General features: G+C 46.4%; 2 protein-coding genes across 6 annotated transcripts in view; both read right to left on the bottom strand.

The window, feature by feature from the left end:
• Positions 1–475, bottom strand: part of ARL5C (ARF like GTPase 5C) — an 8,293-nt gene extending 7,818 nt beyond the window's left edge. The window contains exon 1 of the mRNA XM_075350113.1: positions 304–475. Coding sequence (XP_075206228.1) covers positions 304–349 — 46 coding nt within the window. The 5' untranslated portion in view covers positions 350–475. The remainder of the gene's footprint in view (positions 1–303) is intronic.
• Positions 476–53,544: 53,069 nt separating this feature from the next.
• Positions 53,545–230,986, bottom strand: CACNB1 (calcium voltage-gated channel auxiliary subunit beta 1). Of its 5 annotated transcripts, none has more exons than XM_075350114.1 (14): positions 230,778–230,986; positions 229,753–229,836; positions 128,131–128,250; positions 126,967–127,089; positions 121,926–122,062; positions 121,756–121,829; positions 119,542–119,696; positions 112,546–112,626; positions 107,892–107,950; positions 85,997–86,106; positions 84,864–85,015; positions 76,799–76,894; positions 76,274–76,459; positions 53,545–63,181 (listed from the first exon to the last, which is right to left on the bottom strand). In XM_075350114.1, exons 1-14 carry the CDS (start codon positions 230,862–230,864, stop codon positions 62,762–62,764), a joined length of 1,884 nt encoding a protein of 627 aa, XP_075206229.1. In that variant the 5' UTR covers positions 230,865–230,986; the 3' UTR covers positions 53,545–62,761. The 5 variants fall into 5 exon arrangements, with proteins under 5 accessions (XP_075206229.1, XP_075206231.1, XP_075206230.1 ...); XM_075350116.1 differs by lacking the exon at positions 119,542–119,696 and adding an exon at positions 112,822–112,841 and having other exon boundaries at positions 230,778–230,985; XM_075350115.1 differs by lacking the exons at positions 229,753–229,836; positions 230,778–230,986 and adding an exon at positions 194,600–194,701.
• Between the last annotated feature and the right edge of the window lie 57,372 nt (positions 230,987–288,358).

Consider the following 288,358-nt stretch of genomic DNA (forward strand, 5'->3'; position numbering starts at 1 on the left):
ACGTACTCATATACACACACACACACTATATACGTACTCATATACACACACACTATATACGTACTCATACACACACACACTATATACGTACTCATATACACACACACACACACACACACACACACACACACACACACACACTATATACGTACTCATACACACACACACACAGCCGAGTATATTAGCCCCAAGTACCTCTCGCTCCGCTAACAGAGCCGTCAATCCCTATTAAGGGATAATCCGGGATTTCCCGCAGAGCACAGTGTGGATTACAGTCTCCAATAGGTGAATTTCTCTTCTTACCTTTGTTCCCAAAGATGCTCATGAGTCTAGTAAACAGTTGCCCCATCGTTGTACTTCAAAGGATAATCCAGCCGAGTGATCGATGCAGGGGCGCAGCCTGTCGTCTGTCGCGATGTGATCCTCGGGCGCTGACGATTCGGTCGAATACAGCGATCTGTTCTTCAGAGTATTTAAACTGCAGTGACGTAATCGGAAGCCCCGCCTACCAGAACGTTCCGGGGGAGTCCCCGTGACGTCAGTGCCTGGGTAAGAGCTCGGGGCGGGCCCGAGATGCGGGCTGTATCAGGAAGGGCCGGGCTGGTGACGTCACACTGACGAGCTGCTGCTGCCTTCCTCCCTTTAGTGGAGTTGCCTCGTGAGGCCAGGCTGTACTTTCTTTACTGTGACCCACGGAGAATTATAGCGAAGTTCTCACACCAGGGGCCAATGTGGATCTATTATAGGGAATATACCTGGGCATTATTGATTGGGACAATACACTACACTAATATAAATGATAGTGTAAATGTAGCTTGGCGCAGGGCGACAGTTTTACGTTTCTTTGCCCGTCACCTTACATGACAGAGGGGGTCCTGGCTCGGTGTGTGGACTCGTGTGACTGAGGTGGTACAATCTTCCAGGCCGCATGCTGCTGATGGCTTCGGCCGGCTAGGACCAGATATTAGCCAATTTATCGAGGGAGACCGCCTTATTTTACTGCACAACCACTTGCTGGCCCCTATATACAGCATATAGCGGGTGCACAGCGTGTACGGGTCTTCTGTGACACTGAGTATCTCTACACACAGTCTCTTCACACTGCCTCCAATAACGCCACTTGCTTCACCACCGCCCAGCTTAGCACCACACTACGGTCCGTGATGGTCAACTTTTCCACCCATGGTTCCAAGTCTTATCTGCCTCCTAGAGGACTGATTTTCCAACATGGCCGCCCTTAGCCTCTAGCTTCTTGGTACTTAAGGAATCACGTCGTTTGAGGTTTCCATTCTGTCCTGGCCTGTTACCTTTTCTGAGTTGTAATTCCTGGCCGTACGGATAGGCACCTGTCCCACCTCCTCTCGGTACACTGTTCTTCTGTCAGTTACTCTATCTCTTCTTCTCTAACTCAGGATCATGCTATCCCCTCAGTCTCAATAACCTCACGTCATGCGGCTCTGCCTTAGGTCTGATTCTGTGTCAGGCTGAGCCCTATCTGACATTCTCACAGGAAACAGTCCCTATCCCAGCACTCAGCCCCTCCCACTTTGGGCTGGTCCCAAACATTAGCTGTTCCTTGCCCTAACGTTGGCATAACACAATTCAACATTACATTTTACATATCATCAGAATAACGAACAACATAATACATGGGCAGTATGTGTCCACCTTCTTACATAAATGGACCTTTATTCTGGAATTCCATCATATTTTCACATGGTCATTTTTTGGTCTGGACATAAAATAATGCTAAAAAATGAAAGATTCCTATTAAAATTACACGATTTATTTGATATGCATTAAAAATATGGTCAGGATCCACCCATCCTTGGGGCATCACCCTTATTTTCTGGCCTCCTAACAAAACTTAAAAAGGAGAGGAAACGCGTTGTCACCATGCTGTGGGATTTAACTCCTTAAGGGAAGAACCCATCCATTTTTGTAGTTCCCTAGTTATCATGCATTGACATTTGGGCATCTTTCAGGGAGAGGTCTGGTTTTGTACATTTACTATAGGTCTTATGTGACCCATGTGGAGTAATGAACTTAGTAAGTATGACATAGTGTGGATTCTCTTGATCCAGCCATATTGCACACGTTCCACGGGGTTTAGTGACTATGACCAGATGCCAATTGACTGATCCTGGCTATTGATAAATTAAGCATTGTGCTTTGCATTAAGCGGTTATATATTTTAAAATCAAACAAACGCTTCTTGCTGTTGATTATTCTTTTATCATTTGTTTAATCGGTACAGATACACAGGCTGTTTAGTGTCATATAGGGCCGATTTAGGGAGGTAGTAGGGTTAGCCTACATAGAGCCGAGGGGCTATTTTACGCTTTAAATTAGGGTCAACCTTCACGGTCAGGTAGGGCACATCCCGTATGACAGGAATTGTATACATTATAATCATTTGTTGTACCGCGCTCCAATCTCAGTGACACATTTCCAACCTTTCTCACTAGTACACATTTTTATTGGAAAGTTGTATTTTTGTATACCATATTTTTAATGGATATCAAATAAATATTGTCATTTTAATAGGAATTTTTCATTTGTGAGCACAATTCATTGAATTCCTTCCTCACCTATTTGAGTTAACCATAAAATAAGCTGCTCATAAACCTTGTAAAGTATATCTAGGCTCGGCTCCCGTCACCTGTGTGCCAGCAGCACCATCTGTAAGGGGACACCAGCTATACCTTTCCTGACATCGCCCCTGTAACCATACCAGTGACTGAGCGTCCGCTGTCCCATGTATAGAGATGAGCAGATCCATTCTCGGGACTCCGGTCCAGCGTCCAGGTCAGTGATACCTAGTCACTACACGGGAGGTTGGTGACTGTCTTATCTTCTATCATCCCTAGTGTAGCTTTTGATCAGCTGGGACTGGTACAATGTCATCTGTGTGTCACTCTGCACAGATGACGTTGCGCCTTAGATTAGTCTCTCCATCGCCTGTCTCTGCGTATATCGGACTACAGTCTTGTGTTTCAGAAATAGAAAAAAAACAATACTGGTCCCGGAATAAAATCCAGAAACCTTTATTCAACTGATAAAATACATAAAAAAATGCGTCCATGGTACAGAGCATAGGCTAGGTGGAAGGCAACATGTTTCTGGCCTTCGTGGTGGTCCTTAGTCAATGCCTGTCATGTTGCCTTGCTCCTAACCTATGCTCTGTACCAGAGAAGCATTTTTTGGGTTTATTTTATCTGTTGAATAATAAAAATAATATTTATTAATTTATATAGCGCCATTGATTAAACAGCGCTTTACATACATCGGCGATGTGACACTGTCCCCATTGGGGCTGAACAATCTAGAGTCCCTATCTGTATGTTTTTGGAGTGTAGGAGGAAACTGGAGTACCCGGAGGAAACCCACACAAACACGGGGAGAACATACAAACTCCTTGCAGATGTTGTCCTTGGGGGATTTGAACCCAGGATCCCAGCTCTGCAAGACTGCACTGCTAACCACTGAGCCACTGTGCTGCCCATAGACGTTTTTGGTTATTATTTATTTTTTTTATATTATTCCGGGACAAGTGTTATTTTTTCTATTTGCTGGAGTCTTTTCCGTGCACTATATGGGTGAGCTGATTCAAGTTTTTTCTCGTTTAGTCTTATGTTTCACATGCCCCTATAGACTTTTATGGGTGCCCGTGATCAGAGAACACGCTGCCATTTTTTCCTCAGTCCCATTAGAGCGGAGGAATAATTTGCAGATCTGACCTGCATCATTGACTAACATTGATCCAACTGCAATGTGAGATTTTCTCTCATTGCTCACCTCCATATCATATGCCACTGTGATCGAGCCCTTAAGGAAAGCAAATCTTGATTTCCTGAACAGAGTGGGAAATTGAGAAGACATAATTCTAGGAAATTCCCAGTGTATATCCGCTCAGGAAAGCCTCTGTGTTACATCATCTGTAATTATGATAATTAAGTAGGGCGAGTATCTATATGGGCAGGCACACGGGTTTAATTATTGTGGTGCAGAATCTGCTTTATCTCGCATATCTCCTGTTTTTGTTACCTCCATAGACAAGTACATGCTTAGTGAGTGCATTTTATAAGTTGCGCTTTAAAAGGAACCTGGCAGCTGAAAATGCTGCCTGTGTATCGGGCATCATGCATCACTCACTGGCTAGGTTTTAGTCAGGTATGCTTGACTCTGAAATGTCACAAGCAAGCTGGTCCCCAGTGGTATCGTCCGCTGCCCTGGTGTGACAGGTCTTTCGCTATACAAGTCTTTTGCTATACACACACGCAGGGAGAGACCTGTCACTCAAAGAGAGCTGGTGGTGAGAAGCTGCCAGGAACCCACCGGTCCAACTAGTCTCCCATGTGGCTTGATGTCTGACGACTTTTAAAGTATTTTTCCCTCTGAAATGCCATAGTGGTGCTTCAGAGTCAAACATACCTGGCGGAAATCATGCAGCCAATATCTGATCCCTTCTGCCCGCTGCTTGTTCAGCTTGTGTCCGCTGTCGGGTTCCCTTTAAAATCAAATAGCCAAAATTTCAAGTTATATCCTATCCATAGGATAGGGAATAGCTTACTAATCAATGGAACTAACTGCTGAGTCATCCCTAGATTTGGGCTCTGCAGCACGGTCTTGAACGTTGCAGAGTTGTACATTCGCAACCTCTATTCCATTCATTATCTATGTGTCTGCTGGAAATAGCTCTGTTTGCTGCCCAAATCTGGGCTAGTGGTGCCCCCTTCAATAGAGAAATTATGTAGCCTGCACAGTATATAAAGTGGGTGAAATAAGTATTGAACATGTCACCAATTTTCTAAGTAAATATATTTCTAAAGGTGCTATTCACATGAATTTCTCAACAGATGTCGGTAACAACCCATCCAATCCACACAAGTGAAGAAATCAAACCATGGATGTCTATAAATTAAGTTATGTATAAAGAGAAATGACCCGAATATTTTAGCATTCGCTCATCACTGTTGGTATGGTGTTTTTGGGGTTATATGCTGTGCCTTCTGGCCTTCAAACATGGTGTGTTTTATGGCATGCAAAGAGTTTAATTTTGGCCTTATTTGACCAGACTATATTATCCCAGTATTTCACAGTCTTGTCTAAATGTTGTTGCGCAAACTTTAAACGCACTTGAATATGCTTTTTGTTCAGCAGTGGAGTCTTGCGTGGTGCGCGTGCATACAGGCCATGGAGATTAAGTGCATTTCTTATTGTTTTCTTTAAAACAATTGTACCAACGCATTCCAGGTCTGTCTGTAGCTTTCAACAGATGGTCCTTGGATCTTGGACAACTCTTCTGATAATTATTTCCACTTCTCTGTCTGAAATCTTGTGGGAAGGACCTAGTCGTGGCTGGTTTATGGTGAAATTATGTTATTTCCACTTTCAGATTAAAGCCCCAACAGTGCTCACTTTAACCTTCAGTAATTTAGACATTTTTCTGTAACTAATGCCATTGGTATGTTTTGCAACAATAAGGTTGCAAAGGTCTCGAGACAGCTCACTGGTTTTACCTATCATGAGAAGTTTCTTGTGTGGCACCTTGGTAATGAGATATATTTTTTATGTCATCAATTGAACCAAGTGATATGATTTGTCACTAAGTTGCAGTATTGTTTTCTATTTACTGATAAATTTCAGCTGGTATCACATCTTTTCACAGCTTTTTGCACATCTTTTTCTTCATATTTTCAATACTTTTTCCCTGTGTCATTTCTCATTATTACACATAACTAAATTTATGATATCTATGATTTGATTTTTCTTACCCATGTGGATTATGGGTTGTTACTGACATCTGGTGAGAAATTCATGTCAATAGCACCTTTATAAAAAAAGCAACAAAAAAGAGGAATAAATATCATCACTTACAGCAAAGATGGAACTGCAGCTTTACACTACCTAGGCCAAAAACTACTACTCCAGCAGGATACAGCTAAACCCCCACTAGGTGGAGGCATCACAGGTGCAGGAGGAGCAAATCACGCTCACAGTTCCAAAATGTGGAGGGGAAATTGCTGGATGGTAAAACTTCACACTGATGACTTGCATAGAGCGCTGTTCACACTTGCAGATGCACAGTCACAAACCCGCAGCCAATTAGGCGACGCCCATAATATTAGATCAGGCAGGCTGATAAGCCGTACTCCATCTGTGCAGGACAGGAACTCTAATATGCAAGGCCTAACAAAAAGGGGCCTCATATTTTTTGTACAGGATACAGCCAGGCCCCTTTTTGTTAGGCCTTGCATATTAGAGTTCCTGTCCCTGTATGATGCGCAGTTGAGTACGGCTTGGCAGCCCGCCTGATCTAATAGTATGGGCATCGCCTAATAGGCTGGCGGGTTTGTGACTGTGTGTCTGCATGTGTGAACAGCACTCTATGCAAGCCATCAGTGTGCAGTTTTACCATCCAGCAATCGCCCCCTCCATGTTTTGGAAGCGTGTGTGTGATTTCCTCCTCCTGCACCTGTGATGCCTCCACCTAGTAGGGGCTTAGCTGTATCCTGCTGGAGTAGTAGTTTGTGGCCTAGGTAGTGTACAGCTGCAGTTCCATCTATGCTGTAAGTAATGATATTTATATATCTTTTTTGTTGCTTTTTTATATATTATATATAGTGTAGGGACCTACAAGCATGAGGTTCCCGTGGCAGGGGTTGTAGGCTTCCGTCTTATGGCCATAACACCAACTAAAAACCTCATATTTTTCTGTACAGGATACAGCTAGGCCCCTTTTTGTTATGCCTTGCATATTAGAGTTCCTGTCCCTGTATGGTGCACAGATGGACAGGAACTCTAATATGCAAGGCCTAACAAAAAGGGGCCTCATATTTTTTGTACAGGATACAGCCAGGCCCCTTTTTGTTAGGCCTCGCATATTAGAGTTCCTGTCCCTGTATGATGCGCAGTTGAGTACGGTTGAGTACGGCTTGGCAGCCTGATGTATGGGCGTCACCTAATAGGCTGCGGGTTTGTGACTATTCATCTGCAAGTGTGAACAGCGCTCTATGCATGCAAGCCATCAGTGTGCAGTTTTACCATCCAGCAATCGCCCCCTCCATATTTTGGAAGCATGTGTGTGATTTACTCCTCCTGCACCTGTGATGCCTCCACCTAGTGGGGGCTTAGCTGTATCCTGCTGGAGTAGTAGTTTTTGGCCTAGGTAATGTACAGCTGCAGTTCCATCTTTGCTGTAAGGCTGCTTTCACACTACGTTTTTTTAACATGCGTCATGAACGGTTTTTTAACGCAAAAATGGATCCAGTGCAAATGCGTTTTCATTTCAATGCATTTGCAATGGACTCGCGTCAACATGCGTTAACATGCGTTTGCGTGCGTTATAGTGAGGATCCAGCGACTTGCAGTTTTTTAACTTTTTTCAAAAACGCTACTTGCAGCGTTTTTGAGCTGCGTCCAAATTCTGTTTTTCACTGGATCCTGACTATACTGCATGCAACCTCATGTCAATGCTGGCATGCTGATAGACAGGATCCTGCTTGCTCTACTGAGCATGCCCAGAAACCAGCCTGGCGTGATCAGTCTATCTCTCCCCCTCCCTCTCTCCCCCTCCCTCTCCCTCTCTCTCCCCCCTCTCTCTCCTCTCTCCCTCCCCTGCCTGAGAGCTGCGGACACTCGTAACCAAGGTAAATATCGGGTAACCAAGCAAAGCACTTCGCTTAGTTACCCGATGTTTACCTTGGTTACGTATGCAGGGAGCAGGCAGCCCGGCTTCTAGCAGCTGCGGACGCTCGTAACCAAGGTAAATATCGGGTATCCAAGCAAAGCACTTCGCTTAGTTACCCGATGTTTACCTTGGTTACCAGCATCCGCAGCTGTCAGATGCCGGCTTCCAGTCTATCACGTTCAGTTCCCCTCACTCCTGATCACATGACTTCAATGCCCGCCCATAAACTTCAAGTGACAGGATCCTGCAAAATAACACATGCGTCTTTCTTTGTAAAAACAGGATCCACTTTTACAGCAAAAAAACGTTCATGACGCATGTTAAAAAAACGTAGTGTGAAAGCAGCCTTAGTAACAATAGCACCTTCAGAAATATATTTATTTAGAAAATTGGTGACGTCTTCAAAACGTATTTCACCCGCTGTATATGTTTATATGTACAGCAGTGGATCATGACTACCCAGAAACTAGTCGCTGATTATAGAAACAATATATTAGATTTACATTCACAAGCAATACAGAGACTTTACATTTAGGGTTTCTAGTTCTCTCAAGGTTGTGTTTTTATGGAGGGCCTCTAAAACTTCCATAGCTGATTTAGCTGTGGTTACCGGGAATGCCCTTGAGTGCTGGGAAGAACCAAAATTCCTTCCTACTTGTATAAAGCACAGATGTATTGTCAGCTGCTCATGTGCTGGATAAACTTGTTATGTGGTTACACACAACAGGAGAGAAATGACTGTGGCCGCACGTGTGTACCTCTGAGAGCTGGCAATGTTCCCTGAGTCCGGGGACATTCAGTGCGCAAAATGTAGTGCGGTATTATGTAACAATGGTAGATGTGAGCGTGATGCCTCCAAATAACAATCAGACAGTTCACAAGTGTAAAGTGACAAACTATGACAAGGGCAGTGAAGTGGAGTTATGCCTATTAGGAGATGTTTGTGTTTTAGGTGGATAATGTAGGTACGTGTCCTTATGTGTCCAATAGCCATCTATGTCTCTGTATTAGGAGTATGTTCATGTCTGTGAATAACAGGAAAAATAAAATGCATTTATTGTACGCGAAGCAACAAAGGGAGATGTGAAGTCCCTATAGTTATGTATTAGAATCATGGGGAGGTACATTACGTCATATACACTGTGTATTACGTACAAGTCTTGGTGACTGTGTATTAGATAATGAAAGGTAAATGTCCTGGTGTATGTGTATTCGGAGATGTGAGGTTTATGTAAGTGTATTAGGAGGAGATGAGAGGTATATGGCCTAGGATATGTGTTTCAGAAGATGTGAGCTAGATGTACGAGTATTAGAGGATGAGAAGTACAGTATATGCCTTTATGTATGTGTATTAGGTGTGTAGGTACATGTACGTGTATTAAGAGATAAGAAGTAGATGTGTGTCGCCCTGGGCAAGCCAGGGGACACAGGTCACAACACCACCACACCCCACACTCCAGGTAGGCACATCACAGCTAACCACAAATCCTTGTTGCCTTCCTCCAGGAGTCTGATGATGCACACCAGGGGGTGGGCCAGGCGGTTGGCTCCGCCCACCGAGGAGCTCACAACTCTGGAGGCAGGAAGTTCCAGGCAGATGAGTCCAGGAGGAGGAAGTGGAAGGAGTAAACAACAGATTAGCCCAGGCAGGGCTTGAGTGCAGACAGCTCAGGGAGGAGCAGGAGTGAGGAGCTAAGTGGAGGAGTTAAGGAGGTGAAAGTGAAAGTAGTAAAGGAGGAAAGCAAGTAAAGTGAGAGAAGAGAAAGACAGCCTGAAGGGTCCAGCTTTGTGAGGGCCAGAACAGCAAGGTCAGCAACGGCGGTGACTGTCTGGAGGGGGACCGTTTGGAAGTTTCTGGAAGGACCCCGTTGGCTGTGTGCCCGGTGGTCTGGAGCAGTGTTCCGAAGGACAGTCAGCACCAGGGCAGGGGCCTCTCGGACCCCGGCAAGGCTAGGAGTCGCCAGATTTGCCAAATCCGTCAGTGACGGGGACGCAGTTCCCCAAACAACCAAGTCCCGATTGAAGGCAACAGCCCAACCCGTATTGGAGAGACACCGCCACCGCCACGGCACCAGTTTCTCAGGGCCAGCGCCTGCGGGCAAAGTGTAGAGCTCCTCCGGCCCAGATTGCAGTCGGGGAGCGGGTAACCGGAGGGAATCCACCGCTACCATCAGTCAACACAGGTGCAAGGAAGAGGGACATCACCGTCACCTACCGGGAGTGCAGGTGCAGCCGTCTGTGGGACCGTCCTACCAGCCGTTGGTTTACCGTACAAACTGTGTCCGTGTGTCAGGCTGAGTGAGTACCATAGTGCCGCAAGGCACAGCGCTGCCCCCGCGTCCCTGCGCCCTCCAGGCCCTACACTTTACATCTCATCACCGGGCCCCGGGACCACCAACCCCTACCCACGGAGGGGCAACACAACACCTGGCTGCTCCGCATCACCATCCCCGGGACCCCCATACTGAGCAGCGGTGGTGCAATCACCACAACCGTGGGTGGCGTCACGAACTATAACAATCCCCCACGCCCAACAAACACCCCCTTTCACTCACGGGCGAGGAGTGTCGCTCGAGAAACCCCGGGATCCGGCCCACAGCTCGAGCCACCAGGAGCAGCTGCCGGACCCGAGCAGAAGGGGTGAGCGCGGTGTGCTGACACCCTCCTCCCCGCCCGCGACAGATGCCTTTATGTATGTGTATTTGGATATGTGTAGGTACATGTACATGTATTAGGAGATGAGGAGTACATGCCTTTATGTACGTGTATTAGGAGGACATAGAAAGTACATGCCCTGATGTATGTGTATTAGGAGATGTGTAGTAGACATGCAGTATCAGACTGGGATTACAGGGACCCACCAGTAAATTAACTCTGGGGGGCCCACTGATCAAGTACATGAAATATTACATTCACAAATTTCTCTAGGCTTCTATATAATAATTAGCTGTAGTACCCGGCGTTGCCTGGGATAGTAACAGTCTCTGTCTCTCTCACTCTCCTTCTCTCCCACTCTCTCACTCTCTGACTGTCTGTCTCCATCTCTGTTTGTCTGTCTTCCTCTCTGTCAGTCTTTCTGCCTATCAGTCTGTCTCTGTCTGCCTCTCTCTCTGTGTGTCTCCGTCTCTGTGTGTGTCTGTGTGTGTGTATTTCTGTCTCTATTTGTTTCTCTGTGTGTCTCTCTATGTGTCTCTCTCTGTGTGTGTCTCTCTCTGTGTCTCTCTCTGTGGCTGTGTGGCTGTGTGTGTATGTCTCTGTGTGTCTGTGTGTCTCTGTGTGTGTCTCTGTGTGCCTGTGTGTGTGTCTCTCTGTGTGTCTGTGTGCGTCTCTGTGTGTGTATGTGTCTCTATGTGTGTCTCTGTGTGTCTTTGTCTCTGTGTGTCTGTCTCTGTGTGTCTGTCTCTCTCTCTGTGTCTGTCTCTGTCTCCGTGTGTGTCTGTGTGTGTCTCTGTGTGTCTTTGTCTCTGTGTGTCTCTTTGTGTCTGTCTCTGTGTGTCTGTGTGTGTGTTTGTCTGCGTGTGTGTGTGTGTGTCTGTCTGTCTCTGTCTCTCTCTGTATCTCTCTCTCTCTGTGTCTCTGTATATCTCTCAGTCTGTCTCTGTCTGCACCGAAATCATGCTCACCACAATACCATCCCCGGCGACGAGCGTGACAGTGGATTAGTAGATGTGAGGTACATGTCTATGTGTTTGCATCTTTTTATTAACATTTTACAAATTTTAATACAAGAAATACAAGGAATAAGGGAGGAATTTGGGAAAGGGGAAACAGGAATAGACATTAAGGAAAAACCAACAGTTCAGTGTTGCCTTTATGGCCAATGCTTCAAAAGTATTAACATCAAACGTTTTGTCACCAACGTACTTGGAACAACAAAAACAATAATATTCATGAGAAACAATGATCATTACATGTCAGGAGGCTAAGTTATTTGCAGACTAGGCATAAATGTTTCCGCCCATAAAGACCATCTCAATTTGTATCTCAAAAAGTTCTTTTCTTTCAATGCAAAACTATACTCGTATGAATTATGTGATGAAATCCGTTCAATAATCTCTATTATGGAAGGTGCCTCTACCTGTCTCCATTTTGAAGCAATAAGATGTTTTACCACGAGTAGAATATGGCAAATTATGTGTCTGCATGGGTCTTTAAACTCTTCTATACCAATTAACAATAGTGCCAGTTGGGGGGAGAGAATGAAACGCTGAGATGTAACTTTATGTATTAGATCACACACATCTTCTCACAGCTTTATTAAAGTGGACAACTCCAAAAAATATGCAAAATAGTCCCATTTTCTCCACACTCTCTCCAGCACAAAACTGAGTTAGATACGGACATTTTGTGTAGCTTTTGAGGAGTAAAATACCAGCGTGAAAGCCCCTTAAAGTAAGTTTCTTGCAACGTGGCGCAGGAAGTGTTGGATAACGTTAAATTCAATGATTTTTGCCACTGTTCCAATTAAAAATTCTGACCAAGATCGTTCTCCCAGTTCAGAATATTTGATCTTTTATCAAATTGGAGGTCTTCATTAATAATGGCATAAATGTTGCTACTTTTAGAATTTTTAGAATTATTTTGTGGGTTAAATAAAATATCCAACAAATCTACTGGTAGTTAACTTTTTGTTTTTAGGTACAAGTCTATGTATTAGGAGGAGATGCGAAGTATATGTACATGTACTAAGGACATGAAAAGTATATGGCGTGATGTATGTGTATTAGTAGATGTGAGATACATATACATCTATTAGGATAGGAAGGTAATTATAATGCGGGTGTCACACAAGACGAGCTATCGCGCGATGCAACGTCGGGGTCACGATTTTCGTGACACACATCCAGCACCGCTTGCGACGTCGTTTCGTGTGACACCTCTGAGCGACGCAGAATCGCTCACAAATCATGAGTCGTGTACTAGTCACTTATTGTTAAAAAATTGTTTATTTTTAATGGCGCCGGTTGTTTATCGTACCCAAGGCAGCAAACATCACTCCGTGTGGCACCCCGAGAACGATGAACACAGCTTACCTGCGTCCCGCAGCTCCCGCCGGCTATGCGGAAAGAAGGAGGTGGGCGGGATGTTTACGTTCCGCTCATCTCCACCCCTCCGCTTCTATTGGCCGGCCGCTGTGTAACGTCGTTGTGACACCGAACGTCCCTCCCCCTTCAGGAAGTGGACGTTCGCCGCCCACAGCGAGGTCACTCAGCAGGTAAGTACGTGTGACGGCGGTTTAACGACTTTGTGCGCCACGGGCAACTAATTGCCCGTGAAGCACAAATGACGGGGGAGGGTACAATCGCTCGTGCAATCGCACGATAGATCGTACCGTTTGACGCCCGCATAAGGATTGACATATGTGAATAAGAAGAGAAGTACATGTCCTTGAGTAAGTGTATTAGGAAATTGTTGCACATGTCTTGGTGTATGTGTATTGAGTTACATACCTTGATGTCTGTATACGGTTATAGAAGGATGGAATTCATGGCCTTAACATTTAACATATAGAAATTGTTAGGCCGGAGTCAGACTAGTGTATGACTCACATGAGTGTAACGTGAGACTATCTCACATTGCACCCAATGTTATGTCACGAAGAAGCTCAGATCTGCAATGTTTTCCTCAGTCCTAATCCCACTGAGGAAAAAATGTCAGTATGCTGTGATTGCCAGTGAGTCTCAGCTCATGCACACCCATACATGTCTATGGGTGCGTGTGAAACATCGGACTGCACTCAGATGTCATCAGATTGGAGTCCGATATACGCAGAAACAGACTATGGAGAACATAGAGAAATGAATCTCTCCATCTGCTATGCACTTGTGATTCAATCACAATGACACTCGGCTTATGCAGCAGAGACTGAGGGTACCTTCACACTTTAGCGATGCAGCAGCGATCCGACCAGCGATCTGACCTGGTCAGGATCGCTGCTGCATCGCTACATGGTCGCTGGTGAGCTGTCAAACAGGCAGATCTCACCAGCGACCAGCGACCAGCCCCCAGCCAGCAGCGACGTGCAAACGACGCTGCGCTTGCACGGAGCCGGCGTCTGGAAGCTGCGGACACTGGTAACTAAGGTAAACATCGGGTATGGTTACCCGATGTTTACATTAGTTACCAGCGCACACCGCTTAGCTTAGCGCTGGCTCCTTGCTCTCCTAGCTACAGTACACATCGGGTTAATTCAGCCAAACGAGAACAAGTCCTGCACTGCCTGCCCTCAATTTACCTTTTGGTTCAGTGGCTCACGTGCTGATGGTTATCATGTGGCGCTGGTTTCAGGCGCAGCGTGCTGGTCGGTAGCAGACAGCTAGGGGATCCAACAGCAGGGAGACGAAAAAATTAACCCGATGTGTAATGCAGCTACATGTGCAGAGAGCAGGGAGCCGCGCACACTGCTTAGCACTGGCTCCTTGCTCTCCTAGCTACAGTACACATCGGGTTAATTAACCCGATGTGTACAGCAGCTACATGTGCAGAGATCCGGAGCCGGCAGCACAGGCAGCGTGAGAGCTGCGGAGGCTGGTAACTAAGGTAAATATCGGGTAACCACCTTGGTTACCCGATGTTTATCTTGGTTACAGCTTACCACAGCTGCCAGACGCCGGCTCCTGCTCCCTGCTCGCTTCATCTGTCGCTCTCTCGCTGTCACACACAGCGATCTGTGTGTCACAGCGGGAGAGCGCCTTTGAAGAAAACGAACCAGGGCTGTGTGTAACGAGCAGCGATCTCGCAGCAGGGGCCAGATTGCTGCTCAGTGTCACACACAGCGAGATCGCTAATGAGGTCACTGCTGCGTCACAAAAAACGTGACTCAGCAGCGATCTCGGCAGCGAGCTCGCTGTGTGTGAAGCACCCCTGAGCCAAGTGTCATTAGCACCCTCAGAAGGTGTGAGATTTGTGTCATTTTACCCTGTGTAAATGCAGATCTCAGGTGATCGCCCCAGTAGGGCTTCGATTGAGTCTGGGCTATAATCCTAGATGTAGTCCAGCCTTCATTACATGTGGCTGCTGTGCATTGTCTGGCACTAGCTCTACCCTAGCGCTGTGTCCTTCATGTCAGTATTTTCTCTGTAGTCTGTGCTGTTTACAGAACATTTTTTACTGGAACTCAGAGCTGATTCTAGGAAATAAAGGCACATATTATCCCTCATCTTTCTTGTATCTTTGTGAGGGTTGTTATGTTCTCAGTTGTGCATTTTTTTAAAACCAGAAAGCCATATCATTCATATTCTTTAAGAGCAATATTATTTTTTTAAAAACCGATGGTTTCCAGCTATGTCATTCCAAGATCTTAAAGGGATTGTCCTCTTTTAGAAAACGTTATACCATATACTGCAATAGTTAAAAAACAAACAAACTGCATACTACTTATCCTTCTGGGGGTAAGTGCCGGCTCTCCGTCGCCGTCTGTTCTCTGTAGCCAATCACTGAGCTCAGCACTCTATGCTGTCTACAGGGGCAGCACTGCCGAGCTCAGTGATTGGCTGCAGTGCTATTGACGTGATATCACTGCTACATTTAAAATACACGCAAGAGCCACTGAGCTCAGTGATTGGCTGCAGCCAAACAACAGTGACGGGGGTAGTGGTATGTAAAGGTGTGATTAGCCCGGAGAGGTTAAGTAGCATTCAGTTTGTTTTTATAACTATTGCAACAGTTTTCTAAAAGAGGACAACCCATAATGTTTCTTTTGCATTCCGGTCTTACTCCGTCCTAATCTGCCATCTCTGTATGCACATTAATATGGGGAAGGGTGCCAATAACGGCTTAAGACCACTCCTTGACATATAAGCCCAGAATAAACAGGAATTTCAATTAATAGAATACAATTTCCCCTACATGTTTTCCCACTAACCGATATGTCAATCTACCCTTCTCCTCTTACTGTATAACATGTTTCTCTTTGCCTTCACATCATTTCCAAGCTGTCAGGTTCCCTTTAAATAGTAATTCCCTGATATAGATTAATTTCCTTACTCCTGCAGTGATGTATAAGATTACAGGTAGTCCTTGGGTTGACAAGGAAGCTGCAAACATTTCTCTTCCCCTGTCGGAATTGATATATTGTCGTTGAGAATACAGCTAAACAGATCCATTCAGATTTTATAATATACCTGGGAAATCCTATTTATGGATATACATATGTACAGAGACACCCAACATGTGCTTATATTTTACAGCTAGTCGTAGACTTGAGTCTTTAGTTAGCAGTTGTGGACAGTTTCAGCTAGATCTGTCAGGATTGTGATGACTATGGTGGTCAATGGACTACGTTCATGAGATCAGGAGTCACAGAGGTTGGCTCATTTAACCCTGATGCTTCCCCCCTTCCCACCCACCGGTGTCTGGGGACAGCTGACTCCTACCTCTGCCCACCTAATCGCATGTTTATAGTGGGTACATGGAGATTTCTCATATCCATGTTCTTTGTGAGGTTGTGATACAATTTTGTTTTTAGTACTTCCGGTACAGAGAGTGAATTAAAACAAGACTTGTTTTGTCTTTTTTTGGTGCCCCAAACATCAACCTCGCATAATGTGAAAACAGGAAATGTTCTGTACATAAATATATCTATTGTTGGTTACATAAGCCTTGTGTAACTTCTGGATTTCCAGATGATCTGCAAATTTGTCGTCATAATTTTCCATCTAATCTGAAGCAAATAACTGACCCATGAACAGCGAGATAAACCACGGAAGAGCTGAGTGACTCAAACAATCCAGAGGTGGCTTCAGTATTGGGGTTTTTGATGTCTCAATGAAATGTGAACCTGCAGCAAAACCAGAAGACACAATAGAGGACATATAGCCGTATGCGTTACTTTGTATGTTACTATACTAGGAGGACAGCAAAACCCAGAGAGGTGAAATAAGTTGTACTTTTCAAACACACCATTCATTTTACCATATAGTGTACTGGAAAACATGGGGAAAAAATCCAAGTGTGATAAAATTGCAAATAGTGGGTTTGTTTTTTTTTTTGTTTTTTTTTTGTTTTTTTTTTACCATGTTCACTATATGGTAAAACTGACCGGGAATATGATTCTCCAGGTTAGCACAAGTACATACATACCAAACATGTATAGGTTTTTTAAAATTTAGGTGGTGAAAAAAATTCACAAATTTTCCGAGACAGTAGTGGTCTATTTTTTTGGGATCTAGTGGTGTGATGACTTTTTTTTTATTTGCTCTCTAAGCTAACATTTTTAATGATAAAATTTTGGCATAGATACAATATTTTGATCCAGTCTGGACTGTCTCCTGCTTTGTTACTAATAAATCAGCATTTGACTTGACATGCAAATGAGGCTGAAGAGCTATTTGTAGATCTGAAGCTTGTGTTACTTCATCTCTATTCCCTGACTAGCGCCACTTCTTTTTACTTGAATGACAGCCTCTCTTCTGTGTGACTTTAGGCAAAGGAGTTGTCAGGCAAGCAGGAGAAAGTGGCGCTGTGCGGGGAATAGAGCTGAAGTGACAGAGGCTTCAGATCTACAAATAGCCCTTCAGCCACATTTGCATATCATTTCTAACACAGAGCTACATGCACATATGCAGTTTGGGGTGTGAAATCCTGGCAACAAATTCTCTTTAATTTACTGCTGTGCAAATGCAGGAGAAAGGAAGCATTATCCTAGGGCTATTGCAATCAATGAGTTGTAATATGCAACTGGACAAAAGCCTACAGATGGGGGGGGGGGGAAGGGGGGGGGATTTCTCCAGACTGGCTAATAGTTTAGGTTCTTGGACAGAAGACACGCTTGCATAAACAAAAATCCTGCTTCTGAGGCTGACATGGTCCATGATAGTATAAATACTTTACCATAAGAAAGCAACTGCTTGCATCATGGGGCTTAAGCTGGGTTTACACACTGCAACATCGCAAAGGACATCGCTGTAACGTCACCGGTTTTGTGACGTAACAGCGACCTCCCTAAGTCTCTGCTAAGTCGCTGGTGAGCTGTCAAACAGGCAAACCTGGCCAACAACTCAACAGCGATCCGGACCTGCAGAGCGACCTAGCTGGTTGTTGGGGACGTTGATAAGCAGCCTTTTGAAAGGGAAGTTGCTAACAAAGTCGCTGCAAAGTCTTCACACACTGAAACTTCATGCTGCACAGCGGGAAACAAAGGACCTAGGAATGGTCCTGAACGATTTGTAACGATTACAACTTCACAGCAGGGGCCAGGTCGCTGATAGGTTTCACACACTGCAACATCGCAAACAACATCGCTATTGCGTCACAAAACCGGTGACGTTACAGCGATGTCGTTTGAGATGTTGCAGTGTGTAAACCCAGCTTTAGGGAGAGCTCCTTGACTGACAAGAGATGCTAGACCCTCTTTGGTACATCAGGGGTTAATTTTGGAAGCAGTTTTGTGTGGGGAAAGTTTAAGAAAAGGGTATGGGATTGAGGGTTTGTCTCTTTTTTGATTGATTATTGTGTCTGATATGGGGGTCTAGTCCAGTCAAAATAAAGCTATGTGCGCACGTTGCGTACAGTTCACTGCAGAAATTTCTGCAGCGATCTGAAGAGCACATGTGCGCTTCTAATCGCTGCAGAAAATGTCCGGAGTGAAGCCGATTCCATGCGCTCTGCCTGCAGCTCCTCCCATAGACAGAGCAGGAGCTGCCGGCAAAGCGCAGGAAAGAAGTGACATGTCACTTCTTTTACGCAGCGCTTCGGCAGTAGCCGAAGCGCTGCGCTCTAAAGCGCCACGTGCGCACGGCCCCTGCACAATCTCCATAGACTGTGCAGGGGACGCAGGACGTATGCAGTTACGCTGCGCTACAAAGCGCAGCGTAACTGCATGTATTTGCGCAACGTGCGCACATAGCCTAAGAAAAAAAAAAAACCTTTACCCTGAACAAATTCCAAGAAAGCGTTTTATTGTTTTTTTTTTGTAGTATTACATGTAGGGAAAAACATACTAAAAGTTTACCAAGATAGGGTTACCACAAAGGGTCCAAATGTGACGTCAAAGAATATGGCCGCCAAAGCTGTAAAATGTTAAAGGCGACTCGCCTTTCAATGTCTATCATATTTCTTTTACAATCATATTTCTTTTACTAGAGGAAGTGGAATGTCCGAACATCAGAGGGCCTTGTGGACTCTGTCTGTGCCAGTGTCCTCTTCTTACAGTGATGCAATGCAGGGTTTCACTCACCAGAGCTTTGTCACCAGTGAACAACACAAGGAGGCAAGAACGTCAAGGACGAGTAGAGATTGTGAAGACCTGGAGAAAATTGCAGATAAACTCGAGACCTTTTCACCTTTCTCTGATGAAGTGTCTCTTCGCAACATTATCACCGGTGTCAATGCAAATACGGATGTGAATGTCCATGACCTGTTCACCATTGGCAGAGAAATAGTGGCAACAATGGAGGGTCAATCACTGTTTTCAGTTAAGTACAAGCGGTCAATGAAAGCCAAGAGCCTGGCATCCAGTGAGGCAATTGACGTTGCTAAGGACAAAACTATAGACCCCGCTCTTTTGTTCCAAAGGTTTCTTGTGGTGTCTCAAACTGCTGATCTTTCCCTTGATGAGGTGATGGCCTATGAACTTTCACCATACCCACCATCTCTCTTTGAAGCAAAACATCTCTTACGCAAACCAAACAAAGCATAACTGATGGCTGCTATAAAGGAACAGAGTTCAGTTGACGCAGTACTCAAGGATGTACCAGAAGTGGAACATTATGTTCTTGACGGAGGTTCTCTTCTCCATTGACTGAAGTGGTCAGAAGGAAAGACATATTGTTCAATCGCTGAAGACTATGCAACTTTCACAGTAAATCACTATGGTAAGGCTACGATAGTATTTGATGGTTACATTGGAGGACCAAATACTAAGGACATTTCCCGTCAGTGACGGCTCAAAAATTGAACAAGTAACAAAATGAACATTGCTAAAGGAACGAAATTTGTTTTGGAAAAAGGAGGACTTCCTTTCGTATGTGGAGAACAAATAGTCTCTTATCAATCTCGTTTCACAGCGCATGAATGACAGAGGTTGCCACGTAATACAATCAGAGGGGGATGCAGATGTGGAGATTGTTAAGGCAGCAGTGTCAATGCCATCAAACAAAAGTACTAGTCTCATTGGCGAAGATACAGATCCTTTGGTGTTGTTACGTCATCACACGTCAACCAGCGATGGCAACAAGCTTTATTTCTACTCGGATAAAGGGAGTCCTGCAACAGTATATGACATTAAGGTTATGAAGATGTTCCTGGGAAACCATGTCTGCAGCAGTCTTCTGCTCCTACATGCATTCATGGGTTGCGATACCACTTCGAGGTTTTTGGTATCGGAAAAAAACTCGGTCTACACCTAAGAAAGACATAGCTGAGATTGAAAACGCTGGGTGTAAAGTGATGGTGGCATTGTTCGGGGGCAAACCTGGAGACAATCTGTCCGCAATGAGGTATTCTACTCTCTGCAAAAAAGTTGGTTCAGTCAAAATCTTTGTTACACCTGAACGACTGCCACCGACCTCCTCTGCAACGAAGTATCATGCCCTTCGGAGTTACCTCCAAGTGATGCTTTGGATGGACAATGGAGAGTCAAATCAGAACAGCAATATTATGCATCAGGGTCACCATATGCGAAAAAATTTTAAAATTTAACTTTTAATTAATTCATTCATAAAAATGAGGATAATCCTCACTAATAAAAGGACAAACAATACAAATAAGGTTTGGCCCCTCCTACTTTTTCAAGGGTTCCATGCAAACCATAAATAAGCTAGTACCGCTATACAAGGTGGAACTTATCTCACCCATAAACCAGGTGCCAGTTTCAGAAAAGTCCACTGATAAATAAAGAAATGGATTTATCTCACCAAATTCTTATATACCACATATTAGATTCAAATGGGTTCAGGCATCCTCCTGGCGGAACCTCGTGATTATGAAAATGTACCTCCCAACGCGTTTCGTTAGAAAAGCAAACTCATCAGGGGAGCTTATAATTGTGGCAATTGCATCTGAGGTCTCATTAAAAATGAGTCCAAAATATCCATCATATGCAATAAACATAGACTCAATAGGGAGTCATGTATGCGGTAATTCCAATTCAGGTCCCATAAGCCATGGACCTCACTCCTAATGACATGCACGTGGCAGGAGCGGCCGTGCTTATCGCTCTAACAAGAGAGCCACCGCAGACTGTCAGGGTTTAAATGTTCCCACCCTGCAATAGCATGTGACGTGGTTTCCGCCCATCCCGGTCACATGACCGCAGACGAGCACACCACGTCATGGACAATGGAGAGGCCATGGACACTACTGAATGGGGATGGGAATTGCAGAACAACAGTCTAGTTCCAGTGATGATGGATACTTCACCCGCGCCAGAAACACTTCTGAAAATAATTCACTGCAAATGTTCTCGTGGTTGTAGTACACTTCGGTGCACTTGCAAAAGACACGGACTTACCTGTTCATGGGTATGCGGACCATGTCAAGAAGGGCATTCTGACAACATGAGTGGGGAAGCAGTGTCTGATGATGAAAATAGTGACTATTGACCTGACACGGTTATTCAGTGATGAAGTAGGTCTTAAAATGCACTGTGTATTAATTCTATAATTTCTAGAAATGTACATGTATGTCATGACGTCATTGATGACGTCATGAACTCGCCTGTCCATGTAGTTAGTATAAAACTTTGTATAAAAATTGTTATATGAAAATATATAGTGTAAAAAATGCAAACTCTTCTGTAACCTACAGCTACAGTTTTGAAATAGGGAAATATTCGTTATTTTTAGTGCGATGGCTGTCATCGTCTTATGACGTCATAGTTAGGACCTTTATGGTGATCAATTTTTGGAACACTTTTAATATGTTGTTCCCCACATATAATAGTAATAAAAAAAAATCATAAAACGCTTTCTTGGAATTTGTTCCGGGTCAAACCTTATTTTGACTGGACTAGTCATGGAAGGGGCAGACATTCTGCACTTGGATGCTGTACTTACTTCATCTTGGAGTGGATGAAGATAGAAGCCTTACTCCAAGAGATAAGATCTATGGCATAGCAAAAAGGTCAGCAATGGCTCCAGAACCAGCTAGAGCCATGACATTTGGCTGGAGGAGTCATCAAGGTGACTGAGTGCTCAGTACCTCCGAAGCACTCGAAGAGTTCCTGGCCTCCAGAGAGAGTGAGTACTGAAGTGACTGCTCAGGATTTGGAGCCCCAGCAGGTACCCTTCAGGGCCATCAGAGGTGACTCTGGGAGGCATCTAAACCACTGGCCAGGTAACAGGCAGGAGGTGAGAGACATTACTGACCCCTACTCTTCTTTTGGGTGGCTGTGCAGGGTCAGCGAGATGGCAAAGGTGGCACGGTTACATGACCCTGTTGCAAACCCAGAAGTGCAGCCTGTGCAATCCCATAGGACCCGATAGGAAGAGATGTCGGGGGCCGGGGCCAGTTCCCCCGTCGCGGGGGCTGCTCGGGGAGATCGCGCTCAGATCAGGTGACTTCTCCTCGGTGGCTCGAGTGGGCCGGACCCGGGGCTCGAGCAGCGCTCCTCGCCCACGAGTGAAAAAGGGTGGGAATTGGATTTTTGGGATATATATATAGAGTTCGTGACGCCACCCACGGGTTGTGGTGATGGTGGGCACCACCGCTGCTGGTGACGGGGTTCCCGGGAGTGATGGTGGAGAGCAGCTAGGTGTTGAACCCTCCGTGGGTAGGGGCTGTTGGTCCCGGGGCCCGGTGGGAGGCAGGGCTCCGTAGGATGGGTTTGCAGGGTGCAATGTTACGGTGCAGCGCAGCGTGGTGCTGGATAGCACCGGTGTACTCACTCAGACACAGATGGACAGAGTCTCTGGTAAACCAAACGGCTGGATAGACGGGGCCCGCAGCCGGCTGCAGTGTTCTCCCTAGACGGGTTGATGGTGGCTGTCGTTTCCCTGCACCTGTGTTTTGTATCTTGACTCTAATGCCTGGGCACCGGTAGTCCGCTCCCCAGCGTATACGTGTCGGAGAAGCCCGTTTGCCCGCAGACGCTGGCCCTGTGGATTTCTGGCCCCTGGCGGTGGCACTTATCCGGAACGGTTGGGCTGTTGCCTTCAATCGGGATTTGGGTGGGAATGAACCCCTGAGGTCCAGACCGCAATCAGGAAATTTGACTAAAGGTCGGCTTCAAGCCTAGTCGGGGTCTGAGTACCCTGCCTGGTGCTTGGCTCCAATCGGCTCCCAGGCTCGGTTCCGGCGGGCCACCGCCCGACCCCGGTCCTATGGTTCCGCTGACTGTCGCCAACTCCTGCAGATGGCCACCACCGTCTGCCTACCTTGCTGGAAGTGCCTGGGGCTCCAACCCAGACTCCAACAGTTTCCACTCCTCACTCTCTACCGTCCACAACTGGACTCTCCCACTCACTGTTTCTTTTTTATTCAACTTTTTATTTTGAAAAAGGTTTTTTAAAACAGATTATACATCAGAAAAGAAAAGAATAATACACAGATATGCAGTTACATGAATAAATGTACCATTTCACAGGCATGCTCATTAATGGATCATATCACCCACACTCCAAGCGCCAAGTATAAGGTGGAAGGTGTCCCCTGATACCAGTCCAACCCCCGAGTATCCATCCCTTCATTCCTATATCTGACCCTACATCTGGTATGTGTCCACTAGGGCATCCCAAAGATACCATGTCATTATGAACTTATCCATTGTATTATGGAGCTGTGCTGTGAGCTTTTCCATATTCCTGACATCTTTTATTCTGGCATATAGATCTGAGACGGAGGGCAGGGCTACCCTTCTCCAGAACAGTGAAATTAGACACTTGGCCGCAGTAAGGACATGGAGTAAAAGCTTTAGCTCAGGTTTGCTTAGATACGATGGGAGGGCATTCAGCAGGTACACTACCGGATCTCTGGTCACACTACTCCCCACCAATCTGCCAATCAAGGATTCCACCTCCTCCCAGAAGCCCCCAATGAGCGGGCATGTCCAGAATATATGGTATTGGGATGCTCCTCCAAGGCCACATCTCCAACACACATCTGGGTAGGTTAAATTTGTGTAGTAGTTCTGGTGTGTGGTACCATGTCATGAGAATCTTTACTTGGTTTTCCTTATAAAGAGTGCTAATCGAGGACCTAAATGTCCTAGCCCATATAACTGACCAGAGTGCATCTGAAAGGGGGCGTCCAACCCATCCCTCCCATCTCTTCGTATATGAGTGCTTCAGTGCTTCCGGCGGGTCCCCAATTATCAAAATATTATAAATAGCCGAGATCAGTCCCCTGGTTGAAGTCCTGCCCGAACAAAGAATTTCGAATGCTGTGGGACGTCGCGCCCCCGCCCGTCCCATAATGTCTGTGAAAAAAAGTGATATCTGTTGATATGAGGAATATAGGTGGAGGGGTAGGTTGTATTGATATCGTAAATCTGAAAATGGCTTCAATTTCAGCGTAACCGGGTTGACCAGATCCCGAAAACAGTATAGGCCCGCCTTCGCCCACTGCCCCGTCACCCCCGAGTTCATGCCCTTTGTCAGATGTGGTGTGAACAAGAAAGGGGTCAGCAGGGAAGACTGTGAGGCCAGCTGGAACTTCATTCTACACTGCCGCCACACCTCTCTCGTAAACGCCATCGGACCCAGGAGTTCTCTGGATGGGGTTTCACTAGGGCGTCCCCATATTAGAGAGCTGGGGTGGAAAGGTGCCAACCAAAGCTTCTCTATCTCCGTCCACCTGTTTAAAGCCGGTAAGGTCGTCCATGACGCCAGGCTGCGCAGATGTGCGGCATAGTAGTAAAGCCTAAGATTCGGACACGACAAGCCCCCTTTTGTACGTGGTGCGCATAATACTGAATCCGGGATGCGGTGCCTTCCTGAGTGCCATATAAATTGCAAAAGTTTTGATTGGACTTTTTTCAATACCCCCAGGGGAACCCGCACCGGGAGTGTTTCAAACAGATACAGAAATTTAGGGATGACTGACATTTTAATTGTAGCGATTTTACCCAAGAAAGAGATCTGAAGTGATGACCATTTTTTCAGGCTATTTTCCACTTCGCGTATCAGGGGCGGGAAATTGGCCTGGTATAGTGTTCTATAATTAGGGGTAATTTTGACTCCTAAATATCGTAGGGAGTCTGAACGCCAAGAGTACTTAAAGTTTTGTTTAAGGATCTGTAATTCAGTTTCTGGGATGTTAAGCGGCAAGGCCTCTGTTTTGTCGGAGTTAAGTTTATAGCCCGAGAGTCTAGCGTATTGAGTGAGTACTGCATGTAAGTTTGGCAGGGAAATGACGGGATTAGTCAGGGACAGCAGGACGTCGTCTGCAAACAGGGCCACTTTAAAGGATTTATCCCGAACCTTGACCCCCCCAATGTCCGGATTAAGTCGAATGTGTGCTGCCAGTGGTTCAATGCTTAAGACATATAGCAAAGGGGACAGAGGACAGCCCTGCCTAGTTCCATTTCAAATAGGCAGGGGATTGGAGTGTGCATGAGGGAGGCGAATTGTCGCCGCAGGGAGGGAATACAAGCCCCGCAGGGCTGAGACAAATGGTCCTGACAGGCCGAAGTGGTCCAACACAGAAAACATGAAGGACCAATCCAGCCTATCGAAAGCCTTCTCCGCGTCTAGTCCCAGAAGAAGTGCTTCCACTCCTTCCTTGTTCACCACCTCCACCAGATCTAAGATCCTTCGGGTGTTGTCCCCCGCCTGCCGATAGCGAACGAAACCTACTTGGTCTTTATGGACCAGCTGTGGAATCCAGTTATTTAAACGGTCCGCCAACAGTTTGGTGAATATTTTAAGATCAGAGTTTAAGAGGCTGATCGGGCGATAACTCGCACATTCAATGGGATCCCTACCCGCTTTAGGTATGACAGTTATATAAGGGTGTAAAAAAGTGTTTGGGATGTCCTCACCCTTCATAAAAAGATTGAAAAGGTGAGTCAAATGAGGCGACAATTCTCCCAGGAAGGTTTTATAATATAGGTAAGTAAACCCATCTGGGCCCGGGGCCTTGTGGTTTGGGAGGTCTTTAACGGTCTGATGGATCTCATCCGGGGTTATTTCTCGATTAAGATCCTCCAGAGCTTCCTGGGACAGTTTTGGAAGGTGACAGTCAGCCAAATAATCATTCATAATTGTTGTTCTATCTGGGTGGGACATTGGTAGTGACGGAGGGATAGAGTACAGGGATGTATAATATGCGTGAAAGAGTTGTGCAATTTTTGTGGGATCATTATGAGGGGTACCCAGAGTATCCTTTATGGCGCTAGGTGCGGAAGTTATCGTTTGGTCCCGGAGCCTTCTGGCCAGCATCGTATGCGGCTTATTGCCATACTCATAGTACTTCTGGCGTGAGTAACGTAATAGCTTTTCTATTTTCCCGTGCGATATCTCTTTTAATTTAGATCTGAGATCTATTACCGCTTTCAGGCGGGCCTTAGAGGGGCGGGTGCGAAGGCGTTCCTCCGCAGCTCGGAGGTCTGTTTCACATTGACGATAAAGGTGCTGTGAGTCCTTTTTGAGCCTGGAAGAAATAGCTATGCACTCCCCTCTAATAACCGCCTTGTGGGGTCCCATATCACTGGGAAAGATGGAGGGGTCTGAGAATTCTCCGCAAAGTAATTCTGTATAGCCTTACAGATATATTCTCGAGAAGTAGGGTTAGTGAGTAGGGATTCATTTAGTCTCCAATGGGTTCTTTTTGTGGGAACATTTGTTAAATTAAGGTGTAGTAGTAAAGGAGCATGGTCTGACCACGTGATACTGCCTATTTGTGCTTGTCTGAGTGTTCTAGCGTGAGAACATTACCAAAGAAATAGTCTATTCGGCTGTGGGAATTATGAGGATGTGAGAAGAAAGTGTATTGTCTTGCTGTCGGGTTATTAATTCTCCACAGATCAATTAGGTGGTATTTATGGATCAACTTGCGAAATCCCGTAGACAGATTAGATGACCTACTCAGGTTTGTGGATTGCGAGGGTGCTAGCATTTTATCGGCTCTGTGTGAAAACACCATATTGAAGTCCCCTCCTATAATGTGAATGACCCCCCGATCTGGCGGGAGACGTGAGAGGACCGAGGAAACAAATCTATTCTGGTTAGAGTTTGGAGCATAGAGGTTACATAGGACTAATTTCATCCCATTCAGCGTACACTGGATGATCAAGTAGCGACCTGAGGGATCTGCTTCCCACTTACTCACTTGAAGGGGGCAAGTGCGAGAAATTAGTATAGCCACCCCAGCTTTCTTTTTTGTATTTGTAGCTGAAAAGGATTGAGGAAACCAATGGCGGGCAAAGTTAAAAGAACTTTTTTCCGTGAAGTGTGTCTCTTGCAGAAACACCACATCCGCCAGTGATTTTCGCATCTCCTGAAGAACCAGCCTCCTTTTAATATCGGAATTCAACCCCTTCACATTAAGGCTCATCAACGTAGCCATCCCGGTGTCTTAATGTAAGCTAATGTCAGGGCTAGCGTTTGTGACTGTCGCTCGATGTGTATGGTAGACATACTCCCTGGGCTCTTCCGGAACAGAGCGCCTCTACTATAGTGAATTGCATATCTGTGAGTACAACCAGAACAAGAAAGAATAAACCAATACATACCTATGTTCTACCAAAAAATATAAACTCTCCAATTATGTACTAAGGGTATGGAATCAACCCCGACCATCCACTACCCCACCAGCAGAGTCGACTTACTTTTATACAAAGTTAAAGATACCTCACTAACTATAACCTGCACTATAAACCAAAGTGCGAATCAATTGGTACGACTCTGCAGAAGGGTTAGTGGCGGAACGTCACAAACTGGACCAGGGATCCAAACTCTCCCCCCCCCGGGGTTTTGTATAAAGGAGGATGTCCCAGGGAAATGGGAAGCAATATAAGCAAATCAGTTGACCCCCTGGAATTCCCATATGAGATCAAAAAATTACTATAAAGTCACGGAGAAAAGCCATCAGGTAGGTCCTTCTGCTCTTGGGCCTCTAGATCGCCGTTTACGTGCCGCTGCAGCCGGCTGCCAGGTCTGAGGAAGCTGCTGTATCTGTTGGGGCAGAGTCCAGTCTGGGAGATCCGGGACAGGAAGGTCGAATGCCCGGCAAAATGACTCCAGATCTGCAGGGGTCCTAAGGCTGGCCGACGACTCCCCTCGCCGTGCAGACAGACTGAACGGGAACCCCCATCTATAGAGGATATTGTTAGCCTTTAGGGATGACAGTAATGGGCGGAGGGCCCTCCGTTGCTGTAGTGTCAGCCATGAAAGATCCTGAAACAGTTGAATCCTAGCATCTCGGTACATTGCTTGTTTTGGCGGTCGTGCTCTGAACATTATTTCCTCTTTAAGTTGGAAGTCCACAATATGACAAATAATGTCTCTCGGGTTCCCTGTCAAATTTTTGGGGCGCAGAGCCCTGTGTGCCCTGTCCATAGGAATTGGGCTATCAGGAGGGCGCTGAAGGAGTGAATTAAATATGGTCTGCAGAATTTTTGTAACGTCCTCCTTTACTTGGGCCTCCGGCACGCCTCTGACCCTTATATTATGGCGTCTGCCTCTGTTGTCAAGATCTTCAATATGACGCTGTAATTCTCTTATGGCGTCGGCTTGGGAGGAGGCATGGGACTGGAAGTGGCAAATGGTTGTTCTAGCATCGTTGTGGTCAGTCTCCAGCTGGTTTATTCTTTTAGAGACAGATACTACATCCTGTCGGACCGCCGCTATTTCAGACCTGCAGGTATCTTTTACCTCAGAAATAAGTGCTTGGAAATCCGTTTTTGTAGGGAGCTGACGTACAAATTCCCACCAGTCTGCTGGAGGGCAAGCAGGCTGCGGAGGCACGGGTCCAGCATTCAGGTTTCCCGGTGGCCCCCTCTTGGAAGCCACTCTGTCAGGCGGGCTCAGTGGGGTCTTAGAGGACTCCTTATATTGTATTACAGGGACTGGGCTCTTTGGCCTTGCTTCCCCAGTTGATTTCTGGTGCCTTTGGGGCATTGGGGTGAGAGCCTCACTCTGTAATATTGGGGGTCCCAGTAGGGAGGAAAGGGGGGCACCTTTATGAAATTCTGGGTCGTCCCACACAGGCTGGGGAAGTGTTGCAGGCTGCCGGGTCTCACTCCTGACCTCCCGGGCCTCCCCATGTGCCTCTCCCCCGTCCCCCATCAAGCTGTCCACCATCCCACCTCCAGAGCTCCCCCAGTCCTCAGCTCCATCGCCCCAGGCTGAGCCACCGGTCTCCCCCTGCGATTCTGCAGCCAGAGCCGACGGACTCCAGCCGCCGCCGCTCTCCAGGATCTCTAGTGGGGGGAGGAGCGGCATTTCCCCCATCTCCGTGTGACCGCCGGAGCTCGCCTCTAGGGAGAACGTATGCCTCCTACCCGGTCCTGCAGTCCATGGGTGCGCGGCCTCGGCTTGTTCCCCGTAGTCCTGGTCCCGGCCGCGAGCAGGTGAGTCGCTGTGCTTCTCCTCCGCCGCCGTCGCCATCTTAGCCACGAGGTCCGTTCCCCTCCTGCCGGCGTCTGCGGGATCCTCCTCTCTTCCTTCGCTCGCTCGCGCCGCCGACCTCTCCAGTCTCCTCACCTTCTCCTCCATCTGCGGTGTGCTCCGGTTCCCTCCGTCCGCTGTCTCCCATATCTCCTGGAGCCGCAGCAGTCTGTGGGAGCAGGGGATGCAGCGCCCCTGCCATCTTAGCGTCCTCCTGTTCTTGCTCCCCTGGCTGCTCCTTTAGTAGATAGGAGTCCAGGGTGAGCGGCGCTGGGGTTCCCTGGTCTCTGGCAACCTTTAGGGGCTTTCTCTTCCCCATCCTGGGCACTCCAAGCTAGTGTAAATGGGCTTATTTCACTCCCGGGTGAAGGAGCTCAGTCCCTACACGTCCTGCTCCATGAAGCTCCGGCCACGCCCCCCACTCACTGTTTCTGACTGAACTGAATTCAACTGTTGTGTTTTCCCGCCTCCAGCCCTGTGAACTCCTCAGTGGGCGGGGTCAACCGCTTGCCTCCGCCCCACCTGGTGTGGACATCAACCCTGAAGGGTGGCAACAAGGATTTAATGTGTGACTGGTGTGACCTGTCCAAGGAAGGGGGGGTGTGTATGATGTTCTGTCATTGACTACCTGGCTAGGCCAGGGCGTCACAGAGACACAGAGAAGATTCACGGCCTGCTTCAGCAAGGCTAGCTCATCATCGTAGATGGGGTTGTTTTAGTAGGAGGGCCAGGAAGCCGGGAGCCCTTGGCGCAGAGGAGCTGCCCGATGGGTGCATTGAGCATCAGGGTGCCTGCAGAGATGCTAACTGAAATCTCTGCTCCTTCCACCAGACTGTGAGCATCTCATTCAAGTGCCTCCAGATTGGGAAGTGGGTTTACTATGTCAGTGGTTAGCACTGCAGTCTTGCAGCGCTGGGGTCCTGGGTTCAAATCCCACCAAGGACAACATCTGCAAGGAGTTTGTATGTTCTCCCCGTGTTTGTGTGGGTTTCCTCCGGGTACTCAGGTTTCCTCCCACACTCCAAAGACATACTGATAGGGACTCTAGATTGTGAGCCCCAATGGGGACAGTGTTGCCAATGTATGTAAAGCGCTGTGGAATTAATAGCACTATATAAATGAATAAAATTATTATTATTATTTTCCTGGTAAGGTCCCGTAGCCTGAGTCTGCATCAAAAGAAGAGGGACAGATTTCATCGGACTGTGATCAAAGGTTGATGCGGAGAACACATGACCACTGTTTCAGGGATCACTCATTGTCAGCCTGGTATGGCACATGGTTTCCATGCACCTCGTATGAATGTTTCGATTTTTGGGTCAGGTATGGGTGTTGATGATCGTGGTGTGGTGTATTCGAGTGTTGACAAGGGTGGTAGTGAGAGATCTGCGTACAAGACTGCAGAATTGTTTAGGATGGTTAGGGTTGCCCCAGTTGTGGGGTTGGGTCCTAGTGGTGCATGGCAAAGCTGTGGTTTCTGCGGATCCTCTAGTGAGAGGTAGTGTTACTCCGGCGGATAAAATTACTCTCGTAGCCACTTATAGCACCACAGTTAATTTGGTTCACTTGGATGACAGGGCTAGGGGAGAAGTTTATATCTGTTTTGACAGGTAGTTAGGTGCTCATTGAAGCAGGAAGAACAAATATATGGAAATTTGTTCTCTATTGCCTTTGGATGAATTTATTCTTAACAGGGTTAAGCCTGAAGTGAGTTAAGGCCCCGTTACACGCTACGATTTATCTGACGATATATCGTCGGGGGTCACGGTGTTCGTGATGCACTTCCGTCATCGTTAGCTACGTTGTTGCGTGTGACACCTACGTGCGACTCCAAACGATCGCAAATAGGGTGAAAATCGTTGATCGTTGACACGTCGTTCAGTTTCAAAATATTGTTCGTCGTTTGGAACGTAGCAGACATATTGCTACGTTTGACACCCTGCCAACGACGAGCAACATCCACACGACCACCTTGGTCAAACAATATATCGCTGAACGATGTAGCGTCGTTTGTGAGATGTGTACGTGTGACCGCTACAAAATGACCTATGAGCGATCTCGGCAAATCGTAACAACGATCTGGGCATGTCACATCGCTAATGAGATCGCTAGCGATATCGTTGTGTGTAAAGCAGCCTTAAGACAAGGAAAAGTGGAGGAGTTATCGATTCATTCCTTTGACGTTTCACAAATGGTTGCAAGATTTTACTATGTTAGCTAGTGTTAGAAGCGAGGAGGTGCCCGATAATTGTTCAGTTTTGTTTTGCTATTTGGACTCGATAGGTGAGGCCTACCGCATTTATGGTGGGACAGCATGGCTGTGTTATGATGAACAGTTGAAGTAGAGGAAAGCAGTGTGTCTGAGTTTGCAGTGGGACCATAAGGATATTAGCTTATGGCTGCGCCTAATAGCGTCTCTGAAGTCGTCTTTGCAGTTCTTTCCGCAGGTGCTGCCAGTTCTGCAGCATCCTCGGCCGGTACAACAAGAGGTGTGTGCTGGCAGTTCAGTGAAAAAGAGTGGCGTTTCGGAGTATCATGTCAGTTTAAGCATGAATGCTCTGGCTATGGGAGGTCCCACAGCAACGCTAAATGTATTAGGATAAGGCAAGAGCAGTGAGTCTTCAGCAAAAAGGGATGACTCCGGTGAGGACAGATCGGATGTTACCATTTCTAAGTAGATATTCTGATAGGGAGTTGGCCAATTTGTTGTGCGATGGTTTAAGTTTTGGTTTTAGGATACCATCGTTGGTTGGACCATGTGCTATATGGCCAAAAAAATTGCAGTTCGCCCGTATGCATGGGGAAGCTGTTAGGAATGAGTTGAAGTAGGAAGTTGCTTTCGGCAGGATAGCTAGACCTTTTGCTACTCAGTCGTATTTATGTGTTTCCCCCCTGGGAATGGTCCTGAAAAGGAGCCTAATAAGTTTAGGTTGATTCATCATTTGTCATATCCTTTTGGCACGTCAGTTAATGATGGTATACACCAGGAGCTGGTGTCGGTTTCTTATGTATATTTTGATAAAGCAGTGGAGTTGGTGCGTAAGCTAGGAGGGGGATCTTTTATGGCCAAGATGAACATTGAGTCCCCATTTCATTTGCTTTCAGTGCATCCAGAGAGTTTTTGGTTAGGGTGTTTTTGGGAGAGTAGTTTTTATGTGGATTGTTGTTTGCCTTTGGGATGTTCGATTTCTTATGCTTATTTTGAAAGTTTAGCTGTTTCATTGAATGAGTAGTGAAAAAGGGGGCTGTCTAGTACTCTGCCTTGCATTACTTGGACAAATTTCGTTGTATTGGGCCAGCGGGGTCCTCGATTTGTTAGTTGTTGCTTAGATATTCCATTACCTCCAGGGAACACTGAAGGTCCGTCAACAGTGTTGAAGTTTTTAGGATTTGAGATAAATTCTGTTAATATAAAATGCCATTTGCCTGCAGATAAGTTAATGGATTCAAAGGTTAGCAATCAGGAGGCCTAACAAGCCAAGAAACTTTGACTCCGGCAGTTACAATCTCTGTTAGGTAAACCTAATTTTAGCTGCATGATGTTACCTATGGGGAGCGTGTTCTTATGCAGGATAGCAACACCTTCTGCATTGTGTTCAATTGAGTGCGAAGCACAAGTCAGAGTTTAAAGTTTGGGCTGAGTTTTTACATTCATATAATGGACACTCAATGTGGTTAGAGCCTGTTGAGTCTAAAGTGGATTTAATCCATTATTCAGTCCTCTATACAAATGCACCTGGCGCTGTAGGTTTGGGTTTTTTGGACTCCTTTTTGGAGTTCATTGGTGCATTAGGGTATGGCTGGACATATGAAGAGTGTTGGGTTTGGTTAAAAATCTGACCTTATTGGAGCTGTTTCCTATTGTGGTGGCATTGGACGACAGTTAGGTATAACCAGAGAGGTTGTGTTGTTATGTTGGAACAGTTTTAGGGGTATGCTTTGGTGTAGGATAAGGCCTGAATTACATTTTCATATTACTTCGGATAGACCATCTGATATCCTGGTGATACTCGCGAGTGGGATTGACTAGGGTTTCAGTGCAGTGAGGGACTTGATCCGTGACGTCAAGTATGATTGCCTTAGGTTTTTGTCATTCTATCCGGGTTTGGTGCTTGTTTGGTCTGACATTGTGGCGTTCCTCACATGGAAACATTCACAGTTGGTGGAAAGGATCAATAAGACATTTAAGTTAATCATAAGATGTCTAGATTTATTGCATGGCTTGGTGGAGTGGTATAGCATCTTGACTTGGAGACACCTTTTAGGGAAATGTTGAGGTTTGATGGAGTTCACTTCAACTCCACTGGTATGGATAGCTTAATGGAAAGTGTCGAGTAGGCTTTGTGGTTAGTGCAGGACTCGCATGCATAAGGTGTCAAGCGTGCTTGCTGTGGCAGAAAGGCAAGGGATAGTTGAAGGTGGTGGATTGCACTGAAGAACGAGAGGGAACCCAGTGCAGGGACAGGTGACCCCCATATGGTACAATGTTATTAATGGAGTTATAAGCGATTTCCTACTGGGATCAGGTCTCAGTGGTACATTGGTATGAGCAACATTCAGATGGGTGCCCTCGAACTGGTGCGGTGCGGCTGAGGGCGGTGTTGAGGAACTGTTGTTACATTAAGGTGGAATGGAGCCTTCATCCCCCCTCCATTTTGCATGGTTATGTTAGTTATCCATATTGATTTGAGTCAAGCAACAGACCTTACTGCTTGCCTCATGGGGCTTAGAGGAGGGCTCCATGACTGAGGCTGGATGCTACGTCGTTTGGTACACCAGGGGTTAATTTTTGAAGCAGTTTTGTGCAGGAAGGTTTAAGGGAAGGGAATAGGATTAGAGGGCTTTTATAATTGGTTAATGGGGGTATATAATGCAGGGTCACGCATGGGGCAGACATTCTGCACCTGGACCATATTTACATCATCCCGCCCACTCTTCTATTAGGGATTGACAAGAAGCAAGGGAAATGGGAACTATCCTTTTTTGTTGTAGTATTAGGCGGAAAGGAAAAGGTCTTTGACGGTGGTAGATTGCATTAAAGACCAAAGGGGTGATAGTGCAGGGACGGGTGACCCCCATCTAGTACAATGTTATTACTGGAGTTATAAGCAGGTCCCTACTGGACTCAAGCCTCAGTGGGACATTAATATGGGCAACTCTCAGCCGAGTGTCCTCGAACTGGTGCAGCAGAGGGCCATGTGGGAGGAGCTGTTCTTGCAATAAAGTGGAATAGAACATTCATCCCCCCCTCCTATTTTGGATGGTCATGCTGTTTATGCATATTGCATTGTGTTTGTTAGTTTATTATTTAATAATTGAGGCTGCTGTAGCCTTTACATCCAATGTCACACAGTATGGAGTCTTATTTGTTTAGGTAAGGCCTCTTTCACACATCAGTTTTTTGCCATCAGTCGCAATCCGTCAGTTTTGGAAAAAAACGGATCCAGCGCTGGATTCGTTTTTCTCTCATTGACTTGTATTAGCGATGGGTTGCGACGGATGGCCTCACGTTTCATCCGTCGTGCGACTGATCCATTTAAAAATGTTTGTCTGTCCGACGTCCACAGGAACGTTTTGCGTGCGTTAAAAAAGCGGACAGCGATGTATCCGTCGGCATCCTTTGCTTGTTATAATGGAAGCCTATGGGCGCAGGATCCGTCGCAATCCGTAAAATGACGGATTCCGGCGACAGATCCGTCTTTTTTTTTTAACCGGGCATGCTCAGGTGTGTAAATTCCCTTCAGGTCAGAAAAAGTCTCTCTCTCTCTTCTCTCTCTCCTTTCTCTTTCTCTCTCTTCTCTCTCTCTCTCCTCTTTCTCTCTCTCTCGTCCGGGATGAGTTCATATAGGTTTTTTCAATAGCAAATAAACTTTGCCATGAAAAAAGTGGTACGACGGATCAGTTTTTTTTATAGGCTCCGTCACATCAGTCACAAAACGGATTGTGCCTAATGGAAAAAAACTGATGTGTGAAAGAGGCCTAAGGGGTTGGAAACTGATGGGTTATAGTATTTCCACTTTAGGGTTCGACCAATAGACTTTCGGGAGTCAAGTGGACCACATTTTGAGAATGCATGATGGATAGCTGTCAATCGCTGATTAGAACTTCCCACTGGACTCCTAAGCACAGAACACGCAGGGATTTCCTAGAATATATGCCCTACAGCACTACTGTTGGATATGAAGCTGAACTCGTTAGCTTGATAGACCAGATCTATATTTTCTTTTTTTAATCCAATCAATTTTTATTGTAGGAAGTTACATTACAAAAAGCAGAAATTCAGGTATCATTGGCAATAATACACAAAGAGAACAACGCTGTAACACGTGGTAGTATCACCTTTGATTATGATTCACATTTCCTGTCACACCACCACCAATCATGTCTGATGCAAATTGCAACTTTTTTTAGGTTAATCAATACCCAATACGTATAGAGTCAACCTACCAATTTACTCTTTAATCCTCAAAACGAGGGATCCAAACAACCAGAACCAGAGAGTAAGAAAGGAAGATAAGAAAAGGGAGGGGAGAGAGAGGTGGGGGAGAGGGGGAGAACCATGGATGGTTGCAAGGAAGCAACCAGGGAGGGGGAGGGGGGAGGGAGGGAATTGGATGGCGTTTCGGGGTAGCCCGAGCAGTAACAACAACAGAGATTTAAACACCTTGAATATTGACATGTGGTATGGGTGAACTCCCTGCGTAACACTCTCTTTGACCCTATTTGACCCATTTTTAATTATCAACAGTTTGCCCTGGAGACAGATGCCTGACAGGGGATGCATATACAGAGTTTAGCCACATGTCCCAAATCTGAAGTATTTTGTTTTTGGCGCGGATGGAGTGAGCCAGACAGAACTCGTATTGGCATTGGAGATTAATTCGGTTATATAGTTCAACTAATGTAGGCGTCTTTGGGGATTTCCAGTGCAAACTTATGCAATATCTGGCAGCTAATAGAATGTGAACTAATAAACCCCTGGATTCCCAAGAGAACTCCTCTATACCCACGTTTAGCACTGCCAGACCTGGATTCGGATTAATAGGATAGCCTGTCAGCTCACCCATCAGGCCAAACACCTCCAACCAGAACGAGAAAACCTTGGGTCAAGCCCACCAGCAGTGACCAAGAGTACCCCTTTGGAGGCAGCCCTTCCAACAATGTGGCGAATAATTTGGGAGGAACTGTGCTAAGTTGGCTGGGGACCGATATCATCGCAGGTGTACTTTTTTCAGTTGCTCCAGATGATTTATACACTTGGAATATTTTTGGATATTTGCTGATGCCAAGTGCCAGTTTGAAGGAGAGGTAGAGACACCAAAACTCCACGTCCCATTTATTCATATAAGGAGATTTTTGCTCTTCGGGGGGGTTATTGAGCCATTTGTATGTTGAGGAGATACCTTTGGATTTAATTATCTTTTTAAATACCAAAGCCTTTGTTGTAGGTAACAGAGGATTCGACTTTGGAGGAAATTTAGAGGCCAGAAAATGACTAATTTGGATGTGTTGATAGAAACAGCCCTTTAAAGAGGGGTGTTCCCGTACTATTTCATTAAAGGGGTTAACACCCAAATCAGAGTATAGATCCGCCAGCACTGTAATGCCCGATCCCTCCCACCTGGCCAGATTCAAAAAGGGGATTTGAGATTCCAACGACTTGAGGGAAATCTCTGAAAGAGGAATCTGAATCTTATGAATCAAGTCATTTCGCCAGACCTCCAGGGAGGCTGACATGGTGGGAACACACGGGGAGAACCGTGAACGGCTCAAATATTCTGCTTCCATCATTCTTCTGACCGAGCCCTGGAGGGACAGGAAATTTTCAATCTGAGCCCATCTATGTGAATTACCTGGACGCCACCATTCCTTTAGTGATTCAATTAGTAAGGCTTTATAATATGCCGATATGTTTGGGGTGCCCAATCCCCCTAAGTCATATGGGGGGTATAACACTTTACCTGCGACCCTAGCCCTTTTATTACCCCAGACAAATTTGTTAGTCAACGATTGAAGTTTCATCAGGGTTTTGTGAGAAATTTTGATGGGAAGGCATCTGAGCACATACAATATTTTGGGGAAGAAAACCATTTTAAAGGACTGTATCCTGGCCATCCAGGACAATGATATTTTTTCATACCTTCCCAATTCCTTTTCTAAATTTTGGATCAGAGGTTCCAAATTTTCTTTAATGAACATCTGCGATGGTGTCAGCTTAAAGGGAACCTGTCATCAGAAATTTCGCCCAAAAGCTAAAAGATTCCCCCTCTGCAGCTCCTGGGCTGCATTCTAGGAAGGTCCCTGTTATTATTGTGCCCCATGTGAGACCAAAATAAAGCCTTTATAAAGTTCTACCTTTTTGTATGCAGCTTCTGTAAATCCGTCACGGGGGCGGGCTCTCTGCCGTCCGTTATTCTGCCTCCTGGTCCTGTATGCCGCCCCCATCGCTCCTTTCCATATCTGATGCACCGCCCACTGCTCCAGCCATCCCCGCGCATGCCCAGTGCCAGTCTCACAGGACTGAGCAGTGTGACCGCTGGTGACGTGTGCGCAGGCAAGTGATTATGGACGGGACTGTGACTGTTATCAGCAAGTACCCGGCCATAATCTCTTGAGCGCGCAAACCTCTCCAGCATTCACACTGAGCTCAGTGTAGATGCTAGACTGTATGGGCTGCTTCCAGGGATGACGTCCCTTTGTCATGTGATAGGGGCGTGTTCGAAATACTATCACATGACAAAGGGACGTCATCCCTGGAAGCAGCCCATACAGTCTAGCATCTACACTGAGCTCAGTGTGAATGCTGTAGAGGTTTGCGCGCTCAAGAGATTATGGCCGGGTACTTGCTGATAACAGTCACAGTCCCGTCCATAATCACTTGCCTGCGCACACGTCACCAGCGGTCACACTGCTCAGTCCTGTGAGACTGGCACTGGGCATGCGCGGGGATGGCTGGAGCAGTGGGCAGTGCATCAGATATGGAAAGGAGCGATGGGGGCGGCATACAGGACCAGGAGGCAGAATAACGGACGGCAGAGAGCCCGCCCCCGTGACGGATTTACAGAAGCTGCATACAAAAAGGTAGAACTTTATAAAGGCTTTATTTTGGTCTCACATGGGGCACAATAATAACAGGGACCTTCCTAGAATGCAGCCCAGGAGCTGCAGAGGGGGAATCTTTTAGCTTTTGGGCGAAATTTCTGATGACAGGTTCCCTTTAATACCCAAATAAGGTATCCCCCTGTCGCACCATTTGAATTGAAAGGCCCCCTCCAGCGCACTCCTGGCCTCCACCGGTACATTAAACGGCAGTATCAAAGACTTTGCCGCATTAAGCTTATAATACGACACTTTAGAAAAGTTTGATAATGTGTTCACCACTGCTGGAATCGACACTGCAAGGTTAGAACAGGAAATTATCACATCGTCTGCGTATAAACCAAGTTTATGTTCAAATTCCCCAACTCTTATACCAGAAATGGCTATGTTTTTTCGTATAGCTTCCGCCAGAGGTTCTACCACTAAAGCAAAAATAGCGGGAGACAATGGACACCCCTGGCGGGTGCCATTACTTATTTGAAATTTAGATGACAGAAACCCCGATGCCAACACTGACGCATTTGGGTAAGAGTAGAGGGCTAGAATGGATGACTTGATTTTCCCTAAGAACCCGAATTTTGTTGGAGCTCTCTCCAGGTATCCCCAGTGCACCCTGTCAAAGGCTTTTTCAGCATCAAGAGACAGGAATGCACTGGGTTCACCCGATATCTCCACCAGTCCAATCAAGTCAAGCATCCATCTGGTGCCATCCTTAGATTGCCTCCCTGTCACAAACCCAACTTGGTCTGGAGCCACTAAGGTCGGGATCACTTTATGAAGTCTATCTGCCACTAGTTTGGCATAAATTTTAACATCACAATTTAGGAGTGAAATTGGCCTAAAATTACCCGGGGTGTCTGCAGGTTTCCCTGGCTTGGGTAGCGTGATAATTATCGCTTCTAAGTTGTCTGGGGAAATTGACCCTTTATTTTGCCAAAAATTGAAGGTTTTTGACATAAAGGGGGACAGAGTGGATGTAAATTGTTTGTAATATTCGTATGGCAGCCCATCGGGGCCCGGGGCAGAGTTAGACTAAGTCATTTTGATGGCACCTAGGATTTCATGTGTAGTAAAGGGAAGATTAAGTTCCTCTAATTGCTCATCTGAGACCCGGGGAAGATCCAGGGTGTCTAGGAAACCCTGTATATCCACTTGAGTCGGCTGTGACGTATTGGAATCATATTTTAGATTATACAGGGCCTCATAGTATTTCGCAAATGCTTCTGCTATTTCAATGGGATGTCTAGTGATTGTTCCGTTTGGGTCCCTCAGGAATTCTATTTTAGATTGGATCTCACGTTTTTTCGTCCTTCTTGCCAATAAGGACCCCGCTCTATCCCCCATAGGATAAAATGTCGATCTATTTTTTTTTTAGATTATGTTCGTATTTTTGCAGGAGTAGGGATCTTAGTTGGAATCTATGGGTTACAATTTCTTTAGTCAAGTTAGGGGATGCTTTGGCTTTATTCAGGGATTCAAGGTGATGAATACGGGTTAATATATATTTAATATCTCCGTCCTTTTACCTTTTTTGGATGGAGGCTATTTTTATGAGCTGCCCTCTGACTACTGCTTTATGAGCAGCCCACAGGGTCTCGTCAGAAATGTCCCCATTATTATTAAGTTTAAAATATTCTGTTAACACTGACTCTACTTCATCATGTACCTTCTGCCTACCAAGCAAGCTGGTATTCAGTCTCCACCTAGGGGAATTTTGAACATTAAAGCTACCCTGAACAGACAAAGAGATCGGCGCATGATCGGTCCAAGTAATTAAACCAATATCAGCTGCCACACAATTACTTATAGATTTGCTGTCGACCAAAAAAAAATCAATTCTACTGTATGAGCGATGCCTGGAAGAGAAGAATGTATAGTCTCTTTCTGATGCGTGCAAATATCTCCAGATGTCATGAAAATGGAATTCATTGATGAGATGCTTAAGTTCGTTAGCATGTGGGATGCTGGTGTTGGAGCAATCCATGGAGCGTATTACAGGTATATTAAAGTCTCCACAGATGATTTCCGCCCCTGTGGCAGTATCTTTGAATGCTTGGAAAAATTTCCTAGCAAAGGTCAATTGTGATGAATTTGGGGAGTAGACCGTTGCCAAGGTATAAGGGACGCTGTTGATATAACAAGACAAAATAATATATCTTCCATCCGCTCCATAACTGACATTTATCAATTTAAAGGCCACTGAGTTCTTTATTAAAATGGCCACTCCTCCTCTTTTTTTTGAGTCATTAGCAAAAAAGGTGTGTTGGAACCTTGGATGAAGTAGCCGTTTATTATCTGTGGAAAGAAGGTGGGTCTCCTGAATGCACGCTATATCACAGTTAGATGCCTTCACCTCTCTCCACATCATTGACCTTTTTGCTGGGGAGTTGAGTCCGTTCACATTAATAGACAATATCTTAATTCTCATATTGGAGCCGCAGGGGGGTTTGAATTCCTAGGAACGCCATCAGGGATGAGAGGGGCTAGACCAGCAAGGAATTGAGAGAAATTTCCAGAAAAAATTAAGGAACATTTGTGAGAAGAGGAACAAAAACAAAAAAATTCCAACAACACCAGTTTGCCCCGAGTAGGGTGCCCGGTATATAACTGCTCGCCATAGGCGAGAACATCAGGGGGGCTACGTGACATCCCATGTCACAGGAGCAGGGGCAACAGCAGCAGGTGCCATAAGCAGGAAGGAGTCCCAGCTAAGCTCCTGACCATTCAGGGTTAATCCTGTCTGGAGGGCCTCTATGATTCTCCTGCCCACCAGGGTTTGGTGGGTGGGCTATTCCCCAGTCATCCAGCAATTTGCCCAGCTGAGAAGGAGTATGACATATGTGAGTGCCTCCATCTTTGAAAATTATCATCTTCACCGGAAAACCCCACTTGTACTTGATGTCTTGATCTCTAAGGAGTTTAGAAAGGTGGGCAAATTCTCTTCTTTTATTAAGAGTTGCAGCAGAAAGATCTGGGAAGATTTTTAGTCCCATGAAATTGTCTGGCAGGGCTGGACTTCCCCTCAGTGTGTGAAGCACAGCTTCTTTTGTTTTATAGAAATGAAGTCTAGCCAGGACATCTTTAGGCAGAGCTGGATCTATGCCTTTGGATTTAGGGACTCTATGAATCCTGTCCACTATCAGGTCTCTGGTGTCCCATCCAGGGAGTATAAGCTGCAGAAACTTGTGGAAGTATTCCTGGAGGTCTTTATCTGCTACTGATGAGGGAATCCCTCTGATTTTTAGGTTATTTCTTCGGGATCTGTCCTCTATATCACTGATTTTAAGTTTTAGTGCCTCCACCTCCTTTTCCAAAGCTGTGTTAGCATCTATCAGATTGTTATGTGATGTTGCAAGTTCAGCCATTTTAGTTTCTACATGCTCTGTGCGATCACCCAGAGACCTGATCTCTTCCTTCAGCTCTCTTACTATTTCTCTGAGATCAGCCTGCAAGGAAGCCCTCAGCGTTTTCAGCAGAGATTGCATTGTTTCCTCTGTCAGAGGAATGGCTGTGCAGCCTCTCAAGCACCCTGTATCTCCTTGTGAGGAGTGGGAAGAAGCTGAGTGGGAAGCCAGCGCCATCTTGCTTGGTGAGGAGAGATCCCTATCCATACCTCCCAACTTTTCAAGAAAGGAAAGAGGGATAAAGTATGCGGTGCGCGCAGCGCGCCGCGGCAAATTTTGACCACGCCCCTAGCCACACCCCTAGCCACACCCATTTGGAAGTAAGGGTCATTCAGCAGATGCCCCGGACTGTTCATTCATATTTATAGCAGTCAGAATTTTTTTATATTTCTGTGTCACTATATGACATGTTGCTTATTTGTGCCTATAAATCCGTGTTCACACGTTGCATAAATTCTATTTCTTTTTGTTTCTGTCTGCACCAAACTACACAATAACAATCTTCTCTGTTTTTTCCATTTTTGCTGCATCTTTTCTGCCTTTTCTCCATTACTTAATGCGTTTTTGGTTCAGATGTGAATCTGCGTTTTTAAGTGTTTTTATTGTACAGAGAAGCTTTTTCCTGCATTTTTTTAAGCTCCACATAGAAACCTCCAGAGAACCCGCCCCCCCCCCAAAAACCGCAGAATTCAGCAGCGTCTTTTCATGGAATCACATCCACTTTACTTGGACAATTAAACACAGCAGAATAAATGTGCAAAAAAACAGCAGAAAAATATGCAGCATTTACACTACATGTGAATATGGACTAATTGTCCAAGCAAAGTGGATGAGACGTCCTGAAATCTCCGCTCCTGGTGCGTGGAAAGACGCCGCTGAACGGTGCGGATTTGGTGTTTCTTTCTTTATAAGCTTCAGGATTCACATCAGCAACAAACATGTATCAAATAAGGGGGACAATGTATAAAAAATACCGCAAACACGCAATAATCAGAGAACATTGTTATTGCACTCGTGGCGCGGACACCTGCAGAAAAAATGCCGTATTTACGCTATGTGTGAACACGGCCTCAGTGATCCATTTTTATTACATTTTTTATGGGTTTTAATAAAGAAAAATAGTAAATTGCGCCTTTTTTTTCCCGCCATTTACCGATCCCCATAAATAATCTGATCGCTGTGTTGTTCAGGTCATTACGATTACAGGGACACCAAATATGTCCATGTTATTTGCTGATTTGTGATGTTTATTATTTTATAAAAAAGTGCAATAAAATTACATTATTCTATTTTTTTTTATTATTTTTAGTAACTTTATTAGAAGAAAAAAAAAATCCTCTTTTCCTCTCCCTCTAGAATACAGGAGATAGAGACACTGCTCTGTACAATGGAGCTGTGTCCTGTGTAATCTGCTGTGTAAGGCCAGAGTCACACTTGCGAGTGCCTCGTGTGTAACTCGCGCGAGTCTCTCATTGCATCACCCGGCACGGCCGCACACTCTCCTGACAGGAGCGGGTCAGTTGCATGTATCTCTATGCACCTGAGACGCTCCTGTCTGGTGAGTGTGCGGCCGTGCCGGGTGATGCAATGAGAGACTCGCGCGAGTTACACGCGAGGCACTCGCAAGTGTGACTCTGGCCTAAGAGGTAGGTTAATTTATGTGAAATCCACCCTCTGACATCATCAATCCTAGTGGCTCAACAGCTAGAGCAGCTAGGAAAGCCAGGAGGCTGCTGGACACAAGTTTTGAACGTTGCTGGTTTGAATCCAAGGTGGTGAAGATAAAAAAAAAAAAAATAATTGTATTTGTATTTTTTTCCTCATTTCTTTATAGTAGTTTTATGGGAACAAATGAATCTGACTCTTTCACCAACATTGAGATACAGTATTTATCTATCTATCTATCTATCTATCTATCTATGATTCTATCTCTCTATCTATCTATCTATCTATGATTCTATCTATCTATGATTCTAGCTATCTATGATTCTATCCCTCTATCTATCTATGATTCTATCTCTATCTATCTATTATCTGTCGTGTATCTATATATTCCTCTATCATCCATCGCTCTATCATCCATCCATCCCACTATCATCCATCCCTCCCTCTATCCCTCCCTCTATCTCTCCATTCATCCCTCCATTCATCCCTCCATTCATCCCTCTATCCCTCCCTCTATCCCTCCATTCATCCCTCCTTTCATCCATCCATCCCTCCCTCTATCCCTCCATTCATCCCTCCATTCATCCCTCTATCATCCATCCATACCTCCCTCTATCCCTCCATTCATCCCTCCCTCTATCCCTCCATTCATCCCTCTATCATCCATCCATCCCTCCCTCTATCCCTCCATTCATCCCTCTATCATCCATCCATCGATCCCTCTATCCCTCCATTCATCCCTCTATCATCCATGCATCCATCCCTCCTTATATCCCTCCATTCATCCCTCCATTCATCCCTCTATCATCCATCCATCCCTCCCTCTATCCCTCCTTTCATCCCTCTATCCCTCCATTCATCCCTCCTTCTATCCCTCCATTCATCCCTCTATCATCCAGCCATCCCTCCCTCCCTCTATCCCTCCATTCATCCCTCTATTCATCCCTCTATCATCCATCCATCCCTCCCTCTATCCCTCCATTCATCCCTCTATCATCCCTCCATCCCTCCCTCTATCCCTCCATTCATCCCTCTATCATCCATGCATCCATCCCTCCCTCTATCCCTCCATTCATCCCTCCATTCATCCCTCTATCATCCATCCCTCCCTCTATCCCTCCATTCATCCCTCCCTCTATCTCTCCATTCATCCCTCCATTCATCCCTCCCTCTATCCCTCCTTTCATCCCTCCTTCTATCCCTCCATTCATCCCTCCATTCATCCCTCTATCATCCATCCATCCCTCCCTCTATCCCTCCATTCATCCCTCTATCATCCATCCATCCCTGCCTCTATCCCTCCATTCATCCCTCTATCCCTCCATTCATACCTCCCTCTATCCCTCCATTCATCCCTCTATCATCCATCCATCCCTCCATCTATCCCTCCATTCATCCCTCTATCATCCATCCATCCCTCCCTCTATCCCTCCATTCATCTCTCTATCATCCATGCATCCATCCCTCCCTCTATCCCTCCATTCATCCCTCCATTCATCCCTCTATCCCTCCATTCATCCCTCCATTCATCCCTCCTTCTATCCCTCCATTCATCCCTCCATTCATCCCTCTATCATCCATCCATCCCTCCCTCTATCCCTCCATTAATCCCTCCATTCATCCCTCTATCATCCATCCATCCCTGCCTCTATCTCTCCATTCATCCCTCCCTCTATCCCTCCTTTCATCCCTCTATCCCTCCATTCATCCCTCCTTCTATCCCTCCCTCTATCCCTCCATTCATCCCTCTATCATCCATCCATCCCTGCCTCTATCCCTCCATTCATCCCTCCCTCTATCCCTCCATTCATCCCTCTATCATCCATCCATCCCTCCCTCTATCCCTCCATTCATCCCTCTATCATCCATCCATCCATCCCTCTATCCCTCCATTCATCCCTCTATCATCCATCCATCCCTGCCTCTATCCCTCCATTCATCCCTCCCTCTATCCCTCCATTCATCCCTCTATCATCCATCCATCCCTCCCTCTATCCCTCCATTCATCCCTCTATCATCCATCCATCCCTCTATCCCTCCATTCATCCCTCTATCACCCATGCATCCATCCCTCCCTCTATCCCTCCATTCATCCCTCCATTCATCCCTCCATTCATCCCTCCATTCATCCCTCTATCATCCAGCCATCCCTCCCTCCCTCTATCCCTCCATTCATCCCTCTATTCATCCCTCTATCATCCATCCATCCCTCCCTCTATCCCTCCATTCATCCCTCTATCATCCCTCCATCCCTCCCTCTATCCCTCCATTCATCCCTCTATCATCCATGCATCCATCCCTCCCTCTATCCCTCCATTCATCCCCCCATTCATCCCTCTATCATCCATCCCTCCCTCTATCCCTCCATTCATCCCTCCCTCTATCTCTCCATTCATCCCTCCATTCATCCCTCCCTCTATCCCTCCTTTCATCCCTCTATCCCTCCTTTCATCCCTCCTTCTATCCCTCCATTCATCCCTCCATTCATCCCTCTATCATCCATCCATCCCTCCCTCTATCCCTCCATTCATCCCTCTATCATCCATCCATCCCTGCCTCTATCCCTCCATTCATCCCTCTATCCCTCCATTCATACCTCCCTCTATCCCTCCATTCATCCCTCTATCATCCATCCATCCCTCCATCTATCCCTCCATTCATCCCTCTATCATCCATCCATCCCTCCCTCTATCCCTCCATTCATCTCTCTATCATCCATGCATCCATCCCTCCCTCTATCCCTCCATTCATCCCTCCATTCATCCCTCTATCCCTCCATTCATCCCTCCATTCATCCCTCCTTCTATCCCTCCATTCATCCCTCCATTCATCCCTCTATCATCCATCCATCCCTCCCTCTATCCCTCCATTAATCCCTCCATTCATCCCTCTATCATCCATCCATCCCTGCCTCTATCTCTCCATTCATCCCTCCCTCTATCCCTCCTTTCATCCCTCTATCCCTCCATTCATCCCTCCTTCTATCCCTCCCTCTATCCCTCCATTCATCCCTCTATCATCCATCCATCCCTGCCTCTATCCCTCCATTCATCCCTCCCTCTATCCCTCCATTCATCCCTCTATCATCCATCCATCCCTCCCTCTATCCCTCCATTCATCCCTCTATCATCCATCCATCCATCCCTCTATCCCTCCATTCATCCCTCTATCATCCATCCATCCCTGCCTCTATCCCTCCATTCATCCCTCCCTCTATCCCTCCATTCATCCCTCTATCATCCATCCATCCCTCCCTCTATCCCTCCATTCATCCCTCTATCATCCATCCATCCCTCTATCCCTCCATTCATCCCTCTATCACCCATGCATCCATCCCTCCCTCTATCCCTCCATTCATCCCTCCATTCATCCCTCTATCATCCATCCCTCCCTCTATCCCTCCATTCATCCCTCTATCATCCATCCCTCCCTCTATCCCTCCTTTCATCCCTCTATCCCTCCATTCATCCCTCCTTCTATCCCTCCATTCATCCCTCTATCATCCATCCATTCCTCCCTCTATCCCTCCATTCATCCCTCTATCCCTCCATTCTTCCGTCCATCCATCTTTGCAGCTGAATAACCTGCTTCTGGTGTCTCACCTGCAGTATAGAGGTCAAGATAACAAAATCTTCCTATTGCTTTCAATACATGCAGTAGCTCAGTGGATAGAACTGCTGCCTTTGAAACATTGAACTCACAGTTCCACGAGTTCGAGTCCCGGCCGCCCCGAAAATCCAGAGCCGATGATAATTTAATTTAATTTATTCACTCCACTGAGGGGAGGAGCCGGGACATCAGCTGTGAGCCGCGGGAGTGCGGGACAGCCCTGATAAATCGTGCAAGTCCCGCAGAATCCGGGACGGTTGGGAGGTATGCCCTATCCCGGGGGTATAGGGCATACAGTCTGTCAGTTTGGCTGGAGTGCCAGTTTTTTTAGGTCTCCCCTTAAGCTGGGTTTACACACTGCAGCATCGCAAACGACATCGCTGTAACGTCACCGGTTTTGTGACGTTACAGCGACCTCCCCAGCGACATTGCAGTGTGTGAAACCTATCAGCGACCTGGCCCCTGCTGTGAAGTTGTGATCGCTACAAATCGTTCAGGACCATTCCTAGGTCCTTTGTTTCCCGCTGTGCAGCATGCATCGCTAGCAAGTTTCAGTGTGTAAAGGGGACTTTACAGCGACTCCGCGGCTCTGTTTGTGTAGCGTCCTGATTAGCGGTCACCGGTGAAGGATTCACCAGTGACCGCTAATCCCCCGAGTGACTGAAGTGTCCCCCCCTCTCTCATACTCACCGATCCCCGATCACCGGCGCTGCACGGCGTTCACTCTGCTCCAGCGGCTTTTCCTTTTTTGAAAAAGCCGGCCGCTCATTAAACAATCTCGTATTCCCTGCTTTTCCCCGCCCACCGGCAAATATGATTGGTTGCAGTGAGACACGCCCACACGCTGAGTGACAGCTGTGTTACTGCACCCAATCACAGCAGCCGGTGGGCGTGTCTATACTGTGCAGTAAAATAAATAAATAAATAATTAAAAAATCCGGCGTGAGGTCCCCCCCAATTTTAATACCAGCCAGATAAAGCCATACGGCTAAAGGCTGGTATTCTCAGGATGGGGAGCTCCACGTTATGGGGAGCCCCCCAGCCTAACAATATCAGCCAGCAGCCGCCCAGAATTGCCGCATACATTAGATGCGACAGTTCTGGGACTGTACCCGGCTCTTCCCGATTTGCCCTGGTGCATTGGCAAATCGGGGTAATAAGGAGTTATTGGCAGCCCATAGCTGCCAATAAGTCCTAGATTAATCATGTCAGGCGTCTCCCCGAGATACCTTCCATGATTAATCTGTAAATTACAGTTAAAAAACACACACCCGAAAAATCCTTTATTAGAAATAAAAAACACTAACAAATTCCCTCATTACCAATTTATTACCCACAACAAAGCCCTCCTTGTCCGGCGTAATCCACGGTCCTCCAGCGTCGCATCCAGCTCTTCTGCATGCAGGTGACAGGAGCAGCAGAAGACACAGCCGCTCCTGTCACCTCCACGCAGCTAATGAAGAGAGCCGTGTGATCGGCTGAGCTGTCACTGAGGTTACCTGGATCCAGCGGTGGATGCAGCGGTGGCCGCGGGTAACCTCAGTGACAGCTCAGCTGATCGCGCTACTCACCGCCGCTCCGGTCAGCTCCACGCAGCAAATGAGGTGAGTAGTGCGATCAGCTGAGCTGTCACTGAGGTTACCCATGGCCACCGCTGGATCCACCGCTGGATCCAGGTAACCTCAGTGACAGCTCAGCCGATCACACGGCTCTCTTCATTATCTGCGTGCAGGTGACAGGAGCGGCTGTGTCTTCTGCTGCTCCTGTCACCTGCATGCAGCAGAGCTGGATGCGACGCTGGAGGACCGTGGATTACGCCGGACAAGGAGGGCTTTGTTGTGGGTAATAAATTGGTAATGAGGGAATGTGTTTGTGTTTTTAATTTCTAATAAAGGATTTTTTCTGGTGTGTGTGTGTTTATTTACTGTCACTTACAGATTAATCATGGAAGGAATCTCGGGGAGACGCCTGACATGATTAATCTAGGACTTATTGGCATCTATTGGCTGCCAATAACTCCTTATTACCCCGATTTGCCAACGCACCAGGGCAAATCAGGAAGAGCCGGGTACAGTCCCAGAACTGTCGCATCTAATGTATGTGGCAATTCTGGGCAGCTGCTGACTGATATTGTTAGGCTGGGGGGCTCCCCATAATGTGGGGCTCCCCATCCTGAGAATACCAGCCTGCAGCCGTATGGCTTTATCTGGCTGGTATTAAAATAGGGGGAACCGCACGCCGGATTTTTTAATTATTTATTTATTTATTTTACTGCACAGTATAGACACGCCCACCGGCTGCTGTGATTGGGTGCAGTGACACAGCTGTCACTCAGCGTGTGGGCGTGTCTCACTGCAACCAATCATATTTGCCGGTGGGCGGGGAAAAGCAGGGAATACGAGATTGTTTAATGAGCGGCCGGCTTTTTCAAAAAAGGAAAAGCCGCTGGAGCAGAGTGAACGCCGTGCAGCGCCGGTGATCGGGGATCGGTGAGTATGAGAGAGGGGGGTAAATCACCAGCAAATGAGGTGAGTAACGCGATCAGCTGAACTGTCACTGAGGTTACCCGCAGCCACCGCTGCATCCACCGCTGGATCCAGGTAACCTCAGTGACAGCTCAGCCGATCACACGGCTCTCTTCATTAGCTGCGTGCAGGTGACAGGAGCGGCTGTGTCTTCTGCTGCTCCTGTCACCTGCATGCAGCAGAGCTGGATGCGACGCTGGAGGACCGTGGATTACGCCGGACAAGGAGGGCTTTGTTGTGGGTAATAAATTGGTAATGAGGGAATTTGTTAGTGTTTTTTATTTCTAATAAAGGATTTTTCGGGTGTGTGTTTTTTAACTGTAATTTACAGATTAATCATGGAAGGTATCTCGGGGTGACGCCTGACATGATTAATCTTGGACTTATTGGCAGCTATGGGCTGCCAATAACTCCTTATTACCCCGATTTGCCAACGCACCAGGGCAAATCAGGAAGAGCCGGGTACAGTCCCAGATCTGTCGCATCTAATGTATGCGGCAATTCTGGGCGTCTGCTGGCTGATATTGTTAGGTTGGGGGGCTCCCCATAACGTGGGGCTCCCCATCCTGAGAATACCAGCCTGCAGCCGTATTGCTTTATCTGGCTGGTATTAAAATAGGGGGGACCGCACGCCGGATTTTTTAATTATTTATTTATTTACACGGCACACAGAGCCGCGCGGCATTAAATGAAGTCGGGTGAAGTTCACCTGCTTTTTTGACACATCCCCAACGACCAGCTAGTCGCTCTGCAGGTCCGGATCGCTGTTAGGTCGTTGGCCAGGTCTGCCTGTTTGACAGCTCACCAGAGACTTTGTAGCGATCCCGGCTAGGTTGAGATCGCAGGTTGGATCGCTAGAAAGTCTCAGTGTGTAAACCCAGCGTTAGGCATAGCTGGGGGCTGGGGTTAAGGCCCCGTCACACTAAGCAACATCGCTAGCAACATCGCTGGTAACGAACAACTTTTGTGACGTTGCTAGCGATGTTGCTGTGTGTGACATCCAGCAACAACCTGGCCCCTGCTGTGAGGTCGTTGGTTGTTGCTGAATGTCCTGGGCCATTTTTTAGTTGTTGCTGTCCTGCTGTGAAGCACAGATCGCTGTGTGTGACAGCGAGACAGCAACAACTAAATGTGCAGTGAGCAGGGAGCCAGCTTCTGCTGAGGCTGGTAACTAATGTAAACATCGGGTAACCAAGAAGCCCTGTCCTTGGTTACCCGATATTTACCTTTGATACCAGCCTCCTCCGCTCTCACTGCCTGTGCTGCCGGCTCCTGCTCTGTGCACATGTAGCTGCAGCACACATCAGGTAATTAACCCGATGTGTGCTGTAACTAGGAGAGCAAGGAGCCAGCGCTCAGTGTGCGCTGCTCCCTGCTCTGTGCACATTTAGCTGCAGCACACATCAGGCAATTAACCCGATGTGTGCTGTAACTAGGAGAGCAAGGAGCCAGCGCTCAGTGTGCGCTGCTCCCTGCTCTGTGCACATTTAGCTGCAGCACACATCGGGTTAATTAACCTGATGTGTGCTGTAACTAGGAGACTGGGGGCTGGTCACTGGTTGCTGGTGAGCTCACCAGCAACTCGTGTAGCCACGCTCCAGCGATCCCTGCCAGGTCAGGTTGCTGGTGGGATCGCTGGAGCGTCGCAGTGTGACAGCTCACCAGCAACCTCCTAGCAACTTACCAGCGATCCCTATCGTTGTTGGGATCGCTGGTAAGTTGCTTAGTGTGACTGGACCTTTACTCACACCTCCTGTAGCTGGTAATCCTGTTATCTGTGAGCTGATAAGAGCCAGTTTATCCTGCTGTCAGCACAGAGCTCTCCTTCAAGCAGCCATCGCCATCAGCGTGCAGGCCACGCCCCCCGATCTATATTTTCTTTAATAAAGATAAGGAAACATTCCGCTATTTCAAAATGAATTTATTTTTAATCACATTTAATAGAGAAAGCACTTTACAAGATGGAGCCCTGCAACGGTAAGTGTTGTGTACTTGCCTAGCTTTGCACAATTGTCCAGTTTACCCCATCAGCCCAAGCACAATCCCTAAAACACGGGAACCAATTGCAGTAATTCAGGGGTATATAGACTGGTGGTGCATGTGGCTCCTCCTGGTGATGCATTGCTCCCATGTCATGCAGTAGGCAGCTTGGTTGCTCGACGGCATTTGTGGTATTTACAATAAAAGCCACTGTCCATGTGGGATTTTGGCACTGGATGCTCGGTGGCAGGGAAGACTACTCCACCTCAGTAGCCCCTTTATCCAGAACAAGTTATGGATTACATTGAGTAAAAAGCGACAGAATGTCGTCACTAAGAGGCAGCAGTATAGCCCCAGTTCTTTTACTTTGACATACTGGTATTTATCAAAACATTGAGAAAACTTGTTAAAATGTAAAACAGTTTACATATACATACATATATAAACATGCAGCAAGAAAATCTGTATCTGGAGCACAGAAAAAAAGGAAGAAAAAAAAAGAATAAAAGAGAAAAAACGGTCATAGTCCACTGAGGTGTAATAGACCACAAAGTAGTAAATCAATGATGCAGTAAAGGGTTTTCTTAGGGGACGGTGCCATGTGAGCTAACAATTACCTGTGTAATCCCTGTCAGACTTGGCCACTCACATGTAGAGCTAGACAGTCAGGCCGCTCTTCAGTGACCACAATGTCCAAGCGTCATCTTATCAATATTCAGATCTGATTTCTTTCAAAGGAAGACCTAAGGCTGTATATGTAAAGCTGGCCTTACATGGTAAGACGTTAGAAAAGGGAAAAAATCACACAATAGCAAGCACCAGCTCCCTATACATGCTGTAAAACTGTGTACCATGTATGACCAGCTTCAGATAAACTGCGCAAACAATGGAGGAATTCAGTACAAACTATCCATATATATTATAGAGGCACTTCATGACTAGTATGCATGAGGCAATGACTCGTAGAAAGCATCTCCTTGGTTTAGTCTCCAACATGGACGCAGCTAAAAGGTAAAGGCAGATGCACTTTTGCTATGAATATCATTCAAGGGGCATTGTTGACAGCGTACGCACTATGACAGTGGCCATATTTCCCAAAAGATGGTGGCCATATTTCCCATAGTCTTCTGAGGTGATCTTGTCATTTGTTCGACACTTGTGGCCTAGTTCTCTCTATATACAAAATGGTTACAGCAAAGAGGATAAAAAAAGTTAAAGGTAAGACAGAAGTCCCTGTCCTTAGAAACTCTACAAGCCCTATTATTTTCCATAACCATCTGCAGGGTCTTAAAGATCACCTGTCAACGCTCACAAAAAGGATTTATTTTTTTTTACCAGGTGTAAATGCAGTTTTCCTCAATTTGGCATCAGACCTTCTTGTTCCTGCACTCTTCAATTTTTGACATATAGCCTTCTTTTCCCTATATATATAAATATAGTTTTTGTAGCTAAATGGGCGTGGTTCTCAAAGAGACAGCCATATAGAAAATCTGAGGAACACACCCACTTGGATAAAATACATAGCTTTACATACAAGGAAAATGAGGCCATATCTCCGAATCGGAGAGGCGCGGGGATAAACGACAAATTCCAGTTTCAGGAGAACAGCATTTGTAAACAAAAAATAATGTATGTGTGTATATTACAGTTTCTAAGAAAATCAGACAGTGTATTATATTATTTTTTGGTTGGAAAGCTGGCCTAGGGCTTATCTTAAGGGGATGTCTTATTTCTTTTTCCTATTGTTTAGGGCTTATTTTCAGGGGAAGTCTTATTTCTTTCCTTATTGGTTAGGGCTTATTTTCAGGGGATGTCTTATTTGTTTTTCCTATTGTTTAGGGCTTATTTTCAGGGGATGTCTTATTTCTTTTCCTATTGGTTAGGGCTTATTTTCAGGGGATGTCTTATTTCTTTCCCTATTGGTTAGGGCTTATTTTCAGGGGATGTCTTATTTCTTTTTCCTATTGGTTAGGGCTTATTCTCAGGGGATGTCTTATTTTTTTTCCTATTGGTTAGGGCTTATTTTCAGGGCGTGTCTTATTTTTTTTTTTCCATGAGTAGGTCTTATTTTCAGTGAAACGGTATATATATATATATATATATATATATATATATATATATATATATATATATATATGTGGAACATGAGAGGTTCTCTATAAGCTGCTCTGCTACAATATACTTACTGTAAGCATCAATGGATAAACCAGTTTCTGGCCAGTCTGTGGGTGGCCCTTTTGCATGCCTTTTCTTTACTTTTCTCTCTGGGTGTTATGTGAAGTCTTAGCATTTTTGTCCTTTAGTTATAAATATCTCATCTTACTTGTGAAGTTAGTAATGTCTCACTACGTCATTGTTGGTAATGCTATTTTTCCTTAACGTAATAAGGAATCTAGGTAGCACCTCAACATGCTTTGTACACACCGAATAATCTCTGTAAGGCAGGATTCACACTAGAAAAAAAAATGGCAGTGACCAAGTGTTACATGGGAGTGATTGGGGATTTATGCATTTCCTCTCATGTATACGAGTAATAAGGGCTTGTACCATATTTTCTCCATCTGAAATTATGCTAGTCAGACTCTGATCGGAGTTGATCAGAGTGGGAGCAATTTTTCTCAGAGGTGGAGAGCAAGAAAAAAAGTTTTTCCATCTTCTTAATTCTGTCTGTCGCTGAAAGTTGGACCGCACTCAGATGTTACTTCAGACTATTATACAAGTAAGGGCTAGGACACACGGCGAGTAAAACGGTCCGAGTGGAATGCGATAAAACATTGCATTCCACTCATACCCATGTTACTCTGAGAAAACATTTGCAGCATGCGGCAGGTGGTATCCGATCCGTATTCACTCGCACCCATACAAGCGTATGGGTGCGAATGAAACATTGCACTGCACTCGGATGACACCAGAGTGCAGTGCAATAATTGCATCAGCCGGCAATGGAAGAGATATGGAGATTAATCTCTCCCTCTCCTCCGCAGCTGTGATCCAATCGCAGGATCGGATCAAAGTGGCATGACACTCGGCTTACACTCGCAGCACAGCGGGAGCCAAGGGTCATTAGCATATCACATCCGATGCACTCGCATAGGATGCCATACGCTCGTGTGGCTTCAGCCTTAGGCGAACTTTGCACGTTGCGACATCGCAAGCCGATGCTGCGATGTCGCACGCGATAGTCCCCGCCCCTGTCGCAGGTACGATATCTTGTGATAGCTGGCGTAGCGATAATTATCGCTACGCCAGCTTCACATGCACTCACCTGTCCTGTGACCGTCGCTCTGGCCGGCGAGCCGCCTCCTTCCTAAGGGGGCGGGTCGTGCGGCGTCACAGCGACGTCACATGGCAGGCGGCCAATGGCGGCGGAGGAGCGATGTGTGCTGCCGCAGGAACGAGGAACTACATCGTATCTCTCGCGGCACCGGCATTATGGAAATGTCGGAGCCTGCACTGATGATACGATAACAACGCTTTTGCGCTCGTTCATCGTATCATCTAGGATTTACACACTACGACATCGCAAGTGACGCCGGATGTGCGTCACTTTCGATTTGACCCCACCGACATCGCACCTGCGATGTCGTAGTGTGCAAAGCCGCCCTTAGAGTTCTCCTAACATGTTTGTCTTAGTAAATAAACAATTGTGGGGAATTTTCCTTAAAACTCTGCATTATTCCACTACTCAGTTATTTGACATGGAAGTGCATTAATACATTGACATCTTGACATTACCATTGTCCTACTCTGTCACAGTCTAACCAGTGCAGACTGCCAAAATACATAGAGATGTCTTGCCCAGTTGTCGATTTATTGATAGATTTTCAGGAGTAATAACAGAGGAGCGACTCAATGAAGAGATCAAGCTAAAGATTATCCAGCACTGTTATTTCAATGAGAACATAAGTATCCACTAAAGGTACCGTCACACTTAGCGACGCTCCAGCGATCCCACCAGCGATCTGACCTGGCAGGGATCCCTGGAGCGTCGCTACATGGTTGCTGGTGAGCTGCCAATCAGGCAGATCTCCACAGCGATCAGAGATCAGCTACCAGCGACCCCTGTAACGACGCTGTGTTTCGTAACCATGGTACACATCGGATTACTAAGCAAAGTGTGTGGCTACGTGTGCAGGGAGCAGGGAGCCAGCTTCTAGAAGCTGCGGACGCTAGTAACCAAGGTAAATATCGGGTAACCAAGCAAAGTCTTTGCTTGGTTACCCGATGTGTACCTTGGTTACCAGCGTCCGCAGAAGCTGGCTCCCTGCTCATTCAGATCGTTGCTCTCTCGCTGTCAAACACAGCAATGTGTGCTTCACAGCGGGAGAGCAAGGACCAAAAAATGGTCCAGGACATTCAGCAACGTCCGGCGACCTCACAGCAGGGGCCAGGTCGTTGCTGGATGTCACACACAGCGACATCGCTAGTAAGATCACTGTTGCGTCACAAAACCCGTGACTCAGCAGCGATGTCGCTAGCGATGTCGCTTAGTGAGACGTGGCTTTAAGAAAGACATTTCAAAGTTGCAAGTGGAGATTTTGTTCTTAGGGAAAACTCATGTAGATTAGTTTCCATAGAATCACTTGTTACAACGACCAACTAAACGGAATATCCAAAAATAAAGTCATTGATTCCGAATCTAACCTAGCCTGTCCATAGGGCTTATTTCGGTGAAAGAGCCTGTCCTTCCCACTATTGTCACCTACCTGCTTTGCTTAGTGGGAATTTAGGCAGGAACTAAGTAGTAAAATCACAAATTAATTCACAGTAGTAAAAAAACTGAGAAAATTATTCATCATCCTGGTGATGTTAGTCAATTAAACTCCTCTCCATGGGCACAAATACATGTGAAATCGTGGGCAATTTCCCAGCTAGGTCTCAGCACTGTGTAATCTGCTGAACTGCTACTAGGAGAAACATGATTACTTCTCATGGGAATTAAGAACCAAACTAGAGACATAAGGCAAATATTAGTGAAACCTCCTGTAGAGATTCCCAAAACACTTTATCCGGTAAATTGTTATTTCAAGAATTTCTGGAATGAAACAGTCACAGCAAATGGCTCCTTAGATGTGGGCAAATATATAGTCATGCATTTTCCACAGATGTAGCAGAGCTCCGGCTGTCCTTTGCCACAAAATGACAAACATGAGTTTGCTATAATATAGAAATAATAGGCCATATGTTAAAATCTTGTGAGTTTGGTGTGTGGCCTACTATAGGATGGATGTTAAGGCTATGTGCGCACGTCGCGTAAAAACATGCAGTTACGCTGCGCTTTGTAGCGCAGCGTAACTGCATGCGTCCTGCGTCCCCTGCACAGTCTATGGAGACTGTGCAGGGGCCGTGCGCACGTGGCGTTTAAGAGCGCAGCGCTTCGGCTACTGCCGAAGCGCTGCGCAAAAAGAAGTGACATGTCACTTCTTTCCTGCGCTTTGCCGGCAGCTCCTGCACGGTCTATGGCAGGAGCTGCAGGCAGAGCGCATGGAATCGGCGCTCACTACGGACATTTCTGCAGCGATCTAAAGTGCACATGTGCTCTTCAGATCGCTGCAGAAATTTCTGCAGGGCTTGTACGCAACGTGCGCACATAGAGGTTGCTTTGAGATAACATTAATTCATAGGATTATAAATTTCACTTTTTTGCCAAGGAGTTGTATAATTAGAGATTGGCGGCATTACCAGAATATATCAGTCTGTTTGTAGTCATTATAGTCATGGGCTGTCTATACGAGGAGGAAAGAATGTGGCATAGCTTCTTTAGTGCTGCTGACACTTTTTCCAAGCAATTGTCAAGGGTCACAGCGACATGACACCACTAACGCTCATTTTAAGACATTACATTTAAAGCACTCACATACAAAGGAGATACACCTAAGGAAGGCTGGTCCTGCTTCTACTGGTGGCATATCAAACCATTACTTTGGATTTCTAGGACCTCATTATAATTGCCCATATATGAACCATAAGAAATATCATTTGTACATTGATAATGATGGACTCATTTTTGTGTGACTTTCTGCCCCAAGTAACTCTTTAATATTAAAGGGATCCTGAGAGCAGGATTTACCCCCATAATGTGTTAGGAGGGCAGTATCAGCCTTCTGATAACAATAGATATCACGTTTTTATTAAAAATAAGTTTTTATACGGTTACTGCAAAACTGAATTTTAGTCCCAGTACACTTGTACCAGTCAGTCAGCGCCAGCATTCATCCCTACAGTTCGCTGGTATTAAGCACACAACGGTGTCGTTGACCAACCAGTGAGGAAGAGAAAAGGAAGGGTTTGTTCCCTTCCTCCCTGTTGTCAATGCACACTGGTATGTCAATCAGAATGCTGTAAGCATCATACAAGCAACATACAGGTGTGTGGATAAAGGTACCAGTCCGGGGTACAGGCACCAATCTGGGTACAGGCACCAGTCCGGGGTACAGGCACCAATCTGGGTACAGGCGCCAGTCAGAGTATAGGCACTAGTTCAGGTACACTCACTAATCTGGATTCAGGCGTCAGCCTGGGTGCAGGCACTAATACGGGTAAAGGCACCAGTCTGGGTACAGGCACCAATACGGGCACAGCCACCAATACAGCTACAGCCACCAGCTCGGGTACAGGCACCAGCTTGGGTACAGGCGCCAATCCGGGTACAAGTGCCAGTCCGTGTACAGGCACCAGTACGAGTACACCCGCCAGTCTGGGTACAGGCACCGATATGAGTGCAGGCATCAATACTGGTATAGCCACCAGCTCGGGTACAGGCGTCAGTCCAGGTACAGGCACACCAAGAACTACATGAATACTTATTTATAATAAAGACATAATTACAAATGTTATTAAGAGACTGACACCGCTCTCCTAACACAGTATGGGTGTATCTCCTGCTCTCAGGTTCCCTTTCAGTGACTGTTGTTTACAGTTATCATTGAGTTCCATTATAATACTAATGTACTATGGAAATCACCCTTTGTTTTGTGTGGCTGCAAAGGTGACACATTTTTGGATATCTTGTATTAGTGCATGTCTGGGAACCCAATGTAGCACAGCCCTTAAGGAGGATTACACTGTACGAGGAATGAGCGTTCATAGAAAAGCTAGTTAGGCTGTGTACGCAGGTTGTCAATCACCAAACGATAGCAAAGAACTCAATTATTGGGTGAAATTATTTTTAAACTTACGTAAAAATCATTGTTCTCAGCAGCACCTCATCCTGTGTAAATAGGACATGTGCTGCCAAGACCAATGGCAGCCTATATGGACAGAACAATTGTATTAATCGCACTGGACGTGTAAACAGGTTATTAAACAACCATAGATTGGCAAACATTTAGCTGATCGGTGGTCGTTTTCAGCCACGGGCCCTGCACTGCAGAGAAAGTCTTCTTTCACTTGTCTATGATGATTGTGCATATGATGAGGGTGCCAATATATAAATAGAAACTAAACAACTATCAAACAGAAAAGGAAAGAGAAAGTAGAAAATGAAAGCAGCATACGCAGCAGATGACATTCAGAAACACCGTTAATCTCCAGTAACTTGTTTATAGACAGCAATGGGAAATTCCACCTTAGGCCTCATTCAGACGTTGGTCAGTCACGTGTATGTTTTATCTGTGATTTGAGGATAAAACGTGTACCCACTATATTCTATGGAGCTGTTCACAAGCTTTTCTGCAGACTGAGTGGTCAGAAAAAAATCATAGAGACATGTCAGTTTTTGATCCAAGTCACAGATCAAAATTACTAATACAAGTCTATGGATCCTGGCATCCGTGTGCAGCCCGTGTGATGTCCATGATTATCAAAGTAACAGATAGGAAAAGCTTTGTCATTTATTTATCATCAGTGAAAATCACTAATGGTAAAAACTGACCAAACACTGATAAAATTAGGATCCAAAACATTGATGAACAATGATCCATCTATTTTCACGTATGAAAAAAATCCCAAAAGTCTGAATGAGGCCTTTGATTGAAAGTTCATGATTGTGAAGAACTTAAATTAAACGGTTATTCTCAAGATCGTTAATTGTGATGAGCGAGCACTAAGATGCTCGAGTGCTCGGTACTGGAAACAAGCAGGTTGGATGCTTGGATGGGCTCGACTCGATTACCGAGTATAATTGAAGTCAATTGGAAATTCGCGCATTTTTCCGGAAGAGTCTTCTGGACAGCATGCATGAGTTTCCCATTGACTTTTAGTATACTCTACTTGAGTCTGAGCGTCCGACCGGCTCGTTCCCAGCACCCAACACTCGTGCATCTTAGTGCTCGCTCATTACAATTAATTATTGAAATAGTAAATTAAGCAATGGTAAAAAGAAGCAACTTTGCATTTTACTAATTATTGAGATTTTAATCTTTTTGTTTACAGTCTGTTGCCTAGGCTACCAGCTACTGCTGCAGTCTAGCGGTGGCTGCTAAACATGCTGAGCGTATATACAAGCTCTTTACAATAGAGCTCGTAAGCAGTGCTCTGACGTTGGGTGGATCACTGGAGCACACTGTTACCTCTTGATTTGGTCAGCTTCAGCAATTTCCCTCCTTTGATGCCACAGAGACAAACCCCGGCCTGTGATATGACGATGCCAGTGGTTCGAATTGTCAAGTTAAATCTCACCGTCTTCAGGAAGCAGGGTCTGCAGCATGGCTATGCCACCGATCCGAACTGTCAAACAAGCAGGAGTGCACTGCCCTCCCCAGCAAGCAGGAAGCCTATGGAGCAGTGCACTCCTGCTGAAGATGAAACAACCCCTTAATTCATTGACCCCTTACCTGGGGTATACACACATTCACACTTGGAACAATCAGTTGTTTTGCAGAGGATATGAGATTGTCTTGCATTGAAGGGATAAGGTTAAAATGATGTTATGAAGTAAGCGTGTTCCAATGAATGGAAGCTTACTGTGAGAAGAAGCATGCCTGTAGATTCAAAAGCTGTGAGCTACTTTTCAAGAAAATTATCTTTGAAGTAATATGCAAATTAGGAGTTTGGTGCTCCTTCAGCATCATCCAATCTGGCCACCCAGCTCCTCCACCTGATTGCTCTAAATGGAAATGTGTTTACATCATAAAGTCATTTTTTTACTTACGACCCCCATTAAGCGACACCCGCAGTCCCTGTCTTCTCACCACAGAGACAACAGGGCCCAGCACATAAGATGCTAACAATTAATACAAGCCCTGCAAGAGTTGGGCAAGGTCTCATGATCTAGAGTACAGTCTGCTGGACGGCGGGTGGGAAAGCACCCTACAGAAATAGAAAAGACTCCGTTACTAAAGCTGAGGCACCGGAGCTAATTCAGTGCTAATTCCAGGTAAACAGATTCGGCTAAACTCTCAGCAATGGGGGATTTTCCGCTTAAAGCTGACATGTGAAAGTAAAAGGAGCCTTGAAGTCAGAGACATTTCTTGCTTTGTTTTGTCACTTTTTGTTCTGTGCGGCACTATCCATAGCACAGACATAGCACGTGTAAATGCTTCCATACGAAACAGGTCAAATGTGAGTGGAAGAGAACATACGTAGGAACCCTCAGGGGTCACCAACGAGGACCACATGATGCATCATCTTGACTTTTGGCACTGGGGAAATGTGCAAATAGTTTGTTCCATCTATATTTGTAGATCGATCATGATTATTATGGTTTACACTACTATGAGGTCGGGTGAGGGATCCGGAAAGTGCAGCCGTAACCAGCCTCCTCCAGGACACTCCACCAACAATATAGAAGTCTAGGGAACTAACCTGGAAAGCATTGCGTAGAGATGAAGAAAGATAAGAGTGTTCAGATTTTTGGGACTATCTCAGAAATGAAAAATATGGGACGTGACAAATAAAAAACGGCAGGCAAAGATATTACTATATGCAGGCACAATGTATACAGGCATTTGCTAACACTTTACATCCCGGTTTTACAAGAGAGCAAAGTAGGGTTAACATATTCGTTTAGGTCAGTGATTCATTGCAAAGTGTTGATGAAGACCCCTTAAGCATTGAGAGGGTTAATACATTCGGCTCTCTTCACTCCAGAAAATACATTTATGGCACATGGTGTGTGAAATTCCCAACCTACAGACTCCCCCACAGTTGTCAGGCTAGGATTGGCCTCAATGCACATTCCAGTGGGGGGTAAAGATGTGATTGGGAGCATCCAGTTCAATGATCTAAGGATGTGGAAGTCTTATTCTTCTCTCCATAAAGCTAGGAGTGGAGGAGTCAGTGCAATGAGAGGCAGGACAGCAGGGAGTAAGATAGGAAGCCATACTGTATTTCCAAGAGATGGTTAAAAAGATTGCCTATGCGAGGCCGGGGACAGAAGGCAGTGTTAAGTGCAGTGAGGGTGTCAGAAGGCAGTGTTGGTACAATTCATGAGATGGCAGTGTTCAAGTGGGTGCCAGGGGTGAGAAAGTGAGACTAACAGAAGAATAGGACTGGGTGCAGTGTATCAGTGAGGAGTCATAAATCAACAGACAGTTTCCTGCTTAGTTACGCCTAGATTATATATGATCTACTGTACAAAGGGTAGTGTTACGTAGATCAGACTTTTTTTTAGGTTTTGGTGATCTGAAATAACATACTTAATGGGAACAGGTTTAGAGCCTAGGGCTAGATATAGATAAAAGGGTTGCTTCAATGGTTTGGATGGTGTTGAGAGGCACCACACAATAAGTGCCTATACAGTTCAGCAGTAAAAAGTCATATAATTCAAGTCTATACAAATTCTTGCATTTAGGGCGAATTTTAGTGTTTGATCAAACTATGTCATCTAGGTCCGGTTACTATACTTTTATCTTTTATGGGAATACTACATAAATGCCGTCCAGGCACTTAATGAACTCAGCGTCATCCTATGTCATAGTGTAAAGTAATTCAACAAACTGACAATGAAATGTGGGATCTAGCTACGGGACATGTCATCGGTTTCCTATCAGAGGCTAGAGGCAGTGGTCATATTCTGCAGCATCCATGAAAAGATTAGGGCCAAGGCAGTGTTAGTCCTGGTGCAGGTACCATGTGCACCAGCTGCAGTGTGGGCCCTGAGATGCCAGAAGGAGGATACAAACAATGCGTGCGAATGGCTGAGGCTTGGGGGACTGTGGGGTTATACATTGCTGAGCTGTGAGGCCTGTAGTGATGGTCTTGAAAACATGAGGAATGTAAGAAATGTGTGTGTACTTAAAGGTGTTCTGGAAGGAGCACTGTTTGTTTGGAGGAAGGCTGTACAGTACAGACCTGATGTACAGTAGAGCGACTTTGATGCCCTTTCATTCTAATTCGAGGTCTGGTTCCATTGAGTCTCCATTAACGAATACATACATCTCTCCCCCAGCTGTCCAGCTGAACCCTGTTCCTGCCTTCTCCTTCATGCCAGTACTGCTCTCTTCCCTTTCCTTGTGGTCTTGGAGACTCCCTCCTCCGCCTTTGCTGCATATTCTCCTGATCTGGACCCATTTCTTCCCAGGAGCCTTGACGCTGAAGCCGGCCGTGTTCTCCACCATGACTTTTGGGCTCTGAATCCTCATATGGGTCAGTCTCTATGTCCATGCAAGAATCTCCTGGCTCTGTGTATGCTGAGTCCCGGCTGCCCTGTGTCTCAGATTCCAGTGTGTCGTTTCGGGAAAGGACTCTTGAGCCCGTCTGACCCCTCCGCAGTTGATCCTCGTACACACCTGTTCGGTCATTTACTTCAGATCTCAGTTCTCCATGAACCAAATATGGACCCTGGTTAGTAATAAAAACAAAGCATGCAGAGACAGAAACACACAGGTTATTGTCATGCACACACAAAAGCAGGTTTGTTAGGCAACAGGCACATTATTTAGGACATATGTAGGGGTGTTCTGGGACTTTAATACCGATGACCACACTTTAGGCTTAATTGGTCAGGGTTAAACTCTCAGCACCCTTGCCTATTAGTTGATTGAAATTGCTGTGGAAATTGCAGATCTGTACAGATGTGTATAGTGACTGTGAATGGTAATGTTAGATTGCAGTTCCATTCATGGCCACTGCACAGAGTATGGCGCTATGCTACTTCTGATCTGCAGAAGCACCTTCAATCAGCCGATCAATGCTGGGTGTTGGACCTTCCCTGATCTAATATTGGTGACCTAGCCTAAGGAAAGTCATCAGTATGAAAGTAATGAGAAACCCCATGCATAGTTTAGCAAAAATTACATATTAGAAAATAAGCTCAAGAAGTTAGTTATACAACATTAATTGCATATTAAATCTGAAAAATTAGTGACTAGATGTAATGGTTAATACCTTGTAAAGATAATAGAGGAAAACCAGCCAAAGTGTAAAGGTGACTTTTTCTTTATTTGTGAGCTTGCTCTGACAGAGTTACAAACTCTGTTCGAAGAAGCTCACAAACAGAATCTTAGTTAAAGGCAATCTGTCTCCAGGTTTTTCCAACCTAATCTGAGAGCAGCATAACGTAGATGCCAAATCCCTGATTCCAGCGATGTGTCACTTACTGGGCTGCTTAGTGTAGTTTTGAAAAAATCACTGATTAATCAGCAGGAGATTATCATTAGAGGACTACTAGGCGTGCTCCCAGGTAGTCCAGCATATATTTATGAGCCCTGTTGAACTGCTAGTGTGACGCCCTGGCACAGCCAGGTTGTCACAGAAAGAGTTAATCCTCCTTGGTAATCTGATCTCACACCGGTGCAGCCAGACAAGCCACAGCCCCAGTGTAAGAGAAAAGCAGAGGAGAGGGGAGGGGCTGGAGCAGAGAGTGTGTGGAGAGCAGACAGGACAGAAGTCTGGAGTGGTAGCTCCCAGGCTGGGAGTGAAGCGTTCTCCAAAAGGGCCGGGGCAGGCCGTAGTGAGGAAGGGGCCAGAACAGGTAGCCGGAGCAGGGCGGTGGCCCCTCGGTACCTGGGTACCCGGATCACTACAGGGGAGTAGATTCCCCGTTCCCGGCTGAGGAGAAAGAGGAAGAGAGAGGAGAAAAAGGCACTTGGCTGCAGGGAAGGAACAACAAGGGCTGCTGCACCGTGTGTGGGACATCTAGCATCTAACATCTAACATCTAGCTGCTCCATACCATCGCTCCCGGGATCCCCGTCCAAAGCAGCGGTGGTGTTCCAACCTCACCACAACCGTGGGTGGCGTCACGGACAATTCCCCTTACCAAATCCCCTTTTACTGTGGAGCCTGGGATCACAGACCGGGTCACGCCACCGTGATACCCACAGAAGTGACTCTGTGGCCCGGATCTGAGTACCCCTGGTCCCCGGGCGACCCATTTGGCGTCACGAACAGGATCGAATCCATCCAGTTACCTGGAGGAAGTGCGCCTTGTTCTGGACTGTCAGCGGTGATCCGCTGCAAAATTTTTAAAGTCGCCATCTTTGCCGCCATTTTGGGCGCGAAAATCTCCCGCCCAGCACTTTCTTCCCCAAGCGTTGGGCGCGAAAAAGAGGCTCCGCCCCCTGAGAACGCGGGCGGAAGTGAAGCTCCGGAGGACCGGAAGCGAAAGGGAAACTTTAAAAGTTGCTGGAAGGACTGCTCCCGAGTACCAAGGGGGAGCAGTAGGAAGGAACTGCAGTTCATGTGACCAGGACTGTAAAGGCAGGGACGCCAGGACACTGCCAGCATTTGGTTCCTGGAAGAGGCCGCCGCAGCGATGCACCGACCCGTTACCCCTGTTACCGGTAGCGGAGCCCGCAGCGCCTGTTGGGGAGGACCCAGACCTGGGGTCCCCAGGCCTCACCTTTGTAACCACCCTGCCACCGGCCCCGGCAGTCCGCCCGGCCGCGACGGAGATGACGACGGCCCCGGCAGTCCGCCCGGCCGCAACGGCAGCGAAGTACCGGTCCCGTTGACCAATCTGGAACCATTTTTGGACTGGGGTCAAGGGGTGCTGCCCACTTCCTAGGGGCAGCACCAAGGCTAGGTTGTTTGGGTGGGTGACTAAAGGACCCGTCACGTTGACATTATTAAAAGTGTTATTTGTTGTTGCAACGTTGAAGCAATGTGCATCCCGCTGTGGGAAGATTGAAAATGTTTAAAATGTTTTATCCTTTTCCAGTTTTAATAAATGTCGGTGCCTAGACGGCCCGAGGACGGGCCGTGTTTTACCAAGGGGGTGTGTGACGCCCTGGCACAGCCAGGTTGTCACAGAAAGAGTTAATCCTCCTTGGTAATCTGATCTCACACCGGTGCAGCCAGACAAGCCACAGCCCCAGTGTAAGAGAAAAGCAGAGGAGAGGGGAGGGGCTGGAGCAGAGAGTGTGTGGAGAGCAGACAGGACAGAAGTCTGGAGTGGTAGCTCCCAGGCTGGGAGTGAAGCGTTCTCCAAAAGGGCCGGGGCAGGCCGTAGTGAGGAAGGGGCCAGAACAGGTAGCCGGAGCAGGGCGGTGGCCCCTCGGTACCTGGGTACCCGGATCACTACAGGGGAGTAGATTCCCCGTTCCCGGCTGAGGAGAAAGAGGAAGAGAGAGGAGAAAAAGGCACTTGGCTGCAGGGAAGGAACAACAAGGGCTGCTGCACCGTGTGTGGGACACTAACACCCCCGTACCGGAGGCCGCGGACACCGGCAATTCTTAGTTCACCAGTGACTCCGTGTGACTTTCTTGTGAGTACACCCGTGCCCTCGGGCACCGCACTGCAGCACTGCGCCCTGTTCCCTGCTTACCCCATCACCGGGCCCCGGGACAACCAACCCCCTACCCACGGAGGGGAGAAATAACATCTAGCTGCTCCATACCATCGCTCCCGGGATCCCCGTCCAAAGCAGCGGTGGTGTTCCAACCTCACCACAACCGTGGGTGGCGTCACGGACAATTCCCCTTACCAAATCCCCTTTTACTGTGGAGCCTGGGATCACAGACCGGGTCACGCCACCGTGATACCCACAGAAGTGACTCTGTGGCCCGGATCTGAGTACCCCTGGTCCCCGGGCGACACACTAGATCTGCTGCAGAGGAAACATTAATTTTATCACAATGACAGCAAACAACTCAGCAAGTGACACATCGCTGGAATCAGGGTCTCTGTCTCTACAATATGCTGCTCTCAGATGTTGGAGCAAAAACCTGCTGAGAGATTCCCTTTAATTCATTATACAGTCAATAATGCAACACATTAATCTATAGAAAGCAAACAGTGCAAAGATATATAGCCCAAAATACATGCATTGAAAAAAAAATAAAAAATTATATATATATATATATATATATATATATATATATATATATATATCCCATAGGTGTACATAGTCTTTAAGGAATGAGAATCAGCCCATAGCTAGTTAGCTAGAAGCCCACATACTTGTAAAAAGTGTGATTTCCTACCCAACTACACGTGTACATGAGACCTGATCCATATCCAAGCGAAGACACACATACATCTGAACCTTTGCCTGGGCAAATTTGCATGTATAGTTTATCTAAATCAATCCCTGGCAGACAAAGTAAAATGACTAAGTAACGATCTTTAGGAAACTATATTACAGCTAATTCCAATCCAGTAACCATTGCAGTCTATTCATCAAGACTACATCCTTACTGGGTGCGGATATATATAGTAGATATAGTGGGGTGCAGGCGTAGGTATACAGTTTAAATAATAATTGAATCACAATCATGTTATCAACTATTCATGGCTTTCTTGAATCTAAATAATCTTTGATAACTCCCAAAAAGAAAAAGTTAACCTGGGTAAGATCCGGCAAGCCCTTGTCTTCTTATCCTCTTATAAGGGTATAAAATATGAGTAGACACTGTATATCCACATATATGCACGCCCTGTATATCTCCGCCAGCTCCTAGCATGCCACATAAATGATTCTAGCCAGACATTCACATCTAAATGCATAACAAATCCAGAGCCAGCAGTACACGTCAGATCTGATCTATAGCCAGATACTCCCATATACATTAGACACCTATAAATAAATCAGAAACAAATGTTCCAGGTGGCACACAATCCAAGGTGCACGTGTCCGAGGAAGGCATCCACAAAATAACTTGAACAATGGACTGACACTCCAAATCTTCTGGAAGTTTTTAAAATTTATTCCACATGAATATTCAGGCGTAAATTACGCGTTCCGGCTAATATTGAGCCTTTTTCACATCTCATGTTATAAATAAATCAGAGCGTACATAGGAAAATCTGATCTGATTTTTTGCTGTCTGTATATGAATATGACAACAATCAAGCCAATCATAGGCAAGATCCAGATATAATCAATCACCAAGTATAGACAACATCATAGGCAGTTAGTGACACATCTGACCCAATTCCAAGCCAACCATTTAGTGCATTTCATATCATCCACTGCCACATATCTATGTATATTCAAATTGCCTCATCAGAGAAGAAGCATGGCGCTCTCCACAAGGAGACGTTCCCAATTAGATATCCATCACAGACCTCTCATCCAGCCAAATCAGATATCTCGCTTTGCACTGATGAGGCGCAAACACCCAGAAACACATGTCTGCAAATTGTGTCTGATTTGGCTTTTATCCTAGGTTAACTGGCAAGGCTTGTTAAAGGGTGGTTGATATTGACATTTAGGAGTGCTACTTCCAATAGGTGGCACTAGAGTTCAAGTCCTCCTGCTTGTTTAAAGAGGTAATTTGCATATTTAATTTCCCAGAGAAGCACTGCATGGCTTATAAATCTCCTCACACCAGCATGGCACTCCTGAAGAAGAGACTTTAGCTCTTAGGCTGGTTTCACACTACGTCTTTTTAACATCCGTTGAAAACGTTTTTTTAGCGGAAGTACGGATCCTGCTTTTACAGCAAATAACGTATGCAAACGCATATGTTATTTTGCAGGATCCTGCACTGGATGTTTAGGGGCGGGCATTGGAGTCATGTGATCGGGAGTGAGGGGAGCTAGACTGGGAGCCGGCATCTGACAGCTGCAGACGCTGGTAACCAAGGTAAACATCGGCCTTGGATACCCGATATTTATCTTGGTTACGAGTGTCTGCAGCTGCTAGGAGCAGGGCTGCCTGCACGCGTAACCAACGTAAACATCGGGTAACTAAGAGAAGTGGTTACGCGATATTTACCTTGGTTACGAGTGTCCGCAGCTCTCAGGTGGGGGAGAGGGAGGGAGGGAGGAAGGGGGTAAGACAGATAGAGAGAGAGAGGGTGAGGGAGGGAGGAGGAGAGAGAGACAGATCACGCGAGACTGGTTCTGGGCATGCTCAGTACTTTCTGGGCATGCTCAGTACAAAAGCAGGATCCTGTCTATCAGCACGCCAGCGTTCACCTGCGTTCGCGTGCGTTATAGTGCGGATCCGGTGACTTGCAGTATTTTGACGCAGCTCAAAAACGCTACAAGTAGCGTTTTTTAAACATGTTAAAAAACTGCAAGTCACTGGATCCGCACTATAACGCACGCAAACGCAGGTGAACGCAGGTGGACGCAAGTCCATTGCAAATGCATTGAAATGAAAACGCATTTGCACTGGATCCGTACTTTCGCTAAAATAACGTTTTCAACGGATGTTAAAAAGACGTAGTGTGAAACCAGCCTTAGGTATTTATGTACAACATGTGCTTTAAAATGAGTGATCTAAGTCTTAGCTATTTTGTGGTATTAGTACAGGACTTTATTTATTAGAAGTACCATCTAGCCGGAGTGACAGTATTGTCCCTAGTTAGTAATACATGTGCATGGATTCTTAGTCAGCCTCTCATGCTTGTCCGTGTGCAGCGTCCATCATATTTACATGTACATTAGGTAAGATATTAAGGGTTTATTCACACATCAGTATTTTTGATCAGTATTTCTATGCCAGAACCAGGACTATCTCCATAACACAGAGGTGTCAATGTTTCAATTCTAGTTTTTCTCTATACGTTCCACTACTGGCTTTGGTATACAAACACTGATGCAAAATACTGACCACATTCTCTGATGTGTGAACAGGGCATGAGAAAAAAGTGACAACAGATGAAAACAGAAGACAAATGTGGCCGTGCTTCCTAAAATCTTCAGTGCAGCTTCACATCATTTATCATCACTGACTCCAAGAAAATATGCAATATTTATTATCATTGACACCAAGGAACAAGGTTTCGTACATTCCTGTGTATTGTTTTATGATAGCATGACAACATGGTAAATGATGACTTGAAAAGAAAAATAAACACTTACACAATGCTTTCATGGAGTGAAGTGTAACATTCACAAATATATGTTAAAGTTCCTGGAATACGTATTATAGTAAGAAGATATCGACTCATCTGTATAGAAAGCTACGACAATGCTATTATTCCTCCTCACTTCTCACAACGATACCGCCTATGGGCCCGGAACTGCTTATGTCACCTATGTCTGCTGCCACCTGCACAATCAGAGGCTTCAGGGGAAACAATGACTGAAAGAGTTGCCTTTATTTTAGCTGATTGTTACTGGTTCCACTTAACCTTCCAATTCCGGCTGCCTAGACATAAGCATGCATGCCGGGGCAATCCCAATGTGCATGCTTACGCTCCAGCCTGTAAAGCACCTTGTATGACCCTTTTACATGTCCTGATGATTGGCAGAATGACTGTTCATGGGAGCGTTCGTTCCCCGTCATTGCCCAGGGTAAACAAGCACAGGGATCAGCTGATAAAGGAGCAACGTTTGTTTGCTAATTGTACGTGTATGCAAGCTGAAAAATAATTGTGAGGGTGGCAGGACAGCGAGGGGGCACAGACAATGCCACAGCCCCTCTCATAGGCAATCTTTAATAAAAATGAAAGCAGACATTCCAATTAACTTCCTATATCATTGACTGAATTTTACAAGAAGACACTTCGCTAATGCAAAAAGATCCTTAAAGGGAACCTGTCATCTCCAAAAAGACAATTTACCTGCAGACAAATAGTGTTTAAAGGGAATCTGTCACCAGGTTTTTGCTCCCCATCTGAGAACACCATAATGTAGAGACAGAGACCCTGATTCGAGTGGTGTCACTGGTTTTCTCTGCTGCAGTTATACAGAGCTCATGAATATGCTGGACTACCTTCCAACACGCCAAGTAGTCCTCTAATGATAAAATCACTGTTTAATCAGCAGTAGATTATCAAAACTACACTAAGCAGCCCAGTAAGTGACACATCACTGGAATCAGAATCTCTGCCCCTACATTATGCTGCTCTCAGATTAGGAGGTGAAAACCTGGTGACCGATTCCCTTTAATTCTTGTGTAGCTGGCTTACTAGAGCTGCTAATTGAATTTATATTCTCCCTGCAGACGCTCTCTTCCAGGCATCGGGGCTGCGGAGGGAGTTGTAACAGTCACCACTCACTATAGAATCTCCAAGGAGAATAAAATTAAATTTTTTCGCCTAAGCTGCGCCATTAAGCCACATACACAAGATTTAAATGCTATTTACCTCCAGATTATTGCTATATCTACAGGTTAATAGTGTTTTTTGTTTGGTGATGGCAGGTTCTCATTAATGTTTTATATCTATGGCTGAAAGGATATCCCCATATTTGCTGATTTTATTTATTGCTCTAATGCTCCTTGAAAAAAAATTGAGGCAACCTTACAAATAGTTTTCCCGGGTATGGTTCCACTTGCATATCACTCTTGCGAGTCTCGCATCGGTATCACTGATGCTCTCCGGACAGTAGTGCCTCAGCTGCATAGAAATACATGCAGCCGACCCGCACCTGTCAGGAGATTGTGCGGCTGTGCCAGGTGATACCGATGCGAGACTCGCACGAGTCATACGCAAGTGGAACCATACCCTTACTAGTATCCTTGTTTTGTCTACAGGCCCCATGCAAGTCAATGTGCATCCATGGTTACCAATTATAAACAAGTGAGTGATACAATCATGCAGTCACTTTGCATTCAGTCCTTCCATCTATCTATAATGTTTTGCTAATATACTAAAATGGGATTCTCATTACTTTTAAATGATGACCTACCCTAAAGGGGCTTTACACGCAGCGACATCGCTAGTGATGTCGCTCGTGAAAGCACCCGCCCCCGTCGTTTGTGCGTCACGGGCAAGCCGTCACATGTAGCACTGTGTGCTGCCTCAGGAACGACGAACAACCTGCGTCCAGAACAACTAACGAGATTTTGAAAATGAACAACGTGTCAACGATCAACGATTAGGTATTTTTGATCGTTAACAGACGTTAACAGACGTTCGTAGCTGTTGCAACGACGTCGCTAACGACGCCGGATGTGCGTCACGAATTCCGTGACCCTGACGACCTATGGTTAGAGATATCGTTGCGTGTAATGGGCTCATTAATATAAGATTGTCATAGTTGTTTGCCCACTCTTGCATGCTGCAGCAGCTACAGAAGTTGCTAGGCAGTCTACCGAGCTGCGGAACAGTGTACACTGTTTACATTAGGCCACCACTATAGGTAACAAGCGGATTGGTGGGTGTGCGGGATTACAGACCCACACTGATCTCAAAGGGTAGGTCATCAATATAAATGAGCTAGAATGTACAAGAGGACCAAGTAGGAGACAGATAGGAAGGAGAATGACTACAGCATCACACTACACAATCATTGTTGCTATGTATTGCAGCTGTTTACATGAAGGCATTTTTATAAAGTGGCTACTTTTTAAGGTTAGATATGTAGGAGCAATTTAATCTCAAATGTAGGTTACTATTAAATTGGAATTGTGTCCAAACAAATATCAAAATAGTTCTGACAAGGCTATCCCTTATTATTATTCTATAAAGGTGTTGCCCAGGTTTGGCATGTCTGCATTCACTAATGAGCAAGGCAACACATGTCTAGTTTGAATAAGGCCAGGAGTTGCATATTGTATACTTTGGATCACATAATTGTCCAGTCTTGCCGCCAGCACCAGAGAATACTGACCGCTCGCACTGTGACGACTCAAGAGTCTGCAGCCTCATAGAGTGACTGCAGACTTCTGCGCCAAACGTGGACAACCTCTTTAAGCAGAAGAACCCTTTCACATATATTAGCGAATATTATATAATGTAATCAATCATCTTGTATTTTTTGGTTTAAAGGAGCCTAAATTGAACTTGTTAGCAGTTTCATAGGGTCCACCATTACAGAAAGTCACATTTTACTCAGAGACAGAGGTCCAGATTCATCAAGACTATCTCACTGGTCTTCATGAATCGGGCACTGTTGGAAGAGACTGGACACAGGCAATTGAGTTTGCTGAGCTGTTCCCTTTACTTGCTAGCCTTGACATGAATAAAAGGATTATCTCTATTTGCATAGGAGGGAAGACGGAAAAAGAAGTTGCGTTTCTCATCCCAGGGCCAGCTCATCTTTAAAACTATTTAAAACTAGTTTTTGAAACTCTGCAACTTATTTCAGTAAAACTTAGCTCTCTGTAATAAGAAAGCTTGCCAGGAGATCATGCTTCCCGTGCCATGTGTGGCATGAAATTCTGACAAGCTCCTTTGTAACAGAGACTGGTAACAGGTTTCCTTTAAAATAATATATATATATACAGTGCCTACAAGTAGTATTCAACCCCCTGCAGATTTAGCAGGTTTGATAAGATGCAAATAAGTTAGAGCCTGCAAACTTCAAACAAGAGCAGGATTTATTAACATGCATAAATCTTACAAACCAACAAGTTATGTTTCTCAGTTAAATTTTAATAAATTTTCAACATAAAAGTGTGGGTCAATTATTATTCAACCCCTAGGTTTAATATTTTGTGGAATAACCCTTGTTTGCAATTACAGCTAATAATCGTCTTTTATAAGACCTGATCAGGCCGGCACAGGTCTCTGGAGTTATCTTGGCCCACTCCTCCATGCAGATCTTCTCCAAGTTATCTAGGTTCTTTGGGTGTCTCATGTGGACTTTAATCTTGAGCTCCTTCCACAAGTTTTCAATTGGGTTAAGGTCAGGAGACTGACTAGGCTACTGCAACACCTTGATTTTTTCCCTCTTGAACCAGGCCTTAGTTTTCTTGGCTGTGTGCTTTGGGTCGTTGTCTTGTTGGAAGATGAAATGACGACCCATCTTAAGATCCTTGATGGAGGAGCGGAGGTTCTTGGCCAAAATCTCCAGGTAGGCCGTGCTATCCATCTTCCCATGGATGCGGACCAGATGGCCAGGCCCCTTGGCTGAGAAACAGCCCCACAGCATGATGCTGCCACCACCATGCTTGACTGTAGGGATGGTATTCTTGGGGTCGTATGCAGTGCCATCCAGTCTCCAAACGTCACGTGTGTGGTTGGCACCAAAGATCTCGATCTTCGTCTCATCAGACCAGAGAACCTTGAACCAGTCTGTCTCAGAGTCCTCCAAGTGATCATGAGCAAACTGTAGACGAGCCTTGACATGACGCTTTGAAAGTAAAGGTACCTTACGGGCTTGTCTGGAATGGAGACCATTGCGGTGGAGTACGTTACTTATGGTATTGACTGAAACCAATGTCCCCACTGCCATAAGATCTTCCCGGAGCTCCTTCCTTGTTGTCCTTGGGTTAGCCTTGACTCTTCGGACAAGCCTGGCCTCGGCACGGGTGGAAACTTACAAAGGCTGTCCAGGCCGTGGAAGGCTAACAGTAGTTCCATAAGCCTTCCACTTCCGGATGATGCTCCCAACAGTGGAGACAGGTAGGCCCAACTCCTTGGAAAGGGTTTTGTACCCCTTGCCAGCCTTGTGACCCTCCACGATCTTGTCTCTGATGGCCTTGGAATGCTCCTTTGTCTTTCCCATATTGACCAAGTATGAGTGCTGTTCACAAGTTTGGGGAGGGTCTTAATTAGTCAGAAAAGGCTGGAAAAAGAGATAATTAATCCAAACATGTGAAGCTCATTGTTCTTTGTGCCTGAAATACTTCTTAATACTTTAGGGGAACCAAACAGAATTCTTGTGGTTTGAGGGGTTGAATAATAAATGACCCTCTGAATAAACTTTTCACAATCTAAAAAAAAAATAAAAAAAGAAATAACATTCTTTTTTGCTGCAGTGCATTTCACACTTCAAGGCTGATCTACAGTCCAAATGTCACAATGCCAAGTTAATTCTGAATGTGTAAACCTGCTAAATCTGCAGGGGGTTGAATACTACTTGTAGGCACTGTATCTTATATATATCTCAATCACATACCCTGCATTCATGGTATAGTAATATTGTTGTGCAGTGAGTGCTGAGGCCCAGGATTCAAGTCCAACCAAGGGCAACATCTGCCCTTGGTTGGATGGTTGTTATGTCTGCCCTTGGTTGGATGGTTGTCACGTCTGCCTTTGGTTGGATGGTTGTCACATCTGCCGTTGGTTGAATGGTTGTCACGTCTGCCCTTGGTTGGATAGTTGTCACGTCTGCCGTTGGTTGAATGGTTGTCACGTCTGCCCTTGGTTGGATGGTTGTCACGTCTGCCCTTGGTTGGATGGTTGTCACGTCTGCCCTTGGTTGGATGGTTGTCACGTCTGCCCTTGGTTGGATGGTTGTCACGTCTGCCCTTGGTTGGATGGTTGTCACGTCTGCCCTTGGTTGGATGGTTTTCACGTCTGCCCTTGGTTGGATGGTTTTCACGTCTGCCCTTGGTTGGATGGTTGTCATGTCTTCTCTTGGTTGGATGGTTTTCACGTCTGTCCTTGGTTGGATGGTTGTCATGTTTTCTTGGGTTTCTTGCAGGTAGTCCAGTTTCCCACTACACTTTAATTTGCTAATTAGATTGTGACTCCAATGGGGGATATAAGTGCAGACAATCTCTGTACAGCATTGTAGAATAAGTTGAGGTTATAGAAATAAATAATAATAATAACAATGACCTATGAAATCCCCATGGCTCCTAGGATCTTTACAGTAATGGGAGCATACAGCTCAGGAGGACATAGACCATGACTTTTTCTTTGAATATCTGCTGGACAATTTACGTCCACCTATGCTGTGTGCTCACAATTTAATATTGTCCGACTTCTTTTTAAGTCTATAAAAAAGTGTTTTTACTGGATAGAAGATAGCGACCCTGAGCCTCGCCTAATAATTGTCATCTATACCAATCCAACTTTCATGCCAATAGAGTGCCTAACCCATTTATTCAATATGAGGCACGTGTGGACTTAATGAATGCATGTATAACTAAAGTAACCAACATGAACAAGACAAGAAGAAATTAAAAGCACATAAATAAAGAAAATTAAATAAAAACATGAAACAACTGAATATTTATCAAGCACAGCCTATGACTGTTGTGTTGTTACCCAGATGGTACTGCAAATATTCGCAGTCAATGTCGGATATGGGGTAGGGGCTGATGTCAGGCACTGCGGTTTAACAGCTGAAAAGATAAGGGTTCAGAGCAGAAGCAGGAAGTTCCCCATCGGTAAACAGTCATTGTCAGCAACCACCATACCGTGCTATATATGCAGTGTAAAGAGAAAAACATCAGCAGGTGGCTGGCCATAACTGAAATAGGGACACTTCTCCTGCTAATGATATGTAATTTCTCCTCTATATCGTAAATATCTGCAATTGTCAATTTCAATAACTAAATCATAAACTATAGGCTTATACTATATAAATACTGTATATGTGGCTTCATTTAGTATAAGGTGTCTTTACCAAGGCATTGCTTGCAATGTGTTCTGTAAACAGCTTGCCTATTTGTTCATTAGCCACCAGGAGGAAAGCTAATGGCGTGGATGTTGCCCCCTCTAACACAGGAGGTCATCATCCCCTTATATATTTGGTATGTAGCTGTCAGGGCAGTAGTGAAGATATATTGTGCTGGTCTCTCCGACATATCTGTTCTTCTAAACTACACAGCATGTTCATCCATCCTAGTGCCTGACCCGGTTTCCCCTCGGCTTCCCCACAATCCCATGTTCTGTTTTAGCGAGGTGAGGACTTGCACCTGCAGATTGGAGACGGGTGCAGGGCTGGATGCCAGGGCTGCTGTGGCAAGAGTGCGGTTGAGCAGCGGATTGGGTGGGTTAATGCTCGGAGGATGAGTTGCTTTCCAGTAGGCTTCTAAGTATTCTGCCAGGTGCTCACAGGCATCCTCAAGTTGGTTCTCATCCAGAATGATATCGAACATCTCCTGTCATCACAAGAAAGGTAAAGACAGTTATTACATCGCTTCCTTCCAATATCTGTCTACGGACGATGACATAAAAAATGATCAGCGAACTAGACCTGTCAAATACCAATGAGGCAGTAATGGCGCTTAGTACACGCTCCTTTATGACGTTTCTATGGATCAGTTTAAAATAGATATTATCCATTCCAGGTCTAATGTGGCAGACTAAAATGGAAACAATCCATTCATGTAAAAGGAACAGATTGTGTTTGTTTATGGAGCAGGACATGAACTTGTCACAGTAGCTGAGTATTACTCCGTGTTCTACCAGCCATGACTGCCAGGAATGCTCACACTCACCGGAGGGCACTGAGCCAGTTTATCTGCGGCCACCATCTGTACATTTAAATGCTTTGCTTGAGACTTCCCTCTAGATTTTATCAGCCTGTGTAATACCTGGGGAAAGAGAACAGACGTCACACTGGTAGATTTAGGAATCTGTAGTATAACCCTATACACATACAGGCACTGATCCATCATTGCTTTGGGCCTGTTTTTTTATCTAGTATTGTGTATTTGCGCACCAAATTTATAATTCTATTTGCACTATCTTTTGTTTTCCGCCTTGTGAGTTTAGCAATCCCAGCTGTTTTAGACTGAGTGATTAATAGGGACTTTTTAAAAAGTTACAAAATTTAGCGCAACTCTACTCTAGACCCCCCCTTCTGGTGTATTTGGTGCAAAATTGCAGCTTTCATCTACAAAAGTTGCAAAAAAAGGGGTAAAGTTAAGAGCACACTGCATTTTTTTATGCATTTTGTCACAAAAGTGCAAGCCTATACATGTGCCAACAAAATCAATGAAAATTCTGAAGTGCTGTGCGCATGTTGCCTATTTTTTCTTGCAGATTTGGGTACAGAAATAATCTGCTGTCTGTCAATTTTAGGTGCTTTTTTGTCTGCATTTTTCAGCCCTTCCATCTATTTCAGCCCTTCCATCTATTCCTTGCAGATTTGGGTGCAGAAATAATCTGCTGTCTGTCAATTTTAAGTGGTTTTTTTTCTGCATTTTTCAGCCCTTCCATCTATATTATTTCAGCCCTTCGATCTATTTTCATTATAAAAAACACATAGTAAAAAAAAATACAGCAAAAACGCACCTCTTTTTTTGGTGCAATTTTCTGCCAGTGTAATAACCAGCAGGTGACGGGATACGCAAGGACTGCACGGAACCACGGGGGTTAACCAATGCAAATTTAATAACATATTGCACAACACAAGTGGGGGAAAAGCGCGGGAAAGGAGGGGGGGGAGAAGCGGGAAGGTGCACAGCAGTAAATATAATATACATACAACTGCTTTGACTAGTTTATCAAGGGTGCGAAGCCTCAGATTGTCCTCCAATAACAAAACACAAAGTCCTTATTAAGCAAAAACGCGGGGTCCTTGTTACTTTACTCGTATAACACAGTGCAGAGTCTTTTCCTATCTGTCCCTAACTAAAAGTAGTGTGCACACTTAACTGCCGGCTTACCGTGGGATACCTCGCCACCGTTGGGGCCCGTATTCCGCCGGTAGACACCTCTAAAGTTCAGTCTTTGTCCCGGATCTGTAACTTGCCCGTGCTGTCTGGCTCCTCGCTCCACATCCAGCCTCTTTTGGATCTGTGCCTTGGGGAGGCGCCAAGCAACACTCTCAGGTACTTGGACCTCATTAAGCAGGGCAGACCGCGGCCTTCTATTCTACAGCACAGCCGAGCACCCTCCTCTTTGTCATCAGCCACCACGTAGTACCCTTTTTCCTTCCTGTCTCTCGTTACATCCTGCTGCAGGACTGTACCAAGTCACTCGGCGCAGCAGGGGCTTTGTGCCTGCTGTTCTCTGTTTTGACAGCAGGTGGCAGCATAACACAAGGAGAAGTCCACAAAACAGTCTTTTAACCTATACATATAAATGTCAACAGGTCTTACACCAGAAGATGCACATTTGGTGCAGAAACTTTCTGCACCAAATATTCAGTGTCCCTAGTATGTGCGCACACCAAATCTGCATGTTCTGGCAGAAAAACGGATCAAAAATAAGATGCGCTTTTGCTTTGTTTTTGCCATGAGTTTTTCACAATGACGTCAAAGGGAGGAAGGGCTGAAAAACACAGGCAAAAACGCACCTAGAATCGACAGACTGCAGATTATTTTCTAAACCAAAACTGCAAGGAAAAAATAGGCAACATGTGCTCAACACTTCAGAATTTTAATTGACTTTGCTAAAATATGGATAGACATGCAGATTTCTGACAAAAATGCACCAAAAAAATGCATCAAAAACGCATAAAAAACCACAGTGTACACATGGTCTTAGGAAGAAAGCTCATTTTTCACATGCATCCTAGTCATGAATCACATGCCCCATTTTAATGAATTCGAAAAAAAATTGTCAACTAATATCACAGCACAAAAAAGGAGAGTGAGTTAATCCCCCTAAATGATGAATCGGACCACAATGCTAAAGAGAAAGATGAATAGCAGGACCTCTTTCCTACCATAAACACATTTTTACCTGGTGTAAATGCCGATGTTCTTCTGAATCTGCCATTGTTTATATTTTTTGTTCCTCAGATATGGACCCATCTTTTCTGTATATAAATCTAGTCTTTTTTAGACAACTGGGTGTGGTCCTCAGACAGTCGCCTGCAGCCAAGCCCACGTGGACAAACCCCCCCCCCTAGATTTACATACCAGGAAGAGCGGACTTAAAACTGGGTGAGAAACAGCCAAACTCTCCTACAAAGGTGAGGTTTTGGAAGACAGCTCACATGTCATACACAATGGCAAGACTGAGCACAGCAATAAAGACACAATAAAGACATAATACTGCATTAGCAAAATCTCTCCCAGGCAATGATTTTCAGGTTTCAAGATGTGCTGGTGAAGCTCTTTTGAAAAGCCAAGTAGAAATTGTCAACCTTTAGGAAAATAGAAATAGTAGTTGACCAAGCAAACTTAAGCGGGCTTTACACGCTACGATATCGTTAATGAATTATCGTCGGGATCACGTTGTTTGTGACGCACATCCAGCGTCATTAACGATATCGCAGCGTGTGACACTTATGAGTGACCTAAAACGATCGCAAAAACGGCAAAAATCGTTTGCCGAGGAGAGGTCGTCCTAAAACAAAAAATTGTTTTCTTCTAATTAGCGATGTTGTTCGTTGTTCCTGCGGCACCACACATCACTCATCTCCGCCCCTCCGCTTCTATTGAAGGCCTGCCGTGTGACGCCGCACGACCCGCCCCCTTAGAAAGGAGGCCGTTCGCTGGCCAGAGCGACGTCGCAGGACAGGTAAGTTCGTGTGACGGGGGTAAGCGAGGTTGTGCGTGACGGGCAGCGATATGCCCGTGTCGCACAACCGACGGGGGCGGGTACAGATCACAGCGTGTAAAGCCCGCTTGCGTGCAGCAGATGAACATATCATGCTTTCTTCCCTTTGAAATCAGTAGATGTCCAGCAGGTTTTTTTGCAAGTGGGGCTGCATTTCAGTGAATGGAGTTTGGGATTTGGTGAGGATTATTGGTGTCCTCAATGTTGAGAAATATAGGAAGATACCTATACATCATCTAATACCAGCAGGGAGGCACCTAATTGGCTACAAATTCATTTTCCAGCAAGACAACAGCCACAAACAAATTCAATATCATAAGGCACTATCTTCAGCATAAAGGAGAACAAGAAGTCCTGGAAGTGATGGCATGGCTCCCTACAAAGCCCCGATCTCAACATCATCCAGTCTGTCTTGACCTGCTCATGTATTATAGGTACAGAATGGCTGATGTGTTATACAATATTTAACCTTCCGCAGTGATAGTGGCTGCTTATTGTTTGTGTGATAAGCGGTCCTACTTTCAAAAAAGGGGTTGATGGTATGAGGCAGGCCTGAAATATAAGGCCTTGTATACACGGCAGCTTCATTTTACATGGAGCTCTTCTAAGGCTATGTTCGCACTGTGCGTTTTTTTCCTGCGTTTCCGCAGCGTTTTGAACTGCAGCGTTTTAATGCCAAACTGCATGCGTTTTGATTTTCAAGCAAAGTCTATGGGAATTTGTGATTTCTTGTGCGCACAATGCTGTTAAAATTGCAGCGTTTTAGTTGCAGAAAATTTGGCAAAAACTCAGCGTTTAAAGAAACAGCATGTCAATTATTTTTGCCAATTTGGCAGCATTTTGCTAACATTAGAGTCAATGAGAAGTTTCAAAACGCATTCTGCATCAAATACCTAGCGTTTTACATGCTTTTTTGATGCAGAAAACATGCTTTTTAGACAAAATAGACGCATGCGTTTTTGACTTTATAAGGGCATGATATGTCCCTTTACACACACACATAGTCCAACAATTACATTAAGGAAAATCTATAATTTTATGTTATGTCCAGGACACAGCGAGTCCTGATCATGAGCACGTATCTTACATGCTTGTTGCAGCCCGTGACAATCACAGCTCTATATCCAGGGCCTGCGCCGGCAGGACTTTACTACAATTGAATCATTTGTGGTGCCGCTCACAGGAGCTGTCTGCGTTATACCAATGGCTACCGCCGGCCAATCAGATGCAAGGAGGTGACTTCATACAGCGACGTCACTTCCTTGCATCTGATTGGCGAGCAGCAGCCATTGATATAGTGCAGACAGCTCCTCTGAGCGGCACCGCAAATGATTCCATTGTACTAAAGTCCTGCCGGCGCCGACCCCCGGGCATAGAGCTGCGATCGTCATGGGGTCTGCGGGCCGCAACAAGCAGCCTCAGGGGTCACATGCGGCCCGCGGGCCACGTGTTTGAGACCTCTGTTCTAGAATTTGGGGTAGCTCTCTAGGTGCGGCATATGATGGGGCTTGTCCTGCAGTATTTGGTGCCCTATGTCTCCACACTAGAGAGCCAAAAGTCCTTCATGTACTAAATTTAATATGGTACACCGTGACAAGCAGTGCACAATGGGATTTGATGTCAGCACAGAGTTAAGCTGGGTTCACAGGTCCTGTTGTCATCCATTATCACAGATCTGTTAGAGATCCGTTTGCAAAAAAGTTGTGCAAATACAACTTTTTTGTCCATTGTTAAATAACAAATGTCGGCCAGATCCGTTTCATGTGGAGTCTATGGACAACGGATTTGTTAACAGATTGTTATTTGTCATCCACTTGTAACAGATCCCTTAAGAAAACAACGGATCAGTTACAAATGCAAATACAACGGATGACTAAATAGCAATCTGTTAACAGATCCCTTGTCCATAGACTCCCATATTAAAAAAATGGATCTGGCATAAATCAGTTTCCCAGCGGATCCATTATGACGGATGAGTACAGAACATGTGAAGTTAGCCTCAGGGTGTGCTCACACAAGCGTATGAATCGGACGTGTGCAATGTGAGAAAATCTCTCATTTCACTTGGACCAATGTTAGTCAATGAGGCAGAGCAGATGGTCAGCTTTTTCCTCATCCAGATTCTGGATGAGAGAAAAGTCGCAACATGCTGCGATTTGCTGCCGAAATAGGCCGAGACTCGACAATACAAGTCAATGGGTGCTAGAGAAAAACGGAAGGCACACGGAAGGCACACGGGTGACACACGGACCATCGTAGTGATATCCGTTTTTATGGATACATTACTATCATGTAGCACAGAACACTGTAAATGGTCCTGTAAATGACTGTAAATGACCAATAGCTCTCAACAGGAGAAGAAAAGATCTTACTTCTTATAATAGTAAAAGACTATCCTGATTTGGACGAATAAACGTTATCAAAATGGACGTTTTGCCTTGCTTTTTGTACTTGTTCCAGACAGTCCCCTTGGTTCCTCTTGCGGCCTTTTTCTCCAGCCTGCAGTCAGTTATCACGCACTTCGTGTGGGTAGGTAAGCGCCCGAGGATAGGCTTCACTACCGTTTGTAGATTTAAAAGCCGGGGGGGGGCTGGATTGCCCAACTTTAAACTCAATCATAAAGCGGCACTATTGATGAGATTACTAGATTTGCAATATCATGGGGCCACAAAGCAGTGGATAAGTCTATAACAAATGGACCACGAGATCCCCTTGCGTTACCTCCCTTAGATTAGTTCGGGCTCCAGGGGCCAGCCTCACTCTGAGGCTGATCTTTTGAGGGAGACATTGAAAACGTGGGATTTAGAAATTAAAAGGGGTCGTCTGTCCAGAGTGCGCGGTCCCCTCTCCCCTATCTTATCAAATCCAGATTTTGCCCCGGCAGTTGGGGCTGATGTTTTCTTGTTTCGGAGGAGGAGCGGGGACGTGCGCTTCTTTCACACACTTCAGGGATCCCCATTGCCCACATACTACTTGCTCTCTGCCTCTGCCTCGGGAGGGGCCATGCCCTGGTTTGAATACTTCCAGATCAGGTCTTTCCTGACAGGACCAGGCCGGGAGGCACTCCATACTGCACTCCCCTCCTCGTTCGAAAAGCTCTTTCTTTTGGAAGAGGCTCCAGGACATACCCTGTCCCTTATCTATGACCTTTTGATTCAGAAGGGGGTTGTGGATGAGGTCAAATTTGTGGGGGGATGGAGTAGAGACTTGGGCATGACTATCCAGGTGGAGGAGTGGAGGATCGCTTTTCTCTTCACCCACAAATTTTCTAGGGCTTGTTCGGTCCAACAAAAAAGGCTATCAAATTCTCACTCGCTGGTACCGCTGCCCTCATGCCCTACATGCAATCTTTTCTTCAGTGTCAGACAGATATTGGCAGTGTAATCATGAGAGAGGAGATATGTTGCATATATGGTGGAGCTGTAGCCTCATTAAGCCTTATTGGAGTGGGGTCTTCTCGGCATACAACAGCATTAGCGGGGAGGCCATCTCTGGTTCTCCACAAATTGCTCTCTTATTTATCCTACCAGGGTCTGTTAAATCTCAGAAAATGGGAGTATTGCGGTTTTGCCTAGCGGCTGCCCGAGCCGTAAGCCCCAGACACTGGAGGTCCTCCCGCCTTGGATAAGTGGCTTGGGGAGATGGCCTCCCTTTACAGAATGGAGAGTCTCACTGCTGAAATTCAGGACGCTACTGAAAAATGTATTAAGATCTGGAGCCCCTGGGTTCTTTTTTTGGATTCTCCGGACTTCAGGTCCCTCTTTGGGGCGAGTTGAGGCTCTACCTAGATCTTCCCTGCTAGTTATTCCAGGCCCTTACTTGCCCTTACTTGCCCTTCCCCATGATCCTTTTCCCCTTCATTATTCACTTTGTCTACCTCCCTCTTTCTTTCTCTTTTTCTCTTTTCCTTTGACTGACCATTATGTTCCTCTATGGTAGGAATGGTAAATCTTTGCGGTTTACGTTATAGTTTATAGATTTTATACCTTTATAATGGTTCAGGCCAGATCGACATAAATGTTCTTAAATTTTCTTTATTGTAACAAACTGTATATGGCTATAACCATGCAAAGCCTTTCATGTTTCATTGCATTTTTTTTTGGTTTAGTCTTTATTTGTGGGTTTGCCTTGGTCTGCAGCCCTGCTTATTGTAACCAACCTTAATTTTTCAATAAAAAGAGATTAAACATAAATGACTAATAGCTGCTGAGAAAAAAAACGGATTGCACACTGAGTGCACACGGATTACAAGTGAGAAAAAACTGTCCTACTCTCCTGGATGAGAATGGGAAACGTTTTTTCATACATTCATGTGAGTCCAGCCTTAAGGGTGCTTTATACGCTGCGACATCGCTAACGATTTATTGTCGGGGTCACGTTGTTAGTGACGCACATCCGGCGCCGTTATCGACATTGCAGCGTGTGAAACAAATGAGCGACGATCAACGAGTGCAAAAACATGAAAAATCATTGACACGTCGTTCATTTCCTTAATATCGTTGCTGCTGCAGGTACGATGTTGTTCCTCGTTCCTGCGGCATCACACATCGCTGTGTGACACTGCAGGAACTACGAACATCTCCTTACCTGCGTCCACTGGAAAAGAAAGAAGAAAGGAAGTGGGCGGGATCTTCCGCCCGCTCATCTCCGCCCCTCCTCTGCCGTTTTGTGACGTCGCTGTGACGCCGAACGCACTTCCCCCTTGAAGGAGGGATTGTTCGGCATCAACAGTGACGTCGCAGAACAGGTATGTACGTGTGACGCTGCCGTAGCGATAATGTTCGCTACGGCAGCGATCACCACATATCGCACCAACGACGGGGGCGGGTGCTATCGCTCGCGACATCGCTAGCAATCACTAGCGATCTCGCAGCGTGTAAAGCACTCTTTACACTGCGTCTTTACACAGACATCATTAGGTGTGATTCAAACCAACATCAATGTATATGAGGAACCCCAAAACAACCCTTTTATACAACACAGTAGCAATAATTGTGATCCCTACATAAAACACTTTCTTATCTATATGGTTTCGACTATAATACTCACTTTAGGAGAGGTGATCTTTATATACACGATAATTGGTGCCAGTGAAGTCTTGGCCAGCTGAGCCGGGTGGTTAATTGTGTCAGCATCAAGTGCCACCAGTTGCAGTGTTCTAGCCAACTCAAAAATGCGCTCAATCTCACTCTGCACCTCCGCTGTACACCATGAGCAGGGAGAAATAGGACAAATGGTCTCAGTTACACTATACAACAGCATTAAGTAGTATGACAGATGAGGAAAAAATGTACGGTAATAATAGAATCAAATATAATTTAAAGTAGACTATAAGATAAGAAACATTCATTAAAAAATTCCGCTCAGCTACATTAAGGCTTTGTGCGCACATAAATGCTGACATTTCTGCAGCAATTTGACAGCACATGTGCGCTTCTAATCGTTGCAGAAACAGTGCATAATGGATTCAGTATTTCAGCAGAATAAATCCCGATTTCATGCGCTCGGGATGCTTCCCCCACCATAGACAGAGTGGGAGCTGCATCCATAGCGCACAAAAGAATTGACATGCTGCTTTTTTGAATGCACGGATTTGGGTCAAAATTTTAGCATCCAAATCGCTGCGTTCAAAAAAGCAATGTGCGGATGGATTATGCACAATCTACATAGATTGTGCAGGGGACGCAGGACGCATGCATTTATGCTGCAGTGCTAAACGTAGCGTAAATGCATGAATTTACGCAACGTGCACACAAGCCCTAATAGTCTGCCATACTTTTGTTTATATACACTCCCTGACAGAAGTTCTGTCGCTTATCCATATTATGTAAATAAAAGCTTACAACCTGACTTTAAATTCATCCATTGGTTTTATAAATTACTCTTTTGAAAGCTAAACCCCCCCCAAATTTGGCTGAGGTTATGAAAATAAAGTTGCTGCAAAGCTGAAATATTGATCATTTAATTAACACAGAAAGGTCACATTTTTGCAAGACAGGGAAGTACATAATATACATATAAAAATGTAGTACATAATATCTTGAAATCTAAGGCTGTACTACTGGTAGATTCCGATGACAATATTACCCCTTTTGACTTTGGACAGGTCATACTGACCTTGTGTGGATCCCATATATGTTTCTAACCTTAATTGCCGCCCTTCTGTTAACCAGTCCACTCACCAAGACTAGAGCGCGTATTAGACCTCTCCATGATGTTGTGCTTGCTGGGATTATTCAGGACAGAGCGTTTGGCAAGAGAGATGTCAGCTGTGACCCGAGTGATCGAAATCCTGTTTAAAATCATATAGACAAATGAGAAACATTTATTTGAGAAATGAGAAATATTATTTGACGGCAAATACTATTTGGAGCAGGCAGACTGGTGTACGCATGGATATCAGCAGATAGACTGGTGTACGCACTCATAAGTATACAACATCTTGGAATCATTTTTATAAATGTGTCCCAAACTTTATAAAAGTCACAGATGTCTGCACTTGAAGTGATAAATAAGTGAAGTACATTCATCTAAGTGTACCCGAAGGACGCACTGTGCGCACATAGCCTAATAAAGCAGCAGTGATAACAGGCTATAAAAATAACTGTGATTGGTACATAACGAGTTTCTCCAAAAATAAGACCTACCCTGAAAATAAGCCCTAGCATGATTTTACAGGATTTTTAGCATATGCTTGAAACATAAGCCCTACTCCCTAAATAATCCCTAGTTACAGTCATTACTGGTGTTAGGGGCAGTCAAACTTCACAATTTCTTAGGGCCCCACTTTCTTAGGGTAATGTCCAAATCCCAGTGGACAGAAGGACCTGTGCTGATGTCATGCCCATGTGACCATACCAGGAAGCAACTTTATTTTTTTAAGTCCACGTGGACATGGAGTTCTCTATATTAGAAGTGGGGGTCTGAGGGTATGACCCCCAGATGTGGGGGGGCGAAACATGATTATAGTGGACGAGAGGAAACATCACCACGCCCACCAACCAAGCTGACCACACCCACCAACCAAGCTGGCCACGCCCAAAGTCCTTCTAGCCACTGGGATTTAGCCACAGCCACTCTCTTAGGGGCCCCAGCAGTTGTATTCTAAGGTTCAGATTGTTTAAGGACCATTGATTTCAGTGTCATGTGAACACAGGTCTACTAATTACAGGAGTTTAAAAAATCTGAACAGGAGACATGCTAGTATGCAGGTCTACCATTAGGGGAAAGGGAGAGGAAACTGGGAGACTTCACAGGGCCCTCCTAGAGCCCCCAGGGTTTATATCCTGAGGATAACACTGCAAGAGGACCTGTGTGACATCACATCATGTGACCAAATCTCATTGCAGGAATCTAAAGTTGAAGAGGAGACAGGCTGGTGTGTGTGTGTGCGTGCGCGTGCGTGCGCGTGTGTGTGTTTGTGTGTCTGTGTAGATGAATGTATGAATGGATGGATAAAGCCTGCTTTACATGTTACGATTTCGCATACAATATCGTATGCAATCGTAACCGCCCCCATCGTATGTGCGGCACGTTCAATTTGTTGAATGTGCCGCACAAACGATTACCCCCCGTCACACGTACTTACCCGTCCATACGACCTCGATGTGGGCGGCGAACGTCCACTTCCTGGAGTGGGAGGGACGTTCGGCGTCACATCGACGTCACGCGGCAGCCGGCAAATAGAAGCGGAGGGGCGGAGCTGAGCGGGACGTAAACATCCAGCCCACCTCTTTCCTTCCGCATTGCCGGCTGGAGCCGCGGGAGGCAGGTAAGAGCTGTTCAATGTTCCCGGGGTGTCACACACTGCGATGTGTACTGCCTCGGGAACATTGAACAACCCGACGTGCAATTCTTCAGGATTCAACGACGTGTATGTGATGAACGTTTTAACGTTCAATCGCACGTAGATGTTACATGCTACAATGTACCTTACAATGCCGGATGTGCGCCACTTACGACATGACCCCGCCGACACATTGTAAGATTTATTGTAGCGTGTAAAGCGGGCTTAAGAGATAGATAGATAGAAAGACAGATAATACATAGATATTAGATGGGGAGATAGAATAATAGATAGATAAGTAGATGATATACTCTACATAGATAGATAGATATATACATGTGTTACACATAGGGTTGGGAGAGTTGTGTTGATGTTCCAGAATGCTATATGCCCATATTTGAATAAATGTTGATTTATTTTTTTTTGGTTAAAAAATAAGTATGGATTGTTGTTCATGGGGGAAAAAAAGACATCCCCTGAAAATAAGTCCTATCCTATTTTTTGAAATAAAGAATAATATAAGACTCCATCTTATTTTTGGGGAAACACAGCAGACACGACAACAAAACGGAACTTACTGCACAGAGACCGAAAAAGAACTAAGCTTACTATACAGATATGGGAACAGAAACACATTTACTAAAGAAACAAGGAAGCAGAACTGAGTTTACTCCATAGATACTGGAACAGAACCAAGCTTACCACAAAGACATAAGAACAAAACCAAGCTCACTGCTTAAATATAATAACAGGACCGAATTTACTACATATACTGAACAAAAATATAAACGCAACACTTGCATTTCCTCCTATTTTTCATGAGCTGAACTCTAAGATCTAAGGCTTTTTCTATGTACACAAAAGGCATTTTTCTCTCAAATATTTTCAGAAATTTGTCTGAATCTGTATTAGTGACGACTCTGCTGAGAGAATTCATCCACCTCACAGGTGTGGCATATCACTATGCCGATTAGACAGCATGATTATTGCACAGGTGTGCCTTAGGGTGGCCACAATAAATGGCCACTCTAAGGCCCCGTTCACACGCACGTGTCTCCGGTACGTGTTAGGTCTGTGCCCGCATGTACCGGAGACACGGGCACACATAGACCCATTAAAATCAATGGGTCTGCGCACACGTGCGTGTTCTGCCATGGAACGTGTGTATGTGTGGAGCATATGTGTCGCCCTGGACAAGCCAGGGGCCACAGGTAACAACACCACCACACCCCACACTCCCTGTAGGCACATCGAGATCAGAACACAAAATCCTTGTTGCCCTCCCCAGGGGCTGATGTCCACACCAGGGGGTGGAGCCAGGCGGTTGGTCTCCGCCCACCAAGGAGTTCACAGTCCTGGAGGAGGGAAAACACAGGCAGTTAGAGTGAAGCTAGGGAAGTGAGAGGGGAGTTAGAGTTTGGACGAGGAAGTGAGAGGAGTTGAGTGGTAGAGGAGCAAGTGTGAGGAGAAAAGTGACAGCAACAGAGCCTGAAGTTGGTCCGGGTGTGTGGCCCGGACAGAACAGCAAGGTTGGCAGACGGTGGTGACCGTCTGCAGTGGAGGCCGATTGGAGTTTGCCGTAAGGACCGTGGACGGGTGGTGACCCGGCGGTACCGGACCGGCATACAAAGAGAAGCCAGCACCATTGGCAGGGGCCTTTCGGATCCCGGCAAGGCTTGGAGTCGCCGTGAAGTTGCCAAATCCGTTAGTGAAGGGGACCTCCGGGTTTCCAAACAGCCAAGTCTCGATAGAAGGCAACCGTCCAACCGTGAAGGGGAGACACCTCCAGCGCCAAGGGCAACCGTTTCCCAGGGCCAGCGCCTGCGGGCAAAAGGGGCTCCTCCGGCCTACATCCAAGTCGGGGAGCGGGTTACTGGTGGGAACCCATCGCTACCAACATTACACTTAGGTACAGGGAGAGACAGTCATCACCAACCTACGGGGAACAACAACACCGCAGCCGTCCGAGGGACCCGTCCATCCAGCCGCTTGTTTTACCGTGAACTGTGTCATCATCATTGGGCTGAGTGAGTACCTCCGTGCCGTGCGGCACAGCGCTGCCCCTGGGACCCTGCACCTCATCAGGCCCCGCAACCCGCCTGCTGTCCTCCCTACCTACCCCATCACGGGGTCCCGGAACAACCAACCCCCTACCCACGGAGGGGAGAAATAACAACAAAGCTGCTCCCTGTCACCGCTCCCGGGATCCCCGTCCAGAGCAGCGGTGGTGCCCACACAATCACCACAACCGTGGGTGGCGTCACAGACAATAAATCCCCAAAACCATTCCCCTTTTCTCTCACGGGCGAGGAGCGCCGCTCGAGTCCCCGGGATCCGGCCCATCGCTCGAGCCACCGAGCAGCAGCCGCCGCAGCAGCAGCGGCAGCCGGACCCGAGCAGTGGGAGAGCGCAGCGTCCCCTCCTCCGCCCGCGACACATACGCGTGTCCGTGTGTTCCACACATAGACATATGCACCTTTTCTTCAGCATCACGGGTGTCACACGGCCCGCATACGGACCACACGGATGTAGTGTGGATTCGGTCCTGTGTGACGCACCGGAGAAAACTCACGTGTCAGAAAAAAATAACAAATCTTTACTCACCTTCTCCAGCCCTGCTGTCTCTGACGCTGCTGTCACTTGCTGCCGACCGCCGCTCATTATGTTCATTTAATATTCACTTCACCGCGGAAGCGGCAGCAGCGGGGAGTCGGCAGGACCGGAGACCAAAGATCAGCACCACGGACAGCGACACCAGGGACAGGTGAGTTGAAAGTTCTCATTCTCCATGTGTTATCACGGATAACACACGGAGAACACACGTAGTGCCATAAACACGGCTCACGGAGTGGAAAACGCACCTTTGACACGTCTGTGAAACACGTGCGTGATTTTCACGGACGTGTGAAGTGGGCCTAAGGCTGCTTTCACACATCATTTTTTTGCAATCAGGCACAATCCGGTGCTTTGCAGAAAAAACGCATCAGTTTTTTTTGCCGCCGCATGCGTTTTTTTCCCCATAGAATTGCATTAGCGCCGGATTGTGCCACATGGCCTTGCAATGTGTCCGTTTTTTTGCCAGATGCGGCATATTTAGCCGATGTGGCGGCCAGATGTAACGTTGCTCTCAGCGCTTTTTGTCTGCGGCAAAGAAACGAATTGTGCTGGATCCGGCGCGGTGCGGCGCGACTTACAATGCAAGGCTATAGACGCCGGATGCGGTGTTTTGATCTGCGCATGCTCAGTATCAAACCGGATCCGTCAAAAAACGGACGGGCCGCATGGAAAAACTTATGCAACGGATCCGTTTTTTTCGCCGCATCCGGTGCATAGTATTTTGAGCCGGATTGTGCCTGATGCAAAAAAACTGATGTGTGACAGCAGCTTAAAATGTGCAGTTTTACAGTATTGAGAGGGTCTGGGGGGGAGGGGGGGGGCGGCAGAAAACCAGTCAGTACCTAAGATAATAGGCCAGTGTCAAAGCACTTTTAGGCTTTTTTTCTACCTTAGGGTATCCCATTCTTATAAAAAAAAAAATAATCAAACAACCCACATGTGGTAGAATTACCGATTGTACTAGATGATTTCCTAGAACCCACAGCCTCAGGGGTTTTATAGGGGGACCAACACGGCAGCAATAGGGTCCAGCCATGGCAACCCATCAGCAACCGACAAGCGTGTCACTTGCCTGGGCTGAGTGGGGTTTGTGATCTCACGCACCTGCCATACTGCTGTTTAAAGGGAACTTGTCATGTGCAAAAAAAAACACTATTAACCTGAAGATATGGAGTTAACCTGCATGTTAATAGTGTTCTGAACCTGCCTGGTGCCCACAATTAGAGGCCCGCTGCCGGGAGGAAATTAACTTTTTTCCTCCCGGCAGCGTTCGGCTTCTTGTCATGGGGGAGAAGGTGGAGCGGATTCAGTTACCACAACCCCCACACTGACTGACAGCCGGGTCTGCAATTGTTTTGGATAAATGGAAATGGTTTCCATTGATTCAATAGTCAACTTTTGTTGTCTCTAAGTGCCATGGGTGTGTCATGGGTGACATACAGTCATGTAGTTTCTTGCAAATGAAGATCACAGCGTTTGGCTGCGCAAAATGCCTCCTGACTTTCTTTTGTTCTTGCTGTCAGTATTTATTGTGCTAGGTAGCTTTCCTGCTGGATTTCCATATATTCTCCTTTAAGACTCAAGGGAGCTAAACTTCCGTCCAACTGATGATTCTCAGTATTCCCCTTTTGCTTAAATACTCCCTTCTTCCCTGGACTAGTGCTGGTGATATTATTCAGTTCATTCAAACCTTGGTTGCAAGCAGGAGGCTTGTACTCATCTGTGCTGTTGTTGCTGTAACTTTGCTGAACTTCTATCTGAGTCATCTGTTGATAAGTAGTTCATGCACTTTCCCCCAGTGTGTCCTCCTTGTGTCTTATTTAGTGTTTAGTAGGGTAGACGAAGAGCTTATCCCACCCGTTCCCTATTTAGGGTCCAGCTTTAGGGATACCAATGGTCAGGTATCTGGCTTGGTGCATAGGTGCAGAACCTATCTAGGGTGGTGTGGGACCCCAGGGACCAGCTGTAGGTTTGGTCAGCGATCACTATCTCCCCCTTCCCTAGATGCAGGGGTCCTCTTCCCTTACCTTTCGCTGCTCGCTTGGTACTTTCCTGTACCTAGTGTGACACTAAGATTTGATAACTTTTTTGCTAATTCTGAAAAAAAAATTGATTTTTGCACAAAACAAGACCAGCTTCAGAAATAGAGTATGTTCACAAGGAATATTTTTATTCCAAGGACTTTTGATGGTAGGAAAATCTGTTTTTGAAACTGGAAGCACTGTTCTCTGCTTACAATTGATTCAGTGGTCAAATCTGGGAGGGTTTTCAGCTTTAAACACCAAAGAATTAGGCTACTTTCACACATCCGGTTTGAGCCGTGCGGCTCAATCCGGCTGTGAAACCTATGCAACGGATGCGATGAAAACACCGCATCCTTTGCATAAGTTTTTTACATGCGGCCCGTCCGATTTTTGCCACTTGCGGCATGCTACTGAGCATGCGCAGTGGACAAAACCGCATGCGGCGGCCGGATGCGGTTTTTGCCACATCGCGCCGCATTTGGCGTTTATAGGGATGCATTGAAAAATGCGCTGCATCGGCCGGATACGGCGCAATGCGGTTTTTCTTGCCGGAGCAAAAAACGTGCCAGGGAACGTTCCATCCGGCCGCCGCATTAACTAAATCTGCCACATGCGGAACGCAAGCCCATGCGGCACAATGCAGCGCCAATGCAAGTCAATGCTGAAAAAACCGAAACCGGTGGCAAAAAAAAAACGGTTTTGTTTTTTCAGCAGAGCGCCGGATTGTGCCGCACTGCTACAGCCGGATGTGTGAAAGCAGCCTTAGTGCGGTTTTCATGTTTAAAAGAAGGTCTTCATTTCATTTTTCTACAAACAGCTCATCACTATTTGAACTTACCCAATGATATGTTTACACAATTTTTTGACAAGGATTTTTAAGCAAATTCTGCTCTAAAATCAACATCAAAACAGCTTCAAATACTCTTTCAATTGGCTTTCTAATTTGTGTGAAAATGCTCCTATAGCACACATGGGATTTTGATCATCTATATATTAAAATTAATTAAAAATGTATTCCAACTGATGTTTAAAGCAGATTTCTCATGTGGATCTTAGAGCAGAATCTGCTTCTAGAATATTATAAAAAAAATTTGTGTGTACAGTGTTTGTTTACCTAGAGTTTTTTGCTATATATTTTTGGAGCGGATTCTGCTTTAAATCACCACTTCAGTGTGTTTATTGTTCAGAGCTTAAGTAGTGTTTTTAATCTTAAGTCCCTTGCGGCACCATCTTGTGACCACAACTTCACACTGGCTGGAAGTCAGAATTTACATCACAAACTCTTAGGCTATGTCCGCACTTTGCTTTTTACCTGCTTTTTTGCTGCTTTTTCAACTGCAGCGTTTAATGCCAAAATGGTTGTGTTCTGCTTTTCAAGCAAAGTTGAAAAGCAGAACACAACCATTTTGGCATTAAACGCTGCAGTTGAAAAAGCAGCAAAAAAGCAGGTAAAAAGCAGGTAAAAAGCAACGTGCGGACATAGCCTTAAAAGAAGTCTATGAAAGCCAGAATGAGGCTCTCATAGATTTGCATTGAAGGAGTGACCTATGGCACGCTCCATGAAACACTAAAGAGATCCGGAAGTTCACAACCTGTAGAAGACTGACCGGAAAGATGGTGATAAGAGATGACGATGCCGAAGGGTGAGGATAAGAGTGTGGGCAGGGGACTTGGATTTAAAGTACCACTCCAGTGGTAAAACAACAAAAAGCACCGGAGTGGTGCTTTAAAACTTTGAAGTAAATGAAGTTTAAAAACTTTGAAATAATCTTTAATTAGCTTGTCATTGATTTTAATGGGGACACAATGCCTAAAGTGCCCATGTCATGTTTATGTCTATATGGACAGCATGTGCCCCCTACCCATGTGTTTGCATGGCTTCCTCCAGGTGCTCTGGTTTCATCCCACGTGACAAAGATACTGATTTGATATGAGAATTTAGATTGTGAGCACCAATGGGGACAGCGATAATAATCTGTGTAAAGCACTGTGGAATACAATGGTACTATGGCTTTTGTTATGGCTGCAGGTAAACTGCACTGTCTATTTAGGTGACAAAGACCACCGAAATAAGTGACAAAGACAAGGTGGCAATATCTGCCTAGTAAGGCATTTGTGATAGGGGCAGTAACGCTAATATTTGCTCCTCATTATATAGGCTTTAGTGCCATCTTTATGGCTCACTGCTGCCCACTAGTGATCACATACAGATTTATCATGCACTAAATTGAAAATCCATTCTGAACTTTGATTTTTATCAAAAAGGCCTTAAAGGGAACCTGTCACCACTTTTTTGGACTATAAGCTGCGGCACCACCAGTGGGCTCTTATATACAACATTCTAACATGCTGTATATAAGAGCCCAGGCCGCTATGACAACATAAAAAACACTTTATAATACTTACCTAACGGTCGCGCTGCGGTGGCATAGGGCCTAATGAGCACCTTCGTTGTCCGGTGGCCTCTTTCGGACATCTTTGTTCTCCTTCTTCTCTAGCCACGGTGCAGGACGGGTCAGACGTCATACACACTTGCCGGCATTCAGGTCCTGAGCAGGCGAACTTTGATCTGCCCTGAGCAGGGCAGATCAAAGTGCGCCTGCTCAGGACCGGTCAGTGTGTATGACGTAGCCGTGTCATGCACACAGGCTTCAGAAAGAGGACGAAGATGGCCGAAAGGGAAGGCGCCCGCACCGGACAACGGAGACTCCCATTAGGCCCTCATCCACCACAGAGCGACCGTTAGGTAAGTATTATAAAGTGTTTTTTATGTTCTCACAGTGGTCTTGGCTCTTATATACAGCATGTTAGAATGTTGTATATAAGAGCCCGGTGGTGGTGGTGGCCGCAGCTTATAGTCCAAAAAAGTGGTGACAGGTTCCCTTTAAGTTATGGAGAATGCATATTATATTTTCCAATTAAGTTTCCATTTTGCATATGCCAAGACCCAGCTGTGCTGTAAAATGTACATGAGCAGCACAGCTTTTGTTATTGTTAAAAATGTGATGCCCTCTTTGCTCACTGCTAAATACACATCTACCTGGCACTATACCATATAGCAGCAAAAATAGAAAGGATTTGCCCTTACTACAGACCAAACTAACAAAAAGAATATCATATCCAGAAAAAGAATAGTATTTCGAAAGCAAAAAATTAAACACATTGTTAAAAGGTACCAACTGTATCTATTGATGTGCTTATTGATATTAAAGGAGGTATCCACCGGTCATCAATATCAGATTAGTGGAAGTTAGACATGGACAAAATGTTTTTCAGGGTCCTGGTCTGGCAGCGGTGTTGGTAGTCAGTGGCTGCCAGCCTAAGTTGGCATCCTGACTCAACATCATGGGATTCTTGGTACATCATGTCGGGTTGACTAATCAGAAGCAGCATTGACCATGTCAGTAGGTAGAAGATTGTCACAGCTGTCGTCTTCGGCCACAGTCTACTCAAGTGGCTGCTGCATCAGAATCCTGAGAATCTTTTTGATTATCACTCTTGGAAGTTCATTTTCTGGTACCAAGGGTGCTTGAATATCCCATAGCACTCTGTTGAGCGTTGCATTTCGTTATCACCACCCACAGATTGCTTATTGATTTGGTGTGCCTGGAATTACAACTTTGTGCAGCTTAGTACCAAGCAAATGAATGGGACACATGTGGGACCAGCCTATCTTCTGTACTTCCCCAGGTCAATTCCTTTTGAACAGGGAGAATAAGGGACAAAATGCTCCCATTCTGGCAACTGGTGGGATCCATACCAATCCAACCATTCTCACCTATGAAGTGGATGGGTGAACATTTATGACAGGATCATCCCTTTGATCAACTTTACTACCAAGGAACAACTTTTCCTATTCAATATACGATTATACGATTATACAATATACGACAGTGACTCATCTCAAACAGGTGTCTCTTCAATGATAACTATATGTCCCAATAGAGCTTTTAAATGGGGGATGACCTTAATAGGACTACCAGGTTAAGGTTATGTGCACAATGTAGGGCATCATCAATTCAATACGAATCGACACCTTGCATACAGAAATGCTATGATATGAAACCCATGACCCCCCAAAACATTGAATGCTGGTCACGCATATGGCACTCATTTAACTTTGATGCTCAAAGTGGCCACCGTCAGCTGCAATACACATCTGGACTCTGGACAGCATACTGTATCTTGCTGCACGTTGTGCAATATGGTAGGTGACACGTTTGCACAAGCATCTGTGATACATCGTCATAGGTCCTGCAATATTGGTGGAGGGGTCGCATACACCTGCTGTTTGATGTGACCTCACAGAAAGAAGTCCAATGGGGTCAGGTCAGGTGAGCGTGGAGGCCACTCCACGCAGCCACCATACCCAATGACTTGTAGGAAGGTCTCCATGAGGTATCGCTTCACGTCCGCAGCCTTGTGAGTTTTACACATTCTAATCATAGCATTTCTGTTTGCAAGGTGTCGATTCGTATTGATTTGATGATGCCCTACAACTTTGCAATTCACTTTTTTCTCTATCTCGTTCTGTTTTCGAGATAAAAATGCTAACTCCATTGTTTTCCACCAGGTGGCGCTATAGGTGGTTTCATTGCGCAGCGCATGGCTACTTTACTATACCTAGACACCACTTTTACGCCTGTAGCTGCCACCATTCTCAAGTTAATGGCGGTGGACAGGATATGGGTGGACACACTGTATAAACTAGTGGTTGGTTCTAAACAGGATCAGCCCGAAGAATGGTTAAGAGGACACTTTTAGCTGCTTTACAACTTTGAAAAGAAGCTCAAAAAGACTGAACACATGCACTGTAAGTCATTTTGATGTTCCAGTGCATATGTTCGTTCCTTTTAAGGGATTTTTTTTACCGTCTTTTCAGGCAAGTACAAGGCAGAATCCACCTAAAAAAGATGTGCACATACCGTAAAGGGAATCTATCACCACAATATGACTGTTAAAACAAAATACAGCACCTGTAAAGGAAATAACCCTTAACCAAAATCGCACCTTTAGCCCAGATCTGTTGTCACATTTGCCAGAAACTGCTCTTTAGAATGAGGTGCTGGGTGCACCCTAGGCTTGGTCCAGCAGTTCAGTACACCTTTCCACCTACTAGTTTTCCTTCTTTATCCATCCTCTGACTCCTGTAAAGCCAGAGCTGTCAATCAAATAGACGGTTGGAGACACAGTCGTTGAAAAATAAGTAGGTATAAAGTTGCATTGAATAGCTCAACCTTAAGAGGGGTGCACTAAGTACCTCAATAGTGTATTTCAATAAAGACCGATTTCTGGCAAACAGGGCAATATGGACACTAAGGGCTAATTTAGACATCCATGCATATGGATCCAATCTTGGACTGCAATGCATGGGCTGGCTGCCATCCATGTGCTGTACGTGTTTACATGGACCCAAAGAATTGCATTGGACTTTCTGATCGGTGCTCCTGGAAAAAAACAGAGATGTCTCCATGTGGTTCACACGGACACATATGTGGTTTACACAGACACATATGTGGTTTACACAGACACATATGTGGTTTACACAGACACATATGTGGTTTACACAGACACATATGCGGTTTACACAGACACATATGTGGTTTACACAGACACATATGCGGTTTACACAGACACATATGTGGTTTACACAGACACATGGTCAGTGTGAAATCACTGACATGTGAAGAGCACCATAGGTTATAATTAGTGATGAGCTGACTCGGACTGTAAAATTTATTTATTTTTATACCACGATAGATGCTCATAGCATCTGTGATTGGAAGCGTCAGATATGCTGTCACTCAGGCTGGGGGTGCATCTGACTGCAACCAATCACAGACGCAAGTGAGCGTGGAAAGCAGTGCATATGCAATGAAGGTAATGTGCGGCCTTGAAAGTGAATGAGCGGCCTGGAAGCAATTACAGCTACGCCGGAGTCTCGGTAAGTATGAAACACTTGCTGCTATCCCTTCTACCACCATTTTTAATTGCCGGATTCTGGTCCCCATAGACTTATATAGGGACCGGCATCCGGCCAGATAACTGGGATCAACCCCGGGCCGGGATCAAAACCCTGTTACACCTGCTGGACCCAGTTATCTGCGAGTCTGCCCATCACTAGTTATAATGGGTACGTGTGGGATCCGTAAAATAAGTATCACACATACAGATGCTACACGTACCCAAAACAATGACGAGTGAAGGGGCCCTAGGGTTCGCTCATACTAGCGATGATTTTCTTCTGTGAGAGAATCGGATGCATTATGTAAATGACACTCAGCTCAAGCTCTGATCCGAGCGTAGGCCGAGTGTCATTCACTGTGATCCGATTATCTCACATGTGAGAATCGAAAGAACAGATGAGAAGAATGAGAACATAATTTCTCCATCTTCTCCATTGCCTGTGTCTGCAGTAATGAGACGGCACACGGATGTCATCAGTGCAGTCCGATGATTCCATGCCCCCATAGACTTGTACGGGTGCGCGTAATCTGAATATCGAAGCCACTCGCAGCATGCCCCATAGTATAACATTGATCCAAGGGCTATCTGATAAAACATTGGATAGCACTCGGCCTTGCGTGCCCTTATCAACGTGTCTGGAGCCAACCCTGGTGTATCTATGTCTGCAGATTTAACTTTTTTTTTTACAACACACTTTTAATTACCAAAAAATAAAGACCGTCTTCAATAATTCTATTTTTGGAGAAAAAAGCTAGTTCTTTGCTTAATACTGCTTTCTTTCTCAATCATGCCGTTGATATTTTGAAGATCCCAGTTCAGGGAGGATGAGCAGGAGCTAGATAAGCCATGGATTAAGGTATCGTATGGACTGTCCTGAGCATTTCCACTCATATTCGCATATAAATAGTCCTCATTTCTGCTGAGCTGGTGGGAATGCGGCCTGCGGAGCACTGCATGGAATGAGTCACCGGGTGACATTGTACAAAGCCTCGCTGTCTCCATGACACACTACAGGAGTATTACATTAATGCTGGGGATTTCCATATCATTAGAATTTATAGAAAGCCTCACAAACACAAGTTATGGCGGACGTACTACAGTCAGTGGCACGTGATTACTGAGCTCATTATGAAGTGTCTGAAACACTGTTTGCTGATGGGGTGTGGTATAGCCGGAAAAGGGCATGGTTTAACATGCAAGGCCAAAAATGAAAAAAGGTGTTAAGTTAGACAAAAGTGGGTAAAGAAATGCAAATTCATCATCGCACATAATCCACTGCGAAAATTGTGTCACATTTTATTCTAAATTTGCACTGTCTTGGATTAGTAGATTTGCCCCATTGTTTTCACGACTGAAAAGAAAAGTATACATTCACTCTATACTCACTTTTAAATAGGCTTTTTCTTTTTACAGAAACACTGCCACCCTTGTCTACAGGTTGTGTTTGGTATTGCAGTGGAGCCTCATTTAGGTGAAGAGTTGAAGCGTCTTGTCGGATCTTAAAGGTATGTCCCTGAATAAGGGACCTTCAACTTCAAAACCACATTGCTGTTGCTAGTAAAAATAAGACAAGTTCCACTTGTGATTGACATAGCTGAGTGCAATCCGATAAAACATCGGATTTCACTCGCACCAATGCAAATCTGTGGGGAGTGTCCATCTGCGATTGATTTCTCTTGCCATGTCGGCATGAGAAATTAATCGTACCACGCTGCGTTTGGCAGCTCACACACCCCCATACATGTCTATGGTTGCATGTGAAACATTGCACTGCGCTCACATTTCATCCGACTGCAGTGCAATATACGCAGAGATAGGCAGCAGAGGAGATGGGGAGAAAGTGCTCCCTTCCTCTCCTCCGCAGCTGTGATCTGATCGCAAGATTACATCACAGTCGCATGACCCTTGGCTTACACACACAGCAGAGGGTTATTAGTATATCACTTCCAATGATCTTGCATCGGAAGCTATGCGCAGGTGGAACCGAGCCCTCACTCTCATTTCCGCATCTTCCATTGTTTCTTATTTGGTCATTGTCCTGTTTGAAATATGGTTTAGCCCTTAGATTAAAAACGTTTCTGTGGCCCGACATTGGCTAATACATAAATATTACATTTTTGGGTCACAGTAAAGGGAATCTGTCACCAGGTTTTTGCCACCAAATCTGAGAACAGCATAATGTAGAGACAGAGATCCTGATTCCAGCGATGTATCACTTACTGAGCTGCTTTGTGTAGTTTTGTTAAAATCATTGATGAATCAGTAGGAGATCATCACTAGAGGACTACTTGTCCTGCTGCCAGGTAGTCCAGCATATTCTTGGGCTCTAAATAACCCCGCCCCCAACACTGTTTGAAATCTGTGTACACTGTATATGGGCAGAAATCTGCCAATCAGAGGTGTGGGTGGGGTTATAGAGATCCGCATTCACATAACTACTAGATCTTCAGTAAAGAAAACAGTGATTTTATGAAAATGACAGCAAGCCGCTTAGTAAGTGACACATCTCTGGAATCAGGGTCTTTGTCTGTACATTATGCTGCTCTCAGATGTAATTTATACACATTTATTGGGCATCGCTACATGACCAAATTAAAGGAGTAATGCCATTTTCCAATAAAAACAATCTTTATTTTGACATATATTTTAAAATATTTTAGCATAAAGGTACCGTATACAAGAGAGACACAGGCAGGAGAAGTAATTAAATCCCTATAATAATAACTGGGATATTCACACCCAGCCAGGTGAGTATCTGTATTGTTACAGCCAAATATCATATATTAAATGGACCAAATATGGATTCAGTGATCCCAACTGCATTATTATCAATGATGCAAAAAGTTCTTCAATGCAAGGTTCCCCCATACATGATTTTTACAAACATATCATATATTAAATGGACCAAGTGCAGACTCTGCGGTTCCACCTGCGTTTTTCATCAGTAATGCACAGATTCTTCAATGCAGGGTTCCCCCATGATAATTTGTACTCGTAAGAATAAATAAATAAATAAAAGAGTATACAGGGTCCCCAGAGCAAAGGGATAATTCCAAAAAGTGCAGTGTAGATTACCAATGAACACACATAGCAGTATCCACAGAGCCCACATACGTCCATAAACACATGGGAGCCTTTACAGTTCAGAAATGCAGTACACGTTTACAAATGAACACCCGCAGTGATGACCACAAAGTCCACATGAGTCCATAATCAAATACAAACTACTGTAGATAGGCTAACATCAAGCATATTAGTATTGCAAAATTACATCACCTGGGTAGGAGGTATCCTGCCGTGACCCTCACACTCCGACACGTGTTTCGCAAATGGCTTTCTCGAGGAGCGTGTCAGAGGTGAGGGGCGGGTTGGTTAAAAGCACCAAGTGACCAATGAGAGACACAGAACTCTGATCGCATTCATGCGTCAGAGCAGGAAGCAGACTAATCCCATTAGTGGCGCATGACTCCAGTTGCCACGGACGCTCGTAAATAAACCTCCCACAAATCGCGATCACGTGACTGTGATGTCATGACCCACATGGTGGTGAGTCATGCGCACTGGGTAATCTGCAAAATATTGCAAATTACCCAGTGCGCATGACTGCTGTGCCGCCGGCCGGCCGTCCCACATCGCGTCAGATAGCGTTACGTGGTTGCCATGACTCACCACCATGTGGGTCATGACATCACAGTCACGTGATCGCGATTTGTGGGAGGTTTATTTACGAGCGTCCGTGGCAACTGGAGTTATGCGCCGCTAATGGGATTAGTCTGCTTCCTGCTCTGACGCATGAATGTGATCAGAGTTCTGTGTCTCTCATTGCAGATTACCCAGTGCGCATGACTGCTGTGCCGCCGGCCGGCCGTCCCACATCGCGTCAGATAGCGTTACGTGGTTGCCATGACTCACCACCATGTGGGTCATGACATCACAGTCACGTGATCGCGATTTGTGGGAGGTTTATTTACGAGCGTCCGTGGCAACTGGAGTCATGCGCCGCTAATGGGATTAGTCTGCTTCCTGCTCTGACACATGAATGCGATCAGAGTTCTGTGTCTCTCATTGGTCACTTGGTGCTTTTAACCAACCCGCCCCTCACCTCTGACATGCTCCTCGAGAAAGCCATTTGCGAAACACGTGTCGGAGTGTGAGGGTCACGGCAGGATACCTCCTACCCAGGTGATGTAATTTTGCGATACTAATATGCTTGATGTTAGCCTATCTACAGTAGTTTGTATTTGATTATGGACTCATGTGGACTTTGTGGTCATCACTGCGGGTGTTCATTTGTAAACGTGTACTGCATTTCTGAACTGTAAAGGCTCCCATGCGTTTATGGACGTATGTGGGCTCTGTGGATACTGCTATGTGTGTTCATTGGTAATCTACACTGCACTTTTTGGAATTATCCCTTTGCTCTGGGGACCCTGTATACTCTTTTATTTATTTATTTATTCTTACGAGTACAAATTATCATGGGGGAACCCTGCATTGAAGAATCTGTGCATTACTGATGAAAAACGCAGGTGGAACCGCAGAGTCTGCACTTGGTCCATTTAATATATGATATGTTTGTAAAAATCATGTATGGGGGAACCTTGCATTGAAGAACTTTTTGCATCATTGATAATAATGCAGTTGGGATCACTGAATCCATATTTGGTCCATTTAATATATGATATTTGGCTGTAACAATACAGATACTCACCTGGCTGGGTGTGAATATCCCAGTTATTATTATAGGGATTTAATTACTTCTCCTGCCTGTGTCTCTCTTGTATACGGTACCTTTATGCTAAAATATTTTAAAATATATGTCAAAATAAAGATTGTTTTTATTGGAAAATGGCGTTACTCCTTTAATTTGGTCATGTAGTGGTGCCCAATAAATGTGTATAAATTATGTCATTTGGAGTGCCAGTAGTCAATTATTAGGACATGAGGTTGTTAATCAAATGCTCTCAGATGTAGTAGCAAAAACTTGATGACATATTTCCTTTAACCCTTGCTGCTGGAAGGAAAGACACCCCAAGAAAGATTCGGTTTTACGTCATTAGGATTAAGTAATATACAGCTCTTTCAGATTTAACCTTGGGGGTGACCACACTTTATTTTAGCATTTCTTCACTCTCACATTGCATTAGTATAACTTTTTATTTTCATTGTCAATTTAGCTATACGAGGGCTTGTTTTTTTTGTGTTATATTTTATAGTGCCACCATTTTGGGGTACATGCATGCATTATTCCATTTTTTTTTGTACCATTTTGGGGAACATTATTTATAACTTTTTAAATCATTTTTTGTTTTTTTTTATGTCCAGCAGAATGAACAAAAATATCAAATCAAAATATATATTTATTATAAGTGTTTTTTTTTATTGTACTGGTCATTATGGAAGGCATACCTCCCAACTTTTGAAGAACAGAAAGAGGGACAAAGCATGCGCAGCCCTTAGCCACACCATGAACCACCATTTGGCAGTGAGGGCTGTTCAACAGAGGCCCCGGACTGTTCATTCATGCATAGCAGCCAGAACTTTCTCATATTTATATGTGTCACACTATATGACATGTTGCTTTTTTGTGTCTGTAAGGCCATGTCCACATGCATAAATCCTGTTTTATGTTTTTGCTGCTGTCCGCACCAAACTGCGCAATAACAATCTTCTCTGATTATTGCATCTTTGCTGCATTTCTTATTCCTTTTCCCCATTATTTCTTGCGTTTTTGGTGCAGATGTGAATCTGCGATTTTATAGTACAGAAAAGCTATGATTCTGCACTCAGTATCTGCAGTTTTCTCCATCCGTTTTTTTAAGCTCCACATAGAAACCTCTAGAGAATAAAAAAGAACCAAAACCGCAGATTTCAGCTGCGTCTTTTCATGGAATTACATCCACTTTGCTTAGACAATTAAACACAGGAGAATTTATGTGCAAAAAAGCAGCAAAAAAGCCATCACTTACGCTACATGTGAACACGGACTAAATGTCCAAGCAGAGTGGAAGTGACGTCATGAAATCTCTGCTCACTGAGCGTCTAAAGACGCTGCTGAACTGTGTAATTTTGTTGTTTTTTTGTCACTTAAAGCCTGCTTTACACCTTAAGATCCAGCATACGATATCGTATGCGATCGTAACCGCCCAATCGGATGTGTGGCACGTTCAATTTGTTGAATGTGCCGCACAAATGATTAACCCCCGTCACCTGTACTTACCCGTCCATACGACCTCACTGTGGGCGGCGAACGTCCACTTCCTGGAGTGGGATGGACGTTCGGGTCACAGCGACGTCACGCAGCAGCCGGCAAATAGAAGCGGAGGGGCGGAGCTGAGCGGGACGTAAACATCCCGCCCACCTTCTTCCTTCCGTATTGCTGGCCGGGAACCGCAGGACACAGGTAAGATCTGTTCATCGTTCCCGGGGTGTCACACGCTGCGATGTGCGCTACACCGGGTACGATGAACAATCTGACGTGCAATTCTAGAGAAAGGTACGATGTGTATGCGATGAACGTTTTAACGTTCAATCACAATCGCACGTACCTGTCACACACTGCAATGTACCTTACGATGCCGGATGTGCGTCACTTACGACGTGACCCCGCCGACACATTGTAAGATACATTGTAGTGTGTAAAGCGGGCTTTAGGCTTCTTTGTGGAGCAAGCAAAAAAAAAAGTGCCGTTTCATTTTTAAACATAGAATCAAAGCTTTTTTGTTGTATTAAAATGCATTAAAAACCTGGATTCACATCTGCACCAAACATGTATCAAATATCAGGGAAAACACATAAAATATGCAGCAAACACTAAATAATTAGATAACATTGTTATTGCATTGTATGCTGCAGACACCTGTAGAAAAATACGCAGCATTTATGCTACGTGTGAACACAGCCTCAGTGATATATTTTTATTACATTTTTTATGGGTTTTAATAGAACAAAATAATCAATTGCGCCATTTTTTTGTCATTTACCGATCCCCGTAAATAATCTGATCGCTGTGTTGTTTGGGTCGTTACGATTAGGGGGACACCAAATATGTCCATGTTATTTGCTGATTTGTGATGTTTATTATTTTTTAAAAAAGCGTAATAAAAATTCCATTATTCTATTTTTTTTTATTACTTTTAGTAATTTTATTAGAAGAAGCAACATTTCTTCCTCTCCTTCTAGAATTCAAGATACAGAGATGCTCTGCACTGTACAATGGAGCTCTGTGTCCTGTTTAATCAGAGGCTTCAATTGCAGGTTCATCTATGTAAAATCCTTCCTCTGACATCATCAAAGCTGGCTCAACAGCTAGGACAGCTTAAGGCTGCTGTTATGTGTTTGAAAGTTGCTGGTTTGATTCCAAGGGGGGTGATGACAAATAAAACTATATTTTTGCCATTTTTTTTCTCATTTCTTTATAGTAGTTTTATGGGAACAAAAGAATCTGATTTCTTCCTTCAGCTACATGGAGATGTAGTATATATCTATGCATAGCGCTATATAGCTGAATGACAATGATCCAAAATACAAAGCCAAGTCGACCTGTCATTGGCTACAGAAGAACAAAATGAAGGTTCTGGAGTGGCCATCTCAGTCTCCTGACCTCAATATCATCAAGCCACTCAAATGCACAGTTCATGCAAGAAAGCCCAGGAATTTACAGGAACTGGAGGCTTTTTGCTAAGAATGGGCAGCTTTACCATCTGAGAAAATAAAGAGCCTCATCCACAACTACCACAAAAGACTTCAAGCTGTGATTGATGTTAGAGGGGCAATACACGGTATTAAAAACTGGGGTATGTGAACTTTTGATCAGGGTCATTTGGATGTTTTTGGTTGTCATTATGATTTAAAAAGAGAAAACACAGTAGTTTGATGATAAATGGCTTCACCCAACCACTAGCCATGAGTGGAAAAAAAGTTTTTGTGTTATCATTCATATTCTCTGAAAAAAGTCCAAGAAAGCAAAAAAAATCTTCCGGGGTATGTATTAAACTTTTGTGCACAACTGTACTGATAAGCTGTCCAACACATTGTGCATTCTTTACGCTTTGATCAATGGCACGTCAGAGATCACAGTTAGGGGTGCTTCACACACAGCGAGCTCACTGCCGAGATCGCTGCTGAGTCACGCTTTTTGTGACGCAGCAGTGACCTCATTAGCGATCTCACTGTGTGTGACAATGAGCAGCGATCTGGCCCCTGCTGCGAGATCGCTGCTCGTTACACACAGCCCTGGTTCGTTTTCTTCAAAGGCGCTCTCCCACTGTGACACACAGATCGCTGTGTGTGACAGCGAGAGAGCGACAAATGAAGCGAGCAGGGAGCAGGAGCCGGCGTCTGACAGCTGAGGTAAGCTTGTAACCACGATAAACATTGGGTAACCAAGGTGGTTATCTGATATTTACCTTAGTTACCAGCCTCTGCAGCTCTCACGCTGCCTGTGCTGCCGGCTCCGGCTCTCTGCACATGTAGCTGCTGTACACATCGGGTTAATTAACCCGATGTGTACTGTAGCTAGGAGAGCAAGGAGCCAGTGCTCAGTGTGCGCGGCTCCCTGCTCCCTGCACACACAGCTAAGCGGTGTGCGCTGGTAACTAATGTAAACATCGGGTAACCATACCCGATGTTTACCTTAGTTACCAGTCTCCGCAGCTTCCAGACGGCGGCTCCGTGCAAGCGCAGCGTCGCTTGCACGTCGCTGCTGGCTGGGGGCTGTTCACTGGTCGCTGGTGAGATCTGCCTGTTTGACAGCTCACCAGCGACCATGTAGCGATGCAGCAGCGATCCTGACCAGGTCAGATCGCTGGTCGGATCGCTGCTGCATCGCTAAGTGTGAAGGTACCCTTAGACCATAGAAACCATCGGCTACCCGTGTAGCCTCATCGCATAGATAATACACTTTGCTACTTTAATCTATGGCACACTGGAGACCATTATTAAGTCTCTGGTTGCTATAGCAACCCCTGTCTCCCCCTTATTGCGCTGCAATAGCCGATGAAATAACAGATGGAGCGATCTCCCTCAGTCACACTCTTTACATGGTGCAATTGTTATTGACCGTAACATGTAAAGAGTTAAATGATTGCTGCAAACACAAGACGCTCAATTCCATAATGTGAAAATGAGTGTTGTCAGAGGTAGCCCTTGGATCATGGTCATAGGGTAATCACAAGCGCTTTCTAGTTCAAAGTGGCCTGTCCTTTAGGACAGGGGTGGACATATCATTGGTGCATCCTATGCAGGCGCACCGGGGCCCAAGAGGTCAGGGGGCCCATTTCTACCTCCAAAACAGGTGGAATAGTCCATTTTGATGAGTTATTTGACTGACAAGGGCCCATATAATGTTTTTGCCCAGGGGCCCACTTCTGTCTGTGTCAGCCAGTGCTTTAGGACATGGAAAGGCAGTGAGGTGACGGGATGTGGTTACGTTTACTGGAAAAAAAACCATTTATTTTGTTTGAAGAAAAATTCCAACTTTCGTCCATGCTTTGTAATATAGCCATTTCTGATTTTCAAGATCTCTACTTGCTATTAATGAATAGAAATGTTTTTCTTTTCAATCAGCTTCTGCTTTCACATATCCTAAGAGTATTAGACAGTATCAATGCTAGGCTATATTTATCTTACACTGCTTATCCAGTTATCTATTTATTCACAAATTAACATTCAAAGCGTGAATACCTTCCATCAAAGCGATGCTTCAAGAAGTCAAACAACGCTTTCTGCATCATATCTGTGACCTGTGGGCATACAAAGAAATGTTAGAGAACTGCAGACTAGCTACTGCCAAACAAAAGGAAGAAGACTGACAGGATATGAATAGGATAGCCACACAACTGAACCAAATGTGAAAAAGGAAGAAGCAAATAATGCCCTATTCACACAGCAGTATTTCATCCAGATCTGTAAGCTACAAAACACAGAAAAATCCTTCAATTATAGCTTTACTCTGTAGGGTCCACTTCTTATTTTGGTTCCAAATGCAGATGCAAAACATCAAATACTGTTATGTGAATAATTACACACAATTGGACAGGTAAAAAGGTGATAGTAACATGGCATTACTAGCCAGGCTGCCGTCACCTGCTGATCAGTTCACTGTTCCAGCATTACAGCGAAATATGTTGCAAAGGCAGATTGTTGGCAATCCCTGGTAAGCACTGCAGGGCACATGCCCCACCTTACCCGCCTCAGCTAGACATCTGTATATAAAATACTGCACAAACAAGCAGGGCCCACTTTATCTATATATGATACCCAAGATTAGGGCATTTTTTTAGGTAAGCTTTTTTCATATAAAACTGCATAGCGCTTTACTGGAGTATCTAGAATGACTGATAGCATAACCATGTGGAAAGATATCTATTGGCTCATCTTCTTAAAAGGGTTGTCTGAGATTTTCACATTGATGGCCTAGCCCTAAGAGAGGTAATAATATCCGTTGGTGGCGATGCAAGACCTGCAACCTTGCTGATCAGCTGGTCCCATTGCCTGTGACGGGAAGTGCTTAGTTGCAGAGCATAGCGGCCATAACCAGGTACTGCACAGATTCTCCTATTCCAACAGGGAACAGCTGATCGGCGGGGAAGTCACACCTTCACTGATGAGGTGACCTATTCTAAGGGTAGGCCATCAGTTTAAAAGTCCCGGATGAGCCCTTTAAACACAGCTTTCAAATGACATTTTAGAATAGTCTACAGTTTATATCTACATGAAGCCTGAATGAGCGGCATTGCAAATTATTCTCTTTTCTTTAAAGCAGCACTCCAGCGCTTTTTTTTTATTACAGTGGTGATTTAAATGTAAGTCCCCTGACCCCTGTATTATACTGCTCTTCTGGCAGCTTCATCTTCTATCGCCACCACTCTGGTAGGTCTCCGGCAATTACCTGCTGGCAGTTCCAGTGTTTCATGGAGTGTGCAAGAGATTTAGCTCTCATAAAGTTGCATTGAATGCTTGTGACGTAACTTCGGACTTCCGGTCAGTCAGATCTTTCAGTCACAAGATGGCACCACGGGACCGGAGCGGTGTTGGTAAAAGATGAAGCCGCCAGAAAGTGAATTTATGACAGGGGGCAAGGGACTTAAGCGGGCTTTATGTGACGCCCTGAACTAGTCAGGTCGTCCCAGGTAGTCACACACAACACCACACCCCCTCCCGATTAGGTGACATCAGTCAAACTAAAAACCTTGTCACCACCCTCCAGGCTTGATGTCCACACCAGGGGGCGGAGCCAGGCGGTTGGCTCCAACCACCGAGGAGTTCACAGGCCTGGATGCGGGAAAACACAGACACAAGTTCAAGTTGACTGTAGAGAGTAGTTTTGACAGTGAGGAGAGAGGTTGTGTCCGAGGGCAGACCTGCGCCCAGGCCTGCCATAGACTACTCCGGTGGCTGGGTCGGAGCCCAGTCACCCTTGGCAAGGAGGCAGACGGTGGTGGCCGCCTGCAGGAGCTGGGATTACAGCCGGTAGAACCGTAGGGACCGGGGTCGGGCGGTGGCCCGCCAATACCAAACCGGGGAACCGATTGGAAACCGGAGCACCAGGAGAGGTACTCAGACCCAGATGAAGCCCCAAACCGACGGGGCCAAGTCAAATCAACTGATTGCGGACTGGACTTAAGGACCTATTCCACACAAGTCCCGTTAGAAGACAACAGCCCAACCATACAGGGTAAAGCCACCGCCAAGGCATAGAGACCCAAAGGGCCAGGGTCTGCGGGCAAACGGGATCCTACGGTATATACAAGTCGGGGAGCGGACTACCGGTGTCTAGGCATAGGAGTCAAACATTTACACGCAGAGGTGCAGGAGAAAGGTGGAAACCACCAACCTATACCGTGAGAAGCTGCAGCCGGCTGCGGGCCCCGTTCATCACTCCGTTTGGTTTACCAGAGACTCGAGTGTATTGTGTCAGAGTGAGTACACCAGTGCCTTTGGGCCACGCACCACGCCGCACCGCACCAGCGTCCAACCCGCTCCCCCGCCTCAGCACCTCCCTCGGGCCCCCGGGACCATCGCTCCTCTACCCACGAAGGGGTCAACACCAAGCTGCGCAACACCGTCCCCGGGAGGCCTAGTTAATGGCAGCGGTGGTGTTCATCCATTCACCACAACCCGTGGGTGGCGTCACGAACTTACAATCTAAACCAAACGTCCGCGGCCCCAGCCGTGGCGCTCCTAACCCAAATCCCCGAGTGCAGCGCCAACTCCCTTGCAGAGCGACGTGACCCCCGGGTCCGTGAGCGGCTCGAGCCACCACCCGCAGTACGAGCACGGATCCGAGCGGCTCGGGGGTCGCAGCCGAGCACGCGGGACGATACATTTACATGCTACGATATCATTGCCAATATCGCTAGTGTGCGTACCCGCCCCCATCTTTTGTGCGACACGGGCATATTGTTGCCCGTCGCGCACAAAATCGCACACCCCCGTCACACAGACTTACCTGCTCTGCGATGCTGCTCTGGCCGGCGACCCGCCTCCTTTCTAAGGGGGTGGGTCGTGTGGCGTCACAGCGACGTCACACGGCAGGCGTCCAATAGAAGCGGAGGGGCGGAGATGAGCGGGACGTAAACATCCCGCCCACCTTCTTCCTTCTGCATAGCCGGTGGACGCAGGTAAGGAGATGTTCGTCGCTCCTGCGGTGTCACACATAGCGATGTGTGCTGCCGCAGGAATGAGGAACAACATCGCAAAAGAGCTTTAAATGATTTTTGGTTTTAGGGCGACCTCTCCACGGCTAACGATTTTGGACGCTTTTGCGATCGTTTGAGGTCGCACAAAAGTGTCACACGCTGCGTATCGTTAATGACGCCAGATGTGCGTCACTAACTGCGTGACCCCGACGATAAAACATTAACGATATCGTAGCGTGTAAAGCCCCCTTTAGATTTTAAGCGCCACTCCAGCATTGAGGGAAAAAACACGCTGGAGTGGTGCTTTAATTGCAACACTTTAAATGGAGCCAGCCATCGAAACCCTTACAAACCACATCTGTTGAATCTGAACCATCAATCAAGATGAAAGTGGAGAGATTACTCACTCAGGGCCAAGACACTTCCCTGATGTTTGGTGGACACTTGGAAGTTAATTTTTTTCCTATTTTTAGGTTATGCTACTACAATAAATTATATCATGGGGACTTGCTGTATCCTATTTGCAGTAGTATCTTGCCCAGGTATTGCCAAGTATGGCGCTTTTTCTATAATATTATATAGGCTATATAAGTCACTATATATGGTTATGTGAATTTAAATGCCCCAATTTTTTCTCTGGGAGAAAAGCAGCCGTGAGCAATTGCATGTGTATAGCCAGCTTTGTTCAGTGGATTTCATTGAAGAAAGAAAACCCAATAGCAAAGATATCCCCCCTCTCGAATGTAGTGTTGGAATTTGCTACCCGGGATAAAACACCTTTGGGCTAAATCTCCTTTTTGCTTTGTTTGATAACAATGCACTGTTGAGTCTCGCATAGGTTTTTACCACCTATTACTAAAGTGAATGTGACCAGATGATAGGGCTAGGTTGCCTCTCTCCAAAGATCCCAACGCCAGCACCTGTTACACCTCTGCCCTTGTGCTTATCTATGGTGAGAACCTTTGATTTGGTGTGTAAAAACCCAAAGATACGAGGCTCTTCTATTCTGGGAAGCAAAATCCAACACCATATTGGAGTAAATGTCTTCTCTTCTATTGACTTTACCGAAAAAAGTTGGCCATATACAGGAAATAACTATCACTAAACTTGTCTGTTGGCACCTCATTTCCCAGTAGAGCATTTAAATTCAAGTTTTCCGACCCTTATCTTCCCCACCATTATATGTCCGGTGAGAGTCAGGAGGTCCCCATATGAAATTGTCAGGTTCAAGCGTCTCTAATGCGTATAGAGACATTAAAAATACTAGTAGAGGAGTTTGGCAGTGTCTTATTCCTCTCCTCCCTCTGTGCCAATAAGTTACACGCTTGGTCAAGGATGCGTAAGATATAAGAATGGACTGGAAGGATAGAAGGTGTCAGTTCAGCCATCAGCTATCTCAAGTCCGACATAATATATTTTATATATTATATTATTATAATATTTTTATATATATATATATATATATATTTTATATATCAGAAAGCAAACAGCTAAACCGCTAAATTTTGAGCAAGTTTAAAAACAGCCATGTAAATGTGTAAAGAAAACAATGAAATCAATGCAAAGTTTAAGTGGAAGTATTTACTCAACTTTCATTTACCGTACATTTAAAGTGTAAAATTTTACTTGAAGGGTAAATTTTACTAGAGAAGACAAGAACCAATTCAATGTATAGACTGGTTACTTTATTCATATACCTCATATCCTTTCAGTGAGGGTCCAACTAAAATGATTGGCCTCATGGATGGAACCACATCGTATGGAGGGATGTGCTCAGTCTGTAAGACAAAGACGTGATCATTCCTCTTGCACTGCCCCGAATCTTCAAGCACCAAGTGTCATGCAAATCTGTTTATCCAAATTTACTGTCCACGGACACTTCACAGCATGCACGATTTAGGGAATTTACACAACATCAAAACTACACAGGTGAACAGATAGAGGCAATACGGTAGACATATGCAATTACTTACTGACTTCTGCCTCTGTTTGGCTATTTATAGGGAGTCAGGAAAGAAATAAGTATGGAAAGTGAAGGGTATAATAGATGAGGGGGAAGAAAGGTTGAGCAATGAAGGGTGTAGGTGAAGGGTGGATAAGGAGGTAGATTGGTGAATAGTCAGAAGATAGGAAAGAGATGAAAAAAGGGAGAAAAGAAAGCAAACCATGCGGGTTACTGCAATAATTACACAACATGCATATGTAGAGCTATCATGTGAAAGCTAACACACAGATATGCAATATTTGACTATTACTGGCTGGCTATTGCAAATTTATATCTGATAATTAAAGGAGTTGTCTGAGATTAACACTTTTTTCTTTTAAGGCCACGTCTCACTAAGCGACATCGCTAAATACATCGCTGCTGAGTCACGTTTTTTGTGACGCAACAGCAATCTTGCTAGCGATGTCGCTATGTGTGACATCCAGCAACGACCTGGCCCCTGCTGTGAGGTCGCCGGTCGTTGCTGAATGTCCTTGACCATTTTTTAGTTGTCGCTCTCCCGCTGTGAAGCACACATTGCTGTGTTTGACAGCAAGAGAGCAACGATCTGAATGTGCAGGGAGCAGGGAGCCGGCTTCTGCGGACGCTGGTAACCAAGGTACACATCAGTTAACCAAGCAAAGCGCTTTGCTTGGTTACCTGATATTTACCTTGGTTACCAGCGTCTGCAGCTTCTAGAAACCGGCTCCCTGCTCCCTGCACACGTAGCCAAGGTACACATCAAATAACTATAAACAACGCGATGTGTACTATGGTTACCAAGCACAGTGTTGTTACACGGGTCGCTGGGGCAGGTGGCTGATCTCTGATAGCTGTGGAGATCTGCCTGATTGACAGCTCACCAGCGACCATGTAGCAACGCTCCAGCGATCCCTGCCAGGTCAGATCACTGGTGGGATTGCTGGAGCGTCGCTAAAGGCCCCGTCACACTAAGCAACATCGCTAGCAACATCGCTGGTAACGAACAACTTTTGTGACGTTGCTAGCGATGTTGCTTAGTGTGACATCCAGCAACAACCTGGCCCCTGCTGTGAGGTCGTTGGTTGTTGCTGAATGTCCTGGGCCATTTTTTAGTTGTTGCTGTCCCGCTGTGAAGCACAGATCGCTGTGTGTGACAGCGAGACAGCAACAACTAAATGTGCAGGCAGCAGGAGCCGGCTTCTGCAGAGGCTGGTAACCAATGTAAACATCGGGTAACCAAGAAGCCCTGTCCTTGGTTACCCGATATTTACCTTTGATACCAGCCTCCTCCGCTCTCACTGTCAGTGCCGGCTCCTGCTCTGTGCACATGTAGCTGCAGCACACATCAGGTAATTAACCCGATGTGTGCTGTAACTAGGAGAGCAAGGAGCCAGCACTAAGCAGTGTGTGCTGCTCCCTGCTCTGTGCACATTTAGCTGCAGCACACATCGGGTTAATTAACCTGATGTGTGCTGTAACTAGGAGACTGGGGGCTGGTCACTGGTTGCTGGTGAGCTCACCAGCAACTCGTGTAGCCACGCTCCAGCGATCCCTGCCAGGTCAGGTTGCTGGTGGGATCGCTGGAGCGTCGCAGTGTGACAGCTCACCAGCAACCTCCTAGCAACTTACCAGCGATCCCTATCGTTGTTGGGATCGCTGGTAAGTTGCTTAGTGTGACTGGACCTTTAGGGTACCTTCACACTTAGCGATGCAGTAGCGATCCGACCAGCGATCTGACCTGGTCAGGATCGCTGCTGCATCGCTACATGGTCGCTGGTGAGCTGTCAAACAGGCAGATCTCACCAGCGACCACTGAACAGCCCCCAGCCAGCAGCGACGTGCAAGCGACGCTGCGCTTGCACGGAGCCGCCGTCTGGAAGCTGCGGAGACTGGTAACTAAGGTAAACATCGGGTATGGTTACCCGATGTTTACATTAGTTACCAGCGCTGTGTGCAGAGAGCAGGGAGCCGCGCACACTGAGCGCTGGCTCCTTGCTCTCCTAGCTGCTGTACACATCGGGTTAATTAACCCGATGTGTAATGCAGCTACATGTGCAGAGAGCAAGGAGCCGCGCACACTGCTTAGCGCTGGCTCCTTGCTCTCCTAGCTGCTATACACATCGGGTTAATTAACCCGATGTGTACAGCAGCTACATGTGCAGAGAGCCGGAGCCGGCAGCACAGGCAGCGTGAGAGCTGCGGAGGCTGGTAACTAAGGTAAATATCGGGTAACCACCTTGGTTACCCGATGTTTATCTTGGTTACAAGCTTACCTCAGCTGTCAGACGCCGGCTCCTGCTCCCTGCTCGCTTCATTTGTCGCTCTCTCGCTGTCACACACAGCGATCTGTGTGTCACAGCGGGAGAGCGGCTTTGAAGAAAACGAACCAGGGCTGTGTGTAACGAGCAGCGATCTCGCAGCAGGGGCCAGATCGCTGCTCAGTGTCACACACAGCGAGATCGCTAATGAGGTCACTGCTGCGTCACAAAAAGCGTGACTCAGCAGCGATCTCGGCAGCGAGCTCGCTGTGTGTGAAGCACCCCTTAGTGTGACGGTATCTTTAGAAATAGCCCCAATCTTGTTCATTGTCTTTTTCTGGTATTTCAGCTCAGCCCCATTTACATGACTGAGGACTGCAAAACAAGTTACAGCCCATAGCATGGGCAAGAGTGGTATTTTATCTTGATAAAAACAAAGACCTTTTTCTTTTAATGTCAGAGAATCCCTTTAAGAATGTGAATCAGCTTATGTCATGATACACTGACCACTTCTCATTAGGCTGTGAGCCCACGACCAGGGTTCACAGCATTTTGGAAGCAGCATGTTTTCTCTGTGTCCAAAACGCTGCGTTCTAAAGTGGATGGGATTTATAGAAAACCCATGCCCACTGTGCTTATTTTTTTTTCACACAGCATAAATTGACATGTGGTGTGGCTTCCTGAGCGCAGCATGTCAATTTATGCTGCAGAGCCGCGAGTGTTCTCCAGAGGGAGAACAGAGACAGAAATCCGCAGCTGCCCAAACACTGATCACAACCCAGCAGGAGAGGACTTGTTGTGTCCAGGACACGGCATATCTGGGTCGTGGGCACACAGCCTTAGACTGGAGGTAGGGGAAGGCTACTTAGTGGTATAGCTTTAATGAAAGAGAATAACAGAGGTTAATATACATATAAACTATATGGACAAAAGTACACCTAAACTTTACATCTATAAGAACTTTTATGACCTTCCATTCTAAATCTATAAGCATTTATATTACGCTGCTTCTCCCTTTGCAGCTATAACAGCTTCTACTTTTCTCGTAAGGCTTTCTACAAGATTTTAAAGGTTGTCTGGAGGAATTTTTGCCCATTTATACAGTGGAACATTTGTGAGGTCCGACACTGAAGTTGGAGGAGGGGGCCTGGCTCACAATCTTCATTCTAGTTCATCCCAAAAGTGTTCAATGGGGTTGAGATCAGGGCTCTGTGTGGCCAGGCAAGTTCTTTCACCCGTTTGCTTATGGACCTTGTTGTGTGCACTGGGGTGCAGTCACACTGCAACAGAAAAGGGCCTACTCCAAATTGTTTCCACAAAGTTGGGAGCATACAATTGTTCAAAATGTCTTTGGTATGCTGAAGAATTAGGGTTTCCCTTCACTGGAATTAAGAGACCTACAACAATCCCTGAAAAAAAACAACAACCCCATAACATTATTCCTCCTCTACCAAACTTTACAACTGGCACAAAGGAAGAGCCCGGACTGCTGACCCGAAGGGGCTCAAGGGAGGGCTACATGACTAGGAGGGATGCCAGGCCATAGGGTTAATAAGGGGTTAATGGAGAAGTCAGTTTGGGCGCGAAATTTGGGGTTGGTGCTAAGGGGCAGTTAGGATCAGGGGTCAGTGTGATTGGTCAGGGGGTGGTGCTATAGGGGGTAGTATATAGGGCAGGTCAGAGGGGGGGTGGGCCATTCCTACCTGGACGGTGACTGGAATCGTTCCCGCCCGCCCGCCCTGATTGTGGATTCGACATCAATGAAGAAAAGAAGGAAGATCGTATTTGTCGCAGCGGCGGAAAGGAGGGGGGTGTCTGAAGGTGGGGGTTTGCACAGAGGAGAGGACGGAACCCAGTGCCGGAGCGGGTTACCTCTAGCGGTGCAATTGTTTGGTAAACGGGTCCTTGCTGGGTTGAGTCTCAGCGGGACATAGTGTGGGCAACATCTGGCTTGGGCTCTCGAGTCGGTGTGTTGCGGCTGAGGGTCAGGAGATGGGCTGATGTTGCAAAGAACATTTTGGTTAACCTTCAGGTACCCCCCCCTTCCTTTTCGGGGGTTCTTCAATGAAGAATTGTATTGTTACATGGCTTATGTTTCTGTTAGGAATAAATGGGGCTGCTGTGGCCTTTATATCCAACGTCACGCAGTGTTTGTGTTTATTTTAGATAAGAACCCTAGGGGGTAGGGGGTTGTTGGGGAAGGTCAAAGGCCTTCAGTCAGACATTCCGGAGTCATGCAGTCAGACAGGTAATGTTCTAGTATTCTCCAAACTCAGACTCATCCATCATATGCCAGAGAAACTGATTCATCACAGCTTCAGAGATCAAGGTGGTAGTTTTACATGACTCCATCTAACATTTGGCATTATGCTTGGCGTCATAAGGTTTGCATGTCCCTTTTCAGCCGTGGAAGCCCATGACATGAAGCACGCATGTTTCTGTGCGGATATTAATGCTAAATGGGGTTTGGACTCTGCAGCTATTGAGTCAGTAGAGTGTTGACGACTTTAACGCACTTCAGGACTCGTCAACCCCGTCCTGTAACTTTTTGTGGTCTCCACTTTGTGATTGAGTTGCTGTGGTTTCTAAACTATTCCACTTTCAATAATGCCACTCACAGTTGATAGTAGAATATTTAGAAGAGAAGAAATGTCAGGAACTAATTACAATGGTGACTCCTATTACAGACACACACTTGTAGCAGTGAGCGCTATAAAATAAGCCAATCAGTTACAGATGTTAGTACAGGCAGACTGCATGGCAAGGGGCTGGATGAACAACCTGATTTCATGTATTAGTGTGCCCCAGTACTTCTGTCCATAGAGTGTATCATATTATTTTATATTATTATATTTTTTTATTGGTCCTCATGGTTTTAAGTTCCAGATGCAGCTTACACAGTAGCCATTGAAAGTTGAGGTAGTAGCCATACGAAAGCTTAATGTCCAAGGGGCACTATGATATGCTCAGAGTCTTAGCCAAGGGAATAGAGAGGATTCTGAAAGGTAAAGCCACCGGTGATCAGATTGGATGAACCACACAAGAAGTATTTGACTTGTATTTTACATTTCTTTCACTTCTAATTCACTTTTCATAGTAGTGATACAAAGGTTTAAAAAAAACATTAAATGGGGACATATGTAAAGTGGTGCAATTGATCATCTTGGCACTAATATAGGAATATGGGTTTGTGTACTATAGCTGCAGGAAACTGACACGTGCCCTTCTGGTCAAAATCAAATTGTTCAAATTGTCTTAACATAGTTGTACCATAGAGTACACTCAGATCTATAGTACAACAGTCCATGTATAATGGTGGCACCGTGGCTGACAGTGGGCTGCCTTCCAATGCACTTCTCACAGTGTCTGTCGTCTCAAACCAGAGCAAGCTATTTCAATATACAACTTGGATAAAAGCTGTAACTTACAAAATGAATCTGGAGAAGTACTTTACCTCGCAACTTGTCACTCTGTGGTGTAATATATTATTATTCTAGGTGATGGTAGGCTTAAATGACTCTCTGGGGGGACGAGAAATAAAGACATTTCCAGCGTTTTGTTGGAGGATCAGTGCTGGACATATTTGTGGCCATTGCCATTTACAGCTCTTCTAAATGGCGGAGTGATTGCTAGGTGAGTTGATACACATGGCACATCTAGAGTGGTGCACAAGTAGGGTCCAAAACCATCTCAAGTAGATGTAGAAACTTGGCACTCAAATCAAAAGTGAATAGTGTTTTTTATTGTGAACAACTTGTAGGACCAGAACAAGCATAGATGTTTCGGTCAAAAGACCTTCATCAGTGTGCGTGCAGAGGGTCCTCAGAACATATAGTAACATGGCAAGCGGCTTAGTTGGGTATGACGTGATGTCCACCGATGTCTATGTGGTATTGAAGTGCCATGTTTAACAACCCACCTAGCAATCAGTCCACGTTACTATAGGTTCTGAGGACCCTCTGCACTTACACTGATGAAGGTCTTTTGACCGAAACATCTGTGCTTGTGCTGATCCTAAAATTTCTTCACAATAAAAACCCCTATTCACATTTGATCTGGAGTACCAAGTTTCTAAATCTGATTGCTAAATGGAACATATGTGGAAAACTCTGCAGACTATATGTGTACCTCACATAGTGACCAAAGGTGGAATTAAGCTAGCCTTATTCATACAGTATGTCAGAACTGAAGAGAAATATGACACTTGGTTGCTCAGATTGGTGATGCAAATGTGTCCTATATACCCAACATCAATATCCATACATTTGAATACAGTTTTTAAAGAAGAACACAAGCACAAGTATAAGCACAAAGACACGCGTCACACTTCTGCTAATAAACACTCTGCAAAACACAAGCTTGGTGTTACGAAATCTCCACAATCCTGTATTAGGCCTCAGAAATCAAACCGCAAACACTGATGGATAGTTTGGGGGTTAGTAGTGACAATGGCTATACAGCTAGGTTACCTTCTTAAAGAAAGGGACACGTTTGGTAGTGGAGGTGGGGGTTGTTACGCTCCCTGTGCTGGTGTGGGGTGTTTGCTGCACAGGCTGAGGCTCTGTCTCATCGTATTCTAAATCAACACCATCTATGTCATAAACTAATTGGTTTTCTAAGGGACCTGAAGATGAAGAGATGAAAAGACGTGTGTCGGAGAGAACAAGAAGGATACAAAAAGTGATAAAAGTAAAGTAGATAATGACAGAGTGTTAAGGCCCAGTCACACACAACGACTTACCAGCGATCCTGACAACAATACGACCTGATAAGGATCGCTGGTAAGTCGCTGGGAGGTCGCTGGTGAGATGTCACACAGTCAGATCTTACCAGCGACGCAGTAACGATGAGCGATCTGTATAACGATCTCAGCGGGCGTTGTGACTGTGTTAGGAGGTCGTTGGTAGGCGTCAAACACAGCGATGCGTCCTGCCCAGTTGGATATCACCTTTTAAGAAAATGGTCCGGACCATTCGGCAACGACTAGCGATCTCACAGCAGGGGCCTGATCGCTGGTAGGTGTCACACATAACGAGATCGCTGGCGAGATCGTTGCTACATCACAGAAACTGTGACTCAGCAACGATCTCGTTAGCGATTTCGTTGTGTGTGACGGGGCCTTTACAGCAACACAAATGTAGTAAAAAGGAAAGAAAAAAACATCTTCGTAGCAAATTAGCCATATATAGAAAAAAAAATAAAAATGGAGGTTCCTCAGTGATTGATATGTTTAAGGTCTTGTGCACACATTGAGTATTTTGTGAGTTTTTATCTCAGTATCTGTAAGAGGAAACCAGGAGGGGGTAAAAAAATCCAGAAGTGGTGACGTGTTTCTATTATACTTTTCCTCTGATTATTCCACTCCTGGTTTTGGCTTACAAATACTGAGGTAAAAAACTCATCAAATACTCAATGTGTGTAGTTGGACTTACTGGCTAAGTGAAAAGGCGATAGACCTTTTGGGGAACTCACAACCATGGACCCGACCTCCATCAGTAGCATAAAACCCATTCATAATATCATATATCTTATCTATGAACCCTCCAATATTTAATGCAACAACTGTGTATTCCCCTCCTGATATTGATTTCTGTATTTACTACACTAGTCCTAAGCCATTTTCAGTGTAAATATGGGACTCCTCAGATATTGGGGTAATCCATGCCTGAAGAAGAAACCTAAGTAGTCCTGAAAGCTTTATATTTATCATCACCTTTTCACTAAGCCACTAAAAAGGTATAAACCACTGAGTGAAGAGAGAATGAAAGAGTTAACAGGATAAGAAAAAGGCAAAAGATGTATAAACAGGATGGGATTTGGGGGTAAGAAGTAAGATGATATGATGATATCATGCAACCTGAATACATGAAGGATCTTTGTCTTGTCCTCACTCAGACCTATGCTGCCTATAGACATTAGTTAGCTACTGATTGTTTCATTGCAGCATCACCCCTGACTCCCCCCCCCGCCCCACCTATTTTCTGCTTAGGTAAATGTGCATCTGGCATCACTTATCTCAGTGGGTAAAAAGATAAAACAAGGATCAAATAAGTTAAAGGGGTATTCCCATCTCCAAAACCCTATCCTAATATGTAGTACTTATAATAATATTAGCAAATACCTCCAATTAGAAATGTAGTATAGTTCTCCTGATTCACTATGTTGCTCACCTCCTGTTCAGGACTAGAATACCCTTAGGTATCCATGGTTATGACCCTATATATAGTCACAGTTAGTTAGTTAGTTAGTTGCTTGTGGTCCTAACCATGGATACCTAAGGTCCTGCAATGCCCTGAAAATGAGGTAAGTGACATAGTGAATCAGGAGACCTATACTACATTTCTAATTGGAGGTATTTGCTAATATTATTATTACACCTACTACATATTGGGGTAGGATCTTGGAGATGGGAATCCCCCATTAAGTTAATCTATTTTCATCTAATATCTAACCGTTTTAAAACCGCATCGTGTACAAAACACGTTTTGAATTATATATGGCGTGTATATATTTAAGTGGTCACAATGGGATCTGCTACGTCCAGCTTGACTGCAGATCATATTTTGGGGAAAATACTAATGACTTGAGATATGTAAATTCTGATCTACCAAGCAAAGTAACCATTGGACTATGCTTTGTTGTCATTGTTTTTCAGAGAGAAGACGACAGAATATATCCCTCACCTGTTGCTGGAGGGGTTGGTCTGCGGGTACCACCACCCACATCGCCTAGACTGTTTGAATTCCCAATGGATTTACTGCAGGGTAGAGATTGGAGAAATTACATATAAAGTTATACTATACGAACGAGACACTACAACTTTTATTTCCTAGCACAGACATAAGGTTTTCACCTGGTACTGAGCCGGCTCTGTCGAATCTTCTGTTCCTGTAGCATTCTCATATGTTCCAACTTGACAGGAGATGGGATGAAACCAACTTCACAGCCCTCCCTCACTGCTCGCCCGATCCACCAGTCATTATTGTATTTCTGGGAATAATGGTTCATAGAAAGGCAGGTTAATGGAAGAGTTCATAGTCTGCATCAATATCTAGTTTCCTACTAGAAATTACTACAAGAATTGATCCTTTTTCATACTGAGACAAGCTAAGATGTCTAAAACCCACCCAACATTCCGACATAGGTTTTCATACCTTCCGTTCAATCCTGATGGGTATGTGTTAGCTGCAGTCAATCACTGACTATAGTAGTGACTCATGTATCACCACTACAACCAGTGATTGGCTGCAGCGCTCACATGCCTGGTTGGACTGAACAGACAATATTGAGATTGTGATTGGACCCTTAGGCGGGCTTTGCACACTACGACATCGCAGGTTCGATGTCGGTGGGGTCAAATTGAAAATGACGTACTTCCGGCATCGCATGCGACATCGCAGTGTGTAAAGGCTCTATGATACGATTAACGAGCGCAAAAGCGTAGTAATCGTATCATCGGTGCAGCGTCGGCGTAATCCATGACGCTGACGCGACGGTCCGATGTTGTTCCTCGTTCCTGCGGCAGCACACATTGCTGTGTGTGAAGCCGCAGGAGCGAGGAACATCTCCTACCGGCGTCACTGCGGCTTCCGTAGGATATGCGGAAGGAAGGAGGTGGGCGGGATGTTTACATCCCGCTCATCTCCGCCCCTCCACTCCTATTGGCCGCCTGCCGTGTGACGTCGCAGTGACGCCATACGACCCGCCCCCCTTAATAAGGAGGCGGGTCGCTGGCCAGAGCGACGGTCGCAGGACAGGTGAGTCCATGTGAAGCTGCCGTAGCGATAATGTTCGCTACGGCAGTTATCACAAGGATATCGCAGCTGCGACGGGGGCGGGGACTATCGCGCTCGGTATCGCAGCATCGGCCTGCGATGTCGCAGCATGCAAAGTACCCCTTAGCGCACGGAAAGAGGAGAGGGTTGGGATTGTTTTTTAGTGCATGTTAGATTTTATTTTTCTTTCAAACCTTTAACTAAAAATTGTATGTTACAGTGTAAAGATATGATTTAATGAAGATTTTGAGAACAATATATTACTATATATTACAATAACAAGTGTTTATAAATTGATATATCACACATTGGTTCAGCCAATAAACTACTTTCCTACAATAAACCTACTAGAATATATATATATATATATATATATATATACACACACACACCAGTATGTATATATATATATATATATATATATATATATATATAAATTTATAATATGCAAATCTAGTCAACTAGTTGCTATAGGTCATTAGCAGTACAGATATATACACGATGGTGCATGAGTGGAAGAAATGCCATGTGTAGGTCAATAAGGGACATACTGCAGGCCGGGAGGACCCACGCTGTTCAGTAAGTGCTTCACATATTGTCAATGCAGGAGGGAATACAAATTGGTGGTTTGAGCTGTATAAACTCCGTAAACTTCAAGGTTAAGAAGTTTCCATGACACAAGATGATCTCAATAGAAATTTTACAAACATAGAATAAAACTCTGTCTCCTTGAATCCAATATAAGCGAATGAAGAAACCTACATATGGAATAAGTTACATTGTATTACCAGGCCTCAATCTCACATTTCTTCAAAACTAGGTAATTGGCAGTAAACTGTAATCTGCACTATAAAGCACAGTGTTTAGCCTAGCACAAAAATCCAATTTGTCAAGTCCGTGCTGTAACCTACATTTTGTGATAATGGCTGTGTATGTGGGTGATTGCATACATAAGATGCAGCTTCCAGTGTATCAATGTTCTAAACAGAGAAGCGGATGAAAATCTAGTTGGCGAATGACCACAAGTATACAAATTTAATACTTTGGGTCACATGACCACTACGCACACTGGGAATGTAGGGTAATCTTGACAGTGGGCTCATTTATCTACAGCTTGTAAAACCCCTTTAACTGTTTTCCGTCACAATGCTGCCTCTACACATTCTAGAAGAACTTATGATGCCCAACAGCACTCGCTCCAAACTGTGAACACAGACACAGGAGCAGAAAACGAGTGTTGCAGTGGCTCAATAAACTCTTTACATGCCATGGCCATAACATGTAAGGAGATTTACAAAGTGAGATTGTGTCCTCTGTCAGTCCTACCAACCACCATCACACTTTCAACTGCATCGGTATCCTGAATGCCAATACAATTGAAAGCAATGATAGAACAGGGGGCCGTCAGCTCCATCTTCCATCATATTCCCAGTGCATCTGAGCTTTGACGTCTTGGCGCAGTGGGAGCAATGATGTCACTCCTCCGTGCCCACTCTGTGGAGCTGTGCAAAGCTGCAGACCACATGCTGTGAAGATCGTAGCAGCGGGGAAACGAGGAGAAAGGAATATTTTTTTTTTTAATCAATGATTGCATTGTAGGAGAAATTATACCTTTTGGAGGGCTATGTGGGGACCATTATAATATTTGGAGGGCTATTTGTGGAGCCTATTATGTTGTTTGGGGGGCTGTGTCGGGGCCATTGTACTATTTGTAGGGCTATGCGGGGTCTAAAATAATATTTGGAGGGTTAAGGGATGAGGCCCTTATACTGTTTGTATACCTTATTAAATTTTAAGGGGTTTACAATAACAGGGGAGGGGGTAATTGAAGTATTTAAAATGCATTCTTAAAAATATTGTTGAAAGAATAAAAAAGGGGAAGAGGAAGGGAAGAAAGGTTAGGCTAAAAGTGGATGGGGAAGGGGTATTGGAGGGGAGGTGGGAATGGAGGGGTTAGGGAATATAAAGGGGGAGGAGAAAGGGAAGGAGGAAGATGTTGAGGCAATTCGTTAAGTTTCAAAGTCAAGCAAGATTATAAACTCATATCCATTTAGCACAGTACATAAACACATTCGGAAATAACATATTACATTTATATTATTTAGAGAATGTCAAGGAACTAAGTCAAAACAAGGTTTGGCATGTACATCTGGGACCAAGGAGACCATCTTATTTTATATCTTTGATAGTTTTTTCTTTTACCGCAATATTATACTCATATAAATTATGAGCTGAAACCCTGTCCGTAACTTCTGAAATAGATGGTATTCTTTCTTCTCTCCAGTTGGCTGCTAATAAATTCTTAATAACTAAGAAAATGTGACAGGCAATGTATCTATATTTTTTCTCATATTCTTCTAACCCTATGGAAAGAATGACCAATTCTGGAGTAAGATTTATATCTTTTGTAGTTGATCCATTTTTCCCGCAACCTCTCCAACATAGTGGTGAGTTTTTAGCAGAAAATTTGCAAAACTTTAGAGGGGTATAGTACCATCTGGAAAACATATTATAATACGTCTCCTGTGCTTATACTGTTTGCAGCCCTATGGAAGGGGCTTTTTACTGATTACAGGTCTAAGTGGGGGCCATTATACTGTTTTAGGGCTATGTGAGGGGCCATTGTATTGTTTGCAGAGCTATGTGGGGATCCACTATACTGTTTGCAGGGCTAGTGGGGGCTATTATACTGTTTGCAGGACTATGTGGGGGCTATTATACTGTTTGCAGGACTATGTGGAGGGCCATTATACAGTTTTTTAGGACTATGTGGGGAATAATATACTGGGATATGTGAAGGGGCATTCTACTGTTCGGAGGATTAGTGGGGCCAATATACTGTGTGCTCGCCATTATACAGTGTGGAGGGTTGTGTGGGGTCTGTCTTACCATGTCGAAGGTTGTGTTGGGACCATCATACTGTATGGAGGGGTGTGGGGGTCATTATACTCTATGGAGGACCATTATACTAAGTGGGGGCCATAATATCATGTGGAGGCAGTTTTTGGTACACTGTGGAGCATCATAATGTTTTTGAGTCACTGTGAGGGAATAATACTGTCTTGGGATCACTGTGGGAGTATCATACTTTGCGGGGGGAGGGTACTGTGAAAGAACTCACTGTGGGATATCATATGGTGTTTGTGGGGCACTTTTGTTGGCATAATACTATATGGAGTGCATTAAAGGGGTATATTAATGTGTGTGAACACTAAGGGGCTTCAATAGTAAGAACACTCTTTTGTAAGAGCTGCAAAGTTGTGAGATATGCTTCCTGTGATCGCACCAAATATTATTTTTTCTTTGGGAGGGGGCAATACGGACTTCTGCTATGGGACCCCATGATTTTTATATACACACCTGCTTGTCTTTAAAGGGATATTATGTATTCCTATCCAATTCTCCAGATATTGTTATTATTGTAATGGTAAGGGAGCTTTACACGCTGCAACATCGCTAGCGATCGCACCCGCCCCCGTCGTACGTGCGTCATGGGCAAATCGCTGCCCGTGGCGAACAATATCGCTAGTACGTGTCACACGCACACACCTTCCAAACGACGTTTCTGAGGCTGCCAAACAAACACTTTTTTAAGGGGGCGGTTCGTGCGGCGTCACAGCGACGTCACACAGCGGGCCACCAATAGAAGCGGAGGGGCGGAGAGCAGCCACATTAATGTCACTCCCACCTCGTTACCGGAGGATGCAGGAACGCTGTTGTTCGTCGTTCCCGGGGTGTCACACGTAGCAATGTGTGCTGCCTCAGGAACAACCTGCGTCCAAAGTGACCAACGATATTTGGGAAAGGAATGACGTGTCAACAATCAACGATTTTTGCCTTTTTTCGGATCGTTAGTGGTCGTTCATAGGTGTCACACGCAACAACGTCGCTAACGATGCCGGATGTGCGTCACGAATTCCGTGACCCCAGCGATAGCTCGTTAGCGATGTCGTTGCATGTAACGGGGCCTTTAGTGTGTATACCCACTTTATAGGGAAAATCCCTGGGTATATAGGGATGTACAAGTAATTACATTTTCATACATAATCTTGACCCTAGAAATAGTATTATAACACTCTTCAGTGTGTCCTCGTGCACTCCTGTACATTCCTGACATACCTCCTTGATGTGAAGGAAATCTTTGGGATCAAAGTTGATGGACATCCCCTGTACCGGAGCATCATCTCCAGGAGCCGGGTTATATCCTACATTCGTCCGTACTGCAAAAGCCACAGGCTTGGTCTATGAGGAGACATGAGACATTAATTGTACATCACACAGAGCGTCAAAATAATTTGTTTAAGGTTTTTATGCAATTAGGTAGCAAAACTTCAACATATATGTGGAATAAAATGTGTAGATTTATTGGACATTTTGCTGCAGATATCACCCACCCTTTGAAATACAAAAACAGCTATAAGAATCCACAACATAAACTGACAAGCTGCAGATATAAATTCAATAAATGCATAGCACAGGTCTATATCAGCAGGCATTTTATACACAATGTATGGATAAGGTTTAGCTCAGTTCCATTTCCTTTGGTGATGTAAGGGTACTTTCACACTTGCGTTGGGGTTTTTTTGGCGCAATCCGCTGTCTTGGGAAACAGCGGAATCCGTTAACGGATTCCGTTGTTTCCCATAGACTTGTATTGATGATGGATTGTGCCAAAAGTACCTGCGTTGCTTCCGTTGGCCGACGCTCCGTTGCTTCCGACGAGCGGAAGCAACGCAGAATGTAACGTTAAATGCTTGCGTCAAAATGACGCCAACCAACGGATTCCGTTGGTTCCTTTAAAATTTATAATGGTTCCCTATGGTAGCGGATTCCGTTGCTAAGTGCTTAACAACGAAATCCGCTGCTGGATTCCGCTAATTTCTACTGAGCATGCCCAGAATGAAAAAAAATGAAAAAAGAAATAAAATAGAGCCGACGGATTCCGTTAGACAAATGCCTAACGGATGCCAAACTGATGCAACGGTCCGTTATTTCACAGGAATCAGCTAATGGATTCCTGTGAAATAACGGACCCGTTGCATCCGTTGACACCACAAAAATAACGGATGCGTCAAAACGACGCAGCAATGGACCCAGCGGATTCAACCCAACGCAAGTGTGAAACTAGCCTAACACAATACAGATTTCCACCCCAAAAACTGTATGAAATGTGCAGCGTATCCGCTTTGTGTGGACATACCTTAGTGGCTAAACACCACTCTAGAACAGGTTCTTCACTCTACACCAGACTAAACATGTCTAAACAATGCTTTTTAGTTGTACCTTTGCTTTTTCCAGTTGTGCAAGAGCATGACGTTCTGCCTCTTTTCGTAAAGCCTCTCTATCTTCTTCGAGGGACACATCTGAATCAGATGGACGACTAGTATAGGACTCTGCTGACCCCTGGATGGAGAGATTAACATTTATATAGTCATATGAATATAACCATGGTAAATAGTTTCTGAAATGAGGCCTGTAATGTAGATCACAAGGAAGCAGGAGACTGAGAACATGGAATTCATGCTACACAATAGGAATACATTACGTACAATATATGAGAGTATACGGATACTCACCTCGTGATCAAATCCATATGCTTCCGTATACATGGCAGGGTTTTACTTTACTGCTTTCAGTCTACGATATCTATGCTAACCAGACACAATCACTGTCTCAATTCTAGTCGGCCATTTGTGCCCTAGTAAAGTTATAGCCACTCACTCAAACACATACAATCACAAGATAGTAAGTTCTAAAGACATAATCTAAGATTAATCACAAATTCACACAAAGAAACATATTCTAATACAAAGACTTCCTATCTCCTTTGGAAAGTTGCTCTTCCGACAGGCAGTCCCACCCTCGGTGAGGTCAGAGTGGCAGTGACAGGCTTATCCGTGGAGAGTTAGGGACAGGTGGCAGCTTTAGAAGCCAGAGACCCAGCCTAGGACAGTAGAGAAGCTGACAAAATGATTGATAAAAACATGTGTGTGCTTCCATAGCCCAGTGACTTCTACTACTACTAACGTTACTGTCCTGAATCAGCCACCTTGTTCATTGATATCAATTCTCACCTCCGAAATGCACTAATACACCCAATAAAGCTAGAAAAAGACAAATTACATTCTAAAATCTTAGCTTAAAGGGGTTGTCTGGCTATGGGGTACGAGTCTGAAGTCAACTCTATGTGACTGCAGACTTGTGAACCCTCACAGTGCACAGTGTGCACACTCTCAGGATTTCCCCATGTCAGTAGCAGGCGTGCACGTGACCGCAAGTAGGCGATTTGAATATGTGTGGTCACGTACCGACTAGACACGTGCGGCCTTGTTTAATGCCAATGAAATGAGTGAGGTAAGAATTGGTCTATTCGGAACATGGCCAGAAGTATCCAAATAGCATACTTGCGCCAATACCGGAGAACCTGACACTGCGAGGATTCACAAGTCTGCAGGTACATAAAGGACTGCAGACTTTTGCCTCAAGGTTGAGCAACCACTTTAAAGAGGACCTGTCACTTGCCATAAATGTGAAATATTATTGACCTAATCTAAATGCCGCTCTTCTCTACATCTGGTGTTTGTCCTGATATACAGTATGTTTTGCTCTTCTCTGAATATAAATCTAGTCTTTAATGGGAATCTGTCACCAGGTTTTTGCTCTCCCATCTAAGAGCAGCATAATGTAGAGACAGAGACCCTGATTCCAGCGATGTGTCACTTACTGAGCTGTTTGCTGTCATTTTAATAAAATCAATGTTTTCTCTGCTGCAGATCTAGCAATTATACAGAGCTCATGAATATGCTGGACTACCCGGCAGCACGCCAAGTAGTCCTGTAATGATAAAATCACTGTTTAATCAGCAGTAGGTTATCAAAACTACACTAAGCAGCCCAATAAGTGACACACTGCTGGAATCAGGATCTCTGTCCTTACATTATGCTGCTCTCAGATTAGGTGGAAAAAAACTGCTGACAGATTCCCTTTAAGGCCAGATTTAGACAAACGTATGAAAAATCATCCATATCTCATCCATTAAAAAAATAGATAATTGTCATCCATATTTCATCCATATGTTATTGAGGTGTTGTCTGTTTTATTTACATCCGTTTTTACACATCAACATTTAAAAAAATCTGCAAAAGTAAATACAGTTTCCTATGTTAATAATTGCAAGGTATCTATAAAAAAAAAACGTTCTAATACAGTATGGTATCTCGTATAGGATCCACTCTTGTTGCACACCCATAGACATGACTAGTGTACGCTGTGATTTTTTTTTCACACACGCAATTGGTCCACGTGAAAAACAGCCTTATTTAATACCATTGATCCGTGTGCTGCCTGTAAGCTATCCAATTTTTTCTTTCAAATATATTTATTGTATTTTATGTTTTACCAGAAGAATACATATATATATATATATATGTATATATATATATATATATATATATATATATATATATACATATATATATATATATATATATATATATATATATATATATATATACACAAGTGCATTTCAATAAATTAGAATATCATCAAAAAGTTAATTTATTTCAGTAATTCAATACAAAAAGGGAAACGCATATATTATATAGAGTCATTACACACAGAGTGATCTATTTCAAGTGTTTATTTCTGTTAATGTTGATGATTATGGCTTACAGCCAATGAAAACCCAAAGGTCATTATCTCAGAAAATTAGAATAAATACCTGCAAAGGTTTCCTAAGCATTTACAATGGTCCCTTAGTCTGGTTCAGTAGGCTACACAATCATGGGGAAGACTGCTGACTTGACAGATGTCAAGAAGGCAGTCATTGTCACACTCCACAAGGAGGGTAAGCCACAAAAGGTCATTGCTAAAGAAGCTGGCTGTTTACAGAGTGCTGTATCCAAGCATAATAATGGTAAGTTGAGTGGAACAAAAAGGTGTAGTAGAAAAAGATGCACAAGTAACCGGGATAACCACAGCCTTACTTTTTGATGATATTCTAATTATTGAGATGCACTAGTGTATATATATATATATATATATATATAAAATTTAAATATGTTAAGAGATCATATAATATTGAACATACAAAGGAAGCAAGACTGTACTAAAGGGGGAGAAAATAAGAGAGGGGGGAGAGGGGAGTAAGAATCAGGTATTAATGAGATGTCAAGCTGTGACTGTAGGATAACGAAGAACAGGGGCTCCTATGTTGTCCCTCATGCTAAGGGACCCTAGGCTATGCCGAAATTCCTGTGCCTGGCTATGCTCCTGTCCAGATCTAATCTAATTTACCCCTTCCACTAGAGAAGGAAGGGGCAGAAGTGAGATGGAAACAAAGATAAAAACAGACAAGGGAAATCAAAACAAAAACTTTGACACACTGGACACACATAGGATAGACAATGAGAGACTCAGGAGAAAAGCAAGAGCAGGAAGCTAGCAATAAAAGGCAACAAGGGTTAACTCCACAACAGCACACAGCAACAAGTACTACAACCATCAGATAGTCTATATTTAAATACCTCACCAGACCAGCTAAGATAAACTATACCTGGCTTAAAAGCAAGGATCTAACTTGCATATGTAGCAGGGGAGCAGATGTAATTGGCTACCCCACAACAAGTGATCAAAGGAGAGTAACAAGCAGACTACTAGAGATTAACTTATGCCTGAGACTCCCTGCGTTGATTACAGACACCAGAGAAGTTATCGGGTGGAGTGGCAGAATCAGTAGTCTGAACAGATCCCGAAGATCCCGACGACGCCATGACAGTCGGCAAAGTTTGTAAAAATTTCCATGTAACATGAGGATATTATATATTATTGTATATGTTTATCCAAAGCTAAAACTAGTATTGGTATATATGAATGTGCATGTGTTTTCCACAGGTCACAGATCCTGGATAATTTAGTATGAGTATCATTTAAGAGACTAATGAGTTGCTGATTGGTCATATCTATTTAACACAGAAATTCTGTGTACGCTATGTGTGGTTTTTTCCAACTGTAAGCTATTGTCTGTTTTGCTGCAAAAAAGAATAGGGTGGATGATTAGTGGTGTACAGGGCCGGATTATAGGCGGGGCAGGCGGGGCTGGAGCCCAGGGGCCCCCACCAAAAGAGCTTCTAAGGGGGCCCCCACCATACTTAGCACTAGGCACCTGTCAGCATTTTTTTTTTCACACCCTCTCCCCCTCCGTAAAGACAGTCTAATAAATCAGCTGTGTTTTCGGGGGGGGGGGGGGGGGGGGTGGCACCGCTATTTATTTGCATCTGCATTTAAGACGCAAAAACAAACTGCGGGCACAGGACGCTGATTGATCTCGGAAGTACCAGCGGCCGCTTGAACTTCCGGGGTCAGAGGTGTGCTAATGCTCCCTGCTATGTGCTGCGGCCATACCTAGAAGCAGGGGCACGGTGTGGTGGGCCGCTGTCTGCTGTCCCCGCTGCGCTCCTTACATGCCAGGCACACTAGCAGGAGGCAGCGAGCTGTGCCGGCTCTGCTGTGTGCCGGCTCTGCTGTGTGCCGGCTCTGCTGTGTGCCGGCTCTGCTGCCGGCATGTACACTGCAGAGGAGCGCAGCAGAGCCGATGACCGCAGCTTCCTGTTTCCGTTCCTATTCAAATGTATTTGCATCTTTCAGACGTAAATACATTTGAACAGCGCGCCGGGACTGGGCCCCGCCCCCGACGTGCAGCAACGTGATGAGATCAGCACCTTGCTGACATCATCACAGTGCTGCCGGCGCCACACTGGGGACATGAGGAAGCGAGCGCTCCATGAAGGAGCTGAAGAGACAGGTGTAATTAATGGGGATGAGTGAGGAGGGGCAGAGGACACAACGGGGAACATTTGTGAAGGAACACAGCTCTGTGACAGGCAGAGGAGGAGCACTGTATTCCGAGAGAGGGGGGGAGGGAGGCAGGAGTGTGTAGGGATGGAGCAGTGTAATTTGTGTGTGTAGGGGGTGATGAGGGCTGTATTGTGTGTGGGGGAGGGGTAATGGAGGGTGCATTGTATTGTGTGTGTGTGTGTGTAGGGGGAGGGGTAATGGGGGGTCTATTGTGTGTGTGTAGGGGGAGGGGTAATGGGGGGTGTATTGTGTGTGTGTGTGTGTGTGTGTGTGGAGGGGTAATGGGGGGTGCATTGTATTGTGTGTGGGGAGGGGTAATGGGGGGTGCATTGTATTGTGTGTGGGGAGGGGTAATGGGGGGTGCATTGTATTGTGTGTGGGGAGGGGTAATGGGGGGTGCATTGTATTGTGTGTGGGGAGAGGTAATGGGGGGTGCATTGTATTGTGTGTGCGTGTGTGTGTAGGGGTAATGGGGGGTGCATTGTATTGTGTGTGGGGAGAGGGGTAATGGGGGGTGCATTGTATTGTGTGTGAGGAGAGGGGTAATGGGGGGTGCATTGTATTGTGTGTGGGGGGAGGGGTAATGGGGGTGCATTGTATTGTGTGTGGGGGGAGGGGTAATGGGGGGTGCATTGTATTATGTGTGTGTGTGTGGGGAGGGGTAATGGGGGGTGTATTGTGTGTGTGTGTGTGGGGAGGGGTAATGGGGGGTGTATTGTGTGTGTGTGTGTGGGGAGGGGTAATGGGGGGTGTATTGTGTGTGTGTGTGTGTGGGGAGGGGTAATGGGGGGTGCATTGTATTGTGTGTGTAGGGGTAATGGGGGGTGCATTGTATTGTGTGTGTGTGTGTGTAGGGGTAATGGGGGGTGCATTGTATTGTGTGTGTGTGTGTGTGTGTGTAGGGGTAATGGGGGGTGCATTGTATTGTGTGTGTGTGTGTGTGTGTGTGTGTGTGTGTAGGGGTAATGGGGGGTGCATTGTATTGTGTGTGTGTAGGGGTAATGGGGGGTGCATTGTATTGTGTGTGTGTGTGGGGGGGTAATGGGGGGTGCATTGTATTATGTGTGTCTGTGTAGGGGTAATGGGGGGTGCATTGTATTGTGTGTGTGTGTGTGTGTGTAGTGGTAATGGGGGGTGTATTGTGTGTGTGTGTGTAGGGGTAATGGGGGGTGCATTGTATTGTGTGTGCGTGTGTGTGTAGGGGTAATGGGGGTGCATTGTATTGTGTGTGTGTGTGTAGGGGTAACGGGGGGTGCATTGTATTGTGTGTGCGTGTGTGTGTAGGGGTAATGGGGGGTGCATTGTATTGTGTGTGCGTGTGTGTGTAGGGGTAATGGGGGGTGCATTGTATTGTGTGTGTGTGTGTGTGGGGGGGGGGGGGTGATGGGGGGTGCATTGTAGTGTGTGTGTGTGTGTGTGTGTGTCAGAGATGTGTGTGTAAGAAGCAGTACTGTGTGTGTATATATGAATTAGAGCAGTCTGTGCGCCCCCCCCCCCCCCCGAACTATATGGGTTCCCCAGAGCGCTATGTCACCCATCGCAGTGATGAGTACACCACCAGAGCTGTTTGCCACTCCAGTAACGTCTATGCCCCCTGCCCCTCCTGTAATGTATATATCGTAGCCCCCAGCCCCTCCTGTGATGTATATACAGCAGTGCTGCCAGTGTGCAGTCATGTGTGTTAGTGACAGCCATCGTGAAACAGCCACATGTCCTGAAGGAGCTGGACGGAAACAAGCGGGAGAGGTGAGTGAGGCTGCTGGCGATTTCCCCATATTAATACCTGTAAAGGCTCATGCACACGTAACTGCTGAATATTCTGCAGCGATTTGACAGCACATGTGCGCGTCAAATCGCTGCAGAAACACTGCATAATGGATGTAGTTATTCTGTACAGAAAATCCGATTTCATGCGCTCTGGCTGCTGCCCCCACCATAGACAGAGCGGGAGCTGCATCCATAGCGCACGGAATAATTGACATGCTCATTTTATGAACGCACGGATTTGGGTCAACATTTTAGCACCCAAATCACTGCGTTCATAAAAGCAATGGGTGCACGTATCATGCACAATATACATAGATTGTATAGGGGACGCAGGACGCATGCATTTACACTGCAGTGCTATACGCAGCGTAAATGCATGTAATTACGCAACGTGCGCACGAGCCCTAATGCGTCTGTCTGCATGTATGTCAGTGTATATGACTGTGCATATATTTGTCTGTTTATATGTATTTTTCTGAATTTGTCTTCAAATATGTATATACGCATGCCTGTATGTGTATGTGCGTGTCTGTGTGTGGATGGGGTCCACTGAGACTCTTTCACCCGGAGGCCACAAAAACCTGGAGCTGGCCCTGGCTGCCTTAACATTGGGATCAATAAAAAATATGTGACAAAAGCGGGCTTTACACGCTACAATATATCTAACGATGTCTCGGCGGGGTCACGTCGTAAGTGACGCACATCCGGCATCGTTAGTGATATTGTAGTGTGTGACAGCTACGTGCGACCCTGATTGTGCGTTAAAACGTTGATTGCATACACGTCGTTCATTTTCTAAAAATTGAACGTCTCTTTGTTCATCGTTCTTGAGGCAGCACACATCGCTCCATGTGACACCCCGGGAACAATGAAATGCAGCTTACCTGCGTCCCGCCGGCAATGCGGAAGGAAGGAGGTGGGCGGGATGTTTACGTCCCGCTCATCTCCGCCCCTCCGCTTCTATTGGCCGGCCGCTGTGTGACGTCCCTTTCACTTCAGGAAGTGGATGTTCGCCGCCCACAGCGAGGTCATTTGGAAGGTAAGTACGTGTGACGGGGGTTAATCGTTTGTGCGACACGGGCAACAAATTGCCTGTTCCGCACATACGATGGGGGCGTGTGCGATCGCATACGAGATCGAAATGTGTAAAGCAGCCCTAACTCTACTTTCTGTGTGTAAGTGGACAGCTGTGATTTATCCTGGACTGTATCTGTATTGTAGTGCTGTAAATCTGAATGTGGCAGAACAGGATAAGATAAATGTTCATTGGATTTATATCTAAATGCTACGGTTCGTGCTCTACTGTTATGGCTAAAAATGTTAACGTTATGGGGCCCCCACCAGATTTTCTGCCCAGGGGCCCCCACCAACCTTAATCTGGCCCTGGTGGTGTAACAAAGCTTCCCTGAGATCTCCCATTAGATGGGAACGGAAAATGGCACAAGCTAGTTTACATTTAGGTTTATGTTCATGAAACCAAACATGAGACACCTAGGGGCCAGTTCACCACATGTCCAACATATCACCTTTGGAAACGCATCCCCGGAAAAAATTATCCATGGATCTTATATGCAATATGTGCAGGGACCATGTACCAGTGCATGAAGACGTTGTAAGCAGACTATCGCATTAGTTTCTAGAACATGAAGAGATCACGTCATGCATTGTTCCTGGAAACTTTCGCGGGTGTCCACCATGTCCACCTCCCATTTTCTAATATAGTTTACTGTACTGTGGGGTGAGAAATGCTGTTTAATGATCAATATATAGCAGATGTTAAGCCTCTGAAGTGTGGAGATGATTTGCAGACAGCTCATTTGATGTGAATGTATGTAAAAAGTCAAGACTGTGCAGATACCTTCAAATAAAGCATTGGATATCAAGTTATATGTATTGTTCTGAAAGAGGGATTAAGGACCCCAAAAGAGATAAGGTCCGCGGATGGTGTGCTATCTAATTTTAACACAGACAGCATCTGAGTACGCCCATCTGAACCTGCCACTGGCGTCATTGCTTTGATGAATCGAGGCCTAGATTTATATACAAGGAAGAGGGGCCATATCTCAGTAACAGCAGTAACAGAGAGGCTCGGCAACAAAAGCGCCATCAATTCTGTTGTCCCCTGCCCTTGTTTACATCCCTGCAACGATGGTGTGCCAAGATTTGTTGTATCACTGCACACCGTCACTGAACTCAGCCGACTCATTCCAAACATGCAGAACTTAAAAGATTAAGGCCAATTGTACATGCGTATTTGCGCAGTTTTTGACCTCAAAAAATTTTAAGCCGAAACCAGAAGTGGGACAATTAGAGGAAAAGTATAATAGAAACACATCACCACTTCTGGATTTTTTACCCACTCCTGGTTTTGACTTAGGCTGCTTTCACACTACGTTTTTTTTACCATGCGTCATGAACGTTTTTTGGCTGTAAAAGTGGATCCTGTTTTTACAAAGAAAAACGCATGCAAATGCATGTGCTATTTTGTAGGATCCTGTGACTTGAAGTTTATGGGCGGGCATTGGAGTCATGTGATCGGGAGTGAGGGGAACTGAACGTGATAGACTGGGAGCCGGCATCTGATAGCTGTGGATGCTGGTAACCAAGGAAAATATCGGGTAACTAAGCAAAGTGCTTTGCTATATATTTACCTTGGTTACGAGCGTCCACAGCTGCTAGGAGCCAGGCTGCCTGCTCCCTGCACACGTAACCAAGGTAAACATCAGGTAACTAAAGCCAGCTTTACACGTTGCAATTTCGCATACGATATCGTATGCGATTTGCAACGCCCCCATCGTATGTGTGGCACGTTCAATTTGTTGAACGTGCCGCACAAAAGATTAACCCCCGTCACATGTACTTACCCGTCCATACGACCTCGATGTGTGCGGCGAACGTCCACTTCCTGGAGTGGGAGGGAAATTCGGCGTCACATCGACGTCACGCGGCAGCCGTCCAATAGAAGCAGAGGGGCGGAGATGAGCGGGACGTAAACATCCCGCCCACCTCCTTCCTTCCGCATTAGCGGCCGGGAGCTGCACGACGCAGGTAAGATCTGTTCATCGTTCCCGGGGTGTCACACACTGCGATATGTGCTATCCCGGGTACGTTGAACAATCTAACGTTCAATTCATGAGGAATGTACGACGTGCATGCGATGAACATTTTACCGTTCAATCGCAATTGCACGTAGCTGTTACACACTACAATGTACCTTACGATGCCGGATGTGCGTCACTTACGATGTGACCCCGCCGACACATTGTAAGATACATTGCAGCGTGTAAAGCTGGCTTCAGTGAAGCGCTTTGCTTGGTTACCTGATATTTACCTTGGTTACGAGTATCCGCAGCTCTCAGGAGGGGGAGAGAGAGAGGAGAGAGAGGCGGGAGAGAGAGAGGGAGAGAGAGAGAGGGAGGGGGAGAGAGGGAGGGGGAGAGAGGGAGGGGGAGAGAGAGAGACTGATCACGCCAGGCTGGTTTCTGGGCATGCTCAGTAGAGCAAGCAGGATCCTGTCTATCAGCATGCCAGCGTTCACATACGTTTGCGTGCAGTATAGTCAGGATCCAGTGAAGAACAGTATTTGGACGCAGCTCAAAAACACTACAAGTAGCGTTTTTGAAAAAAGTTAAAAAACTGCAAGTCGCTGGATCCTCACTATAACACACGCAAACGCAGGTGAACGCATGTTGACGCCAGTCCATTGCAAATGCATTGAAATGAAAACACATTTGCACTGGATCCGTTTTTGCGTTAAAAAAACGTTCAGGACGCATGTTAAAAAAACGTAGTGTGAAAGCAGCCTTATCAATAGTGAGGTAAAATACTCTCTGTGGCTAAATAGACCTTTAAGAGATGCAATAAATGACAAAAAAAAGAAGGCATTTAGATCATTTAGAGTATTAAAGCAAGAGGGTAGTGACGCGTCATTAAATAATTAGCAACTCAAAGCAGCAAAGACTGAGACAGCAATACTAATTGCCAGAGAAAGTAAAAAATAATCCAAAAATATGGTTCGACTTCATAAATAGTAAGAACCTCAAAAATGATAGAGTTGACTCCCTCAAAAATAGTCTGGGTGAAAAGGTGGAAGAGGGTGAGGGAAAGGCCACATACTTTATTCTCTATAGTGTTTATGAAAAATATCCCAAGGCAGATGACATGATCAGGGATACTATCAATTATGCATGAAATGTCACTTGCATATGTATGGTGCCATACTTCCCAACAGGAAGTATGGCACCACCTAAAAATCACTCAAAAGTGGATTAATCCCCAGGCTCGGATGGCATATACCCCCGAGCACAGCAGAAATCAAGTATGATGATAGTCATGCCATTATTTTCAATATTCACAGATTCAATAATAACAGGGTCTGTACCATCGGACTGGCGCATAGAAAATGTGGCGCCAATATTCAAAAAGGGGACAAAATCTGAGCCTGGAATTTTTAGGCTGGTAAAGTTAACCTCTACTGTGGGTAAAAGAAGAATAGCCTCATGACCCAGTATCAACATGGGTTTATGAGGGATCGGCCCTGTCAAACTAATCTGGTCAGCTTCTATGAGGAGGTAGGTTCCAGACTGGACCAGGGAAATGCAGTGAATGTTGTCTATATGGACTTTTCAAAGGTATTTGATACGGTGCCACTGAAAAGGTTGGTACATAAAATGAGAATAGAGGAAATATGTATAACTAAGTTAAGAAATAGCTCAGTGATAGGAAACAAAGGCTGGTTATTAATGAAACACACTCTTGTACTGGGTCACAGTTAACAGTAGGATACTACAGGGATCAGTATTGGGCCATCTTCTTTTTAACATATTTATTAATGACCTTGTAGAGGGCATACAGAGTAGAATTTCAATATTTGCAGATTATACTAAACTCTACATTGTAATCAACATCAACACAGAGGATGATAATTTAATATTTCAGAAGGATTTATGTAAGCTGGAGGTTTCGACTGAGAAATGGTAATTGAAGTGTAATGTAGATAAATGTAATGTCAAGCACTTGGGCAGAGTTAATAAAATGCATGATTATGTACTTAATTGTAAAACACTGGGTAAAACTATCACTGAAGAAGACTTGGGTTTGTGGGTGGTCGGCAAACTCTACTTTACTGACCAGTGCCAGGCAGCTGATGCCAAGGGTACTAAAATAATTGTATGTGTTAAAAAAAGGCATAGATGCTCATATAGTTTTGCGTTTATACAAGTCACTAGTGTGCCACACTCACGAAATACTGTGTACAATTTTGGTCTCTGGTGTATAAGAAGGATAGCTGAACTACAGCGGGGGCAGAGAAGAGCAACCAGGGTTATTAAAGGAATGGGGGGACTGCAATACCAAGACAGGTTATTAAACTTGGGGTTATTTAGTTTCAAAAAACAAAGGCAACCTTTTTACAATGCACAAATATATGAAGGGATAGTATAGAGATCTTATAATTATCTTTTTACACCTAGACCTGTGATTGGAGATCTATAGAACTCTGCCACATGATGTTGTAGTGGTAGAGTCACTTCTAAAATTCAAGACCTGGATACCTTTCTTGAAAATTATAACTTTACAGGTTATGGGTTTTAGGCGGGCTTTGCACGTTGCGACATCGCAAGCCGATGCTGCGATGTCACACACGATAGTCCCCGCCCCTGTCGCAGGTATGATATTTTGTGATAGCTGGCGTAGCGATAATTATCGCTACGCCAGCTTCACATGCACTCACCTGCCCTGTGACTGTCGCTCTAGCCGGCGACCCGCCTCCTTCCTAAGGGGGCGGGTCGTGCGGCGTCACAGCGACGTCACACAGCAGGCGGCCAATGGCGGCGGAGGGGCGGAGATGAGCAGGATGTAAACATCCCGCCCACCTCCTTCCTTCCGTATAGCCGCTGGCGGCAGGTAAGGAGATGTTCCTCGTTCCTGCGGCTTCACACACAGCGATGTGTGTTGCCGCAGGAACGAGGAACTACACCGTACCTGTCGCGGCACCGGCATTATGGAAATGTCGGAGTCTGCACCGATGATACGATAACGACGCTTTTGCGCTCGTTCATCGTATCATCTAGGATTTATACACTACGACATCGCAAGTGACGCCGGATGTGAGTCACTTTCGATTTGACCCCACCGACATCGCACCTTCGATGTCGTAGTGTGCAAAGCTGCCCTTAGCTTCTGTGATGGGGCATTAATCCAGGGAACAAGTTTGATTGCTGTATATGGAATTGGGAAGGGATTTTTTCCCCTATTATGGAGCTTAGTGTCTGCCCCATGGGATTTTTGCCTTCCTATGGATCAACATGTTAGGCTATAGTTTGCACTGCATGTACTTAAATCTACCTTCAACCTTAAAAACTATTAAACTATTAAACTATTAATTAAATACTTGATATATGTGTCCGTGGCCTAAAACAAATCCTTATATTATGAAACTTAGGCTATGTTCCCACGATGAGATATTAGTGAGTTTTTGATGTTGTAGTATTTCTGCACCTATTATTTAAACTAGGTTACGTGCATTTTTGCGTTGCGTTTTTGTGTGCGTTTTTAACAGGCATTATTACCATGTTTTTGACGCTGTGGTTTTGTTTTTTGTGTGTCATGCTTTAAATAAACCTGCTTTGTTTTCCATACTTCTTCGTCGTTAGAAAACTTTATTGGTATACTCAAGCGCAGATCATACGCGTTTTTGATGCTTTTCATGGAAACGCCTCAAAAAAGCATGTGCGTTTTTTTACCTGCGGACTTTCCACATCTAATGCAAATCTATGGGGAAAATCTGCACATAAATCTCAGAGTACTCACAAGAGGAATTAACATGTTGCGGATTTGAATCACCTACCACAGGTGAGTTTACACACAGTAAAAAAGAAGTATAGAGACATGAGATTTCATTAAATCCCATTCACTTTGCTAGAACTGTAAGACGCTGTATTTTTAATGTAGCGAAAATACGCAGCGTCAAATACTTACTAAAAGCTCATTGTGGGAACGTAGCCTAAGAGAACATTACCCATATTAACATGAAGTATAAAGGGATAACCAGGGGCTATTGTGGGAACTGGGCCCTAGCTGTCCCTTAACTCAGAGGTACTTCTGATGGTGAAGAGGTCTGGACCGCCAATCTAGCCCTGCTCCTGGCCAGCTCTGCTCTAATATGTCCTCTCTCCAATCCCAGGACAGGGCCGGGACAGCAGTGGTTAAACCCGCACAAATAGACAAACGTGGAAACCAAAACTTTAATTCACAGCAATCACACACAGAGGGATTAGACAATACATGATCAGGAAGAAATAAAGAGCAGGGAGGGAATAAACAGACAACAAGAGAATTCCTACAATACAACAAACAGCACTCAACAGTTCACCAGCAACTGGATCACAACAGCACATGGACTGGTATCGCTTAAAGCTATAATTGGCACAGGAAGTCAGTTTCCACCATCTTAAAAATCCGGGGAGAAGCTGTGAAAGGTTTCACATAACATATGATCCTAGAGGTATACAGCAAGATAGTAGAAATTAACCCCGACAAGCTCGATCACTAATGAGCACACAGCTGGTCGATGCCCAAACCTGACTGTGCAACTCAGAAGCCGCAGTGAAACCATAGTGCGGAGTGTCAGAGTCTGTGGTGTGACTAGTGCCAGATAATGCCATGAGACTTGGAGAGTTTTGAGCCAAACGCCATGTGACACATATAGTATGGTGATCAATGGAGCATGCCACCATTTTAATCTTAAATTTTCAGCATTAGGCCTTATTCAGATAAGTAGGATAGAAAAATGGAAATGTTGTCGGACATGTGAGCAATACCAGAGTCAAGGCCTGAGTCTGTGATGAAATCTGATGCACATTCACACACATTTGGGTCCATAGCTGTGGGTGTTGTGTCCCATGAATGGGAACAACGTGTTGTATATAATTCTTGCATTGCATATTTTTCCTCCTATCAGGAAATTCCTTTATTGTTACTAGGTAGATTAGACTGTATGACGTTTGTCCCTATGTTCCTCCCTTAGTTGGCGTCTGTATAGAAAGCTCCTCCCTTCTCCTTCAGTTTAGTCTAGAGGAATCATTACTGAAGAGACATGTCTGCAACCCTGTACAGATTATTCCTTTTCACCTGCCTTTACTTTGTACTTAATACAAGATTCTAGAAGAAAACTACAGCGTTTCTCCTGGTCTTCCTACAAGTCATCGTTGGGCTGAGTTAACACTATCTGTGGAAGCCGGTAGAGTGAGTAAAATCATACAGTTATCCAAGGGACTGATAATTAGAGCGGTTGGATTCATTGCTACCAGGAAGAGACAGAATAGTGAAAAGGATTAGCTGTGACCGGGATTAGTATTCATATATCATTAAAGAACCTGTTTCCAGGAGTGCTATACAGCATACAATCCAGAGAAAGGATTACCCCAAGGGGCTGATAACAAGCCACAGCATAAAACTTTATAGCAGCTTCAGACAAAGTGCCCTGTAAAGTATTAACCTGTTATCAGAACTGTGTGCAGCTATAAACCAAGAATCCCCCATAAGCTAATTGTAAATTGCAGCCAGAGACTTTGCAAATACATCCTGTAAACACAGGCTGCTGGCTGCAGAGATTGCAACATTGTATTGGTTTCCCTGACAACCAGTGCAGAGCAGCAGTCATCCTTCCTGATGGAGTCAAAGAGAGCTCTCTCACTACCTGCTTTAAAGCAACAAGAGGAAGACATGGACTCACACTCAAATTACAGTGAAAGATCTAAGCGGTTGACCAACCCAACATGGAATGTTAAAGAGAACCTAGAAACAGCCAGAAGTGAACTGTTTACCCACACAGCATTATTGTGGCAAAGAGTGCAAAAACAAGTGACTGTTATATCTGCGCCTGGTGCTCATGAGCTACCACCAGAGGGAGCCCTGGAACAACTGTACTCAGCATACCGGTCTTACAAAGAGATTTGTAAAAAATATTCCTCTACCCTGCTGAGATCAAATACGTCTGAGTCTCAAAAAGAACTACAGGACTTCCATCAGCTTAATGCTGAACGAGACCGCACTGTGCGCGACATTGTGAGAGAGACTGAAGCAAAAATTGCGCAAATGTCAGGAGCGGCATCTTACAAATCCAGGTCCATTAAGAGCTCAAGGCACTCAAATCAGGCTCATCAAAGTACTCAACCCTCAGCGACCAGCTCATAAAGGCGCGCGCCGAAGCAGAAACAACGAAAGTACACGCCATCTTCGCCCAGAGAGAAGCAGAGATGAAAGCAGAATCTGCACGCAAGGAAGCAGAGATGAAAGCAGAATCTGCACGCAAGGAAGCAGAGATGAAAGCAGAATCTGCTCGCAAGGAAGCAGAGATGAAAGCAGAATCTGCATGCAAGGAAGCAGAAATTGAAGCCCTACAGAAGGAATGCGAACATGTGGCGGCCATGGCAAGGCTAAAAGTCTTTGAGCAAGCTCTGGGTGGGAGCCAAGAAGGCAGCGCCAGTTTGTGTGATCTCGACACAGAAGACTCACTTAAGCGTACAAGAGATTACGTGCTGAGCCAAGCCGACGAACTGCCAACGACCATCAACATTCCCGTCAGTGCTAAAGGCCCTGTCACACACAGAGATAAATCTTTGGCAGATCTGTGGTTGCAGTGAAATCATGGACATATTGTTCCATTTGTACACAGCCACAAACCTGGCACTGATTGTCCACAATTTCACTGCAACCACAGATCTGCCAAAGATGTATCTCTGTGTGTGACAGGGCCTTAATACTTCTCCAGAGCCTCAAGACACTGATCCACCTACAGCTTCCAGCCTTCCAGGTCAGTCCAATGCACCTCAGACTTTCAAGCCTGAACCAGCTTCATATTCCAATGCACAGCCACACCCTGTGCATCAGCAACCTCTGTATGCCCATGTCTACATGCAACCTAACATGCCGGCAAGGCGCTACACTCCCAACAACTATGTAGTTCCAGCCCCATATACAACAGAGTCTGTACACTCCAAACCGGCGGTCACTGGTCTAAACGCCTACGCCACTCCGTACCTTCCCATGTTCCCGAACCACGAAGCTACGAACCACACAAACAGCACCACGCAGTCAGCAAATGTGCCCCAAATGTCAGAAAGATCAGACATGTCCAACTTTGCGAGGTACATGATCCGCCGAGAACTCACCAACACCGGTCTCACAAAGTATGACGACCAGCCCAAAAACTACAGAGGGTGGAAGTGTGCCTTCAAAACCGCAACGCGTGACCTCGGCATTACGGCTACTGAAGAGCTGGAGTTGCTAATCAGGTGGCTAGGGCCACGGTCTACTGAGAGAATCAAGAGACTCAGATCCGTCTACATCAGCGACCCAACAACTGGTCTCGCAACTGCATGGGACAGACTAGAGAAAGGCTTCGGCAGTCCTGAAGCAATTGAAGATGCATTGCTGAAACAACTGTATGACCTTCCCAAAATATCTGGCAAGGATGCTTCAAAGTACCAGGAACTCAGCGACCTGCTGTCTGAGCTCCAGCTGGCCAAAACAGACACACACCTACCTGGCCTCAGCTACCTGGACACCGCTCGTGGGGTGAAACCCATAGTCGCCAAGTTACCTTACAACGTGCAGGAAAGGTGGACCACGGTAGGAACAAACTATAAAAAAGAGCACCAAGTGTCCTTCCCTCCATTCTCCTACTTCTGCGAGTTCATCAACGGCATCGCGGAACGTAAGGCAGACCCCAGCTTCACCTGTGGAGAACCCACCGGCTCCACTTCATCAGCTCCCAGATATGAGAGCCCTCATCAAAATGACAGGAAATGTAGGGGCCCAGTATCAGTCAAAAAGACCGATGTTCTACCACCTACACCGTCAGCACCAGACAATGGCACTGAAGGCGGGAAGGCGGAAAATCCGAACCGCCAATGTCCTATTCACAAACTGCGACACCCCCTGAAGAAGTGCATTGGCTTCAGGAAGAAACCCCTTCAAGAACGAAAGGAACTCTTGAAAAGGTTTGGGGTATGTTTCAGGTGTTGTGCCTCTACAGAACACCTTGCCAAGGACTGTAAGGTTACAATTAAGTGCATGGAGTGTGACAGCACAGATCACGTACAAGCACTGCACCCATCTCAGCCTGATCCTGCACCTACACCTTCTCCTACCACAAGTCATGGTGGGGAGAGTACCGGCCAAGCTGCAAACCACCTCACAGTATCCTCCTCGTGCACCGCAGTCTGCGGAGAAGATTTCTGGGACAAGTCTTGTGCGAAAATATGCCTAGTAAGGGTATATCCCAAAGGTCACCCAGAAAGGGCTGTGAAGGTGTACAGCATCCTGGTCGACCAGAGTAACAGGTCACTTGCCAGGTCTGAACTCTTCGACTTGTTCGGCTTAAAAGGAAATGCCTACCCTTATACACTAGGTACTTGCAGCGGCATCTCAGAAGCTTGCGGAAGAAGAGCCAGTGGTCTCGTGGTAACATCTCTTGAAAATACCATAGAGATACCTCTACCGACACTTGTCGAGTGCAACCAGATACCGGCTAACCGGGAAGAGATTCCAACACCAGAGTCAGCTCTTCACCACCCTCACCTGAGAACTATCGCCAGCAAGATCCCACCTCTTGATCATAGTGCAAAAATCCTGATTCTGATTGGAAGGGACATCCTCCGGCTACACAAAGTACGCCAACACATCAACGGGTCACACGATGCGCCATTCGCTCAGCGCTACGACTTAGGCTGGGTGATCATAGGAAACGTCTGCGTAGGCAAAATGAAGAGTCCCGACGCGATCTCCTCCTACAAGACGCACATCCTCCCAAACGGTCGCGGCACTCACTTTCAACCATGTCCGCATCACTACGGGGTGAAAGAGAGGCTGAGCGACACCAGGTGGCGACAGCAGCCTCCCGAAAGCGCGGACGCATATCATCTCTGGGATGACGACTTCGGGTCAACAGCGTTCGAGTCTACAAACGAAGACAACAAATTGGCTCCGATGAGAGAAGACAAAGAATTCATAAAGATTATGGATAAAGAGTTCTCTCAAAATGACTCTAACAGTTGGGTAGCCCCATTACCCTTTCGGTCTCCAAGGCCAAGGTTGCCAAACAACTCCCAGCAAGCAACCACAAGGTTCTCGTCTCTAAAATGCACCTTGAAAAGACAACCAGAGATGGAGAAATACTTTGTCGAGTTTACGCGCAATATCCTCGACAGAGATCATGCCGAACAGTGGCACCACATTCCCACCAAACAAAACCCAGCTGACCAAGGAACGAGACTCACTGCTGCGTCCAAACTCGGCGACAACATGTGGCTGACACCTCCAAGTATCTTATACGAGGAGACCTGCGATAACTACGTCGGCAACATGTACGAGCTGGTGGAACCAGAATCCGACAAGGAAATTAGACCAATCGTCTCCGCTTGCTACACTTCAGTGACATCGAAACAGAAGTTGAGACCTCATCGCTTCAAGCGCTTCACAAGTTGGTCATCTGCGGTACGAGCCGTAGCTCGTCTTATTCACATCGCTCACTGTTTCACCGACTACAAGTCTTCAACGTGCCACGGCTGACACCTGTGTGTGATTCGTCCAGTCACCGAACTTGTGCTACCTTTACCAAAGGAGGACGTTACATGAACTAACTTTGTCGTTGGACACTGCCACAGCGGGGAGCGTACCTTTCCTTACCCCTGCTGTAAGGAGACACAACTGTCCGTGTCCAATTGAACCTTGAACTTTTCCTTTGGATTAAAACCTTACCGTTGGATTATTGGGTTGGAGGAAGAGTTGGCATGTTTGCGGCTTCCCCAATCTGAAGATGGGTTTGTTGAACTTGGATTCATTTTTTACATTTTTCTACTTTTACATTTTTTACTCAAGGACAATGTGTCATCAACAAAACATGGACTTGAATTCAGTGCATTACGGTTGCATTTTTTGTGTTTGTCTCTTTTCTCGTTACAGGTTTCGTGACATCGAGGGACAGGATCGACTCCTTACGTCGGAAAAGGACTTGTGAAATCATATGATTTCAGACGGGGAGTGTTGTGTCCCATGAATGGGAACAACGTGTTGTATATAATTCTTGCATTGCATATTTTTCCTCCTATCAGGAAATTCCTTTATTGTTACTAAGTAGATTAGACTGTATGAAGTTTGTCCCTATATTCCTTCCTTAGTTGGCTTCTGTATAGAAAGCTTCTCCCTTCTCCTTCAGTTTAGTCTAGAGGAATCATTACTGAAGAGACATGTCTGCAACCCTGTACAGATTATTCATTTTCACCTGCCTTTACTTTGTACTTAATACAAGATTCTAGAAGAAAACTACAGCGTTTCTCCCGGTCTTCCTACAAGTCATCGTTGGGCTGAGTTAACACTATCTGTGGAAGCCGGTAGAGTGAGTAAAATCATACAGTTATCTAAGGGACTGATAATTAGAGCGGTTGGATTCATTGCTACCAGGAAGAGACAGAATAGTGGGTGCTAAATCACGGTTCTGCAAAGCAGGGATCTGTAATATGACAATGTTTATGAGATATCTTGCTGGCCATGCAAATAGCACATCAGTCATTTGGTTGACCACTTTCTGCCCCATCCTCCCCAAATGTGCATGTTTATTTCTATGGGAGCGAGAGACAAGCTGTTACTAGACATCTCTAGAACTGCCTTATCTCCTCGTACTAAAATCCATTATGTAGTAACATCTGCTATTGGGGAATATTTGGGAGGTCTCCGTATATGATATCGTAAATACCAAAGTTTAACCTAAGGTGGACGCACAGCTATAAATGTTGCATATCATAGACCATCATTTCTTGATCTGATGTAGTGGATCCCCTCAATCCGTATTCTATCACTGGGCACCATCTTTTGGCAACTGGAGCCACAAATGTGAGGCTGGATTAATATTTCTGTATTATTTGTCCGTGCACACTACAGGCAGCAATATACGGCCGGACCACAGGTCTCCTGACCTGAAGTAGCTGCCTCATAGTGGTCAGGGGCCAGTATTGTGGTTCAAGCACAATGTCCAGTGTAATGCGGACACATGAACCTAGCCTTACATTGGATTGTCAAGTTACTTTCAATCTCCATAAAAGTTTTTTTCCAATAAAACAATCATATATTTTTTTTTCGCTCTTTGATCAGCGTGATTCATATCTTGATAAATTGTCATAACATTTTGATTGTCTGATAGAATGTAATTAAGCCAACAGATATACTCATTGCACCAGCTCCTAACAGCAAATCATGTACAGGTGTAATAATCTGCCATCGGCTTCCTTAAGGCTATGTTCCCACATGACGTTTGTGCAGTGTATTTTTCTGCAGCCAAAACCTTCATATACCTGCATATAAAAAGCTTCAAATAGTTGTTTTTTTGCGGCATTTTTCAGATGGATTACATGTGTGATTTATCCACACTACATATTAATAACAATAGTTTTATTAATCACAAATTATGCAAAAACAAAGTACATATATTATACTATATTTTTGCACTTTCTTTGGGTGAAAAGCATTGCCAAAATACTGAAAGAATTAACATGCTACAGATTAGAAAAATACTGCAGTGCTCAAATTCATTCAGGAAAATAAAACAAGAGTGTACATGAGGTTTCTGAAATCTCAAAGCTTTTGCTGGTCGTGTAAAATGCAGCTTCTTTGTGCAGGAAAAAAAGCAGCAAAAATGCGGCAAAAATGTCTTGTGTGATCATAGTCTTAAAGCATGCCGACCGTTATTCCTTAAGGCCATCTCCTTATACACATGCATGTTTTATTGGGCTGAGCTTGCATGTATACTCACTTAAGTTATCAGGCTAAGTTGCTGGCAAACACCTCTAGCAACTGCTTATCTTGTATGAGAACAAAGCATCAGGTAAGTTGAAATCCCTTTGCCAATACCTGGTGGTGAAGGAGTTTCATGCCAGTCTGAAGAAAAGAGGAAGATCTGTGCCCTTCCTCCCTCCACAAGTTTTTTCAATTTTATCAAGATGTTTGTCGAAGACGTGCTGTCACCCACCTATGCTGGGTGAACTTGGTAATTATTTTATGGTTTGGTTATTTTAACTACCATGTTTCCCCAAAAATAAGACCTACCTAGAAAATAAGCCCTAGCAGGAATTTTCAGCATTTTTCGGTGTCAAGTCTGCTTTACACGTTGCAATTTCGCATACAATATCGTATGCGATTTGCAACACCCCCATCGTATGTGTGGCACGTTCAATTTGTTGAACGTGCCGCACAAACGATTAACTCCCATCACACGTACTTACCCGTCCATACGACCTCGATGTGGGCGGCGAACGTCCACTTCCTGAAGTGAGAGGGACGTTCGGCGTCACATGGACGTCACGCGGCAGCCGGCCAATAGAAGCGGAGGGGCGGAGATGAGCGGGACGTAATCATCCCGCCCACCTCCTTCCTTCCGCATTGTCGGCGGGAGCCGTGGACGGAGGTAAGCTGTCGTTCAATGTTCCCGGGGTGTCACACACTGCGATGTGTGCTGCCTCGGGAACATTGAACAACCTCACGTTCAATCTTTGAGGAATGAACGACGTGCATGCGATGAACGGATTTTCGTTCAATCGCAATTGCACGGAGGTTTTACACGCTACAATCATACTTACGATGCCGGATGTGCGTCACTTACGACGTGACCCCACCGACACATCATAAGAATTATTGTAGCATGTAAAGCGCCCTTAAGGCTTAAATATAAGTGGTGAGTGTGTGCGCGCGATCTGATGTGTGTATGAGTCTGTGTGTGCGCGCGATCTGATGTGTATATGAGTCTGTGTGTGCGCGCAATCCGATGTGTGTATATGAGTCTGTGTGTGTGCGCGATCCGATGTGTGTATATGAGTCTGTGTGTGTGCGCGATCCGATGTGTGTATATCAGTCTGTGTGTGCGCGCGATTCGATGTGTGTATATCAGTCTGTGTGTGCGCGCGATCTGATGTGTGTATATCAGTCTGTGTGTGCGGCTGCGCGCGATCTGATGTGTGTATATCAGTCTGTGTGTGCGCGCGATCTGATGTGTGTATATCAGTCTGTGTGTGCCCGGTATCTGATATGTGTATATCAGTCTGTGTGTGCGCACGATCTGATGTGTGTATATCAGTCTGTGTGTGCGCGCGATCTGATGTGTGTATATCAGTCTGTGTGTGCGCACGATCCGATGTGTGTATATCAGTCTGTGTATGTAGCGCCCCACGAGGCAGGTGTTTTAACCTACTCATTGCCGGGCCGGGGTGCAGATCCTCTGCGTTGTTACGGGGTTGCCTGGCCCAGTTCTGTTGACCCGAGGCGTACAGAAAGGAGGGTGGAGGATGGTAGAAAAGGATGGTGTGGTAGTTGGTGGTGGAGGATGGGGGTGACGGTGAGGAAAGTCTATAGATGATCGTCACGCCACCTACGGTACGCGGCCAGGTAATAGCTGCCGCTGCTGTCGCTGTCCTCTGGGGCAGATGTCACCACAGCTAAAATGGTCTTGCTTCCCGCAGGTGAAGCTAGGCCCCAGTGTCAGGATATGATGATAGTAGAATGGAATAATACGTTGGGAGTGCAGGGCTGAGGGCGACGGCAAGCACTGGACAACACAGGTTGGAGTTTCTTTTTACCTTTTACTGGTATCTGGTGTAGTCCAGGAGTTAGTGGTCTGGTCAGCCTGGAAGCAGCAGGGGGATTTCTCTCTGCCTGGTACTTGTAAGCTTCCTTCTATGCACTGGTGTAGGTCGCTGTGGCCTGCAGCCGCACAGCGTCCCTCTTCTATGTGTGTTTGTGTCCTCCGTCTTGACGGGTAGCGTGAGCCGGTACTGGGGCCCACTCTGTAGCAGTGACCCCAGGCTCTTTCTTGCCATTTCGCCTCTGGATTTCAGATGAGCCAGAAGAGGTGAACCCTTCTGCCCTCTGGCGTTACTACTGGACCGTTAGTACCCAGTAGCCTGGGATGCCGGCATCCCGCTTTATGCGCTTGGTCCTGGAAAGCTGGGTAGCAGCTCTCAAACAGCGACCGTTCTCGTTGCTCTTTATTACTGTTCTGAGGTCTCACTTCCTGTTGCTCCCTAATCCCTCCTCCAGGTCAGTATGTCCAGAGAGGCTCCCTTCAACACAGGTTATGAGCATGTTAGTGTACCCAGGAGAGATTTCCCCACTGCTTTCAAGCATGGCATTGCCCCCAGTGATGAAAACAATGCCACTGTGGCTCCCAGAACCACTGTGGTGCCACATGTGTGTGATCTGATGTGTGTGTATGAGTCTGTGTGTGCGTGATCTGATGTGTTTGAGTGTCAGCCAGAACCAGGGGAGGACCCTGTGGAGCATACCTGCTGGAGGCACCCACCGAAGATCGCAATAGGACATGGGAGCGACGCAGAGGCCCAGGGTCTAGTAAGTATAATTATCTTCGGGGGACTGTTCATTTTTGGGGGGTAAATTTACCCCCAACCGAGTTTCCCCGAGAATAATCCCTACCCCAAAAATAAGCCGTAGCGCATTTTTCAGGGCAAAAACAATATTAGACAGTATCTTATTTTCGGGGAAACATGGTAGTTATTAATTAAAGTTTTAATGATATTTATTTCAGTTACTTTTTGGGTAACCTCATCAATAAACATTGTGGCCTATTCAATCTACAATTTCTGGTGCCTGTGTCATTTTATCTATGAGGGTGTTCTGGGTATTTAGAATTGGGACATGTGATTCCATGTGTATGGCCTAAAAAATGGAATAAATGGTTGTAGGGGGGTCTTAATGGAGCAGATCTAAAATGAAGACAATAGAATGTAAGTGATAGTCATAAGCTTCAATACCCATATTAGGCCTTGTGCACACGTTCAGTATTTGGTGAGTTATTTTACCTCAGTATTTATAAGCCAAAACCAGGAGTGGGTAAAAAATCCAGAAGTGGTGACATTTTTATTATACTTTTCCTGACTGTCCCACTCCTGGTTTTGGATAATAAACACTGAGGTAAAAAACTTACCAAATACTCAACGTGTGCACGTGGTCTTATGGCCTTAAAGTGTAACCATTATTTAAATTTTGATTTCATAATTCAACAGTACACATGAAAATAAGCAACTTTGTAATACATCTTATCAGAGAAATTTGCTTCTTTCGCTTCCAGAATTGATCATTCATTATCAAAATTCTCAATTCTGGTTTAAAATCTGTATTCAGTGAAGACTTTCCCTTTACTGAGATAGGAGATGACAGTTGGTGGTGATGAGATTCTGTGTAGATAGAAGAGGGAGGAGGGGGCTGTTCCCATCGGCGGCCCCGTAACGTGATCACGAGGTGACGATGGGTTGTCATGACAGCCGGGGGTCAACTAATGACACCTGTACCTGTCATGACGTGCTTCCTGTGAACACAGGCTGAGTGCTGGCATTCATAGGATGACAGGATTTGTGCTGTACAGAGCCATGCTGATGCGAAATCATCGCTCTGTATAGCACCTGTGATCAGATGATTGCAGCTTCAGGGACTACTAAATCAAGTCAAATAAAATAAATTAAAAAAAAAATATACAAAATTCAAAAGTTGAACTCAACCCCCTTTTAACCCACTGAAATTAAACCAATAAAAAAATTACACAAATTTGGTATCGCCGAGTTCAGAAATACGTGATCAATCAAAGTATAAAATCCATTAATCTGATCGTTAAATCGTGTAACAAGGGAAGAAATAAAAACGCCAAAAATAAGTTGCATTGCAATAAAATGCAATAACAGGAGATCAAAACATCTCATCTACACTTAAGTGGTATAATTAAAAACATCAGCTCAGATCATAAAAAATAAGCCCTCACTCAGCCCCAGATCCTGAAAAATGAGAACGTTATGGGTCTCAAATGTGGTGACAAACGCAAAATTAATTTTTTTCACAAAATTCTCGAGTTTTGTCACCGTTTAAATAAAAAATCAAAACAAAACACTGCACATGTTTTGTATTTATGAACTCGCACTGACCTGAGGAATCATATTACCAGGTCAGTTTTACCATATAATAATGAACATGATATAAAAAAACCAAACATTGTGGAATTGCAGTTTTTTTGCAATTTCACCACAGTTTTTTCCCCCATGTTTCAGTACAATATGTGGCAGAATTAATGGTATCATTCAAAAGTACAACTCATCCCGCAAAAAACAAGCCTTAAGGGGGCTTTACACGCTGTGATATCGCTAATGCGAACTCGTTGGGGTCACGGAATTGGTGACGCACATCCGGCTGCATTAGCGATGCCGTTGCGTGTGACACCTATGAGTGATTTTGCATCGTTGCAAAAACGTGCAAAATCGCTCATCGGTGACATGGGGGTCCATTCTCAAAAATCTTTACTGCAGCAGTAACGAGGTTGTTCCTCGTTCCTGCGGCAGCACACATCGCTCCGTGTGACGCCGCAGGAACGAGGAAGCTCTCCTTACCTGCCTCCCGGCCGCTATGCGGAGGGAAGGAGGTGGGCGGGATGTTCGTCCCACTCATCTCCGTCCCTCCGCTTCTATTGGGCGGCGGTTCAGTGACGCAGCTGTGACGTCGCTGTGATGCTGAACGAACCGCCCCCTTAGAAAGGAGGCGGTTCGCCGGTCACAGCGAAGTCGACGGGCAGGTAAGTATGTGTGACATGTCTGGGCGAAGTTGTGCAGCACGGGCAGCGATTTGCCCGTGTCCCACAACAGATGGGGGCGGGTACCCACGCTGGCGATATCGGTACCGATATCGCAGCGTGTAAAGTGGCCTTTAGGCTGCTTTCACACCTCCGGTTTTAGCAGAGCTGGCCAATCCGGCTCTAAAACCTATGCAACGGATGCGGCGACAGAACCGCATCCTTTGCATAAGTTTTTGACATGCGGCCCGTCCGGTTTTTGCCACTTGCGGCACGCTACTGAGCATGCGCAGTGGAAGAAAACGCATGCGGCGGCCGGATGCGGTGTTTGCCGCAGGACGCCACATGCGGCGTCCATAGGCATGCATTGCAAAAAACATCGGCCGGATGTAGCGTGATGCGGTTTTTTTTGCCGGACCAAAAAACGTGCCAGGCAACGTTCCATCCGGCAGCCACATGGGCTAAATATGCTGCATGCGGCAAAAACCGGACCGAACGCAAGCCCATGCGGCACAATCCGGCACTAATGAAAGTCTATGCAACAAAAAAAAACGCAACCGGCGGCAAATAAAAACGGTTGCGGTTTTTCTGCAAAGCGCCGGATTGTGCCGCACAGGAAAAACCGGATGTGTGAAAGCAGCCTTATTTGGTTATATTGCTGGAAAAATGAAAAATGTTATGGCTCTTGGAAGAAGGGGAGGAAAAAAACAAAAACGAAAAATTGCTGGGTGGTGAGGGGCTTAAACCAAATAGTCAGGGTGTATAAATTAATTAATAACTAAGCTTTCCCATATGTCTAATTTACATCTGCATCATTTTCCGAATGTTATTTTATTTTGCTAGGATGTTAGAAGGGTTATAATTTTAGCAGTAATTTCTTATTTTTTTGAAGAAATTTAAAAAACCTGTTTCTTTAGGGACTTAATCAGATTTAAATGGACTTTGAGGGGCCTATATACTGTATATTGGAAAGTGAAATAATTGTAAAAAAACGCACCCCTCAAATGCTTCAAAATTGCTGTCAAGAAAAGTTCTAATCCTTCAGGTGCTACATAGGATTTAAAGCAAAATAGAATGAGAAAAAAAGAATTCTCCTCTAAAATGTTGCTTTAGCCCCAATTATTTCACTTTTACAAAGGAGAACAAAAAAATGGATCCCACAATTTGTTACCCAGTTAGTCCATATTTGTTATTTTCACAGTGGATAAGAGGAGAAAACGGACCCCATAATTTGCTAGGCAATTTCACCTGAATGCCATGATACCCCATATGTGGTCTGTGTTGAATTTGCAGAGCCACTGAAGTGCCAAAAATGCAGAGAAACCCCAAAAGTGACCCCACTGTTACTGTATCTCTCAGTGAATTAATCTACGGCTGCAGTGACTATTTTGTAACATTCACGTCATTCCTTTTTTTTTTCTCCTAGAAAACTGCAAATATGCCAGTTTAGTCCCCTTACATTGTACCCCTATATATTGTAGTGCCCCCATACATTGTGCACAACTTGTGCTTCTGGTGGCAACCACGGTTTAGGCACAAGGGGGCTCAGGAGATGGCAGTTGGATTTGGAAACACAGATCTCCCTGGATTAAGGGGTGGGAGTCATGTCACTTTTCCATAGTCTTCGGTCTACCAGTAATGTGGGAACACCCTATAATTCCAATGACAAATAATGGACCTGAAAAGGGGCTGGATTTTTTGTGGCATAAGTTAGGGGGTTTTATTGGTAATTTTTTGGAGTACAGAACATTTTTTGTTAAGGCTGGGATCACATCTTGTGTTCTGTGCTGAGCACTTACATTGAGGTTTCCATATAAACCCCCCAAAAATGTGATTCAGACGAAACCCCTGAGGGAACCACTCACTCTAAGGAGGCAGATGTAGACACTTTGGACTTTGTTTGGTGCCTGTTCCAGTTGTGTCCATCTTTTTACGCGTGCACAGAGCTGTGGTCACCCAGAATTGTGTGCTAAAAAAGAAGCCTAAAATGACGGAACATCGCCGTAACGGAGACCAGACGGAGTCCAAAGTGACTGCTTCTCCCTCAATATATTGAGTGGGTCTGTCAGGAGTTTTGTCTGAATTGCAGTTTTTAGGATTTACATTGAGAGAACGGAATAAATGTGAACCGAGCCTTATTCCAATTTTTGGAAGTTAAGGCCGCTTTACACGCAACGATATCGCTAATTATGTCGCCAGCGATCGGACCCGCCCCCATCATGCATACGTCACAGACAAATCGCTGCCCGTGGCGAACAATATCGCTAATACACGTGACACGCACATACCTTCCTAACGACGTCGCTGTGGCCGGCAAACAACCTCTTTTTTAAGGGGGTGGTTCGTACGGCGTCACAGAGCGGGCCACCAATAGAAGCGGAGGGGCGGAGACCAGCCGTATTAACGTCACTCTTACCTCATTGCCGGAGGACGCATGAACACTGTTGTTTGTCGTTCCCGGGGTGTCACACGTAGCGATGTGTGCTGCCTCAGGGACGACGAACAACCTGCGTCCAAAATGAGTAACGATATTTGGGAAAGGAACGACGTGTCAACAATCAACGATTTTTGCCATTTTTCTGATCGTTAGCGGTCACTCGTAGATGTCACACGCAACGACGTCGCTAACGACGCCGGATGTGCGTCACGAATTCCGTGACCCCGACGACATATCGTCAGTTATGTCGTTGCGTGTAAAGCGGCCTTTAGAATGAACAAATAGACAGCAGTATAAGCATAGTTATTTTACACACAATATTTTACAAAAATGAATTTGCTTTTGTATCGCCATATTCTGAGAGCTGTAACTTTTTTTTCGCCAAATGAGCCATTTTAGGGCTTGTTTTTTTACATATGACTTTTTGAACTCTTTTTATTACATTTTTTGTGTCTGTATGATAAAACAGCAACATTTTTGGAGTGTTTTTATTATTTTTTTTTACACTGTTGGCTATATGGAATAAATTATAGGACAGTTTTATAGACTGGGTTGTTCCGAGCATGGCGATACTAATTATGTGTATGTTGTTTGTTTATTTTAACACAAAGGTTGCCCTTTTAGTGGCAAGATGGGTTTTCGTGATTTGTGCACACTTTTTTTTTACCCATTTTATTTAACTTTTTTTTTTCACTTAGCTCCACTGAGGGGCATGAAAGTTTTTTTTAGTTTGAACACTGGTCTCATGCACTAGCAATGCAGGATACCTGTCAGTAGTTCACTGACAGCCAGTTAGACCCTGCTCATAGCAGCATCCAACAGGCCACCATACCCTGGGTCATCAGATGACCTCAGAGTACAATGGCAACGATCATCACCTACAATTACAATTGCAGGGGGCTGATTCTGTCAAAAGGGGTATTTTAACCCCCTTTTAACCACTTAGATATCACTGGCGCGATTGACAGCGGTATTTAAAGCGAACCTGTCAGGTGCAATATGTACCCAGAACCACGAGCAGTTCTGGGTGCATATTGCTAATCCCTGAGTAGCTGTCCCTGTATATAATAGCAGTTGAAAAAGACAGGCAAGCACTCCCAATACTGCGGTGCACGTACCGCTGGATAGTCTCCACAACTCAAATAAATAATAGGGATCGGCACTCGTAGATTTTTCTTTCAATTCTTCTTTTCTTTATTTTAAATCATAGTGCATAAAACACCAAAAAATGTGACGCGTTTCGGTCAACAGAATAACGACTATCTAACTAGTCATGTTATCCCTTTGACCGAAACGTGTCACACTATTTGGTGTTTTATGCACTATGATTTAAAATAAAGAAAAGAATTGAAAGGAAAATCTACGAGTGCCGATCCCTATTATTTATTTGTATATAGTAGCATAGATAAAGAGCTCTTTAGAAAAAGTATTTCTAAAGATCTTTTATCATATGCTAATAAGGCCAGAGACTAGTCGCAAGGGCATTACTTCCCCTGGCTAGTCGGTCCCCTTAGCATGTTAGCACAACCCTGTGGGCATGCTAACATGCTAATGATGTGCAGCATCAGAGGATAAACGCTCTCACCTCTCTACCATCGCGTGTGAGTCCTGGATTTCGGCTCAGTGTGCATGATTCCGGACCTTCGGTCATGCGCACTACTTAGGTTTGAAGCCAGGACTCATACACCTGGAGGTCATGCGCACTATGAAGTCGGGTGTACCAGTCCTGGCTTCAAACCCATGTAGTCAGCATGGATCGAAAGTCCGGGATCACGTGCACTGAACCGAAATCAGGACTCGGATGTGATGGCAGCAGAGAGGTGAGTGCGAACATCCTCTGACGCTTCGCATTCATTAGTATGTTAGCACACCCACAGGGGTGGCCGACCAGCTAGGGGAAGTAACGCCTTTGCGACTAGTCGCTGGTCTCCTTACCATATTATATGGGATCTTTAGAAATACTTGTTCTAAAGATCTCTTTATCTATGCTAGTGTATACAGGGATGGTTAGGCAGGTATTAGCAATATGCGCCCAGAACTGCTCATGGGTCTGGATGCATATTGGACCTGACATGTTCACTTTAAGGGGTTAATCGGCCACAATTGGTTCTAAATCCAGTTGGGGCTTATGCCCGAGGGGGTGTCAGCTGTCACGTACAGTTTTTACCCACAGGATTGTCGCCCGTGTGGGGTGCTATACACTTATTTCCTACTGCTATACAATAAGGCCCTTTAGCGACCGTCGTCTTGGTTTAAGAAATATACTGTGTTTTTGTTACTTCCTGGTATTTAGCTTTGACAAAACTTTATTGATAAACTCAAGTGCTGGTTACACACATTTTTGATGCATTTCCGCAGCGTAAAAACACTAAAAACGCATGTGCAATTTTTACAATCACTAAAACCTTGGTATACCCACAAGAGAAAGTGACATGTCGTGGATTTGTAACACACACCGCAGGTCATTTTACGCTAAGTAAAAAGCGCAGTAGCCTGGAGATTTCTATGAATCCCATCCACTTTAATGGAACTGTAAGATGCTGCATTTTAGAAAATCAAATGTACACTGCGTCAACAGCTCACCACTCACTGTGGGCACACAGGCTCCCTGCACACACGCTCCCTGCACACACGTCTGCCGCATAAGCCTATCTACAACGATAGAAGCTTCGCAAGACAAGGAGTAAGTCATTAACGATCAGAAGCCATGGTTTTCTATTTCCAATCCATCCATATGACAGGGCTTATGTAACAGGAACGATTGTATTAGGATAAGTGAGACGTTCTGTTCTGGACACATTGTTTCTGCACACATTCTCAGAAGAAAGAGCTCTTATAGTGACCATTGATAAATGTGTCTGTATGAGGAGACAGATCATGAACGGATATCAGCATTGTCCTTCACAGCAGCACATTCGCTGCCCTTACAAAAGATGAGAAACCAAAATGTCAAATAACAGAGAAAAAGGCCATAAAAAGAGCGATGCTGAATATATTTGATTTATAACCACACACTCCTCTAATAAAAAGCCCAATACCGAACCACCATGATCAGAATGTAGAAGAATGAACAGCAATTGTCAGATACATTGTATGAAGAGTCCAGTTTCTCTCCAGTATTCAAGAAGGCCCAATAGTGAAAGACTGCTAATAATGAGGCACAGCACCCGAACGCTTTTATTATAGTCACAACAGTTCCACAAATAAAGACAGTGAAAAGCAGTGTCCAGTGCTAAATCCAAACAGTGTGTGTATTACACACTTACCAAAGATTTGATCTCTGTGTTTGCTATTCAGAACCAGGTTATGGGACTTGAAAACACCCAACCAATATAGATGGCACTTTCTTAGTACAGCTACATAAACAACATGTATCAAATCACATGATACTGTATGTAATGATGTCACATGCCTCTGTATATATGAATTGTATATATTGACTTCAGACACTACTGTAAATGACATTTATATATTTCACACACTAATTTATATAGTGACATCACACACTGTTGTATGTCATGATGTCACACACTGCTGTATAGAATGACATTTCAATGCTATATATAAAGACTTCAGACACTGCTGTATATAATGACATCATATACTGCTGTATATGATGTCACACACTATATAATGACATCACAATGCTGTATATCAAGACTTCAAACCCTGCTGTATATAATTACATCATATAATGTGTATATGATCATGTCACACACTGTATAATGACATCACAATGCTGTATATCAAGACTTCAAACCCTGCTGTATATAATAACATCATATACTGCTGTATATCATGTCACACACTGTATAATGACATCACAGTGTAGTATATCATGAAATCACATGCTGCTATATATAGTAACGTCACATGCTGCTGGATATTAAGACATCGTATGGCATTGTATATCATATATATTGTACGTCACATGCTGCTGGATATTAAGACATCGTATGGCATTGTATATAATGATGTCATATGCTGTTGTGTTTAATTATGTGACGGACTTTTGTATATACTGTAATGTGTTTGCACATTGCCTTATTTATACAGTGACATCACATGCTACTGTATATTATGACATCACATGCCGTAGTATGTAAGGATGTCAAATGAATACATGAATGCTATACATCATGATTACACACAGTGCTGTAAAATAGATCACATGCTGCTGGATATAGTGATATCAAATTGTGTTTAATTCATATACAAGTGAACCACAGTATATAGTGCTCCACCATTGCAGTTACTCCATTGATTACCACCCACTTCTATTTTCTGCATGAGCATTTCAGCAATATTTACTACTCGCTTGATCAATGTATAGTAGGAAAAATTACTGGAGGGTCCAATATATTGCTTAAAGTTCAATTCTACCAATAATAAAATGTAGTTTGAAAGATGAACGATGTGGAGTTGCCATATAAATACTTTACTGTTTTTGTATTGATTTCAATTTTTTTCATGGTACTTGAAATTCTGCTTGTTTCACTGGTCTAGACAGCTCTGTACCACTTTGTCACACGTAACCTAACAGCCTAAGGGTATGTTCACAGAGTTATTTTTTTTCCATAGTAAGAATTTCTATGTAGTGACACACAGCCAATAGTGAGGTACACTAAAGGCGTGTTTTCCTTTTAAAATGAATTGTAAATTTATAGGGTTTTTTTTCAGGCTGATTTGGCTTTGTGTGAACATCCCCAAATGGAGTTTTTGATGGCTCATCAAGAAAAGAGGCAGATCTGCAGAGCAAGGCACAACCACAGACATTTTATACAGTCATATGAAAAAGTTTGGGCACCCCTATTAATGTTGACCTTTTTTCTTTATAACAATTTGGGTTTTTGCAACAGCTATTTCAGTTTCATATATCTAATAACTGATGGACTGAGTAATATTTCTGGATTGAAATGAGGTTTATTGTACTAACAGAAAATGTGCAATCCGCATTTAAACAAAGTTTGACCGGTGCAAAAGTATGGGCACCCTTATCAATTTCTTGATTTGAACACTCCTAACTACTTTTTACTGACTTACCAAAGCACTAAATTGGTTTTGTAATCTCATTGAGCTTTGAACTTTATAGGCAGGTGTATCCAATCATGAGAAAAGGTATTTAAGGTGGCCACTTGCAAGTTGTTCTCCTAATTGAATCTCCTATGAAGAGTGGCATCATGGGCTCCTCAAAACAACTCTCAAATGATCTGAAAACAAAGATTATTCAACATAGTTGTTCAGGGGAAGGATACAAAAAGTTGTCTCAGAGATTTAAACTGTCAGTTTCCACTGTGAGGAACATAGTAAGGAAATGGAAGAACACAGGTACAGTTCTTGTTAAGCCCAGAAGTGGCAGGCCAAGAAAAATATCAGAAAGGCAGAGAAGAAGAATGGTGTGAACAGTCAATTTCAATCCACAGACCACCTCCAAAGACCTGCAGCATCATCTTGCTGCAGATGGTGTCAATGTGCATCGGTCAACAATACAGCGCACAAAAAGCACTTGCTACCCATAGTAAAATTTGGTGGAGGTTCCATCATGCTTTGGGGCCATTGCCGGCACCAGGAATCTTGTTAAAGTTGAGGGTCGCATGGATTCAACTCAGTATCAGCAGATTCTTGACAATAATGTGCAAGAATCAGTGTCGAAGTTGAAGTTACGCAGGGGATGGATATTTCAGCAAGACAATGATCCAAAACACCACTCCAAATCTATTCAGGCATTCATGCAGAGGAACAATTACAATGTTCTGGAATGGCCATCCCAGTCCCCAGACCTGAATATCATTGAACATCTGTGGTATGATTTGAAGCGTGCTGTCCATGCTCGGCGACCATCAAACTTAACTGAACTGGAATTGTTTTGTAAACAGGAATGATCAAATATACCTTCATCCAGGATCCAGGAACTCATTAAAAGCTACAGGAAGCGACTAGAGGCTGTTATTTTTGCAAAAGGAGGATCTACAAAATATTAATGTCACTTTTATGTTGAGGTGCCCATACTTTTGCACCGGTCAAATTTTGTTTAAATGCTGATTGCGCATTTTCTGTTCGTACAATAAACCTCATTTCAATCCAGAAATATTACTCAGTCCATCAGTTATTAGATATATGAAACTGAAATAGCTGCTGCAAAAACCCAAATTGTTATAAAGAAAAAAGGTTAACATTATTAGGGGTGCCCAAACTTTTTCATGTGACTGTATAAAATGTCTGTGGTTGTGCCTTGCTCTGCAGATCTGCCTCTTTTCTTGATTCTCCATTTGGGGATGTTCACACAAAGCCAAATTAGCCTGAAAACAACCCCTTCATATGACTGTATATATCTAATATATAAAGCTGAGTGTATGTGTGTATGTATGTATGTACTGTATTTGTGTGTGTGTGTGTGTGTGTGTGTATGTGTATGTCCGCTAAAGGAATCCGCACCGTTGCATGTAGAATCACAAAATTTTGCACAGACACCCCATATTACTCAGGGAACGTCATAGACTATGTTTTGACAAGAAAAATTTAACCCCGCGCTTTACAGTTACTCTCCAAAAAACATGCCTCCATTAAAGTGAATGGAGCTGCGAGCTACAGGCTATTAATAGGAGCTATGATTGGTTGCTATAGGAACAAAGGACATTCATAGTATAAGAAGCTTATGTGTGAGGTAATATGATGTTAGTGGAGAGACAGATACAGACAGATACAGATTGAGAGACAGACAGACAGAGACAGACAGACAGGCACAGACAGAGAAAGGGGCACACAGGGAAAGAGACAGAGACAAACAGAGACAGATAGGAAAAAAAAAGCCAGACAGACACAGAAAGAAAGACACACGGGGAAAGAGACAGACAGAGGCAGACAGGGAAAGAGACAGAGAGACAGACAAAGACAGATGGAGAAAGAGACAGACGGGGAAAGAGACAGACCTGGAAAGAGACAGACCTGAAAAGAGACAGACGGGGAAAGAAACAGACGGGGAAAGAGACAGACGGGGAAAGAGACAGACAGAAAGACAGACAAAGACAGACAGGGAAAGAGATGGGGAAAGAGACAGACGGGGAAAGAGACAGACTTGGAAAGATACAGACAGCAAAAGAGACATACAGAGAGACAAACTAAAAAAGGGGAAAGAGACAGACAGGGAAAGAGACAGATGGAGAAAGAGACAGACAGAGAGACAGACAAAGACAGACCTGGAAAGAGATGGGAAAGAGACAGACAGAGAAAGAAACAGAGAGAGACAGACAAGGAAAGACAGATAAAAACAGACGGGGAAAGAGACAGACGGGGAAAGAGACAGACCGTGAAAGAGACAGACCTAGAAAGAGACAGACCTGGAAAGAGACAGACAGCAAAAGAGACAGAAAGAGAGACAGGCAAAGACAGACAGGGAAAGACGGTGAAAGAGACAGATGGGGAAAGACACACACACCTGGAAAGAGATAGACAGGGAAAGAGACAGACAGGGAAAGAGACAGATGGGGAAAGAGACAGACGGGGAAAGAGACAGACGGGGAAAGAGACAGACGGGCAAAGATACAGACTTGGAAAGATGCAGACAGCAAAAGAGACAGACAGTGAGACAAACTAAGACAGAGAGGGAAAGATGGGGAAAGAGACAGACGGGGAAAGAGACAGACCAGGAAAGAGACAGACGGGGAAAGAGACACACGGGGAAAGACACAGACCTGGAAAGAGACAGACAAAGACAGACAGGGAAAGAGATAGGGAAAGAGACAGACAGGGAAAGAGACAGAGAGAGACAGACAGGGAAAGAGACAGAGACAGGCAAGGAAAAAGACAGACAAAGAGAAGAGGAAAGAGACAGACGGGGAAAGAGACAGACAGGGAAAGAGACAGACCTGGAAAGAGACAGACCTGGAAAGAGACAGACGGGGAAAGAGACAGACGGGGAAAGAGACAGACAGGGAAAGAGACAAAGACAGACAGGGAAAGACGGGGAAAGAGACAGACCGGCGTAAGAGATAGACAAGGAAAAAGAGAGAGAGACAGACACAGAGAGAAAGAGACAGATACAGACAGAGAGAGAGAGACAAACACAGAGATAGAGACAGACAGACAGAGATAGAGACAGACAGACACAGACACAAAGATAGAGAGAGACTGATACAGAGACAGACAGACATAGAGAGACACAGACAGACACACAGAGACAGACAAGGAAAGAGACAGACAGAGACTGGGAGAGAGACAGAGAGACAGTTACAATCCTGGGCAACGCCCGGGTAATGGGTTGCCATGAGTCAGACCCTAACTTATCAAATATAAATGGCTTATCCGAAGGCCAGGTTCACACAATCATTTTACTCCAAATGCACTGACCAATACTAGTCTATGGGGCTGTGCACATGCCCAAATTTCTTTTCAGACAGAGTCTGTCCAATGGAAAAAAATTGCTGCATGCCCGAGTTTGATCCGATATTTGTATGGCAAACAGTCATGCAAATCAGTGAGTCCATTGAAGCCATTGCACTGCACTCGGATGACATCAGAGTGCAGTCCGATCTCCGGGATTGACAAAATTAAGTAGATGGAGAAATTTGATTCTGCATCTTCTCATCCAAGAGAATTAGAGCAAACTATGCTAACACTCGATCAAATTCTGATCAGGCTTTGATATTTGTCATTTGTATAATAGACTCTATTCTCTTGGATGAGGGAATCTACTCTTGCCTGTGCGAGCAATTAGGATAATTCATCAAAGGGAATCTGTCAGCAGGTTTTTGCTATGTAAGCTGAGGACAGCAAGCTGCAAGGGTTAAAACACACAAAAAGCAACTGTGCTTCTCTTATCAGTGTGTGTGCAATTTTTTACATAAACTAAAGGGTTTATTACCCTGTGATTATCATTGCAGGACTAGAAACTCATGTGCACAGCAGTCATACATGTGCCCTGCTGTGATTGACACCTCATTGTCAATCCACAATCTCTATTGAGAGCCTGGTGTGGGTGGGACAGCCCTGTTGTGTTCCTGAATCTAAATTCTTTGTTTCATAACCTCTGCACCCAGTAATCTATGAGAAACACTGTTGGATTCAGAATCTCCTTGCCTACATTATGTTGCTGTTAGATAAGGTAGCAAAACCCTGCTGACAGATTCCCTTTAATAATATTTGTCCAGCTAAACCTGTTTGAACATCTAATGTCCAAGTGTATGAATTGCTATGTACATGCACTCTGTACATATTACAGATCTATAGCCAGTCTGTTTGCTGCCATATGTAAGGCACAGCAGTCTCCCCTAAAGGCTTATCTGAGAAAATCGGTTAAATTATGGAAATGACACTCTGATCAAACTCTGATGAGAATGTGATCAGAGTGAGCGCATAGTGTGCTCAGACTCGCTCTTTAACATGCTGTCCATAGATCAGGCTGCATGTACAGCATAACGGGTTCCCATTAACCAATTATAACAGCCTGTATCTGTTATACACGTAGCGCTAAGAAAGATTCATAACAATTGACCACTCTCTCTTGTTAGTGCAGCTTTCCTCCAAATTGATCAACACTTCTGTCCATAGTATGTCTGATCATGGAGGAGCATATGACCAGACCTGTCCATCAGCCTCTTTCAATTGTAAAAGACCTCACGTAATAAAGCTGCTTTTGCAGTGGAGGAGACTGATAGACTGGTCTGATCACATGCTTTTCCAACAGCAGACACTGTATGTACAGAAGTACTGGTCACAGAGTGTGGTCTACCTGTGTACCTGCACCTGCTGCCCTTTGGGATATGTTGGTAAGACCAAAAGACAGCTACGGACAAGAATTGGAGAACATGTAGGAGATATTACGCACAAACGAGATACAGCGATAGCCAGGCATGTCAATCAAGTACATGGAGGTAACCTAAAGAGTATATCTTTCCAGGCCATTGAGGTGATCCCAAAACCTATGCGAAAAGGAGATTGGGATAGAAAAATACTTCAACGAGAGGCGAGATGGACTTTTCTCTTAAATTCGGTCTCTCCCAGTGGTCTCAATGAGATAATTAGTTTTCATAGCTTCATCTAACATCATAAGCCCTTAGTACTTCTACTGATAGGTAGGTTAGTTTAGCATATAATTAATGCCCCGCATATGGTCATTGTCTACCTTTAATATATCTTGGTTTTAGACTGCGCAAACTGATAAGCATATCTATTAATATAGCACACAGGCATTGTGTCCACTCCTCCTATAAGAGTAATTACATTCATTACCATTATTATTTACCCCTTTTTTTAGGATAGCTTGTTATGAATACCACTATATAGGGCCCCATTTTATGTACCAATATAGTCAATAATACTGATAGGACCCTTCTAGAATGGGCTCCATATCTATTAACGTAGTGACCTGGTATACTCATAATGGTCCATTTTAGTCCACTTTAACACTGATAAGCTTTACGACATGTCACGGTGGCAGGGAGTTTAACCCCTTTACCTATACCTCAGGGGACTATATGGTGTCCTCTTGAGGGTAAATCCTTTGCCATTTACAGAAAACAATCCCATTAGCACTAGCCTGCCATACTTATCTTGTATTATTTTATTATATCTGCTATTGCCACCTTTTGCAATGCAGATGAGTCCGTAAAGCTTAGCACCGACATAGGAGGAGAGCCCCTCCTTTAATTTTGCAGAATAGTCCCTTAAAGTCCAGCACGGACATAGAGGGAGGTATTTCTATACCACCCAGTGCACATGCAGCGTTATCCGGCCATAGAAAATCTTACACATATTGGTGCACAGAGGATGTTCTATAAGGTATGACTATAATAGTGCAGAATATTTTTTATAGCTCATTCTATACCCTGTTGCCACCCACTATACCTATAGCACAATCCTCTGTATACTACGCGCTGGAACGCATATGCGTTCCACTGTGAAGTGTAGTACGATCTGAGAGGATCTGTAAGACACCGCCCCATGCATATCACATGACCCGATTAGTGACGCGCGTATTGAGTGTATGGCGATACGTCACTTCCGGCCGTACGACATTTCCGGGGCACTTCCGCGTTCCCCTTCTTATAACCCTGCAGACCTGCCTGGTCAGTGGTCTGAACGGCAGCTACATACAGGAGAGGTGCACGGGTATCTGGACTCTGGTGGGAGCTCCCAGCGCATTAGAGTGCTCACACTCGGGACTTACAGTACTTGCTGGTAGAGCTCCAGATTTAGGTGAGTGATACTACACAGGTCATGCGGTTTAGGGCATGTTTATGTTGGCTAGTTCCTGCCTGATATGGGAGCCCAAATACCTACTACTGGACCTAATCTGATTACCCTTTCTGTGTGATTGTTTCACAGGATACACACACACTTTTGGAGTGATCCCACTGTCCAGCCTTCTTTACCTCCTATATAGGCAAGGTAACTACCATCCTCTGTGACTATATTATTGATTATTTTTGTACTGTTACCGGAGCATCCAGCACACAGTAACTTTGTGTAGGATGTCTGTATAGCTGGTGAGGCTCTTATTTAGTCCCTAGTGGAGAAACTACTTTTTGGTATGTTATACTGTGACCTGGTTAATACCCAGACAAACTTGAACACCAGTACGCTTTCTCTTACAGGAAATCTGTTTCTCTACTCACCAGTCCTATCACAGGGCACTTCATTGTGTACACATCGCTGTTTTTTTCACAGGTATATTCTATGTATTTTTTGCCGGTATACTCCAATAGCAATGTTAAACCATGGTCTGTATGCAAAGCATTTCTATACATCCTTCATGTAGGGAACTTTATCATTATTATTTTTGTCTTCCTCAAAGGAGTCACTTCCATACTTTGAGGGATATGATGGTTGCCACACCTCGCTAGAAAAATTACTTTGCTATCGGCCAAGAGGTAATACAAACAATACAAACAAATACAAACAAGTCGTCCCAGAATGTACTTGCTTGACATGTAAATATTGGCCTATCATCCTTTTAGGAATGGTATACATAACCACGCCATAGGAGTGCGAGGAAAGATTATACATCCCCCTGAGACTCAGAGTGTATACAAGAACCTGCTTTCTCACAAACGAGTGCACATACAACCACGCCCAATATCCAGGTAGAGATACTTATACCATATACCCTATACCGACAATGGTTGTTTCATAGCATGCAATACTATAAAATATCTTTCTCTTGTGACTTATAGGGACTATACTCTGACTATTTTTACCATCTCGGACACAATAGTCCTCATTTGATCCATATATTGAAAGGGAACAGGTATTAATTCCTGAATAAGAGGACCCCTGTTTTTACCCTGTAAGTGACCTATATGATCCACATAAGAGTGTGCCTTTTTGTGCTTATGCAGTGCAGTCTTTATCAAATCATGTTTTCATCATTTTTTCAGGTGTCCTCTCTAAAGAAGTGACTCATATCAAATCCCCTGATGATCCCCTTTACTGCGTTAGGGGGGGGTGAAACGTGTCGGGAGAGCTAGGGGATCCATAAGCTAAGTGGAACTCCGGGCTCCTACCTAACTAATCCAGCTTATCTATATTAGGGATTTTTTACCTAACATAAGAACCCTGGACATCTAACGCATTCTTTATTTATTTGTTTGTCTTTGGTTCTAATTTTTGTACTTTATCACTTTTTGGTGGTGGTTACCTCCGCTAGAAGTCAGCAAGGACAGTGAGGTTCACATATACCTCAAGTAGAGAGAGGCTCAATGGCGGTTAGGATATCTATCCACCAGCATAAAGGTAGATACAGTACATTGAACTAGTATCAGCCTGACAGTGACCTAGGAATTACCACACTCTATCCTCTGCTATATCATCCCTCTACGCCGAGCTCTGGCGTGAGTCTAACCTTGGTTTACACCTGCACTTTATATGTATGTCTTTGATAAATTTTTGCAGAAACTAGGACACTACAACTGTTCTGTTTTAATATTTTTATAAATTGAATAAAATATATTTTTATGAGAGTAGTCATAGTAGTGGTGTTCCTCCTCCACTATTCTCCCTGTGAGTCTGAAATCTGATGTTTCATGCAGCAGGCTTGATGGCTTCATTACATTGCACTGCCTGTGTAGAGCTTCAGAACACGGGCTACGGACACCAAGGAAGTGGGAGACTGAGAAGAGGATTTTGTTTTTCTTAATCAATTAGTACATTGTCAGGGCCAATATACTGTTTGGAGATCTATATGGGGTCATTATAATATTTGGAGGGCTATGTGGGGGCTATTATATTATTTGGAGGGCTACATGGGACCAATATACTATTTGGTGGGGGCTACAGTTGGTGAAATAAGTATTGAACATGTCAACAAGTAAATATATTTCTAAAGATGCTATTGACATGAATTTCTCACAACCCATCCTAACCACACAGGCAAACAAATCAAACTAGAAATGTTCATACATTTAGTGATATGTAATAATGAGAAATTACTCCGGGAAAAAGTATTGAACATATGAAGAAATAGAGGTGCAAATAGCTATGGAAAGTCATGACACCAGTTGAAAAATATCAGTAAGTAATAGGCAATCCTGCCCCTTCTTGAAAAAAAAATGTCAGGTGGCTCAACTGATGGCCTATAAAAAGGTTTCTCATTACCAAGGTGCCACGCAAGAAACATCTCCTGATGGGTAAAACAAATGAGCTGTCTCAAGATTTTCACAACCTTACTGCTGCAAAACATACTTGATGGCATTATTACAGAACAATTTCTAACCTACTGAAGGTTCGAGCGAGCACTGTTGGGGCCATAATCCACAGGTGCAAAAAACATAATTTCACCAAAATCGGCAATGACCAGGTGCTCTCCGCACGATTTCAGACAGAGGAGTGAAAAAAATTATCTTGAGAGTTGACCAAGAAACAAAACCCACCTGTGGAGAGCTACAGAAAGACCTGGAATCAGCAGGTACAATTCTTTCAAAGAAAACAATAAGTACTGCACTCAATCTCCCTGGGCTGTATGCACGCGCACCATTCAAGACTTCATTGCTGAATAAAAAGCATATTCAAGAGCATTTAAAGTTTGTGCAATAACATTTAGAGAAGCCTGTGAAATACTGGGAGAATATAGGCTAACAAAAAAGGGTATAATAAGCCAGCTCATTCAATGCAGCCCTCATGGATGAGCACAGGAATCGCTCTGACAAGTGAGAAGAATCCAAATAATATATTCCAAAGAATATAGTCTGGTCCGATGTGACCAAAATTTAACTCATTGGATGCCATAATACACACCATGCTTGGAGGCCAAAAGGCACAGAATATCACCCCCAAAACACCATACCAACAGTGAAGTTTGGAGGTGGGAACATCATGGTGTGGGGCTGTTTTTCAACATACGACACTGGCAAACTTCATATAATTGAAAGAAGGATGAAACACTTAAGCCTGCTTTACACCTTACGATCCAGCATACGATATCGTATACGATTGTAACCGCCCCCATCGTATGTGCGGCACGTTCAATTTGTTGAATGTGCCGCACATATGAGGAACCCCCCGTCACACGTACTTACCCGTCCATACGACCTCGATGTGGGCAGCGAACGTCCACTTCCTGAAGTGGGAGGGACGTTCGGCGTCACAGCGACGTCATGCGGCAGCCGGCCAATAAAAGAGGAGGGGCGGAGCTGAGCGGGACGTAAACATCCCGCCCACCTCCTTCCTTCCGCATTACCGGCCGGGAGCCGCAGGAGGCAGGTAAGATCTGTTCATAGTTCCCGGGGTGTCACACACTGCGATGTGCGCTACACCGGGTACGATGAACAATCTGACGTTCAATTCATGAAAAATGAATGACGTGCGTGCGATGAACGTTTTACCGTTCAATCGCAATCGCACGTAGCTGTTACACACTGCAATGTACCGATGCCGGATGTGCGTCACTTACGACGTGACCCCGCCGACACATTGTAAGATACATTGCAGCGTGTAAAGCGGGCTTAAGGGGCTTCAATTGGAGAAAAATTACTTTGTAAGGGCTGCAAAGTTGTGATATATTCTCTTCTGTAGCCACGCCAAATAGTTTTTTTTTTTGGGGGGGTCAATTATGACTTCTACTATGAGGCCCCGTGACTGGCAGGTCAGTCTGTGAGGAAAGATACACTAAAAAGAGAAAGTGGCTCCTCATTTAAGGAAAAATTATGTGCCATATCAAATAGATCCGTGCATGTATATAAGGCTTGACCAAATTTTTCTGGACAAACTAAAAAATGATCGATTTTCTCCTATCAGTACCGCCGAAAATAACTAGGAGCCAGCATAGACATGACTGCCTACATTATAACTAGTGTACTGCATACTGAATGTATCATATCTGTGAAGATCAAATCAGCGGCTTTTTTTATATAAGCAGCTGATTTTAGGTTTACTGCTCCTTTGAGAAGTATGTTCTTTCTGGTAGGTGAGTGGGTGAAATCTGAAATGTCTTCCCAAAGCTCATCAGTGATTAATAAACAATGCTCCTTGTGGAAAATGTGATGCTAATAAGGGAAACTGGCTCTTCTCAGGACTACTAAATCTCAACTACAACCTGGCTCACATGAAAGAGCCACTAATGATCTTCATAAATATGTATGCAAAAGTTTCAAGAGATTATCAGTACCAGAGTGATTTTCTATTCATTTTTCAACTTGGAAAGTTTGCAAAATAATATGGGGGGATGGAAAGCAGAGGATAGGCTGTCCATATATGATAAGTGGCCGGGATGTATTATTCAAAAGGCTCGCTAGGCTTAAAGGGATTTTCTCGCTTCAAAATCCCCAGTTCAAAGGCCGCAGTTTATTTTTATATAACGTAAGCCACCCTTTTATCACCCACCTCAGGTCCAGCGTTAAGGCTCCTCCACTGACGGATTCACACAAAAAAGGGTCCCTGTGCAAGAACAGTATATGGACTGTTTTCAGTCCAATATACCATCAAAATTCACAATGCCCCCCCCCAACCTCTTGGACCACTCTGTGGTTGCACAAATGATGTGTCTGCCTCTAGTCTACTGCTCCCGATGTGTGTTATTCTTTCCAGCGCTGCCTGACATCACATTGACAACGCTGCAACCGTCAATTCGGGCAGAGCCGTTGACCTCACTTATTGATTGCAGAGTCGTCGATGTGACCACAGCACTACAGATAATAGCAGACACTGGGAGCATCTTCAGAACCTCACACTGGACCCACAGAGGGCGAAAAAAACACAGGTTTTTTTTGTTAAAGTAACTAGAGGGGTTTTCCGAAATCGGAAAACTCCTATTAGCTATTATCCTGCAGATATGTCGTTAATCTGCAGGTAAATGGCATTCTAATGCAGCCCAGAGCCCACACTAAGAGCCCTGTTGCCAGGATGAAATGAACGGTGTTCCTCCCAGAAGCCTCAGGCTTTCAGTCGCAGGGGTGGACCATCGCCACTTCAGTCGCCTCTCAGTGCATATTAATTGACGGCTGTAATCGCACCCCTGACACTGATTGATAGCCATATTCCCCACCTGCTATAGCAATGCAATACATATATATTTGTCATAGCGTCAGTCAGGCTAGGGCCCCACTATGCGTTTCCACCTGCGTTTTAGGTGCTTTTTTGGTCCGTTTTGAGAAGCACCTTTTTCATGCCAAAAGGCATGCGTTTTGATTTCCCAACAAAGTCTATGGAAAATGGGGATTTCTAGACCCCACTTTACGTTTTAAAACGCTACTTTTAATTTGCATATTTTGTGGCAAAAACCATGCGTTCAAAGAAGCAACATGTCAATTGTTTTTGCCATTTTGGGTGCGTTTTGCTAACATTGAAGTCTATGAGAAATGGCAAAAAACAAGATTCCAGCAAATTCCTGCGTTTTACCTGCTTTTCCAGTGCAGAAAACATGCGTTTTGGACTTCAAAAACGCATGCTTTTTGGACATCAAAAAAATTATTTCATATGTCCCTTTACACACACACATAGTTCGAAAATTAAAAATAAGGATTTTAATAAATTATTGCTATTTTTCAATTAAATATCATATTACCGCTATAATTTCATTAAATAAATCTATTTTCATTATTTTTCACAAAAATATAGATTTGTTTCTTTTTTTCCAATTTTTTCATTGAGTTTGAGTATTTAAACTTTATTTAGCAGTGTCATGATGTTCAAAACGCATCTATCAAAACGCAGGTGGAAAAGCAGGTAAAAAGCGCTGAAAACGCATCTAAAACGTGGTAAATACGCATGCGTTTTCAGCGCTAAATTTCTGAAAAAGGCAACTTTGGTCAAATCAATTAAGCCCAAAACGTGCGTTTAGAACTGCAAGTAGGTGAACGCAAAGTGGGGCCCTAGCCTCAGGGTTGTAATGCCATGCTGCCTCCTCCCTTATTACACTTCCATGAGCAATAGGTCCAGTTGTTACCATGGTTGTGTGTGCTGGGAGTAGCCAAAATAGTTATTATCTATACATTTAGAAAAAAAGAATCAATGGTAACCAAGATCTACGAACAAAGTCGGAATTTAAAAACAGAAAAGGAAGAACGATTGCAATGTGAGAAAAGAGTTCTACTCACAATGAAAATATTCAGAAGACTCTCAAAAGGGATATCGATATGCTTGTAGACTGTGAGCCCTCGCGGATAGGGTCCTCCTTCCTCCTGTATCCTCACCCATACCTTGTAGACTGTGAGCCCTCACGGACAGGGTCCTTCTTCCTCCTGTACTAGTCTGTGCTTTGTATTGTTTATGATTATAGTACTTGTCCCTATTATGTATACCCCTTTTTACATGTAAAGTGCAATGGAATAAATTCGGCCATAATAAGAATAAATATTAATAATAATATGTACAGTGGCCTAGTACCTAGAGTACTAGTGTCAGGCTGTAAGCTGTAGGCAGGCAATTAAAGGTGCCATAATGCGATCCAATATACCTGTAAGTTTAAGGGCTTGGCCATAAGTAAATGTGGTGGTTGTCAGTGTTTTAGGGTGGGCGTTCAGCCTCCAGGTACATGGCCAGTCAGCACATTGAGTAAGCCAAGGGGCACCGGCAACCCTGAGCTCTCTTCATTGTACACGTAGGCACACTGGCTCATCCATTGGTGAGGCTGGCCCAGAGCCGCAGAGTCAGGAGCTGCTGCTCTTATGGATAAATATGTATCTATGTCTTAAAAAAGTGTGTGATTAAAAGCATCTCTTACATATGCAAATCTAGGATCTTGCAATATATTTTCATTACCTTTTTTTTTGCTTTCACATTAACATATGTAGTCTTGAAAATAATTTCCATCTGGAAACTGTAAACTATCTACTGTTGATAGCTCTGTTATTCTCACGTGTCTCTGTTTGTACTTTGAGTTGCTGTTGGGCTGATTAACACCTCTAATTGAACATGGCGTCTGGTTCGCTAGCTGCTTGTTATAGAGCAGGAGGAGAAGAACAGATTGGTATATAGCTATGTGATTAAAAAAAGATTTAGTGCCACTTATAATTCATTTGTTGAATTCTCTGCTCATTCTGAGTGTAGGAGTCCAGTGGGCGGTCCTAATCAGTGACTGACAGCTATTCTTCTATGCACATTACTCTATAAATCTGTAATATGCACCAATACTGAGGCTCTGCTTGTTCCCTGTGCCAATATGGAGAATGTCTGTACCAACTGTCATTGGGTCTGTAATAAAGACACATAGTGACTCTGTCACCACAAAGGTTGTTGACTTGCAGTAATGCCATGGACATGGATCCGTATCAAATTATCAAATTAGGATATCTGTATATCAGCTATTCATAAGCTAATCAGTCAGCCATGAGTTAATAATCCATTAAAGTGAACCTGTCAGGTGCAATATGCACCCAGAGCCACGAGCAGTTCTGAGTGCACGTTGCTAATCCCTGCCTAACCGTCCCTGTATACACTAGCATAGATAAAGAGATCTTTAGAAAAGTATTTCAAAAGATCTTTTATCGTATGCTAATGAGCGAGGGGACTATTCCCAAGGGCGTTATATCTCCCAACTAGCTGTCCTCTTAGTATGTTAGCTCGCCCACAGGGGTGTACTAACATGTTATTCAATTCAGCATCACCAGTGGTGACGCGCGTACCTGTGTTCACTGAGACCAAACTTCTAAATGCCGGGCACTTCCAGTCACGCAAAGTATGAAGCCGGGTGTACGCGTCCCAGCTTCAGAGAGGTCTCCTGCACATGACCAGAAGTGCCCGGCATTCAGAAGAGCATTGATTATGAACACAGTTACGTGCATCACTGCTGGTGCACTCCATTGAATTGTATGTTAGTACACCTTTGTGGGCGTACTAACATCCTAAGAGGGCGGCTAGTTGGGGGATATAACGCCCTTGGGACTAGTCCCCGCGCTCATTAGCATAAGATAAAAGATCTAAAAAAGATCTAGAAAAATAATTTCTAAAGATCTCTCTATCTATGCTACTAGATACAGGGACAGTTAGGCAGGGATTAGCGATATGCACCCAGAACTGCTCGTGGCACTAGGTGCATATTGCACCTGACAGGTTCCCTTTAAGATCCATCAAAAGCTAGTCTGAATGTTGATAGTTTCTTGGTGGTAACAGTTTTTTATAGACTATACAATTAATGTATAATATATGTGAAAATGGGTTCTAAAAAGTAATAGAGATACAATACATCTGTCCATATGGTAAAGGATCATATTTCTATCATGAGCTGTATAACTGAATTGGCATCCACAATATATCCCTCACAGGTCATATATGAAATTAATGAGAAGTGGAGACCAATTACAGTCATCATGTACAAATATGTAAAATAACAAGAGTCTTATTAATGAACAGACCTTGTGGACTGCTCACTCCCACGTCTATTAAGGGATGGCACAAAATTTCCGCACATCCTGTCCAAGATCCACAACCCATGTAATTGGCATTTGTGAGATATCTGTCAGTAAAATCAACACTTTCATTAAAGTGGCCCCGGTAGCTGCATGACGCTGCACACTTGTTTTTATCGCCACTGAGAATTGACGTATTATTCTTTTTTAATTGACAATTTGTCATGAGGCAATGGAAATGTTTATTCTGATATTTTCATATGTATGAGGTTTCTCTTTCTGTCTAGGTAATGCGGTGAAATAATAATCTGATATGATAAAGAGAAGGTATAAGAAGCATCTTTGTTCTTGAAATATTTAGAAGTAATAAATATACAAACAGAGTATTTTAGATTGTTAAATTATTAAAGGGAACCGGGTGTATGCGTCCCGGCTTCAAAGTGGTGTAGTGCGCATGACCGGAGGTCCGGGGACGTTCTGATCGTGGGCACTGAGCTGAAAACCAGCGGTGGCAGCAGAGGTGAGAGCGACCATGCCTCTGACGCCACACATTCATTAGCATGTTAGCACGCCCACAGGGGCCGACTAGCCAAGGGAACTAACGCCCCTGCGACTAGTCCCTGCACTCATTAGCATATCATAAAGGATCTTTAGAAACACTTTTTCTAAAGATCTCTTAATCTATGCTACTAGATGCAGGGATGGGTAGGCAGGGAAAAGCAATATGCACCCAGAACTGCTTGTGGCTCTGGTGCATATTGCACCTGACAGGTTCACTGTAAGGTTTGAGTTAAAGGGATAGTCAGGCAAATGAAGAAAAAAAAATGTCTTAAGCTGGTGTCACACACAGCGACAACGACAACGAAGTCGCTGCTACGTCACCATTTTCTGTGACGTTGCAGCGACGTCCCGTCGCTGTCGCTGTGTGTGACATCCAGCAACGACCTGGCCCCTGCTGTGAGGTCGCCGGTCGTTGCTGAATGTCCAGCTTCATTTTTTGGTCGTCACTCTCCCGCTGTGACACACACATCGCTGTGTGTGACAGCGAGAGAGCGACGAAATGAAGCGAGCAGGAGCCGGCACTGGCAGCTGCGGTAAGCTGTAACCAGCGTAAACATCGGGTAACCAAGGGAAGACCTTTCCCTGGTTACCCGATGTTTACGCTGGTTACCAGCCTCCGCCGCCCTTGCTGCCAGTGCCGGCTCCTGCACTGTGACATGTGGCTGCAGTATGCATCGGGTAATTAACCCGATGTATACTGTAGCAAGGAGAGCAAGGAGCCAGCGCTAAGCAGTGCGCGCGGCTCCCTGCTCTCTGAACTGTGACATGTAGCTGCAGCACACATCGGGTTAATTAACCCGATGTGTGCTGCAGGAGAGCAAGGAGCCAGCGCTAAGCGCGGCTCCCTGCTCTCTGAACTGTGACATGTAGCTGCAGCACACATCGGGTTAATTAACCCGATGTGTGCTGCAGGAGAGCAAGGAGCCAGCGCTAAGCGCGGCTCCCTGCTCTCTGAACATGTAGCACAGCGACCTTATGATCGCTGCTTCTGCTGTGTTTGACAGCTAAGCAGCGATCATAACAGCGACTTACAAGGTCGCTGTTACGTCACCGAAAATGGTGACGTAACAGCGACGTCGTTGTCGCTGTCGTTTAGTGTGAACCCAGCTTTAGACCAATGCTGCCCAGATCGCATGCTGGTTTCCTCGGCTTGGATTAGGAGCATGATTGCTGTTGCTAATCACTGGCAGTGGAGGTGACTCGTTCTCTACTGATGTGACTAGTGATGCTAGTTATTGTCTCCAAAGATCACATATCCATCTGGATAGAACAAGATGTACAGAGACCAACTCTGTACTCTCCGCTTGCTCCAGACATACATATCACGCTCTACTGCGAGCATCAGCCGAGCGTCATGCGACTGTGATGCCATCTTGCGATCGAATCACAGCTGTGGAGAAGAGGGAGGGAGCACTTTCTCCCCATCTCCTCCGCTACCTGTGTCTGCGTACATCGCACTGCAGTCGGATTAAATGCGAACACACATGCGTGAGCCGATAATCGCTGCCAAACTTTCTGGGATTCATTCCGCATGTCGCTATGGCATGAGACATCAATTGCAGATGGACACTGCCCCATAGTTTTGTACTAGAGTGAGAGCAATCCAATGTTTCATCAGATTGCACTTATCCGTACAAAACGCAAGTGGAACCGTACCCTTAAGGGGGCTTTACACGGTAGCGATATCGCTAGCAATTTCTAGCGATAGCGACCGTGTAAGTACCCGCCCCCGTCGCGCATGCGATTGTTTGTGATCGCTGCCGTAGCGAACATTGTCGCTACGCAGCGTCACACATACTTACCTGGTCGGCGGCGTCGCTGTGACTGCCGAACAATCCCTCCTTCAAGGGGGAGGGACGTTCGGCATCACAGCGACGTCACCGCAACGTCACTAAGCGGCCAGCCAATCAAAGCAGAGGGGCGGAGATGAGAAGGACGTAACATCCCGCCCACCTCCTTCCTTCCTCATTGGGGCCGGCGGCAGGTAAGGAGACGTTTCTCGCTCATGCGGTCAACGAGAAAAGGGGGAGGAAGGGCACTACCCCGTGGGATCTCCCGGTATACAAAATTACATGAGAAAAAGGGGAAGGGGTATACCGAAATCGGGATCACCACAATATAAGTCAATAAATATTCAATTTTATTAACAAACAACCCCATGCACGAGACACATGTCTCCACACTAGAAAATGCTTAAAGACACACAGTGACACAAATTAAAAACATTTAAAAAGCCAAAGGCATAACATGTCCGCCAGGAACAAATTGCATAATCATGTGCATAATGATACAAATATGGACACTCCAATTATTAATATACACGGCCCGTGTCCGGTTTACATAAGTAAATATAATCTAAGGCGTTAATAGACACATATAAGCGCATATACAGAAACACCTGGAATATCATAAGTATGACAACCTGCATAGGTGAAAAAGGCTTATGGATGATGGCATGAATCAAATTATGGGATAGAGACACTTATAATATATAAGCATAAGGCACCTATACTGCAGATACCGAATAATATGAGTCAAATGCTCTAACAACAGGGTACATACAGGTCCCTATCAATACATGATGATACTAAAAGCCCATGCGGTGTCACACATAGCGATGTGTGCTGCCGCATGAGCGATGAACCACAATGCTAAACAACCCTTACCGATTTTTGACTTTGGGACGACCTCTCCATGGTGAACGATTTTCACCATTTTTGAGGTCGCCTAAGGTCGCTGGTAAGTATTACACGCTGCGATATCGTTAATGACGCCGGATGTGCGTCACTAACAACTTGACCCCGACGAGCAAACATTAACGATATCGTAGCGTGTAAAGCCCCCTTTAGTCACATGTCCACCAGGACTGAAAAGGAGGTATGGAGACCGGTGGAGAACCCAAGCAGAATTGCAAAAAATGGTACATTGAGTATTATCTGAATAAACCCTTTAAGTTGAAGTGATAGCTTTGATTTCAATGGGCTGCATAATCACCCAAAGTAAATCTAGTGTTGGAAGTCGTCAAGAAGCTTCTGTTGACTGATCTGTAAATGTATGACTAGTTAAAGCTTTGCCAGATAACAGCTGATTCTAGAGGGTTTATGAAAACTTGCAGTGATCAGCAGCTTGAGGGGTCAGCATTATTCATAAAAAGAGATTGTTCAGATGAGGTCCAGGAAGTTGGAATATTGGGAGCTTTTTTCAAGGGTCTCACACATATTTATTTGTTCCTGAGCTTTCAGAACAAATGCTGTGGTCACCCAGCAATTTAATTCTCTGACAAAGAAAATAGTTTGATAGTTTAGGAAACCCAGTGACAACCAAGCTACGGTCCAGGGCAAGGATCAAGCAAACAGGAGTATAAATCTTGGCTCCCTGACTCCTGTGAGTAAGAAGGGAAGGAAACCTGTCAGGTCCCATATGCGTTCTGACCTACAAGCAGGGTGATGTGTGGCCTAGAAACCCCTTCCAACCCATCCCAATGTTGTAATATTGTGTAATATGAATGTATAAAAAAACATTTTATTCCTTACATGTTCCCTATGTAAATGATCAGAGGCTCTAGTCCCCTAGGCGTCATATCGTCCGGGGGACTATTGTCGCATGGCGTTTTTTAAAATTATTTATTTATTTTTTTAAAAACCCAGCATGCGGTTCCTCTTATTTTGATACACTGCCAAGATAAGCGAACGGCTGGAGGCTGTAACCTGCAGCGATATGCTTTATCTGTGCTTGGTATCATAATATGGGGGGGACACTACACCAACTTATTTATTTATTTTTATAGCACGATATAGAGCCGTAGACAGGGTCTGTGATCACAAGCAGTCCAATACTGGCACACAGGCCGGGGACGTGGGGAAGCAGTGAATACGTATGAGGCTAATAAGTGGCCCCAGAAGAAGAGCGAGCAGCCCCAGAAGCAGGTAGAGCTGCGCCAAAGACTCGATAAGTATAGCGCGCTTGTTTTATTTTTCCTTTATTTGTTTTTATTTCCTGAATTGCCAGACCCCGATTGTCACAAACCACCGGGGGGTCACTCAGAAATCCCCCGCGCTGGCTACCAGTACGTCACAATCGGGGGGTAACAAGTGGGGGTCACCCCTCCTTTATACCTCCCGACCGACAGACAGAGCACGTGACGCGCTCTCTAGCGCCCCTCTTATAGTCAGGCCAATTATGGAATTGCCCGACCATAAGCAAGGAGGCCGCTATACTACTTATGCCGATTATTGAAGGGTCCCCGGTGAGAGTAGGGTATATATTCCCCCGACCTCCGCGGGCGGAATATATCTAAACCTCCCAGAATCTTACTGGCCTCCCCACAATAATCCTTGGCACAACTCGCTGCCACCAACCGCTTCACGGTAACTATTAGCCGAACACACAGACGTGGGATTCAAGATCGAGATAACAGAACAGCCCAAGATTAATTATATAATTTAATCAGCCTAAAGCACACTAGAAACTACAATATATACAATAGGGAATCTACAGAATATACATATGTCAGAGTACAGTTACAATCAAAGCATGGGTTACAAACAGGCATACACAGTTCCAGCAGTTACCTTGTTGCGTCTGGCCACAGGGGGGCGCTGTAGACCAGGTTTCCAGGAACTCCCACAGATGTTTCCTACACGTGCCCCCAGCGAAAGAACACTGGAAAATGGCCGAAGTAGGGTTATCAACCTGGGCAGATCCAGGTCCCCTCCTACCTTAGTGACCTCACAGGGAGCACTGCTCCACCCCTGGCTTGAGTTATGGACAATATCCCAACATGGAATATGGGCCATAACTTTGCCTGGGAGCGTCGTAGGCGGACGCCAATGCTCTCATTGTGACAGTTATGAATTTAGCTACAGAACGAGGGGACTCATGACCTGTCTGCCAGTTCCCCATTGGCTGATATCACGCCTGGGGCATTTCCCAATGTCCTGCTCCCATAAAAAGGGTGTGCCGGCATCGTCCGCATGCAGAGACACCATTTTTATGGTTGCCATATTTATCGGAAATATGGGTTGCGAGATATGAACCATTTTTTACTGGAGTCGTTCTGTCTGGCTATTTCCATAGCCTTGCTAATGAGATACAACTCTTGTTACAGGGTGACTGCAGGGAGTCATCCTGTGTCCATTGTTCCCACACCACCTCATCTCCATATCACAGGACATGGCCATGGAGGTGTAAGTGGAACACTGAGAACAAGAAGGGAGGGGGCACTGCCAGGGAGTGATGAGGGATTATGACTGAAGTCATAATTCATCTTCATATCCCGGGATTTGCCTCACACCTCCCCCCTTTTGAGGGCGCTAGGGGGCAGCACACTCCGGTGTTCCCCCGTGCGCCCGTCCGCGACCTCTCCTTGTCGGGACAGCCCGTCTGCGTTACCGTGGTCACGGCCCCTTTTGTGGCGAATGGTGAAGTTGTATTGCTGGAGCGCAAGGCTCCATCGCAACAATCGCCCATTCGTCCCAGAGACGGTGTGCAACCAGCTGAGGGGATTGTGGTCCGTCTCCACGATGAAGTGGCGCCCGTATAGATAGGGTTGCAGACGCTGCAGGGCCCACACTATGGCCAGGCACTCCTTCTCCATCGTGGAATAGGCAACTTCCCTTGGTAACAGCTTCCTGCTCAGGTACAAGACTGGGTGCTCTTGGCTCGCAGAGTCCACCTGGCTGAGCACCGCACCGAGGCCGAAGTCACTGGCGTCGGTCTGTACTACAAACGGCCGCGTGAAGTCGGCTGCCTGTAGCACGGGCGGGCTGGACAGGGCGTCCTTTAGGGCCCGGAAGGCTGTCTCGCAGTCCATTGTCCAATCGACTGCAGAGGGCAGCTTCTTCTTGGTGAGGTCCGTCAAGGGCTTTGCCAGGCTACTATAGCATGGAACAAACCTCCTATAGTACCCAGCGGTCCCCAAGAAGGACATCACCTGCTTCTTGGTCCTGGGGGTGGGCCAGGATGCGATGGCTTCCACTTTCTCAGGCTCGGGCTTCAGTGTTCTCCCACCTACCCGGTGACCGAGGTACTGGACCTCGCTCATGGCCAGCTGACACTTTCCCGGCTTGATGGTCAAACCTGCCCGGTGGATCCGCCTGAGCACCTGGGCTAGATGCTCTAGGTGGTCCTCCCAGGTGGGACTGAAGACGGCAATGTCATCCAGGTACGCGGCCGCGTACCCTTCAAGTCCCTTGAGCAGGGTGTTGACCATCCGCTGGAAAGTGGCAGGGGCATTCCTCATCCCGAATGGCATCACCGTGGACTCGTACAGTCCAAATGGGGTAATAAAGGCAGAGCGTTCCCTGGCCTTGCGAGTCAGGGGGATCTGCCAATATCCCCGGCTCAGATCCATGATGGTCAGGTACTGAGCCCCGGCCAACTGATCGAGCAGGTCATCGATGCGTGGCATTGGGTACGCATCGGCGACCGTGACCGCATTGAGCCCCCTGTAGTCCACGCAGAACCGAGTGGTTCGGTCCTTCTTAGGGACGAGGACTACAGGCGAGGCCCAAGCGCTGTTGGATGCCTGGATCACCCCCAGCTTCAGCATCTCGTCAATCTCCTGGCGCATGTGTTGCTGCACCTCCAGGGAGACCCGATATGCTGAACGCCGGATCGGGGGATGATCCCCAGTGTCCACGTGATGGACAGCCAAGTCAGTCCTTCCGGGCTGGTTGGTAAACAACCCCCGGAAGGGGTGTAGGGTGGCCCACAGCTGGGACCGTTGGTCCTCCAAGAGCTGGTGGCCAACCTCCACATCCTCAATGGATCCGCCTGCCCTAACCTGGGCTAGCATATCCAAGAGGGTTTCCGCTTCTCCCTCCTCGGGCAGGTTGCACACGGGGAGCGCACATGCCTCCCGCTCATGATGTGCCTTCATCATGTTCACATGGAAGGGCTTCCGCCTTCCACGGGCAGGGTCCAGGGTGACCAGGTACGTCACAGGGTTGAGCTGCTGGTACACGAGGTATGGGCCTTCCCAGGCTGCCTGAAGCTTGTCCTGTGGTACGGGGACCAGTACCCACACCTCTTGACCCACTTGGTAGGTCCTCTCACAAGCGTTCTGGTCGTACCAACGCTTCTGATCGGCCTGGGCTTGAGCCATATTGTCGTGTACCAGTTGCGTCAAGGCCTGCATTTTGTCCCGGAAGCGCATGACATACTCGATAACCGACACTCCAGGGGTGGCCAAATCCCCTTCCCAAGCCTCTTTCACCAGAGCCAGGGGGCCCCGCACACGTCGCCCGTACAGGAGCTCAAACGGTGAGAATCCTGTTGAGGCCTGTGGAACCTCCCGGTAAGCAAATAACAGGTGTGGGAGATACCGCTCCCAGTCACGCCCATGGGAGTCGACCAACATCTTAAGCATCTGCTTTAAGGTGCCATTGAACCGCTCGCACAGGCCATTAGTCTGTGGATGGTACGGGCTGGCCACCAGATGTCGCACCTGGACTTGCTTACAGAGGGCCTCCATCAGCTGGGACATGAATTGGGTCCCCCGGTCAGTGAGCATTTCCTGGGGAAAACCCACTCGGGAGAAAATCTCCAGCAATGCGGTGGCCACCTTGTCAGCCCGAATGGACGACAAGGCCACTGCTTCTGGGTACCGGGTGGCATAGTCCACTACCGTCAGTATGAAGCGTTTCCCGGAGCTGCTGGGGATGGCCAGCGGGCCGACCAGATCCACAGCCACCCTCCTGAAAGGCTCATCGATGATTGGCAGAGATACTAGTGGGGCTTTGGGGTGTGGCCCCGCCTTCCCCACTCTCTGACAGGTTTCACACGAACGGCAGTAGGCAGCCACATCGGCCCCCATTTTTGGCCAGTAGAAATGCTGGTTTAACCTGGCCTTGGTCTTAGCGATCCCTAGGTGTCCGGCCATCGGAATCTCATGTGCGATCCGCAACAACTCCGTCCGGAACGGATAGGGTACCACCAACTGTCGGTCCCTGGGCCACGCCTCCGGTGAACCCTGCTGGACCGTGGCCCGGTACAGCCGTCCTTGGTCCCAGACCACTCGCTCCGGGTCCGAGTCCGAGGGAGGCTGTGCCGCCTGCTCCTTAAGAGCTTTCAGGCTGTCGTCAGCCTCTAACGCTGCCTGAAACCCCTGACTAGATGTGGCCAGAATCGACGAGACTGTCACATCTTCAGTCAGTACCCCGGGACCTGTGTCCTGGCCTCCACCTGACTCGGCTGCCACTTGGTCAGAAGGGGAAGAGCTATCGGACCTCCGGGAGGCCCCTTGGCTTCCAGCACTCCCACTGCGGGTGACAGCGGCCACAGCCGCTGCGACCGTGGGTCGTGCCTGCTCCTCCTCCGTTCCTGACCAAGTCGCCGGTTCAGGCAGACCTACCTGGCTTCCTGACACCCCGGTTGTGGGGGAACCATGCACCGAGATCTTACCTGGGAGCACTTCCGCTCCTGGACCGGCCCCAATCTCACCTGCCTGTTCCCCTCCTGCAGCAACAGAACCCCGCTGTGAAATCTCTGGGGACCCCACATTTGCTGTGGTAGCCCCCACCCCACACACTGGTCCTCCCCCTGCAGCACCCTGCTCTCTGCTTATCCCTGCAGAGGGCAACAGATCCCAGCTCACAGGCTGGTTACTTGTAGAGGCATTGTCACACCTTTCTCTGACCCCCTCCCCTGTCACAGCTGCAGCTGTGTGTGTGTCTATGGTGTCTGTGCAAGCAGAAATATCAGAGTTCACTCCCTCCTCCCTTACATCATTCATAGATAACACATTAACATTGTTAGGAGTCATGTCAGTACGGGCTGAAGGTTCAGCCCTTGGGGGGGGCCCAAACTGGGAGGTTATCTGCCCCAAATCTGTCCCAAGTAGCACGTTTGCAGGGATCCGATCAGTTACCCCCACCTCCCTCACCCCTCGCCCTGCGCCCCAGTCCACATAAATGTCAGCAACAGGCAGCGCCGGGTCAGTGCCTCCAATCCCGGAGACAGCGAGGGTTTTTCCAGGGATCAAGTCTTGGGGGGACACCATCTCAGGCCGCACCAGAGTCACCTCCGAGGCGCTGTCTCGCAGTCCTATGGTCACAGACCGGCCGACGGTGACAGGTTGGAAGCTGTCCAGGGACCTACCACCACCCCCACCCACACAATACACCTTGGGCGGCCCTTGGGACGGGGACGGAGCCGGGGCCTTGGGACGCTGAGGGCACATGGCCTTGAAGTGTCCAGGTAGGTTGCACTGGTGGCACCGTCTTGGTTCCGCCACGGGCCTGGAGAGGGGAGTTGAGGGGGACACCCCCTGCAGTCTAGGGGCAGGTGGGGCAGTCGCAGAATTCATCTTACCCCCTCTCCAGGTGCTGCTGGTGGCCGCTCTCCTGGCCTCAGGGGCCCGGTTGTTGGTGTAGTCATCGGCAAGGGCAGCTGTAGCCGTGGACCCCTTTGGCTTCTGGTCTCGGATGAACTGGCGGAGATCCTCAGGGCAGTTCCACAAGAGTTGCTCCGTGATGAACAAGTCCAGGATCTCCGGTCCGGTGGAAAGCTGCAGGCCTTGGGTCCAGTGGTCGGCAGCTCGGGCAAGTGCCCGCCGGTGGTCAGCCCAGGAGTCCTTTGGTCCCTTCTGTAGGCTCCGGAACTTCTTGCGGTAGGACTCTGGAGTGAGGTTGTACTATTGGATCAGGGCCCGCTTGATGGTGTCGTAGCCCTGATCTGCCTCAGCAGACAAGTCCCCAAGGATATCCAGGGCCTTACCCCTTAAACGGGGGGTCAGGTATTTGGCCCACTGGTCCTTGTCCAGATGGTGCTGCAAGCAAGTCCGTTCAAAAGCAGTCAAGAAAGAGTCCAAGTCTCCATCCTTCTCCAGCACTGGGAAGTCCTCAACACGGACCTTTGGAAGTTTGGTGTCTCGAAGGTCACATGTGGCTGATGAGGGCCGGAGCTGAGCTAGCTGCAGCTGGTAGTCACGGTCTGCCTGTCGCTCTCGCTCTCGCTCTTCACGCGCTGCCTGCCGCTCTCGCTCCGCAGCCTCACGCTCTGCGTGCCGCTCCGCAGCCTCAGCGTCACGCGCTGCCTGCCGCTCTGCCCTGCGCTCTGCCAGGAGTTCCTTGTAGCCCTTCTGGTCTCCAGCCTGGAGAAGGGCCATAGCCATTTGAAGAAGGCTATCCGAGCCTCCCAGGCTCGGTGGAATGGCACGTGGTGATCTGCGGCACGCTGCAGAGCTAGGCGATTCACTGTCCCTTTCAGAGCGGAGGGCTGGCATCTGGCTCGTTGAGGAACCTTGGGTGAGCTCCTCCTCATCTTGTCCAGCAGTGCCAGGTTGTGCAATGTCCTCGGCAGAACGGTTTTCTGGCGTCGAGCTCCTGGAGGACTCGTGGGCAACCTCCTCATTGCTGTCCACAGCACCGTCCTCCCTCTCTTCGGCTCCTGCCTTAGCATTGGCCAGTTGCATAGCTCTGCTCCTGGTGCCATCAGCCATTCTTGCAGACTTTTGGTCACTGACACAGAACTGACACCTGATGCCTCCACACACCTTACAGTATCTGCACTCTGACACTCTAGTGTTGAGCTAGTCTGAAGACCCCAGCAGCCACAGCTGCTGCAGGCAGTCTTTAGTGTCTGGGAGTATGGGTCTCACACTCACACACACTATTATCTCGATCCCACCGCTATGCCACCAATATGTCACAAACCACCGGGGGGTCACTCAGAAATCCCCCGCGCTGGCTACCAGTACGTCACAATCGGGGGGTAACAAGTGGGGGTCACCCCTCCTTTATACCTCCCGACCGACAGACAGAGCACGTGACGCGCTCTCTAGCGCCCCTCTTATAGTCAGGCCAATTATGGAATTGCCCGACCATAAGCAAGGAGGCCGCTATACTACTTATGCCGATTATTGAAGGGTCCCCGGTGAGAGTAGGGTATATATTCCCCCGACCTCCGCGGGCGGAATATATCTAAACCTCCCAGAATCTCACTGGCCTCCCCACAATAATCCTTGGCACAACTCGCTGCCACCAACCGCTTCACGGTAACTATTAGCCGAACACACAGACGTGGGATTCAAGATCGAGATAACAGAACAGCCCAAGATTAATTATATAATTTAATCAGCCTAAAGCACACTAGAAACTACAATATATACAATAGGGAATCTACAGAATATACATATGTCAGAGTACAGTTACAATCAAAGCATGGGTTACAAACAGGCATACACAGTTCCAGCAGTTACCTTGTTGCGTCTGGCCACAGGGGGGCGCTGTAGACCAGGTTTCCAGGAACTCCCACAGATGTTTCCTACACGTGCCCCCAGCGAAAGAACACTGGAAAATGGCCGAAGTAGGGTTATCAACCTGGGCAGATCCAGGTCCCCTCCTACCTTAGTGACCTCACAGGGAGCACTGCTCCACCCCTGGCTTGAGTTATGGACAATATCCCAACATGGAATATGGGCCATAACTTTGCCTGGGAGCGTCGTAGGCGGACGCCAATGCTCTCATTGTGACAGTTATGAATTTAGCTACAGAACGAGGGGACTCATGACCTGTCTGCCAGTTCCCCATTGGCTGATATCACGCCTGGGGCATTTCCCAATGTCCTGCTCCCATAAAAAGGGTGTGCCGGCATCGTCCGCATGCAGAGACACCATTTTTATGGTTGCCATATTTATCGGAAATATGGCTTGCGAGATATGAACCATTTTTTACTGGAGTCGTTCTGTCTGGCTATTTCCATAGCCTTGCTAATGAGATACAACTCTTGTTACAGGGTGACTGCAGGGAGTCATCCTGTGTCCATTGTTCCCACACCACCTCATCTCCATATCACAGGACATGGCCATGGAGGTGTAAGTGGAACACTGAGAACAAGAAGGGAGGGGGCACTGCCAGGGAGTGATGAGGGATTATGACTGAAGTCATAATTCATCTTCATATCCCGGGATTTGCCTCACACGATCATTAGCCCAAGTCCCCTGAGAACTCCAGGCCCGAGTCCGGCACCGGAATACTTTTGAAACCGAGCGGATTCAGACTTTTACAGTCCGAGTCCACCCATCATTAGTCTCTATATAATCCTCGGCTGACTTTGAAACTATTTTCTCTGAAGGACTGTGGTGTTTTAGAGCAAAGGAGAACACTGCGGTTAGCATTGTTATGCAGTCCATTGACTGGCAATATGCTTGCCGATCATTTGTCCTTTATTAGGCTATTTACACAGGTCGATCGGGCTTTAGATATGCACTGAGCGATCTGTAATAGCTTACAAAGGACATTGTGTTGCCAAGAATGATCTTCTGAGCAGCCCAAAAAATTATTTCACCCAGCTAATCTATTTTGATCGTTGAGATCAGAAGCGTGTTTAGAGTGTGTGATTATGGCGATAATCGTGCAGTGTAAGTGGACCTTTAAAGCGTAACCGACATTGTAATTCTTATTTTGTAAATCAATAGTACACATAAAAATAAGCAACTTTGTAATATATCTTATCAGATAAATTTACTTCTATCTCTGCCAGAATTGATCAGTCATTATCAAAATTTTGAGGTAAAATCTGTATTCAGTGAAGACTTTCCCATTACTGACATAAGAAAAGGCAGTTGGTGCTGATGAGATCCTATGTAGATAGAAGAAAGAAGAGAACCCTGCTTCTAGCTTCTCCCTCTGTCTTTAGCTTCTCACTCTGCCTCTAGTTCTTTCCGTCATCATAGAACCTCATCAGCACGAACTACCATCTTCTATCTCAGTCCCTGAATACAGATTTTACCCCAGAATTGAGAATTTTGATAATGAATGATCAATTCTGGCAGCGAAAGAAGCAAATTCATCTGATAAGATATATTACAAAGTTGCTTATTATCATGTGTACTAGTGATTTATGAAATGAAAATTAAAACAACTGTTACACTTTAAAAATTCCTGCCTGCAATTGAACAGCCAGACTCTGATTTATGCTACCCGTAGCTTGGGCAAAATGTATCTAGTGACAGGTTCCCTTTAAACTGAGGGTTACACGTGAAACTACAACGTTGCAAGAATTTTCTGCTAATCTTACATAATAATCTGAACAATTTAAGATAAATTGATTTTTTAACTAAAGCTAGACAAACTTTTTCAGAGGCAGTCACGCAGATCAGTGTGACAAATGGGCTGATAACTGGGCAGTGTAAGCACATAATGAGTGATTCCTTAACCACATTTTCACCATCTTGTAAAATCTCTATACAATCAATGGTGTTTACAGCTCTTTTCTATCTTAGGGTACTTTCACACTTGCGTTGAACGGTATCCGTTGCATTGCGTTGTGTAACGGATGCAACGGATGTGTTGCATATAGTGGCACAACGGATGCAACGGATGCTGCAAAACAACGCAATTTGTTTTTATTTTTTTTACAGTTTTACCAGCGGCAGACTATTGTAAACGATCAGCTGATCGCTCCCAGTAGCCGGCCGCCGGGTGATCAGCTGATCGCTCCCTGCAGCCGGCCGCCGGGTGATCAGCTGATCGCTCCCTGCAGCCGGCCGCCGGGTGATCAGCTGAGCGCTGTCACTTGCCGGCGGCCGGGCATGCCGGCGGCCGGGCATGCCGGTGGCCTCGCTCAGCTGAGCGCTGTCGCTTGCCGACGGCCGGGCGCTCAGCTGAACGTTCGGCCACCGCGAGCCAAAATAAAGTTTGATTTAAAAAAAAGAAAAAAAGAGCATGCGCAGTGGAATCCAGAGGATTCCGCTGCTCAAAATAACGTTACATGCTGCGTTCCTCCCGCTGGGCGGAAGCAACGGAGCGTCGCCCAGCGGAAGCAACGCAGGTCCTTTTGGTACAATCCGTCACCCATACAAGTCTATGGGAAACAGCGGAATCTGTTAACGAATTCCGCTGTTTTCCAAAAGGGCGGATTGTAACGGAAGGAAATAAACGCAAGTGTGAAAGTACCCTTAGGCATCTTTCATAAGTCTGTTGGAAAAACGCAAGTGTTGCACTGTCCATTTTGTCCATCCGTGTGCACGTTTCATACATGCTCCATCTATGTGACACATACCAGAAAAAAATGCATGATACTGAAAAGAATGTGTTCTTTTCTGTGTAATAGATGTGTAAAGATAGATAGATAGATAGACAGACAGACAGTGGTGTGAAAAAGTGTTTATCCCCTTTCTGATTTCTTTTTTGGCATGTTTGGCACACATAAATGTTTCAGATCACCAAACAAATTTAAATACCGTATTAGACAAAGATAATACAAGTAAACATAATATGTAGTTTATAAATGAAAGTATTTTGTTATTAAGGGAAAAAGAAATCCAGACCTACAGGGTCATGTGTGAAAAAATGATTGACCCCTAAATCTAAAACTGGTTGGGCCACCCTTAGAAGCAACAACTGCAATCAAGCGTTTGCGATAACTGGCAATGAGTCTCTTACAACGCTCTTGAGGAATTTTGACCAACTCATCTTTGCAAAATTGTTGTAATTTAGCCACATTGGAGGGTTTCCGAACATGAACTGCCTTTTTAAGGTCATGCCACAGCATCTCATCAGGACTTTGACTAGGCCACTCCAAAGTCTTCATTTTGCTTGTCTTAAGTCATTCAAAGGTTGACTTGCTGGTGTGCTTTGGATCCTTGCTCTGCTGCATAACTCAAGTGCGCTTCAGCTTGAGGTCACGAACAGATGGCCAGACATTCTCCTTCAGGATTTTTTGGTAGACAGCAGAATTCATGGTTCCATTTACTACAGTAAGTCTTCCATGTCCTGAAGTAGCAAAACAGGCCCAGACCATCAAACTACCACCACCATATTTTACTGTTGGTATAATGTTCCTTTTCTGAAATGCTGTGTTACTTCTACACTATTTGTAATGGGACATAAACCTTCCAAAAAGTTCAAATTTTGTCTCATCAGTCCACAGAGTATTCTCCTGAAAAGTCTTGGGGATCATCACGATGTTTTCTGTCAAACCTGAGATGATCCTTTATGTTCTATTTGCTCAGCAGTTTTTGTTCGTCTTGGAACTCTGCCATGCAGCCCATCTTTGCCCAGTCTCTTTTTTTATGGTGGAGTCATGAACACTAACCTTAACTCAAGGGAGGCCTGAATGTTGTTGTTGCCTTTTTCGTTACCTCTTTGATGAGTCGTCGCTGCGCTCTTGGGGTAGTTCTGACTAGCCGGCCACTTCTGGGAAGGTTCACCACTGTTCCATGTTTTTGCCATTTGTGGATAATGGCATTCATTTCACTGGAGTCCCATAGCTTTAGAAATGGCTTTATAACCTTGTCCACCCTGTTAGATCTTAATTACTTTATTTCTGATTTGTTTCTGAATTTCTTTGGATTGCGGCATGATGTCTAGCTTTTGAGGATCTTTTGGCCTACTTCACTTCGTCAGGCAGGTCCTATTTAAGTCATTTCTAAAATGAGTACAGGGTGGCAGTAATCAGGCCTGGGTGTGGCTAGGGAAATTGAACTCGGCTTCCCAAAGATGTGATAAACCCTTAATTTCCCTTAATAATAAACACTTTCATTTATAAACGGCATTTTGTGTTTACGTATGTTATCTTTGTCTAATATTTATATTTGTTTGTTGATCTGAAACATTTAAGTGTGACAAACATGCAAAAGAATAAGAAATAAGGAAGGTGGCAAACACCTTTTCACACCACTGTACTGTAGATACATAGCTTGTACAACTATTTAGTCAAATATACAGTGGGTCCACCCATATCCTGTCCACCGCCATTAACTTGAGTACGGCAGCAGCCATAGGCATAGAAGTGGTGTCTAGGTATAGTAAAGTATCCATGCGCTACGCAATGAAACCACCTATAGCGCCACCTGGTGGAAAACAATGGAGTTAGCATTTTTATCTCGAAAACGGAACGAGATAGAGGAAAAAAAGTGAATTAAAAAATTGTAGGGCATCATCAATTCAATACGAATCAACACCTTGCATACAGAAATGTTATGATATGAAACCTATGACCCCCCAAAACACTGAATGCTGGTCACGCATATGGTGCTCATTTAACTTTGATGCTCAAAATGGCCACTGTCAGCTGCAATGCACTCTGGACTCTGGACAGCATACTGTATCTTGCTGCACGTTGTGCAATATGGTAGGTGACACGTTTGCACAAGCATCTGTAATACGTTGTCGTAGGTCCTGCAATGTTGGTGGAGGGGTCGCGTACACCTGCTGTTTGATGTGACCTCACAGAAAGAAGTCCAATGGGGTCAGGTCAGGTGAGCGTGGAGGCCACTCCATGCAGCCACCATACCCAATGACTTGTAGGAAGGTCTCCATGAGGTATCGCTTAACGTCCGCAGCCTTGTGAGTTTTACACATTCTAATCATTGCATTTCTGTATGCAAGGTGTCGATTCGTATTGAATTTATGATGCCCTACAACTTTGTAATTTTTTCCTCTATCTCGTTCCGTTTTCAAGATAAAAATGCTAACTCCGTTGTTTTCCACCAGATGGCGCTATAGGTGGTTTCATTGCGTAACGCATGGCTACTTTACTATACAACACACACAACTTCTATTCCTATAGCTGCCGCTGATCTCAAGTTAATGGCGGTGGACATGATATGGGTGGACACACTGTATAATTAAAAGGAAAAAAAGTAAGTGGGTTCTTGCCCTATATTTGATAACCAGCAGAGGTAAACCAGCAGCTGGATATGAAAAATGCGGGGGACCTCAATCTTTTTTTTTAATTATTTATTTGGCTAACTATCTGAACAAGCTATCCTATCTATCCTATCCTTTTCATTTCAGTATCATGCGGTTTTTTTTCGTTATGTGTCACACGGATGCCATCCGTGTGCTGTACGTATTTCATTTGTGCTGCCGGAAAAAAACGGACATGTCTACGTGTGGGTCACAAGGACACGCATGTGGTTTACACGGACACACAATTCGTGTGAAAACACAGAGGTGTCAAGATTCCCATTGATTTTAATTAGTATGCGTGTGAAAACGGACACCACACGTACCGTAGACATAAACGTGTGAAGGGGGCAATAAAGAAATTATTAAATGAGCACCCCCTCCTAAACCGTGGGAGGGAATGTGTATGGTTTGACTATATACTTGTCAAAATGATATATATCAGCAGCACAAAAACACTACTTACAGAATAGATATGCTATAAACATACACAAAGCAGCGTTTCTAAGCAGCTCCCACACTACTCCATATCACAGCTCTGTCCATGCCTGGGTGAACCCAATGCCTCACATGTGTACATTGCTTATCCAGGTAACAGGCTCTGCATCAGAGCGGACGACAACACAAAACAATAACCTTTTACCCCATTTCCCAAAGACTAATCCTCATAAAAGCCTAATAATCTGTCCATATAAACTATATAGCTGTCATATAGGGACAATGAAACCGTTAAAGAAAATTTTGAAAAAAAAAAAGTAATTTTTCGCATATTCTTAAATCAGCAATCTTGGCCTTCTGCTACACCCCCATTCATAATAGAGCACAGGCAGTGTCGGTATAAATAAGGAAATCCTATATATAACCCCAGAAAGCACCTGCAAACCCAGGAGAGAACTCCCCCATGCCATAAGCACATACAACCAGTCTATGAGAGGGAGCTATCTGGGGAAAGGAACAGAACGGGAGGGAGAAGAAGAACACAAGGCACTAAATGAGACCTCTGGGGACAAGACAGAAGTGCTGAAGATTATGCACAGACAGGAGGAATCTAGACATAAAGACACAAATAGAGAAATCTATGCAGTCTATAGAGATATGGAGGTCTCACCAAGAGAAGACGGGGGGATTTAGGTGGAGGGTCCATGATGGAGGCAGCCCCGATGAGAGGGTCTGGAGCAGACATTCTGCTCCTCTCCTCGGAGAGGTCTCTCAGAGCCTCAGGCTCAGGTTACAGAAATCCTGCAGCCTTTGCAACCTGACAGGGTATATTTAGCAGTGTTTGGGGGACAGGGAGAAATGCAAACGAGCGAGGGGGCTTACAGGCTATAAAGGGATAAGGCTGACCCAGGAGGCACTAGTAGGGAGCCGGTGCACACGAGCTATGGACACCTTGGACTATGTAGATACATCTTGTAGAATACAATCATTATCAGTCTGACATATATTGTCTGTACATGTCCCCTCTGAATTGTAAAGCGCTGCGGAATATGTTGGCGCTATAGAAATAAAAATTATTATTATTATATATACACATCATATAATAGCTCTCATATTCAAATATATGCCACTTCTAGTGTCCCGAATGCAACGTCTATCCTGGTAGACATACATTGTAAAGTGGACCATGAATCCGACATCTTATGACTTTTGAATATACAACCATCTAAACTCATAGCTTCCAATTCAGTTCTTGGTCTAAAACAGCCTTGGTTTTATGGTCATCATTTCACAAAGATTTTCCACCTTTAATAATTAATTTTCTTCATTACTCAATGGTTTAATGGGCTTTGTAGACAACCTGATTACCCTCCTCACTCCTGGGTTCGTCTTCAGCTCCAAGTGCTGCCAATCACGAGGTCTTAAGGCTCACATTATCATGGCCTTAGGCTATGACCGCACTTTGCGTCATCCTTCTTGCAGTTCTAAACGCACGTTTCTGCCTTTATTGATTTAGCCAAAGTTGTCTTTTCCAGAAATTTAGCGCTAAAAACGCATGCGTATTTACCGCGTTTTAGATGCGTTTTCAGCGCTTTTTACATGCTTTTTCACCTGCGTTTTGACAGATGCGTTTTGAACATCAAGACACTGCTAAATAAAGATTAAATAGTCAAACAGAATGAAAAAAGAGAAATAAAAGCAAAACATATAATTTTAGAATTAATAAAGAAAATAGTTATATTTAATGAAATTATAGCGGTTTTATAATATTAAATGAAAAAATAGCAATAAAATCAAAATTTCCTTTAATTTAATTGTCGGTCTATGTGTGTGTGTGTAAAGGGACATATTATTCCATTATTTTAATGCCAGAAAAGCATGCGTTTTTGAAGTCCAAAACGCATGTTTTCTGCAGCAAAAAAAGCAAGTAAAACGCAGGAAATTTGAAGTTTCTTGGTTTTTGCCATTTCTCATTGACTTCAATGTTAGCAAAGCGCACCCAAAATGGCAAAAACAACTGACATGCTGCTTCTTTGAATGTATGGTTTTTGCCACAAATTATGCAAATTAAACGCAGCATTTTAAAACCCAAAGTGCGGACAAGAAATCTGCATTTTCCATAGACTATTATGGAAAAGCAAAATGCATGGCTTTTGGCATGAAAACGCTGCAGTTCAAAACGGACAGCAGCTGAAACACAGGTGGAAACGCAAAGTGCGGTCATACCCTATCTGTTCTGGATGGAGTCAGGATACAATTTGGCCATTTGAGGAATAGAAGAGAAGTCAATTAAGAATGTTATAGGGGAGCAAAACTAGAAAAGTCTCTCCTAGAGAAAGATCCGGGAGTTCCTGTATCTCATAACCCAAATAACATTATGCAATATCAATCAACAGCTTCTAAGGCCAGAAGTATATTGTCATGTATTAAATGAGCCATGAATTCGTGGAACAGGGACATAATGCTTCCACTTTACAAAACATTACTGTGACCTGCTGTAAAATATGCTGTTTAGTTCTGTGCATCAGTTCATAGAAATGATGCCCTAGAGCAGGGGTCTCAAACACGCGGCCTGAGGGTAGAAGGCGGCCCCTTGAGGCTGCTCCAGCACTTTATTGCAGTTGAATGTATTGGCGACGCTGTGCAGAGACAAGTTCTCTGCACAGCTAAATCAATGGCAGCCATCAGCCAGAGGCCAGCAGCTGATATTGGCATATGACGTCAGCTGCTGGCCTCTGATTGGGCAGCGGCTGCCATTAGTATAGCTGTGCAGAGAGCTTGTCTCTGCGTGGCACCGTCAATACATTTAACTGAAATAAAGCACTGACGACGGCCACCAGGCCGCAATTCTCAAGGGGTCTGCGTGCCTGCGGGCCGCAAGAAGCAGAAAAGAGGACATAATAGGGGACACTATTACAGGATGGGACATTGCTACAGGAAGGGGACCTGGATGGGCACATTAACACAAGGGGATAAGGATGGGCACATTACTACAGGATAGGGACAAGGATAGGCACATTACTACAGGATGAAGATCAGGATGGGGCACATTACTACAAGAAGGGGACCACGATGGGAACATTGCTACAAGAAGGTGCCCAGGATGGGAACATTACTACAAGATGTTGGCCAAAATTACTATATGATGCTAATTGTAAGACGATATTATTTACAAGAAGGAAATAAAATGTAAAAAAAAACCATTAAAAATAAAACATGAATTTTTTACCATTAAAATGCTTTATTTATATAACCTAATATAGACAAAAAAATTTACAGATTATAGCCACATCCATAACAACCCAAGATATAAAACTGTACCATAACCTATACGATGAATGCCATTAAAAAAAATATTATTAATGAGCAAAAATATTCAAAAAAGTGATCCAAATGTGTATAGAATAAATATATCCTCTAAAAATGTCACTTTGCCCTGCAAAAAAGTTGGGCACCTTTGGCCTGCAAAAAAATGTGCCCACCGCCCCCCAAATTCAATTTTTTTTTTCTATGTGCAGCCCATATACTCAGCAGAGTTGGAGACGCCTGCCCTAGAGTTAGAAAAAGTACAAAGAAAGGCCACTAAACTGATGTGAGACATAGCACATTTTAGTTATGACTGGGTACGATTAAAAAAATAAATAAAAAAAATAAAAAATTTATGAGAAGACGTCTAAAGGAGTAAGTGATCAACTTGTACATGTACATAAATGGCTCATAGAAAAAATATAGTCAAAAGTTGTTTTATGGAATTCTCCCTGAAACAAGCAGTCTTCTTTATCATGACAACTATTAATCTGTGGAACAGTCTTGTCAGGAGCTGGTATTATGTACGGTAGCAGGAACAACTGATTTTTTGATTTTTTTTTTAAAGAAAATAATTTAAATACTTATGTAAATGTGTAAATTGCCCGTTCTGAATGTTGATCCATATGGTCGACACTCAGGATAAGGAGGTAAAAACATACAGTACTATTTTATGGCAGAATAAATCATGCATTACTTTTATACCTAAGCCCATCCCTTTTATTCTGTACTACCGTAACTACCGTATTTTTCAGACTATAAGACGCACTTTTTTTCCCCTAAATGTTGGGGGAAAGTGGGGGGTGCGTCTTATAGTCTGAATGTAGGGCATGGCTGTGGGGAATGAGGGTGCGGGTCATCGGGGGTACGAGCAGGCTGCAGCAGAGCCTGCCGTGACCACGTGGGCCCGCTCATTTAATATGCACGCCCATCATCCCGCCCATCATCTCTCAGCGCCGACAGGTGGGCGGGGGATGCGCGGGTAGTAAACAGCCGGCCCGCATGATCACCCCTGGCAACTACAGCCTGGAGTGATCATGTGCGGCTGTATTCACTGCTCCCCGCGCATCATCATCATCAGCGCGGGGTGCAGTGAATCAGTATACTCACCGGTCACGATCCCGGCTGTGTGTGGAGACTAGCGGTGCGCACAGCGATGACGTCATACGCAGCAGCGGCCGACACAGACAGGAGGATATCGCAATGCTGCAGGGATCGTGGCGGGCTCCACACAGGTCAGCGGCGCTGCTGCTGGCACAGACGGGAGGAGGAGCGATGCTGCAGGGAGTGAGGAAAGGTGAGTATGAACGTTTATTTTTTGTGTGCCACAGAATGCAGGCCATATACCAGGATGGGGGTATATAGCAGGATGGGGGTATATAGCAGGATGCAGCCATACACCAGGATGGGGGTATATTATGAGCAGGATGAGGGCATATAGCAGGATGGTGTATATAGCAGGATGGGGGTATATAGCAGCATGCGGCCATACACCAGGATGGGGTATATTATGAGCAGGATGAGGGCATATAGCAGGATGGGGTATATAGCAGGATGCGGCCATACACCAGGATGGGGTATATAGCAGGATGCGGCCATATGCCAGGATGGGGTATATAGCAGGATGGGAGCACATACCAGGATGGGGGACATATATATACGAGCATGGGGATCATATACAAGGAAGGAGGATCATTAACAGGATGGGGTACCTTAGTAGAGAATTTGGGGACATTATCCCCATAACAGTGTCAGCAGCAGATCCTCGCCCCATAACAGTGTGTCATGACCACATTTTTTCCTTAAAATTTTATTTTCCTATTTTCCTTTTCTAAAACCAGGATGCGTTTTATAGTCCGGTGCGTCTTATAGTCCGAAAAATACGGTATGTATCATTAGCAAAACACATACAGCTGCACACAAAATGCTAATAATGAATAAGGGAACTCTGGTATTGCATTACTGCTATAGGAATATTTGAAAAAAGAGACATTTAGCTTATGTATTGAGCCTGGTACCAGCGGCAAGGTAATCTCATTAGATTGGGACCTTAACTCTACCGCCTCCATCTGGGTTAAAAACTTACATGTCTGGGCAGCTAGACTCCAGGTATAAAGGGGAATGAACACAGCCTGGTAACAGGGCAGAGTGCTCAATCAGAAAGAAATGCACTACAAATATATCAAAAAGACTGACCCGCACGTCCAACAGGTGTGAACAGATGGTGATGCTAGTGGGCCACCGCACTGAAAGCGCGACTAACATGAGGAAATTAACTTTATTCCTGCCGGCAGCTACAGGCTTTAAGTCACAGTGGCGTGGCTGGTGTAGTTTCAAGTTACTGCTCAGTATACAGTGATTGGCTGTTGTAATCATGGCCTGGCACTGACTGAAAGCTGAGTTTGTACCAATGCAATGCTACCTGCTGTCAGTCAGTACTGGAGGCTTGGTTATAGCCACCACTCACTATGTACTCTGAAGTGACTGAAACCGCCACTTGCAGCAGCATTGTCCCCCTAACTTTCCCCACTGACAACAGCAGGTTGTTGGTATAAAAAACACCAGGAGGCCACTTTAACTGGAGCTCTCCTACCTCTGTCAACGCCCTTGGTAAACTACACCTGGCTGCACTTGTCAGATCGCATATTATACAGATATAGATATATATAGATATATATATATGTATATATATATATATATATATATATATACATATACACACTGAACAAAAATATAAACCAAGACTTTTGCTTTTGATCCCATTTTTCAAGAGCTGAACTCAAAGATCTAAGACTTTTTCTATCAAATATTGTTAACTAATTTGTCTAAATCTGTGTTAGTGATCACTTCTCCTTTGCAGAGATAACCCAATCACCTCACAGGTGTGGCATATCAAGATGCTCATTCGACAGCATTATTATTGCACAGGTGTGCCTTAGGCTGGCCACAATAAAAGGCCACTTTAAAATGGGTTACAGTATTGGGGATGTCCAGGGGGGACGGATGGCAGAAAACTAGTTAGTATCTGGTGTTACCACCATTTGCTTCACGCAGTGCAGCACATCTCTTTCACATGATGTTGATCAGGTTGTTGATTGTGGCCTGTGGAATGTCCACTGCTCTTCAATGGCTGTGAAGTTGCTGAATATTGACAGGAACTTGAACGTGCTCAATGGGTGACACGTCCGGTGAGTATGCTGGCCATGCAAGAGCTGGGATGTTTTCAACTTCCAGGAATTATGTACAGATCCTTGCACCATGGGGCCGTGCATTATCATTCTGCAACATGAGGTGATGGTTGTGGATGAATGACACAACAATGGCCCTCAGGATCACGTCACACTATCTCTGTGCATTCAAAATTGCATCAATAAAATGCACCTGTGTTCGTTGTTCAGAATAGTTTTGCTTGCTTGATATAGTGACTATCATGGAAGATATCAGCATATGAACAGCTTCTTTTTCCCTTTTTCCTCCCTGGGCCTCCTGGTGATCCAAGAAACGGGCGGAGAAACGCGTTGAGGCGGTGCAGTATGCACAATGTTTAAGGGAAGTTATTTATTTTGTTAATATATGCATCTCTAATCTTTTGTATGATGCTAAAGTGATATATTTCATTATTATATGTATCTTTAAATCGCTTGTATGATGCTGGACTGGTTTAGGACCAGTATACAGTATACGACCGATGCATATGGCTATTGTTTGGATTGAATTTCAGCCAATGTTGAATATCTGTTGAATAATTGGGTGATCAATATACATCTCGTTCACTCCTTAATTATTGATTGGTTTCTATATAGATTGATTATTAATAAAGTATGATTTATAGACAGTGGCTGTGGCACAAGTAGTCAGTTGTTTTTTGCATCAGTATATCAAGGGGTGTAATGTAGTTCTTCACATGATAGGGTAAGTGAAGGGTGAGTGAGGGCAAGTCAACGAGGAACGGGGGCGCCCGGCTAAGTTAGGATGTCAGTTTCAGGCATCTAAATAGGGTGATCTTGCTGATCCCGTTTTTGATACAAAGATATATATTTATTTATCTTTGAAATATCTCTACTCCCCTTCATGAATGTACCGTATGTGTGTGTGGGTGTTCACCTGGGCAAAATAATTGTAATATTAATATTTAAATAAAGATGATGTTTTAAAGGGATTTGTGTTTACACGGTAAATTAGAGTTTTGTGGCTATCCCAATAGTGCCTCTGAGCAGCGCTATTGCGGTCCGCTCATCCCTATTGCGTGATCTCTGAGATCCGGTGATGTCACGTCAACTTCCAGTTGACTCGACATCAGTGCAGCCGGCGCCAGCCTTCCTGAGTGACTGTGCTGTGGGCTGAGTTTCCCCACAAATCACAGCCCAGCATCGCTTCTGCTTGCGACGCACTTTAGCGAAGCAGGGAGCCTGCGAGATGCTGGGCTGTGATGAGCGAAGACTGGGGCCGGCCTCGATGATGTCAGGTCAACTGGAAGTTGATATGACATCACTGGATTTCAGAGGTCATGGAGCCCGGTGGGATCACTTCATGGGGATGAGCGAACCGCAATAGCGCCGCTCACAGATAATATTGCCAACACAAGGTATTTGAGAAAAGCCTTGTTTCTGAACATTATATCGATGTGGCTAGTAAAGCTAAGTGGTGAACCCCCTCTTTACGGTCTGAAACATTGGTCAAAGGTATCTGACCGCACAAATCTTTAAGGGTGCCCAATCTTTTGCATCAACCCATTTTCCTTTTTTTGTTAATTTTAAAATGTAAAAGATGAAAATATTTTTTTTTGCCTAACATACAAAGGAAATGTGTCATCTTGTCTATATTCCTTTTAGAGATAATATTATCTTCAACTTGCTTCACAATAAGAGTAAGGTCGGCTTTGCACACTACGACATCGCAGGTGCGAAGTCGGTGGGGTCAAATCGAAAGTGACGCACATCCGGCGTCACTTGCGATGTCGTAGTGTGTAAAACCTTTTTGATACGATGAACGAGCGCAAAAGCGTCGTTATCGTATCATCGGTGTAGTCTCCGACATTTCCATAATGCCGGTGCAGCGACAGGTACGATGTTGTTCCTCGTTCCTGCGGCAGCACACATCGCTGTGTGTAAAGCCGCAGGAGCAAGGAACCTCACCTTACCTGCGTCCCGGCTGGTATGAGAAGGAAGGAGGTGGGCGGGATGTTTACATCCTGCTCATCTCCGCCCCTCCGTTGATATTGGCCACCTGCCGTGTGACGTCACTGTGACGCCGCACGGCCCGCCCCCTTAGAAAGGAGTCGGTTCGCCGTCCAGAGCAACGTCGCAGGACAGGTGAGTGCATGTGAAGCTGCCGTAGCGATAATGTTCGCTACGGCAGCTATCACAAGATATCGCACGTACGACGGGGGCGGGGACTATCGCACTCGACATCGCAGCATCGGCATGTGATGTCGTAATGTGCAAAGTACCCCTAAGTTTGAGCAGGGGTGCCCAAACTTTTACATGCCACCGTATTTAGGATGGGCTGTCAAAATTACTTCCTTGGTGAGTCCAAGAACAATAATCTGAAAAGAGTATTGGAAGTTATACACATCTTTTTCAGGAATGTATTACAATCTATTTTTATAGGGCACTTTTCCATTTTTTATTGTCACTTTTCCAGTTTTTGAGAATAGAGACTTATGTCTGGGTCTTTTTTTGTTTAGCTTTCAAGGCAAGTTGATTGCTCTGCATTATTCTAGGAATAGAAACATCTTATAAAAAGCACGCTGATTATTTACAGATCAGTAATAAAGAACATATTTACAGCCTTAGTCCAAATTAAGAGCTGCCATCTCTTGGCTCTTTAGCTGTTCGGTGCTGGGATATCATTGTCACCTGTTACGAGTAGAGGTTTCTCCGACACTTGGAAATGAGATTGACTGAGCCATAAATGCAATTCCAGGAACCTGACAAATTCTGCACCTAAGCTTTTTTCCTCATCTATTTATCTCATGTATTTGCAGTTTGGTTTTTTTTTCGTTTTTTTCTTTAATCTATTTCTTATATTTCTATTATTGAACTTTACATTTGGTTGCTTCATCCATAGGTGTGTTGATTTACGATTTTGGACCATATTGTTTTTTATGCTTTTGTGTTGTGTCCCATCAGTTTGTCAACCATACAGTACTTTGGCCGTTTTTCCACCTATTGTCAGCTTCCAATGCAGCTGCAATCTAAATGTAACTATAGATCAAACTTTGGCCTGGTTTCATGTCGTGTTACGTCCCATTTTTCATGTACTTGTTATGTCCATATTTTATGGATAGTCTGTAAGTCTGCAAATAAAAACGGAGACGTCTGATTTGGATAAGTTTGTAAATTTAGGAAGAAAGGCACACTGATTCCATTATCTAATGCAGAGGTCCCCAACCTTTCTCACCTTGAGAGCCACATTCAGCTCTGAAAGAGGGTCATAAGCGACATTTACCTTTGAGAGAGTCGTGAGCCACATTTAGCTACTGCCGCTCACATTAGTGACCCCCAGATCCCCCATTACCGGTATAATGAAAGCCAAAGCTTTTCCACAGAAATCACACCGAGACAGTATACCAAGATCCAAGAGTTCAGACCTTATCCCCATCCAGATCTGCTCTTTTATGTGGGGCTACTTACAAAAGTCACTGTCACGAACAAACGGGGGAATCACTCAGATATCCCGCAGCTGTTCACTAATTTGTCACGAAGACGACTACTCTCTAGCGCCCCCCTTGTCGGCAGGCTACTTTTGGTACTGCAGGACAATGCATAAAATGAGGCTGCTGAGCTAAAAATGCCAAATATTGGAGGTCTCACAGCAAGCGTAAACGTATATATCACCGATTCCCGCTAATGGAATATATATATACCTCGGTACCCTTAATAATAGCACTCCAATAATTCTATGCAATAATAATTCCGCTGCCACCACCCAGACTTTCTACAGGTAGCTGGGGACCCGTTTCAGATAGCAGAAGGCTTTTCGGACGGGTTTGGGTTCGTATATAGAACAGAAGGAAACAAACTATTACATTTTATATATTTAATCCGAAAATAGGCAGTGTTTAAAAAATATACAAGAATTTACAAAAGGGAACAATATAGACAGTTACATAAAAATAAAAGGTATAAACGTGAAAGTTACTAAACTCGTGCCATATATGTGATGTCCGAATTTAGGGAGGGAGGGGCTCCAAGAGAAGAAGATGGTAGAACGATGGCCAGCATCACCACTTACTGATGCCCTTAAGTACTGAGTCCATCAAGGAGCTAATCGCTCTTATGCCCTCAGGTAACCCCCCTCTCTGTGACCTCATTTTACAGTCTCTTGTGGGCTGTGCCAAGAGTGTCACAAAGTTCTTTAATTCTAGCTTTTCACATATCTCTGTCCCTGGGCTACACAGGTGAAAGATATTAGCGTCATATTTTATATCTCGATTTTACATTTACATAGATACCAAACACAACGCATCTAGCATAATTTTACTGGCCAATACTAATTTGTCATGATACCAGTGATCTCCCTGTCAAGCTAAACGGTGCGCTTGGTTCAGCGCTCCACAGGGATTCTGGCAGTATGTTTTTCATTTTTCTAGCATTAACCGGCCACATAAAAAATTGTTTTAGGAGTTTTCTCTCTAACAGAACAAAGGATTGTCAAGGATTGGCTTTTCTGTGCATCTTTTGGCTGTAGCTCTAACATCCCCGAGTCGTAAATTCCTAAACATTCAGGCCGATCAGATAATCGTCATGACTATCTGTGGCTGATGGTGGGGAGGGGGGTAAGGACCCTTCAAGAGTTTTACATGATAGTCACCATCAGAGATCTGTTCTTCACAGCTGTTTGCTAACCCTGGTACTTATACACCAAGCTGGAAGACAGCCGTGAGCCACATATCACAGGTTCGCGAGCCATATGTGGCTCCCAAGCCACAGGTTGGGGACCCCTGGTCTAATGGGTAGGAGAAGCTTGAGAAACTTCATCCTGTTTTCACATACAAGAAAAATTAACATCACACTGGTGGTATAAACGGCCACAAAACAATGGAATAAAATTAGTTAAAAAGTACTAATCAAAATCAATCTATTTTTCCAATACAGAAATAAAATTGACTTGTGAATCCAGCCAAAGAACAAACATATTCAACCAATATTGACTCCTAAAGAGACCTTGTTTTACTAATAAAGCAAATAAAATCCTAGCTATACGCAATATGGACAACGGTGACAATGACTAATGATGGCTCCATTTATAAGGACCTTCAGAACCAATATGTCAATGAAAAATCCTTGTGTGCAGAAGAAATTATGATTATGTTAGTAGCTATTTATACACTTATTTTATAGTGTGATTTCTACATTTTATTGATTATTTTATAGAAAGTCTTTCAATCTTCCAATAATATGTTAAAATATTTTAGCTGAGATAACATTGATAGTGTCCCACTTACTAGACTTAGTACAACGTGTACTCCTCAATATTAGAATTGCAACACCAAGAAATAAATATCATTGAATTATGGAAATCGCAGGTTCCATATACATGTTAATTATATGCAAATGATGGAACGGTGGAAACAAATGTATCAAAACATCTTGATTTATTTAGTCACGAGCATAAGCCCACATGGCTTAAAGATAAACATTAGAGGCTGGAATAGAGGTCTAACCTCTTCATCGACGAGTCCCACTTTTGTCTTGGACACAATGATAGCCTATCTGGAGACCACATGGGCAAGAACATGAACACAGTCCTACTCCCAGGATTATGTTGTGGAGTGGCAAAATATATGTTAGGCCCCCTTCACACGCACGTGTCTCCGGTACGTGTTAGGTCCGTTCCTGCACGTACCGGAGACACGGGCACATGTAGACCCATTAAAATCAATGGGTCTGCGCACACGTGCGTGTTTTGCCATGGACCGTGTATAAGTGTGGAGCATACGCGTGTCCGTGTGTTCCACACGTAGACATGTCCACATTTTCTCCGGCATTACGGGTGTCACACGGCCCGCATACGGACCACACGGATGTAGTGTGGATGCGGTCCCGTGTGAAACGCGCCGGAGAAAAGTCACGTGTCAGAGAAAAAAATAACAAATCTTTACTCACCTTCTCCTGCCCTCCTGTCTCTGCCACTGCTGTCACTTGCTGACGACCGCCGCTCATTATGCTCATTTAATATTCACTTCACTGCGGCCGGAAGCAGCAGCAGCAGCAGGGAGTCGGCAGGACCGGAGACCGAAGATCAGCACCACGGACAGCGACGCCAGGGACAGGTGAGTTGAAAGTTCTCGTTCTCCATGTGTTATCACGGATAACACACGAACACACGTAGTGCCATAAACACGGCTCACGGAGAGGAAAACGCACCTTTGACACGTCCGTGAAACATGTGCGTGATTTTCACGGACGTGTGAAGGGGGCCTTAGTCGGATGATCTAGCCTTCATTTCAGGTATACAAAGAGCTTGGTGTTGCATTGATGTGGTCGTGGAACAAGTGGTATAGCTATTTTTCTAAAGGGTCTCAGGAACCGTTTTTAAACATGACAATGTCAGGCTGCATGTTACTCGTCAATGTCAGCTGGCATGGCCTAAAGGTACTACTACTGTATGTCCTGCTGTGTCTCCAGACTTGGCTCTCATCAAGCATATCTGGGAAGTCATAGATTGTAAATTGGAAAGGGAGCTGCCAGCAGCAGATCTTGATGATTTGGGTGCCCAAGTGCGTTCAGCATAGCAGAACATTCCTCGAACACTTGCCTCATAATGAATTTGGTGTATCTTACTTCAATGCACCATGAACCCAGACCACCTTACAAAATATCAGTGTTTTTATTGCATCCATAAATTAGGCTATTAAAATGTGATTATATAAATTTACTTCCCCAAAACCCCCAACACATATGGCAACTCTTCATCAAAATAGGGCACTTATTTCAGGTAATGAACTACATGGCAAGATAAGGCAATGCATCAGTTTTGGAAATACTGCAGTCTAAATCCAAAATATTTTGTGCTCTCCATAGAAGGGGTAGTACAATATATCAAGTCCTAGAATTGTAGGTAAGCTATGCTAAATTTACAAATTTCTATAGCATTGGGGTACTTTAACTAATGGAAACCTCCTGAATAGGGATGAGTGTACCCGTGGATGTTCGGATTCGCCGTGTTCAGCTGTGTTCACTGTGCACCAGGTTCTATTAGGGTACTGTGCAAAAGGCTCTAATAGGGCACCCTGCACCAGGCCCTATTAGGGTGCTGTGCACCAAGCTCTACTAGGGCACTCTGCACCAAGCTCTATTAGGGCACTCTGCTCCAGGCACTATTAGGGTGTTGTTCACCAGGCTCTATTAGGGTGCTGTGCATCAGGCTCTATTAGTGTGCTGTGCACCAGGCTATATTAGGGTACTGTGCACCAGGCTCTAATAGGGTACCCTCCACCAAGCAGTATTAGGGTGTAGGGGTGGTCGGGGCTATGCCCACCCCTGCAGAAGTAGTTGGAACTCTGGTGGCTTATGTCTAATGTTATAATATGTATGTGTATTTTGTAAGTGGCCACCAGGTGGCAGTGTGGCTCAGGGACAGCAGTCCTGGCACCTAGGTAGGCCGTCTAAGGCTTAAGGAACAGGAGGAGAGTTGCTTATAAAAAGCAGAGTAGGAGGAAAGGGGGCAGGAGACTTCCAAGGAGGAGACATAGCGAACAAGCGAAGCTGATATACTTTAATTTGTGGACCCTAAGGGTCACCCCTGGATCGCGGACACACGGGATCCTGCACTTTCGAGGATTGTTTAACTGCGTCCCCAGAAGCGGAGTATAGTCCAGTCAGTCGGGGAGGCGTCCGTTTCCTGAAGCAAATACCCAATGAAACCCCCTGCGAGACTGAAGGTCAGTTGCGCCCTCAGGAGTAGGGTATGTCTTAGTCCTGGCCTAAGCACAAGCCGAGGAGTGCTGTCACACCTGGCTCTTCCAACATGCAAGCAATCCCTGTGGGTGGGATGGAGCAACCTAAAAGACTTTTTGATTCCGTCCATGCTAGCGTGATGTCAGACAGGGGGATGAGGGGCCTAGTGGTATCTTATGGAGCCCAGGTGCCAGGAAAGCGGTCGGCCGCTAAATTGTATTATGAGATGAAGTCGGGAGGGAACCCCTATGGGACCACGAACAGTGCCCATGTAAAGGATAAAGGAACGGTGAAAGTAAACGTTATTAATGTGGAGAGGAGAAAGAGAAAAGTGATGAAAAGTGATGCTGTATCTATTGAGAAGAAACCAAGTAAAGTTCTGTTGTCTAAGGAGAGAACTGTGTTGCGGCATTTATTGTCTCAGAGTTAGAATGCAGTGAAGAGTGAACAGTGCAGAAGTAATCCTGTAAGTGGCGCGGTGACGGGGAGGCATGGGGTTAACAAGCGGCCGCGCTGCAGCCTGTTGAGCCCTGAACACACAGCTACCACTGCCTGCCCCATGCCCGCTACAAATTGGCACGCACGAAAGTCCATCCTGCCGACTACGCTAATTTGTAGGGGTTCCCTCCCAATTTCATCTCGCAATACAATTTAGGTGGCCACTTACAAAATACACATTCATATTATAACATTAGACAGAAGCCACCAGTGTGCTGGCTGCTTCTGCAGGGATGGGCATGGCCCTTACCCCCTACATTGGCACCCTGCACTAGGCCCTATTAGTGTGCTGTGCACCAAGCTCTGTCAGGGTGCTGTGCAACAGGCTCTGTGAGAGCACTCTGCACCAGGCTCGCTTAGGGCTCCCTGCACCAGGCTCTGTTAGAGCACCATGCACCAGGCTCTGTTAGGGCACTCTGCACCAGGCTCTGTTAGGGCACTCTGCACCAGGCTCTGTTAGAGCACCATGCACCAGGCCCTGTTAGAGCACTCTGCACCAGGCTTTATTAGAGCACCCTGCACCAGGCTCTTTTAGAGCACCATGCACCAGGCTTTATTAGGGCACCCTGCACCAGGCTCTGTTAGAGAACCATGCACCAGGCTCTGTTAGGGCACTCTGCACCAGGCTCTGTTAGGGCACTCTGCACCAGGCTCTGTTAGGGCACCCTGCACCAGGCTCTGTTAGAGCACTCTGCACCAGGCTCTATTAGGGCACTCTGCACCATTCTCTATTAGGGCACCCTGCACCAGGCTCTGTTAGAGCACTCTGCACCAAGCTCTGTTAGGGCACTCTGCATCAGGCTCTGTGAGAGCACTCTGCACCAGGCTCTGTGAGAGCACTCTGCACCAGGCTCTGTTAGGGCACCCTGCACCAGGCTCTGTTAGGGCACTCTGCATCAGGCTCTGTTAGGGCACTCTGCATCAGGCTCTGTTAGGGCACTCTGCATCAGGCTCTGTTAGGGCACTCTGCACCAGGCTCTGTTAGGCTATGTGCCCACGTTGCGTTCTGTCCCTGCAGAAATTTCTGCAGCGAGTTGACAGCACATGTACGCTTCAAATCGCTGCAGAAACACTGCGTAATGAATGCAGTGAAAAAGCCAATTTCATGCGCTCTGGATGCAGCCCCCCACCATAGACAAAGCGGGACCTGCATCCAAAGCGCATGGAATAAGTGACATGTTGCTTTTTAGAACGCAGCGATTTGGCAGAATGCAACTCGCTGCGTTCTAAGACGCAACGTGCGCATGGATTATGCACAATCTTCATAGATTGTGCTGGGGACATAGGATACATGCATTTATGTTGCAGTGCAATACGCAGCGTAACTGCATGCAATACGCACGCGTGGGCACAGAGCCTTAGGGCCCTCTACACCAGGCTCTGTTAGCGCACTCTGCACCAGGCTCTATTAGGGCACTCTGCACCAGGCTCTATTAGGGCACTCTGCACCAGGCTCTATTAGGGCACTCTGCACCAGGCTCTGGTAGCGCACTCTGCACCAGGCTCTGTTAGCGCACTCTGCACCAGGCTCTATTAGAGCACTCTGCACCAGGCTCTATTAGGGCACTCTGCACCAGGCTCTATTAGGGCACTCTGCACCAGGTTCTATTAGGGCACTCTGCATCAGGCTCTGTTAGGGCACTCTGCATCAGGCTCTGTTAGGGCACCCTGTACCAGGCTCTGTTAGGGCATCCTGCATCATACTCTATTAGGGCACTCTGCACCAGGCTCTGATAGGGTAATCAACCCCAGGCTCAGAATAGAATGGCGGCGCCACTCATGATCCAGCCTTTATAAAGGCTGGGTCACGTGGTGCGCCGGCCAATCACAACCATGCCAATACTTGGCATGGCTGTGATGGCTCCAGAAGTGCACTGCAGCCTTTCATCAAACTTTATTCAGCATTCGAACTCCAAACTCTGACAAGGACTTCCATCAAAAGTCTATGTTCGAGCACAGGGCACTAGGTGTCCGGTACGAACCCCGAACTTTGCAGTTCAGGTTTACTCCTCAGTACTCCTGAATAAAGGAAGAGGTGCTTACAGAATGTGAGAAAATACATCTTAATCATGCTGTTATGAAGCACAGTGGCATAGATCAGCAAAATTAAACTGGGACATAAGGAAAAACACTGCACAGCAGAAATATCTAGCGATCTGTCCTCCATCCTACGTATGCTGTGCATGATTATAATGGTGACACACAATGCACAACAGGAACCCTATTCAAATAATAACATCTAAGCCACACATGCAGCATGGGTAGTGTCCATAGAAGCCATCAAGCTAAATATAATCATATCCATTACAACCTAACCGCACATAAACCACCTACAATCTCCAATCCACAGAGTTTTATCTGGATTTATGGGTTTATGGAAAATATCTGTATGAAAACCTTTATCTTCTAACAGTATGGAATGGTTTAACATGTATTCAATAATACGTGACTAAAAATAACTGTGCTTGCTAATTGTTCTTTTCTGCGAAGCAAGAGAAGTGTTATACTCTGCAGTCCTCTGCATGGAAGACGTGAATAATGGAAGCTTCTTGTGGGATTACCAGGGTAATATGGCTGCAGGACCGAGTACGTGGTTAGTGTAAAGGGAGGTTCTTCTTTTATTAAAGAGTTGGCTATGTTTTTATTTTCTTTTTTCATTTGTCTGTTTTCCAATTTTAGAATTCTAAAATAATTGGGGGGGTCTACTGTTCAGGTATATCAGGTCAATGTCATACATACGCTTTTCTTCTATGTGTAGTATCCTTAGTTAGTATCGTTAGTTTTTAGTTAAATTTTAGTCTATGTCTGTTTCTAAAAGTTCTTTTTTAGCCATTTTAGAAATCAAGCCATAAGAAGTCCTGTTTGCAGTTTGCAAAACGCAGTGGAGATGTCACAGCTAGCATGTGGAAGAAAACACCATCCCCACCATCACACATGGTGGTGGCAGTATCATGCTGTGGGGATGCTTTTTATCAGCAGGGACAGGGCAGCTGATCAGATACCATGGGAATATGGATGAAGCTTAATTCAGAGCAATCCTGGAGGAAAACCTGTTAGAGGTTGCAAAAGACTTGAGACTGAGGTGTAGGTATACCTTCCAGCAGAAAAACGTCCCTAAACATACTGCCAGATCTACAATGGATGGTTTAGATCAGGTTTCTCAAACTCGGCTGCGTGTATGGGCCGCACAGAGGAAAAAAATAATTTTTGGGGACGCATTCTTTGCAGGACAAAGTGACATTTTTATTGGTACCATCATTTTTTTTTTACACACCTTTGGATCACTGATTTTGAATATCTTTCACTTGTTTATTATAACAAATGTGCACATTCTTTGTTTAAATATTAAAAAAAAAAAAAATTGAAGGTGAAAAAAAAATGTCATGCCTTATTTTGAGGTTTTTTTTTTTACATTTTATTCCTTTCTTGCAATTAAAGTGTTACAATTAGCACTACATAGAAATTTTGGCCAACATCCTTTAGTAATGTTCCCCATTTTGTTGTAATGTGCCAATACTTGTCCTCTTGTAGTATTGTGGCCCATCCTAGTCCCCATTCTACAGTAATGTGTTCATCCTGGTCCCCATCCTGTAGTAATGTCCCCATCCTGTAGTAATGTCCCCATCCTGTAGTAATGTGCCCCATCCTTGTCCCCATCTTATTATAATGTGCCCATCCTGTAGTAATGTGTTCATCCTTGTCCCCATTCTATAGTAATATCCCCAGCCTTGTCCCCATTCTATAGTAATGTCCCCATCCAATAGTATTGTGCCCATCCTTGTAATGTCCCCATCCTATAGTAATGTCCCCAGCCTATGGTCATGTGTCCACCTTGTCCCTATCCTATAGTAATGTACCCACCTTGTCCCTATTCTATAGTAATGTGGCGGCGGCTAACAGGGGGCAGTGGCGCTATAACTTACCAATCGCTCTCCTCAGCTTCCACAGACGCCGGAGTGAAGCTGAGGGGAGCAGTCTCCGGCCCCAGATCCACAATGATTGGAGAGATCAGTCATAAGGCTGGTCTCTCCAATCAGAGCTGGGGGTGGGTGAAACAGCTATAGCTGCACTGATCATGGCTGTATTTCAATGTTTCAGCTATTTTCAATGGCTGAAACATTACAGTGGCTGTGATTGGCTGAGCGGCGTTCGTCAGTCAATCACAGCCTCCGTAGGTCCGGAGAGGAGACACCACCCCTCCTGAGGTCAGGCAGAGGTCCTCTCTTCCCCAAATCTAAGGTATTTGAAAAGCGATCGCAGCCACTGGGGCTCTGGGGCCATGATTTCGCCATGACGTACTGGGTATGTCATGGGTCCTTAAGTACCAGGGAGCCATGACATACCCAGCACATCATAGGTCGCTAAGGGGTTACTGTCCATCCTTCACATACACACACACAAAAAAAGAAACAAAAAAAACCCCACCATTCTTCTAATCTGTCCTGCGTTCCCTCGGCTGCCTCATCTCTGCTTCTTGCGGTCTGCAGGCCCGTGCCCCCGTTGACTGTCGCGGCCGGTGCAGGGGCCGCAGCCCCCGTCAGCGATTTATGTCAGATGAATGTTTTGCCGGTGCTGCGCGCGCAGAGTCAGGCTCTCTGTGCTCAACGTTGCCAATACAGCCATAGCAGTCCACCAATCAATGGTAAGCAGCTGAGGTTAGGCAGTTTCCATTGGAGGAATAGTTGTGCACAGAGAGCTTGACTCAGAGCGCAGCGCCAGCAAAACATTCATCTGACATAAAGCGCAGACAGTGGCTGCAGCCCCTGCACCGTCCATGATAGTCAACAGGGGCATGGGCCTGGAAGCCGCATGAAGCAGCCCGAGGAGCCGCATGCGACCCACGGGCCGCGTGTTTGAGACCTCTGGTTTAGATCAAAGCATATTCATGTGCGCGAATGACACAGTCTAGTCATAAATTGAGAATCTGTGGCAAGAATTAAAAACTGCTGTTCACTGACGCCTCCATCCAATGTCACTGAGCTAGAGCTATTTTGCAAAGACTGCGTAAATATTTCAGCCTCTGGATGTGCAAAGCTGGTGGAGACAGACCCCAAAAGACTTGCAGCAGTAATTGCAGCGACAGGTGGTCCTACAAAGTACTGACTCAGGGGCTGAATACATATGCATGTCTCAATTTTCAGATTTATATTTTTAAAGTATTTACAAAACCATGTATCATTTCCTTTATACTTCACAAACCCTTGCTACTTTATGTTACTATATATCACACAAAATCCTAATAAAATATATTAACATTTGAGGATGTAATGTGAAAAAATGTGGAAAAGTGTATGGGGTATAATTACTTTTTTAAAGAGAAACTGTCAGGTCCTGTAAGCACCCAGAACCAAGAGCAGTTCTGGGTGCATATTGCTAATCCCTGCCTAACCGTCCCTATATCTAGTAGCATAGACAAAGAGATCTTTAGAAAAGTACCGTACTTCTAAAGATCCTTTATGATATGCTAATGAGGCCAGGGACTAGTTGCAAGGGTGTTAGCTCCCTTTGCTAGTCATCCCCCTTAGCATGTAAGCTCACAGCAGTGTCAGAGGCATGGTTGCTCTCACCTATGCCGCCACTGCTGGTTTTGACCTCAGTGCGAATGATCAGAATGTCTCCTCACTTCCTGTTATGCGCACTACACCAGTTTGAAGCCGGGACATGTACACCAGGCTTCATAGTACGCATGACCGGAAGTCCGGGACGTCTAATCATGCGCACTGAGTCGAAATCCAGCGTTGGGTGTGGTGGCAGCAGAGAGGTGAGATCGACCAACCTCTGATGCTGCACATTCATTAGCATGTTAGGACGCCCACAGGGGCATGCTGTCACGCTCCCCAGCTTCCGTGCCACGCTTCCCGGCTCCCCTGCCACGCTCCCCGGCTCCCCTGCCACGCTCCCCGGCTCCCCTGCCACGCTCCCCGGCTCCTCTGCCAGGCGTCCCCCGCTCCACGGCCTCCATACTCCCTCACCTGCGTCCTCCAGGCAACCCGGTCCCCGGTCCCGGCGCCCATCTGCGATGCTGAGCACTCCTGCCTCCTGTGCACCGCTCCCTGCTCTGGCTTCTGGCACCCGGGCCTCGCGCATGCGCATTAGGGCGCGCGCGCGGTCATTGACCCTCTCTTAAAGGGCCAGTGTCCTCAAACAGGATATTGAGGAATCAGGTACGGGGTATATAGGGGGATCCTTTCCAAGTGGACGGGGCCTGTTCTTCGTGTTTGCTAAGCTAGGAGTCAGGTCTCCTTGTGTCTTGTGCCATACTTACCTATCTCTCTCGTAGAGCCGCTCCTGCCTCGCCAAGCGGTCCTGACGATACCCGAACCCCGAACGGTGACTGTCTGCCATCCCGTCAGTTCCTACCATCTCCGATCCCTGTGGTGACCCACCTTCTCGCTCTGTTGGTTCCGGACTCTGCCTGATGTCATCTCGGCCTCCGAACCTGAGCTCCGTCACCCGGACTACCTTCAGAGACCCCGTGGTCCCAGGGACTTCTTCACTCCACTCCTCTGAATGGACTGTCCTGCTACCCGTAGTGCTCCGGCTACCGGGCACCTTGCCCTCGGTGAGGTGTTCAGCCCAGTGGATCCACCTCCTGGGTCTGCCCGTCCACCTGGTCCTAACACATGCTTACATGCTAAGGGGGTCGACTAGCCAAGGGAACTAACATCCTTGCGACTAGTCCCTGGCCTCTTTAGCATATCATAAAGGATCTTCAGAAATACTTTTCTAAAGATCCCTTTAACTATGCTACTAGATGCTGGGACTGTTAGGCAGGGATTAGCAATATGCACCCAGAACTGCTCTTGGTTCTGGGTGCATATAGGAGCTGACAGGTTCCCCTTAAGGCACTGTAGTATCTTCGATCCTTTCACATATACTTGAAAATGACAGACCCAAGAATAAGATCTGTGAAACTCAGCATGTCCTATTCTGATCCAATGTTGATGATCAGAATATGGACCTACTTACCTACTACTACTCAGTGGGTCTATGTGCTGTCCGATAAAAAAAAAAATTGGATAACATACCGTAGATAGTACATTCACACATCCGTGCGAATGTCGAAGCCAAAGTGAAGATCAGCTTATAAACTAATCTGCGTGTGCATGCTATACACGGAAAGCCCATTGATGTCAGTGAGAACTGTCTATTGTTATTTTCCCTTTTTCGCCAATGGTGCGCTTCAGGGAAACAGGACACTTGCTGCTGTATTCTACAGATTAGAACTCCTCGCTGACCACTCTTTATCTGAAGTGATGCTTTTCATCGTTGCATTATGTGTAAAAGGCTTTGTCTCACTACAGAGTGGTTCGGTCCATAGAGGAGTCCTGACTGCAAGATACTCCCTATGTGATGACCTTAGAAAAATATTAACATTGGATCCCATATGGATCATCTGTATAGCATGCAAATTGTACGGATACATTGATATTGATAAAGAAATGAAACTATTTGTTGTTTTAAATTTTAACAACTGCTGATAAATAAAAGCAGCCAACATATGGATGCCAAACGGATGGCATACCGACAACAATGCACATGAAAATCCCGGACTTTCGGTCATACGCACTATAAAGCCGGGTGTAAGCTTCTAGGCTTAAAACTCGTGTAGTGCGCATTATCGAAAGTCTGGGATCATGGGCACTGAGACGAAATCCAGGAGTTGGACGTGATGGCAGCGGAGAGGTGAGTGAGATCACCCTGTGACACTGCGTATTCATTAGCATGTTAGCACACCCACAGGGATGTATCAACATGCTATGGGGGCCAACTACCAAGGGAGGTAATGCCCCTGTGGCTAGTCCCCTCGCTCATTAGCATACGATAAAAGACCTTTAGAAGTACTTTTTCTAAAGATCTCTTTATCTATACTAGTGTATACAGGGACGGTTAGGCAGGGATTAGCGATGTGTACCCAGAACTGCTCGTGGTTCTGTGTGCATATTGCACATGACAGGTTCCCTTTAAGTAAAATGCTTACATGCTTACATGTCAACACCTCAGATGGTATAATATACACATAGATCAACAAAATGTTGGTACAGGCCTCAAAAAGATGTGTGTAATTAAAGGGTATCTGTCAGCTAGTTTATTCTGCCCATAACCAGGGATTCAAATCGGATATATACATTTCTTAGACTAAAGGCCCCGTTACACGCAACGACATCGCTAACGAGATGTCGCTGGGGTCACGGAATTTGTGACGCACATCCGGCCTTGTTAGCGACGTTGTTGCGTTTGACACTAAAGCCCGCTACACACGCTTCAATATATCTCACAATCCGTCGTTGGGGTCAAGTTGTAAGTGACGCACATCCGGCATCGTTTGTGACGTATCTGCGTGTGACAGCTACATGCGATCAGGATTGAACGCAAAACCGTTGATCGCAAACACATCGTATCATTCTCTAGAATTGAGCGTTTTGTTGCAAGAACCTAGTGAATTGTAACGTGTGACATCCCTCATACGATTTTGTTGTCTGATGCTATGTGCGCAGGTGTGCGCTCTGCACCGCAGCTTAAAAAAGGTCCGCTTCAGAGCGCAGCTGAAAAGCTGCGTTCTGAAGCGCCTCACAATGTCTGTCATGCACTAATCTCTGTCAGTCCGTCACTATCTCTGTCCCTCACTCTCAGTCCATGTCAGTCTATCCCCCTCTCTCATATACTCACCGATCCCCGATCCCCGGCTCTGCACGGCGTTCACACTGCTCCGGCGGCTTTTACTGTTTTGAAAAAGCCGGCCGCCCATTAAACAATTTCGTATTCCCTGCTTTCCCCGCCCACCAGCGCCTATGATTGGTTACAGTGAGACACGCCCCCACGCTGAGTGACAGGTGTCACACTGCACCCAATCACAGCAGCCGGTGGGCGTGTCTATACTGTGTAGTGAAATAAATAATTAAATAATTAAAAAAAACGGCGTGCGGTTCCCCCCATTTTTAAAACCAGCCAGATAAAGCCATACGGCTGAAGGCTGGTATTCTCAGGATGGGGAGCTCCACGTTATGGGGAGCCCCCCACCCTAACAATATCAGCCAACAGCCGCCCAGAATTGCCGCATACATTAGATGCGACAGTTCTGGGACTGTACCCGGCTCTTCCCGATTTGCCCTGGTGCGTTGGCAAATCGGGGTAATAAGGAGTTATTGGCAGCCCATAGCTGCCAATAAGTCCTAGATTAATCATGTCAGGCGTCTATGAGACACCCTCCATGATTAATCTGTAAATTACAGTAAATAAACACACACCCGAAAAAATCCTTTATTAGAAATAAAAACACACACATATACCCTGGTTCACCACTTTAATCAGCCCCAAAAAGCCCTCCTTGTCCGGCGTAATCCAGGATGATCCAGCGTCGCTTCCACCGCAGCTGCATGGAGGTGACCGGAGCCGCAGCAGACACAGCCGCTCCGGTCACCTCCATGCAGCAAATGAAGACAGCCGTGCGATCAGCTGCTGTCACTGAGGTTACCCGCGGCCAGCGGTGGATGCAGCGGTGGCCGCGGGTAACCTCAGTGACAGCAGCTGATCGCGCGGCTGTGTTCATTTGCTGTGTGGAGGTGACCGGAGCGGCTGTGTCTGCTGCGGCTCCGGTCACCTCCATGCAGCTGCGGTGGAAGCGACGCTGGATCATCCTGGATTACGCCGGACAAGGAGGGCTTTTTGGGGCTGATTAAAGTGGTGAACCAGGGAATGTGTGTGTGTTTTTATTTCTAATAAAGGATTTTTTCGGGTGTGTGTTTATTAACTGTAACTTACAGATTAATCATGGAAGGTGTCTCATAGACGCCTGACATGATTAATCTAGGACTTATTGGCAGCTATGGGCTGCCAATAACTCCTTATTACCCCGATTTGCCAACGCACCAGGGTAAATCGGGAAGAGCCGGGTACAGTCCCAGAACTGTCGCATCTAATGTATGCGGCAATTCTGGGCGGCTGTTGGCTGATATTGTTAGGGTGGGGGGCTCCCCATAACGTGGAGCTCCCCATCCTGAGAATACCAGCCTTCAGCCGTATGGCTTTATCTGGCTGGTTTTAAAAATGGGGGGAACCGCACGCCGTTTTTTTTAATTATTTAATTATTTATTTCACTACACAGTATAGACACGCCCACCGGCTGCTGTGATTGGGTGCAGTGTGACACCTGTCACTCAGAGTGGGGGCGTGTCTCACTGTAACCAATCATAGGCGCTGGTGGGCGGGGAAAGCAGGGAATACGAAATTGTTTAATGGGCGGCCGGCTTTTTCAAAACAGTAAAAGCCGCCGGAGCAGTGTGAATGCCGTGCAGCGCCGGGGATCGGGGATTGGTGAGTATATGAGAGAGGGCTGGTAACTTCAGTTACTCAGGAGATTAGCGGTCACCGGTGAGTCCTTCACTGGTGACCGCTAATCAGGGCGCGACACAGACAGAGCCGCAGCATCACAATGAAGTCGGGTGAAGTTCACCCGAGTTCATTCTGACCGTGCGGCTCTGTCTGTGTCTGCTGTCATCTGCCATTCAGCTCTGCTACATGGCTGTCTGTGTCTGCTGTTAGCGGCCATGTAGCAGAGCTGAATGGCAGATGACATAGTAAAAACGCATCCCTACACATTACACACGCTTGGCAAGTCAATAAATAAAAAAAAAAAAAAAAGGTGCCCAATGCATACGTCACAGAACACATGATCTAAAGGATCGCACACACAATTGACCAATTTAACATAGACTACTAACGCTCGTGTGACAGCAAATGAACGACCAACGTGAAATCTCATAGATCCCGTATGCAACCTGGGCGTGTCACATCGCAAATGCGATTGTACAACTAATTGCAACGTGTAAAGTGGGCTTAACAAGCAACCGCTAACGATCCGAAAAGTGCCCAAAATCATTGGTTGTTGACACGTCATTCGTTTCCAAAAAATCGTTGATCGTTTGGTACGCAGGTTGTTCATCGTTCCTGAGGCAGCACACATCGCTACGTGTGACACCCCGGGAATGACGAACAACAGCGTTCCTGCGTCCTCCGGCAACGAATGACGTTCATGCGGCTGGTCTCCGCCCCTCCGCTTCTATTGGTGGCCCACTGTGTGACGTCGCTGTGACGCCGCACGAACCGCCCCCTTAAAAAAAGAGTTTGTTTGGCGGCCACTGCGACGTCATTAGGAAGGTAAGTTGGTGTGACGCGTACTGGCGATATTGTTCGCCACGGGCAGCGATTTGCCCGTGACGCACAAACGATGGAGGCGGGTGCTATCGCTGGCGACATCGCTAGCAATGTTGCTGCGTTTAAAGCAGCCTTAAGTGAAGAAACAAACTGATGTCTACTGGATCTGTTTGTTTAACATTAAGGGGCACTTTGCACACTACGACATTGAAGGTGCGATGTCGGAGGGGTCATGTCGAAAGTGACGCACGTCCGGCGTCACACTCGACATCGTAGTGTGTAAATCCTAGATGATACGATTAACGAGCGCAAAATCGTCGTAATCGTATCATCGGTGTAGTGTCTGGGAATTCCATAATTACGCTGACGCGATGGTCCGATGTTGTTCCTCGCTCCAGCAGCAGCACACATCACTGTGTGTGAAGCAGCAGGAGTGAGGAACATCTCCTACCTGCGTCCTGCAGCTCACGCCGGCTATGCGGAAGGAAGGAGGTGGGCGGGATGTTTACGTCCCGCTCATCTCCGCCCCTCCGCTTCTATTGGCTGCCTGCCGTGTGACGTCGCTATGACGCCGCACGACCCGCTCCCTTAATAAGGAGGCGGGTCGCCGGCCAGATCGACATCGCAAGGCAGGTGAGTCCATGTGAAGCTGCCGTAGCGATAATGTTCGCTACTGCTGCTATCACAAGATATCGCTGCTGCGACGGGGGCAGGGACTATCGTGCTCGGCATCGCAAGCATCGGCTTATGATGTCGTTGTGTGCAAAGTGCCCCTTAAGTCTATGGAAATCGAATCTGATAAATAGCTATCTGTTTTTCTTTCATTTGAAAAGGATTCGGTTTTTGCTTACTTAATGGCTATTTAACGGATGTGTTTTCTATAGACTTCAGTGTGATTTTTAGCAGGACAAAAAAGTTGTGCCTGCAAACTTTTTTGTCAACGGATCGCTGCTGTATCCGTTCTAACGAATGATTACAGGACGTGAACTCAGCTTTAGACCTCTTTCAGACATCAGTGATTCTGGTACGAATGTGCTAGTGTTTATACGTACCAGAATCACTGACATACGCAGATCCATTATAATCAATGAGTCTGTGCACACATCAGTGATTTTTCACTGACCGTGTCTCCGTGCGGTGCACATGCGTGTCCGTGTGATCCGCACAGAGACACGTCCGTTTTTTTTTTTTTTTTCTGGCATCATTGATGTCCCACGGACCACACTATGGTGTGATCCATAAAACACGTACCAGAAAAACACGGACATTGAAAATAAAAAGCTTTTTATACTCACCTTCTCCAGTAACGCTGTCTTCAGCCTCTGCTGCCTCCTCCTTCCAGGCCGGATGCCTATTCTCATGCATATTCATTTATGCACGGAGCAGGCAACTTGGAAGTAGCTGCAGCGGAGGTCAGCGGCGGCTGGATACACAGCAGAGCCGAAGAGTTCAGCACCACAAACAGCAGGAGCGGGGACAGGTGAGTATATGTCCATGTGCTATAACGTATCACGTATCACAGATGGCACATGGACAACTCACGTGTGCCGTGAATCACGGCACATGGAAGGACATATGCGTTTTTAATACGTTAGTGAAAAACGTCTGTTTCTTTCACTGACGTGTGAAACAGACCTTATACAGAAATTTGAAGGAGGCACAACTCTTCATGAACTGTGGCTGCTGCCGCTGCTGAATGGCAGGTTTCCCTCTATCTAATATATAAAGCTGAGTGTCTGTGTCTGTGTGTGTGTGTGTGTGTGTGTGTGTGTATGTATGTCTGGGATTGGCATCTGCACCGTCGCAGCTACAGCCACAAAATTTTGCACACTCACACGTCTGGACCCTGAGAGCGTCATAGGCTATGTTGTGAGGCGAAATTGTAACCCCGCGCGTTCCAATTTACCAATCAATTTTGCCCCTATCTACATAATGGGGACAAAGTGAAACGAAAAGTATATCCACACCGTCGCATTTACAATCACGAAATTTTTCACAGATGCCTCATGTGACCCAGGGAATGTCGTAGACTATGTTTTGACAGGAAAATTTAACCCTGCGCTTTACAGTTACTCTCCAAAAAACATGCCTCCATTAAAGTAAATGGAGCCTGGAACTACAGGTTATTAGTAGGAGCTGTGATTGGTTGCTATAGGAACAAAAGACATTCATAGTATAAGAAGCTTATATGTGAGGTAATAAGATGTCGGTGGGGAGACGGATAGAGACAGACAGAGAGACAGACAGAGAGACAGACAGAGAGACAGACAGGGAAAGACACAGAGAGCTAGAGACAGACAGGGAAAGAGACAGACAGACAAACGGTGAAAGAGACAGATGGTGGAAAAGACAGACAGAGACAGACGGGGAAAGAGACTGACCTGGAAAGAGATAGACCTGGAAAGACAGACCTGGAAAGAGACAGACCTGGAATGAGACACATGGGGAAGAGACAGACAGAAATGCAGACAGGGACAGAGACAGGTAGACAGGGAAGGAGGAGACAGCCAGAGAGACAGTCAAAGATAGATGGGGAAAGACACAGACCTTGATAGAGACAAATGGGGAAAGAGACAGAGAAACAGAGACAGACAAGGAAAGAGACAGAAAAGGAAAGAGACAGACAGAGACAGGCAGACAGGGAAAGAGACAGACAGGACAAGACACAGGCAGGACAAGACACAGACAAAGAGACGGGGAGACAGACGGGGAAAGAGAAAGACCTGGGAAAGAGACAGACCTAGAAAGAGACAGATGGGGAAAGAAACAGAGAGAGACAGACAGACAAAAAAAGAGACACAGACAGGCAGACGGGGAAAGAGACAGACGGGGAAAGAGACAGACGGGGAAAGATGGGGAAAGAGACAGTCCTGGAAAGAGACAGACCTGGAAAGAGACAGACGGAGCACATTACTTGGCCAATTTAGTTAAATCTGTGTAGAATATCTGTTGTGTTGAAATATATGTTGTGAAATGCTTCTATTAGCTTAGTTTTTGCCTTTTAATAATTACATTTCTATCTATTTGTTCTGTGGTTTTTGTGTGCAGAATACATTTTTCTTAATACATTCTATTTTGTTAACAAAAGTTATTAACCTGAGCGAAGCCGGGTAGTACAGCTAGTTCACAATATAGGGAGAAACTTGTTAATCAGCTGAGGCACCATGAATGTCACTGCAGCTGATAAAGATTGATTTTATGACTGCTATAACAAGAATCCCTGTAAACCTCTATGTACATTAAAAAATGGTACTGGGTCAGTCAGTGTTTTGGATAAGTGTATCATCAGAGTTTTAATGGATGGCTAAAGAAATAAACTACAAAGCTTATCCTATACTTTGCAATGTTAAACACGTACAACACACGGATGCCATCTGCATGCTGGACGTTTTTTTCGCCATCTGCGTGCTGTATGTGTTTTTTACAGACCAATAGACTTGTATTGGCTCTTGTCATCCATGCTGATCGAAAAAAAACAAACATGTAAGCAATCCCATAAGTTATAATGTATACATGTACTGGAAACATGGACATGTGAAGGAGGCCTTAGGTTCTGTGCCCATGATGGGATTTTGGTATTAGATGCTGCATATTTTTGCTGTGTGGAAACCATAGCATGTTACGGTCAAGCAAGTGGATGGGATTTCAACCATTGCATGTAAAGGAATATAACTAGGCCCCCAAAAACCGCAACAAAAAGTGTAAACCTCCACCGATCACAATGTTATGGTATGCCAGATTGATATGCCGTAAATTTATCAAAATGGAAATATCGCATTATCATTGTTACAAAGCAATGGATGTGATGAACATCAAACCAGCAATCAGACTTTACTCAGCTCATCCTTAGGGAATCATGCTCTTCCCTTTACGTCAGCATATTGTCAGATGTATATCTTATTGAAAATATATGATATTAACACATTCCTAAACATATTTTCGTCATCTTAATGAAACACAGAGAAAGCCTTTAGCATATATTATCTCCAGAAAAATCCGGTAAACTGACTCATCCACTATAACAGGCTGAGGAAGGAAGTCGCTACAGCTGTCTGACCACAATTAGATTGGAAGCAAGGTTAATCCTAATGGAAGGTTCACATGATTAGTGCAACTGCATGAAAGGACAGGGTCTTCATATATCGCTCCAGAAGGGCCACAGTGAGTGCACCACTGGGAGTATTGATCAAGAATTGGGATCATTGATCTCAGTTCATCTGCTAACAGTGGAGCAGGTGCTGGGATAGTCACTAATGGCTGAATCTAATGCATGTAAAATGGCACATACACTAGGGCTACGGGTATGAGAGGCAATGCTAACAAGCTCTCACACAGCGATCCATTAATTGCAGCTTACATACACAGCAAGTAAATAAGCCAAAAGGGTGCGAATAACATAAAGTACAGTCTTGCTCACAACCACGCCAAATGCCCAGTGAAGCCCTCATCATAAAGCACAGCAATGGCAGCTATTATATATATATATATGTATATATATATATATATGTACAGTACAGACCAAAAGTTTGGACATACCTTCTCATTCAAAGAGTTTTTTCTATTTTCATGACTCTAAAAATTGTAGATTCACATTGAAGGCATCAAAACTATGAATTAACAGATGTGGAATGAAATACTTAACAAAAAAGTGTGAAACAACTGAAAATATGTCTTATATTCTAGGTTCTTCAAAGTAGCCACCTTTTGCTTTGATTACTGCTTTGCACACTCTTGGCATTCTCTTGATGAGCTTCAAGAGGTAGTCACCGGAAATGGTTTTCACTTCACAGGTGTGCCCTGTCAGGTTTAATGAGTCGGATTTCTTGCCTTATAAATGGGGTTGGGACCATTAGTTGTGTTGTGCAGAAGTCTGGTGGATACACAGCTGATAGTCCTACTGAATAGCCTGTTAGAATTTGTATTATGGCAAGAAAAAAGCAGCTAAGTAAAGAAAAACGAGTGGCCATCATTACTTTAAGAAATGAAGGTCAGTCAGTCCAAAAAATTGGGAAAACCATCAAACGCTACAAAGAAACTGGCTCACATGAGGACCGCCCCAGGAAAGGAAGACCAAGAGTCACCTCTGCTGCAGAGGATAAGTGTATCCGAGTCATCAGCCTTAGAATTCGCAGGTTAACAGCAGCTCAGATTAGAGACCAGGTCAATGCCACACAGAGTTCTAGCAGCAGACACATCTCTAGAACAACTGTTAAGAGGAGACTTTGTGCAGCAGGCCTTCATGGTAAAATAGCTGCTAGGAAACCACTGCTAAGGACAGGCAACAAGCTGAAGAGACTTGTTTGGGCTAAAGAACACAAGGAATGGACATTAGACCAGTGGAAATCTGTGGTTTGGTCTGATGAATCCAAATTTGAGATCTTTGGATCCAACCACTGTGTCTTTGTGTGTTGCAGAAAAAGTGAACGGATGGACTCTACATGCCTGGTTCCCACCGTGAAGAATGGAGGAGGAAATGTGATGGTGTGGGGGTGCTTTGCTGGTGACACTGTTGGGAATTTATTTAAAATTGAAGGCATACTGAACCAGCATGGCTACCACAGCATCTTGCAGCGGCATGCTATTCCATCTGGTTTGTGTTTAGTTGGACCATCATTTAATTTTCAACAGGACAATGACCCCAAACACACCTCCAGGCTGTGTAAGGGCTATTTGACTAAGAAGGAGAGTGATAGGGTGCTACGCCAGATGACCTGGCCTCCACAGTCACCAGACCTGAACCCAATCGAGATGGTTTGGGGTGAGCTGGACTGCAGAGTGAAGGCAAATGGGCCAACAAGTGCTAAGCATCTCTGGGAACTCCTTCAAGACTGTTGTAAGACCATTTCCGGTGACTACCTCGTGAAGCTCATCAAGAGAATGCCAAGAGTGTGCAAAGCAGTAATCAAAGCAAAAGGTGGCTACTTTGAAGAACCTAGAATATAAGACATATTTTCAGCTGTGTCACACTTTTTTGTCAAGTATTTCATTTGACATGTGTTAATTCATAGTTTTAATGCCTTCAATGTGAATCTACAATTTTCATAGTCATGAAAATAAAGAAAACTCTTTGAATGAGAAGGTGTGTCCAAACTTTTGGTCTGTACTGTATATACACTGTATATATATATATATATATATATATAAAAATATATATATTTTTATATATATATATATATATCTATATATATATATATATATATTTTTTTTTATATATATATATATATATATATATATATATATACAGTGCCTACAAGTAGTATTCAACCCCCTGCAGATTTAGCAGGTTTGATAAGATGCAAATAAGTTAGAGCCTGCAAACTTGAAACAAGAGCAGGATTTATTAAGAGATGCATAAATCTTACAAACCAACAAGTTATGTTGCTCAGTTAAATTTTAATAAATTTTCAACATAAAAGTGTGGGTCAATTATTATTCAACCCTTAGGTTTAATATTTTGTGGAATAACCCTTGTTTGCAATTACAGCTAATAATCGTGTTTTATAAGACTTGATCAGGCCGGCACAGGTCTCTGGAGTTATCTTGGCCCACTCCTCCATGCAGATGTTCTCCAAGTTATCTAGGTTCTTTGGGTGTCTCATGTGGACTTTAATCTTGAGCTCCTTCCACAAGTTTTCAATTGGGTTAAGGTCAGGAGACTGACTAGGCCACTGCAACACCTTGATTTTTTCCCTCTTGAACCAGGCCTTGGTTTTCTTGGCTGTGTGCTTTGGGTCGTTGTCTTGTTGGAAGATGAAATGACGACCCGTCTTAAGATCCTTGATGGAGGAGCGGAGGTTCTTGGCCAAAATCTCCAGGTAGGCCGTGCTATCCATCTTCCCATGGATGCGGACCAGATGGCCAGGCCCCTTGGCTGAGAAACAGCCCCACAGCATGATGCTGCCACCACCATGCTTGACTGTAGGGATGGTATTCTTGGGGTCGTATGCAGTGCCATCCAGTCTCCAAACGTCACGTGTGTGGTTGGCACCAAAGATCTCGATCTTGGTCTCATCAGACCAGAGAACCTTGAACCAGTCTGTCTCAGAGTCCTCCAAGTGATCATGAGCAAACTGTAGACGAGCCTTGACATGACGCTTTGAAAGTAAAGGTACCTTACGGGCTCATCTGGAATGGAGACCCTTGCGGTGGAGTACGTTACTTTTGGTATTGACTGAAACCAATATCCCCACTGCCATGAGATCTTCCCGGAGCTCCGTCCTTGTCCTTGAGTTAGCCTTGACTCTTCGGACAAGCCTGGCCTCGGCACGGGTGGAAACTTTCAAAGGCTGTCCAGGCCGTGGAAGGCTAACAGTAGTTCCATAAGCCTTCCACTTCCGGATGATGCTCCCAACAGTGGAGACAGGTAGGCCCAACTCCTTGGAAAGGGTTTTGTACCCCTTGTCAGCCTTGTGACCCTCCACGATCTTGTCTCTGATGGCCTTGGAATGCTCCTTTGTCTTTCCCATGTTGACCAAGTATGAGTGCTGTTCACAAGTTTGGGGAGGGTCTTAATTAGTCAGAAAAGGCTGGAAAAAGAGATAATTAATCCAAACATGTGAAGCTCATTGTTCTTTGTGCCTGAAATACTTCTTAATACTCTAGGGGAACCAAACAGAATTCTCGTGGTTTGAGGGGTTGAATAATAAATGACCCTCTGAATAAACTTTTCACAATTTAAAAAAAAAAAATAAAAAAAGAAATAACATTATTTTTTGCTGCAGTGCATTTCACACTTCCAGGCTGATCTACAGTCCAAATGTCACAATGCCAAGTTAATTCCGAATGTGTAAACCTGCAAAATCTGCAGGGGGTTGAATACTACTTGTAGGCACTGTATGTGTATATATATATTTTTATTTATTTATATGCACTCATATACACACACATGTCCATTTTAATAAATAATTGAAATACTTGTGTGTCCTATTTTGTGGAATCATTTCTAAGATCTCCAGATTATGCCATCCCTCTTGTAAATGTAGGAAGCATTTGACAAATGGAAGTAATCATTCCATCAGTCAATAGTTGTCTCTACACGGTTTGCCACAAATCAAGGCTGACAATGTAGAGCCACACCTTATTGACATGGAGAATGATAAAGCCAAGTTGATAATTTATTCATACATTTCTTCTAGGATTTACAAAGGAAAGGAGCAACAAAGAAGTCAAAGAAAAAGGTGTGTGTTAAAGAAGTGGTTCACCCATATGTATTATTGGCCACAACAATATTATGTTGAGAAACAAGGTTTCTCTCAAATACCTTATATTGCTAATAGTGATCTCAAATACCTTGTGTTGCCAATAGTGCCTGTGAGTGGCGCTATTGCAGTCCACTCTTCCCCATCGCCTGACCCTTGGGCTCCATGACTTCTGATGTTCGGTGATGTTATGTCAACTTTCAGTTGACCTGACATCACCGCGGTGGGACCCAGTTGTCGTGAGTGACTGGGCTGTGGGCGGAGTTTCACCGCTCGTCACAGCCCAGCATCACTCCTGCTTGCACACTTTGCAGCGTAAGAGCAGTGAGCACGGAGATGCTGGGCTGTGATGTTGGGCTGCGATGAGCAGTGAAACTCCGCCAACAGCCCGGTCACTCATGGAGACTGGGGCCGGCCGCGGTGATGTCAGGTGAGCAGGAAGTTGACGTGACATCACTCGATCCCAGAGGCCACGGAGCAAGGGGTCAGGCGATGGGGAAGATCGGTTCGCAATAGTGCCGCTCATAAGCACTATTGGCAACACAAGGTATTTGAGAGAAACCTTGTTTCTCAACATAATATCATTGTGGCCAATAATGAATATGGGTGAACCACCCCTTTAACACTTGAAGTCCCAGAAATTTCGAGCTCCCCCCTGAAGTCCGAGAAAGAGGGTCAAATGACAAATACAATAAACTGAATAGAACTAACTAGAAACTAAATGGCTAAACTCAATGGAAAACAACAACCTCCTGTGGTGCGACAGTAATGGCCTTAATTACAGAACAAAAGACGGTGATTATAGGATGTTAGCTAAAATCCTTCAGGTCATTCGACCCGTCTCTGGGTTCCAAAGGTAGAAATGTTAAATGACCCCTCTGTGGGACTTCTAGTGTTAAGTCACTGGCGGACACCAGAAAAAAGGGCCCCTGTGCAAAAACAGTATAAGGACCCTTTTCAGTTCAACAGCTCATCAAAATGCACAATTCCACCAACTTCAGAGGTATAAATGGGCCCCCTCACCTCTTGTCCAATGTGTGGCTGCACAGGCTGAACCAATATGTCCGCCCCTGTGTTAAGTATTTACCATAAAACAGGCAAACACGACAGAAGGGCAGACATGATTTTTAAGTGGCATTTCCACCCAGTTTATTTCTTTGTGGTTACAATCAGCTGCTACGATAAAGTAGAGAGTTTACAGCTCGGGCTACAAACATCATGACTGCTATATGTATCCCAGAGCAAAAAGTAGCTATTACTGTCCACCCCATAAACACAACAGACGTTCCAGACGTGTAACTTTACACAACATGGCGGGAGGCTAGTCATTGATTTTCCCACAATGCAGCAGTTACAACAAACCAGTATGAAGGCAATTATGTTATTTCCATCCTTTCTTTAAGTTTTCGGCCTGAACTGGTCCAAAGCTGCCCAAGTGATGTGCGTCCCTCCCTGCTTCTTCCTGCCATCATGCTTCCTATGCCCTTCCATGAGCTGCCATTTTCCAGATTCTCTCTTTATATATGTATGTCTCTTTGTCTCTTCCATCCACCTCCCTCTCCCTGTACTATTCTACAGCATCTCCTCTCTCCCTCTCTTCCAGTCAGTTAATTAGTGTTTGTCATTTCCATCTCCTGACGTAGGAGCATCTCTTCCCTGGTGCTGGTTGCTATGGTAACCCAGGACCAGGGCCTAGCGAGGCCTGCGTGTGTGTTGCCGAACACACCAGGCCGAAGTGTAAAGCAATGATAAGCATGACTTACCTGCCGCACAAAGCTGTTGGAGGTGGTGTCTGAGCTGGTGCTGCCATCTGAACGCTTAAATCGACTTTTTCTCTTATATTTAGCCTGGGAAGAACAATAAAAATAAATACTGCAGCAAAAGAACAATGGGTGTGATATTCAGATATTCCTGTCATGCTAATGATACTATACCACCAGTGATATTGTGCCTGGTAATACTACTCCAGCCGCCATGTGACATATTACCTGCCGTCAATGCTATTCGGGCTTTTAAGCCAAATATACTTAGTACTATGGTGCCATTGTATTATCAAAGCTTGGGCCCCAACACCAAGGGTCCCACATTCACTTTAACAATCATAGCACTCCAATACACGGCGGGGTAAATAACGGCGTCAGGGACATTATCGTAACTCAATACTAAGCTTCAACCCGGGTACATTGCAATATATCCACCATTGAGAAATGGCAAATAATACTTATTAGGACTGGTAACTTCTTCCATGTATTTCCATTAGGTGCACTATTCAGAATATTGTTTTTCTTTGTAAAGAACTAATATTTGGTGTGTATGTGTGTATATATATATATATATACATACACAGAGAAAATTGTCAACTTTCCTATCTAATGGAGATTGATCGGTGCCAAATATTTCTCCCTTAACCCTGTCACTGCTACAGCAATGCAATCATCCCCCTCTCACTTCCATCTCCCATCCCCCATGCATCCTATGTTTACCTGCCCAGTACCAGCTGTTTCTGTATGTTCACATTTCAGGCATTCTCTTCCCTTTTCTCTTCCTATCTAGCAGTTTCTAATCACTCTAGCCCTCCACCACCCTTTAGATTTTTTTCCATTGATGTCTAACTCTTCTATAAATTACCATTCAGTCTGTGCTTGTATACATTCTGTATGTTGATACTCTTGATGTATCGCCCTAAACATACACATTATGCATCTTAACATATGTCTGTATTGTGTGATGGAGAGAAAAGGCCAGAAATGAGTAATGAAATTGGGTGTAGATGAAGCTGTATTCTCACCTGCAGACCGTGCCCCTCTAACACATCCATCTGGATCTCCTGTGTTGAGCTGGAAGGGGTCCTGGCCATCCTGCTCTGCTGGACCATTGGTGTGACCCCCCCTCCACACTCAGATTTCCTCCTGTTACCCTGCACTCATCCCTCCAGCAGTTTCAGGACTGTGTGTATGAGAGGCAGGCAGAAGAGAGCAGAACTGGGGAGGGGAGGAAAGGGAGAGATAGGGTGAATGATAGAACAAGGAGGAGGAGAGCACAGGCAGACACAGGGAGGGGATAGCACAGAATGGAGAAGACAGGCTGGGAAATGACAGGAATTCAAGGAAGGCTGGAGTGGTGCAAGAAATGTGGAAGATAGACTCAGGGATAGAGGGATGGTGGGAGCTTGAGATCAGGAGGCAATCAGTGACAGGGCTCCAAACCATGGATGATTAGAGAGAATACACAGGATAGCATTCAGGAGAGACACCCAGATTATGTGAGACTGGCATAGACACAGTACAGCATATAAGAAAACCGTATCACAGGCTAGATTTTTCTCTTCTAATAAAACGGTTTAGATGTCTTCAATTACTGCTGCAATCTGCAAATCTCAGACTTTAAATGGCCACATCCCAATAGATGTTCATATAGTCCGGTCGGAAAAGGCACCCCTCCACCTGCCCCCTCCCTATACCGCCCCCTATACCTTACCATCTCACATGCCTACTGGGTTTAAACCCTTTTTTTTCATCTTGGATTATTATTCTTTATGTTTTAGTTTCCAACTCAATCTCTCTGCTTTATTTCTTGCCATCTTTCCAACTCAATATTTCTACAATTTGTATTATTGTTCTATACTGGACAAATGCTAGAATTTTCAACATACTGACTGTATTACATATAGAAATGATCACAATGCACTGAAATATTCTGCATCGGGGAGGCTCAAACATGCCAAGTGAATGGAAATAGTGGGATGAGGGAATACATATTTACAGATTTGAAGTGAGTTATAGATAGAGCAATTCTCCCACCCAGCCTACCAATGGACTGACATTTAATTACAGCCAAAGGAAAGTTGTCTGTACCATTTATTCACATTTGCTCAGCCAATTTATGAGTAATCCGTCTTTTCTGAGGTTTTAAAAAAATATGAAATAAACAGGAGACATAAGAACACAATGTATATAGAAGCATAGATATAAATATGCCCCACCTCCAAACACCCAATGAGAACTCACATTAGCTTCATATAGTCACCCATGGAAATAAGTAACTGGGCCATAATATAAACACAAATGGAAGAGTGGATAAAGTTAGAAGAGGGTGCCTGTACAAGAACAAAATATGGGCCTTTTGCAGTGAAGTAACTCAGCACAATGCACAATTCGACCTACTTTGGATGTAGAAGTGGCCCCCAAACCTCATGGGAGCCTATGGTGCGGCACAGGTTGCACCAATTATATGTCCGCCTCTACACACAAGTCAACTTGGATAAGTGGAGGGATCAGGGCGCGCCATGGAATGGCCTAACGGGCACTTTACACACAGCGACATCGCTAGCGATGTCGCTGGTGAAAGTACCCGCCCCCGTCGGTTGTGCGTCACGGGCAAATCGTGGAGCACAACATCGCTAAGAATGGTCACACATACTTACCTGCCTAGCGACGTCGCTGTGGCCGGGGAACCGCCTCCTTTCTAAGGGGGCGGTTCGTGCGGCGTCACTAAGCGGCCGCCCAATAGAAGAAGAGGGGCGGAGATGAGCGGGCGGAACATCCTGCCCACCTTCTTCCTTCCTCATTGCTTGCGGCCGCAGGGACGGTGATGTTCCTTGCTCCTGCGGTGTCACACATAGCGATGTGTGCTGCCGCAGGAACGACGAACAACCTGCGTCCTGTAACAGCAACGATAATTGGGAATAGAACGACGCGTCAACGATCAACAATAAGGTAAGTAATTTTGATCGTTAACGGTCGTTCGTGCGTTTCACAAGCAACGACGTCGCTAACGAGGCCGGATGTGTGTCACGAATTCCGTGACCCCAACGACATCTTGTTAGCGATGTTGTTGTGTGTAAAGCGGCCTTTAGCTGATTAAGAGACCAATCAGGCCAATATAATTTAAAGGGCAGCTGTCACCAGATTTGTCCCCTATAAGCTGCTGCCACTATCAAAATGCTCTTCTAGAGTGCTGTACATAAGTCCTCAAGCCAATCTGTATAACATAAAAAAACGCCTTTTATGATATTCCCCTGCGGCGCAGTCTGTTCCGACAGTCGTGGCTGGTCTTGGTCCGGTGCCACCTATTCTTCTCACCATCCTCATCCCTGTTCCATGTGAATGAGGTGACCTACATCATCCGCACAAAGTCCTCCATTATGCTTCTTCGCACTTCACTCTGCCCTACTGAAGGCAGGTTAAAGCATTGTAGTACGCAGGCGCGGGCAGTCTTTGACCTTTTCCCGGGCCTGCACATTATAGTACTTTACTCTGCCCGCAGCAGGGCAGAGAGAAGTGCGCAGGAGCGCAATAGAGAACACTGTGTGGATGACATGAGATGTGTAATCCATGTGAAGCAGGGAAGGAGGACAGTGATCGCAAATTGAGGAGCTGGACCGAGACTAGCGACGCCGACTGGACCACCCTGCAGTCGAGTATAATAAAAGGTCTTCTATATTTATACAGATTGGCTTGGCCACTTATATACAGTAATCTAGAGTGCTGTATATAGGAGCTTACTGGTTGTGGCTGCAGTTGATAAACGACAAATCTGGTGATAGGTTCCCTTTAAAGAGTAGACACAAGTCAAGAGGAAGGGGAATGCAAAAAGCCTATAGAGAGGAAGAAGTGCAAGGTACAAGTGTTGAGGTTTTAATGGGTATTCCAGTACAAGTAAATGCTCATGTATCCATAGAATAGGTAATACCAACCAGAATGGTGGTCATCTGACCCAGAGACCCACGCGTTGAATGCGCTATTCTTTATCGGACTGGCAGAGGTATTCCAATAGAGTACTTGGAAATCTGGCCATCTCCAGCAGTTTCATGGAGAATTATTGCCCGGTCCTGTCAATCGGTGGGGTCTCAGTAGTTATTACATACTGTATCCTCATGATAGATAATTGTTCCTAAGGAAAACCCCTTTTAAAGGATGTGAGGGAAAAACTCAATGCCCAGCCAGTCTATTGTAAGGAAGCAGTAGCAGTACATCACAGCTGGACTATTGAGGTTATGGGTTTTTTTCTGGGTTTTATGATTTATTATTTTCTTACATTTTTGGATGACTGGAGAACTTCCCCTATAGCGAGACATTGTTTTTTTAATCTCAAAGAGTAAGCCATTTTGGGGATTTGCCTTTAGCTCCAGGTATTAAATTTTTGCAATGCATACTGAAAACCACAGGACCAGTCAAAATAAGCTAAATTAAATGGGCATCCTAAAGGGCTTGTCTTAGTTAAGTTTGTGAGATTGAGTGGCATCAATTTTGCAGACACTGAATAGTCATTTGTGTAATACAAGAAGAACTTAAGACTGCCAAAACATCTTCATTCTTGCCTATAGGGTACGGTTCCACTTGCGAGAGCATTGGAAGCGATATGCTAATGACCCTCTCTGCTCCCCTCTCATCTCCTCTTCCCACCATCGCATCCAAGATTTCTCCCGTGCCTCCCCCATACTCTGGAACACCCTTCCACAACATATCACACTCTAGCCTACCTTGACAAGCTTCAAAAGGAACCTGAAGACCTACCTCTTCCGACAAGGCTACAACCTGCCGTAACCCTCAGTCTGATATAGTGCCGCACAACCATCTCTACCCTCACCTATTGTATCATCACCTATCCCTTGTAGACTGTGAGCCCTCATGGGCAGGAACCACTCTCCTCCTGTGCCTGTCTGTGCCTTGTATTGTTTATGATTATTGTACTTGTCCGTACTATGTATACCCCTTTCACATGTAAAACGCCATGCAATAAATGGCGCTATAATAATAAATAATAATAATGCGACTATGATGTGATCGCAGGTGCGGAGAAGCACTTTCTCCCTATCTCCTCCGCGGTCTGTCTCTGCGTACATCGCACTGCACTCGGATTACATGTGAGTGCAGTGCGATGTTTCCCACACTCCCATAGAGTTGTGGGGGGGGGGGGAGTTAAAACTCGCTGCCAAACGCAGCATGCTGCAATTCATTCTGCATGCCTCTATGGCATGAGAAATCAATCGCAGATGGACACTGCCCCATAGTTTTGCACTAGAGTGAGAGCAATCCAATGTTTCACCGGATTGCACTCGTCCGTGCAAAACGCAAGTGGAACCGTACCCATAGAGGGAGATCCAGAAGGGGTAATTTTATGATGTGTCTGTCATCCTGGGAACAGAAAGCTCCAAAATGTGTAGTCACATTGTTAAAGGGTTTGTCCAGGATTAGAATACTGGGTTGCCAACCCTCCCAAATTTTCCAGAGCAGTGCGTAAAAATATGGCACTTTTCTGCCTGTCATTAAAAAAATTGTAAGGTGTCGGTGATGTTTTTGAAGCTGAAGAAACTTATACAGATTATTTTGACTGTAATTAGGCCTGTAGGCTGTAGACATGTATTATAACGAATGTAACCGTACAAAATATTGTCAGTCCATGATTTTTTTTATAAAAAGCCTAGAAAAAAGTATAGTTGGCATCCCTTTTGGAAAACGTGGCCATTGCCTTCAATCTCAGCTTCACGTGGAAAGGAATGTGACTGAGCTATAGAACCACATAACTTGTGGATAGCTACGTATGGCACTGTGTTTGTGAAAAGTAGCCATGTTCTAATCCTTTTAAAGAGGTCAGCAGGCAATAGAAAAAACTAAAGTAGTAAGAAGTAATAATGAATAATATCCTAAATACTTTAAATGTCACATTATTATCAATGGATATAATAGCAATATAAAATTATAATGACTCCTGTCTTGTTACACAGACAGAAACCTGCCCTTGTTATTAGGGGCTATGAGGATATGATGTAGGAAGCTCTCCCTTCTTGTGTAGAAAGATGTGCTCCCAGTGCATATCCTAAGAGTGCTGATGTAAGAAAAAGCTGCTCACACTGCGGTCCACTGCACCCTGTTTTTCTGATATAATACAGGAGATACCAGTGGTAAGAAGAAGCTGCTCACACTGCTATGTGATATGATACTGAAGATAAAAGGAATGCTGAGGTAACAAATTGCTGCTCACACTGCTGTCCACCCTGTTTATCTGATCTAATACTGGATATACCAGAAGTGCTGAGGTAAGAAGATGCTGTTCACAGTGCTGTCCACTTTGTCATTTTGATCTAATACTGAGAACCCAGGAGTGTTAATGTAAGAAGAGGCTGTTCTCACTGTTGTTCACCTTGTCATTCTGATTTAATACTGGAAATACCAGGGGTTCTGAGGTAAGAAGAGGCAGTTCACACTGATGTCCACCCTATCTGGTCTAATACTGGAGATACCGGGAACGCTGAAGTAAGAAGAGGCTGCTCACACTGTTGTCCACCTTTTATATCTGATCTACAGTAATACTGGGGCAATACCAGGAATGCTGAGGTAAGAAGACGCTGCCCACATTGCTTTCCACCATCTATCTGATCTTATACTTGAGATACCTGGAGTGCTGAGGTAGATGGCCACTCACACTGCTGTTCACCCTGTATTTCTGAATGCTTAGCGGCTGCTGTGACCTGGAGATAACCTTCATGATATACTGTAATGCTATCTCTGGGTCAAAGCAGTGGAGCTTCTGTCGCGGGCGGAGGAGGGGACGCTGCGCTCTCCCACTGCTCGGGTCCGGCTGCTGCTGCTGCGTCCTGCTGCTGCTCGGTGGCTCGAGCGATGGGCCGGATCCCGGGGACTCGAGTGGCGCTCCTCGCCCGTGAGTGAAAAGGGATTGTTTTTTTGGGATTGTTTATTGTCCGTGACGCCACCCACGGTTGGACTGTTGCCTTCAATCGGGACTTGGTTGTTGGGAGACACAGAGGTCCCCTTCACTGACGGATTTGGCAAATTCACGGCGACTCCTAGCCTTGCCGGGATCCGAAAGGCCCCTGCCAATGGTGCTGGCTTCTCTTTGTATACCGCGCTGATACCGCCGGGCCACCACCCGTCCACGGTCCTTTCGGCAATCTCCAAGCAGCCTCTCCTGCAGACGGTCACCGCCGTCTGCTGACCTTGCTGTTCTCAGTCCGGGGCACACACCCGGACCAACTTCAGGCTTTCTCAACTGTCACTTTCTCTTCCACTTTTACTCCTCTCTCTTGCTCCTCTACCACTTCACTTCAACTTCACTAACTGTTCTCTTCACTCCTTCACTTCCCTAGCTTGACTCTTCCAAACTCTAACTCTATCTGCCTGGTTTTTCCGCCTCCAGGGCTGTGAACTCCTCGGTGGGCGGAGCCAACCGCCTGGCCCACCCCCTGGTGTGGACATCAGCCCCTGGAGGAAGGCAACAAGGATTTTTGTGTAGCTTTGATGTACCTATCTGGGGTATAGGGTGTGGTGGTGTCATGACCTGTGACCCCTGGCTTGCCCAGGGCGTCACATTCCCCCTTAGCAAAATGCAGACCGTCCGCGGGCTGCCCGTCCAACACCGGTTTTATTTTTCTGAAAAGATATAAAAAAACATAAACAAGTATAATAACTTCATCCCACATCGGGAGGTGCTTTGCTTAAACGTTACTAAACGGTTTCAAACGGTTGCGGCTGCCGCTCTCTCCCACCCAAGTAACCTGGCCCTGATGCTGCCTCTAAGAAACAGGCAGCACCCCTTGACCCCAGTCCTGAACCAGTTACCCGAGCGGGATCTGTCCTTCCCCTCCAGAGGGTAGCCACCAGTTCCTGTGGTGGCTGGGCCCCAGCCTGCTCCACTGCGGGCCCTCCCTCCAACCTGCCTCTCCGGATGCGGTAACGGTTAGCTGCAACAAACACATTTTTTTTTATTTACAAGCCACTAACGTTTGTGGTTGCCCTGCAAGTTCACGGGCTTGTTCATAAAGAGTTCTTTATGCAACTGTTTGAAGGGTCCCCACGGGGACAACGGTGCCGGCAATGGCCGGTTTCAATCACGGTTGCAGACAATCAGGTTACTGTTCGGCAATCATTTACTTTCATTTTTCAAAACTTTTCAAACTCAAAACTTTCAACACACTGGTGGTCCCTACCTGGACGGTGCAACGGTGCTCCGCTGCCATCACTCTGAGTCTTCGACATCACCTGAGGGAGGGGACGCAGCGCTCACATGGGACTCCTGGCTGCCCCTCAACTTGGCATCCAGCACGAACCACCCCCTCTCCACACAGTGTCGGGTGTATTGGACTATGTCGCCCGGCATCAGGCTACGACTGGGGTGCTCCTCTGGCAGATGAGCATTCACATCCCGCCGGGCTATAAACACTTCGGCCTCCAGGCCCGGTTCATAAATAAATCCATAGCCCTGGCGGACATCAAACCGCCTCACCTGCCCTTCATACAGCGGGCCCCGGACCCGGAAGGTAGCTTGTCTCAGGCTCTCCTTCTCCCGGATCGTACGGGCCACCATCTCCGCCTTCTTTCTTTCTCTTTCACCGATTTCCAGGCCCAACGGTACCGGCTCCCTGTCCCAGTACGGCGCTGCTGCGAGCTCCGGCGCACGGGTCGGGCCCCGCGAGACCTGTTGAACATTGCCCACTGCTGGTACTCTGGGCGTCAGGTCCCGCGGTGACTTGGCCTTGGACGCCGCCTTGCAGCGGCAACCCGGCGCAACCTCAGCCGAGGTGTGGGGGATGGGCACAGGGGCTTTCCTCTGCTGGGCATTCTGCACGGAGCGGGCTATCGGCTCTGGCTCGGGGACTTTCTCGGGGGACGCCTCCGGTTCGGTTTTCGGGGCTTTCCATGGCAGCACCTCCGGTCGGCTACGGGCTCCGGCTGCAGGTCGGTCCGCTTGGGCGGACATGCTGGGTATCGCTACCGGTTGCAGTGGTAGCGGGCCTAGTGGCGGGGTCACGGCTTCCGGTACGGGTGGCGAGGGAGGCAGCAGGGCGAGAGGGTTTAGACCGGGTCCCGCAGCCGCGATGACTGGCCCTTCAAGGGCATCGGGGCGTGGGTCACTCACCCTCCCTTCCTCCGCTTCCTCCTCGCGTCTCCACACGGTCGCTATGACATCCGCCATGTCGGTCTCCCACTCCTCCATGAGGAGCTGCATTTTGACCTGCAGCCTCTGGTAGAGCTGCGCGGTCCGGATCTCCACCCACGCCGCGGTTCCAGGCGCGGGGGCTACGGTGCTGCGGGACGGCATCCACATGTTGCTGGCGGCTTCTCCCAGGAACAAGATGGCTGCAGAGTCCTGGCGTCCCCGCTTTTATAGCCGCGGCTACATGCGACCAGTCACCATTTCGTCCCCCTTAGCCTCTTTCCGGCTCCTCCTCTATCGGGGCGGGGTCTTGGCCTTCGCGCCTCCGCTACTCGAGAAGACACTCGAGAGGGAACTTTTCGCGCCAAAGATGGCGGCTTCTGAAATTTTTCGTCCGGACACCTCAGGCGGTAACAAGGCGCACCTCTACCCAACGGCAGAGCGGTAAGATCCTGTTCGTGACGCCAAGTTGTCGCGGGCGGAGGAGGGGACGCTGTGCTCTCCCACTGCTCGGGTCCGGCTGCCGCTGCTGCTGCGGCCTGCTGCTGCTCGGTGGCTCGAGCGATGGGCCGGATCCCGGGGACACGAGCGGCGCTCCTCGCCCGTGAGTGAAAAGGGATTGTTTTTTTGGGATTGTTTATTGTCCGTGACGCCACCCACGGTTGTGGTGATTGTGTGGACACCACCGCTGCCCTGTATGGGGATCCCGGGAGCGGTGACAGGGAGCAGCAAAGTTGTTGGTTCTCCCCTCCGTGGGTAGTGGGTAGTTGTCCCGGGGCCCAGTGATGGGGTGGGTGATGAGGGATGGCGGGGCCGGTGCAGGGCTTGGTGGGGTGCAGGGACACGGGGGCAGCGCTGTGCCTCACGGCACTGTGGTACTCACTCAGCCTGAGACGGGGAAACAGTTCTCGGTAAAACACACGGCTGGAAAGACTGTTCCCACGGACGGCTGCTGTTGCTTTTCCCCAGTAGTTGACGGTGACGGTCCCTTTTCCTGCACCTAAGATGATGTTGGTAGCGATGGGTTCCCACCGGTAACCCGCTCCCCGGCTTGGATATGGGCCGCAGGAGCCCCTTCTTGCCAGCAGGCGCTGGCCCTGAGAAAATGGTGCCTTGGCGGTGTCTCTCTCTAACGGTTGGACTGTTGCCTTCAATCGGGACTTGGTTGTTGGGAGACCCAGAGGTCCCCTTCACTGAAGGATTTGGCAAATTCACGGCGACTCCTAGCCTTGCCGGGATCCGAAAGGCCCCTGCCAATGGTGCTGGCTTCTCTTTGTATACCGCTCCGGTACCACCGGGCCACCACCCGTCCACGGTCCTTTCGGCAACCTCCAAGCAGCCTCTCCTGCAGACGGTCACCGCCGTCTGCTGACCTTGCTGTTCTCAGTCCGGGGCACACACCCGGACCAACTTCAGGCTTTCTCAACTGTCACTTTCTCTTCCACTTTTACTCCTCTCTCTTGCTCCTCTACCACTTCACTTCAACTTCACTAACTGTTCTCTTCACTCCTTCACTTCCCTAGCTTGACTCTTCCAAACTCTAACTCTATCTGCCTGGTTTTTCCGCCTCCAGGGCTGTGAACTCCTTGGTGGGTGGAGCCAACCGCCTGGCCCACCCCCTGGTGTGGACATCAGCCCCTGGAGGAAGGCAACAAGGATTTTTGTGTAGCTTTGGTGTACCTATCTGGGGTGTAGGGTGTGGTGGTGTCATGACCTGTGACCCCTGGCTTGCCCAGGGCGTCACACTTCCTACTGTACATGCCCACAGGCTCCTGCCCTATTAATATTATTGGAAAGGGTTAGTGTAACAAGTCAGCAGTCATTTTGATATTCTAGAGTGATTACCTTTGTAGACAAAATTAATATGATTTGCTAACTAAAGGCATTTCAAAAGGTATTTATAATGACATTTTCTTTATGTTTTTTTCCTACTCCAGAGAATCTCTTTAATAATTGGGGTATCATTGTTAAGTGGGTCTCATGTGCACTTTTGAGCTTACTGTTTCAAAAGTTCTCCTTACCTTTTTCTGAGTTGGTTTTCTGTTAAGGCCTCATTCACACATCAATATGTTTTGATCAGTATTTCATCAGTATTTGTATGCCAAGACTAACATCTCCAAAATACAGAACAGGTGTTATTCTTTTAATTACTGTTTATTTCTGTTAGTTCCGCTCCTGGCTTTGGCATACAAACACTAATGCCAAAATACTGACATGTGAATGAGGCCTTAGTAAAAATAAAGTAACATCCATATCTTAGTAACGTTTTGCAATCAGAGATGCAGTGGTCACTTTTCTAGATCACCTGGACTGTGTTTCACATGACAATGATTAATAATCATGTAAATTTGCTCTTTACAGCAGAAATGTGTGATCTGATTACATGGCTTGTATTTTAAAACTGCATAATAAACCATTTCACAGCACTAGCAACTCTGCATTTTCCTGATGCAGAGCCATAAAATGTGTTAAATAAGTGTGAAAGTTTAAGGATTCTATAATTAAATATACTGAGTCAATTCAAGAAGTCAGCACAGCTACCATGTGCTCATTTATTTCAAAGGGTGCCATATGTATACCGTACTTTTTGATGGGATCGCTTCACAACACGGTCTCAGTTCCTTATTATTATATTGTGGAAAGTAGAATGAAAAGTGTTGTCCAGTTTCAAGAATCTCTTTTTATTCAAAATATTCCGCAATGATGACTATACAACTATGCATTTTCCAGATCTGTCAAAAAGCTAGATCTGACGGGTCTGTCTTTGACATGCGTGTGTTGTGCCTATTTCTGCTCCAAGTGGAACCCACCCCTCCAAGTGGCTGGCTTCAGTGACCGGGAAGTCCATGTTTGTATGGCCACCCCCCTGGTTACCCTGAGCCAACCCACTCTGTGTGAAGGCTGCTGAGCTGTGTGTAGTGTATGCGAATGTGGAACACCGGTGATTAACCCCCTCCTTACCTGAGATAGATACTGCACCTTAATGGAGGTGCAGTACCCTGTGGCAACCAGAGCCTCAGGGGTGCCACATTCCTCCACGGGATATGGTAGCACTCCCAGGCTGCAACAAAACACAGTTAACACCGCAATTTTTATATGCAAGTAACAGGTTAACAAGAAAACATCTTTTCCACTTTTTGGGAAGCAGCATTGATTTCAAAACATTTCAAACATGTTCAATATTACCGGTCACAGGTCATCAAAGCAGTTCAAGTCAGAAAACATCATAAATGAGAAAACATTCAGCTTAAGAAAAACATCAACAATTATTCTTGCTTGGTTGCGGGTGTTTCCAGAGGGCCACTCTTGACCCCCTGGATTGGCACGATCACTGGACATCCCCTGGCATAATGTCCTGCTCGCTTGCAATGACAGCAGACAGGAATGAGCAGACCGATGGGGTCAGCAACAGGATCCCCCTCCAGAACAGTGCTCAAGTGATCTCCCAGAACCCCTGGTTTCAAGTGTAGGATCATTACTACCTCACCCGCAGTCTCATCATGATGTTCCGGGTGATGAATCTTCCAGCATTGCACCGCATCGGGACCCGTGTAGACTGATCGGATCAGCGTGTAAGTCTCAGCTGGACGGTGACCACTGGTTGGGTTGCTAAATCTGTTCCCACCAGCACTCAGTGGTTGCAATTTTTCTGAGCCCTGCGGAGCTTCATCCACTCTCAAGGTACCAGGTTTTAAGTCCTTTCCTTCCTCTTTTGACTGGTCATTCGAGGTGGTAGACTCCGACCTCGGCATCAGATCATTAGTTTGCGCGCTTTTCAGGGAGCCACTCCCCATGGTGCTACCTCTTCTTTTCCTGCACGGAATTGTTAATGGCGACTGTTCTTTTTGCAATTGAACAGTCCAACACCAAATTATCCAGTTTAGCAGAGTTCTGTAGGTGCACAGTACCCGGGCTAATGGACACGATATCCTGTTCATGACGCCAAATGTAGCGCCACATGGGGCAGGTGGTTAACCTACTTGTCGCCAGGCCGTTTCGGGTCGGGTCAGGCGTTGTGACGGGGTGGCTTATAGCCATTTATGTTGCCCCGAAGGGTACAGTAAATGGTGGTGCAAGCGGGGTATTTCGGAAAGTTTGTCGCGACGCCACCTGTGGTATGAGGCAAGGGAGTAGCCGCCACTGCCAGGTTCCTTGCCGGGGCAGGTGTTATGGCAGTTGGGATGGTGTCACTACCCACAGGCGGAGCAGGCCCTGGGTGGATGATGAGGGTAGTAGTGCGCGTTTGTGCCTAGGCGCTGGGCGGCGCCGGTAAAGACAAGCCAACACAGTCTCTGCGGGTTCGGGGTGTAGATTACTCACAACATTTACTCACATTGCAGCTATCTCACAGACTGAACAGCTCTACTGTTTTCAAAATGGTCACTAATGGAGGTTCATGTAACGAAATCTGTCCATCAGTCTCCTTGAGTTGAAATACACTACACATGGATGGGAAAGCTCTATCATTATTTTAATAAATGTATCAAAGTTGAATAACTTTGGGGAATATAGATTTTCCGAGTTGGATTCCCAGGTGGTATTCCCCAGAAATGTCACTGAATGGTGGCAACATGCTGCTGGAAATGTCTGTAGCAGAGGCAAAGTCAGGAACTAAGCTGGATGTCGGCACTGGGAGAATGGCCAGGATGCAACAAAACAAAGGAGGAGAAGAAAACGTAATCAGAAAATTATCATGCAAATCAAAAGGTTGGACTAAAATTATCAGCGACAAATCTTAGGGGTGCTTCACACACAGCGAGCTCGCTGCCGAGATCGCTGCTGAGTCATGCTTTTTGTGACGCAGCAGTGACCTCATTAGCGATCTCGCTGTGTGTGACAATGAGCAGCGATCTAGCCCCTGCTGCGAGATCGCTGCTCGTTACACACAGCCCTGGTTCGTTTTCTTCAAAGGCGCTTTCCCGCTGTGACACACAGATCTCTGTGTGTGACAGCGAGAGAGCGACAAATGAAGCGAGCAGGGAGCAGGAGCCGGCGTCTGACAGCTGAGGTAAGCTTGTAACCAAGATAAACATCGGGTAACCAAGGTGGTTACCCGATATTTACCTTAGTTACCAGCCTCTGCAGCTCTCACGCTGCCTGTGCTGCCGGCTCCGGCTCTCTGCACATGTAGCTGCATTACACATCGGGTTAATTAACCCAATGTGTACAGCAGCTAGGAGAGCAAGGAGCCAGCGCTCAGTGTGCGCGGCTCCCTGCTCCCTGCACACACAGCTAAGCGGTGTGCGCTGGTAACTAATGTAAACATCGGGTAACCATACCCGATGTTTACCTTAGTTACCAGTCTCCGCAGCTTCCAGACGGCGGCTCCGTGCAAGCGCAGCGTCGCTTGCACGTCGCTGCTGGCTGGGGGCTGTTCACTGGTCGCTGGTGAGATCTGCCTGTTTGACAGCTCACCAGCGACCATGTAGCGATGCAGCAGCGATCCTGACCAGGTCAGATCGCTGGTCGGATCGCTGCTGCATCGCTAAGTGTGAAGGTACCCTTAAGAAATAAGACAAAGGCACAAGCCAGAACCAAGGTCAAGATACAGGTCAATCACAATAAAGAACCTCAAAAGGAAGAACCTTAGTTCACAGGCTCTGATATCAGACCAGATTCCTCTTTAAATAGGTTGTCAGGACTGATAACATGAAGCGCCAGTTGCTATGGCAATCTGATACATCCAGCGGCTGGAAGCAGGAAACTCATGGCTGCCGGCGGGAGATTATCGCTGGTTTGGCGTAAGGTAACTGGTTAGTAAAAAAAAAAAAAAGCTCCATGTTAATAATATAAAGATGGTTGTACACAGTTACAAGCAAAGTGGCTATGTTGTAAATTACAGGCTAAAAGTGACTGAATTTGGCCTTAGGGATTTGTGGAAGTCTGAGGCGGGCTTTACACGCTGCGACATCACCCGCCCCCGTCGGTGGCACGATATGTGGTGATCGCTGCCGTAGCGAACGTTATCGCTACGGCAGCGTCACACGAACATACCTGTGCAGCGACGTCGCTGTGGCAGGCGAACTGCCTCCTTTCTAAGGGGGCGGTTCGTTCAGCGTCACAGCGACATCACAGCAGCGTCACTGAACCGCCGCCCAATAGAAAAGGAGGGGAGGAGATGAGCGGCCGGAACATGCCGCCCACCTCCTTCCTTCCTCCTTTTCCGGTGGACGCAGGTAAGGAGATGTTTGTCGTTCCAGAGGCGTCACACATAGCGATGTGTGCTGCCGCAGGAACGACAAACAACATCGTACCTGCAGCAGCACCGATATTATGGAAATGAACGACGTGTCAACGAGCAACGATTTTGCACGTTTTTGCGCTCGTTGATCGTCGCTCATTTGTTTTACACGCTGCGATGTCGCTACCGGCGCCTGATGTGCGTCACTAACGACGTGACCCCCGACGATATATCGGCAGCAATGTCGCAGCGTATAAAGTACCCCTTACCCTTAGCCAAGTTCTGACTGGCGTATTTCACGGTCCAAAGACAGACCGCAATACTCAGACTGATCGCAGGTCTCCTGTGTTGAACTTACAGCCTCATTAACACTTATCTTTTAAGTCTTACTATATGTCCAGTTGGGAAATGATAATGAATCTTTAGAGTAAGAATAAGATTTTAGTGCCACAGTCAGTCATTTATTAGTAATGTTTTAAACTCATTAGTTTCAACATAATTCCCAACAGCTCTGTATGCCATATACTTTACCACACAATGCTGCAGCCAGGGGCGGAACAATCGCAGTCGCAGAATCGCAACTACGCACGGGGGTTCAGGGGGCCCGCCGGATCCAGCCTCTTCTTCAGCTGGATGTGTGTCTGAATGTGCACATCCAGCTGAAATGCATCGCAGTACAGAGACCCATCATATCCCTCCACTGTGATACGCGCTGCCAGACATACAGAAGCCAGCAGCTTTTATCTGCATACCCGTGAATCAGAGCGGTACATGACAATGACATCATGCGTTGCCATAGAATGGATGCCGATGAATGCTACCGGTCACTGCTCGCTGACTACAGAGGACGCTGGGCGATGTGGGAGCCAGGGAGGGTGAGTAAAATGTTTTGGGGGGATTTTTCCATTAGTGAAAGAACGAGGAGATATTTCCCAGGATGCGGGACATAAATCCAGAGGGGCCCAGAAGGGGAGAGTATATACCAGGAGGGGGACATACACTGTATACCTGGAGGGGCTCATTAGGGATGGGGCACATATATATAAAAGAATGGGCCCAGGAGGTGGACATATATATCAGAACCGGGACAGTATATACCAGGAGAAGGACATAACTAGCAGAAGAGGCCCAGCATTGGGACATACGTACCATACCAAGAGGGGCCAAGGAGGTGGACATATAAACCAGGAAGGGGACATATATATCAGGAGGACATATACCAGGAAGGAGACAAATAAACAGGGGGGACAGATATACCAGGATGGGGGACATTTTTACCAGGATGGGGGGCAAATATACCAGGATGGGGGGACATATATACTAGGATGAGGGACATACCGTGATGGGGGGGCATATATACCTGGATGAGGAACATTTACCAGGAAGGAACCTAAGATTGGGGACATATATACCATGATAGGAACATACTTACCAGGATGGGGAGAATACTGTATATACCATAATGGGGGAAAGTTATCAAAAAGAAGCCCAGGATGGGGGATAGATAACAGGGAGACCAGGATGGGGTACATTAGAACATGACGTTACTATATTATGGGGGTAAGGGCAACTCTTATTTCTTACAGGATATAGAATCTACATACATCTGACCAACTTGCGGCGGTGGGGAAGGGGCAGGTCCATCGAACTCTAGTTGCACCACTGGGTGTTATCATAGACAGCATCCATAAAAATGCACATGGTGCAGCTACCTTCCCCTGGATAATGATCAGACACATACGCTAAGTACCCTGCCCAACCATTATGGCTTTGTGAATATCAGAATTTCCTGTTGTTCTGCTCCATCATTAATGGAGATGTATGACATCCATCTACTAAAAGGCCATAACCAACCAAATTGACTGTACTAGGATTTATTTTAATTATTATGCTTATACTTACAGTATATTGCTCCATCATATTCCACAGCGCTTTACTGACATTATAATCACTGCCCGCATTGTGGCTCACAATCCAAATTCCCCATAAATAGGACCAGTCACCGGGTTGACATTGGGTTCAAACTAGTCACCGGATTGCCCTGATTCATCTGATTGCCCACATGATGTGTCAATCTTCCTGGTGTTTTTGGCAGGATCTATGATGGAGGCTCTCAGTAGAGCTTCCAAAGCAATTGTAAGCATGCATAAGTGTGACGCCCTGGACAAGCCAGGGGTCACAGGTAATGACATCACCACACCCTACACCCCGGTTAGGCACATCAAAGCTAGACCCAGAAATCCTTGTTGCCCTCCTCCAGGGGCTGATGTCCACACCAGGGGGTGGGCCAGGCGGTTGGTCCCGCCCACCGAGGAGTACACAGTCTTGGAGGCGGGAAAACCAGGCAGTTCAGTTTGGAGAGGAGAGAGATCAGTTTGAGAGGTGAAAGTGGAAGGAGGAAAGTGACAGCTTAAGAGCCTGAAGTTGGTCCGGGTGTGTGCCCCGGACAGAGACAACAAGGTTAGCAGACGGCGGTGACCGTCTGCAGGAGTGGCCTATCGGAGTTGCCGTAAGGACCGCGGACGGGTGGTGGCCCGGCGGTACCGGACCGGTACACAAGGAGAAGCCAGCACCATTGGCAGGGGCCTTTCGGATCCCGGCAAGGCTAGGAGTCGCCGTGAATTTGCCAAATCCGTCAGTGAAGGGGACCTCTGGGTTTCCAAACAACTAAGTCCCGATAGAAGGCAACAGTCCAACCGTATGAGAGAGACACCGCCACCGCCAAGGCACCAGTTTCTCAGGGCCAGTGCCTGCGGGCAAAGAGGGACTCCTCCGGCCTACATCCAGGTCGGGGAGCGGGTTACCGGTGGGAACCCATTGGAACCAACAGAAGTACTAGGTGCAGGGAAAGAGACAGTCACCGTTATCTACCGGGGAAAAGCAAACGCAGCCGTCCGTGGGAACCGTCTTTCCAGCCGTGTGTTGGACCGAGAACTGTGTCATCGTCTCAGGCTGAGTGAGTACCACCGTGCCGTGCGGCACAGCGCTGCCCCTGCGACCCTGCACCTCACCAGGCCCCGTAACCCGCCTGCTACCCATCCACCTACCTCACCGGGCCCCGGGACAACCAACCCCCTACCCACGGAGTGGAGAATTAACATCTAGCTGCTCCATACCATCACTCCCGGGATCCCCGTCCAGAGCAGCAGTGGTGTTCCAATCTCACCACAACCGTGGGTGGCGTCACGGACAATATCCCCAAACCCAGATCACCCCTTTTCACTCACGGGCGAGGAGCGCCGCTCGAGTCCCCAGGATCCGGCCCATCGCTCGAGCCACCGAGCAGCAGCGGCCACAGCAGCAGCGGCAGCCGGACCCGAGCAGTGGGAGAGCACGGCGTCCCCTCCTCCGCCTGCGACAACTTGGCGTCATGAACAGGATCTTACCGCTCTGCCATCTGGTAGAGGTGCGCCTTGTGACCGCCGGAGGTGTCCGGACAGAAAATTTCAGAAGCCGCCATCTTTGGCGCGGAAAGTCCCCGCTCGAGCGTCTCCTCGAGTAGTGGAGGCGCGAAGGCCAAAACCCCGCCCCGATAGAGGAGGAGCCGGAAAGAGGCTAAGGGGGACGGAAACAAGATGTCTGCGCCCGACGGAGCCGCTGGAGGAGCGGTGGTCGCAGCCGAAGTGGCACCCGTGGATGGGAATGGGCCTGCCCAGGTCCCGGCCGCGCTGGCGGGGGGTGCCGCGGCCCCAGCTCTCGCTCAGGTGATGCCGTTCTCCTTGCCCTATGTGCCCGGAGCTACCTGGCTACCGCAGTACGACGGGAAACCTGATGCGTTACAGGTCTTCCGGAAAAAGCTTAACCCGCTCCTGGAATTGTACCCCCTGACTGATAAGCAACATGCAGCGGTAGTGCTGGGGCAGCTAACCGGCGCAGCCAAGCAGGAGGCGGAGACCTGGGCCGAGGGGGACCGGTCCTCTGTAGCCACCATTTTTGAGAGACTACAGACTGCCTTTGAGACCCGCACAGAAGCTGAGCTGAGAATGCAGTTTTACCAATGTCGGCAACGACCTGTGGACAGTATTCGGGACTATGCTTTATGTCTGCAAACCGCACTCCGCACACTGAAGCGGGTAGACACCATCAATGGGGCGGACAGCAATAAAATGTTAGTAGAGCAATTTGTGCAGGGAATGAGGTCCTCCGAGGATCGCAAACAACTCTGGCTGTGGGCCTTGGAACACCCTGATGTGGACTTTGCTGTGTTAAAGGAGCGGGCCATTAAAGCTCTGCAACCCCCAGTCTTGGAAGTCTTGAAGCCAGCCCCATGGCCAGTTGAGACGACCCCCGTCGTGGTGGCCCTTGCCCTACCAGCATCTCCAGTACCTACAGCTCCAAGCAACACGATGGAAGAACTGGCTGCCCAGGTCCGCCGTATGGATGGAGACCTCGCCAAGATTCTCGCCGCACTCCAGCCTCTGACCAGATCCCAGCCTCCAGTAAAGATACAGCTCGCCGACAGCCCTGAGGATGTTCCCTGGATGCAGCGGAGAAGTGCTAACAATCCGCGGAACAGACCTCCAATCTGCTACAGGTGCAGCAAGCCTGGCCATTACTTCCGACAGTGCCCGTTAAACGAGCAACCCCTGGGGCCACGGGCCAATCCTCAGGAGTAGAACCCCGTGGCCCCCCAGACTGGCGGGACTGGTATATCGGGGCCCGGCCCATCATCCCCGTGGCTGTGGACGGCATACCGGTGATGGCTCTCTTGGACACTGGATCACAGGTAACCACCATACCATACACATTGTACCAACGGTATTGGGGGACAGACGAGCTGGCTCCCCCAGATACTAGTATAACACTGATTGCTGCTGATGGACTCCCACTGACCCAAGTGGGATATAAACAAGTGGCCATGACTGTGGGGCGAGCTGAACTGCAACATCAGGGTATGATTGTGATCATGAATGAACCCAGTGATCATAACCCAAAGATAGTGCTAGGAACCAATGTGATGGAGCACTGTATGAGTGATGTGTTGGCCCTACTGCAGCAGCTGGCCGCCACGGCAGCGGGGAGCCGACAGAGAGCTGTGCAGCGTGAGATCCGAGCCTTGATGTACCGCCAGCATGTAAACTCGACGGGAGGAGAGATTGGTGGGGTGAGAGTGATGGATGTTGCCCCGTTGATTGTGCCCCCTAGGAGTGAGATGATGATTTGGTGTAGGGCAGCAGTAGGGCCTCAGGGGTGTGACTACCCTGCTATGATAGAGCCCATGCCCTCCAAGCACTGGTCCACAGTAATGGCCGCCCGAGGGGTGGTAGATGTAAAGAAGTGGAGAGTGCCCGTAAGGGTGCTGAACTGTGGGGAGGAAGAAGTTAGACTCCCCCGGTATGCTACACTTGCTAAGTTGCTCACTCTAGATCCCCACGCCATCCACGAGACAGCTTCCCCAACCTCCCCACCGACTGCCAGCACTCAACCGCCCAAAGGGGAGTCAGAGGAGTGGCACCGACAGCTACATGTAGGCACTGATGATACCCCTGCACATCACAAAGAAGGGGTATACCGGGTGGTACGGGAGTATGAACGAGTTTTTAGCAAACACCCCCTAGACTTTGGGCAGATCAAAGGGGTCCAACACCATATGCCCACCGGCGAGCACCCACTATCAAAGAGAGGTACAGGCCTATTCCCCCTGCACACTACCAATGTGCCAAAGACATGTTGAGGAACATGAAGGAGGCAGGGGTTATCAGGGACAGCTGTAGTCCCTGGGCCGCCCCATTGGTACTGGTTAAGAAGAAGGACGGCACCATGCGGATGTGTGTGGATTACCGGAAGATTAACCAGATAACGCATAAGGATGCTTACCCACTGCCCCGTATCGAAGAGTCCTTGGCCGCACTAAGAACCACGAACTACTTCTCTACCCTCGACCTCACCAGCGGGTACTGGCAAGTGGCCGTGGCACACGAGGACCGGGAGAAAACTGCCTTCACCACCCCGATGGGGCTCTGTGAATTTAATAGCATGCCGTTTGGGCTGTGCAACGCCCCTGGAACCATCCAACGGCTGATGGAATGCTGTCTGGGACATCTAAATTTCGAGACCGTCCTGTTATACCTGGATGATGTGATTGTGTGCTCCCAAACATATGAAGCCCACCTGGAGCACCTGGCCGAGGTGATAGCGTCCCTTGCCAAATATGGGATGAAGTTGAAGCCCTCCAAGTGTCATCTGCTGAAACCCAGAGTGCAGTACCTGGGGCATGTGGTGGGTGCAGAAGGTGTCGCCCCCGACCCTCAGAAGATCACTGCCATCCAAGACTGGCCGAGACCGACCACGGTGAGAGAAGTAAGGCAGTTTCTGGGTCTGGTGGGGTACTACCGTCGCTTTATCAAAGGATACACGAAGATGGCTGCAAGACCTCCTCGTGGGACAGACCAAAGGTGGTAGACCCCTCGGGGCTCCACTGGTGTGGGAAGAGAGGCATGAGGAATCCTTCCACCAGCTGAAAGCGGCCTTGACCGGGGAGGAGATCCTAGCGTATCCTGATTACAGCCACCCGTTCATCCTCTACACCGATGCCAGCAATATGGGCTTGAGGGCAGTCTTGTCCCAGGTCCAAGATGGGAAGGAAAAAGTGATTGCCTATGCTAGCCGGAGGCTCCGACCGACTGAAAGGAACCCTGAAAATTACAGCTCTTTCAAGCTTGAGCTCCTGGCGCTGGTGTGGGCTATCACCGAGCGGTTCCGCCATTACTTGGCCGCAGCAAAATTCACCGCTTTCACGGATAACAATCCGCTGACCCACCTGGACACGGCCAAGTTGGGTGCGTTGGAACAGCAGTGGGTGGCCAGGCTAGCCAACTACGACTTCACAATTAAATACAGGGTCGGTCGTGTCAATGTTAATGCTGATGCACTCTCTCGGATGCCCCACTTGTCAGAAGAAGGGTGCGAGGATGATGACCTCGAAGAGATCGAGTTGCCTGCATTTCACCAGTCACCAACTGAGAAGGTCCATGTCCACCAACAACGGGTGAACCTGGACCCGCTGCCCAGTCAGGAGTGGCAGGAAGCTCAAAACCAGGCGCCCGCTGTCCGCCTAGTCAAGACCCTAGTGGAGCAAGGCGCTGCCGGAATAGACCCTGCCGCCCCAGCTGAAGCCCAACACCTGTGGAAAGAACGGACCCGGCTGTATCTACACCAAGGGAAGTTGTACCGTGAGCTGATTAACCCAAAGACTCATGAGAAAATCCGCCAGTTGGTGATTCCCCAAGATAATGTGCCCACTATTCTACAAGCGTACCATGATGGTGCCGGACACTTTGGATGGAAGAAATTGGAAATGCTGTTGAGGGAGCGGTTCTATTGGAGCGGGATGCGGGAGTCTGTGGAGGCCTGGTGCTGAGAGTGTGTCCCGTGCACGCTGAGAAGGAAGGACGAGGCCAGCCAGAAGGCACCCCTGCACCCGATCGTTACACATCAACCGCTGGAGCTAGTCGCCCTGGACCATGTGAAGCTCACCCCCAGCCGAAGTGGGTACACTTACGCTCTCACCATAGTGGATCACTATTCAAGGTTCATGGTGGTTGTCCCGGTCAAAGACCTAACCGGCCGTACCGCCGCTAGAGCGTTCCAAGCTTACTTCTGTCGACCACATGGATACTCTGAGAAGGTGCTTACTGACCAAGGCCCAGCCTTTGAAGCGGAGGTGTTCCATGAGTTCTGTCAGCTGTACGGCTGCAAGAAGATCCGGACCACGCCTTACTATGCCCAAACCAACGGCATGTGTGAGAAGATGAACCATTTGGTCCTTGGCCTCCTCAAGACGTTGCCGCTAGAAGAGCGGAACCTGTGGCCGGAGAAGCTACCTGACTTGGTCGATATGTACAACAATATCCCGTCCAGCTCAACGAAGTGCACCCCAGCATATCTGATGAGGGCTCGCCCCGGCTGACTGCCGGTGGACCTGGAAATGGGATTGGAAGCCCCAGATACACTCCCTTCGACGGCTGAATGGGACACTCGGCGGAGGATTCAGTACCGACAGATTCAGGAATATGTGGAGAAGAACTTAAGTCAGAGTCGAGAACAACAGGAGCGGCGCTTCAACCAGAAGGCATCTCCTGGCCCTTTCCAGCCTGGAGAGGTAGTGTTGAAGCGGAAGAGGAGGACCCACAAACTGGATGATCAATGGGAGCAAACCCCATATGTCATACAGCCCACAGGATGGGAAGATGGGAAGGCCTACCAGATCAGCCGAGACCAAGGGGGAACGTTGGCCACGGTTTCCCGAGACCATCTAAAGAGGTGCCCACCAGCATTGAGGGTAGCGGCTGAAGTTCCGATTCCTAAACCGGCAGAGAGGGCAAAAGAGGTAATCCACACTGTGATGGGTGACTTCCCAGCGGACTGGCCTACACAGAACGGCGCGGTGATTCTTCCAGTGATACTGTTCCCACAACCCGTGGATGAAGAAGTGATGGAGGCGATCAACCGTGAGCCAGTGCCAGTGCCCAGGGATGAACCTGTACCCAGCTCCCCTATGCCTCCGCCTGCCCCACACGATGACAGGGAAGAGGAACTGATTGTTCCCTCTCCCCCACTGCCTGTCACCACTGACACCGAACCCCGGAGGTCCACTCGCCCCAACCTAGGTAGACCCCCACTTAGGTACAGGGAAACTATTCTTTAAAAGGGGGGGGGAAGAGAGTGTGTGTTTAAAAGTTGTGCAAGTTTGAAAATTAAAATGATTAACCGAAGTTAACCTGATTGTCTGCTTGATTGAACCGGTCGTTGCCGGCACCGTTGTCCCCGTGGGGACCGTCTGAAGTTGCGTAAGGGACTCCTTACGGACAAGCCCGTGAACTTGCAGGGCAACTACAAACGTTAGTGGCTTGTAAATAAAATGTTGTTGCAGCTTCCACCGTGCCGCCTCCGGAGAGGCAGGTTGGAGGAAGGGCCCGCAGTGGAGCAGGCTGGGGCCCAGCCACCACCGGAACCGGTGGCGATCCTCTGGAGGGGAAGGACAGATCCCGCTCGGGTAGCTTGGTGCTGGACTGGGGTCAAGGGGTGCTGCCTCTTTTCTTAGGGGCAGCATCAGGGCCAGGTTGCTTGGGCGGGAGAGAGCGGAAGCCGTAACCGTTTGAAACGTTTAAGAAAGTGCCTCCCATTGTGGGATGAAGTTAATATGCATGTATGTCTGTTACCGTTTTTTATCTTTTTGCAGAAAAATAAAACCGGTGTTGGACGGGCATCCCGCGGACGGTCTGCATTTTGCTAAGGGGGAATGTGACGCCCTGGACAAGCCAGGGGTCACAGGTAATGACATCACCACACCCTACACCCCGGTTAGGCACATCAAAGCTAGACCCAGAAATCCTTGTGGCCCTCCTCCAGGGGCTGATGTCCACACCAGGGGGTGGGCCAGGTGGTTGGTCCTGCCCACCGAGGAGTACACTGTCCTGGAGGCGGGAAAACCAGGCAGTTCAGTTTGGAGAGGAGAGAGATCAGTTTGAGAGGTGAAAGTGGAAGGAGGAAAGTGACAGCTTAAGAGCCTGAAGTTGGTCCGGGTGTGTGCCCCGGACAGAGACAGCAAGGTTAGCAGACGGTGGTGACCGTCTGCAGGAGTGGCCTATCGGAGTTGCCGTAAGGACAGCGGACGGGTGGTGGCCCGGCGGTACCGGACCAGTACACAAGGAGAAGCCAGCACCATTGGCAGGGGCCTTTCGGATCCCGGCAAGGCTAGGAGTCGCTGTGAATTTGCCAAATCCGTCAGTGAAGGGGACCTCCGGGTTTCCAAACAACTAAGTCCCGATAGAAGGCAACAGTCCAACCGTATGAGAGAGACACCGCCACCGCCAAGGCACCAGTTTCTCAGGGCCAGCGCCTGCGGGCAAAGAGGGGCTCCTCCGGCCTACATCCAAGTCGGGGAGTGGGTTACCGGTGGGAACCTATTGGAACCAACAGAAGTACTAGGTGCAGGGAAAGAGACAGTCACCGTTAACTACCGGGGAAAAGCAAACGCAGCCGTCCGTGGGAACCGTCTTTCCAGCCGTGTGTTGGACCGAGAACTGTGTCATCGTCTCAGGCTGAGTGAGTACCACCGTGCCGTGCGGCACAGCACTGCCCCCGCGACCCTGCACCTCACCAGGCCCCGTAACCCGCCTGCTACCCATCCACCTACCTCACTGGGCCCCGGGACAACCAACCCCCTACCCATGGAGGGGAGAATTAACATCTAGCTGCTCCATACCATCACTCCCGGGATCCCCGTCCAGAGCAGCGGTGGTGTTCCAATCTCACCACAACCATGGGTGGCGTCACGGACAATATCCCCAAACCCAGATCACCCCTTTTCACTCACGGGCGAGGAGCGCCGCTCGAGTCCCCGGATCCGGCCCATCGCTCGAGCCACCGAGCAGCAGCGGCCGCAGCAGCAGCGGCAGCCGGACCCGAGCAGTGGGAGAGCGCGGCGTCCCCTCCTCCGCCCGCGACATAAGCACAGGAGAACTGCTCTATTTCTTTGGCTGTTTCCATTAGTCATATAAAAGTATATGGAGAGAGCGCCATCACCTCTTCATTCTCTTCCTATCTAGATATTCCATCACCAAATGGATCAGGAGACCCGTGCTGTGGGGATCTTACAGATTTTTTTAAAATTAGGTAAAATACTGTTTATTGTGTCTTTGAATGGTCATTTTACATGGTTGCAGTCTGTTTTTTCTCAATATATATTTTGCTAATAAATCTGAAACAAATTTTTAGCTCCCTTCTATCCCATTACTCATGCCCTTTTTGATAAGTCCACCTTTATTACCAACCAAAGATGGCCATTTAGTACCACTTTCTGGTACTCACACAATCATAACTCTGACCTTAAATATACAATATCATGTGTGTCTTTAGGTGCAGTTGTGTTGTTAGAGCTCATGTATCTGGTGCACCAGATAATACTTTTTAGACCCCCAATGTTTCTCTGTACTTTCTCTGTGTTCCGTGTTCCTCGCCAGTCTTTAGGCTGGTTTCAGATGTCTGTGTTTCAGGTACGTGTGACATCCGTTTTTAACACGGATGCCACACATACCCATGTTATTCTCTGGAGTTACACACATGTCCGTGGTTTCATACGGACCATGTGACCACGCACGTACGCATGTCCGTTTTTTTCTCCGGCATCAAGGGGTGTCACGCGGATCACACACAGATGTGATCCGTGTGACATCAGTGTGACATGTACCGGAGAAAACACATGTCTGTGACATCAAAACATTTTCTATATTCACCTGTATCCAGCGGTGTTGTCTTCGGCTCTGCTGTCACTTGCTTCCGACCCCCACTAATTATGCTCATTGAATATTCACTGCACTGAGCAGCTGGAAGCAGGGGCATCGATGGGGACTGCATCGCCGGTGACAGGTGAGTATCCAGCAAGCAGTGTGTGTGCAGTGACTCCAGGAGGTCATCCGAGTTCCCAGTAAACTCTGATGAACCCGTGAAGTCACCTCGTGACACCCGCTGTAGCGGTGTCATCAGGAGGTCATCAGAGTTCATTGGGAACTCGGATGACCTCCTGGAGTCACTGCACACACACTGCTTGCTGGATACTCACCTGCCTTTGGCGATGCTGTCCCCGGTGATGCTCCTGCTTCCAGGTCCGAGGTGCAATGAATATTCAATGAGCATAATTAGCGGGGATCAGAAGCAGGAGGCGCTTCCTCTCTTCCTTCCATTGCTATCCACCTTTACAGCTACATGTGGATGACACATCCTATGTCATCCACACAGAGGTCACCATTGCACTCCTGCACACAACATGTCGATGCCCGTGTTTACCAGTGTTGATCCCAGACACGGAGAAACAATCGGGCGGAGTGTCAGAATCTGCAATGTGAACAGAGCCCGACGCCGCCATAACAGTTTGCTAAGTTTGCATAAAACTCCGTGTGACAGATGCCCTTTAAGTCATCAGAAACCACTGTTTGGCAATACATCAGGGTTGAGCAGGAATGAGCGTTATTTGGCTATAAGAGCAGAGATTTTGCTGGAATTGTTTGTGCACAACATTTGCGGAGCCCCTAAGGTGCCAGATCAGCAAAAAAACCTCAAAAGTGTAGAAACTGCACCTCTCAATGAATTATTCTATGGCTGCAGTGACTATTATGTAATATCCACACTGTGATTTTTTTCTTGAGAATTGTAAACATGCCAGCCTAGTGCCCAGCTTGTATTTTTGGAGACATGCATCCCGTAAATTGTTCTGTGCGCTCTCCCCACTACAATAATGCCACACACAGAGCCTCTTACTGTGGGCAAGCACACTGTGGGTCTTAGATGGAGGGTGGTATTTGGATTTGGGAACTCAGATTTCACAGGATTTTATTTTGGGGATGGGAGCCATGTCACTTTTCCAGAATCGATGTTCTACCAGTAACATGGAAACCCCCTATATTTTCAGTGACAGACGACGGACCTGAGTGGGGGATGGTTTCGTGTGGGATTAGATATGTGACGCCCTGGCAAAACCAGGTAGTCACACAGTATAGGCCCCCGCATAACACCATCCCACACAGGGTTACACACAGCCAAGCTAGGTGGCAGATGGTGGTCCGTGTCTGTCAGGAGACGGGAAGACGGCTGCCGGAGATCTGAGGTGGACCGGGACAGGGTTGGAGCCCGCCGATACCGACACCAGAGAACTGTCCCGGAAACCGTGCACAGAGGGGGTACTTGGACCCTGAAGCCAGGACTGGAACCAACGGCCTAGCTAATTAACCAATTGAGGGCAGGATTATAGGTCCTGTCCCAACCAAAGTCCCAAAAGCAGACAACCACCCACCGTGGGGGACAGGGCATCTGCCAGGGCCCGGTAGATCCCAAGGTTCAGAGTCAGCGGGCAAGGCTCCCAACAAAAGGATCGGGAGCGGACTCCCGTGTTTCACACCGGGAAGTCCACTACACCAAACACAGAGTGCAGAGGAATGTGAAACAGACCACCAGCCCGGGTGTGGGACCAGATACACCTGACCGCGGCGGCCGGCCACCAGCACCTTGGTTTACCATTGGACTTGTGTGATTCATTTAATCGTGAGTAAACTAATATCCCCCGATCTGACCGGGCGTGCCGGCCCCTGCAGTCACCATCCTCAGCATAGGAGACACTGGGCCCCGGGGCAGCCATCCCTACCCACGGAGGGGTTAACATCCAGCTGCCATCCCATCATCCCCCGGATGCCCCACAACAGCAGCGGTGGTGCCACATTTCCCCACACACCGTGGGTGGCGTCACAGACAGTTTACGGCAAATCCCGTACAAATACGTCCCCTTTTTATTTGAAGTGTCAGCGCGACCCCCGGGTCTGGTCTGGTAGAATCCCTCAAGCCACACTGCGGATCTGGATCCGAGCAGCCCAGCTGCTGGCACAGGGGCGGCACAGATAGGGTTTTTTATTGGTAACATTTTGGGGTACATAACATTTTTTTATCGCTTTCAGTATAAGGCTGGGATCATATTCTTGTGTTCTACGCTGAGCATTTACATTGGGGATTCCATGTATATCCCACAGAAATGCTATTCAGAAGAATACTTTGCACTGACGAGGGGCAAGCACCCCGAAACACCGTGTCTGCAAATTGGGATTCTGATCTGGCTTATATATCCTGAGTCATATTGCAATGGATTGTTGAAAATCCACTTGTGACTTTTAGGATCGCTACTTCCAATAGGTGGCGCTGTGCTAGAGTTTGTCTCCTTTACTGGAGAGACAATTTGAATATTTCCCAGAGGGGCATTGCAGCTATAAGTCCCCTTACCTGGCAGCCAGACTGGCTTGCAAAGTCTCCTTAAGGAGAATAGTGTTCCCCCGTGGTCCCCACATAGCTTTCTCATGAGCCAGATCAGACACCCCCATACTTTGCACTGACGAGGGGCAAGCACCCCGAAACACCGTGTCTGCAAATTGGGATTCTGATCTGGCTTATATATCCTGAGTCATATTGCAATGGATTGTTGAAAATCCACTTGTGACTTTTAGGATCGCTACTTCCAATAGGTGGCGCTGTGCTAGAGTTTGTCTCCTTTACTGGAGAGACAATTTGAATATTTCCCAGAGGGGCATTGCAGCTATAAGTCCCCTTACCTGGCAGCCAGACTGGCTTGCAAAGTCTCCTTAAGGAGAATAGTGTTCCCCCGTGGTCCCCACATAGCTTTCTCATGAGCCAGATCAGACACCCCCATACTTTGCACTGACGAGGGGCAAGCACCCCGAAACACCGTGTCTGCAAATTGGGATTCTGATCTGGCTTATATATCCTGAGTCATATTGCAATGGATTGTTGAAAATCCACTTGTGACTTTTAGGATCGCTACTTCCAATAGGTGGCGCTGTGCTAGAGTTTGTCTCCTTTACTGGAGAGACAATTTGAATATTCAGAAGAAAGCACTCACATTAATGAGGCAAGGGGAGACACTTTGGACACCATTTGACATCTGTTCAGGTGGTATACATCTTTTTAGGTGTGCACAAAACCACACTTGTGCACCAAAAAGAAAATAATGGGGCACTGTCAGGACAGAGACCAAGTGCAGTCCAAAGTGACTGTATCTGCCTCATAATAATGAGTGGTTCCGTCGGGGGTTTTATCTGAAGTGCAGGTTTTGGGATTTACATGTACACCCGACATAAGTGCTCTGTGGTGAGTCCAGGACAAATGTGAACCGAACCTTATACAAATTTTTGGGAGGTAGAATCAACAAACACAGAGCAGTTAAAGAATAGCTTTTTTTATTTCTACATTGTTTACCATGCTGTTTTAGGCCTCTGCCACACTCACGTGAAAATCACGCACGTGCCGAGAGACACGTATTTCCCCTGCGTGTTGCGTGCAGGTAAGTACGTGTCTCTGGTACGTGCGGGCCATGTGTGTTCTACGTGTGCTATCCGCAATAGCACACGTAGAACCGGTAATTTGCATACTCACGTGGTCCTTCCTCCTGTCCGTGGTGCTGATCTTCGGTCTCCGGTCCTGCCCACTCCCCGCTGCTGCTGCTGCCAGGCAGTGAAGTGAATATTAAATGAGAATAATGAGCGGCGGTCGGCAGCAAGTGGCAGCAGCGGCAGAGACAGGAGGGCTGGAGAAGGTGAGTAAATGTTTTGTTTTTATTTCACTGACACGTGTGTTTTCTCCGGCGCGTGCCACGCGGAACCGCATCCACACTACACCCGTGTGGTACGGGTGTGGGCTGTGTGACACCCGTGCTGCCGGAGAAAAAACTGACATGTCAGCGTTTAGAAAAACGCACACACGTAAAAACGCATACGGACACACGTTCCGTGTGGTTTTACGTGTGTGTGTCTGCTACAATAGGGTAGCATTGCTGAACGTGTCTCCGTGCCGCCGGTACGTGCAAAAAATGGCAAACACGTACCGGCGGCACGGATGTGTGTTGCAGGCCTTAGTGATAGACGGCTTTATTTTCTGATAGGTGCAATTACAGTGATACCAGATTTATATAGTGTTTAATGTTTTGTTACTATAACACAGTAAAAATACATTTTGTAACAGTTTTTTTTGTCGCCATATTCTGAGAGCTGTAACATGTTTTATTTTTTGGTGAACAGAGCATTATGAGAACTTATTTTTTGCGAGACAGAATTGGAGATTTTTTTTGGTACCATTTTGGATTATATAACATTTTTTTATAGCTTTTATTCAGATTTTTCAAACGCAAAATGAATAAAATTAACAAAACCCAGCAATTAATTTGCAGAAATGTAAAAAAAAAATTATATATATATATATATATATATATATATATATATATATATATATATATATACAGTGGAACCTCGCTTAACGAGTAACCCAGTTATCGAGAATTTCGTGTAACTCTGTTTACGAGAAAGCTTTGCTGGACGAGCAAAATACTCACCGCACACACTTCCGGTTCCGTACAGCCACCGCGCTCTAACCCACTCTTGCAGTCCACACAAACACACAAAAGCACGCACAAACACACACAAACACACACGCGCGCACACACATACAGTATTATGCTCACCTTACTTTCCGTTCCCTCGCCGGTCTCCTGGGTCCTGTAGTTCCCCGGTATAGGCTGTGCATCGGCAACCATAGCGACAAAGCAGGAACTTCCTCTGTCACCGCTACTCAAAGGCAGCGCGCTGACCAATCAGAGGCAAGGGGCTCCTGCCTTTGACGTCAGCGCTCTGGCACCGGAAGTTCCTCCCTCGTTGTGATGGTAACCCGATACACAGCCGTACTAGCGAACAGCAACTCCCAGGAGACCGGCGATGGAACGGAAGGTAAGGTGAGCATAATATGTGCGTGTGCGTGCGTGCATGCTTGTGTATGTGTGTGTGTGTGTCTGTAAGTGTTTGTGTGTGTTTGTGCATGTGTATAATGACACAATAGAGGACCAGGATGGGACATTTAACAAGTTGTGGAACGAATTGTCTGCATTGCAATGATTTCCTTTGGGAAATGACTGAACGAATAACTTGGTTAACCAGCACACTCCTAGAATGGATTGTTCTCGTTAACAAAGGTTCCACTGTATGTATATTATATTATGTCTATTGTAACTTGTATATGTATTTTGTATGTAACCCCCTTCTCATGTACAGCACCATGGAATCAATGGTGCTCTATAAATACATATTATTATTATTAATAATAATAATTATATATATATATATATTTTTATTATTATTTTTTTTAACGCTGTTCACTAATTTATTCTTCAGACCAGTACAATTATAGCAATACTAGATTTATATCTTTTATTATTCTTGTCTACTTTTACACACTAAGAAGTATATTTTACACAAATTAATTTGTTTTTGTATTTCCATATTCTGAGAGCTGTAACTATTTTTTTTCTGAATGATATGTATTAAGGCTTGTTTTCTGCAGACGGTTTCGCGTGTTCAATTATACCATGTTTTTTTTCTAACATGACTTTTTGATCGCTTTTTTGTCATTATGATGAAAAAGTAAAATTTTTGTTGTGTCTTTTTTTTATCTTTGTTCACCATACGGATGAAATAACATGACAATTTTATAGATGGGGTAATTCTGGACGCGTTGATACCAATTATGTATACTTTTTTGTTTTTTCTTTTAATGCAAATGCTGTGCTTTTAGTGGTGCACCAGTTTTTCGTGTTATTTTGTGCTCTTATGTGTGTTTTTTTTACTTTCTCTGCATAATTTATTTGGCTTTTTTTACTTTTTCACTTAGTTTTACTGTGGGAAATTAATATTTTTTCATTTCATTGCTCATCTCATGCACTGCTGTACTCGTGTACTGCAGTGCAGGGGACTTTTCAGTGTCTCACTGACAAAGCCTGTTGGACCCTTCTTAGAGCAGGATCTAATAGGTCACCGTTACCTAGGGTCACCAGATGACCTCAGTGTACCATGATAACAAACGCAGGGAGGCAATCCTGCCAAGGAGGGTCTTTTAATCCCCTTTTAACCACTTAGATACCGCTGTTGCAATTGACAGAAGTATTTAAAGGATTAATTGACCATGATCAATTCCAAAACTGGTTCAGGCCAATGCAGACGGGGGTCAGCTGTCATATACAGCTGTCACTCTCCGGATTTTCACCTGCAGGGGGGCACTATCCAATTATTCCTTACTACCGTTTCAAAAAAATGGCAGTAAGGAATACGGCCCCTTAACAACCGTTGTTTTAATGTGTATTGCAGTCATTAAAGTGTTAACTTCTAGGTCCTTCATAGTGTAAATTCAAAAGTACGATAGATAGATAGATAGATAGATAGATAGATAGATAGATAGATAGATAGATAGATACAGATCATTAGAACATAGCTAGCACCCACTTGGTACACTTTGGATTATCATGATAACAAGCATGGTGTGTGCTGGCCAGACGTGTGCACTCTTTATGCTGTTTCTAATATTCAAAGTTCCCTACGGATACCGTACTGTGACGTCACAAAGTAACAGAAAAAACTATTTCATCCCTGACCCGTCTGCTGTGTTACTGCATTTTAATGATGCTGGTTGATCCCTAATGTTCTCAAACAAACTTCTGAGGCCTTCACAGAACAGCTGTAGTTATACTGAGAATAAATTATACACAGGTGGACTGAATTTACAAATTAGGTGACGTCTGGAAGCAATTGGTCGCAGGATTTTATTTGGGTTATCAGACTACAGGGGGCTGAATACAAATGCACGTCACAATTTTCAAACGTATACTTGTAAAATATTTATAAAACCATGTATTTTATATTGGGCAGCATGAAGGCTTAGTGGTTAGCACTGTGGATTTTAAGCACTAGGGTCTTGGGATCAAATCTAATGAAGAACAACATCTGTATTGAGTTTGTATGTTCTCCCAGTGTATGGCTGGAGTCACACTTGCGATTAACTCGCATGAGTGCAATGCGAGAAAATCTCGCATTGCACTCGGACCCATGTTAATCAGTGAGGCAGCTCCGATCTGCTATTTTTTACTCACTCCAAATCGGACTGAGAAAAAAATCGCAGCATGCTGCGTTTTGGTGAGTTTCTCGCGCGAGTCCCTTCAATGCAAGTCTATGGGTGCGTGAAAAAAAATGGATGTCACGCGGACGACACTCGGACCATCCTAGTGACATGCGTTTTTCTCAATAGGTTTCTAGCAAGTAGCAGAGAACACTAAATGCTCTAAATGCTCCTGTACATAACAGTACATGAATAGCAGCTGATGAGGGTAAAAACTGATTGCACACTAACAGCACACTGATGAAATGTGTGAAAAAATCGTCCAACTTTCTGGCATGAGAATCGGACCGATTTTACACTCGCAAGTGTGATTCCAGCCTACCAGTGGATTTGCTCCCACACTCAAAAGAGATACTGATAGGTATTGTTTATAGACTGTGAACCCTAATTGGCACGGTGATGATGATATCTGTAAAGCACTGTGGAATTAGTGGTATTGTAAATAAATACACTTAACAAATACTTGCTACTTTATGTTAGTTTTTGGGTACAAAGTTGAAAAGTTCACAAGCAGCATCGGTCTGAGACCCTAGATGATACTCGCCAGTTTGCCCCCGAGCCAGATGTAGAGGGGGCTCACCAGTAACTGATGCTCAGTCGAAACTTTGCCAGTTTATAGGCCGACAGCTGATGTCAGTGTGCGACGCATGGCTGTGACATTGTTGCCCAGTGCTGACGTCAGCCGCAAGCTTTTGCTAGTCCAGCGGACATTTTAACGACCGTGCTGGATTTGAACCAACAAGGGGACGCTGCTCAGGAACGGGAGCAAGGTGAACATGTGTTGTTTTTATTTGAATGGATTTTATCTTTATGTGTGCTGGTGTACAGGAGGATATGTAAGCACTTTTACTGTCCAAATGGGGCTAATGCTGTTTATGGGGGGCTGTGTAGTGGCTAATACTCTCTTTAGGGAACTATTTGGGGCTCATACTGTATATAGGGGGCTATGTTTGGGCTCACAATGTATATAGTGGGTCTGTAAAGCAGGGGCACCGGGCAGTAGTTGCAAGCAAGGGATTCCTTCTGACTCGCCCACCCCAGGGCTATGGGACACCCGGTGCCGGGCCGGACTAGTCCGGGGGACGTCAGTGGTGGCGGGGCCCGACTCCGTGGCCCTGGTGGGTGTCAGTTTAATATGGCTGGTGACTTGGGAGCAATTAAAGTATTTGTTTCGTGACGCCACCTGTGGTCTGCGGCTATTAAGCCGCCGCTGCTGTGTGAAGCCTCCGGGGTGATGATACGGCAGCAATGGTGGTACTGCTCCCCACAGGTGGAGCGGAGCCCCGGGGACACTGTTAGTGCTCGTGAAAGTCTATGGTGTTGTGTGGCTAACACGGTGCAGGGCCGACAGGCAATGAAAGAACCAGGCACAAACAACAGTCTCTTTACCTTCTCTTTTACTTTAGGAACAGTCCAATCCTGGGAGACCGTCACAGGTGGTGAAGGGGATCTGGTCGGCCTGGAAGTACTTGGGGTGATCTTTCTGGCCAGCTGAGTATGAGGCCTACTCCTGTTCCTTTCTTTACTACGATAGGACCCTGCTTCTCTGGATCCAGCAATGGCCCTCTTTGCTGCTGGGACCGGTGGTACGTCCCTTTCCCTCTGTGGTAGGCTGCGCAGGCCCTCTCTGGTGCTTCTCTACTGGAGTCCACACCGGGCCCTGATGCTGCAGCTGTACCTTCGGGATGTTTATGGGCCAGGTGCTTGCAGCTCTCCTGCCCTTCGGATTCGGCTACCAGGGAGTATTTTAAGCTCTGGTGGCCACAGACTCCGATGTCCGAGTCTCTTCTCTGCCTCTCTGCTACTCCTGCTTCCCTGGGCCAAGCTGTTCCAGCTCCAGGCCCCAGATCCACAGGACAGCACACTCTGCGTCTGCTTCCTTTCACTTCTCTCTACAGACTGAACACTAATTCCTCCCTCAGGTCAGACTTAAGGAATGCTCCCTGGAATTCCAGGTTCAGAGCTCCCCCTGCTGGCCGGAGGGAGAACTGCGTTGGATGTTAAACTTGCTGGCCAATGGACCTCCCAATTACCTCCAGGCTCAGCATTAACCCTTTGGAAGGGCAATGCTGTTGTGGCGACCAGGTCCTGGGGTGCCACACTCCCACTTAGTTAAATTCAGTACTCCTGGACTGTAGAAAACAAAACAAGACATACATGTTACAACCTTACACAACTATAAGAGTCTAGTGTGGCTCCCTGCTGGGTGTCCATTACACTGCTCCATGGGGGACCCGCCGCGATAAAACCCCCAACATAGGCTCTGGGCGTGTGTCAGAGCATTGATGACCCCACTCTATGCACGCCGGACGGGTTTTTCTTCAGGGGTTGCTGAGCACACTGGTGCTAACTATGTACAGCTAGGTGTTGGCCACCCATAGTCCAGTGGCCCAATTGTCCATTTTCTCAACCAAAAAAAACCATTTTTTACACAACATTACAGACATTTCACATTACTATTTACATTCTAATAAGTACTCTTTCTTTTTACTCTCTATACCTTGGAGGGGGCTGTCCCCGAGTGCTGCGTTGGGACCTGCGTAGCTCTGGTGTCTGCCCCTGACTACTTGGTGTGTCTTCTACCTCAGCACTACAGGTAGGCCTAACCCTGATAGGTATGCGTGATGATTGCCTACGTGGTCTGAGAGTCGCCAAGGGTATGACAGGTTGACCACTGACAGGGGGTTGATTCTCCTGTTCCACTGCTGGCGTGTCATCTCGTGTTGGAGCGGACGGTTCTTTAGGTGGATCTGGAACCTCTTCTGTTTCTGGCTCGACCAACTGCGGGAACGTCAACACTGGTACCACTATGGCATTGTTTATTCGGGTCCAAGTTTTGGGGAATTTTCCAAGGATTGTTTGGATCATCTCTTCCTCTTTTTCTGGACTTTGGGGACTTTCTTGTACTTCTTCTACTTCTTTTTGGGTTCTGCACCGTTCGGGGCACGCTTTCAGGCGGTCTCGAGAAACTGCTTGATAGGTCTTGCCTTCATCTTTGCTTATGAGGCATACCTTACTATTGTCAAAGTTGGAGGGGATAATGGTGTAGGGTTCATTCTCCCACTGATCATCTAATTTATGCGCTCTCCGCTTTTTCTTGAGGACCTGTTCTCCAGGTGCTAAGGGAGTTGCTGGAGCTGTTTGATTGTAATGCTGCTCTTGTCTCGTTCTTGCTTGGGACAGGCTCCTTTCTACGCATTCCTGGACCTTGTGGTACTGCTGTTGTCACTCTGTATCCCAATCTTCTATCTCCTGAACCGCTTCAGGTGACACAGTCCCCATCTCAAAGTCTACAGGTAACTTGCCAGGTCTTGCTCGCATCAGGTAAGCAGGGCTGCAGTTGGTCGAATTTACTGGGATATGGTTGTACAGGTCTACCAGATCTGGTAACTTCTCTGGCCATTGGTTTCTTTCTTCCAGAGGTAGAGTCTTGAGCATATCAATAACCACATGGTTCATCTTCTCGCACAATCCATTGGTTTGGGGGTGGTACGGTGTGGTTCTGATTTTCTTACAACCGTACATGTTACAGAACTCTTGGAACACTTCTGCCTCGAATGCAGGACCTTGATCAGTCAGTACCCTTTCAGGGTAACCGTGAGGTCGACAAAAGTATGCCTGAAATGCTCTAGCTGCTGTTCTGGCTGTCTGGTCCTTCACGGGCACTACTACCAGGAAACGAGAGTAATGGTCCACAATGGTGAGGGCGTACACATAGCCTGACCGGCTTGGTGTTAACTTCACATGGTCCAGGGCCACCAACTCCAGGGGCTGCTTCGTGACAATTGGCTGTAGGGGAGACCTCTGGCTGGCATCATCTTTCCGCCTCAGGTTACACGGACCACAGTCTCGGCACCACTTCTCGACTGTCTTTCTCATGTGTACCCAGTAGAACCGATCACGGAGTAGGGTCTCCAACTTCTTCCACCCGAAGTGTCCTGCGCTATCATGATAAGCTGCTAGGACCATTGGAGCATCCCTCTGTGGGACCACTATCTGCCAGACGAGTTCATTCGTTCGCCAGTTGACATATCTCTTGCAGAGCTTGCCTTGGTATGTGAACAGTCGTCCCCTCTCCTTCCACAGCTGCTGGGCTTCTTCTGGAGCATCTGGGCCAAGATGGGTCTCAGCTTGTGCTAGCTTTTCTTTGACCAATCGCACGGCCGGGTCACCGTTCTCTTCCCAATTATGGTGGAGTAATGGGTTGACCGAGACCTCGTGCTGGCTCGAGCGCTTCACTCCTACAGCATGCTCACACTGGGAAACACCTTGGTGATGGAAAGCCGGTAACTCTATCTCTTCGAGTTCATCCAGGTCTTCTCCAGACTCGGGTAAGTGAGGCATTCTGGACAGCGCATCAGCATTGTTATTCTTCTTGCCAGCTCGGTACTTGATGGTAAAGTCAAAGTTAGACAGCCGGGCCATCCATCGCTGTTCCAACGCACCTAACTTGGCTGTTGCCAGATGTGTCAACGGATTGTTGTCCATGAAGATGGTGAACTTGGCCGATGCCAGATAGTGCTTGAAGCGTTCAGTCACTGCCCAAACAATAGCGAGGAACTCTAGCTTGAAGGAACTGTAGTTTTCTGGGTTCCTTTCTGTGGGCCGAAGCTTCCTACTGGCGTAAGCTATCACCTTCTCTCTGCCTCCCTGCACCTGGGACAGAACTGCTCCCAGGCCCACGTTGCTGGCGTCTGTGTACAGTACAAACGGCTGGCTGTAGTCAGGGTAGGCCAGAATTTCTTCTCCCGTGAGAGCCCCTTTCAGCCGGACAAAGGATGTTTCTATTTGGCTGCTCCATTCAAATGGAGGGCTCTGCTTCTTAGCCTGCTTTGGCTGGCCCACCAGGAGATCTTGAAGGGGCGCTGCTATCTTTGTGAAACCATCAATGAACCTTCGGGAGTAGCCCACCAGCCCAAGGAACTGCCGCACCTCCTTTACCGTGGTGGGTCTTGGCCAGTCCTTGATTACGGTGACTTTCTCTGGATCAGGTGCCACACCTTCTGCGCTGACCACATGACCCAGGTACTGTACCTTTGGCTTCAAGAGGTGACATTTGGACGGTTTTATCTTCAGGCCATCTTCCGACAAGGACTCAAACACTTCTGCTAAGTACCTCAGGTGGTCTTCATAAGTCTTGGAGTAGACTATGACGTCATCCAGGTACAACAGCACGGTTTCAAAGTTGTGGTGGCTCAAGCAGCACTCCATCAACCTTTGGAATGTCCCTGGGGCGTTGCAGAGTCCGAATGGCATACAGTTGAACTCGCAGAGGCCCATTGGCGTCGTGAATGCAGTCTTCTCCTTGTCTGCCTCTGCCACGGGAACCTGCCAATACCCACTGGTGAGATCCAAGGTGGAGAAATAGTTAGCTGACTTTAAGGCTGTTAGTGACTCCTCTATTCTGGGTAGTGGATAAGCATCTTTATGTGTAATGCGGTTAATTTGTCTGTAATCTCGACATTCTCATTGTACCATCTTTTTTCTTTACGAGCACTAGTGGAGCTGCCCAAGGGCTACAGCTATCTCTGATAACTCCAGCCTCCTTCATTTCCCATAACATTTCTTTGGCACGCTGATACTGTGCTGGGGGTACAGGGCGGTATCTCTCTTTAATGGGATGATGATCACCCGTGGGGATTTGATGTTTAACCCCTTTTACCTGCCCAAAATCTAGGGGGTGTTTGCTGAAGACCCGCTCGTACTCCTGTACCACCCGGTAAACCCCATGCTTTTGGTGTGAGGGGTTGGAGTCGGTGCCCACATGTAATTTTTGGCACCAGTCTTCCAGCTGCCCCTTGGAGCCATTGTCTTCCGCCTGGTCGGACGGGATCAAGGGTTCCACTGCTTTGATGGTATTGTTACTGACAGTGTACAGTTTTGCTACAGTGGCGTACCGGGGCAATTTGGCTTCCTCCTCCCCACAATTCAGGACACGGACGGGCACTCTCCCCTTGCGGACGTCTGCTACCCCTCTGGCTATCAGGACTCCAGGCCTACTGTCTGAATACACTGGTTCTACCAAGGCATGGTAATCCTGACCCTTGAGGCCTATTGCTGCCCGACACCATATCAACATTTCACTTCTTGGGGGTATTGCAATGGGGAGGGGGTCACTTACCCTCACACTGCTAATTTCTCCTCCGGCCAGCTCTACCTGCTGCCTCCTCATCAGGGCTCTGATCTCCCTCTGTAGGGCACGCTGCTGCCCGGAGATGGCAGTTTCAGACGCCTGTTGCAACAAAATTATCACTTTGGCAATACAATTTTCTATCACATTTGTACCAATGGTTAACAGTGGGTCAGATTCTTTGCGATCAATATCTACAATTATCATCCCCTGACATGGCAATTCTACCCGCCCCACTTTAATGGTTACTTCTTTATACCCAATTTGAGGTAAGGGCTGACCATTACTGGCCACAATTGTTAAATCATTATCTGGGCCATGGTCAATGTCTGAATCAGCCCAATATCTTTTGTACAGTTTATAAGGGATGGTTGTTACCTGGGACCCCGTATCCAGGAGGGCATTCAAAGGGATCCCATCCAGCACAATAGGAAGGACCGGGCGTCCTCCCACATACTTGCTGCGACTGGGGGTTGAGCCGGGCTTCCTTACACCTGGGGGTTGGCTCCTGGCCCCAGGCTCGGCCCATTTAAAGGACAGTGTCTTGCAATATGACCCGCCTGACTGCAGCGGCGGCAGATCGGTTGTCCCGTTGAATCATACCGGTCTGTATCTTTTCCTCGGGTTGGCGGAATCCTCCTCTGTCGCATCCATGGGACGTCATCTGGGCTGGAGGCCAACTCGATTCTTGCAGGCGATGGGGTCACTTGTAGCGACTGCACGGTCTTGGCAAGGGCAGCTACAGTCTTGGTCAGCTCCTGGACCTGCTGTCTGAGCTCTGCAGTGGGATCCTTATCCAGGGACTGCGCCTCAGCCCCTGCAGCGGCTCGTGTTGCAGGCACCACCCCGGGGTACGTGATAGCAAGAGGCCGGAGGGGTACTGGGTCATTCGGTGTAGATTCTCTCAGTACCCGGATGGCCTGGTCCTTAAACTTTGCAAAGTCTAGAGCAGGGTTCTGCAGGACCATGATACGCAGCTGGGTCCTGTGGGCATCTGACAGGAGCCCCTCTATGAACTGCTCAGTTAGGAGTTTGTCTTCTTCACGTACACTCTCTGGGTCCACCTGTTTAACTGCTTTCAGGGCCTCCTGCAAGTTTAAGGCATAGTCCCTTATGCTGTCTGTGGCCCGTTGTTTGCACCCAAAGAATCTCATCTTTATTTCTGCTGCGGTGCGGGTGTCAAAAGTACTCTTTAGCTTGGCCAGTATCTGGGTTGCTGTCCCTTTATCTGTATCAGGCCAGGACTTCACTTCACGCTGGGGCGCGCCGGCTAGCTGCCCCATTAATATGCCCACCTTCTGGCTCTCAGTCAGCGGATACACCCGGAACAAGCTGTGCAGCCTTTCTCTGAAGTCGCTCAAGGTATGGGACTCCCCGGAGTACTGCGGCAGCCATTCTGCTCCCGGGATGTACGGCATTGTGATCGGCATTACCGGCGCTACAGCGGGGGCTGGGGCGACGGCGACTGGGATTACTTCGGCTGGTGCTGCGGCGTCTCGGGCTATGGCAGCCACCTGCCCTCCCTCCGAGTCGGACATCTTCCTCCCCCTTAGTGAACCTTACCAGGCTCCGTTCACTTTTCAAATTCCCTTCTGGGTCGCGCGGGGTTAACGGCGCTCTGCTCTGATGGCGCGCTCCCTTTGCGCTCTTTATCAGGCACGCCCCCCTTCTTCCTGCGCTCGGCGAGGCTAATGGCGGCGGCAGTTTGCAAACAGTAACACAGTCTTTTAAGCACAGTTTCTGCAGGCGCACAGTACCCGGTGGGACCGGGCACGAAATCCTGTTCGTGACGCCAAAAGTTGACTCGCCCACCCCAGGGCTATGGGACACCCGGTGCCGGGCCGGACTAGTCCGGGGGACGTCAGTGGTGGCGGGGCCCGACTCCGTGGCCCTGGTGGGTGTCAGTTTAATATGGCTGGTGACTTGGGAGCAATTAAAGTATTTGTTTCGTGACGCCACCTGTGGTCTGCGGCTATTAAGCCGCCACTGCTGTGTGAGGCCTCCGGGGGTGATGATACGGCAGCAATGGTGGTACTGCTCCCCACAGGTGGAGCGGAGCCCCGGGGACACTGTTAGTGCTCGTGAAAGTCTATGGTGTTGTGTGGCTAACACGGTGCAGGGCCGACAGGCAATGAAAGAACCAGGCACAAACAACAGTCTCTTTACCTTCTCCTCTTTTACTTTAGGAACAGTCCAATCCTGGGAGACCGTCACAGGTGGTGAAGGGGATCCGGTCGGCCTGGAAGTACTTGGGGTGATCTTTCTGGCCAGCTGAGTATGAGGCCTACTCCTGTTCCTTTCTTTACTACGATAGGACCCTGCTTCTCTGGATCCAGCAATGGCCCTCTTTGCTGCTGGGACCGGTGGTACGTCCCTTTCCCTCTGTGGTAGGCTGCGCAGGCCCTCTCTGGTGCTTCTCTACTGGAGTCCACATCGGGCCCTGATGCTGCAGCTGTACCTTCGGGCTGTTTATGGGCCAGGTGCTTGCAGCTCTCCTGCCCTTCGGATTCGGCTACCAGGGAGTATTTTAAGCTCTGGAGGCCACAGACTCCGATGTCCGAGTCTCTTCTCTGCCTCTCTGCTACTCCTGCTTCCCTGGGCCAAGCTGTTCCAGCTCCAGGCCCCAGATCCACAGGACAGCACACTCTGCGTCTGCTTCCTTTCACTTCTCTCTACAGACTGAACACTACTTCCTCCCTCAGGTCAGACTTAAGGAATGCTCCCTGGAATTCCAGGTTCAGAGCTCCCCCTGCTGGCCGGTGGGAGAACTGCGTTGGATGTTAAACTTGCTGGCCAATGGACCTCCCAATTACCTCCAGGCTCAGCATTAACCCTTTGGGAGGGCAATGCTGTTGTGGCGACCAGGTCCTGGGGCGCCACACTTCCATTAGGCGCCCTGGCTCCACTTCATCGGAAAAGTGTTGTGGTCCTGGTTGGGAGTGTGGATAGTTGCGGTGCTGTTCATACCTTTCAAAAGCCTGCATGATACTGTTTTGGGCAGGCAAGGACTGGATCGTGGAGGAAACAGAGATGGAGGCTGATAGTTCTTTTTAAACAACAATTCAGACCCTGGTTGACAATTAGACACAAGATGTAGCAGATACACTTCTTAGAAGTTCTTTTACAAAGAGCACCAACAGACACACTTCTCTATGTTCACCTCAGATGTTCTTATCGTGGATGTTCCCAGTCCTCGTGCCCCGACTCAGCTTAGCATAACAGACTGGCACAAGAAAGTCATTCTTTTCCACCCACGATTCCGCGTCCCCCCAGCCACAGGGAGTACTGCCGCTCTTGGATCCTTCGCATACTCAATTGCGTCCAACACTGCTCCAGCCCATTACCTTTTAGCTACTTAGCCTCCATAAGTCACCCACAGAATACAACCAAAACACGACTCAACAGCCTGTTCGTCCATCCTACGTCACTTCCTCGTGTAGACCCCAAACGACCCCGTTCACAAGATATGAATACTTTTTCAAGCGACTGTATGTGTGATCCTGGCTATTGCAGCAGTCTCAACTATATGTTACAGCTGACTTAGATTGATGATGGTGTGGAGTCAAGATCCTGCACCATCATCATAAATATACTGTACATGTTGTGGGAACCTCCTTCAGACAGCGCCGTACATGTAGTGCATGTAAAGAAGGGAGTGGAAGCTCTACAGCTACGTTTTAGAGTATATCAGTTCTACCTTTATATTTTGTCACAAGATGGACTAAAAAAGAACACATCCTCAGACCTTTTCATTCAAAATCTTTTCTCTTGTTCCCTCTTCTGTGCTGTGTATGATGTGTAATATGGTCTGAAAATGAAGGGTAAACAGATCAATAAATACGACCATGATATGGCCATGAGACATTTACATGATCAACGGCTGATTAGTACTCTTTATGATCAGTAAATAATACTGCCACCTAGAGGACACTTGTATGAATACAACACAAGAATATACTGTACAATATCTGATGTGACGCGCTATTGCTTTTATATTATCAACTTATTCTAGTGTGCTACACAAAGATTGTCACCATTCACAACCTAGGTTTCCCACTTCAGACATGTGACTCGCCCACCCCAGGGCTATGGGACACCCGGTGCCGGGCCGGACTAGTCCGGTGGTAGTCAGTGGTGGCTGGGCCCGGCTCCGTGGCCCTGGTGGGTGTCAGTTGAATATGTGGCTGATATTAAAGTCTTTGTGTTCGTGACGCCACCTGTGGTATGCGGCTATTAAGCCGCCGCTGCTGTGCAAGGCCTCCGGGGTGATGTTATGGCAGCAATGTTGGTACTGCTCCCCACAGGTGGAGCGGAGCCCCGGGGACACTGTTGGTGCTCGTGAAAGTCTATGGTGTTGTGTGGCTAACACGGTGCAGGGCCGACAAGCGAGGAAAGAACCAGTCACAAACAACAGTCTCTTTACCTTTTCCTCTTTTACTCTGGGAACAGTCCAGTCCTGGGAGACCGTTACAGGTGGTGATGGGGATCCGGTCGGCCTGGAAGTACTTGGGGTGATCGTTCTGGCCAGCTGAGTATGAGGCCTACTCCTGTGCTTTTCTTGGTGATGATAGGACCCTGCTTTTCTGAATCCAGCAATGGCCCTCTTCGCTGCTGGGACCAGTGGTACGTCCCTTCCCTCTGTAGGTGACTGCGCAGGCCCACTCCCTGGTGCTTCTCCGCTGGGGTCCACACCGGGCCCTGATGCTGCAGCTGTACCTTGGGTGTGACTGGGCCAGGGGCTTGCAGCTCTCCTGCCCTTCGGATTCGGCTACCAGGGACGGATTTTACACCCTGGCAACCACAGACTCCGATGTCCGAGTCTTTCTCTGCTGCCTCACAGCTACTCCTGCTTCTCTGGGCCAAACTGCTCCAGCTCCAGGCCCCAGATTTACAGGACAGCTCACTCTGCGTCTGTTCACTTCTACTGCTTCCTACAGACTGCCTAACTCCTCCCCCAGGTCAGGCTTAAGGAAGCTCCCTGAAACTTCAGGTTCAGAGCTCCCCCTACTGGCCTGAGGGAGAAACTGCGGTGGATGTTAACTTACTGGCCAGTAGATTTCCCCATTACCTCCAGGCTCAGCATTAACCCTCGGGAGGGCAATGCCGTTGTGGCGACCAGGTCCTAGGGCGCCACACTCCCCCTTAGTTGAATTCAGTACTCCCGGACTGTAGAAATAAAACATAACATGTCATACATTTCATCCCAATATGGGAGGCACATTCTCTTTAACGTTACAACCTTAAACATTACTATAAGAGTCCAGTGTGGCTCCCTGCCGGGTGTCCATTACACTGCTCCATGGGGGACCCGCCGCGTTCAAACCCCCAACGTAGGCTCTGGGCGTGCGTCAGAGCATTGATGACCCCACTCTATGCACGCCGGACGGGTTTTTCTTCAGGGGTGAAGGCACACTGGTGCTAACTATGAACAATTTGAGTGTTGGCCACCCATAGTCCAGTGGCCCAATTGTCCATTTTCGCAATCAAAGAAAAAGAAAACATTTTGTACATAACATGACAGACATTTGCATAACTATTTACATTCTAATAAGTACTCTTTTCCTTTAGATAGTTGACTCCCTGTACCTTAGAGGAGGTTGTCCCCGAGTGCTGCGCTGGGACCTACGTATCTCTGGTGTTTGCCCCTGACTACGTGGTGCGTCTTCTACCTCAGCGCTACAGGTGGGCCTAACCCCAATAGGGAAGAGGGATGGTTGCCTTTGTGGTCTAAGATTCACCAATGGTATGGCAGGTTCACCACTGACAGGGGGTTGATCTTCCTGTCCCACTGCTGGCGTGTCATCTTGTGCTGGAGCAGGCGATTCTTTAGGTGGATCCGGAACCTTTTCTGTTTCCGGCTCGACCAACTGCGGGAACGTCAAAACTGGTACCACTATGGCATTGTTGATTCGGGTCCAAGTTTTGGGGAACTTTCCAAGGATGGTTTGGATCATCTCCCCTTCTTTCTCTTGACTTTGGGGACTTCCTTGTACTCCTTCCATTTCTCTTTGGATTCTGCACCGTTCAGGGCACGCTTTCAGGCGGTCTCGGGAAATTGCTTGACAGGTCTTGCCTTCATCTTTGCTTATGAGGCATACCTTACTATTGTCAAAGTTGGAGGGGACAACGGTGTAGGGCTCGTTTTCCCACTGATCATCCAATTTATGCGTCTTCCGCTTCTTCTTGAGGACTTGTTCTCCAGGTGCTAAGGGAGTTGCTGGGGCTGTTTGATTGTAATGCTGTTCTTGTCTCGTTCTTGCTTGAGACAGGCTCCTTTCTACGCACTCCTGGACCTTACGGTACCGCTGCTGCCGTTCTGTATCCCAATCCTCTATTTCTTGAACCGCCTCAGGCGACACAGTCCCCATCTCGAAGTCTACAGGCAACTTGCCTGGTCTGGCTCGCATCAGGTAAGCGGGGCTGCAGTTGGTCGAATTCACTGGGATGTGGTTGTACAGGTCTACCAGATCTGGCAACTTTTCTGGCCATTGGTTCCTCTCTTCCAGCGGTAGGGTCTTCAGCATGTCAATAACCACATGGTTCATTTTCTCGCACAGTCCATTGGTCTGGGGGTGGTACGGTGTGGTTCGAATTTTCTTACAACCGTACATGTTACAGAACTCTTGGAACACTTCAGCCTCGAATGCAGGACCCTGATCCGTCAGTACCCTTTCCGGATAGCCGTGCGGTCGACAAAAGGATGCCTGGAACGCTCTAGCTGCTGTTCTAGCTGTCTGGTCCTTCACAGGCACTACTACCAGGAAACGAGAGTAATGGTCCACAATGGTGAGGGCGTACACATAGCCTGACCGGCTTGGTGTTAACTTCACGTGGTCCAGGGCCACCAACTCCAGGGGCTGCTTCGTGACAATCGGCTGCAGGGGAGACCTTTGGCTGGCATCATCCTTCCGCCGCAAGTTACACGGGCCACAGTCTCGGCACCACTTCTCGATCATCTTTCTCATGTGCACCCAATAGAACCGATCACGGAGCAAGGCCTCCAACTTCTTCCACCCGAAGTGTCCTGCGTTATCATGATACGCTGCTAGGACCATTGGAGCATCCCTCTGCGGAACCACTATCTGCCAGACAAGTTCATTTGTTCGATAGTTGACATATCTCTTGCAGAGCTTGCCCTGGTAGGTGAACAGTCGTCCCCTCTCCTTCCACAGCTGCTGGGCTTCCTCTGGAGCGTCTGGGCCAAGATGGGCCTCAGCTTGCGCTAGCTTCTCCTTGACCAATCGCACGGCCGGGTCACCATTCTGTGTTTCTTCCCAATTATGGTGGAGTAATGGGTTAACCGAGACCTCGTGCTGGCTTGAGCGCTTCACTCCCACAACATGCTCACACTGGGAAACACCCTGGTGATGGAAAGCCGGTAACTCTATCTCTTCGAGTTCATCCAGGTCTTCTCCAGACTCGGGTAAGTGAGGCATTCTGGACAGCGCATCAGCATTGTTATTCTTCTTGCCAGCCCGATACTTGATGGTAAAGTCAAAGTTAGACAGCCGGGCCATCCATCGCTGTTCCATCGCACCTAACTTGGCTGTTGCCAGGTGTGTCAACGGATTGTTGTCCGTGAAGATGGTAAACTTGGCCGATGCCAGATAGTGCTTGAAGCGTTCAGTCACTGCCCAAACAATAGCGAGGAACTCCAGCTTGAAGGAACTGTAGTTTTCCGGATTCCTTTCTGTGGGCCGAAGCTTCCTACTGGCGTACGCTATTACCCTCTCTCTGCCTCCCTGTACCTGGGACAAAACTGCTCCCAGTCCCACGTTGCTGGCGTCTGTGTACAGTACAAACGGTTGGCTGTAGTCAGGGTAGGCCAGAATTTCTTCTCCCGTGAGAGCCCCTTTCAGCCGGACAAAGGATGTTTCCAGTTGGCTGCTCCATTCAAATGGAGGGCTCTGCTTCTTAGCCTGCTTCGGCTGGCCCACCAGGAGATCTTGGAGGGGCGCTGCTATCTTGGTGAACCCATCAATGAACCTCCGGTAGTAGCCCACCAGTCCAAGGAACTGTCGCACCTCCTTCACTGTGGTGGGTCTTGGCCAGTCCTTGATTACTGTGACTTTCTCCGGATCAGGTGCCACACCTTCTGCGCTAACCACATGACCCAGGTACTGTACCTTTGGCTTCAGGAGGTGACATTTGGACGGCTTGATCTTCAGGCCATATTTCGACAAGGACTCAAACACTTCTGCTAAGTGCTTCAGGTGGTCCTCATAAGTCTTGGAGTAGACTATTACGTCATCCAGGTACAGCAGCACGGTTTCGAAGTTGTGGTGGCCCAAGCAGCACTCCATCAACCTTTGGAATGTCCCTGGGGCGTTGCAGAGCCCGAATGGCATACAATTGAACTCACAGAGACCCATTGGTGTCGTGAATGCAGTCTTCTCCTTGTCCGCCTCTGCCACGGGAACCTGCCAATACCCACTGGTGAGATCCAAGGTGGAGAAATAGTTAGCTGACTTTAAGGCTGTTAGTGACTCCTCTATTCTGGGCAGTGGATAAGCATCTTTATGTGTAATGCGGTTAATTTGCCTGTAATCTACACACATTCTCATCGTACCATCTTTTTTCTTTACGAGCACTAGTGGAGCTGCCCAGGGGCTACAACTATCTCTGATAACCCCAGCCTCCTTCATTTCCCGTAACATTTCCTTGGCACACTGATACTGCGCGGGGGGTACAGGGCGGTACCTCTCTTTAATGGGATGATGATCACCCGTGGGGATTTGATGTTTAACCCCTTTCACCTGCCCAAAATCTAGGGGGTGTTTGCTGAAGACCCGCTCGTACTCCTGTACCACCCGGTAAACCCCATGTTTTTGGTGCGAGGGGGTGGAGTCGGTGCCTACATGTAATTTTTGGCACCAGTCTTCCGGCTGCCCCTTGGAGCCATTGTCTTCCGCCTGGTCGGACGGGATCAAGGGTTCCACTGCTTTAATGGTATTGTTGCTGACAGTGTACAGTTTTGCTACAGTGGCGTACCGGGGCAATTTGGCCTCCTCCTCCCCACAATTCAAGACACGGACGGGCACTCTCCCCTTGCGGACGTCTGCTACCCCTCTGGCTATCAGGACTCCAGGCCTACTGTCTGAATACACCGGTTCTACCAAGGCATGGTAATCCTGACCCTTGAGGCCTATTGCTGCCCGACACCATATCAACATTTCACTTCTTGGGGGTATTACAATGGGGAGGGGATCACTTACCCTCACACTGCCAATTTCTCCTCCGGCCAGCTCTACCTGCTGCCTCCTCATCAGGGCTCTGATCTCCCTCTGTAGGGCACGCTGCTGTCCGGAGCTGGCAGTTTCAGATGCCTGTTGCAACAAAATTATCACTTCGGCAATACAATTTTCTATTACATTTGTACCAATGGTTAGCAGTGGGTCAGATTCTTTGCGATCAATATCTACAATTATCATCCCCTGACCTGGCAACTCCACCCGCCCCACTTTAATGGTTACTTCTTTGTACCCAATCTGAGGTAAGGGCTGACCATTACTGGCCACAATCGTTAAATCATCATCTGGGCCATGGTCAATGTCTGAATCAGCCCAATATCTTTTGTACAGTTTGTGGGGGATGGTTGTTACCTGGGACCCCGTATCCAGGAGGGCATTCAAAGGGATCCCATCCAGCACAATGGGAAGGACCGGTCGTCCTCCCACATACTTGCTGCGGCTGGGGTTTGAGCCGGGCTTCCTCACACCTGGGGGTCGGCTCCTGGCCCCAGGCTCGGCCCATTTAAAGGACAGCGTCGTGCAATGTGGCCCGCCTGGTTGCAGTTGCGGCAGATCGGTTGTCCTGTTGAATCATACCGGTCTGTGTCTCTGCCTCGGGTCGGCGGAATCCTTCTCTGTCGCATCCATGGGACGTCCTCTGGGCTGGAGGCCAACTCGATTTTCGCAGGCGAGGGGGTCATTTGTAGAGACTGCACGGTCTTGGCAAGGGCAGCTACAGTCTTGGTCAGCTCCTGGACCTGCTGTCTGAGCTCTGCCGTGGGATCCTTATCCAGGGACTGTGCCTCAGCCCCTGCAGTGGCTCGTGTTGCAGGCACCACCCCGGGATACGTGATAGCAAGAGGCCGGAGGGGTACTGGGTCATTCGGTGTAGATTCTCTCAGTACCCTGATGGCCTGGTCCTTAAACTTTGCAAAGTCCAAAGCAGGGTTCTGCAGGACCATGATACGCAGCTGGGTCCTGTGGGCATCTAACAGGAGCCCCTCTATGAACTGCTCAGTTAGGAGTTTGTCTTCTTCACGTACACTCTCTGGGTCCACCTGTTTAACTGCTTTCAGGGCCTCTTGCAGGTTTAAGGCATAGTCCCTTATGCTGTCTGTGGCCCGCTGCTTGCACCCAAAGAATCTCATCTTTATCTCTGCTGCGGTGCGGGTGTCAAACGTACTCTTTAGCTTGGCCAGTATCTGGGTTGCTGTCCCTTTATCTGTATCAGGCCATGACTTCGCTTCACGCTGGGCTGCGCCGGCTAGCTGTCCCATTACTATGCCCACCTTCTGGCTCTCAGTCAGCGGATACACCCGGAATAAGCTGTGCAGGCTTTCTCTGAAGTCACTCAAGGTATGGGACTCCCCGGAGTATTGCGGCAGCCATTCTGCTCCCGGTATGTATGGCATGGTGATCGGCATTACCGGCGCTACAGTGGGGGCCGGGGCGACGGCGACCGGGATGGCTTCTGCTGGTGCTGCGGCGTCTCGGGCTACGGCAGCCACCTGCCCTCCCTCTGAGTCGGACATCTTCCTCCCCCTTAGTGAACCTTACCAGGCTCCGTTCACTTTTCAAATTTTCTTCCGGGTCGCGCGGGGTTAACAGCGCTCTGCTCTGATGGCGCGCTCCCTTCGCGCTCTTCGTCAGGCACGCCCCCCTTCTTCCTGCGCTCGGCGAGGCTAATGGCGGCGGTGGTATGCAGCCAGTACACAGTCTTTTAAGCACAATTCCGGCAGGCGCACAGTACCCGGTGGGACCGGGCACGAAATCCTGTTCGTGACGCCAAAAGTTGACTCGCCCACCCCAGGGCTATGGGACACCCGGTGCCGGGCCGGACTAGTCCGGTGGTAGTCAGTGGTGGCTGGGCCCGGCTCCGTGGCCCTGGTGGGTGTCAGTTGAATATGTGGCTGATATTAAAGTCTTTGTGTTCGTGACGCCACCTGTGGTATGCGGCTATTAAGCCGCCGCTGCTGTGCAAGGCCTCCGGGGTGATGTTATGGCAGCAATGTTGGTACTGCTCCCCACAGGTGGAGCGGAGCCCCGGGGACACTGTTGGTGCTCGTGAAAGTCTATGGTGTTGTGTGGCTAACACGGTGCAGGGCCGACAAGCGAGGAAAGAACCAGTCACAAACAACAGTCTCTTTACCTTTTCCTCTTTTACTCTGGGAACAGTCCAGTCCTGGGAGACCGTTACAGGTGGTGATGGGGATCCGGTCGGCCTGGAAGTACTTGGGGTGATCGTTCTGGCCAGCTGAGTATGAGGCCTACTCCTGTGCTTTTCTTGGTGATGATAGGACCCTGCTTTTCTGAATCCAGCAATGGCCCTCTTCGCTGCTGGGACCAGTGGTACGTCCCTTCCCTCTGTAGGTGACTGCGCAGGCCCACTCCCTGGTGCTTCTCCGCTGGGGTCCACACCGGGCCCTGATGCTGCAGCTGTACCTTGGGTGTGACTGGGCCAGGGGCTTGCAGCTCTCCTGCCCTTCGGATTCGGCTACCAGGGACGGATTTTACACCCTGGCAACCACAGACTCCGATGTCCGAGTCTTTCTCTGCTGCCTCACAGCTACTCCTGCTTCTCTGGGCCAAACTGCTCCAGCTCCAGGCCCCAGATTTACAGGACAGCTCACTCTGCGTCTGTTCACTTCTACTGCTTCCTACAGACTGCCTAACTCCTCCCCCAGGTCAGGCTTAAGGAAGCTCCCTGAAACTTCAGGTTCAGAGCTCCCCCTACTGGCCTGAGGGAGAAACTGCGGTGGATGTTAACTTACTGGCCAGTAGATTTCCCCATTACCTCCAGGCTCAGCATTAACCCTCGGGAGGGCAATGCCGTTGTGGCGACCAGGTCCTAGGGCGCCACACATGCACACTGGGGCCATGGATGTGTGGTGATATTGGAGGTCCACTATTATACCAAAATGTAACAAATGGCTTAAAAAGGTTATTCAACTTAAGTGAAATAAAAAATAAGACATGTAAGGCAGAGGCACATACTTCCATGTGTCCCCAGTGCCGTGTGCTTCTACAGTAAGTTAATGGAGCATCTATTAAAAAAAAGCCAAATTAATAAGTGGCTAATATTGTCTGAATAAAATATATTTTTTTTCAAAAGCTACAAAACCTTATTAAAGGAATGGTCTTAGAAACAATTAACATGTAACAAAAAAATTCCCCAAGGCCTGAATTTTATTAGCAAATTCTTAAAACCATTATATTCAACGCCTGCCCTCTTTCTTTACGGGACCCTAAACATCTCTGCAGTCATAAAAAAGCAGGATTTGACATACACTTCGCAATACAAGGCCATTTGATTCTATGCACATAGATTATACTACTTTGATTCTATCTATTAGTGCTCAGCGTAAATGAGTACACCTTCTTTGAACAGTAAGATGTTAATCAATATCTCACTGTTCACCAGAACTATTTCCAAAATTTTGACAAGACTAAAGGGCCATTTACACGCTGTGACATCGCTAACGATATATCGTCAGGGTCACGGTGTTTGGGACGCACATCTGGCGTCGTTAGCGACGTCGCAGCGTGTGACAGGCTGGAGCGACTGTAAACGATCGCAAAAGAGGCAAAAATCGTTTGTCTGAGAGAGGTCGTTTATTTATGAAAAATCATTGTCTGGTGAGTAGCGACGTTGTTCATCGTTCCTGCGGCAGCACACATCGCTGTGTGTGACACCGCAGGAGCGACTAACATCTCCTCACCAGCGTCCACCGGCAATGAGGAAGGAAGGAGGTGGGCGGCATGTTCCAGCCGCTCATCTCCGCCCCTCCTCTGCTATTGGACGGCTGCCGTGTGACGTCACTGTGACGCCCCACGAACCGCCCCCTTAGAAAGGAGGCAGTTCGCCGGCAACAGCGACGGCGCAGGGAAGGTAAGTCCGTGTGACGGGTGCTAGCAATGTTGTGCACCACGGGCAGCGATTTGCCCGTGACGCAAAACTGACGGGGGCGGGTACGCTCGCTAGCAATATCGGTACCAATATCACAGCATGTACAGTACCCTTTAGTCTCATAGAACATTTTTTTTTACTTAAAAGTAAAGTTAATTATATAGCTTTCCTGACAAAAACTTAATTTAGGCTATGTGCGCACGTGTGCGTAATTCATGCAGTTACGCTGCGCTTTGTAGCGCAGCGTAACTGCATGCGTCCTGCGTCCCCTGCAAAATCTATGGCGATTGTGCAGGGGCCGTGCGCACGTGGCATCTTAGAACGCAGCGCTTTGGCTGCTGCCCGAAGCGCGCGTTCTAAGAAGTGACCTGTCACTTCTTCCGTGCGCTTTGCCGGCAGCCCCTGCTCTGTCTATGGCAGGAGCTGCAGGCAGAGCGCACGTTCTCTGCCGGCACCATGCGCTTCAGAACGGAGCTTTTCAGCTGCGCTCTGAAGCGCACCTTTTAGGTTCGATGCAGAGCGCACACGTGCGCACATAGCCTTATACTCAAATTAGTTGATGCAAAAATGAATACACCCGTGCGGAGCTGCCGCCTCACCACCGTGCGGAGCTGCCGCCTTACACCGTGCGGAGCTGCCGCCTCACCACCGTGTAAGCTGCCGCCTCACCATCGTGCGGAGCTGCCGCCTCACCACCGTGCGGAGCTGCCGCCCAACCTACACCCCACCTACTGTCTCTTCCCCAAAATCCTAAAGAATGTAAGCCCGCAAGGGCAGGGTCCTCTTCCCTCTGTACTAGTCTGTCTACTGTAACTTGTATATGTATTCTGTATGTAACCCCTTCTCATGTACAGCACCATGGAATCAATGGTGCTCTATAAATAAATAATAATAATAATAATACACCCCAGATGAAAAACTAGTATATCTAGCCTTTTGTATGACCTCCATGAGTTTTAACGACAGCGCCAAAGTCTTCTAGGCATGGAGTGAACAAGTTTATGGCATATTGCAATATCTATCTTTTTCCATTCTTCAAAAATGAACTCTAGAGTAGAGTCTGGATGTTGGATGGAGAGTGAAGCTCAACTTGTCTATTCAGAATTCCCCATTGGCCTTCGGGTGGGTCCATATTAGAAGATAATTAGCCACTGAATCCCTTTTACCATGTTCTTCTTCATAAATATAACAGATATGTGTTCTGAATCATTGTCATGTTAGAAAAGTGCATGTCTACCGCGGGCACGGAGTCATGGGAACATCTTCTCTTTAAATCTAGAGAGGGACCACATGCCAAATATTTTATTTATTTTTTACTGTACGATATAAACCCACATACAGTACCTGTGATTGGTTGCAGTCAGACGTTGTCACACAGGCTGGGGGCGTATCTGACTGCAACCAATCCCAGACGCTAAGACGGACGGTGGGCAGGGAAAGTAGTGCATATGCAATGAAAGTAATGAGCGGCCCCTGAAGTGAATGTGAGGCCTGGAAGCAGCGTACAGCCACCCTGAAGCCTCAGTGAGTACACCGTGCGCGCTCCTATACCCCTATCCCTTCTACCAACATTTTTAATCACCTGTTTCTGGTCCCAATAGACTTATATGGGGAGCGGAATCCGGCCCAGATCAAATTCTAAAAACCAGATAACAGGGACGCGCCGGTCCCGGATCTCTGCAAGTCTGCTCATTGCTACTGGTGACAGATTCACTTTACAACATTCTGCAGCCAGCATTGAACAGTATAAGGCCTCTTTCACACGTCAGTGATTCTGGTACGTTTGTGCTTTTTTAAAACGTACCAGAATCACTGACATACGCAGACCCATTATAATGAATTGGTCTGCTCACACGTCAGTGATTTTTCACTGCACGTGTCTCTGTGCGGCGTACCCGCGTGTGCGAGATTGCCGCACGGAGACATGTCCATTTTTTTCTGGCATCACTGATGTTCCACGGACCACGCAGTGGTGTGATCCGTGAAACACGTGCCAGAAAAAAACGTGCTTTTAAAATAAAAAAACATTTTAACTCACCCGGCGTCCAGCGATGTCCTCTGCAGCCAGTGCAGCTTGTTGCTTCTGAGCCGGCTCATTATTGTCGCGCATATTCATGATGCACGACACAGCCGACCGGGCCTAACACAGAGACAATATGAGGCAAATGGTGCAAAATTTTTAATTAAACCCAATTGTAAAAATTATTTTTAACCCAACTGCATGCGTTTAACACCTTAACAACTGCAGGCAGTGATATTACATCCTAAACCATCAGAGTGTAATCCCCGCCAGCTGCTGCCAATGTGGCGCCCCTGACCTGGTCAGGCACCACTGAGTACTGCACCCATGCTGGGGACAGTACAAAACAGGTAATCCAGAAGGCTGACCGAGGTGTGTGACTACACAGGCGCATAGTGATCAGGTCTCACACATTTACCTTTGAGAGGACCCCTGGGGATCCCAGGAGGGGGCGAAGCCTCCATCTCCACTCGAGGGGTGTGGTAGAGAGCCTGGTTGCTAGGTGACGTAGGCAAGAACAGGAGAGGAGGGAAGAGTGAGCCGAAGACAGTTGAGTGGTGAAGTTCAGGGAGGGCAGAAGCAGACCCTGTAGCTCTACACAATTCTGACAACGTACGCGCAGTGACTACCGACGGGGGAGATCGGTCACCTGGGAGTGCTGCCCGAAATCCACCCACGACTAAAGAGAGAGCAACAGAGTGGAGAGTAAGGAGACTGTCAGGGAGATACCAGGCCCAAACGGGTAACAGGTCCCAGTGCAGGGATAGATCCACCTGTCCTTTGCCAAACCTGCATGAGGGGGCACTTTACACCCCCAAGACATCACCACAGAGTCCGCAGCCACGTAGCCAAAGTGAGGGCCCATAGCTCACAGGAGGCAAGCAGCCGGAGTGACCTGGTCCAGGCTACAAGCAAACGGGCCAAAAAGAAGGGGAGAGAGGCACCAGCAACTTCCCTGGGCGACCCCAGCAGGGCTTCAAGCAGGGGTTACCCCAAAACACAACGGGCTAAGGAAAGCGAGTTGGTAGCCACCCTCACCAGTCAGCCTGAAGGACACCTGGTTCCAGCCTGGTTCATCCCAGCTACGCCCGGGTTACTCACCCTGCCACGATCAGTGAGTAAAACCCCTGAAAGACATCCTGCTTGTGCGTGTGAGTCATTCTGCGACTTGTAGTTCCACACACCTACACGGGACCCTGGGGCATGCCTCACTCTCAGGAGGCTATTACAACTGACTGCACCTACTATCAGCCCCAGGCACCCCTAACCTGCAGTGGCGGTCTCCACTGACCGCAATTCTGAGAGTGGCGTCACGACAATCAAAATAGAGGATTTCCTACCTGTGACAAGATCCAGCCGCGTGGAGTCCCTGAAGGTAATGCACCGCTGCACCGACACCGAACCTCGGGGCCCCACACATCTGGTGTCACGAACAGGATAAGGACTAGACCTGTTCAGACAGGTGACCATGTGCCTGGGCGGTCCGCTTGGAAAATTGGAAGCGCCGCCATATTGCCACCATGAAAAGCGCGCTGAAAAACAACAGCAGCCCGCGCTGGGAGAAGTTACCGCCCACGAAGAGGTGTGGCTACCCAGAGATCCCCTGAAGGGTCCTGGCCTCACAAGTGATGAGAGGAGAGGCGTTCAGAGACGTCGGGAAAGAAAGGGAGCCGGCAGCCTGCTGCTGAGAAGAGATCTGCAGAGCAGCGACGACACGGTGAAGATGGCGTCTGAAGATAGGAGCCCAGAGCCAGGTTCCGCTGCCTGGTGGTCCTGGGAGCTTGCCCAGTTCAGTAACCGACTGGAAGCGAGGATCGTGCAGCAGATCCGAGAAGGACGTGCGGAGCTGCAGGAAATCGCTGAGGCAGTTGAGGCCTATGAGGAGAGAGCCGCGCTACGAGTGCCCCACAGGACGGCTCAGGTCCCGATGGTGGCACTGATGGGTGAGTCCTATATTGCCCCTGCCAGCGCGAGTGCCCCGACTCCTGCTGCCACGCCCGCGGTCCCTGAAGAGGCGCCCGGCGCGGCAACGCTGAATCAGGCCGCAGAAGCGCCCAGCCCGGCCCGCACAGATCCCATCGCAGCTGCGACGCCAATCCAGGCCGCAGAAGCGCCCAGCCCGGCCCGCACAGATCCCATCGCAGCTGCGACGCTAATCCAGGCCGCAGAAGCGCCCAGCCCAGCCCGCACAGACCCCATCGCAGCTGCGACGCCAATCCAGGCCGCTGCAGCGATGCCTTGCTCGGCCCGCCAAGACCAGGCCGCTGCCACGCCAGGCTCGGCCCGCCAAGACAAGACTGTACAATTATTTACCCCGGCCTGCCAGGTCATAGCAGACACCGCTCCCCAGTCCAAGGAAATCCCTGCTAGGAAGTCCCTGCTGGGGGAGGACCCCGAATACTGGAAGCTGAAGGCTGATCTAGAGGCCCACTTCCCAAAGGAGATGGTGGACCGGTATCTGCTCCCTCCGCATACTCACAGGAAGACTCCTGCAACATTCATGCCAAAGGGTCCCCCGCCCTGGCCTGCTGATGAAAATCCATCCCTAGCGCTGCCACAAGAGGAGTGCCCAGAAGAACTAAGGGGGAGGGGAGGCCAGGAAGCTGAGAAGCTGACCCCAGAGCCATCAGCAGTGGATGCAGCACCAGTCCAAGAGCCAGAGATGCTGCCGTACTCCCGCTGGGATGAAGAGGGCCCGACATCCTCCGCTGAGGAAGATTTGTCCAGATACCTCACCTGGGAGCCTGCAAGCGGTGAGGTGGCAGTCAGGCAGGACCCAGCCCGCAGGACACGGCGCCGCAGCAGGACAAGGGATCCACCTGCACAGCAGTCTCCCGAGGAGAAGGACGAGGTCACGGCCAGAGACTTAGAGGAAAAGCGGTCCTTGAGAAGGGCCAAATCGCAGGTCAGAGGCCCACTTTGTCGAGGAGTTGTAGAAGACTTCAGTCTAAGGTCTGGATATGGCTTTATAGTAGCATCTGGTGTAAAGGAGGGCATATTTGTAAGCAGGAGAGACGTTAGAGCCCATTTGCCCAGAGGACACCCAGGAAGAGACCTACGGAAGGGAGATTTGGTCGAGTTCACAAAACATCAAGGAGAAAGAGGGTGGTACGCACTGGATGTCATACCATGTACCAGGAACCCCTACAGAGATCCTGCTATCTCTACAACAGATGATGACGACAGGTGCCAAAGCCCAATAGGCAAGAGCCCTGGTAAACAAAAGTAAAGTTAAATACGAAAGTACAGCAAGTTAAAGTTTGAAGTTTGCAACGTTATAGAAAAGTTTAAGAAATGTGCCCACATGAACTGATGTGAGAAAATCCTTTTGCACCTCGCGTATGGACCATAGGCTATGAACTGTCTATAGCCACAAACTCTCGCAGTGTTTATAGTTACCCCAGAGGTACAACCACTACCAGGGAGCACGCCTGTTTATGGGGCCTGGCTCTCCACCACAAAGAGGGTACCTGGTCAGCACTAACTGTGGAGGCCGCCTCTGCATCCTGCCAGAAGAGG

The sequence above is a fragment of the Anomaloglossus baeobatrachus genome, chromosome 5 (genome assembly GCF_048569485.1).
Source record: "Anomaloglossus baeobatrachus isolate aAnoBae1 chromosome 5, aAnoBae1.hap1, whole genome shotgun sequence".
Classification (NCBI taxonomy): domain Eukaryota; kingdom Metazoa; phylum Chordata; class Amphibia; order Anura; family Aromobatidae; genus Anomaloglossus; species Anomaloglossus baeobatrachus.

What these genes read in the sequence shown, in the direction of transcription:
- CACNB1 (XM_075350114.1), bottom strand. Translation starts at nt 230,864, where the DNA reads ATGGTCCAGCAGAGCAGGATGGCCAGGACCCCTTCCAGCTCAACACAG. An exon ending in TAGAGGGGCACGGTCTGCAG is followed by an intron (nt 229,837 to 230,777) that starts GTGAGAATACAG and finishes TGTTCTTCCCAG; the next exon opens with GCTAAATATAAGAGAAAAAG. An exon ending in AACTGGCTCAGTGCCCTCCG is followed by an intron (nt 76,460 to 76,798) that starts GTGAGTGTGAGC and finishes TTGTGATGACAG; the next exon opens with GAGATGTTCGATATCATTCT.